General features: G+C 44.6%; 2 protein-coding genes across 4 annotated transcripts in view; both read left to right on the top strand.

The window, feature by feature from the left end:
* Nucleotides 1-87,066, top strand: part of POLR3B (RNA polymerase III subunit B) — a 103,270-nt gene extending 16,204 nt beyond the window's left edge. Inside the window, exons 10-28 of the mRNA XM_004589579.3 lie at nt 12,312-12,434; nt 19,815-19,934; nt 23,000-23,134; nt 31,051-31,212; nt 34,324-34,524; nt 36,202-36,364; nt 37,716-37,869; nt 40,884-40,958; nt 41,907-42,005; nt 43,268-43,395; nt 51,051-51,260; nt 54,490-54,648; nt 56,187-56,304; nt 58,339-58,481; nt 72,869-72,972; nt 73,541-73,707; nt 77,661-77,774; nt 82,291-82,464; nt 86,653-87,066. Of these exons, the coding sequence (XP_004589636.1) occupies nt 12,312-12,434; nt 19,815-19,934; nt 23,000-23,134; nt 31,051-31,212; nt 34,324-34,524; nt 36,202-36,364; nt 37,716-37,869; nt 40,884-40,958; nt 41,907-42,005; nt 43,268-43,395; nt 51,051-51,260; nt 54,490-54,648; nt 56,187-56,304; nt 58,339-58,481; nt 72,869-72,972; nt 73,541-73,707; nt 77,661-77,774; nt 82,291-82,464; nt 86,653-86,782 (2,679 nt within the window). The 3' untranslated portion in view covers nt 86,783-87,066. The remainder of the gene's footprint in view (nt 1-12,311; nt 12,435-19,814; nt 19,935-22,999; nt 23,135-31,050; nt 31,213-34,323; nt 34,525-36,201; nt 36,365-37,715; nt 37,870-40,883; nt 40,959-41,906; nt 42,006-43,267; nt 43,396-51,050; nt 51,261-54,489; nt 54,649-56,186; nt 56,305-58,338; nt 58,482-72,868; nt 72,973-73,540; nt 73,708-77,660; nt 77,775-82,290; nt 82,465-86,652) is intronic.
* Nucleotides 87,067-128,817: 41,751 nt separating this feature from the next.
* Nucleotides 128,818-278,044, top strand: RFX4 (regulatory factor X4). Of its 3 annotated transcripts, none has more exons than XM_058673375.1 (18): nt 128,818-128,947; nt 148,770-148,856; nt 167,369-167,429; nt 182,892-183,015; nt 206,886-206,947; nt 210,999-211,212; nt 212,527-212,604; nt 216,780-216,943; nt 232,135-232,235; nt 234,049-234,107; nt 237,813-237,957; nt 243,709-243,803; nt 244,216-244,333; nt 253,724-253,843; nt 254,174-254,335; nt 266,780-266,942; nt 268,517-268,655; nt 276,462-278,044. In XM_058673375.1, exons 1-18 carry the CDS (start codon nt 128,875-128,877, stop codon nt 276,732-276,734), a joined length of 2,238 nt encoding a protein of 745 aa, XP_058529358.1. In that variant the 5' UTR covers nt 128,818-128,874; the 3' UTR covers nt 276,735-278,044. The 3 variants fall into 3 exon arrangements, with proteins under 3 accessions (XP_058529358.1, XP_058529357.1, XP_058529359.1); XM_058673374.1 differs by lacking the exon at nt 128,818-128,947 and adding an exon at nt 141,243-141,405; XM_058673376.1 differs by lacking the exons at nt 128,818-128,947; nt 148,770-148,856; nt 167,369-167,429; nt 182,892-183,015; nt 206,886-206,947 and adding an exon at nt 209,272-209,461.
* Nucleotides 278,045-288,358: the final 10,314 nt, after the last annotated feature.

Raw genomic sequence — 288,358 nt, 5'->3', positions numbered from 1 at the left:
TTGGGGAGTGAGGTAGAAAGAAATATGTTCCATCTGACGGTTCACTCTCCATATGACCACAATGGGCAGGCTGAAGTTAGGAGCCTGGCAGATCACCCGAGTCTCCGACATGGGCACAGAGTCTCAAGCCCTTGTCTCGTCTGCCGCTGCTTTTCCAGGGGCATTAGCAGAGAGAGGTGTCAGAAGTACAGTAGGTGGGACTTGAATCAACGTTCGTATGAGATACCAGTACTGCAAGCGCTGGCCCCAAAGAGCCGAAATACTTAATGAGAGCCTGGGTATTTCTGATCATTTTAGAGATCAGTGACATTTATTCATCATTTCACTTCAGAATTAAATTTTTATGATGCTAACATCATGTTTTGACTGACAATAGGAGGAAACAGTGAAGTATCCTTTGAGGCAGGATTAATTTCGTTTGTTAAGTAGGAAAATGATTGGTCATTCTGGCTGATGGTGAAAACACCAGCATCCCGTGGTAGAGAGCCTGGACTTGACTCCCGGTTCTGGCTGCCAATTCCAGCTGATGCCGATCCTGGGAGGCCGCAGGTGTTGGCTTATTAAATAGGTGGCTCCCCGTCACCTGTGCGCCATAAACTTGGGTTGAGGTCTTGGCTTCCCTCTTTGGCCCTGCCCAATCCTGGCTATTTTGCTGTTTTACTGTTAAAGCTGAACCAGATTGTAGAGCAGAAGACATAGGGAGAAAGTTGGGCTGCCTCATGTTGGGCTGGCGGCTGGAATTCCAGAATGTACCCTGATCGAGAGGTATTGAGCAAATGTTGACAAGTCAGATTCTGTTTAGCGGAAATATTCTTTTTCAGAAGTCCAGTATGTGAAAGAGGTTGTAGTTTACTTTTTAAAATTTATCTTTATTTTTAAAAAAGATTATGTATTTTTTATCGGAAAGTCAGATATACAGAGAGGAGAGATAGAGAGAAGAAGATCTTCCATCCACTGATTCACTCCCCAAGTGGCCGCACTGTCCAGAGCTGAGCCAACCCGAAGCCAGGAGCCAGGAGCTCTTCCAGGTCTCCCAAGTGGGTACAGGGTCCCAAGGCTTTGGGCTGTCCTCAACTGCTTTCCCAGGCCAGAAGCAGGGAGCTGGATGGGAAGTGGGCCTGCCGGGGTTAGAACTGGCGCCCATATGGGATCCCAGTGTGCTAAGGCAAGGACTTTACGCTAGGCTACTGTGCCAGGCCAAGTTTATTTACGTTTAGTATACCTCAGTGTGCTTTTTTTGTAGTACTATAATGGGATGAAGTATGGAGGTACTTATTTTCTTTTTTTTTTTTTTTTTTTTTTATAATCTATTTTATTGTGTTGTTGTTGACGATCTTTACATAGTTAATTACAGTTAAAGAAAGAAAAAGAAAGAAAAAAAAAGGGTTCAGGGGGATAGGGAAGTGGGCAATACTATTATGTCCATATTGTTTCCATCTTGTATCTGAGGTAAAGGAGGATATTGAGGGAGAAGCCCCACCCAGTTTCCCACCCACCCCGAGTCCCGGATGTGGGGCATGCTCTGAGATATGTGCTTGAGTGGTGTTAATAGTTCTCCAGTTATGAATCGCTGCCAATTTCGCTCAATGAGGTCGTCCACTGATTGATATGGTCCATCATAAAGTCTCCGTTTGCCCCATTTTTCGCTGCCAACATGTAGCTGAGATGAATGATTGATCTGCTCTGTCTTTTGTCTTTTCTTGATTAGAGTTCTGAGTCCAGCAGTTCGATTGGGGAGATCTCCAAAGAAACTTTGAGGTATTCCCAGACTAGTTTCTTGTATGTTCTAGCAAGCACAGGGCCCGGCACAGTCCATCACCACGATCAGCTGGTGGTTGCAATTGCTGGGTTGGTTCTGTTTTCAGTCCAGAGTTGCACTGGAACCAATGGGTGCTGCAGTCCAGTCTGGTTCTGCCCTGCACGTACTCGGCCCTCACACAAACCAGTGGGAGCTGCAGCCTAGTTGGGGCGACCCACAATAACCCCCACCAGGCCCGCCCCCTACCCTGGTTTGCCAGTATGTGTAGCAGAAGACCAGTCTGTCCCCCATCCCATTTGGCTCTGGCACTTGTCAATGGGTATTAAAGCTTAGTTCTATCTAACCAACTCAACCATCCAGCCCTCATGGGTGTTGTTGAGTGCCTCTCTATCTAGCCATCCCAGCCCCTGTCCTAGTTTTCATGCCCTCCCACGGGACTAGTGACCCAAGAAGGGGGAACCCACTTTTTCCCTCCCAGGTCTCTCTGTCCCGGTTTATGCACTCTTTAGGTGGTTCTGTGATTTGACTTGACAGAATTAGTCCCCAGTGCCAGCTTCTGCGGCTATGCCCAAACATCCCTCACCCACTCTAATTTATGCTTGCACCAGCAGGAATAATCAGCCCAGCCTGGCTTTTCCCTGATCTAGTCCACATGCAGCGCACAGGTGTTGTAGCCTTGCATAGTCTAGTCTGTCTCTATCCCAGCCCACGCTCTCCTTCCGGTGGGAGTAGCTGTCCGGCGAGGGAACCAGCCCCTTAATCCCCCCGCCAGTTCTGCCCCTCCCTTCCTTCCTGGATCTCATGTGTGCTGGTTGGGTGCTGCATTCATATCCAGTACAGGCAACCATGCCCTGGCATTCCATAATGTGTACTGGTTTTGTCGCGACCAAACCCGGCTCATCCCACACTCTGATCTGGTGTTCGGATTTGCCAGTGGGTGATATGGACTGATTCAGCCTGGTCTGCTCCTGACTCATGCTGAATGTGTGCCAGTGGGAAACTTCCCATGGCCTATTCTGGACTGTTTCCTATCATGCTTCTTGCGCTTACCTGCAGGAACTGTGTCCTGCCAGAGGAGTTGCCCAGGCTCCTCCATCAGAACCCCTCCCAATGGCAGGTTTTGCGCATGCCAGGGGGTCCTTGAGCCAACCCAACTCAGTTCACGTCCTGTCCTAGCAGGGACAGTGGTTTTTCCTGGCTGGCTTTCACCCCATTCTGGTTCTTGTTGTTGGATGTTTCAGCCCGGCCATGGCTCGTCCATACCCACATACAGCTCACGCATGGCTCAGTAGGAGGTTGAGACCCAGCCTAGTCAGTCCCACATCTACCCCCTGGTTCTCCATGACACCAGATGGTGTTGGGGTCTGAACTGGCCTGGTGCATCCAATCCCAGCCCACACTAGTGCCTCGGGTGACTGCAACTGTTTCCTAGATAGAACGCAGCTCCAATTCTAGCACATACGCCCCTTGGTGGGAACCTCAACCTAGTTAGGGTGTCCCGTTACCTCCCCGATTGGGCTTGTTCATAGCTGTAAATCATGCACCTGCCCGTGGTTGTTCTGAGGACCAGTAGGTGCAAGAGCCTAGCTCGGTATGACCTGTGTTCCATGCTGGTTTCCAGTTTTGCTTGTAAACAAAGGTTTGCTCAGACATGCCCAGTACATTACGTTCCATTACCAATTTACACATTTTGGAGCTACTATGCCCTGCTTGTCCGACCCCCGGAGGTACTTATTTTCTTTTCAAAATGCCCGTGATAATTATAAGCACAATAGTACCATTTTGTCAGCTGGTCCAGAAAGAATTCCTAAATACATATACTTTCTGTTTCCTTTCTTTGATATTTGTATTTGTTAAGCCCAGAGTTGATTTTGTTTTTTCTTGTAGGGATACCAGGGTACCCCCAGCTCACTGTCTTAGTAATGAAAAAAAGCGAGTGGTGCCTTAATGCTGTGGAATTAACATGTCCAGCAGAGGGCAGCATGCTCCTGTGTATCCAGAGGCATTAGGCAGCTTTACACACACAGTTAAAGACGTATAGTATGGAAGTGGCAAACCAGTTACAATGTGTATCAGCTTCTGTAACTCATGTAGAAAACGCATAGCTAGATCGTTTCATGCATTGAAATCAGAAAGTTTGTTCTCTAACAGATTCATTTGTTTGAAAGACAAAAAGACAGAAAGGACTTCATCTGCTGGTTCATGGCCCATTCGGCCATGGCAGCCATTGGCTGGTCAGGCCAAAGCCGGAAGCCTTGTATACATCTTGAAAGCCCCTGAAAATCAGTACTTTGTAGATCTATGTAGATCTATGCTTTTATATATTTACTAGTTTTTCTAACTTACCGATGAATTGTGAGTAGCTTCCCCTGTCTGAATATGAATGTGTATAGTTAGTCTCAGTGAGTTAGTGAGTTCTGTAGCAGCTGCTGACTGCCCTGCATCTAAACGTGTTTGTGTCCAGTGCTAGGTTTTTGTTCTGTGTGAATTCTATTTGGGAAGTAGGAATGTAATGTGGGACATACTTGCCAGGGTTTTTCCTGACTCACATCCATGTACAGTCTCACCAGTAGTACATAAAAATGAAAACAAATTGAACTATGTATTCCAGTCAGAATACATTTCACCCACTTTAGGGGTGTTCTTGTAAGCCAAGGGAGCTTGTCCGATCTCCTAGACTTTTCCATCTGGCAGGCAGCCTAGAGAACTGAATGTCTTACAGTCACACTCACCTGGGTTGCATCCAGGCTTCTCCATGTATCAGCCACGTGACCCTGGGAGAACTCTGGTTGAGGGTGGGATGCCTTGGACGGTTCATCCGTGAAGTGTGGAGAGGAAATGAGATCCTGAGCTTTTTGAAAAGCTGGGTACCTGGAAGGAGGATGCCCTTTTGCTTTCCCTAGTTGTCCTTGCCTGCCCCATGCCAGAAGATAGAGAAAATGAACTGGAATACCAGAGGAGGCGCTTGCTTCTCTTTTTGTGTTGTGTGGCCCTAACATAGACCTTGACAGTCATTAGCACTTGATGGTTGTTGATTGTAATGAACAATTGGCTGAAAGTGACAAAAGCAGCAGGATCCCCAGGTTCCCTGCTGAGTCTGAATATGATACAGACAAGCCTCTAAGACATAGATCAGCCTTATTTATGGACTTGAATCACTACAAAGGTTCTTCTGGCCCATGAATCTTCCTGCTTTGCTGCTGTGTTCCCAAGCCTGCAGCGGTTGCCCATGGTGGTGTCTGGGCTGAAGGCTGTTGCAGAACAGGGGATCAGATGTAAAGGGTGCCAAGTACTGTTTCATGGAAGCAGCCTGTCTACATGGAAGTTTTCAGTCTTCACAGAGAAGCAGTTGGCAGGGCTGTAGGGGATCATCCCAGCACGTTCACTGCCGCCTGGGGCTGCCCTCATGATAGTAGGCTGGCTTGCGTCTCTGTGGAGGAAAAGTTAGGGATTCACAGATCTGGATGTTTTCACAAGGTACCTTCTTTCTCACCTTCAAATGATCCATTTCAAAAGAGGTAAGCACTTCAGTAAGCCTGTGGCGGGGAGGGCATTTGGCATGGTGGGTAGAGAGACTAGTTAAGATGCCTGTGTCCCCTGTTAGTGTATGCCTGGGTCCCTGACTCCGGCTTCCTTGTCAAGCAGACCTGGGGCCATGTCACTCACACAGGAGGCCTGGACTGAGTTCCTGGTGTCTGATGTTGTCCGCTCAGGCATTAGTGGAGTGAACCAGTGACTGTGTACGTGTTGAATAAACAAACGTTTGTAGAAAATACAACTAAAAGATACATAGATTTTGGTACAAAAGCGTGAACTCCAGACACATGGGGTATTTTCAGAAGTTAATGAGAAATTCTGTGTGTATGTGTGTGTGTGTGTTTTAAAGATTTATTTTATTGGAAAGGCAAATCAGATTTACTGAGAGGAGAGACAGAGAGAAAGATCTTCCATCTGCTGGTTCACTCCACAAGTGGCTGCAAGGGCCAGAGCCGAGCTGATCTGAAGGCAGGAGCCTGGAGCTGCTTCCAGGTTCACACATGGGTGCAGGGTCCCAAGGCTTTGGTACATTTTCTACTGCTTTCCTCAGCCACAAGCAGGGAGCTGGAAGGGAAATGGAGCAGCCAGGATATGAACCAATGCCCATATTGGATCCCAGCACTTACAAGGTGACGGTTTACCCGTTGTGCCATCTCACTGGAGGATTTACCCTTTGAGCCATCTCGTTGGGCTACATGAGAAATTTTTAATATGAAGTAACTGTGTTTGGATTTAAACACTTTTTTGCAACAAAATTTAATCTATAAATGCAGTTTGTTCACAGGCACCTTAAAGTGCCATTGTATTACCATTAGTGTGTGTGCTATTCTCCTCTGCTCATTGCTGTTCTTTTAAAAAAATCACTCTTTGCGGATATCCTAGAAGACATTGTACCGCTTTGAGGAACACCTTTTTATTTTTGTTCAGTGTTATTATCGATTACTCACACTGTGGGTGACTTTCTGCCGAAACATATTCTCTCATTTTTCTTAAGGTTATTTTATAGGACTAACTTTTGATTTATTAGCCAACAGGAATGAATTCAGATATCTGGAGTAAAAAGAATCTTATACAACTGGTTTTCAAATGTCTGAATTATATCTGTAAAGCAGAATGGTTGGGCATTGTGCTGTTGTTTCCATGGCAATGCGTCATTTATCTGTAGCTGCGACTACCAAAGGCTAAATGATCATGAAGTCGGTTTGGTGTCCAGGGCAGGAGCGCTCTCGATGGTAACCTGGCGGAGTGAGTACTGCTGTGTTTGGGTGACTCAGGAGCAGTTTAGTCCTTCTGCGGAAAAGCCTTGGCAGTCAGTGTGCCGTCCGCACATATGGAACCATTTGCCATGTGCTCGGCATATTTTTGCTTACTGCTCAGACATATTTGGAGAGCCTAAGCAGTCTGTTTAGGTTCATATTGGGCCATTTGAGAATTTTATACAGTTATAAAATTACTGCTTAGATTCAGCATCAGGACAGCTTGGAGTGGCTGTCCATCTGGCAAATGAAGAAGGATTTTAATTTTTCTTATTTTTGAACACCGAAGTTGGTGATCAAGCGTATAACCTTTTCGGCTTGTAGTTTCCTGAAATAAATCTGTGAAGATCATCTGGGTGGTCTTCAGTTTCTGTGATTTTTGATGGCGTTGGGGACTCCTCCAGAACGCCCTGCCCCTCCCTCTCTGGGACTGTCTGTCTCAGGCCTTGTCCTGCTCATTCCGCATGCCTGATTTGGTGTCTCTCCCACACTTCTGTAGTATTTGGGCTTCCTTTTCTGAAGTGAAGCATTTTGGTTGAAAGTTTCATATCGAAGATTTCAGAGAAATGTGATTGCTTCCAATGCAAATTAGTTACCTTCGTATGGTTTTTGTTGGTGTTTTGGTTATCTTGAAACCAATATAACATTAAGTAGGGAGATTGAGAAAAAGAAATTAGCTTATTCTCCAATTAGCTCATCTCGGAAAAATTCTGTTCTAATATTTGTGACTGGCTACTCGCAGAACAAGGAGGAAGTGTAGATAGCTCAACATACAAGGGCTCTTCAGGAAGTTTGTGGAAAATGGAATTGAAAGGCAAGTTTACTGTGGTGCAAAGACTTTTTGAACCATGCGTAATGTTTTCATAGTGCACGTTTGCCGTGAGCTTGTTGACTGACTCCTAAGTGTGTCCTCACCATCAGAATCGATGCTGCTTGGTATGCTCAAGTAAGAATAGCCTTGTGTTTGTTCACTCACTTAAAAATTGGAACAGATTTTTGTTTTGTTTTCATTTTTTTCCTATTTTAGATAATGTTTACATAGTCAATTGGGGTGGGGAGGATCTAGGGTTAGGGAGAAGTGGGTGTGGTCATTGTTTCCAAGCTCTCTGTTTCTTCTTCCCATTTCTGGAGGGGAGCGGGGAGATAGAGGGATAGGGCATACCCAGCCTCCCCACCGTCCCAGTACCTGAGGATGAGGAAGGGCCACCCGCTATCACCCCAGGGTCACAGTGGCACATGTTCTGAAGGTTCTGCCCAGGTGGATGTGATAGTTTCGAAATGTTGTCGATTTCGCCGATCTATGGATGAGGAATTCTTTCCAATGTCCTTTGGCTGACACCATGGACCTCCAGTCACCCAGATATTTGCTGTCATCGTTTGGCTGGGGTAGTTGTACATATGTTCTGTTCTCCCTTCTCTGCTGTGGTGCCAGATGTCCTCTGCAGGCCCCGATAAGCTACTGTGTCCTCCATGTGCACCGTAGTCAGCTGTCCAGCACTGTATCCTCTGCACTGTGGAGGACCAGTTCTAGGTGGGTTCATGGACCTGAGCCAGGTGACCAGGGCCGTGCCACACCCCTCCCATCCCCGCACCAGGGCTCACGGATCCAACGACCACCTCATGGATGGGCCCATGGCTCTGGACCATGCAACCCAGTACCCTCGATCACCTACCCCTGTGACTCACAGCCCCGGTCCCTACTACTTAGGCAGACTTGGTTACCTGGACCAGGAGACCCAGGCCCCTGCAGGCCCCCACTCCTGGGGCTCATGAATCCAGCACCTACCGTACAGGTGGGCCCAAGTACCTGGGCCAGGAGACCCAGGCCCTGCTCTGCACCTCATCCCTGGGGCTCACAGACCTGACTCCCACTACGTAAGTGGGCTCATGGGCCTAGGCCAGTAGACCCAGGGCCAAGCCAGACCCTCCTCCCCAGAACTGATTATTTTAAGGATTGCTTTGCTTTAAGATACACTAAATGTTTGGGTGGATTTGCATACATTTTAAATAATGAAGTTTGTTATTATTTAACAGTATTATTTTGAATTTTTGAACTTTACTTCTGTATGTTTGAAAGGCAAAAAGAGAAACAGAGCGATCGTCCATCCGCTGGTTGACTTCCCAAATATCCACAAGACTGAGTCTGTCTGAAGCCAGCAGCCCAGAACTTAATCCAGTACTCCCACATAGGTGACAAGTACCCAAGTACTTGCAGCATCCCCCTTTTTCCTCCAAGGGTGTACAGGAAACTGGATTAGAGTGTGTTTGGATGTGGGTGTCCCATGAGTCATCTCAACTGTTGTACCAAATGCCTACACCATGATGATCCTTTTAGATAGGTGTGTCATGTCAAATTAGAAGTAAAAAGACTAAAAAAATGAAAATTTCAAAAAAAAAAAAAAAGGGAGTTTGTGTGCTGAGAACTTCGTTTGCTAATCCAGTTATGCACTTGAAAAGCTTTTAAGTTGAAATCATTCAATTCCACAAATTGGCATATCAGTTATCTGTACCATACAACCAATTATATCACCATTTCTGTTGGTCAGGAATTTAGGAGTTGCTTTGCGGAGTGATTTTGACTCAAGGTCTTCCATACATCAAGGTGTCAGTCACCTGAAGGCTGAACTCCAGCTGGAGACCGCTTGCATGATGACCCAGCACATGGCAGTTAGTGGGAAATAGCAGAAGTGCTTTTGTAGGAACAGTTTTGTACCAGAACACAGGTGCCCTCACATTCAGAATGTGAGCATGCCCTTCAGGCTTAAATACTGAGTTAAAAAAAAAAAAACTGATTATTAGTGGTAAAATTTTAAAAAAGGGATTCTAGGGGCTTGCCTTGTGCCATCACAGATAAAGCTCCTACACCTACATCCTCTATGGGTACCAGTTTATGTCTCAGCTGCCTACTCCTCTAGCTCCCTGATAATGGCTTGGGAGGCAGCCGAAGAGGGCCCAAGTGCTTGGATCCCTGCCGCCTGAGGGGAAGACCTAGCTGAAGCTCCTGGCTCCTGGCTTTGTCCTGGCCAGCAAACCAAGGGCTAAAGTGAGCCGGCAGATGAAAGATCTCATGACTGTCTCTTTGTGGCTTTCAAATAAATAAGTCTTTAAAGAGGATTCCAGGGAGATACCCTACCGCCAGAGGAGATACGAGGAAGTTTTAAGAAAGTGTGCATCTAAGTTAAGAAAATAGCTGTAACCATGGTGCGTGAGCGTTTGAGCCAATTTCTGGTTGCTTTGGTTCAGAGAAGAGAAAGTTACCAATAAAGATGTCAAAGTCAGTGCAGCTACATTGCGTGACACCCTGCCGACTTGTCCACCTGTCGGCCCTTCATCTGCCCTTCTGGAATAGCCAGATTTGGTGATGTTGATGTTCTCCCTGTGGGCCAGGTGGGAATGGCTGTTCTCGGGACTGGCATGGTGTTCACCTTTGCTCTGGCAGCATCACAGATGATCTAGAGTCTTGAAATGCACCATGAACCTCTTCCTGCAGACTGTGGGGCTTCAAGAACAAGAACATGTCTGTCAAAGGTATTTGTTGTGGCAGCAAAAGTGATCCAGCAATAGGAGCAGCTGGCTGGCTTCCCTGTTCAGGTGATCATCCTAGCCATCCAGGCTAAGTCATTGCTGCTTTGTCTTTGTGCCACGTTGTCACACAGCTTCCACTACTTGCAAGTTTGGTAGACTGAAGGAAAAGATGGAGTGTCCCACGTGGGTGCAGGGTTCCAAGACTTTGAGCCATCCTCTGCTGCTTTCCCAAGCCACTGGCAAGAGAACTTGGTGGAAGTGGAGCAACCAGGCTACAAACCTATGCCCAGATGAGAGTCCAGTGCTTACAAGGCTAGAATTTAGCCACTAGGGTTTTGCGTTGGGCCCAGTTTACTAGTTCTTAAAGTTAGTACTTTTTTTTTTTTCTTTTAAAGACTTACTGATTTGCCAGGGAGAGAGAGAGAGGGAGAGAGAGAGAGATCTTTCATCTCCTGATTCGTTCCCCAAATATCCAGGCCCAGGCCAGGAACCTGGAGCTTCGTTTGGGTGTCCCACTTGTGCAGGGGCCCAAAGATTTATGCCATCCTCCACTAATGTCCTAGGCACATTAGCAGAGAGGTGATCAAGCTGGGACTTGAACCTGCATCCACAGGAGATGCCAGCGCTGCAAGACTGTTTCTTTTCCTGATGGGCCACAGCGTTGTCTTCGAATTCGTACTTTTAATAATAAGAAGCTACAGTGCCTCAGTGCCTTGTCACTGGGCCACCATCCCGTAAACTGTGTGTCTTTGTGAAGTGACAGCTGACCTCCTCCAGAGAAGCACGGTGACACGGAGAGCAGGGGAAGCCGCAGTCCCAGCTGCACTGCAGGACTGTCATCCTGTAGATGGTGTGTGTGGTGACGTGGCAGCTGGCTTCCCCAGGATGAACACTGTGACATGAGGAGCGGGGGGAAGCCACAGTGTCTCCTGTGACCAAGTCTCCAACATTGTACATGGTGTTTCAGCTTTACTTAGGAGGAGAGTTTACCTCTACCTCTCGTAGGGAGTGGCAAAGAATTTGTGAGCATTTTAAGAACTGGTACAGGGACTGGTATTGTAGTGTGGCACGTTAGGCTGCAACTGCATCACCAGCATTCCAAGTGAGCACTAGTTCAAGTTCCACCTGTTCTCCTTCCTATCCAGCTCTTTGCTAATGGGCTTGGAAAACAATGAAAGATAGGCCAAGTGCTTGGATCCCTGCTCCCACATGGGAGATCCAGGTGAAACCTCTGGCTTTGCCCTGGCCCAGCCCTGGCCATTGCCGTTTGGGGACTGAAGCAGCATAAGCAGCAGTGGCAATGTGGTGGTCCATTGTTGGCATTGTATTAGGATGAGCACTTCAGATTGCTTGGCTGTTAGAGCAGTGCCCTTCCAACTCTCCTGATGCTATGCATAGGAGCTTGAGACTCAGTATTTGCTTTTATGTGTAGAGGAGAGCTGAGAACTGGAACATGAAAGCATCACTGGTCAGTGGGCCTCTGGTTCTGGGGAAGGATTTGAGTGCCAACGTGAACTTCCTCCTAACTTCTGAGAGGCAGATTCTGACTGTGCTGGTGGAGGTCTGGTGGGATGATGGACGTTGTGTTTCTCCACGTGCCTCTATTCCAGGAAGACATGGGAAGGGCTGAGCTTTTGGACCATTTGAAGTCTGCAAAGACATGTGGCTGTAGCCACCAGTGCGTTCTTAGTTTTTAAAATTCAAACCTGCATAGAATATGACTTGCTATCTCTAGACCAGTAAAATAAAAGATTTTTTTTAGGAGAAATTCTTTTAGCCTGAATACAGATGACTTGACAGTTCCCAGAAAAAATGAATCCGGTGACAAAACTGGCCAGGGTTCTGTTTCTTTTCAGCAACACATAGTGTTTGACTCACTGCCATTTGGGCTCTTTCTCTTTGCAGGTTGTCCGTTGTCTCAAATGTACTTCCTGGCCTCTTTCTTCTCTTGATGAAACTCCCAGACTCTTTAAAAGTTGGAGGAGATAGTGTGTGCGCGCACACACACACACACACACACACACACGCTGAAGAATGTCCTCTTCCTGACTAAAATTTGTTTCGGGTTCTCCTGCAGCTTGTCCTGCTGCTGCCAGTGCCAGATGGCACGGTTTCTGAGAGAAGAGCTTGCTTTTGCTTAGAAGTAATACCCACAAACAATGCCAAATTAGCATAAGCAAATGTCAGTGAGTTAACACAAAGCCCACGCTCTCTGTCTTTTCTTTCCTTCCTAGGCCATGGGCGTTGAGAGTGACCAGGAGATCGTGCAGATGATCGGGACGGAGGAGCATGTCATGGCTGCATTCGGGCCCAGTTTGGAAGAGTGCCAGAAAGCTCAGATTTTCACACAGATGCAGGTGTGTCTCTTCATGCTGTCCTGTGTAGTGAAATGGAATCTGAGACTCAGTGCTGCTCGCTGATAAGACACCAGATGCCGTGGCTCTGACGGTTATTGATCTGGGAAGGGTATGAGGGAAGTGGGAGAAGAGTAGAGAAGTTTCTTTGCCTCCTGCTTAGAATTGAAGGAAGGGGTTTGCCTGTTCATCTTGTTGACGTGTGTTGTCTTTTAAAATTAGGATACAGACAGGAGCTTAATGTCTTGGTACACTCGCAAATAATTTTCCCCTTTGTTTGTCTGATTGATATTTTTTAAAAAAATCTGTTTTTGCACGCATATCCCTTACTGATCCTTGTAATTCCCTAGTCTGAGGTGCTCTAGATCTCTAGCCTAGTCTCGATCTCTTTCCCTGAATGCCACCGGCATTTCGGTTAGCGTGAAGGGTGCAACAGCAACCTCTCTTACCACAGCAGTCTTTTCATTGATCTGACCAGGCGTTTTGGGTTGGAGCCTGGGGACTTAAGTTTGCAAGACTCAAGATGAAGACAGGAAGTGCTCTATGTGCTAAATATAAAGTAGATAATGTGTTTGCCCTCCCACACGGGAGGGAGCTCTAGTAGCCTTACTTGGAGTTTTTAGTCTCCTATTTATAGTTTGCTGAATATAAATCAGTGGCAAGATTCCACATGGCTGTCCTGGGAGGTAGGCATTCTCTACAGTAGAACCTCAGTAGCTAATGGGCTTACCATGATACTCTTGTTCTGCCAAGATAGAACTTGTAGGCCGCTTTTACCTTGTTACCCAGGACGCTTGTGAAAACAGTATGTCCCATTTAGTGTATGTCACCAAGTCAGATCAGTCTTGGTATTTTCATAGATTAAGCTAGTTGTCTAGGTGAACTCTCTTATGTAGGCATGTGTCATTCTGGAACGCAGATCAAAAGGAATTATTCCCATCACTGCCATTCTCCTACTCCATGGTTAATTAGCAGTCAAGTCCAGTCAGTGGGCAGAAGCACCAGGATCTAGAGGATTATGTTCCTGGCCTTTACTGAAAGTGAAATATTTGGTAGCATGAACTGTTGTTACCAGTTGAAGTGATAGTGCTAAGGATTCTAAGAAAACACATTAAGAAATGTCAGGAATGTTTTTGAACAGGAGTGATGAGTTTGAGTTTAGTTTAGGGCGATACAAAATTTGACTAGTGCCCTGGCAGTACAATTAACCTGAATTATACCCCGATAGCTTCAAGGATTATAAATATCATCACTGGTCAGAAAACCCTAACATTGCAAAGCTAGTTGAGCAGAGACTAAATACACTTATTTGGAAAATTATTTCTCTTTAAGAAGTACTGATACAAAATTTCATTTGAGTTAGATCAGAACAGTGAAAAGATTGATGGCTTAATATAAGAATAAACACGTGTTCATTTTTCCAGAATGCATCTCTAAAAGGGCCTGTACTCTGCATTAAAGCTTAGATTAGTTATTTGCAACTAATAAAGGGGTTCAGAGACATGGGTTATCCAAAGTGATGGGTTGAATGTGTATTACCAGTTATAAAAACATGAGTGATCTCTGTTACTGTAAATGAAAATGTAGTGACCATGCTTTATCTAATGTGTTAGAACCTTTGTGGTAATTTAATGGATTGTTTAAAACTTATGGATTTTGTGTGTTTTGTTTGTATCTCTCTTTTTAATCCACTCCTGCATTTCTTTGTCCTGTTTTGGTCATCTAGGTGTTATATCGCCCTTACTGAACCTTCTGGTACGTGGGAAAGCTATTTAGTGTCTTTGGTGGAGAATGGATAAGGGTACAGTGCTAATGGGGAGCTGGGGCTGTCACACAGCCCTGACCCCGTGAAGCGCTGGCCCCATTCTCAGGTAGTCCTGGGAGAAGGTGACTTTTGGCTGCAGAGCAAGGGCACCTGCTCCTTCTGTGCCTGCTTCTTCCTCAAAGAAGTGACGGTCCTTCATCCTCTTACTCCCAGGCGCACTGAAGCCAGAGTTCAGTGAAGGCAGCTCGAGCAGGGAGAGCCCAGCTGCTGTCTTCATGCGTCTTGCCAACTGCTGATTCGCGTTAGTGAGTTACTTGTTACTGCTGTCCAGTGGGTCACTCAGCAAGTGTTCTCAGGATCTTGTCACAGGGAGGGAGTTCCATCCAATTTGAGTCACTCTGCTAAGTGTCTGGGAGTCTAAGAGAAAACCAAGTTCCCAGACTCCAAGTCTGGTAGGAGAAGTACATGTAAAACGGTACTATGTGAACATGAAGAAAACACTCCAATTCTTTATGTGTAGGAATTAAAATTGCAGCGGAGTGGGACTAAGAAATCCTTCAGAAGTGGTCACTTATGTGGGTTTTGAAGCACACACACAACAAAGGAAGGTGATTAGTGCAGGAAAGCTGGTCATTTCTCCTGATGAACTGAAAGCCATTTTTTTCCTTTAAGATTTATTTATTAATGGTCCCTGTGCAACGGCCTAGCGGCTAAATCTCGCCTTGCAAGTGCCAGGATCCCATATGGGTGCTGGTGCATGTCTGGCTGCTCCACTTCCCTTGTGGTCTGGGAGAGCAATAGAGGATACCCAAAGCCTTGGAACCTTAACTTGCATGGGAGACCTGCAAGAGGCTCCTGGTTCCTGCCTTTGGATTGGCTCAGCTCTGGTTATTGCAACTGCTTGGGGATTGAACCAGCAGATGGAAGATCTTTCTGTCTTTTCTCTGTAAATCTGCCTTTCCAATAAAAATAAATAAATCTTATAAAAAGCATTTATTTAGTCAACTCTTTTTTTATTTATTTAAAGGCAGAATTACAGAGAGGGCTAAGAGAGAACTTCTATCTGCTAATTCACTCTCCAAATGGCCACAATGACCGGGGCCGGACCAGGCTAAAGCCAGGAGCTCCGTGTGGGCCCAGGGGTCCAGGTGCTTGTGCCCTCTGCTGCTGCTTTCTTAGGCACACTAGCAGGGAGTTGGATTGGAAATAGATTAGCCAGGACTCCAGCCAGTATGGGATGCCAGCATCGCAGGTGGTGACGTAGTGTATTATGTCAGAGTGCTGGCCCCTTACTTATTTTTTTTGATAGCAAGGTAACACTTAGAGAGAGGAAGAGAGAGAAATCATCCATATTTAGGTTCACTCCCCAAATGGCTGTAATGGCCAACCCAGTCTGGTTCAGATGGAAGTCAGGAACCTGGCACACTTAGAGAGAGGAAGAGAGAGAAATCATCCATATTTAGGTTCACTCCCCAAATGGCTGTAATGGCCAACCCAGTCTGGTTCAGATGGAAGTCAGGAACCTGGCACTTCATCTGGGTTTCCCTTTTGGGTGACAGGTCTCAAGCATTTGCGCCATCTTCCACTGCTTTCCCAGAGCGATAGCAAGGAGTTTAGATCTAAAGCAGAGTTGGTGTTGCAAGAGGTACTTTAATGTGCTGCACCACAGTACCAACCCTCATAGCCTTTTATTGAGGCCTGCACAGTGGCTCAACAGGCTAATCTTCTGTGTATGGTGTCGCCATTCTATACGGGCACTGGTTTGTGTCCTGGCTGCTCCACTTCCGGTGAGGTTCCCTACTTATGGACTGGGTAAGCAGAGGAGGATGGCTCAAGTCCTTGGGACTGTGCACTCAAGAAGGAGACCCTGAAGTTCCTAGCTGCTGGCTTCAGATAGGTCATTGTGATCTTCTGGAGAGGTCACCCAGCAGATAGAAGATTCTCTTTCCTTTTCTCTGTAAATCTGCCTTTTCAAAATAAAAATAAATAAATAAACAAAAAAAACCCAGCTCTATTGTAGAAAATTTTTCACATGCACGGAGTATTTAGGATGGTGTCGGGAACTCTCTTGCCCCTATTACTTGCCTTCAACAGTTGTCAGCTTCGGCATTCCTTCTCACCCCAGCTGCCTGAGATTGCCTGGATTCTAAAGCTGTTTTGTAATTGCTATAAGTGCTCTTTTTTTTATGTTTTTTTAAAGATTTATTTATTTATTTATTTTACAAAGTCATATACAGAGAGGAGGAGAGACAGAGAGGAAGATCTTCCATCCGATATTTCACTCCCCAAGTGAGTGCAGCAGCTGGTGCTGCGCTGGTCCGAAGCCGGGGACCAGGAACCTCTTCTGGGTCTCCCACACAGGTGCAGGGTCCCAAAGCCTTGGGCCGTCCTCGACTGCTTTCCCAGGCCACAAGCAGGGAGCTGGATGGGAAGTGGAGCTGCCGGGATTAGAACTGGTGCCCATATGGGATCCCGGGGCGTTCAAGGTGAGGACTCAAGCCGCTAGGCCACGCCGCCGGGCCCTAAAAGTGCTCTTGTTACATTTTTCAAAAATCAAACTTATTCATCACAGATAGGTAGTTATGTAAGTTCCCCAGGAAACTTGTTCAAAACAAATAAATCTGTTTGAGGATTAAACACATGCTGTATACATTCCCTGAATTATGGTTAAAACATATTTAGCATTTTCCAGGTCAGTACATGTACAAGACGTTGTGATTGGGATCTTTTAGTTTTTACATTTAATTTATAGACACTATTATAAATCACCTAGTAGTGATTATCTTTTGGCAATACATTCTTTAAGTAAAAAAAAAGTGTATATACATACACTTAAACGTACAGATGTTAGCTTGTATTAAGATTTAGAATATTCCCATTATGTTCTGTGAGGGCCCCAATGGATTGTCATATCCCCCTGGTGCATCTGGGCATGGTGTCCACTGCACCATGTTTAGCAACTGAGGAGACCCTGTTTTGACACATGCACTCCATGGTCAAACCACAGATCCTGTAATTCTCCCCATGGTTGGAGTTCTGAGTCCAATAGTGTAGGTGTGGGGATCCTCAAAGAAACCTCGTGTGAGGTGACCCCAGACCTGACTCCCATGTGTGCCAGCCAGTATGAGGTCTGGCTCAGTTCATCACCTACATCAGCATATATACACACTGGTGGTTGCAGTTGCTGGTCAAGTTCTGTCTCCAGCCCATCTTTTATGCAAAAAAAAAAAAGTGAATGCTGTGACCCAGCCCAACTCTGCCCACCACATACTCAGCCTGCAAGTGCACCAGTGGGAATTGCAGCCCAGTCGGAGCGACCCCCAGTAACCCCCACTAGGCCCGCCCCCAGCCCTGGTTCCTGAATATGTGCAACAGACTGGTCCAGTGTGCCCTGCATCCTATTTGGTTCTTGCATACACCAGTGGGTGCTGCAGCCTAGCTCAGCCCAACTCACCCACTATCCAGCCCATAGTTATGCTGGCAGGTGATACTGCCTGTCCAGCCAGGTCTACCCCCAGCTCTAGTTCTCATGCTCACTGGTGGGAGCTGTAGCCCATCAGAGAGGTGCACATAGTTTCCTTACTAGGCCTCCTCCTAACCCTCAGTCTTGCACTTTCTGGGTGATTTTGCAGTCTTACTTGACAGGACTTGTCCCCCATCTCAGCACTTGACAGCTGATGCTGCGGCAGAGCCAGACCAGCCAGCCCTTTTTCTGGCTCATGCATGCACCAGTGTATAGTCACTTAGTCCAGCCTGGCTCTCCCCTTAAACACAGGTCACGTGCAGGCCAGTAAGTGTTGTAGCCCTGCCCAGCCTGGTCTTTCCCCAGTCCCAGTTATGCTTGCCAGTGGGAGCAGTGGCCCAGCATGGGAGTTCTCACTGTCCTCCTACCAGGCTCACTCCCTGCATCCCTCACTGGGGTTGGGATCTTACATGTGCTGGATGCCGCAGCCCAGTCTGACATGGCATGTCGCACCTCGGCACTTGGCTGTGGGTGTTATAATCTGGGCCAGCCTGGCTTGTCCCCAGTTCCTGCTCATGCTGGTGGATATTGCACCTTTGTATTCTAATGTGTGGCAACACTTTAGTTTATCCACTTTCCTACTGATGGACTTTTTTTTTCTTTTGGTCATTTGGTATTATGAATAAAGCCGATATAAGTGCATCTTTGTGGACGTATTTTCATTTATATTGGATAAATTCCTAGGATTACTGGTTCAGAGACTAATTGTATATCTATACTTGCATATGATTTTTCCCAAACTGGTGGTGCTGTTTTACATTCCCATTAGTGATGTATGAGCGTTCTGGATGCTTTGTGTCCTCACAAGACATGGTGTTGTCAGTCTTTTTAATTTTAGCTTTTCTAGTAGGTATACAAGGATAACTAACTTTGCTTTTAATTTTAATTTTCCTGACAGCATTGCTGGTAGATGTTTTTTGATGTGTGGACTATTTGTATTTTCTTCTTTAGAATTAGAAGTATGAAGTTAGTATCCCAATGAGTTTATTATTATTATTATTGAATTTCAGCATCCTTTTAAAAAAGTCCTGGATGTTAATCTCCTAACGGATTTATGCACTGCAGATTGTTGTTCTTCTTAGTTGTGTTTTCTAATTCTGAAAATAATCCAGTTGTCAAGAGGGTTTTTTTTTTCCTTTTGTCTTTTATGGGTGCTTCCTGTTTTCTGTTGAAATAATGTTTTTTTGTTTTTGTTTTCTAATGGAAGCTTTATAGTTTTAGTTTCTACATTTAGGTCTAAAATCTACCTTAAAGTCATGTTTCCATTTGGTGTCAAGTGTAGAAGTCACAGTTTTTTTTTCTTGTGAATATTTTTTCAGTGCCGTTTCTTGAAAGCACTCCCTTCCTTGTTGAATTCTTTCACACTTTTGTCAAAAATCAGTGGACTGTGTAGTGAGTTTAGTTTTGGACTTTCCATTGGTCTAGTTGTCTCTCCCTCAGCCAGTGGCACTCTGTGTGATTTCTGTAGCTTTATAGTTGAGACCAGGTAATGTAAGTACTCTTTAACTTTTCTTTTTCATTATTATTTCGGCATTTCTGAGTCCTTTGCATCCATAGGTAAATTTTAAAGTAGGTCTGTTTTTATTTTTTAAAAGCCTGCTAAGCATCATTAGTAATTGTGAATTTATTGGTCAGTCTGGAGAGAATTTTAAAGGTAAATTGCTTTCAACACTACTAAGTAGTCCAGTCCACAAAAAATGTCTTACCATCTAACTTATTTAGGTTTTTCTCCTTGCCAGTGTTCAGTAGCTTTCAGCATAGAAGTGTTGCACAAAGGATTAATGCCACAGGGTTACTTACTTGTGTTTTGTACATTTCCTAAAATGATCGTTCCAATTTTAGTATAAATGCTGCCAAAGCAAGTACTCCTAAAATGATCTGGTATCAGCTTTATAATGTAAATAAATTTAAAAATAAAAAGGAATAGTTTGTTAGGCAGCAGGTTATGCTTTTGTCATTGGCTTACAACAAGTATGATTTTGTGTATGACTGGGGTGTTTTTAGCTTCTTTTCTTAGAGCATGTGTATGGTTAAGTGCTTCATAAATTATCCCCGGTGATGTCATTCAAACACTACTATCATGTTTTCTTAACAGGCTTTAAAATATATAGGGAACAAAGTTAGGAGGCAAAGAATGTGGGGAGGTGGACCAAAGAAAACCAAAATAGAGGAAGCAAGAGAACTCCTGGCTTCAACCATTCTCACCCACGTACCGGTGAGTATTGCCTTTGTAGTTGTGAATGACTCTGAGCGTGAAAGAATTGTGAAAAGTGCTTACTTTGTGTTAACTCTGGTTCCTCAGGAGATGGTTCCTGGCATTATGTGCATTCATATTACTGGGTAACCATCACTCTGCTAGATGTTTTTAAAATGCTTGTTTGATGAGTAAATCTCAACATTAAATTTATTATTTCATTTGTTTGTTTGGGGCAGTGAGAGGAGGGAAAGAGATGGATAGCCGGAGGCTGTGGGTATGATCCCACCTGCTAGCCTGCTCTTCCAGATGCTTACAATGGGTGGGCCCAAGTGGGATCGTGCCAGGACCAGGGTTCCCTGCCTGGCTGGCACAGACACAATGATTTGAGCCATCCCTGCAACTTCACAGGTTTTACACTGGCAGGAGTTTGGAAAGTAAACATCATTACGTGCAATAACAGAAGTTAGTCTGTGTCTCCCACATGGGTGGCAGGGACCCCCTGTTTGAGCCGTCAGCTGGTTCCTCCAACCAGGTGGATTTCAAGAAGCCAGATTTAGAAGTGGAGCCAGGACCCTAATCCAGGTACTCCAGTTCGGAATGGGCTAGTCCCAAGTGGGAACTCTGCACTTCAAATGGTTAACTGTTACCTGTTTTTACACAGATTTCAAAAGCATAACTGAAAACCAGTGTAAACTTCTTTTAATTTATTTTAAAAATATATGAAATACCATCCCTATCCATCAAAATCATGAAATGCGTTAGCACTCTCATAAATGAATATAAAATCACAATAATTTAAAAGGAAAACCAGGGAAAAATAAACATGCAATGTTGATACAGCTAATGCTCTCCAAGGATCAATACATCATTGACAGTGAAAGATGATCTTCAGTGGGCACTCCAGGCCTCTTTTTGACTTCCTGCAAAGTGTTATTAAGAAGTATCCAGAGTTCTAGTGACAGCAGTTCTGTTTCAGCATTCCAATCTCATTTGTTAGTTTTCTTTCTCTTCCTCTTTCAAATAATCCACAGGTTAGCATCCAACAAGGGAATATTGAACCACTGTTGGCATTCTACCAAAAAGTGATGTCAGCCACTAGATGACAAGGCTCTCACACTCAGTATAACCTTGTTAGTAGTCCTGGAAAAATAAGCTAAGTATTAACTCATTATTTTCAATTTAGAACTAGGATTTGCTTTTCAGCATTTAGTAGTTTAAGAGGCAGGGCAGAGCAGGGATTGGACAGTCAAGTTAGTTACAATTTAATTATCTATTAAATAGCATGCAGTAGCCTCACTTTGCATGCGCCAGGGCCCCATATGGGCACTGGTTTGTGTCCCAGCTGCTCCGCTTCCCATCCAGCTCCCTGCTTAGGGTCTGGGAAAGCAGTAGAGGACGGCCCAAAGCTTTGGGACCTTGCACCTATGTGGGAGACCTGGAAGAAGCTCCTTGTTCCTCGCTTTGGATCAGCTTAGCTCCAGCTGTTTTGACCACTTGGTGAGTGAGTGAATCAGTGGATGGAAAAACCTTCTCTCTGTCTTTCCTTCTTTCTGTAATTCTGACTTGCCAATAAAAAAAATAAATAAAATCTTAAAGAAAGAGCAACAGGGACATTTGCTGTACATGCCCATATTTATTTCTACACATGCATGACTTGGGAGAATAGACCCATATTTATGTAAAATGGACTTTATTAAAAACTAACATTTTGATCAGTGGATGTTTGCCTTGTTTTTCTGATTAATAAGAAAAGTAAGTTAAGCTAGAAGAAAGTAGTTATCAAGGTAATTGCTACATTAAGGTCAAGTAAATCGTGCATTAGACGTACCTGAATGGAGGGCCGTGCAACTTGTGAATTTCAGCTGAAATAAGGTTATTTATAGCTGCCCAGGCCCAGGATCTTTCTGCTTGGTGGTGTTATAATTGGTGTTAGTGCTTGTACGGCTCTTTTTGTTTGTTTTTAAAGACCTTTCTTACTGTTTTTTTTTTTTGGCGGGGGGGAGTGGGTACAAGATGACAGTAGCTTTTGTGACCTTATTTTTTCATTTCCCACTTCTCAGACCCATTGAATATTACCCAGTGTTCTCAGTAATAGAAGGGAATGAATTGATGTAGAGAAGAAACAGAATTCACTTTGCAGGAAATAAGCTTGGCAAACACATACCGAATTCTGACATGATGCTATTTAGTGGAATTCCTCAACTACAATCACACAATGTATAAAAGAAAAGTATTACTGTTGTTCTTTTAGGTCAAGAACTGATGACGTAGTCCATTGCAGTGAGTTTAATAAAAGAATATCATTGGCTTTTTGTAAATGATTACGGAACCATATTACTAGTATTGTATGTACCTGCCATGTGAAAGCTTAAAATGTTTCTTTAAATTGTCATCCTTGGACCATCTGTTAAAAATTCATCTTTTGTGGTTGTAGGAAAAGGATCTGGCTAGAGTTTTTGTCTCCCCAAATAAACTAGTGCGATTAATTTACCGGTTCTGATTCAAATTTCTGATTGAGCTAGAGTCATTCATTGAACTTGAGGCTTTGTACTAGAGAGGATTGACAGAGTGTTAGCCACAAACTCATTCATCAATCCATTCAGTAGATACTTGTTGTGTGCCAGTGATAACTAGTCTTTCTGCTGTGGCTGTGTTAACAGTCAGCAGAAATGGGAAGACTTAACTGTTCATTGTGGCTCAGAGTTCTGTGGCATGACGAGGCTTCACTAAGGTGGAAGACAGTTCTCATTTTAGATCCCGCTAAGGCTGCAAACAGGGAGCAGCTGAGTCTGGGTCATGTCAAGTCTCAGCTGGGCTGGAACTCCAGTATGGCTTCACTCGTGTCTGACCCCTTGGTACCTTTCTGCACAAAGGATTATTCTGGACTTGCATGGTATCTGAGGACTCAAAGGAAGGGAGTGGAAACTCCCTTTAAATATACCTCAAAGGGTAGACCTGGAATTCATTGACTGGGCAAACTAATACCAAGGGGGCTCCACCTGTAATGACAGAATGGCAATAATTTAGTATCTTTTAAACTTAAGTGTGATGCTAATGGTTCTTTTCTTTCTTCTGAATTATAGGTTAAGGAATTCAATTTCCGAACTAAATGTATCTACACTGCGGTAATGGTTCGAAGAGTAATTCTGGCCCAAGGAGATAACAAGGTTGATGACAGAGACTACTATGGAAACAAGCGATTGGAATTGGCAGGACAGGTAATTATGTTAGTCCTAGTTTATTCCTTAATGAAAGCTAACTTTGTATTCATTTTAGATAAAATAAGACCTATTTGAGCAAAACAGAGGTTTACATGCTTGTGAGTTTGGAATATGAACATTTTTCATGTGACTTATAATGTTGTATAATTAGGAACTTTAAGAAAAGATGCATTGATCCTTTAAATATGTTACTGGTGTTACCTGTACTGGATCTTGTACTGGATGTTTACTCTATTTCTGAATATTGTGAGTTTGATAGCATTCATTCAACTAGCAGACTATTTGTTAAACACGTACTGTGTTCCTAGTTTACAACTATGTGCAGAGTGTATGAGGAGGAAGAGTGAGGCAGAGGTCTGTTTTCTCTTTATAATGTAGTGAGAGAGAGAGAAAAAGAGAGTAAACAATAAACAGATAGTTCCCTAACATTTTGGGGGACATTGTAAAAGTTAATTAATAGGAATGTTTTGTCTTAGCTTATAGGTGATGTCTTGTTTGCAGGAATGTGTATCTCTTTCAGTTGGGTAGCAAGTGAATAAAACTTTCGCAGCTTCATTTTTCAGTGTTTCGATCACAAGTTGCCTTTAAATCAGCGCTGGAATAGAGACTATACTGCTGTTGATATATAGTTTTTGCTTTAGTTCTAAAGACATCCTTGGTGTGTTTTTTCCTGTTTTTTTCCTGCCTCCTACTTCTCTAAATTTATGCCTTTCATCAAATTTGAGAAGTTCTCAGGCTTTATTTAAACATCTTTTTCTTTTTTCTGTCCTCTCCTCTTTATTGACTCCAATTTTACTACTAGACCCTTTGGCATTGAGGTGCTATTAGTGTTTTTTCAATTTTTCTGTCTATTTTCCAATTACATGATTTCTGTTTTTCTGTTTTCAAGTTGACTTACTGTTGTCTCTAATCTGTTTTTTAATCTAGTCAGTTTGAGATGCAGTTATTGCATTGTTTGTTTATCTGTTATGGGCATGTTTTTATTTACAGCCTTGGATTTTATTGGCTGCCTTAAAATCCTTGTCTGTCAATTCCCACATCTCAGACATGTTCTCCAATATGAATGCTGCTTTTCTTATATCCAGTCATCTTGTATAGCATCCTGACAAAGTGCTGAGGTATTGATAAGCTCAAACTTCAGAGAGGGTATTTTTTTTAAAAGATCTGTTTTTTATTGGAAAGTCAGATATACAGAGAGGAAGAGAGACAGGAAGATCTTCCATCCAATGATTTACTCCCCAGGCGGTTGCAATGGCCAGAGCTGAGCCAATCTGAAGCCAGGAGATTCTTCTGGTCTACCATATGGATGCAGAGTTCCCAGGCTTTGGGTTGTCCTCACCTGCTTTCCCAGGCCACAGGCAGGGAGCTGGGTGGGAAGCAGGGCCACCTGGATACGAACCAGCACCCATATGGGATCCTGGCACTTGCAAGGTGAGGACTTTAGCTGTGAGGTCACTGCGCTGGGCCCAGAGAGGATATTTTTAAAAAGTGCTGTATGTGAATCCAGTCAGTCTCACGAGGCAGAATGACCTGCATTCCAGCCAAGAGATGTGTGTAACCATGCATCTCCCAAAGCCGGAACCCATTGAGGGCCTGAAGAAAGAAGGCGAGTGTGGTTGGAAAGAGGGAGATGTGAGAGTGGTGAGAGAGCACCTTGGAAGCCAAGGTGGGGCTGGGTTATGTGGAATGGTGTAGACCGTGGGAAAAAATTTGGATCTAACTTCATATGCAGTGGTTAAGCATTGGAGGTTTTAATCAGGGGAGTGATATGATCTGATTTTTAGTTTAGAAAGGTCTGATTTGAAGACAAGCCAAGTGTGAACTGGCTGGGAGGCTGTAGCAGTGTTCCAGGTGAGAGAAGATGGTGCTTGCGTAATAGCAGATGTTACCACAACTGAAACTTAAAAACTGGAATTAAGAGGTGACAACGTTTTCAGCTTTGGAAAGTTGTTGATGGGAACTACCGGGACAGCTCTGATTATTGGCTGCTGCTCGCAGATTTGGCCACCTTCAGATTGGCCACTGCAAGGAATCATAAGTGTCTCTACCACTCTTGGTCCTAAGTTTTACTGTTTTTTAATTAGAAGAAAATCATGCTGTTATGCGAGTCCAGTAAAAAATTAATACAAGTTGTGTAGAGGAATAAGGAAAGGAATGGGAGGGAGACAGGAGAGACTATCCTGTTGCTTAAAAAAATTAGAATTAAAAAGACAGTTCCCTTGTGCAAGACAGCATAGATTTATAAACAATGTAAAGACATAAAAGGCATTGTGTTGGCAAAAATGTGTAGAAACAATAGCTGCTAATTTCACACCCCATGGGATGAGGTAGTATAAATGTGCCTCAGCTTTAGATAACAGAGTTGTCTCCACTGGCCAAGCAGGTTCACAGAGCTGTCCCTCAGTCTTGCTGTCCAGGGGCTTGGCAGGCCAGTCGCCAGCAGAGGTGTTAGCAAAACCAACGAGTCCAGGCTTAATCTCTTCACCTACCTTTTCTTTTTCGGTAATGTGTTCATTATTTGCTGAGCATTACTCCATTCTTTGTCTGCAAATTTTTTGTTTCTAATGCAGCTTGCTTTGTATGGGTGAGATATGGAATGGCACCAAAATCCGGCACCCTGGAAAGCCAGGGATTTCCACCTTGTGACAAAAGAATGCCGTCTTGACTTCAGAGATTGCCTAATCCCAGCTGTTCTGATAATGTAATTAAGGCTGCCTAATGTCTTTAATTTTGCAACCAGTTTGTGTGAAAAGGAGAATTTGGCACTCTGAAGGCTTAAACACTAAATAGCAATCTCAAGACACCTAATTAGAATTCTCTGACATTAAGCTAATTGGTGAAACTGTATTTCAGCAGCTTAACTTCTTTATTAATTTTTTTAGCATTTTCATTGAAAAATCAGTTGATGAGCTATCAGCATTCTTTCCTTCAATGTGATTTGCTCTTTAGTGCTCCAGTCCCAAGCGAGCAGAAAGACCTCAGACTAGCCATAAAAGGTGTGGAATAGTAACACCAGCTTTGCTTCCTTTTTATTATTTTTCTCTTGACCTGAATAGTGTGGTTTATTTTGTGACTTGGCCTGGTGATTTTTTTTTTCTCACTTCTCTGTGAACTGGACAGCACTGATTCTCTTAAATTGGAATTTTGAGTGTGGAGAAATTTACTAATGAGGCAGTCTTCCTGGTGACTGTGCTCCTACTTTTTACTTGTTTAGTACCAAGGACGTTTCCTGTATGAATTGGGGGCTGGTAGGTGGCTGTGGTACATTCAGCTGGGATCCAAAAAAAAAAAACTTTGTCATAATTTGAGACACAAGTGTGTGAGTGTGAAGGGCTAATTGCAAGGGAGCTGAGCTTTTGTGGTCGGGGTTGTGGGCATTCAAGTCTGTTCAGGATGCTTATTCAAATTCCTTTTGCCAGTTTCCACAGGAAGTTGCTGCAGTGGGTTTCTGCATCCCCTCTCACTCCTCTGCACCTGCTTCCAGTCCCATATTCTTTTTTTTTTTTTTCCAGTGAGTGAAACTGCTGGGTCTGACTGTAAGAAAGGATTAAGCTCTCAGAGGAGGAAGTTTTCTTTTTAGAGCACCACTGACCTAGTAAATCCAAGTCCAAGAGCCTTACTTTGCTATCTGCAAGTTGATTTTAGTGGTGGGATATTTCTAACTTCAGTGAGAAAAGCATGAGATCAGAATCCCACTTGGGAAATACTTTCTTTGGTATTAGCTAGAGAACTCTTGTTAGCTCTGAATATCTTGTTTATTAGGAGTCAAAAGAATATCTGTTGGTTATAAACATTCAATATAGACAATATACAATTTCTAAAATCTTTAGCTTCCGAAGATTTCACTGAGCCTAGGATTCTTCCTTACATAAATAATTAGAATAGCTATAATGCCTTCCTAATACTACTTTGTTTTGTTAATTAACTAAGAACACAACTATGTTGAGCAGGTTTTTTTCCTCTTTAAAGAAATCAAAATGCTAACAAAGGGAAAATGGGGAAAAATTAGGCAATTGACTCTACAAGGGATTTAGTGTTTGCAACATCTAATGTATTTGATGTTTTCAGGCAGCAACTTGGACAAAGTTTATTTACGGAATTTGGGGTTTTCTCCCTGTTTCCTTTCTGGGAATGCCCCCATACTTTCCAGCTGCTGATTTCCTGTAGCTCAGGTCTTTTCTCTCTGGTTCTTGAGTGTTATCTTCTCTGACCTGCCTTAGGTGAAGCCAGCACCCTTCACCCTGGGATTGCTCTGCTCCTGAGCGCTGCATGCTCTAGCTCCTTTGACAGTTCCTGAATGTTCTGCTCAGAGTTTCTAATTAGTCTGTCAGGCACGTCCCTCTGATAGCTGCTTCACCGATTTTGGAAGCAGAGCCATCCTGAACTGTTTTGTAACCTCTTGTTCTACCCCATTGGTTTGGCTTCTGTGATTGATCATTGTTCTTTCAAGACTATTTAATTTTATTATATAATTTTGAACATAAAAATAAAAATATGCCACGTATGTTAGGAGGGTTATAACACTCAGAAAACAACTACCCAGCTGAAGAACTAGATTGTTAGAAAGGCCTTCTCATTTACCCGTGCCCTTCCTATTCTCTGCCTCTTCTCCTTCCCCGACCACCCTACAATTTTTCTCTTTTTTATTACCTCTTCAAAATTAATATTTAATTCAAATGTTAAAGTTGTGAAATCACTTATTACAATATAATTTGGCTTGTTGAGCTTCATAAAAATAGATCCATATGGATCCATATATGATTTTCTGTGTATATATTTTTATCTTTATTTCCTTAAAAAATTCTTTTTTCACATGGGTGGCAAGAATCCAGGCCCTCAACTGCTGCCTCCCAAGATGTGCCTCTGCAGGAAGCTGGGTCAGAATTGGAACTGGGACTTGAACCCAGAGCCCTGGGGTGTGACATCCCAAGGGCGGATATGTGTATCACTGCAGTTGGTTTTCATTTCCTTACCTTGTACCATTGTGTAAAACCTGCTATAACTTGAAAAACATCTGTTCTCATCATCATGGGCTTTAGATGGTTTCCTCTTTATAAAATGCATCATTGCCCTTGTCTTTTGGTTTCTACATGCACCTAAAATGAAGATTGCCCAGTCATGGAGTCAAGTTAAACCTCAACTCAGCTCCTCACCAGTGTGCTTGTACATGGCATTGTGTGTGAGTTCTGGATGATCCCTTTCCATGGTTTAGTATGAAACCTTCATCTGTGTCCTGGTGCAAAGCGATTTCTCCTTGTGATTTTGTGTTTCCTCCATTACTAATGAGGTTAAACCGAGTTTCATGTGGTTATTGATTGTGAAATGCCTTTTTTGGTATCATTTTTAATACTGATTTCAAGGAGACACTGTATATGTTTCTGGATCCTAATTTTTTGGTCATTTTAAGTGTTGTACCTATCTCGTCTGGGCTGCGCCCGCTGTACGCGTTGGTGGTGTTAATTGTGGCTGATACTGTCAGTGCTGCTTGTGCTTTTAGTAGTTAGTGCTCTGGCTTGTTATAAATTTGAGCCTTTGTTTTTGTCCTTCAGGCCATCTGGAATGAGGTCAGGATCCAAATCCATTTGTTTCTCAAATGTGTGATCATTTGTCCCAAGACCATTTATTGTATAATGTTTCATTTTTCTCACTAATTCAAAAATGTGGCGTGTCCTGTTACAGTATTATGCTGTGTGTGAATCTCTTTCTGGCCCCTTGGTTCCTTCTCTGGGTCAGTTTGTATTTATTCTCATTAGTCCCATCGCCTATTTCAGCACTGTATTGACTATATAGGAGTCATAGCTTCCCTCAAAATTTTAGAATTAGCTTGACAATTTTCATTACAAATCTGGGAGTTTTGATTGAAATTGCATGTAAATTTAGAAAAAAATTTTAACCTTAAAATGTGTGCTCTTTTTCTCCATGAATTTTTTTTTTGCACTTATCATGATTTTCATTGATGTCTTTCAATAAATAGATGCTTTTGATAAAAGTGTTAGTGAGTAGAATTTCAAACAAAAACAGAAATAGAATGGTAAAATTAACTCCCATGTATCTGTCATAAAACTTTGATGTCAGTAAAAGTCAGTCAGTTGTATTTTTTTTAAAGATTTATTGATTTATTTGTGAAAGTCAAATATACAGAGGGGAGGAGAGACAGAAAAAGATCTTCCCTCTGTTAATTCACTCCCCAAGTGGCCACAACAGCCATAGCTGAACCAATCCTAAGCGAGGAATCAGGAGCCTCTTCTAGGCCTCCCATGCATTTGCAGGGTCCCAAGGCCTTGGTCTGTCCTCAACTGCTTTTCTAGGCCACAAGCAGGGAGCTGAATGATAAGTGAACCCACCAGGACATGAACCAGTGCCCATATGGGATCCCGGTGCATGCAAGGCAAGGACTTTAGCCTCTAGGCTAAAACACCAGGCCCAGTGAAAGTCAGTCTTATGGGGGCTGGTGCTGTGGTGCAGTGTGCAAAGCTGCTACCTGCTGTAGGCCCTGGTTCTGGTCTTGGCTGCTTCACTTCCAGTCTGTCTCCCTACTAATATTCTGGGAAAATAATGAAGGATGTTCCAAATGCTTGGGACCCTGCTGCACACATGGGAGACCTGAATGAAGATCCTGGCTCTAGCCCAGCACAGTCCTGATTGTTGCAGCCGTTTGGGGAGTGAAGCAGCTGAAGAGACATACCCTCCTCCCCATCCACACACAACCCCATCTCTCTCTCTAACTCCCTTTCAAGTAAAGTTAATTTTTTTCTAGAAGAGATCTAGCTATGATTTTGTCATTATTTTCTGTTCATTTCAGTTTTTACTGTTGTATGTAAAGATGTCACAGTTTGTCCATTTTTCAGTTATTTCCATTTTTCAGCTGTTAAAAATAACGTCCTACAGATATATATGTGTGCTATTACAGTTAATGCAAGTTTTTGTAGGGTTTGATGCTCAGAGTTGCGCTTCCCCCGGCAGCTCTGGCATCCCTGAGGAACTTGTTCGAGATGCAGGTTCCTGTGTTCAACCCTGCATCTTCTGAATCAGAAACTGTAGGGGTGGGACAAAAAAAGTTCAAACAGTCTCCCAGTGAATCCCACTGCTGTAGGAGATCCGTCCAGAAGAGGAAGTTGGGGGCATTACAGGAAGATAGTTAATGGCAAACTGTTCTCTAAGTGGTTACAGCAATTTATATTTTCACCAATGACAAAGTGCAAGTTCAAATGTCACCATATCTTTGGGGTATCAGATTTTTTAGTGGTTATGTCTCTACCTTTTTGAAGTTTTTTTGTTTGTGTTTGTTTTTGTTTTAGTATTTATTTTTGTTGGAAAGGCAGATTTAGAGAGAAGGAGATTCAGATAGATCTTCCATCTACTTGTTCATTCCACACATGGCCACAGTGGCCAGAGCTGAGCTGATCTTCAAAGCCAGGAGCTAGAAGCCTCTTCGGGGTCTCCCAAGCAGTTGCAGGGTCCCAAGGCAGGGCACAAGCAGGGAGCTGAATGGGAAGTGGAGCGCCTGGGACATGAACCGGCGCCCCTATGGAATCCTGGTGCTTTCAAGGCAAGGATTTAGCTGCTAGACTATCATGCCAGGGCTGAGGTTTTGAAGTATTTATTTGTAAAATTAAACATTAGGCCATTCATCTGTGAAATCCAGAAGTCTGAGAGTGACCTACAATAGAAGTGTCTTTGAATGTAGGGATTCTGTCATTGCCTTCTCTCTGCCTTGTCCAGCGTACTGTTAAGCACATAGAGAAGCATGTAAGCATCATCAAAGTGAATGTTAAACATATTTAGGTTTTCAGTTTTACTCAGTTTCTTTGGCTTTTCTTTTTAAACGAAGCCTACATCGTGACTTGAGGGTTCACAGCTTAATAATACATTTTGAATGATCACCATGTACTCTTTTTCCTTTTGTTTTTTAGCTTTTATCTCTTCTTTTTGAAGATTTGTTCAAAAAATTTAACTCTGAAATGAAGAAGATTGCAGACCAAGTGATTCCTAAGCAAAGAGCTGCACAGTTTGATGTTGTGAAACACATGCGCCAAGACCAGATCACCAATGGCATGGTGAATGCCATTTCTACTGTAAGTCTGCAGGCATTCCTCTAGGGTTTACAGTTTGAAAATCTCTTCAGTAGGATGGAAACTCAAGGTATTTTGAGAATCCAGGTGCTACCTCCCTCATATACATTTAAAGTAATATTTACAAATCACTAGTTTTCTGTTTTGAAAAGCAGTCTAAAGCTTAAATGTTACTGGAGAAAATTGCCTAACTATAGTCATCCCCATCCATGATTTCACTTTCTGCAGTTTTGATTTCCATATGTCAACTGTGCTCTGAAAATTTGAAATGAAAAGTTTCAGAAATAACTCATACATTTTAAGATCACTTTTATTCCAATATTGTACAATGATCTCATTTTGATATCCCTTATTGTTACTAACCTCTTATTGTGTCTGACAAGTTAAACTTAATCTAGCATGCATAAGAGGCAAAAACATAGCAGGTGTAGGATTCAGGGACTGCATTTGGCTTGAGGTGCCCACAGGGTCTTGGAATGTATCCTCCAAGGATAAGGAGGGCCAAATTCTGCTTACCACTATCTGAGGCTAAAAGAATATAGATCCATTATGTAGAGGGAAAAATGTCTTCTGAATTAACTTCATTTATTGTCATTATGTTAATGGATGCTTTCTCCATTTTTTTCCTGTAATAAAATTGACATATTTCAAACAAAGTTATTAATTGGAAACCTTTGTCAAAAAGCAATGAAAAACATTTCATCTCACTGTAGCTTTATAATCCTCAAAGGCCTGTCAGCTGTTCCTCAGTGAGCAGTAAGTTCAGTCGCCAGCAGCTGCTGTGCATTCAAGGCGTCGAGCTATTCAGGAAAGGTTATCAGATGGACATTGCTTCCTTTCTTGAAGCACAATAACTATAGGTCTATCTGATGAAGGCTGCTTCCTGTTTTGTGTGCCTGACATAAAATTAGTGTTATGGATGGGATTTTGCCTTAACAAAAGAATAGTATAGTCTAACACATTGCCTCTCTGTAACTGAGTTAGTGGAGCTTTGCTTCAGTACTTGGTGTGAGAACTGTGCGGTGGGTCCCTGGGAGTTCCCTTCATAGGGACAACTGCATCCGAACGTAAGGGGAACCAGGCCAAGGGGCCTTCTGAAAACGTTAAGCTCCTGCGGCCCAAACTTGTCCAAAGATAGGTCCCTGTATGTTGGAGGAGACTCCCAAGAGGCCCTAGGCTCACTCCTGTTGAGTTTGCTTTTCTTGCTTCCCGATCTGTGCTTCTCAAGTCACAGGAGTTGTTCTGAGCATTCTGTTTCCCCTAAATGAAGGGGCACTGCTTGTTCCAGACAGGATTAGGCACACTGGTCTCAGTTGGTAGGCAACAGTTAAAGACAAACTGTTGAAATCCTGTGAGGGTGGCTGCTTGTGTGTGTCTTCACTGTGTGTTCTCTCCAAGGAGAAGTTGTCAACCCTCTGATTCTCTCCTTGCCCTTTTGTGATACTCCTGTGCAATATGAGGACAAATTCTCTTGCTGAACATTCTGGCTCCACTCCCCATCCACTTCCTGTGTGCAACAGCTGTTGCCTTATTTTAGCTCTGTGCTGAATGTTTATTTACCTTGTTTACTCTCACTCTCTGCGTGTAAGTCACTTCACTAGATTCATTCTTGATCCACAGATGAAAGGAGCGAACTGAATAAGCCATACAAAAAGTTAACTTACGGGATATTTGTGTTTGCTCTGTTTCTTTGCTTATATCAGGGTTTCTTCCTAGAATTTACCTCTTTTTTGTTTTATCCAAAATTCAGGGTATGAAAGGGTAGTTCACTGCTCTAAATCACATAATTTAATGCAAACAGATCATCTAATCTTCTGAAGCCTTTGTTTTGTTCTTTCTGAAGCCTATTTTTGTTCTAGGAGGGTATTTAACCTGCAGTGAATGAATACACTCATGAAGCTGAATGTAAAATTTGGTATTTATGGTCCTCAGTGCATTTCCAGTACATTCTTAGCTTTCATCAGGTTCTCAAAGCAAAGTGAAGAGCCATGCTTTAGAATCAGAAAAATAATCAAACCAAACATTTTACTGACATTTTCTATTTAGCTTTTTTTTTTTTAAAGATTTATTTATTTTTATTGGAAAGCCGGATATACACAGAGAAGGAGAGAGAGAGAGGAAGATCTTTCATCCGATGTTTCACTCCCCAAGTGACCGCAAAGGCCGGTGGTGCGCCAGTCCGAAGCCGGGAACCTGGAACCTCTTCCGGGTCTCCCACGTGGGTGCAGGGTCCCAAAGCTTTGGGCCCTCCTTGACTGCTTTCCAGGCCACAAGCAGGGAGCTGGATGGGAAGTGGAGCTGCCAGGATTAGAACCGGCGCCCATATGGGATCCCGGGGCGTTCAAGGCGAGGACTTTAGCCACTAGACCATGGTGCTGGGCCCTAGCTTTTTTTTTGATCCATACTAATTCCATAGTTAATTTGTATTACTGTGAGTTTAAAATATCCTGGACAATATTATTTAATGTATACAATTAATACAACTATAACATTATATACGTATAAGATATTTAATGCATGAGAAATAAAATGAATTAAATAAATCAAGACCTATTGTATATGAGTCTAATAATGACACAATAACCACAGAAAATATCTCTTAACATTAGTACATATGCAGTTTTTAGATTCTACAAGCCTGGATGAAGAAACCTACAGTTTATTCATTGTCAGTGGTCTGAGTCATTTCTGTTACTGTGTTTTCCTCTGATTAGCTCCAGATTTGGAAGACATCAAATAATACCACATTCCAGCTTACCTCTTGGAGCTTCAAATTAGTTTTTCCTTGAATGTGCGTTGAAATTGTTAGTATTGTATCAGCTTCCGGCTTCCGGTCAGAAGCTCTGGTTGAGTTGGCTTGAGCAGTATACAGTTAGTTTCAGTATATAGTTAGGTGAATGCTCTGAGATGTGGTGAGGTTGAGGTGGGGAAGCATTCTGAGAGGGTTCCCAGACATGGGTCTTTTCATCATATTCCTAAAAAATTCCAGAATATGACGTGGCTAAAATTGGATTATAATTGTAATGTTTCTGTCATAAATGTGTTGGTGTGACTGCAGCATTGGCCACTGTGTGAAGGGGTTAGGACAATCTCACATCTTCTTTCTCTCTGCAGGGAAATTGGTCTCTAAAGAGATTTAAGATGGACCGCCAGGGAGTGACCCAGGTGCTGTCTCGCTTGTCCTACATATCTGCTCTGGGGATGATGACAAGGATCTCCTCCCAGTTTGAAAAAACACGAAAAGTCAGTGGCCCTCGCTCTTTGCAGCCGTCTCAGTGGGGGATGCTGTGTCCTTCGGACACGCCTGAAGGAGAGGTAAGGTACCAGAGGGCTCTGGGCTGGGGCAGATTACCAGTTGGAGTTGGGGAGAGTCTGCTCCTGCTCTTGTCCCCCCCAGGTCGTGTGTGGAGGTGTGTGTAAATTTTCTTTTTTGATTAGCCATTTCACTGGCAAAGAGCTCCTCAAACAGCCTGTCAAGACCATTTCAGTGTCATTCCAAAGCCAGTAGTTCACAGAAGCATTGATTTACTACTTTAACTAAATGAAAGCATCTGCATTTCTCTTGCTTGTTGTAGCTTTTCACCAGCATCAGAAAGTGCGGCGACTAGCGGTGAGAATGCAAAGGAGAACTGAGACTCCGCCCTTTTGTTGCTCACAGGGCCTCTTCTCAAGCCAGCTCTTTCTTTGCTTTTCTTTTTTTCTGTCTTTCCTTTTTCGCTTTGTTTCTTTTTGTTAACATATACTCCAGGATAATTCAACCATTGTTTTTGTCACCTGATGATACCATAAGCAATATAAACATATTTGTATGCTTCTGAAAAAAAAATGTACTTGCATTTTTTTCCCCAAAGGTAAAGACACAGATAGAGAGAGATCTTCCATCTGTTGTTTCAGTCTACAAATACCACAACAGTGAGGGCTGGCCAGGCTGAAGCTGGGAGCCTGGAGTGTAATCCAGGCTGCCCATGTGGGTAGCTGGGATCCAAGTACGTGAGCCATCATCTGCTGTCTCCTAGAGTGCATGTTAGCAGGAAGGTGGATCAAAAGCAGAGCAGCTGGGACTCAAACTCGGTACTCTGATGTGGGCCGTGATCATCTCAGTTGGCAGCTTAACCTCTGTACCACATGTTCTTCCCTTTGCTTCCATTGAGAGGCAGAGCTCCCATATGCTGTGTCTTTTTAGTATTATGCTTTATTATATAAAGGGAACAAATTACATGCATTCCATATGTACATTTCTGAGAGCATGATGACATTTTCCATCATACCCTCTTTCTCTCCCACCCTCTCTCCTGCTCTTTTTTTCCTATTTTTTTTCATTTTTACAATGATATACTTTTTTCAAAAGATTTATTTTTATTGGAAAGACAAATGTAAAGAGAAAAGCAGAGACAAAGATCTTCCATCTGCTGGTTCACTCCCCAAATGGCTACCAGTGGCTGGCACTGAGCTAGTCCAAAGCCAGGAGCCAGGAGCTTCTTCCAGCTTTCCCAGGTCACAGCAGGGAGCTGTATGGGAAGTGGGGGCAGCGGGACATAAATAGGTGCCAATATGGGATCCTCGGCCATACAAGGCGAGGACTTTAGCCGCTAGGCTACCATGCCAGGCCTGATGTACTTCCCATGTATAATCACATGCTTAACTCTCCACTAAATCAAGAATTCAACAAGTAATAAGTAGAAAAACCACTATTTTTCCTTAGCTGTTTTTCTGTAATTTGTTTTGAACATTGTTGATATCATCATTGTTAACAATTACAGATAGTACTGTGCTGAGCTTTTCTGTTGCTAAATCTGTTTTGTTTCCTAGTTTGGTTGAAAGTGTACGTAACTTTTAAAGGCTTCTGCATGAATTACCAAACTGCCCCCTATAAGATTGTACTACTTTATATATTAACTATTGCTGCTAGCAAAGTGATGAGTTATTTTCAGGTATAAACTGTACTTTGTATTACTAATATTTATTCTCAAAAATGACTGTCTTGTTTCCTAGGCATGTGGTTTGGTTAAAAACTTGGCCCTTATGACACACATCACAACTGACATGGAAGATGGACCTATTGTTAAATTAGCCAGTAACCTAGGGGTTGAAGATGTCAACTTATTGTGTGGGGAAGAGCTCTCGTACCCAAGTGTGTTCCTTGTCTTCTTGAATGGTGAGTATATTACAAAGATGTGTCGATCCCAGACAGCCTGCTGGGGACTGGGAGGGGATCCATTATGATCTTTGCCTTTTTTTTTTTTTTCTTTTATTTACTTGTAAGGCAAAGGGGACAGAGAGAGATAAAAAGAAAAAGAGATCTTGCATCTGCCAGTTCACTTCCAAATGACCAAAAGGCTAGGCGTGGGCCAGGCTTGAGCTGGGAGCTTGGTATTCCAGCCAGACCTCTCACCTGTTACCACTCTGCCCTCAGAGACACATCAGCTGGGAGCTGGATTGGAAGTGTGTTGCCAAGAACTAGAACCAATGCTCACATGGGATACTGGCATACCAGGGGGCAGCTTAACACCCTCTGCCATAATGCCTGCTCTTATCTTTGCATTTAAAGAACAAATATACATTAATTCTGGGCCAGGTGGACATTAGTTTAAAGGTAGAAAAGTGGTAACAGAATCACTCTATTGCCTGGTAATCCAGGTTTTGAAAAGGACACAGCTATCATAGTTGAAGGATAACATGGCTTTTTGCAGCTGCAAGTGTATCCGTAGTGGAATACGGCTCACGTGGTACCTTCAAGTACATGTTTAGTATCTAAGTAATTCTGCAAAAATGACCAGACCAGCCCTTAGGGTCAGTTGGTCATTCAGCCATTTGATAATAGATGTGTCACCAGCTTTTACTTCGCAGCTCCTTCAAGGTACCCCAGAACTCAGCAGCAGGTGCGCCTCGCCCTTTCTGCTTTTCTTTTGTAGTCTGTGCCATTTAGCCTGCAGATCTCTTCTCTCCTCCTCCTGGAGGCTTTTCAGGGCTGATGAGGAAGGGATCTCAACCTGAGCAGAGCTGTGACTGACTGCCATGTGCAGTGCATGCCAGAGGCTGATGCTGAGTGAGCTCCTACCCTGCACTTTGTCCTAACATCTTTTGGGATCCTCACTCTAACCCTGGAGGGCAAAGTCTGATGATGATCACAAGAGCAGTTAAAAAACAGCATTGCCAGGTGCTAGGCAGAGTGCGGAGAGCTTTACAGGTAATCAGCTCATATGGTCTTCACAACCACTCTGGAAGAGAGCACGCCGGTGTGCATACCCACATGCCTGGACCCCAAGTTCATGCTGTGCTGAGGAGAGGATGACCGTCAAGTGAACTTTTCGAGGACTATTCAGCTGGCACATACAGGACCCCACTCTAGGCTCTAGCTCCCTTAAACCTCCCTGCCTCCCTTTGTGTCTTTTCACATGGCCTGTGCACTGGCTTTCAAGTGACTACTCATTGTTTTTATTGAGTAGATATTTAAATCATATTAGGTTTATGTTTTATTTCTGCCTTGCTTCTTCTGTTTTGCATAGGAAACATCCTGGGCGTCATTCGAGACCATAAAAAGCTGGTGAATACATTTCGACTGATGCGGAGAGCAGGGTATATCAATGAATTTGTTTCCATCTCAACCAACCTTACAGATCGATGTGTCTATATTTCCTCTGATGGAGGAAGGTTATGCAGGTATTTATTGCAAAAACAATTTTTGAAGAGTCAGTTTGTATTAACATTTAAGAAAAAAATCTTATTTTTATTTCTGAAGCTGCTTTAACCTTCTCCACTGATAAAATTAACTTGGTTGGTGAGCACTTGAGAGATTAGTGGAAGGCTTAGAGATGAGTGGAAAGCAGTCCGCCTCCGGAGAGCTTGGGCTGCTGGTAGGGGCAGAATTAAGAACGGACAACTGTGCTAGTAACGGATGCTGGCCACTCCTTATTGCTTAATGGATATACTGTTAGTATAATGCTTTTGCTGCATGTACCTCTCTGAAGTCATATTGTTATTTTATCTTATAAATGAGGAAACTGGGGTAAAATGAGGCTGAGTAACTTACTCAAACCCAAAGAGTGAGAGAGTCAAGATTTTACTCAGAAGTCCTTAGAGTTCATTTGACTTTAACAACCCTGACTTTTATCCACTTAATACTGTTGGTGCAAACTGAGCTTTACAAGAGTTGTGCCACTGGATGAAAGGGAGAGGGAAAAGGCTGCAGTACAGCAAGAATGCAAAGGTAGAGTGAAGAAATGAAGACAGCAGTAGGCCCGGTAGAAGAATGGGGTTCTTTTATTCATTCTGCCAGCTTTCATTAAAAGTCTTATTGTTCTCGGGTCTTGTCTAGGAGCTAGGGATCCAAAGACAACTGTGGCAGAGTACCTTGCCTTTGGGGAGCACGTGAGGGTGTCAGCTGAGGTCATTGCCGTATTTCAGAAGCCTTCGCTTGTTTTGCTGGAGTCATTCTGTGTAGACGGAGAGCTAGCGCTGGCTGGAAGAGTGTCAGCTGGGCAAGTGGACTGCCATCACTGTGTCTGTCTGGCACCATTTTCTGCTTTGCATTATATTAGTTTCCTTTGGAGACTCTCTTTTCAATAGAGTCTCCTTGAGGTGGTTAATCCAGTGTCTTCTGCTTAGCCAAGGATCAGACATATGACCCAGGCAAGACCAGCCAGACTCATAAGAAAATTTGAATCCCAACTGGAATGAGGCATGGGAAGGCCTTGGTTGATTGTGACAGTGATATGTGGAAAAGAGTGTCCAGTACCACAGGCTTTCTGGATTCTTGAATGCTGTGCTTCCCTCAGTTTCAGAGGCTGACCATTTCTCTTTTTCCTTTCATTCTGTGCCTTCTAGTAAATTCTTAGTGCTAACAATGAATTCCATTTTTGTTTTAAGTAGCCAGAGTTGATTTCTCTTCTTTACAACTAAAGAAAAACAGATGATCCATTTAAATCCTAAGTTTCTACTTACTGGCTTGTGGGATTCCAATACTTAGAGTCTATGAGCCTTGGATTCTTTCATTGATAAAATGTCAATTATGATATCTACCTAGAGTTGTCCTGAGAACTAACTGATACAAGATTGTGCTGCCATGTAGGGTATCAGATACACAGTTGGTGTTTGTTCATTATTCACAGTTGTTAACATGGTTTGGTTAGGGCAAGGAAATACAGTAGATTCATTCAGTAGAATGTAGCATTCTGTAAAAGCACATCTGCTTTTTTAGAAGTATTTTCATAATGGCAGAGGGCACATCTGCTGTAGGAATGGGTAGAATTTGTAGAGTGAGGAGAAACCCCAGGTAGCTAACCCCTGCTTCTGCCATGTTGCTGCACAACAGCCCTTTACAGAGGCAACGGGGTCGTGCTTCCAGCAAGGAAGAAGCCGGAATTCCACATAAAGCTCGCCCTGTTCATTTTTCAGTAGGTTGTGGCTCCTCTTGTGATGCAGCACCTCTTCCTAACTATTGGAAAGTGCTTTATTAGTCAGTGCCTCAGTACTTATTTGGGCTTTAGGTTAGAGCACACAAGTGTCTGTTGATTGCTTGCTCCTCTGGGTGAGAGCCGCTTATCCAAATAGCAACCACCCTTGACGGTTCATGGCCACATGCCTTTCTTTGTGTCGGTGTTTCCTTGTGGTGGTGAAACACTCGGAGACAAGCCCTGCTGACAGTTATAGGTTAATCTGCCAGAGAACGCAGTACCTTGCACCCTTACATTGCTAAAAATCACTAAGGAAGAAAACCTCATTCAGTACAAACTAGCTGCCACTCTTTCTTGTCATGCATAGGTAGCGTTAAGTAACTGTGGGTGTCACTCAGTGGTATTTGTCCTAAATCAAAATAGCCTAAACATATGGATAGTCCTCCAGCCCTTGAAAGAAAATACCCTTATCGTCCTGAGGAACAGTGGTTCTTTGCCTGCTAGCTTTATGGATAATATAGTATCCCTACCTCCCTTCCCCTACTTCTCCATTATCCTTGGAGATGCATTGCAAGACACCCAGTGGATGCCAACCCTAGATCATCTATCTTTTCAACATGCTAACCTAGATGGCTACTGTGTGACTAACGGGGAGGTAGAATATGCAGCACAGATACCCCATGCAGAAAGCTGCTCCACATCCCGGGCAGGACAGAATGGGCTACTGTGAAATTTCATCACACTGCTCAAAACACAAAATGTAAAGCTGACAAATTGTTTATTTCTGGAGTTTTCCACTTAATACTTTCAGACCATGATTGACTATATGTAACTGAACTGTGAGCAAGCCAAACCGTAGATAAGCAGGCATTATTTGTGTACGAAATGTTCCCAAAGAAGCCAAGAGAAACTTTTGAAATGATGTGTTTACAATTTAAAAAAAAAATATGACATAAAGGTTTTGATTCCTTCCTAGATTTTATTTTTATGTTGACTTTTGATTCAAACTAAAATGTTTTCTAAGATAACTGGAATAAGTACTATGTATGTACCCGAATATGTGCATGCGCATAGGCCTGTGTGTGCATGTATGTATTTGTGTGTATGTTTATGTAAGAAAGGAAAGAGTGGTCCTTACGTGCTTACACATGCAAAAAATACTTGGTATCCTCAGCCAATCCAATAAGAAGTTAAATTGTATATACATCTTCCTTTGTTTCTCTATGGCAAATTGATTTGCTAATGTAACTCTTGTATGGATCACCTGCTCCTCCATTCTAGGCCCTACATAATTGTCAAGAAGCAGAAACCTGCTGTCACGAATAAGCATATGGAGGAGCTGGCTCAGGGGTACAGGTAAGCTGTCCCAAATAAAGTACATAGGTCTTTATATATTTGTATGTTTTAGTTAGCACTAATGCCCTGGATCTGTGCTTCTAAGAAAAGTGTACTTTCATTTTCAGTCTCCTAGCTGCTCCCTGCCAGCCTGTTATAAAGCCATTTTTCTGCATGTAAACTTTCTTGTGCATTGTAAAATACTCACTGGTTGTAGATCAGGACGATTACAGAGCTGTGGTATAAATTTGTGCACTATTAAATGTTTCTGGCGAGAATAAGTAAGTGATGACACTGAGTTTTTAAAGTCAGATTTGTTATTTAGAAGTCGAGCAGGTTAACAAGAATCACAGACATTGCTGATTTTATTTCAGGGATGTGGAATAACTGTGTCCCAAGAGTAGCACATTTCAGGTCTTCTACTATACTGATGCTGTCCAAAAGGAAAGTGCTTTTAGCTTAAATGAAAGGCAGTGTCAGGTGGCTGGGAGACCTAGGCTAACCTGAATAAACCACCTTTATGCCTTAAAATAAAAGAAAAAGAAAAAAAGAAAGGCAGTGTCTCCTGTTATATATAATAAAATACTGCTATAAAAATACTTCCTTTTTTTGAAAAAAGATTTACTTATTTGAAAGACAAAGTTTAAAGAGGAGGAAACAAGGACATCAGGTATCTGCTCTCTGGTTCACTTCGCACATGGCTACAAGATCCTGGGGAGGGCCAGGCTGCCCCCAGGCTGGTCCCTGGAACTCCATTCAGTCTTGTGTTAGGTGGTAGGAGCCCAAGTACTCTTGGGTCATCTGCTGCTACTTTCCAGGGGCATCAGCAGGAAGCTGCATCAAAAACGAGGAGCCAGGACTTGAGCCAGTGCTCTACTAGGATGTTGACATCATAGGTGGTGCTTTTACTCACTGCCACAGTGCTAGCCCCTGTTTTTGTTAATGTCTCTTTAACCAATGTTTTCCCAGGACTTTTGAAGATTTCTTACATGAGAGTCTGGTTGAATATTTAGATGTCAATGAAGAAAATGATTGCAACATTGCACTATATGAACATACAATTAATAAGTAAGTAAAAACTGGAGCAAGTATAACTAAAACCTATTCTGATGATAGTAGCAAGCAACTCTTGTCTCTTTGTCATCTTCAATCTCTGTCCTGTGATCTTTGATTATGGAATTGCTATACATAAATTTTTTTATGGCAAACCATAACTCATCATTTATTCCAATTGAGATTATCACAAAGCTGTTTTAGGTTATCTTTAAATTAATTATCCATCATTTTCACTCAACACTTAATATATAACTTTTAAAAGTAATTGCTTCTCTGATTTTAGCATTAATCACTGCTAAAATTACACTAATGAATCCGGTGACATAAAGATGAAATTGTATTATGCTTGCAGTATTGCTCCTATGGCAATGATATTTTTAGAAAAACCTATGTCCTTTTCAAAATATATTAGAGGACACCCACATATCTTGCTCTATGATACATATGACTAATATGTGGCTTACCTGAAATTGAAATTGTTAAATACTTAGGAAATTTAATACTAGCACCTGATAATTCTTGTATCCTCAATAAATAACAAGTAGTTTTTGTTTGTTTTCTTTTAACAGATGAAATATATCACTTTTATCTATTAAGCAGTGCATTTTCATCAGATTTTTTATTCCGTAAAAGTATAAATCTCTCAAATTACTTTATACCCTCTCCTTTCAAAATTGGCAGAATATTAAGGAGAACTTTTTTTTGTGATGGTTGCATCTTTTATGTTACTCAAATCCAAAATCTGGTTCAGCCTTGATTCCTCTCCTTGTCTATGTCCACATCAGCTCCTTTCTTAGCAGGTTGCATTAGCTTTCAAAATTGCCATCCAGCACACCAGTCCAGGTCACTCCCTGCTACCTGGGTTCTGCAAAAGTCTCCCAAAGTCTGTTCCTTCTGGAGTGGAGTGCTCATCTCAGGACCTCTCCCCACCCGCTGGTGGCTGTCCTCCTTAGATGACCTTCTGGAGGCCTTGGAGTGCCTGTATGATCTGCTCACTTCACCACTGCAGCATCCCCCGTGCTCCTGTCCCCAACTAGGGCAGCTGTAGTGAACTCCAAATACTGCACTTTATCTTCCGTGTACACAAGATGTAGAGCTTCCTTTCTCTTGAAGTTCTGTCACTTAAAAAAATGCAAGTTGTTGTGTTTTACTTAGGTATTTTTTAATGGTTTTATTAGCATTGCTAAATTCCTTAGCAACCTATATAATAATATTTTTATAACATATTTTTATAACCTTTGATGCCTCAACCATCTAATTCTTAACTCTGCTAGAGATACGACACACTTGGAGATCGAACCCTTCACTCTTCTCGGCGTTTGTGCAGGCCTGATTCCATACCCTCATCATAACCAGTCCCCAAGAAACACCTATCAGTGTGCTATGGGGAAACAAGCAATGGGTAAGAGTCCCTTCTGGAGTGTTGTTATAGATCCTGGAGAAAAAGGCTTAGTTCTTATTGTTGCTTCCCTAGTTTTACAAGTTTGGGCAAATCAGGCAACCAGGCATTGGTAGCACTGAAGGCTGCCAAGCCCAGAGGGTTGTGTGTTGAACAACAGTGCTTGCAGGTGTTCTGTCAGGTCAAAAGCTGAAATGATAATGGAGCAACCCCCTCTGAACTTGTTTCTTTGACCAAACAAAACAACAGACAATATTACAGAATTACAAAGACGTGCTGTGAATGGCAAAGCCCTATAAAATGTAAGCTACTAACCAGGACACATGGTAGACAGAGCAGAAAATCTCAGGGTTAAGGGAGGAGCAGGAAAAGATGTAGAGCTGCAGAGGGTACAGAGCACATTTTTTTAGGCTGTTCCTGGTAATTGCAGGAGGATGAGTCATTGAACCCATTATATTCTTGCAGTTGGCTACTGTGTCTCCTAAAACTTACCCAATCCTTGTGACATCAGTTTCTGAGTTTATTTTCCTTTCTCTTTGCTTGATATTTGCCTTCTGTCTGTCCATCTGTTAATTTATTTATCCTGTAACACTTTTTTAGCATAACAATAGGCTAAGCTTGGGGCTAGAGTCTGAACACATAGAACTGAGGCAGAGCCATCTCTAAGTTCACAGTCTAGTTGGAGAAACCAAAACAGAAAATAGGAATTCCATCCCATGTGAGTAACGCTGTAATGGACCAGCAGCCTGGATCACATGCAGTTAGAAAATCGTTTCTTTCTGAAGCATGTCTTAAAGAAGACATGTATTTCGAAGGTGACGGAAGTTCAGGAGAGATGGCCAACTTTCAGTACTTGGGTGTCGGCTCGGTGTAGAGGTGTCCTAGAGAGGTGTCACCGAGGAGCTGGGATTGTGTCTTGCAGGTGATACTGAGAGGATAAGGCAAAAAGAAGGTTTGCTTCTAAACCTTTTCAAAATATTTTCCAAGTCCTTAGTGTAAATATTGCTATATTGTATACCTGAGGCATCAGTATGGCTTGTCATCTCTGGAGGTGTGATAGTAGGAGTTCTGTGAAGATACTATGGAAACGTAGAGGGAGTGGTTTTTGTATACATTTGGGTTATAACCAGAATGTCCTCACCTTCTCAGTTACCAGCCACCAGCTCTGCTGACTGGCTGGATAGTTCAGGAATTCTGTGTCTTCAGCATAGGCACACAGTTTGTATATATGTAGGTGCACGCACACACACATATATAAAATTCACATACATATTTTTATGGATTTTCTTATTCTTTTGGCTAGTCACAAAGAAATATAAAGTACATTGTCCTAGTACCATTCACCTGAACAATGGGATACCTGGACAGTTGAGAATGATTTCCAGTGGGAAGGTCTAAACAGTGGCTCGTCAATTTCGCCTTCCCCTTCATCCTCAGTGGCAGTGTAGGCTGATTTCCCGCTTACATCTCTGACTTGCTAACATGTTGAAACATACAGTACTGCACCCTGTGTATCGTGAAAGGGCTATCATTTCTGTTGCGTTTACCAAACTGTTTTGTCTCATGATGCGAGTTCTGAGTGAGAGAGTACACCGTTTGTGGAGAACAGTGGTCAGAATTCACGCAAGACTCATCACTTGGTCGCCAGTGCCTCCCTTCAGGGCGCCTGAAGAGAGAAACAGAAAGAATTGCATCCGTTTTTCTTCAGTGCAGCTTTTTTTTTCTCAGTCAGAGAATATACTTGAAGGACAGAAATAACATTTTTATTTTTATAACTCCTCCCCATGAAAGCAGGGGAAAACCTTTTACTTTGTGGCATGAGTCTGTGAATCCCTGTTAGTTACCACACACAGTTAAGCAGGATCAGTGTGTACAGAAAGCCAATTCAGTGTCTGTAGAGTTCTTTTGTCGTTTGCTGTGTGAAGGGTTTTTTTCTCGTTTTGTTTTGAGTGTCATTTGCAATTCATTGTCTGTGTTTTCTGAGGTTGGTGTATTCAGCTGCTCTGACCCTGGGTCCTGCACATTTAGCTCCTTGGATACAATCCTCTGACGTTACTGCTGACGCTGGGAAGACAAAAGCCCCTGAATATCTTAAGTAATAAGAAAAAGCCTTTGTTACTGTTTGTTATTATAAAACACCTGACTGGAAAGAAAAGCAGTGAGATAAAAGTACATTTAAAGTTGGCACATACCACAGCCACATTTCTTTTTGGACCCCAAAATAGCTGCCGAAGGGTTCAGTGAAGTCTGTAGGAAAATCACAAAAGGAGAAGGGTCAGCAGAGAGAAAAAACCTACGCAAAGACCCAGTTCCCTGAAGTAGTCCTAAGCCCTGAGCTCTTGGAATCAGGATTCTCTGCATCATTTTCATTCTATGCAGTCTGGGCGCTGATAACTCAAGGTCACATTATTTTGCTTTAAATATGAGTTCATTACTGAAGTCTGTTCAGATCTCAGCAATTCTGTGCAGAAGTGCCCAAGTTCTTCTGTCTGATGATCCTGTAGAAAGTGAAAGAACATAACCCAGAAGTAACGTACCAAATCTTCAAGCAACCGGACAATGTTCTATCAACACCCACCTTCCACCTCCCTCTAAGTCAGGGCAGAAATAAATCATTTCCTGTGTGCTGTGAAGGAAACTATGACTGGCACCAACCACAGAGGCTGAAAGTCTTACCTGTTTGTCAGAGAGAGGGAATCCCACAGAAAACACTAGCAGGGGGTGTTTCTTGTATCTTTGACTCTTTAAAATTATTAAGTTCAAGTTTCCTCACAGCATCTCTGTTAAGAAGTCTCTCCCTCTCATGGCTCTAGCTTGGTGAGTTGTGGGATGGTTTGGCGTAGGGAGCCAGGTGGACATCTGGAAATGGCAAGGTGTCCAGGGCACTTGGCGCTCCGCGCAGATGCTGTGTGTTGGAGCTGCCCTGTGTGTACTCTCCCTGGCACCCAGTGCCAAGTTCACATGAGCCACGCTTTCATATCCTGCCCGTTTTATTAGTTGGCAGTCCTCTAGTGGAATACTTTCCCTTTTAAAAGGATCTCAGCCCCTATCAGCTCAGTTAATGAATATGCAGCACAGACCCCCCCCACCAGCTCCTCAGCAGCTTCTGCTCACCACCCCTTGCCCCACTTCCCAAATTGCCTTGACTTGGCTTTTTAACTCAGGAGCTAATGCAGCTTCTATTTTGTTTTTGTTTTTGCTTTTACTAGATTCTATTTCTAAGCAGAAGGCTTTTTCCCTGTATTCTCCTTTTTACAGTAAGGGTGTAATATTCTGGAAACAGAATGGAGAATTTTGAAGTTTATCAAATACAGAGATCTTCATAATAAAATTTTTTTCTGATTCTATAACTTTTCCCCTCTTTATCTTCGAATTTTTAAATCATATTTACTCTATCCATTTAGGGATGTAAGATGAACGAAGTATTTGCCAACTCTTAGAATTCTGTTAGTTACATAGATTTTTAGATCATTGAGCTGTTTTAGTGGTAAGTTTGTGGGACGTCTTCTAAGATGAATATGTAGTCTGTGAATTCTTAACAGAAGTGGAACTGAAGTGTAGTGTATAGCTTAGGGTTACTTGTATGTAGAATGCTGTAGAATGGATGATAATCACAATAGTACATACATACATACCTTTCATTTTCCTCTAGCAGGGTGGTTGAATCCCTGTTTTGTGGTGTAACGTATCAAAGGTTCCAACTTGCCTTCTATGAAATGTGATCTACCAAATTCTTCTGTGTTCTCAATGGCTTCTTTGCTCATAGTAGTTGCTGTCTTGTATGGATGTGGCCAGGTCCTTCCCTGCTCCTTGCAGAGGGGACTGTGCTGTTACTGTGTCCTTTGTACCTGGCACGCTGCCTGCTTAGTAGGTGGTGTGATTGTTTAGTAAATGCTTCAAAAATTGATCCTGGGCATATTAGAATGGTGAAGAAATTAGGACCATATTTTTAAAAAGAACTAAGCCAGAGTAAGTTGGAGGAGTTAGACAATCTGCTTTTGACTTACTGTAAAGCTGCAGTAATGCAATATGGTAATGACAGAGGGTAGTGTGTAGCTCTTTGGAATGGAGTCAAGAATCCTAAAACAGGCACATTTATGGGTAATTGATTTTCAATAAATGTGTCAAAGCCTTTCAGTAAGGAAAGGAATTTTTTCTAAAACTAAATGTCTATATGTAGAAAAAAAAATCAACATCAACTTTTACCTCATACCATGTAGGAATGGGTTTATAGCCCTAACTCTAAGAGCAGTATCATGAAACTTGACAAAGGAAATAGGTAAAAATCATCATGACTTAAGCTACAGTTTCTGAGATAGAATACAAAAAATACAAGCTACAAAGAGGAAAACTTAATGAATTGATCTTTCTTTGAAAGATACTGTTAGAAGTGTGAAGATACATTCCTGAGAATAGTAGAAAGTATTTGCAGTTATATTTGATAAGGGATTTCTATCTAGTATGTATAAGTGAAACATAACCTTATTAAGGGTAAAATAAAAGCCAGGCACTTCACAAAGTTACACATGTGACCAGTAAGAGTGAGAAATGGTGTTCAGCATCGTAAGTTGTCAGAAAGATACAAGTTGAAGATGCTGCGAGGTATTCCTGTACGCTCATTTGAGTGATCAGGATGGCGGAGACTGACGCTGAATCGTAAATGTCAGTGCTAGTGTGAAGCGGCCAGAAAGCTCCTGTGTTCCGGTAGGATGGAAAGTGGTATAATCACGCTGGGAAAGCACTTGGATCGTTTCTTAAAGTTAACCATCCCCTTAGCAAACACTCCAGAAGTTCTGCTCCTAACTGCTTATGTGAGGAACTGAAAACAGAGACAAGCATGTAAGGATTTGGTAGTAGCTTTATTCTCCGCAATGGAATCCCAGAAGTAACACAATATCCATCAACAGGTGAATGAAGAAATAAAATGTATGATCAGGCAATGAAGTACTGCTTGGGAATAAAAGGAATAAACTGCGATACAAAACAGCCGTGTGACTGAATCTCAGCATCATTAAGCCGTGTAAAATAGACCTGCACTAGGACAGACTGTCGGGGCTCCAGGAGTTTGTTGTATTGGGATGAAAAGATTAGTCCAACCTGTGAAGAGGGTCTTCGAAAAGTTTGTGGAAAACGCGTATTCTGAAAACATTGCATGGATTTTGGATTTTTCATGCCAAAATAATCATTCATTATATTTTCCATGAACTTTTTGAAGTAATGCCGCTTATGTAGCATTCTAGAAAATACAAACAAACCTCTGAATGTAAACAGTTCCGAGTCCCCTGGAGCTGGAGCCAGAGGACAGTATCTTTTTGTTTTGATTTTGATTGTGCTGGTGATTCATAGATGTATTTACCCATCGGTACACATCTGTGGCATACGTTAAATGGATGGCAGTATTCAGTAATCTTGATTAAACTTTTGAAAATTGGACAAGAAGACAAAAAAAATCAATACATAAAACCTCATTTTTTCATTTGTAAACTTTCTGAACTGTTCTTGTCTTTACTAACCTTTCTCATCCCACCTAAAAGAAAAACACTATTTTAGCTTAAGCCTGTATATCTTGTTATGCCAACTTGTAACTTCTCAAGAAAGTTATAAACAAGAGAACAGGACGTAATAGGAAAGATTGTGTCCTGTTTTGTATGAAGTCACTGGAGACTCTAGTTACAGCAAAGTGAGAGAACAGAGGTAGAAGGCAACTTCTAGTTGGAGCCCCGGTCGTTGTGCTAGTTGTTGTATGTACATATGGAAGGCTCTTTTTCAAGGAAGCAGAAAGGAACATCCTAATTTGAACATGTATTCCCACAGGCATGCCTTAAAGTTAATTTCTGTACGGCATTTTCTCAAAAAAAAGAGTGCTTTTTTTAGCAAAATAGCTAGTAAGGCATTCGTAATTTTTATAAAAAATATGGGGTTCTGAAGGCTTAAAGCTTTATTATGGAAAAGAAACCATAATTTTAACTGAAGAATCTATTGCTGCTAACATTATTTGTCCTTTAATTCTCCCACAAGTTCTTTAAAAAGTCTTTAAGAACATTTTCTAATGAGATCATAAGCAGCAAGCATTTGCTGAGCAGTTTTGCTGTTCTCCATTCAGTGGTCAGTTGTGATGCCCCAAGAATTATGTTCTGGGCCTGATAGCACAATTTATAGCAGGATCCAGTCTCTTTCACCATTGTTCTGAGGTACAGCCATTTATGCCTCCCTGCTGCATAATAATGCTTGTCTCAGGTTTCAGAAGACATGTTTGGCAGCCTGGTGGGACATTGCCTGGACCCTTGTCTCAAGCTGGGTAAAGTACACAATTGGAGTTGAAATCTCAACATAAATTCTGGATTATTTCATGCAAAAGGACCAGCTTATTGTTGGTGAACTTTACCATAATCCCAGTGGTAATGATCTTAATGTAACACAGCAGTTAATCTGTTGCCAGGTATTTTGCCCAGTTTATTAGTTGGCACAAAAGTAGCATAAATTAATTGGCAATTTATAGTGCACAGTCAACAAATAGTTGACTGAGATTCGGTTTGTTGTTTTTCAGCTGAATCTTGATGCGTTTTCTAGAGACTGAAGCACAAACCCGAACTGTCAGGATAAGTGTAATGAGATTCTTCGGTTTAATTCACTTTACAGTCATTGGCGCAAGAGTATCTTGAAGTGCGTGGGTGTTGTCTGTGTCTCACTGGACGGGCGAGACAGAGCGAGAGAATTTTGAAAAGCTGCCTTGCTGCCTGCTTTATTCTGATGTCAGTCTTCACCACCTTTTCAGCCCAGGAGTTAGAGAGACTCGGTGTCTCACACACTTGTTCAACAGAAGGCAAGGCTGTTTCCCAATATTAAGAACTCTGGGTAGGATCAGTGTGTCCCCAAGGCCACAAGACTGGAAGACTTCTGTAGGCAGGTCCATGAGCCCCAAGGTATTTCCAAGGGGAAAATAGAAGGGCTAACACTGTGGTTTCATTTACAGTTGACAGTCACCCAGTAACACCTTTGCTGATCAAAAGGCTGATTGTTAAAGGGGAAAAAGCCCATCCTGATTGGATTGTACTCTAGATTCCTCAGGGAAGAGGAACTTGGTTTTCCCTGTTTTATCTCTGGTATTGGCACAGAAGAGGCATTTATTAAATCCTTAATAAATTATCATAAACAGCTGAATGAGTCCACCCATTCAACATGCTGTTGCTTAAGTTTCTTTTCATTCTATTTCTTTTCTCCTGCTTTCTTTCTCACTTTGAGCTTTATAATTGTCTATGTTTTGCAATGAAGTGCATATTTTTGATACACTAAGATCCTTGCCTGTGAACATGAAGTCGAATTCTCCCATTACCTTTTCTCCACAGCTGGAAAAGTGCCTGAAACAATAATAGAACCAAATACATGTTTGTTGAATTGCTTGTGGATTTAACCAGTGGAAACAAGTTTCTCAAACAGGATCAATTACATAGATTCAAAAGTAGAAATTATGTAATTAGTATACCTGAGTATAATTTTTCTTAACTTGGTAGCTACCATGAGGATTTTGCTTTTGAAATTTTGCCCCTAAAGACTGTTTTCATTTTAGTTAGGAAAGTTTAGGTATTTCTCTGTGTATTGCTATGTACTTACTCCATATAATGAAGTTTTGCATTTTGTTTTCTTCAATCTCAATGAAGGAACTATTGGATATAACCAGCGGAACAGAATTGATACTCTCATGTATCTACTAGCATATCCACAAAAGCCCCTGGTTAAGACAAAAACCATTGAGTTGATCGATTTTGAGAAACTGCCAGCTGGACAGAATGCGATAGTGGCCGTGATGAGTTACAGTGGCTATGACATCGAAGATGCTCTTGTTTTAAACAAGGCCTCCCTGGACAGAGGTAGGTGAATTCCCAAAGCTTTGAACACCAAAGCTGTCTTTTCAAAACTTAAATAAAAATGATAACTATTGTGAGCAACACTAATGCAGTTGATTTGTCTTTTGTAATACACAAAGAGAAAGCTGCGAGGTTTTGATATTTGACTTTTTTTGTAATGAATATTCTATGGAAATAATTTGTTAAATATACTGCTATATAGTGTCTTTTTGTTGGTGTTATTTATTAGTGACTTAAAACAATTCTTCAAAGAGGAAAAGAATAGAATTAGTTTATTTTCCCACAGAAATTGCAGTATATAAAATGAGTTTTTTCTTCTAAAAAAATCTATCTAGTGATCAAGAACAAGCTAGTTTGAGATGGCAGTAACAACACTGGGGTAGCAATGGCTATTTTTATATTTCACTTCTTAACTCTACACCTTTTTTTTTTTTAATTTGCCAGATGACAGAAGATAAAAACACACCTATGCAAATTCTGGCTTGTAGTTTTATGCTTTTTTTCTCAGTATTTTGAGCGCTTCCCTGGCAAGCCTCCCCTGGCTGGGCTGTGTGAGCTGTCACCTGACTCAAGTCTGACTTATCTATTCACAGTCTCTGCTGCTCCCTGGCTCCCTGGCATCGCCACTCTACCTCCCCTTCCCTCTTGGCAGTTGCTAGGCAGCCATAATAGTACCCCAAGACATGTGTCTTTGGCGTTAATGTTGGCTGCACTTAATTTATGCCTCTTTTTTTCCTCCAAATGACAACAGCCATGCTTTAAAACTAGATGTTTTCCTTTCTGATTAACTGATTTCATGTATGTGGAAATCTGCAGACTTTGTGATGTCTGTCAGCAACTCCACGTCACAATTTAATGATTTGAGTTTACTGTTAAACTGTTTACTGTTTACCCTTGAAGCTTCCACCTGTAAATAAAATGCCCATTTGCACTTAAAGCACTTCTTGATTACAAGCAGTTCAGATTCACACTGCAGCCCAGCTTGTTGCGGTAATGGCTGTCATAGGAGATTTCAAGATCAGCTGGCTGTCTGGGTTCTGAGTATTAGGGTCATGCACAATTTACTAGGAACTCTGATGAGTAAGACCTTGCTCAGAGACACATGTGAGGATCCATCTACCACTAATGATAAACGTTTATGGCATTGCACATGGACTTTCACATTTTAAAAAAATCACATTAGTACGCTGAAATCCACTTTTACATGATTGATTCTTTATGTTCACATTCTTAGATCTCTTAAGAGTTCCTGCTTTTGCTAGAAAATCCTAAGTGAAGGATTTTCCAGCCATACTTTTTATTTCATTAGTAATGCTTGCATTTTTGTTGTAGATTTTTACTTATTTATTTTCGTTTCATTTTAAAAGCAGAGAGTGATATTCCCACACATGCATTACAGCTAAGACTAGATCATTCCAAAGCCAAGTGCCTGAAACTCTATCCAGGTCTCCCATGTGAGTGGCAGGGACCTAAGCATTTGAGCCATTATGTATTGCTTTCCATGGTGCACTTAAACATGAAGCTACATTGGAAGTAGGGAACCCAGGACCTGAAACTGACAATCCAGTATATAATGTGGGCATCCCAAGCTGCAACTTAGCTACTGTGCCAAATGCCCATCTCAGTAACTGACATCTAATCCTAAGGCATTTTCCTGGTTTAAGTTAGCTCTCCCATGGCTTAGTATGTCCTAAGCCAATCAGAAAATCCAGTTTGAAGAAATTCTTGGGACATGATGTTTACTGTTGAAGGGATGATAACTCTCTTGGGTAGCTTTACAACTGGTAATATTTTTTGAGGGTTTCAGTAGTTGCATATTTTACTCTATCCAAAATTTTTTCTTCTGTTCATTTTGGGTGCTTCATTCTTAGATTGTTTAATAATCTTCCAGCTTTTCTCTCATTCGTTAGATAAATGTGTTTTTAGCATGCAATTAAACTGTAAATTTTTTTGAATGCTTATTTTCATCTACTTGAAAGGCTGGGGCAGGGTAGGAAGGGAGAAATATTTTTTAAGAAATTTTTAATTATTGATTTTGAGAGAAAGAGAGAGCTTCCCTCTGCTGGTTTACTCCCCAGATGGCCGCATGGCAGCAATAGGTCAAGCTAAATTCAGGAGCCAGGAGTTTCATCTGGTTTCTCATGTGGATGGCAGGGGTCCAAAGACTTAGGCCGTCTTTCACTGGTTTTCTCAGGCCATTGGAAGTGGAGCAGCCTAGATGCAAGTTGGCAGGCAGGGACTTTACTGCCCACGTCACAATGTCAGCCCTTTAACCTCTCAAGTTTTACAGCAGAGGCAAAATTTACCCTATTAATAGCATGTGATAACTCCCTTTGCTTTCTCCTCTGGCAAAAAAAAAAAAAAAAAATTTTTTTTGTTTGCTTGCTTGTTCTGAGCTTTGTCTAACTGCCCAAAAATTTTCAAAGGAAAACTTCCTGATACAAGTAAGTTTGGCACAGCAGTGAAACAACGTACTTGGGACACCTTCATTGCATATGCAGTGCTGAATGCGGGCTGTGCTTCATCCAGCTTCCTGCTAATGCTCATCCTGGGGGGCTACATGCGATAACTCAAGTGATTAAATCCCTGCCATTCATGTAGGAGACCTGCTTGGAGTTCTGTGTCACTGGCTTTGGCTTGGCCCAGTCCTAGCTGCTATGGGGATCTGGGCAGTGAAACAGAGTTGAAATTGCTCTTGTTGTCTCACTCCTCATTCACTGTATATATATTGTCACTCTTCCTTTCAAGTGAAAGTAAATAGATAAAATTTATAAACAATAAAAACTTTCCAGGAAAGGTTAATGGAAGTCTTGCACCATAAAGATATGTACCTAGAGTACATGGTGGTCCTCGCCTGTTCTCAGACCTATTACTAACATCTGTGTGACTTTGGACACTTGATTTCTTTGGACCTCACTCATTGTGCCTGTAAAAGAAAGGGATTGATTAGCCAGATGATTTCAAATTCTAATATTCTATAGCTCTGTACTCTTAAAGAGTCATCGTGTCGCTCTTTTATTTCTCCCAGCTTTATGAACTGACAAGGGGTCACAGAGATCGCTTTGTTTATACAAATGATAGGGAGGGATCCTGAGTTGTTTCTTCAAGTTGGCTTTTGGTTTTTGTCAGGACTCAGTTATCTACAAGTGGAGTGGTTTGGGAAGGTAATGTAGGAGGATTTCGAAAAGCACAATTGATGGTGGTTCTGATACCCATTTTGGTTTCATTTTAGGCTTTGGCCGTTGCTTAGTATATAAAAATGCTAAATGTACATTGAAACGCTATACCAATCAGACTTTCGATAAAGTGATGGGGCCCATGTTGGATGCTGCTACCAGAAAACCTATCTGGCGACATGAAATTTTAGATGCAGATGGTATTTGTTCTCCAGGTAAAAGCCTTTAAAATTTTTTTAATGTATACTTCTTAAAATTATGTTTGTTACTCTACTATTTCTGAATATTTGAGGGACAGAGCAGAGAAATAATGTATAAAACAGCATTAACGAGACTCATATCATTTTTGATGAATTTCCTTCTAATCTATTTTTGTGTACATTATGTTTTTACATCACAATCATCTGCCCTAGTATTTTAGACATAGCTTTGATTCACAGAAACGGCACTGTAGGTGATCATTACTCTAGGATTGTGTCCCTACACCACATCAGGATGTCTTTTGTTTCTGTGTTTTGCTTGCATACTGATTTTAGAATCTCCTTCCCATTATGATTGCAAGCTTGTCGTGAGTTGTTGATGCAATCAGTAGTCCTTGCCCTTAAGAGTCTTACAGACTTGAGTTGGGAGACAGACATTGATTAAAGGATCACACACAGTCATGGATCAAAGTATAACTGCACTGAGGAATTAGAGAAAGAAGATCCAATAGGTAGGGAGCAAGAGGATTCAACATATTTGGGAAAGTCAGCATCCCCCAAGAAGGTAAGCTGAGATCAGAAGGATGAATAGAGGCAACTACTAAGGAAGGAAGGATGGGAGACGTGTTCTAAGCAGTGGGAGAAGTTGGTGCAAGTCTTGGCAAGCTTGACAGCTGGAGGATCCAGAAGGCCAGTGTGGCTGGCTAGAATTATTGCTGTGAAGTATTTATTTAAGAACTAATATTTATTAAATACTAATAAATAATTTATTGAAACTACTAAAATGGTTTTTAAAAATAAAGCATATGCAAGATTTTTTCCTAACCTGTCCAGCCTATTTCCCCACCCACCGCCCCCGCTTCTCCTGCTGAAAAAAAGGGTTTGGGGAAGAAAGCATAGTAGAGTGGGGTGAACATGAGGAGTCTCCAGAGAGAGGGAGAACAGAACAGGGGTTGTACTAGGCAGGACCTTGCAGCCATGACACTATTTCCATAATGATTTCGAAAGAAAGGACAGCCTCAGATGGATTCCAAAGCAGATCTGTCTAAGTACAGTGTGGAGAAGGGAGTGGAACAGAGGAGAGCGCTACTGAGTACTGTCCGGAGGCCAGGTGCCGAGCACTGTGCTGCGAGTGGAGAAACTGCACTGGGAAACTGCTCAGGAAAACCTCGCCTCGGGAGCATGTCATAGATGGCCCCTGGGAGGGGAGAAGCGGATGCATTGGGGTGTATGGGGCTGGCAGTTCATGGGTTTCCCCTCTTGGCTGCCTCTGTTTTTGGAGATTTTTCTCTTGCTCCTTAACAGCAGCCATCAGTGCAACTTGGAAAGGAGATGCTGTGACAGTACTGTGAGAAGCTGGTCTTAGGTCTTACCAAGAAGAGATGCCGAGCATGGTGGGAATACGAGAAAAGCAAAGAAATAGTTTTTATCTTCTCATTCTCTAAGTTAGATCAACTTGTTACTAATTGATACAACTGTGAATGGGAATAAGTGATATGAACTTGTTGTAACACCCTGAGAGAGACTTAAAATTGCTACTTACCATGTCTTAGGTGAGAAAGTAGAAAATAAACAAGTACTGGTGAATAAATCCATGCCCACCGTGACTCAGATCCCTCTGGAAGGAAGCAGTGTGCCACGGCAGCCACAGTACAAAGATGTGCCCATCACGTATGTATTGTTAGTGCCTTGGGAGTGGAAAGGGTAGACAAAGAGGAAGCATGAGGGAACTTGGAATTCAGGTCTTGGGCCTAGAAGACTAGCAGTAGCCATTTGGACTTCTAGAATTTGTTCATAAGAACAATTTAGACTAGAAGGTAAAACTGAATTGTGAAATCACAGAGCCTTTTAATCTTGGTCTGAGGTGTGACCCAAAAGGGCTCCTGGTGGAATAAACACCAAGGTGAAGGCACATGGCATGAAGGTTCGTGGATTTGAGAGGCTCAGTGCATCTTGTGACTAAGTTGTGGAAGAATTAGAAATTTATGAAGAGCAACATACAAAATTTGTGTTCTAAAAAATTAAAGCACACTGGCTGCAGTTTGACATTATCACTATGCTGGAATGTGGCCCCGTTCAAGCATTGCCTGCATTGTACCAGCTCGTGGATAAAACACCAAACTCTGTTGGCCTCAGTTTTGTCATCTCTACAGTGAGAGAGTTGCTTATCTCTAAAAAAAAAGTTTCCTTCTCAGTTCTAAAATATAATCAATTATGCAGTTTAGTGAGGTGAACCAGAACAACCCCCATGCTGTGATAGTACAAACAAAAGCTAGCAGAGATTGTGATAGCCTTGTGGAGAATTTACACTGTGCTTACTGCTATGACAGTTCTGGGATTTTTGCATGTATTAGTTCATCCTTCCGCTATCCTATGAAATGTTAATAGCTTGTAGAAAGATGTGGACACTTAGGCAAGTAGAGGTGAAATAACTCACCAAGGTCTCCAAAGCGGTAGAACCAAGATTTGAACCCCATGCTGAAGAGCCAGGAGACTGGCTCAGAGGGCTGAAGAGCAAGAAGGCAAACATTCGAGTGCTGCTCTGCTTCCAGTCCAGCTTCCTGCTCTGTGCACCCTGGGAAGCAGCAATGATCACCTGAGTACTTGGGATCCTGCCACCCATGTGGGAGACCCAGAGGAAATTCATGTTCCTGGTATTTGGCCTGGCCCAGTCATTGGGAAGTGAACTAATGGATGAAGGATCTCTTCCCTTATAACTCTAACTTTCAAATACATAAATATTTTTAAAAATTAGTCATGAAGTTGGGCCAGCATGATGACATGGCAAGCTATTCCTCTGCCTGCTGCACTGTCATCCCATATAGGTGCTGGTTCAAGTCCCAGCTGCTTCACTTCCCATCCAGCTCCCTGCTAATGGCCTGGGAAAGCAGAGGATGACCCAAGGCCTGGGCTCCTGCACCTATATGGGAGAGCTGAAGAAGCTCCTAAGCTAAATAGATAAATTTTTAAAAATAATGAATCATGGAAAAGCTGAGTAGAACAAAGGGCTACTTAAAAAGTGGATAAGAACTTTTAACTTGGGGTCCTGGTGCAGTAGCCTAGTAGATAAAGTACTCGCCTTGCATATGCTGGGATCCCATATGGGCGCCAGTTCGTATTCCCTTCCAGCTCCCTGCTTGTGGCCTGGGAAAGCAGTCAAGTACAGCCCAAAGTCTTGGAGGCCTGCATCCACGTGGAAGACCCAGAAGAAGCTCTTGGCTCCTGGCTTCGAATTAGCTCAACTCTGTCTGTTGCAGCACTTGGGGAGTGAACCAGTGCATGGAAGATCTTTTTATGTCCTTTCTTTCCTCTGTAGATCTGACTTTCCAATAAAAAACAAGTAAAAATCTTTAAAAAAGAACTTTGAGTTGGATCTGACAAGTTCAACTCAAGTCGCAGTCCACTCTATGTCCTGAGCCCTTGCACACATGACTTAGTGTCTTGGTAATGGGGGAATAACCTGAGAGGACTGTCGGGAGGGTTAGATTGCAATGTGCCTACCTTAGAACAAATGTAGAAGGCTGTGGAAGGAAAGTTGTAAAATTTGAATTTCATGTGTAAGATGGACATCATTTTTCAGTATTCCAGATGAGAATGTCAGAATTCTTGGGGGGTGGGGAGGAAGCAACTCATTAGAATATGTCATGTTGATTAATTCATGACTGCAGTATAAAAGCCATTTTTGTGATTTTCTCTTAAAATTAGCTACAAAGGGGCCACAGATTCCTTTATTGAGAAAGTGATGATATCTTCAAATGCCGAGGATGCTTTTCTGATCAAAATGCTGCTGAGACAGACGAGGCGTCCAGAGATCGGGGATAAATTCAGCAGTCGCCATGGTCAAAAAGGTGAGTTGTAGCCTTTGCTTGGCTGCTTTATAAAGCTCAACATACTGAAGTATGTATGAGCACACATTTAAAAAGTAATGTATAGGGCTCGGCAGCGTGGCCTAGTGGCTAAGGTCCTCGCCTTGATCCCATGTGGCCGCTGGTTCTAATCCTGGCAGCTCCACTTCCTCTCTATCTCTCCTCCTCTCGGTATATCTGACTTTGTAATAAAAATAAATCTTTAAAAAAAAAAAGAAGTAGTGTATAAATTCTCCCTTTCAAAAAACATAGCATGTTTGAAAAAATATTACGTTAACAAAATCATTCCTGCTTCATTTCTCAGATTTGCTTGCTCAGATTTTAGCAATGATGTCATAGAACTGCTTTCCTATGTTGTTTTCTTTCATTCTACTGTAATTGCTATACCCAAAATTATGATTAGGAATAAATTTTTACATAATGTACCTATTAAAATGCATGTGGTTATTGAAATAAATACTAATCCCTATTTTGGTTTTGGATGGAAGGTACATCTTCACTGTGTGTTCAGCTGACACTTTGGTAGCACTGTGTGCCAGACTGACTTGATATCCATGACTCGTTTGATTCTCACACAGTCCTATGAGCTGGAATCCATTATTATTAGTTCCATTCTACAGATGAGGAAACAGAGGCAAAGAGATTCACAGCTTGGCCAAATTTACACAATTTGTGGCAGAACTCATTTTTTAACCTCAGCAGCTTGACTTGAGTCCAAGGTATTAACTAACCATGAGGCTGCACTGTTTAAGTAGTTAGCATTGTGCCCAATGTATAGTAAGTAGTCAAGAAATAGTGGCAGTGACCACTAACACTGGCTGGTGTGCTTTGGAGTATGCTTAAGACTGTCACTTCTACTTTGCAACCTTGACTCTCACTTTCCTTTTAAATGAGAGCGGTATCTCCTTGTTTTCATGGATTGGCTTGATGATAGCTGCACAGTATATCCTTGCTGATTTTTAACTGTATTTGCCAAGCAAGTAAATCAAACATCACAGTTAATTTGGCCAAAGAAATCCAGTCTGAGTTGTCTTGTGCCAATTAAACTATTTTAGACTAAGATAGTATTTCATCGAAATGTTTTCAGTTCAGTTGACAGAAGCAAGATTGTTTTAGCCTGTCAATATTTTTAAGAAGAAATTTGTTCCATCTGTTAGTGTGAATTTGACATCTCTAATTCCTATGTCCCCTGAGATGCTCTTAATACTCTTCTAGGTGTTTTTAAAAGTAGACTCAATTTCTAATGTTTTCTACTACTTGCCAGTGATAGTCAAATCAAATTGGGTCTTGATAGTTCTTGAGATACACTTGTAAGTCATTTTGGGGTGATCATGACTTTATTTACAGTCCCTGTCTTACTTGACCTGTACCTGGACAAGTAGCCAAGTCTGATACTCTTCTAAGATGTTGGCACTGGAAGCATTACAAGACTGAGAGAACGTTCCTCCATCTGCGCCAGTTTGTAAGCCTTCCTTGCCCACATCCTGCGTCTGTAATCCCTGAGAGTCTCATGTGGAGTGTTGGACCCTGGAAGCCATTGCTATGATTATCCACAGTGTCCTACCTCCGTCCGAGGGCTGAGCCCAGGAGGCTGTTTTCTCAGGAGCCTGAGGAAGTCTTTTTCATCGCACACACTTAACAGATAGTTTAAAAACAGACAAGAGACAAATTCTCAACAAGATTGATTTCACTCAGGGTTAGTCTGTACGTTTTGTGTGCATACATGTATGTGTGTTGACAAAGCACATCTTTTAAAAATCAAAACCACACCTAATTAGTAAGCTTTTGCAAGTAGAAGTCTCCAAGTAAAGTGCCAGGGATTTTTTACACGACGGCCTTTTTGCAGACTGTTGGAATGATCCGCTTGGTGCTCGTTCAAAGACAGAGTTCCTAGCAGTAGAGTGGAGAGATGTGTTCAAGTCTTTGAGGGCTTTGCCCTGTGTATCTCTGTGCGAACATGAAAGAAGTCCTCCTGGGCATTGCTGACCTTTCACTTGTAGAAAGAGTTCATCTTGCTCGTTTTCTGTCTTCCAGATGGCTTTTAATCCAAAGGTAAAAACCTTCTGATTAGCCTAGATCCCATTGATGGTCCCTACTCTGTGGCTGCATCAGATTTGTTGAAAAGATTGGGAATAAAGCAGACCAAGAGTAGATAGTGTAAGCTTTTATAGAGCACAGAGAGAAATGACGTAGGACTCATTTCTTTTAAGCATCATTCATTGATCAAATAATAAGTACACATGATTTTAATGGATCAGAAAGGACAAAAAAGGGTTGTCCTCTACTGAAAGACCTTAGTCTCTGCTGCTTCTCTAATTCTGTTCCCCAGAAGAAGTTTCTTCTCATACTGACCTTCCCACTTCTAAATATCTCTAAACAGGTATACATTTGTTTGTCAATTTCAGATTGTGCCTGTTGGTTTCCTATGATGATGGAAAGGAGGACCCAGCACTTGGCTCTCTCATCCTTGCTCTCCCACTCTCCTAGAATAGGCTCATCGCAGTTCTGCATTGCTTCATTAGTTAGAATGCACTGTAATGACTACGTAGTGTTCATTCTTAAATAACTAAAAGTATGTTTTCTTAGTTTTGGTTTTTGTTGTTGTTTGCTTGTTTGAAAAGTTGAGAGATTTCCCATTCACTCTTTCACTCTCCAAATAACCACAGTGACCACGATTTGGTCCTGGGTGAAGCCAGGAGCTTCTCCTGGGTCTCCCATGTGTGTGGAAAGGGCCCAAACACTTGGACCATCTTCCATTGCTTTTCCGAGGTCATCAGCAGGAAGCTGGATCTACAGTATGATGTCTGTATCACAGTGATGCTTTACCCATTATGCCACAGCACCAATCCCTCTTTATTAATTTTAAAGTTAACTTTCTTATTTTTTTATTTGTCTAATTTCCTTTATTCCTGTTTCTGTTCTTTTCTACCATCCACAACCTCTCAGTACAATTTTCCTCAGTACAATTTTCAGTAGTCTGGTAGAACCCTTTCTTTTTCCCAGGAAAGATCTCCTTTATAGAGCCCTTGTTCTTGCTCCAAGCTGGTAGCTTTTCCCAGCCAGTACAGTGGTTTCCACCAGGGTGAACTGGCAGGCTGGTGCTGTGCTCTCTTCCATCCCGGGAAAAGCCTGGGCCAGACAGGGATGGGAGCAGTGTAGCTGCTGTGTGCTTTGGAACTGTCTTCAAAGGTTAGTCAGCACCCTGAGTTAATTTATGAGGGCTGCCCTAGCATACAGCTCAGACAGTGTCACTCACCAGAAGTATATTTTCTCACAGTTAAGAAGCTTGAAAGTTCAAGATCAAGGACTGAGTGAGATGAGGCATCTTTCTGAAGCTTCCTTCCCTACTGGGGCTGCAGATGGCTCCTTCCCGCCGTGTCCAAACAAGGCCTTGTCTCTGTGCACACAGTATTCCTGGTGTCTTGTTCCTCTTTACAAGGACACCAGTCATTGGACTAGGCCCTACCCTATCACTCTATTTAAAGGCTCTGTATTCAAATAAAGTCACATTTGGAGGTAGTGGGGGTTAGTACACAGTCTAGAACCACACCCTGCCACCTGTGCTTGACTTCCTGTATTATCTTTCTGTTTCTTTCCCTTTCCCTTCCCCTTCTCCTGCTAGAATATACTGTTCATTAAATTGCCAAGAAAGGATCACAAGCAGTACGGTTTTTTGAGATCTCAAATGTCTGAATATGTTCTCCCGGTTCTTGGTTTACTTCAGTTGAAATATATTTTGCTTGAGGATTTTGATGGCATCTTAAGAGTGTCATCTCAACTCCCTGTGAAGTCTTTCTGCATATTAACCTTTTCTTGTTCCCTGTTTCTCTCTCTGCCCCCTTCCTGCTCCAACCTTCACTTGGAGGGTTTTACTGTCTTACTTTCCCAAAATTCTGATATTCTGTAGATAGAATTTTGTTTTTTGTTTTTTGTTTTTTTCACTAGGAAATCAAGGCTCCTCCTATTCTGGAAGCTTGTGCCCTTTAATTCTTGGACACTGTCTGGCATTGTTTTGTTGATGAATTCCTTGTCATCTTTTCACATCCTGAGAAATATGATGTGACTGTTAATCATCACAAAAATACTTGCCACAGTTTGAACTTTCAGTTATTGGAGGGTAATTTATGTCCTTTTGGGCTGAGGTGTCTCTGACGTCACTTTACTCCTCCCCTTGAATGTCATCTGTCTGAAGTCCGAGGTGTGACAGTGGCACAACTTTTTGTTTTTGAAGTTTTTTTCCCCATTTGTAAATAAACTGATACATTGAAAAAAGTTCCAGGTGGAGAGAAGGAATCCTTCCGCATGTAAGTCGTGAGGCATGAATGAGCTTGGTGTGCTGAGGAACAGTAAAAAGGCACATAGAGCCAGGAGGGTCTGCGTCTGGCCTGGAACTGTAATTGTTCCCTGCTTTCTACTCACTTACCCTGAGCAGAGAAGGAGGACAGGAACATGCCCTACTGGGCTTTGTGGCCGAAAGAAAGAACTTTGGGCTTTATATTCTATGTATGATGCCGGGAGGAACCAGAGGTACTGCCGGATGATGAGTGTAAGCCAAGGGGTGACAGACTCTACCTCACAACTCCAAGGGCTCAAGCAGGAGGAAGATGGGAAGGGCAGCAGGGAGACCATCTGTGGTGTAAACTAGGAGAAGAGCAGCGAGAAGTGGTGAGAAGAGACCAGGCACTGGGGAGAGAACCAAGAGGACTTGCTGATAGCTTGGATGTTGTGACAGGAAGATGAGGTTTGCAGTCTGAGCAAGGAGTAGTGTTTGAGGTTAAGCAGGAGCAGGGGCTGAGAACAGAAGCCTTGGATTTGAGAGATGAGTATTGACTCCAAGTAATCAGGATGTTAGGTGATTGAAAAGAGGGGCTGGAGCTCCAAGGAGAGCTTAGGCCTGCAAGCAAAGTTAGGAGTCATGTGCATGGTATTGGTCCTCAGAGCTATAGTGTTTTACTTTTCTATGTTTTGATAATTTACAAGCAGTTTCATCTGTAGTCTACCCTTTGACCTGTGCTGTTGTTATTCCTTCCTTATAGAATGAGGAAATTAAGGGTCAGACGGATGAGCCACACTCTTAACTCAAGCCATAGTGGGGACCCCAAGGAGGAGCTGGGTCAGACTTAAAGGAGAGTTGGGTGTTGGCAGGCATGATGGGAATGAAATGAAGGATGTCATCCACAACATCCATATGGCATTTGCAAAAATAGTGAAACAAACTGAGAAATATTTTAAGGGATTGTGACTTTCCAGGTATCTGTGTCTTGCTGTGATTCCCACTGTGATTTGTTTCTGATTGGGTCCAGATGGAAGCCAGAGTAGAAGCAGTAGTTAGCTGAACTTGATCTTCATTCTTGAAATGTAGTCTTGGGGCTGGAGGCATGGCAAAGCAGATTTGTCGCTGCCTGCATTGCTGGCATCCCAAATGGGTGGCAGTTTGAGTCCTGGCCACTTCACTTCCAATTCAGCTCTCTATTAATGTGCCTAGAAAAACAATGAAAGATAGGCCAGGTCTTGGGCCCCTGCACCCATGTGGGAAACCCAGCCAGAGTTCTAAGTTCCTAGCTTTCACCTGACCTTTGCTGGCCTTTGCTGCCGTTTGGGAAGTAAACCAGTGGATGGAAGATCTCTATTTCCCTTGTCTTTGCCTCTCTAATTCTGTCTTTCAAATAGCGGACACATGGATATTCAGTCTGAGGGAACTGAACCGTAATTTTTACTTACTATATCCTTATGCACACTCTCCTCCATGTGGAACACTACATTTGTTGTTCTTCAGGTAATGTGGCCTGGCAGGCTGCCTAATTTGAGCATTTCTTAAAAGGTTACTGTGAGAAAACTATTGTTAGGGATTCTTTTTGTACATCTTATATGCATAAGATGTATGTTGCATATCTCTGCCTGATGCCTCTTAAAATTTCTTCTCTAGCAACCAGCAGAGTCTTGAAAATTAGTTTTACAGAACTTGAGTGTGTACCACTTGAGCCTTATTGCTTCCAAGGTGGTGGGATCATTAGGAACTAAATGAAACCAGTGTGGAGAAGCTGAAGAGCATTCTGTCTGTTGCATGCGATGAAAGAGCTCGTGTGGAAGAGAGTGAGGGCAGAGGAGTGGACCGACCAGACCACCGCCAGCAGTGTTGGTTCCCAGTAGGCAGGATCAGCAAGTGCTGTATTGTAAGAGAGTGAGGGCAGAGGAGTGGGTCGACCACTACCAGCAGTGTTGGTTCCCAGTAGGCAGGGATCAGCAAGTGCTGTATGGTAAGCAAGGATGAATGTGATTGCTCAGAGGAGGCCCACTGTAGAAATGCAAGTGTCTTAGCTGTTAAAGATGTAATAGGCCTTTCACTTTCCTCCCAAACAGAGGAGGACTAAGCAGAGAGCCAGGTAATGAGGAAAGAAAAGGTGTTTCTTTAGAAAAACAACAAAAAAAGATGGCATCACAATTAACCTGAAGACCTCCAGCTAAGACACAGGCCGATCTCCTTACTATGCACTTTTTAGTGAGGAAATTTCAGTTTCTTCCTGTAAGACCTTCATGTAACCTTAAGGATGCACAGCCTTTCAATTGAGGTCTTTGTGAAGTCACTTAGAACCTCCTCAGTGGATGTGCAGTGAATTGGCTGTGGGCCTCTCTTTGCTGAGAGTCCCTAGCAGTGTGCAAAACACTGGGTAGAGGGAGATGATTTAATAAAAGGTTGTGAATTTGTGTGTAAAGAGAAGGAAAACTATATTTTAAATTCAGTTGGGGGAAGTATGTTAACCCTGAAATCCTCATCTGTCCCAGGTGGTCTAGACTGCAAGAACTTTAGAGCAAAGCCCGGGTTTCCGCTGTTGACACAAAGTGATGCTCTGGAGGGAAATCAGAGCAGACCATGGGTCTAGAATCTTCTGTGTTTTCCCTTCTGTGTTCATGATTGTCTTTATAGATAGAGTTAAACATAGGGAGAGATATTTACGTATAAATGCTGGTTGTGATCATGTCTAGAACTAGACTTTCTGTTGAAACTGTGGTAATGTGTGTAATTGTCAAAATGAGGAAAGTCATTGGGACAACAGTATTTTGTCTTGTGTCTTCTTTTCTATGATGGTTAGTGCATTTATTAGATTTCCTGGGGGCTTTTTAGGGGGTTTTTTTTGTATTTGTTTTTAAAAATTCTCTGTCAAAGATTTTCTGCCAATCTCTGGAATTCCCATGTAGCATTTCTGTATTCAGGAAAATCAAATTATTATATTTCCAGATTTCCTCTGACTTTTGGTGTCATTCATGATGTGAGAGGAAAGAGTGGGCTCCTTTGATGTGGAGGGGGGGAAGAAAAGCAATCTATCACTTCCCTGAAAGAGCATTTCTCAGTCTCTCATGTGAAAAAGGATTAGCACCTCCAACAAAGGTCCTGCAGATCACAGCCTCGCGCAGCAGCACCGAGCAGGCTTCCTAAGCAGAGGGAGGACTGCGTCCAAGCAAGAGTGTTTGTCCTGGCAAACAGGAGACAATGGCATGCGCTCCCTGACACCCCACCCCCGCCACACCGTGCAGGACCAGACAGCTAAGTTGAAGGGAGTAAAGTCAACTTCTGTTTTACAATAAAAATCCAACCTTCTAAAAATGTAGCTTTCCCACTTAATGGTTTAGTGTATCTGTCTGTCTTTGGTTCATAAAAATTGTGCATAAAATTGTTGAAAAGTTCCATCTTTGCTCTCCTGGTGCTCAAAGTAAGTTCCATTCATGAAGCTTGCCTTTATTTTGCATTAATGCAAGTTATTTAGAGACCTGTTGAATTAATTTAGGGACAGTTTGATCGACTCTTTCTTACAAGAATAGAAAACTTAGTCTGGCTTCCCAATATGTTAGAGAACCCTTACAGTGTAGGCACGAAGGAGCTACGGGAAGAACCTGCTAAGTCACAAATGCAAAAAAAAAAAAAAAAAAAAAAAAGCTTACTTTTTAAATGAGGCTTTGTAACCAGCTTTGGTTTTGTCAGACCTTTGTTGGTTATTGCTTTTTTTGCTGAATATTTTGTTTTCTACAACAGAGCAAAAAAGGCCCTGGTTTGAAGTAATATCACCTTGTATTCTTGTAGCACTTGAGACTGTCTGAAATCCTCTGAAGCTTCAAACAGTCTGGACATCTCTGGCTCCCTACTTGGCTTGATCCCGCTTGAATGGGAGTTTCTAAGTGGGAGGGTAGAGGAGGCTGATGGGGCTGACAGCGTGAGCCCCAAGATAAGGTACATGATGCCAAAGCCCCCTCCCACTGTCCCCAGAGATTGGTCCCAAAAGAAATTTCATCAGCTCTTACTTTCATGTTAGGAATCAAGATTATTCTGTCCTCACAGAGCCCTTATTGTAAGAAGATTTTAAGTAACTTACTTTTTCAGAACAAGTTTTGGTCTTCAGTAGCTAGCCTGTAACCTCTGTGACCTTTCAGTAAATATCCAACTAAAGCTTTGAAATTAGGGTATTTAGTGTTTTATGGCCCAGAATAAAAATCTCCAATTCTGTTTCCAAATAGTGTAGCCTCAACACATTTTATTAAGCTCTTGACACATTCAGCCATGTGTATTTTGTAAAGTTCCTATGGTTATTGTTTTACAATAGCGGCTTCCAGAAGCATTGTAAGGGTTTCAATTAATCAGCCCTTTGTGTGCTTCGACTATGCAGATCTATCACAGCAAACCATTCAGCTGCTCCTGGGAAAGCCATGTAAAAACTGTATTGTCTTCTAGCGCCTCCTCTCATTTAGAGTGATGTTTTAATAAGAAAGCTAATCAAGTTTTCTTATGCATTATTTATCTGTTAACATGTAAGGAAGAGCCGAATTAAAATTATGTCAGCTGGGATGTAGCGAGTGATGGGATAGGTCTGGGAAGGATTCACCCACAGAACAAAGCTCCGATGATTCACCACTGTTAGTGGGCTCCCCTCTGCCCCTGGGGATTATTTAAGGTAGTGCTGTGAGAAAGAAAAGGAGGTTCATTCGCTGACTGGGAAGGAGGCGAGGAAGAAAGAAGCAACACCTGTGGGGGCCTTCGTGTTTTGATTTAGAGATTCACATTTGTGAAAGTTAAAGGCTCCTGGAGATGAGTTTATTCAAAGCAAAACATTTCATCCTTAGTGGGAACAGTCAAGCTTGAAAGCATTCCCGCCGCTGTTTTGGCCCCGTTTACCACCGTGTTCATCAGCAGTTAACACCCTCTCCCGCTAGCGCTCAGCAGCGTTATTAGGACACAGCGTCTGGATCGTGGTAAATGACCTGAACAGTCCGCGAAGGAGTGAGCAGGTCTCTTCAGCCCAAGCTTGTGCGACTGCAAGTGCTCCTCTTCATTAAGTTGGTCTCCTTCACTTAGCTCATGGCTTCCTGCTGGGAGTAATTAGTTTTTTCATATAATAATGATTCCTTGTGTTTAAATGCAGCCTTTCTCTAGGGATCTAAAAGTAGTTGTCAGAGATGAGCTCATCTGTTCCAACACAACTGCCTCATGAGATGGGTGCTCATTATTCCCATTACAGAGATTGGAGAACCGAGGCCCGCCCACAAAACGGTTCTCTGTCCACAACCCTAAGATGACATAGTTTCAGTTGGTCTTAAGGCCACCTGATTCCTGGATAGCCTGCCCCCCCGGAGCTCTGGGGGGAGGATTGGCGGTTATGAACTCTTCCCAGATGGCATTTCCCCAACCATTTCCAAACCTCGTTAATGCCAGACGCTGGTAGAGTGCTCTCAGCTTGACAGCAAGCCTTCTTCCTGCGCCATGACCTGGGGAACCATCACAGCAGCATGTCCTTCCTTCAGAGCCTTCTCTGACAGTTCCGTGTCTGCAGAAGGTACACGTGGGCCACTAGATCGTCTGGCCTGGTATGCTTGGCATTACCACAACATTAGGGTGTGGTGAGCTAAGTTGTATAAAGGCTCCCCTCTCCGCCCTTCCCCAGATGCCTGCACAGGCGCCCTCTGCCTTTCTGCAATGGAGGCCCTGCATCTCTTTCTCGTCTGCACCTCCTACCAACCACACTTGTCACACGGCATCTGCTCAGTAGTGACTACCAACAAAATAGGAGACCTTTTAGTAAGGACAGTTCATCACACAGATCCAGGACAGTAAAACTAGTTTGGGGGATGGGGTTGTTTTCTGTTTTGTTTGTTTGTTTTTTCCTTTGGAAGAGAGGCAGGCCACTGGTTAATACTGAGGTATCACAGCTGGAAACTCAGTCCAGGTCTTCCACATGGGAGGCAGAAACCCAAACACTTGATATTGGGGCTGAGCGTGTTTAAAACTACTGCCTCTCAGGGTGTTCTGTAGCAGTAAGCTGGAGTCCGGAGTGAAGTCAGGACTCGGACTCGAACCCAGGCAGACTACACTGCATGGATGGCACACCACTAGGCCAGATGCTCATGCCTAACACTGCATTTTTACAAAGTGAAAAATGAAATGAGATAAGTCAGTTGCTATTAATAGTGTTTTTAAAGAAAATTAAGTGATCTGGGCACAGCGCAATAGCCTCGCGGCTAAAGTCCTCACCTTGCATGTGCAGGGATTCCATATGGGCAGTGGTTCTAATCCCGGCAGCTCCGCTTCCCATCCAGCTCCCTGCTTGTGGCCTGGGAAAGCAGTCAAGAAGACTCAAAGCCTTGGGACCCTTCACCCACGTGGGAGACCTGAAAGAAGCTTCTGGCTCCTGGCTTCAGATTGGCTCAGCTCCAGTTGTTGCAGCCAGTTGGGGAGTGAACCATCAGACGGAATACCTTCCTCTCTGTCTCTTCCTCTCTGTATATCCGCCTTTCCAATAAAAATAAATAAATCTTTAAAAAAAGAAAAAGAAAATTAGGTGATCTATAAGGTTAATTGGGATTTTGCTGGCTAACCTCTTCTTCAGTGATTTCTGTGTTGTTCTGTAATGTTGTGGAACCAAAAATAGAAAATTGGTGTGGAAGCCTGCGATGTCTGGGTTGTGGCACAAAATGCTTTGGCCATGGGTGTCAGATTCACCTCTGCTAAGTGGGTCGGGCTCTCACACTTGTGGCTTCCTTGGGACCCTGAGCTGTCTCCCTCTACAAGTTGAAATTAAGATCGATGGGGATAGCATCACTCTTTGTTGACTAGGTGTGCAGTGTTTACTTCCGCTTTCTGCGACTCGCCGTCCCCATATTGTGTATTTTTGTTCAAAGTTTCACAGCGTTATCTGTGTTCTAATTCCCAGCCGGCCCCAAAGAGAACATGAAGTGTTTCTGGACTTGTTAAGCTGATGTATTTGCATTTTACCGCCAGGAGGCTGTGCTGTAAACAATGAGGTTGAGCCACCAGCATGAGCCAGGGGAATGAAATTTTATTTTAAAATCTGAAATGCTGTGTAAGCATTTAAGGTATGAATCGGTAATTGTCTGACAACAGCTTCCATTAGATATGGTTTATTTGTAGCCCGTCCTCTTTTCAAGGACCCAGGGGAGTGTTAACACACTGAAGCAGCCTGCATATCATTTACATTTTTTAACCAGCATTAAAGGAAAGTGACCCTAACTTTTGAGAGTGCTAAATGTTGGAATGGATTTTATGTCGCTGTCCAAGAAGAAAGCACTCTCGAGTTTTTCATTTAAAAAGAAGGAATCTTCTACTTTGAGTCAGAATTCAAACAATTTTAAAGCAGAGCAATACCTTTTAAAAAAAAAGTTCGCTCTAAGATTGAGAACTCTGTTTTTGCCCTAATGAATTCAGTGATTTTAAAAATCATCCATCTAATTTGAGATTCAAGATCATCAAATTCTGTCTAAATATTTTGTTTTAACTCCTAAGCTCATTATGGTCTCTTTGTGTTAACTTGTATTAAAATCTGTCAGCTATGGCTGGTCTCATAAGCACAGTCAGCGGAGCAGAATAAGTTAATTATTTACTTGTGTCACTAGTGCTCTTCATCTAATGAAATGCACAGCTGTGTTAGATCTGCAGTTGGATGTGTAGCGCCCATTGTCCTGCAAGTCAGCAGAGGGTAGAAGCCGCAGTGATGGAGAGCCCTCAGTTCTTTCTGCTGTTCTGGCTTTCTGTGTCGATTTCATGGATCTTTTATCATTCACTTTCACACAAAACAAACAACACAGGGCTGTCTGCTATGGGAACCATCTTGGCATATAAAAGGGCTTTCAGAGGCTAAAGTAATTTTAAGTTAGCTAAGATTTAATTTTTGGCTCACAGGTGCCCTTGGTTTGGAGGCGAACTCAGCTGTTCCTGGAAGGGAAGAAAGGGAAAAAAAAATCTGAAGGCTGCTAGCATGTATTTTTTAAAAAATGAAATATCAGACAGGAGCTGATAAGAAAACAACTTGCCAAAGAGGAAGCTGCGCGCTAAATATTAATCAGATTTCTTCTAGATACTCTGAGGGATTCAGATTTCAGGGCAATGAGCGCCTTTCATTTTAGCCGCACGATAAAGTTGAATTTGCTGCGTTAAAAACGTGGACTACTAACACAGTCTGCGAGTTCCCCTCCCCCGAGGAGGAAGGCGTCCTGCCCACTCACTAGGGCTTTGTACCTCCTGTTCCTCACTTCCACCTTCTCTTGGGGAGCTCAGGGGCAGCTTCCTCCTGAGCAGACGCCGGCGTCCCCCTGTGAACTGCTGCTTCAGGGGTGCCAAGGATTGTCTTGGATTTTGTTTTAAGAGGCTGTAGCTGAGTCCTCCATCTCCCTACCCTGACAGCCCAGGATCCTGGCCTCTCTTCACAAGTACCATTTTTGATGTATCGTTAAAAAAACTACTGAACAATGTTGGTGTCCATGCACCTAAATTTGCAGTTTGATCTCTTTCAAAGCAAATTTCCCAGTAGCCCTAGGGTTTTGTCCAATAATTTAAGTATGGGTAAGATGGATTTTTTGGAGGGCACACACTCTGCTTGGTTGAAATCCTTCCACATTGTGGCTGGAGTTAAAATCAAGTGAACAGAATGAGTGTTGCTGTACTTCACGTGGGACAGAATACATTCTTTATAATAAAGGATGCCATTGCAGCCAGAAAGTTTCTGGCTCCAAAGTTCAGCTCTACAGGCTGAGTGGCCATGTTGCTGATCACCAGTGAAAGTCAGAACATGAGTAGTCAGTATTAAATAGGCCTGGCTCTCCTGCCTTCATACTTTACCTTCTGGTGATGGTAACAGATCACCGAGATTTTGTTGTGAAGTGGTTTGGTTAAGTCAGAGTGAGCGGAATGGAAACTTTGAGAACAGGTTTTTTTGTTTGTTGGAAACTTTAAGCACAAGGAAAAGGAATTTTGTCATACTCCAGTAGAAAAGCATTTTCCTCTTCATTCAGTGCCATTGTACACTGTTTTCAAGTTCTGGACTATGTAGATGTGGTGAACCATCTAAATTCTGTCCCTGTATCTCCTCCCAAAGAAGAGAGAACAGAGAAATCAAGAACTGTTTAGCATCAAAACCCCTTACTAGTTACAATAATATTAAGGAAATAATAAAGTACAGTTAATTTAAGAGCACATCTGTAGTGTTTGCAGAATTAGCAGGATTTTGGTTTTGTTCTGTTTTCATTCTTAGAATTCCATTTCTAAGTCTAGCTTTTCCTCTAAGAATTATTTGGCATTTAATTTTCTTGTTCAACTTCACAAGTTCAATCAAAGATCACTTTTCTAATGTGCTATAAGCTATAGGAATTAAAATTCCTGCAGGCAGTTTAGGCTCAGCCAAGGAAGCCCTGGCAAGAATCAGCCAGGCAAGGGCGTGGGGAGAATCCCAGTACCTATGAAACTGTGTCACATAATACAATGTAATTAATGAATAAAAAAAAAAAAAACAAGAAAACAATCAGCCAGGCAGACAGCAGTCTGTGGCCAGAGGTAAACCTGTTAGCGCATCCGCTACACACATGCAAGGACTTCTGGTCACAGCTTCTTCTATCTACATTTTGAACACACTCCCTTTTTCCAGTCAGACCATATTCACTGATCACAGAGCTTGTGATCCTCATGTGTGGATATAGAACCTAGCAGGTCAAAGCCTAGCCAACAAGGAGCAGAATCGCTGCCAGGCTTAAAGCCTCAGGGATGTTGACAGGCCCCAAGGCTCAGCAAAGTCCCCAGTCTTCTGTCCCCACAGCCTGGCCAGAAGGGTGGGCAAGCAGTCCAACAACATCATAGTGTGTCGGGCCAGCTGGACAGTCTGCAGGCTGCGGTGCCTTTTCCGCAAGGAGACTCATTTTTGAATGAGTCTGTTTTTCTAGCAGGGGTGTTGGAAATTGCTTTTTGTTGCTCGTGAAGGCTGTGGGGAAGGTTTGAGAACAGTAGAAATCGCAGTGGTGGCAGGGACATCCCAATTAAGTACTCTAGTTTTCCTTTCTGCCAACTCGCTCAACATGACATGAAATTTTCTGTCCCCCAGGTGTTTGTGGCTTGATCGTGCCCCAGGAGGACATGCCATTTTGTGATTCTGGCATCTGTCCGGACATCATAATGAACCCACATGGCTTCCCTTCGCGGATGACGGTCAGTTCCTTCGGTGTTTCTGGGGGGCACTGCCTTGAAGGAGGAAAGCAGGCAGGTAGTGTTGTTGGAGTGAGTGCAGGTAATAGGCTCATGAGGCTGAGTTTGGGTTTTAGAGCCCTTGTATCCCCTGCTGGCATAACAAGTTCTGAGTCCCTGACCACTGCAGGCCATACTCCTCTGCGTAGCAAATCTGGGCAATGAACTTAGCCTTGTGGTGAACCTAAGTACATGTCCCTTCCATGGTTTACCTTCTGTACTGTGTCACCAGATGAATGGCCTTGGGTAAGTCACTTCCCTGCATAGAAGTTAAGTTACAGGAGTTATAAAAGAGTTGCCTCTTCTATAAACTGAAGGAATAACAGTACTTAAAGGGAATTTGAAAAGCATAAAATTAGTTCACACATGTCAGACTTTTTCAAAGGGTCTGTCATTCAGCAAGAGAGCTATGAATTTGGGCACTAATGATTTATCATTATTTATTATCAGTAGCAGGCATCTCCTTTTACGGAACTAAGCCAGAGAGTACTAGGCAAACAGGGTACTCACTGGATTTGCTTACTTCCCACAGGTGGGAAAGTTGATTGAGCTGCTTGCTGGCAAGGCTGGTGTGCTGGACGGCAAGTTCCACTATGGCACCGCATTTGGAGGGAGCAAAGTAAAGGATGTATGTGAAGACCTTGTTCGCCATGGTTACAATTACCAGGGCAAGGACTATGTCACATCCGGCATCACAGGGTGAGTGGGCTGTTGAGTCATTTCGAAGGAGGAGAATGATTTTGTTAGGACAGGAGGTAAGGTACCTGGGAGATTTTCCTTTAAGGTTTAGTGGTAGACCTCAAGAAGTCAACCTTAAAGCATCAGTGCTGAGAGCTGTCCTTTAGCCTGTGAGAGTTAGAGCTATGTGCTTTCAAGAACTGTGATGCAAGAAAATGCACATCTCCAAAACTGGTAAGTTGAGGAATGCCATTTGTGGTGATAAAGCCTGTATCAGTTGTACATACTACAGAGAGTTTCCCTGAGCTGCTTTACCATCTCTGCATTTCTGAGCAGGGCACCACATGCCGGTGAGTATCCCTTATCCAAAACACTTGGCATCAGAGGTGTGCATAAACATTACCAGTGGAGCAACTCCAAGGCAAAATGCACAATGCTCCCAAATCTAAAACTCACTGAGTGTCTTGTAAGCACTCATGCTGTGTATTTGTTGAGTGAAGCAATGCAGACAAATAAGTACAAACACCCCTCACCAACATGAAGACCTACCGTTAGGTGGACGGACAGGCCATTTGCAAGTGTTGGACTCAAAGTCAGTATGTTCCACACCTTACGGGGAAAAGAGCTCATTAAGTTCAGGAACTGGAATAGTCCAGCCTTCCTGCAGTGTCCTGCGGGGGCAGTTCATCCTGGCTGAAGTAGAACAGAGTCAGGAGAGGAGCATGGTCATCTGTCGGCCCGAGGGAGACAGTTCCCTGAAATTATCATAAACTATAAGTTTTTACAGCTGAGTTCAGGTGTGGACATTAAGCCTAGCAATTCCATATCCCACCCCACCCTCAGTTGGGAGGCTACATCCCACACTGGAGTACCTGGCGGCAGTCATGACTCTGCTCCAGATTGTAGGTCCATGCTAATGTGCAGGCATCCTGAGAGGCAGCTCGGGTAATTGGACCCCTCCTGCCTGAAAGACTTATTCCTGGCTACCATCTTCATCTTGGTCCAGCTTCCACTGTTGTGAATACTTTGGGAATGAACCAGTGGATGGGAGATCGCTCGCTCTGTCTCTCTTCCTCTCTCCCTCTGCCTTCCAAGTAACAAAAAAATTTAAGTTAGCATTGCCATTTAAAGCAGAATTCACTCTGGTTTCAAGGAACAAATTGTCTGTCTGAATTGAGACGCAGATATTTTGTGTGAGCTCCAACTCTGGGACACTGGGTTTATACCATCCTTCACAGGCTCTGAGCTCCTTGAACACAAGCCAAACAATATGGAAGCAACACAGATGGATCCTGTAGGTGTAACAGTGTTTGCTTTTTTTTTTAATATGGAGTGTTGTCTCCAGGGACAAAGTATTAGATGCAGTGACTTCAGCTACCACTTGGGGTGCCCACATCACACATCCGTGCCTGGACTGAGTTGGCTGTTCTTCCTACTCAAGCTGCTAGTGCACATCTTAGGAGGCAGCCTGTGATGGCTCAGATATGCGAGTCTTCTAGGATCCTGGCTTTAGCTTGGCCATGGCTGTTGACAGACATTGAGAAAATGAACCAGCAGACTAAAGCGTTCTCTTTTCTGGCCAATAAAATAAAAGTAAATAAATAAGAAAATTATCTAGCCAGGCTAGGATGATGTTGGTTTGTTGGGAATGTGATACTTGAAATTTCAGAGAAAAATTACAGCAAGGAGGCTGGCGTTGCAACTCAACAAAATTAAACATTGTGTGATGCAGGCTGTTGCACTTCTGATCCAGCTCCCTGCTAATGTGCCTGGGAAGGCAGCAGATAGTGGTTCCAGTGTTTGGATCCCTGCCATCCAAATGGGAATCCTGGATGGAGTTCCAGGATCCTGGCTTCAGCTTGGCCCAGCCCAAGTTGTTGGGGCCATTTGGGGAGTAAACTGACGGATGAAAGGTCTCCTCTCTCTTTTTCTGTTGCTTTGCCTTTCAGATAAATCTTTCCCAAAAGAGAGAAAGGGAAAAAAATAGCAAAAAAACTAATATTCCATTTCAAGATGGCTCAGTGAAATAGTGGGGAGTAGTGGGGAATAGATTTCCTTTTAGGATTCATAGTTGCTATTACTAAATAAGTCATCTTTCTACTTTTGCACCCAAAACATAATACAGGTATTGATCAGAAAGGATGAGAAAACACAGAATCAGTTTGGTAGAAACTTCTTGAACATCACTGTAATGAAAGATTTGGACAGATTGTGTCATGCCACTGTGGACAGCTGTTGTCTTTGCTGCAGTCCACCTGCTTGCCTCGAGGTCCCCAGCTAGAGTTTTCATGGCAAAGTTGGAAAACTACTTTTTAGCCTGTTTGATGATTTTGCAGACTGCAAACACCTATGGCTATTCCTTTTATAGCTTTGATCTCTTGTTTATTCTTGAGCATAGCTGGAAGGGGAAAGTTCCTATGGCTTTATTCTGTTGATGATGGAAGGACATTGGGTAAGAGTTCCGTAAATTCCATTCATTACCAGAAATGGAAAAAATTCTCAGTCTGAGCACTTTGTTGTACAGAACACACAGAGAAATTGTAAAATTACTATGTGACAGAACAAAGGAAACCAGGGTCTCAAAGATTTCTTGCCTGTTGTGCCTGCCACCTCTGCGGCCTGTGAGAATCTGGTAGCACAGAAGCCAGCAGAGTGGCCTGGTCACTGTGGAAGCCTTTGTGAATGAGGCTGATGTTACTGTGAAGTGCACCAAGCCAGCAAGAGCTGAATCTTGTTCACTGCCTGTGTGCTGTGTGTACTGCTTCATTTGCTCCTCCCATTCTTGACAACCTACCTTAGCCCAGAATTGGCTTATTTCAAAAGGAGCCAGTATGGCAGGGAGAGCAAGGGCTTTGCAGCCGCGCCGAGCTCTCAGTAGCCCGTATCAGCCTCACAGACCTTCTCTGCTTTTCTCTTCATCTTCAGAGCAGGGACGTCAGGGCTCTCTCCCTAGATTCTCGTGTGGATGCTGCTTTCCCTGTGGGGAGGGAAGTTCTGAGACTACTTTAGTTGCAGACTGAAGAAAAATGATTTCTTCTGTCAACACACTTGCATATTCAGTCACTTTAAAAAAAAGTTTTCTCAAAGATTTATTGAATCCACATGTATTAGACACCTGCTGAGCACCAGGTGTGCTCCAGTGATGGGGGAAGGTATGGACGTGGAGCTATAGGGACCAAAGAGACAGCACAGTCATCAGAGAAGGACTCGGTGTACACTGTAGTCCCCAAAAGGGCAGGGTACCCCGAAGGCTGAGGTTGAGATGTGTGGGATGGGAAGTGGACTCTTCCAGAGGAGATGAGCAGAGAAGGGCTCTCTGAGGAGAGGAGAGATTTGGACCTGGTGAACTGTTTCCTGGGATGTCAAAAATGTGGAAAGGCATGCACCAGGAGAAGTCCCCCATGTGTCATAAACTTGCAGACAAGAAGTGTGACGGTCCTGGGGCTGTGCAGTCTCTTTTGGGGGAGTGATAAAGCGCCTGATGTTCCTTGAATGGAATGACCAGGAGGAAATGAGAAGTGAGTCTGGGGTTAGCAGAAACTAGATTATCTTTGACTTTATGGCCATGACACAGAATTTTGGCAGTTTAGATGGTAAGTTTGTTGGGGAGTTTGTTGTGATTTACATTTGAGAAGGCATTGTCCTGGCTTGTTACATCAAGAATGGACTGTTGAGGGATGAGATTGGAAAATAGGAAAGCCAATGAGAGGACTACTTGTGGTAGTGCAAAGGAGTGGGTATGTGGCCTCGCTGATGTACATACTGTTATACATACTGTTTCAGCTGCTTATTTCTTTAGGAAGCCATTTCTATTTTAATGTAGCTGGAATGTTTTTATTTTTTCAGATCTAACCTTTTTATTTGCTCTGTCTTGCATAAGGAAGTAGGGACCAGTCGGGGATGAATTTTAGAAATGGGTATCACTTGTTTGCCCAAACATGGTTTTCTAACCCAAACACCAACCTGCCTTCCAGGGAGCCTTTAGAAGCCTACATCTATTTTGGCCCTGTGTATTATCAGAAACTGAAACACATGGTGCTGGATAAGATGCATGCCCGGGCCCGGGGACCACGCGCCGTCCTTACCAGGTAAGTGAAAAGCATTTGCAAGAACCTGTAGTATAGTCAGTCCACCCTGCAACTTTGAGAGAGAACACTAAGCAGTTTCAGTTTTTATTTTCCATATGTAAAATATGGAATGTTAGGTCCCAAGGGGGAAAAACAATCACATATGTAATATTAACTCAAAAAAGAAGTTACCAATTAAAAACGTTTTTCAAGCACAAAAGCAAACCCCCACTGAGGGTCTCATTGGTAGACCCTCAATTCTGCAAACCCCCTACTCATGGGGTTCCCCTGAGGAACCTCAACCTCAACCCATGAGGATTCTGAAAACTGCAGTTAAAACTAAGCTTATTTTGATGTGGAAAGTTTTGAAATCCATGCATAGTCTTTCAGTAATACACATTTCCATGAGTTCTTTGGAGTATGTGTATCAGTTCACCTTTGTGCACAGATTATATATATATAGGTGAAAACACACTCAAACCATGTTGGTACTTTTAGGAAGGCTATAATTGGAACATAAGGCTCCTATACTTGCATGTTTTCTTTGTGTCCAATTAATATTTGATGCTTGTACCTTTTTGTGGGGTATAATGTAATATTTCAACATATACATAATTAGGAACAGATCAGTATATTAAATCAGGCTATTAGCATTTCTGCCTCCTTTTCTTTGGACCCCGCCAGCTCCTACCTCCCAGTTCCTCGTACAAGTGTATACCTGACCATGTGCTGTGGTCACACCAAAGTGCTGTGAGACACCAGGACCCTACTATTCCTGTGTCTCTGTGTTCAGATACCCATTGTCTAACTGCCCCTGTCCCTTTTCCTGTCACCCTTGCTCTCCGCCAGTACCTGCGAGACCATCCACACGTGAGGGAGAATGCTACTTACTTTTCTGAGACAGCTCCGGGAGGTGAGGGCCCTTGAGGGCCTCCTTCCCAGTGGACCTTCAGTTCTAAGCAGCATATGAGTTGATGAGTGGGTCACTGTTGGAAAAGGGAATTACAGCTGCTCTCAGTTCTTCCTAGCATTCATTCCTGTCTTCAGATTCAGCCAGCTATGGATCAAAAATATCCCAGGAAAAAACTTTTGCCTATACTAGACATGTGCAGACTTTATTTTTTCCTGACATTATTCCCTCAAACAATACAGTGTATTTACATCAACTATTTACATTCCACTTACACCATATCCAGTGTTATAAATAATATAGAGATAACTTGGGGCACAACAATATGCTACATAATGACATAATGACATTTCAGACATAAGACCTCATCTGGGATACCTGTCCTGTGAAATTATAATGGAGCTGAGAATTTCCTATCACCTAGGGACACTGGAGCACAAAACATTACTCATATTAAAAAAAAACAAATAAGAAACCTATGCTAACATGTCTACAGATACAATTATGTAAGGCACATAATATTTTAAAGGTAGTGACTGTGTTATTGATGTGTATATTTTTTAATCATTATTTTAGAGTATATTCCTGCTGCTTACAGAACATCTGGAATAAAACAAAATGCTCTGGTACACCAGCAGCACCCTCCTGCATCTCAGTTACTGTGTCACTTGATGGCATCCTTTTCACTTGTGCTTGATGAAATCCCATTTTGTTTGCTTCGCATGGCTATAAGAGCCCCAGGCTATAGTCTAGGCGTGCAGTGGGCTCTGCCACCTACGCCTGTGGATGTATACTCTATGGTGTTCACAGAACAGTACACTTTTATTTCTCAGGACATATCCAGTTGTTATGTGATATGTGGCTGTATGCAGACAAATGTGGATTGAACACCTGAGCAGGTTTAAATATTGTTGTCCTTAAGGGAGCCAGGACAACTGTGTTGTTTCTTGTATTCTTGGTAATACTTTGTCCAGTAGTTCAGGGCAGTGGATCTCAGTAGAGGTGATTTTTGCCCTTTCCCCATACTCACCCGCCCTCAGGAACAGTTGACAGCATCTGCGAACATTTTTACTTGTTATGACTTGGCGGTGGGAAGGGGAGCTATTGTCACCCAGTGGACAGAGGCTGGGCATGCGACTTACCCTCCTGCAATTCACAGGACAGCCCCAGGCTGCAGAGAGAGTTCCCCCACTCGGTGGGACCCTGCTGCCCAACACGGGTGTGGACACGGCCTTCTCTCCACCCTTAAGCACTGTCACTCAGCCTCTGCCAGCTTTAGTTTTTCTCAGACGTAACGTGGAGTTGACAATACCTAACTCACAGGGTGCTGTCTTGATTGTCAGATCTTTAGATGTACAGCCCGCCACCATAGGAGGTGCTGCTCAGTAAGTGGCCACTTCGATCCACATGGTCACCAAGCCCTGCTTGGATGGGGTGGGGAGGAGTAAAGAGATAGGCCTTAGACCTGTGGGTCCTAGAAGCCAAGCGCGAGGCGTGGAAAACTCAATGCCTTGGCCACCTAACAGCTGAGCCAGATGTGTGTCTGTTTCGCTGATGAAAGAGGGATTCCGGTTAAGATGGCAGCTTCCTCAGCAAGGAGCCCCTCCTTGGGCTGGGGGTATTGCTCCCCCGAGTACAGTCCTCTCCTGAGCCGCCATTTCAGTAACAGCCCCAGCACTGTTTCAGAGTAACAGAAACACCACAGCACAACACATCTCCTATATATTGCTTTGTTGTGTAAGAGAAGTTAGGTTTTTTAAATTTAACTTTCTTGTCTTCATTATGAAAACTACTTAGGTTGATTTTTGTATACTCTGTTTAATCCAGTTAAATCCAAGAATTTTTTTTAAAAGATTTTTTTTTTTGTTGGAAAGTCAGATTTACAGAGAGGAAAGACAGAAAGATCTTCCATCTGATGGTTCACGCCCCACATGGCCACAATGGCCGGAGCTGAGCCAATCTGAAGCCAGGAGCCAGGAGCCTCTTCCGGGTCTCCCATGCGGATGCAGGCTCCCAAGGCTTTGGGCCGTCCTCCACTGCCTTCCCAGGCCACAAGCAGGGAGCTGGATGGGAAGTGGGGCTACCAGGACACAAACTGATGGAATCCCAGCACATGTGAGGTAAGGACTTTAGCCACTAGGTTATCGCACTGGGCCCAACCTAATGATTTTAATCTGGGTCTTGCCCACATGTGGTCTCCCTGCCCTTGCCTTATCTGATGCCTCAAGTGGAGGGAGCAGCTCCCTGTGACGGTCCCACCTGTGTGACTGTGCTCAGTTGTACGGTGTCTCCTGTGATGTGTTATTAATGTAGACCTGATTCTGACTTTCCCATGTGCAGTTTTTTTTTCAATGAATAATTTACTTAATTCATTTTTCCGTTGTAATATTCAATCCCATGATAAAAAAACTATTAAAATTGCTACACACAGTGGAATGCACTGTGTTCACCTTAATTATTTGGGAGACTAGTGACAACAACAGAGATTAAAATAAATACAATGCAGTGTGTGTCTCTACTTCAAAATCAAGGAAGGACTCCTAATGAAACTGTTAAGTATATCTTGACAATAGGATACTGGGCAATCTGCCATTGTCCATGCCCACAGTGTCAGGATACACTTAAATAATAGAATGATGGACTTAATGACTATTTATGAAGGACTATACTGTTATAATGAAAGATTCTATGGGATAAAAGCCAACCTGAGGTTTACGGTCCACCCTGCTCCAGGAAGCCCTCTGCGCACTCTCAATCCACAGTGAGCCAGCCATGGATCCCGCTCCCACTTTGTTTTCCTGTCGTGGCAGTTTGTGTAATCAGTGATGAAACGAGGTTATCTTCAGAATCCCTTAATTTCACCTCCATCACTGAGTGGTAGATATTTAAACTTCTAAGATGTGGTCAAGCCCAACAGATACTTAAGACATAGAGTCCATTCAAAGGACAGGCCTGTGTTGTCACAGTGACGAAAACTACTACGTGTAACACCAGCATCCCATATAGTCAGTGGTTTGTGTCCTGGCCGCTCCTCTTCTAGTCCAGCTCCCTGCAAATGGCCTAGATGGGGGATCTGGAAGAAGCTTCTGGCTCCTTTCTTCGGTCTCTCTCAGCTCCAGCTTGCTTTTTGTAGTCACAGACATCTGAGGAGTGGATGCCAGATCTCTTTTTGTGTGTCTCTGCGTCTGTCTGTAACTGTGACTTTCAGATAAATAAACCCTTTCTTTAAAAGGAGAGTGGAGGGAGAAGCCCTGGCCTGGCCTCCTTTGGGACCCTTTCTTCAGCCATTGTCTGTTCTGCTGAGTTTTCTACTTTAAATAACAGAATACCAAGATAGCGCTGGGAACACCAGACATTTTTCCCTGGTGCAAAGACTTTCCTGTGTTCCAGTGATGAGTGCCTGCACGGGTGCTGTGTGGTTATGTATTCATGTAGTACATACCTGTTCTTGTTTGAGTCTTTTTAGGATGGGTGATTTTATGCACCTTCACCAGTGTGACTAAGCAACAGCACTCTGATAAATGATTTGGGTCCAGGTGACCCAGAAGCCTTGTGCTGCTAGTCAGCCTGTGGTACTGCCTCTTTGTTTAATATTAAAATAACATGTTTGTCTTATGTCTTCCAAAGGCAGCCTACAGAAGGTCGATCCCGTGATGGTGGCTTGCGTCTAGGAGAGATGGAACGTGACTGTTTAATTGGTTATGGAGCCAGTATGCTTTTGCTTGAGAGACTAATGATTTCAAGTGATGCCTTTGAGGTTGATGTCTGTGGTCAGTGTGGACTTCTGGGGTATTCCGGCTGGTAAGTGGATTCTGTGTGTGTCTCACATCACAACACACTCATTGCCTCTTAAATCCTAGCTCAAGTATTGACCCTGGATAATACGCTTTGTCCAGGTTCAGCCTGTGATCACCAACATATTCTTCCCCATGCATTGCTGTAATCTGGAATACTGTCTGTCAAGGTTTTACTTGTCTAAATAACAGTCTGCTTTCTCACTACTAGAGTTTAAGCTCCCATTGAGTATCTACTTCCTCTCTCTCTTTTTCTTTTCTTATTGTCTTTTTTAATGTTATCTCAAATACCTTTCATATAGTATTTACCCACAGAAGTCCTAACTGATACATTGAGTATTTTACTTATTTGTAACCTCAAACCTGATGAACCAGGTAGGTTGCCCCAAATGGATAACAAAGCAAGAGGACCAGGGTCTGGTGCCCTGAGCGCTTGTTTCCTTTGCCATGGCCGGGTGCTTCACACCTGCTCTGTCAGTTCCAGGAAGACAGAACTAATGTTGGCCTTAGTCCTTCAGCAGGTGTTTCATGAGCACCTGGCTGCCAAGTGCCACTGCTGTTGGGTCCAGTAGTGACCACGACGGGAGTGGCTGCTCACAGGGAGCTCACTTCGCCTTCATTCAAGTGGTTACTTTCTGTCTGTTGACCCCTGCCTCTCCAGACTGGGACCTGGTCAGTGGTTGGTTGAAAAACAGAAAGAAAAGGCAGTGATTAAATGATACCCTGAATTTGTGAAATTTCCAGTAAGTAAATTAAAACCTCTTTCAGACAGATTATCCCAGCTTCTTTCCATCCTTAAATGTCAGTTTTAGGTTGAAGAAAGCAAATCAGGAGTTCAAAACGGGGGATTCTTTGAACCGTGCGTATATCTTGCTTATTAAGTAACAAAACCTTTTAGCCAGTTGTTGCACGCTTTGGGTGTAGAAGAGTTGGTGAGTCCTCTATGTGCAGAAATCTCTTCATTTACGAGCTAGCAGATGAGGCGGCCTCTGCAGCCCATCCTTTCCATCTGGTCATGAAGAGGGGCCCTGTTGTTCTGGGACTTGGCCTGGCCCTTTCTTGTAGCAATGAGATGGGGCTTTGTTTCAATTGTAAGATGTCTGTTCCTCTTTTTAAATGCATATTGAGCTTGATTTTTTTAGTCTAGGCTGTATGGCCAAAAAAAAACAAAAAAAGAAAAAAGAGAGAAGAAATAACGTAATAGGTTAATGCCTGGAACCTAGTTCTACTAGGCTAAGTCTTCAAACTTGGCAGGAGGGTTTTTAAGTAATTTACCTTGAAAGGGTAGGACAGAAGAGCCATCTCATTTTAAAAAGGGGTCATGAAACTTCAAAAAGGGTTGGCTTTTCTTTTCCTCCTTCCTCTTGCCCTCCCGAGAAAAACAGCAGTAAACCAGACTCGCATCTGTGCTTGGCCACTGTCTTCCTCCCCTCAGCTGGACGCTCAGGGAACTGCTGATGTGAGCAGGACCTTCTGACAACGAGGATGCAGCCCTTAGCCTTGTCCCAGAGCCTGCTGCATTGCTGTGTCACTGTGAGATCTGGTGTCAGGGTCCACGGTTGATGCTGGGTGTGTTCAGAGTACTCTGCATCTGAAATCCTTTGAAAGAGAACTAAGTCAGGTTATACAGTTTGAAGGCCTTGGCAGTAATTAAGCTAGAGCTTAGTATACCTACGTTATGTGATTTTGATTGGGCTGCTCACACTCATTTCTGGTGGTCCGACAGCCTCCTTGCCCGCTGCTTACTGGCCAAGGAGTGTAATGATGCTGTCCTTTCTCCCATGGTTACCTGCCGCTGGGGCTTGTGCGGGAGGGAGCAGGGCATCTGTGGAGGAAGTTGTTCTTTAATGAGGCTGTGTAATTAGAGCAGTTCAGAACCTTGAAACTGGCCTTTTGTCGGTGATTTGCACATTAGTAAGGCATTGCTATGGGGATGTTTACAGCAGGGCTTGTTCCACTGAAGGCATGAAGGGCACAAGTCACAAAAGAGAGGTTCAGAAAGAAAACAGAAAAGAGAAAATCCCTATTAAGATAATTAGCTTGCAGCACATATTTTTCTGGACAATCATTTCCCATATGAAGCCGTAGCCTCATCTTTTTGCTGCCTTTGTTCTGAAAAAAAGAAAGATCAGTTTAATTTCCTTGTTCACATGAAGTTTCTACCTTTGGAAGTTGTTCAGACACAGGGTAAGGTAATTGTGCACAACTACACACTCATTGAATATCTTAAGTAGTAGAAAATATTTCATGCTAAAGAAGATTAGTGGGCTGTCTGGATATGAATCAGTTCATATAGAAATCTTAAATTGATTAGCTTGAAGTCAGGGAAATATATGAGACAAGGAGAATCAGCAAGAACTTAGCCCAGTTAAATCCATTTCCCCAATTTAAAGCTTGAATGTGATTCCTGAATGAATGAATGAAAACCCTGGCTCATTAAAGTTTTATATCACTGGTTGCTTAAATGATCCCTGTGCAGGGGAAAACATTCCAAAGTTCCAAAAATAATAGCATTTTAGTGACTTCAGACAACTGTAATTGACATTAGTTATTTAATTTTTGTTATTTGATCACAAATCCTGTTTTAAGATTTATTTTCTTTTTAATTTGAAAGGCAGATTTACAGAGAGAAAGAGAAACAGAAATATCTTCGATCCTCTGTTTAAATCCCCTACATGGGGTTCCAAGGACTTAGGCCACCTTCTGCTGTTTTCCCAGTTCACAAGTGGGGAGTTGGTTGTGAATGGTGCAGCCAGGATATGAAGGAGTGTCTATATGAGATACTGGTGCTTGAAGGTAGAGAATTGGCTTGTTGAACCACAGCACCGGCCCCCACAAACCCTGATAATAGAAAATATGAGTGTACACACACACAAAAAGTCTTTAGCACTTCCCTTATTATTGCTGAACCCTACTTGAATCCCCCTTTTATGCTCCTGTTTAGCAAACTGCTCTTCACTTTGCAGTGTCCTACACACCTTATAGTGCGCATTATCACTTGGGGTAGCTACACAGAGTCCTTCTGATTGAAAGACCTTTAAACACAGAACCTTTGGTCATATATGAGGTTTGATTTATGGCATTACAAATAGCAGACTGTGGCTGAAAACTATACTATATGTTCATCTTGGGCACTTTTGTGCTCACCTGATCCAAGAATCTGCACATCTGTATCTCCTGCATGTAGGCCTTACTTCTCCCCCCTACTACCACCCTGAAACAACTAGTCTGTGTTTGTCCACTAAGGACTCTCCTCCAAGGTTCATTAGCATGGGCACCTTGTAAAGCTTCTGCTGCAATTGTAGTTTTACCCCCACCCCCTGATATCTGGAAGACCTAGTTTTCTACCTATTAAATGTCACCATATGTACTTGGATACCTAGTGTTTGAGATCCTAATTTGGTCTGGAGCTTGGAAGAAAAATCCACTTTCTTTCAGGACCTCTTGTTCAGTTTAGTTACCAAGACCTAAGTTCAGTTCACCTGCTGTTCTGAAAGAAAAGAGAAAAGAAAATCCTAATTGGAATGGCAGGCATGTTGGTTAATACAGGGCATATTGTAAAAATTAAGCAGGAATATCTGCACATCCATATTCTAATTTTACATAAGGTCTTGCACATTGTCTGTACAGTAGCTCTCAATACCGATAGAAATAACCAGGCTTGAAGAACTCTAGGAAAATTTAACGTTTGACTAGACATCACCCTGTCGTGTCTTGTCTTTTTCCATTTGACATGGACTATCTCAGGAACCAAAATGTCACATCGTGACTCAAATATGCTAGTGCTATGGATGCTTTTCAAATATATGGAGACCAAAAAATCTGAAATTTTTTTAGAAAAAAAAATCTGAATCTGAGTAAATTTCCAGTGCAGATTTATGGGACTCTTTCTAAATTAACATGTAGGCAGATGTTTTCCATTTGAAGGAGAAAAATCTAGAAATGTGGTAGTAACTGAAGTTGTGTACTTTTAAAACCGAAGGGAGTCATGTTCATTTTTCTTTAACTTTGCTTCTATGCATGTCTCTCCATATTTTCTGGGTATATATGTACATATTTAATATTGTGACTGGACACTTGTGAATAGAAAAATAACTAATTTGAATGAATTGTGTACAGAATACTCTCATTTCCTCCATAGAGGCCTTCGTTTCATCATTGCTGTCCATCTAACACATGATGGCTTGGGTTTCAGGTGCCATTACTGCAAGTCATCATGCCATGTGTCTTCCCTCCGCATCCCGTATGCCTGTAAGCTGCTCTTCCAGGAGTTGCAGTCTATGAACATTATCCCCAGGTTAAAGCTGTCCAAATACAATGACTAAGGATGGAAAAGATGAGTGCCGAAGACACTGATAAACATCCGATGCAGTGAAAAGCAGGAAGAATTGAGGTGTACTTTTGCTCCTGTGAATCAGTCCTGTGAATGTTGGCTTGCAGAAACTACCAAGAAAAACCAATGGTGAGAGTTTTTTAACACCAGAAAATGAACTACACAATCTTCACCAATGAATACCAAGACATGAGAGCATTGCTGACCCAGGGACTGAAACCAGCAAGACTAACAAGGAGACATGGCATACGGGACAAATAAACTGTTATTTATGTACTAGAATCGTGTGCTTGCCTCATAAATAAGATTGACTCCTGACGACCATTGGTGTTTAAATTTCAAATCAGCTCAGCTCCAGCCTTTGCAGCCATTTGGGGAGTGAACCAATAGATGGAAGATCTTTCTCTCTGCCTCTACTCCTCTCTGTAAAATTCATCTTCCTTTCCAATAAAAATGATAAATAAATCATTTTAAAAAAAGGAAAGAAAGGCAGAAGATGTGAAGGATTCCTGTGAAGTCATTAGCTCAGCTTCTGTTGAGGTGGCCACTTCTGAGCGGAGGAAAGAGGACTGTGTGCAGCCAGCTCAGCCATCAGTGAAGCAATGGCTTCCCTACCCAGTACTGTGAGGCAGTAGGTGTTCCCCAGAACTGAATATCACGCATATACACCCAAACCTTGTCATTTTAAAGATTTATTTTATGTTTATTGGAAAGACACAAGCAGGGGCTCAAGAAGGGAGGTGGGGCATCCAGGAGACAAACCGGAGCCTATATGGGATCCCAGCCCTTGCAAGGTGAGGATCACACTGGGCCCAAACCTTGTCACTTTAGTCCTGGTGAAATGCAGTAGGTATAGTGCTACCTTATTAAGCAAAATACCTGATGGATGGTTTTGAACCTCTGTGATGATAAACCCACAGTCATGTGATAAGCATCTGAATGTCACTTCTTGGATTTTTTTGTCACTTTCTACTTAGAAAGTGAAGGTCTTACAGCCACGTCACTGACATGTCACATGGAAAATGTTCTCAGAATATTGATAGCCATTTTTCTTTCTGTCTTTCCTCTATAAAATCTGCCTTGCCATGAAAAAAAAAAAAGAAAAATCAACCTCATTTTATTTTCTTCCTAGTGGACATCTCTAGTACCAGTCAAGGTGGGCAGGTCTTGCTCAACCATCACTTCAGAAACCCAACAGGTGTTATAAAGGCAGAGGCATTTTGTGCGTGTGAATCATTGGCTATGCCAGTTATTCCTTCCTTTTGACTCATTCTGTCATTCTCCAAATCAGTAAAGCATTAAAGATTACTGAATCCAATATACAGTCTTGCTGTCTTGGGGGCTGTTAAAGTTATCTGTGATGATCTTGACTGGCTGTGTTGTGCCTTTCCCAACTGCCAGCTCATTCAGACATGCGCTTACCCTCCAGGCGTGGCAGCTGTTTCACTCAGGTGTTTGGAAAGCTTTTGGGGTGTGCCTGAAGCCTCCACTCCATCAGTCCACACCTGCAGAAGGCATGGTACTGAGGATACCATGTCCAAGAAGGACATGGCCTTCTTTGGTCCAGTGGGAGAGGCTGAGAAGCATCAGCCAGCCCTATGGCTGCATCCTTCCCTCAGTGAGGGAGTGCCCAGAGCATACTGATGAACTATGTCCTGGGAGTTTGGAAACTTCCCTGACATGATTCTCTCCACAGCTGAGGAAACTATGGCAAAGGCTTCCAGATCAGGCCTCCTCACATAGAGGCTTTGTTCGGATTTTCTCCAGGATTACAACTTTTAGTCACCAAATGTGACCATTTTTTATAAATTGAAAAGTCATTGGTTGTGTTTCTTATGCATACTTTTCAGAAAACCATTCCAGGCTACTCTGGTCATCTCTCTAACCTTCTAGGAGACTCTAAGTTTATGAGCTGTAGGAACTGTCGGTTCCCAAGTGTGACACTGTTGGGAGAAAAATAATTCTGTCAGGTTGGTAATGTAGAAACCACCTGAGGGACAGGCGTTTGGCACAGCAGTAAACATGCCCACTTGGGATGTCCACATCCCATATTTGAGTATCTGCTTCAAGTTTCACCTCCCCTTCCCATTGTAGCTTCCTACTATTGCACATAATCGGAGACAGCAAGTCATGGCCCAGGATCTTGGGTCTCTGACACATGGGACCCATTAAGTGTAGGCTGCTGACCTAGCCCTTTGGAGAGTGAACCAGTAGATTAAAAAAAAAAAAAAAATCTTTCTCAATTTTATAAACAAGTAGCAGGTAATATGTGTGTGTATCTTAAGAAAAATAACACACAGTTTTACTACTTGAGAGCAGAAAGGACAGATAGACCCCCCACATGCCCTAATTTGCTTTCTAATTATCCACCATGGCCTGGATTGGGCTAGACCAAAGCCAGGAATAGGGAACTCCATCCACAACTCCCACATGTGTGGCAAAGACCCAACTACTTGAGCCTTCACCTGCTGCCTCCCAAGATGTGTGTTCTCAGGAAGCTGGAATCAGGAGCCAGAGTTGAGAGTTGGAACAAGACGGTCCAGCATGTGATGGACAGATGTCCTCACCAGCTTTGTAACCGCTAGGCTGAAACCAAGTAATAGCTGCTTGACTCTGAGAAACTTTAATAAAAAGCAGCCAGAACTAGTGGGTTAGTCCTACTACAGTTTTGCTTTTAAACATTATTTTTAAGTTGCTGGTGTTTAAAAAAAATTTTTTTTTAAAAAAACTATTATTTCCAAAATAACAGAGTACTTTTCAAAGGCCACTCTCAAAGAGCTTTTCCCAAGCTTCTGCCAGGTTGCAGTTGGCACAAGAGTGAAGCTCAAACACCGGGCCAAAGCCCAAGGAGGCTATGACCTTCACATGAATTTTGGCTAAAGCAAGAACTGGGGAGACAAAACTGGGTCTAGAGTTGCCAAGACACCAGGACTAGAAATGCCCGACAGAAAGGACAGCCAGGGTGAACACAGTCTCTCCACCACATGTCCCCTTGATGTGTCCACCCAGGCCACCATCGCGGAACACCCTGCCCAGGGGCTGCAGCAACAGAGATGGCACTTCTCTCAGTTCTGGAGGCTCAAGTCCAAGACAGGAGTCAGTCCGCAGGGTTGCTGATGAAGGCTCTCTTCCCAGCTGCTGACAGCTGCCTGTTTTCTCACTGTCCTCACGTGACCTCTGCTTGGTGCACACTTGAACAGAGAATAAACTGCAATAAGGACACTACCCCTAAGGGATTAGGATCCCACTCTTAACCACCTCATGTAATCTTAATGCTCCAGATAGTCAAACCAGGACTTAAGACTTCAACACGAGTTTTCACTCCATTATACTCCTTAAGGCATTGGCCGATTCTGAACAGTGCAGACTGAACTGGTGGCAGTAACCATTATTAAAGCTGAATGTATGCAACAGTTGCACTCCCAGGCATCAGTCCCACAGAAACGTGTATCCCACAGAAATTTGTGGCAGTATTATTTGTAACAGCCTCAAGTTGTAAATAATTCCTGCTGGCTAGCAATAGAAAAAATCATGGAACACAATGGATTGTTGCTATGTGCAATGCCATAGAAAATTGCCAAAATACAATTGGAGGGGAAAAAGTAAAGCCTTAACTTTATTAGCAATTCTGCTTAAGTTCCAAGCTTGCAAATCTAATTTATGATAAAAAGAAATGGTGATAATGATTGTCCATATCAAGCGAGTGGCGAATCGCTGAGAGGAAAGGACACTGCTAGTGGTGCTTTTCTACCTGAGTGTTGATTACATGGGTGGGTCCATTTTATGAAAATTCACTAAGTTGTATACAATAAGTTAAAAAAATTAGGGTGTGAGTGGCTTAGAGTGCAGGCTCTGAATCTATGTTTTTCATGTTTTTTTTAAAATCTGTGACCCTAAAGCTGTACTATGTGTTCTTTCTTTTTAACATTTAGATGAGAGAGGGAGGGACAGAGAAGTCTTGTTCCTTCACTTACTCCCCCAGTGGCCTCAGCAGCCAGGGGTAAGCCAGGCTGAAACCAGGAATCAGAAGCTTCATCTGAGTCTTCCGCGTGTGTGAAAGGGGTGCAAGCACGTGGACCATCTTCCACTGCTTTCCCGAGGCATTACCAGAGCTGTGTCCAAAGTGGAGCAGCTGCGAAACGAGCCAGCTTTCATGTGGCATCACAGTGTGTCTTTCCCCTCTCTGCCCAACACCGGCCCATTGTATTGGCCCTTTTAGTTTTTCTGTCTTCAACTTGAGGATAAAAGTGCTGACATATAAGGCACCTAAGGCTATTTTTAAGATTCAGTATGATTAAATGTCTCAAAGAATCACCTCAATGCCTTGGTGGAGCAGGGGTTGGTTATTTCCCTGTGTTTGCTGTGCATCAGCAGCCATTCACACACAACTTCCTAACAGTACTGCCAGGAAGGCTACAGATAAGAAATGCCCAATTTCATTGGAAAGGAGGAGTTGGAGCTGGGACCAAGCACAGAAACTGTGGAGTTTTGTAGAAGCTCCTTGGGAAGCCATCCTGCTTAACAGTGATGGGAGGAAGGAAGGTGGCAGGGTTAGCGAGCACACTTCCCTTGAACAGCATTGGCTACTAACATCAAAGCGAAGCCTGTTGTTGGGGTAGGAGTCAGAGAATCGTTTCCTGAAGCCCGAAGAATCAGGCCTCAAAACACTTCCATGTGGTGCGAATCAAGAAAGGATCCTTGATTGGGTGCTACCTAATGGGATAGTTTTCAGATGCTTCAGAGCATTTTTGGTCAACACCTTTGAGTAATGAGTCACATGAGAGTCAGCGCGTTAGGGCTTGTGGCTGGACCCATCCGTTTTCCTTCTCTGAGTAACAGAGAAGCCAGGCTCTGAGAGGCCTGTGAATAATTCCACTGTGAACTGGATGGTCAGAAAAGTGACTATAAAAGTAGCACCTCTTTACCATCCATATTCACTCCATATGTTTCTGGAAAATCATGTATTTCATTTGTTGAGCAAAAGTTGGATTTTTACTGCATTTGTCCACAGGGTCAATGTTGGTAAGAAATCAAAATCAAGCTTTAAAAAGGCATTTCAAAATGAGGGGGGAAGAAGGGAGTGAGAAAGAGGAAAGGGATGAGAGCAGAAAAAGTGATAGTAGTCTACTGTTCGTTATCAGTTTGGAACTCAAACACAGGCTCCCAAAGTGACGAAGAGATTTGTTTTGGCAGATCCAACTTGTGATCAAGATGTCAGCGGTAGAAAATTTCTGAAAAACTCTGAAAAACCGTTTGGCTTATGAGTCTAATATCACACCATGGTCAAAGGAGTTAAGTTTTCCAAGTGCAAGTAAGTTGCTCTCATCTCATGCATAATAAATCTTAAGTCTGGTTAACTCCCAATCATCCAAATTCACGTACCTAACAAGTGTTTGAGTAAATTGAAACAGGTGACGGAGCAAGGCTCTTTTACAAAGAGGAAAAAAAAGTTTGTTTTTTTTTTGTTTGTTTTGTTTTTTGTTTTTTGTTTTTTGTTTTTTTTTTGAAAGGCAGAGTTAACACGCAGAGGAGAGACAGGTCTTCCATCCATGGGTTCACTGTTCAATTAGCTGCAGTGGCTGGATACTGGGGAAGTCTAGAGCTAGGAGTGTGTTCCGTGTCTCCCACGTGGGTACAGAGGCCTAAGTACTGGGCCTTTCTCCACTGCTTTTGCAGGCTGTTAACAGGCAGCTGGTTTGGAATTGGAAGAGCTGGGCCTCAAATTGGAGCCACAGGTGGAGGCTTAACGTGCTATACACTGTATCAACCCCCAGAGCCAGACTGTTTAGTATCAGATGCTGGAATGAAGTTTGAGTTCTTATTTTCCATTTAACTTGATTGGTGGTTTGGTGAGTTTGTTATACTTCAGCTAATGACTCCAGTGGACATTGTATTTGAAGGAACTCTTGGCTGAGAAATGATGGCAGATCTCTACCAGGGTCGGGGAACTATTCAGCTGCGATTTTTCTCAGCCTTGGTTCTCCCATTAGGGTTCTTGGACCAGCAGCATCACCTTGAAACTTCTCAGAAATGCCAAGTTTAGACCTCTCTCCAGACTTAGAAACTACAGTGATGGCCCAGGAAGCTGTGGCTTAATAAACCTTCCCAGGTGGCTTCCAAGGCAACCTAAAATGTTAGAAGAGCTTTAAATCTCACCCTCTTTCAGAACCAGCCTTTGGATGTGTAGGGGTGCCAAAGCACCCTCCCTTGATAACTGGCTCCCCGCTTTTCTCCCTCTCTTGCTAGGTGTGACTTCTCATCAAGTAGCAGATTGTACTGGCCCATCCATCCCAGGAAGCTTCAGCCCCATGGGTTGGCACCCCTGGCCACATTGCCTGAAAGCACTTTCCCAGCCAGCCTAAACCCCATCACTCTGGGAGGGACTCTGCAAAGCCAGATCTGGATAAGAATAGCTCGCCCCCAGCAGACTGGGATGCGCCTTCTCCCCTGTGCTGCCTGCTGCCTGACTCTGGCCCCTGAGATTTCTACTGTCCCGTCTCTAGCTTCCTTGACATGCTGGCTGGACCTGCCTGCTCTTTCAAACCATGCTATCTTGCATCAGAAGTGGTCCTTCTGAATGGCTGTTTGGAAAGTCCCAATTCCCGTCTTCATGCCAGCTGTGCATTGCAGTTTGCTGCCTGCATCCTCGTGAGCATGTGACAACATTGCCTCTCCCAGAACTTAGGGCAGCAGAGATGCTGTGGGTGCCACACCACTCTTTGGAGTCACAGCTGGTTTGTTGCTGGAATTTTTCCATTCCTTTCTAGGTAGCTGATCCTGCAGAGTCAGGAAGCCCTGGAACAGATTAACTTAGAGCTTCTGTCCTCAAAATGAATTGGTCATGTTGGTAACAAAGCAGAGAGCCAAGCCACTCTGCCCTGCCCTGGTTCGTTGCTTGTGGAAGACCCCGGTCCTAGTGCTAGTGTGCAGTCTTAGCTTCCTGTTATGTTCGACAGAGTGTACCCCCTCCCCAGCCAGCCATGTATAGGAATACCGGCAACACCCCCATAGTTTGCTGTAAGAACTCGAGTTAATTTCACGAAAGTTCTCAGAACATCCCTTGTTATACACTCAGAAAAGGTTAATTTTTCTCTGTTTGTATGTAACCTTCCACCTGGACCAGAGTTTCTCAACTGAAGTACCATGGATTGTTGAGCTGTGGTTCTTTGGGGGAATGTGGAGCATTGTTTTGTGTATTATGGGATGTTTAGCAGCACCTCTGCCGTCTATCCACTGGATACCAGTAGCCCTGATCCTGTGTCCAACACCAATTTGTGATCATCCAAAATGTCTCCTGACATTAACAGATGTCCCCTGCAGGCAAACATCACCCCCAATTTGGAATCACTGAAGTAGACAATATGTATGAGAATGGTTTCAATTACAAAGCAATGGAGAACAATTTCAGGTTTGTAGTTATGTGTGTTCTCCCTTGGGAAAGTGACGGCCTGTCTGCTTCTGGATGAGCAAGTGGCTGCACTAACAAATGTTACCATGAGGCCAGAGCCTGTGCTGCTTCCCCAGGCATCAGTTAGGATGGCACCAGGCGAAACCCATGTCAATTCAGTGTTGGTTATTAAGTTAAATAAGTTCCAGTCTAAAAAAAAAAAAAAAAAAGGAAAAAACTTATTTGAAAGAGTTACATAGAAGAAGAAACAGAGAGAGACCTTCCATCCACTGGTTCACTTCACAGATGGTTGCAATGGCCAGTACTGGGGCAAGCCAGTGATATGAACTCCATTTGAATCTCCCATATATGGGTTGCAGGGACCCAAACACTTGGGTCACCTTCACTACTTTTCTTAGGCCATTAGCAGGGAACTGGGTTGAAGTGGAGCAGCCAGTTGGATGCCAGCAATGCAAGTGGTGGGCTCTACCCATTATGCTGTAAGACCTGCCCCCAGAAATGGTCTCCTATGTCTGATGATGAGGTTGCAGACATATAAGTAAGACTAGCTGTATCTCCAGTTTTTCTCTCACATTTGTCCATGCCTGTTTTGTCCTCAGTCCAGCCTAGCTTTGGTGTTTGCAAACCCAAGTTCTGCTTTACATCATCTACCCTATAGCCCCCCACTTTGTATTTTGCCTAGCTGCCATATGACAGAAAATGTTCAGCACCCCCAGAAACAAAACTTCTGCTGTCCCCCTGAATGGTCTGGTGGGAGTTGCTGGGGTACTGGATCCTAGGAAAGAGTGCTCTGTTAAGCAAGGTAGCTGCTGCTTGCCCCTAAGGAGGACAGCGGTGAAGCTGGGCATCAGAACTTTATGTCAGTAACTGTCTCTATGAGTTACTGGAACGTTTTCCTTTCGTGTGACTGTGACTTGCCTGTCCCATGTACACCAGTCTGTCAAGTATATCAACATTCGTTCAGAGAGTGAAACAGGAGGCTGTTGATGATTTATTACCTGCTCTGCCCACAGGGAGAGTTCTAATTACCTCCTCCAATGTCAGATGTTACAACACTCTGGGAGTAAATATTTGTAGAGATTATGAGACCGGCATGGTTCTGACAGTGCACATGCTGGCGGGCCCTGGCTTTTAAATAAAGTGAAGGTTGGCAAATATACATGTGCTTCCGCTCTGCGTCTGGATCCGCTTGGCAGCTACCTCATCCTCTGGGGCAGCCTGCCATGCTCAACCTGAACTTGGTCCCAGATTCTTCAACACTCAGCTGGGGACAGGGCAGGAACATGCTATGGTCAAGAGCAGAAACTCGGTAGTCAAAAAGACTCAGTAGTCAGACTCCCTGCCCTCAGTCTCTATGGCTAGCTTACTGATCTCAGACAATGATTTTGCCTCAGTTTTCTCATCTATAAAAATAAAGTGATGAAGATAATAATCATATCTGCTTGGGTGCTGTGTGAGGCACATAATAATTCTCAATGAAGATCAGCTTTCATTGTGAGTAACTGGAACTGTCTTCCTCGTGAAACCAATATGCCAACCCTCTCAGTAGTATTTCTTCTTTTGTTGAATCAGGTTCAGTGTAATTACATGTTTGTTACCTAATCAGGGCCACCAGTTAGGCTGATAAGGCTAAAAGATATAATCCCTGCTCAAATAGTAAAATTTAGTTTTTATTCAAAATCGCCTGAACCTTTTCAGCTACAATAAAGACTAAGTCAGACGGTGTGGTTGGCTGGAAGAGAAGCCAGCTCCATTCCCAAAGGCAGCTTGAAGTACAAGGAGGCTTCACAAAGTTCGCCCAAATGGAATGAAAAGATAAGTTTACTTGGGTGCAAAAAGTTTGAAATTCATGCATAGTAGGAATCTTAGAAACGTTTATGGAAATTATAAACTGTAAGAAAGCTATCGCTTCTCAGCCTTTTGGCTAAGATCAAGTGTAGAAAGCTATACATGGATTTTGGAAAGTTTTGCACCAAGATAAACTATAACTCATACTCACCAGATACCAGGTTAGGAGTGTAGTCTGCATTTGGGTGAGAAACTCAGGACACGCATATGGCGTGTTCTCATCCAGCATCCCAACGGCAAAACCTTCAATTTTATAGATACATATTCAGCTGTGCGCCTTGAGCCCAACATTAATGTCCCCCGTGTAAGAATCTGATGACCTGTGTAAGAAAGAATTTGTGTATGAAGGAATCCTTGGCTTATGTGCAAAGGAAAAAGTCTGCCCTGGAAAAATGCAGGCCTTACACATTTCGCAGATGCTCGCGGCCACAGGAACAGTCACTGGCAATTAAGCAACCACCGAAAGATCTGAGGCAGGAGCCCGCACATGAAACGGAGGTGGCGCGGGAAGATGACCGCCTCCCATCTCTGAATTATGGGCATCTGAGGTTGTCTCCCCCTGTGTCCAATCTGCTCTGAGCTTTTCCTGCTGTGGACAGAGCCCCCAGGGACTTCACGCACCCCCGTGTTCAGGCAGCTCGCTGATCCTTTTTCACATGAATGAAAAACGCCTTTGATTTGGAGTGCTCACGTCTGTTTTGTGTAACACTTAACTGATGTGCCAGAATCGTTCTGTACCTTAAAGGGGGTCTTGCATGGGGTTATTAAAATCAGTCCTTCTGTGAAGAGAGAGTCACTTTGCTCACTTAAAGGATAACTGCCCTGCCTTTCTTAATGGTGTTCATCTTGTTAAACCTGGATCAGGGAAGAGGCATAAGCCAGACTAGCACTTGGAACCCAGCCAGGACCCATCGGTGAGTCGGGTCTGGCCACAAGAGACAGGCTTCAAAGAAGTGCTATATGCTGATCAGCTGATCTGCAGCCTGCTAAGGCTTCCAGCCCTGATCTTCTTTAGGAAGCCTTGCTTCCTATCATTAATTCCAGTTGGGATCCAGGGAAGTCTGTGGAGATCTTGAATCAGTAAATCCGTTTCCTTTGTTCAGTTACATTATGTCATTGTCTGTGGAGGTCCCTCCCCCCGCCCCCGCTCTAAGAGGGCTGCGAGGAAGTTAAACCATTCACTATTTAACCATCCTTTGTGTCTCTTCTGGGTAGGGGGTGCTCTGTGGGTCCTGAACTAGAGCCAAGAGTTAGTGATGGCTCTGGGAGTCCAGAATTAGGAAGGAAGGCAGAGAACCTGTAAGAGAAAGAGGCCACCATGCACAGAGGTAACCGGTAAATTCCTACATGCTCAGCGTTAGAAGTGAGGCAGCGTTTGCACAAGGCAGACAATTCCCACTCCTTCCCCACTCTCTCGCCCATGTTCAAGTCTAAATTGAGTGAAAGGCAACCTTCTCTCCCTTCATGCTTCTAACAGGCATTTCCACTCTGGCGTGAGTCTCTAGAATTAAAAGATACCTGGGTGGGCTTGGGGGGTTTCGTTTGTGCTTTATGGGTGCTAGATCGAAGGCACTATCCCACCAATTGCTGTAGAGCTGAGTGATTTAAGGTATAATGAAGAATAATCTCACTGTATGTGGTTTTCTTGTTAAAAGCTGACTATAGAAACTTCACAGGAAGACTGGTGGCCTCTGTTCTGTGATAGGAGAGAGACCAGCAGGGGCTTCACAGAGCGTTATCCCAAGTAGTCATGACATGTTTCGCAGAGCTGACTTTAGAAGCCTGAGTAGACGTTTCCCGGTGGAATGGAGTTGAGAGCTGTGGAGGAGGCCAGGCAGATGAAGTGTGAAAGGACAGCCAGTGGGACTTGGAAAACTGGTTCAAGGGTTATTGAAGTGGGTAGAAGGTGGCGGCTTCCTGTGGCACCACAGGGCTCCTCAGCTCCCTCTCTGTGGTTCTAAGCGAGGCAGACAAACCAAGGCACACCAATGGCCTTAGAACTCCATGCGGTGTGATGGGTTATCACCCTTTCCCAGAATTCTCTCCTCACCAGCTTGTCTGAGATGCCTGCATTAGACTCTGCTAGCAAGTTACCTGGGGAGATGCAGTAACTAATGCCTGGTGAGTGTCAGTGATCTCACCTACCATGTCACTTAAATGTATCGAGCATCTGCTACAGGCTGACCCATTATGTGAATGATTCCCTCACCCCCCACCTTGTGAATGTAGGTGTTGTCCTCCCCCATTTCATTCTCTACTGACCTGATGTGCTGGCAGTTGGTGCTTTGTATTTAGATGCAAAATTCTCTGTATATTCAAGAAATGCTAAATCAGTTTTGAGTTAATTGCTTGTTACATGAACTCCACAAGATAATCTTTATCTGGTAGCACTCTGATTGTGGGAGACCCAGGATGTGTGTTCTTAATCACATTCGTTGCACAGTCCTTCCTGGAAGGTAAATATGGCTTCCCAGCTTTGTGAGGTAAAGTGGCTTGGCCTATGTTACCCAGCTACATAGTGCCTATTCCAGATCTGAATCCAAGCCTGATCCACTTCCTCTCCTGGTCAGAGTTCTGGAATGTTCTGTAGGTTTCTTTCATGTACAGTATTCAAGAATCTAATTGAGTACCCCAGCTCTTATGGGCCAACTACCTATACTCACTGCTATGGTTTGGGTATCCCGTACTGTTGAGAGGCAACAGGAAACTTTAGAAATTGAGGCCTAGAGGGAGGTCCCTGGGTTAGTGCGTACGCACTCTCAGAAAGGCAGTGGAGCAGGGGGCCCGCCCCACTTCCTGTTAGAGATGCGAACTCTCGCCCTGAAACGTGCTCCCACCCACCACTGCCATCCACCGTGGGCCTTGAGACAGTACTGCCGAGTGCCATGTGGATTTACAGCCTCCAAAACTGTGAGTCCAGTAAACCCTCTCTCTTTATAAAGCAGCTGCCTCTGGGCATTCCTTACAGTAATGCACAGCTGGCCATACAAGCACAAAGAAATCTGAATTACTTGTAATCGTTCCCATCAGTCATTAACCATTTAATGCAGTTTGCACAATTGGGGACACTGCAGCTTTATGAAAAGGACAATTGGATGATTGGAGCCTTACCTGGCAACTCTGAGAGCCAAGTTTTACGCTGCATATGTCAAAGCTGAACCTCCTCAGTGGCTCAGACAGAACAGTGGACTGCATATCCAGGTACACATGGAGGATACAGTACATCAGAACCCACAGGGGACACCTGATACAACAGAGGATGGAGGACAGAACAAATCGATCAACTACCCCAGCCACGTGTTGGCAGTGAAAATCTGGGCAAACAGAGACTCTAAGATGAACTATGACAGCCAGCGGATTCTGGAGAGATTTCATTGTGCTTGGAATGGCGAGATTGGCAGCAATTCAGAATTGATGAACTATCAAAATGACATGAACAGTGCCCTTGGAGCATGCCCCACATTGGGGACCCTGGGATGGGTGGGAGGCTGGGTGGGGCTTCTCCCTTTATACCCCCTTGCCCCAGATACAGAAAAAGAAGAGAGAGAGAGAGAGAGAGAGAGAGAGAGAGAGAGAGAGAGACAATGTGGAAACAATCGTCTTACCCATTTTCCTGTAAAGATTATCAAAATAAAATAATTAAAAAAGAGAGAGAGAAAAAAAAAAAGAAAGGGCCCAGCATGGTAGCCTAGTGGCTAAAGTCCTTGCCTTGCATGTGCTAGGATCCCATCTGGGCCCTAGTTAATATCGGTTCATATCCTGGCTGTTCTGCTTTCCTTCCGGCTCCTTACTTGTGGCCTAGGAAAGTAGTCACGGACAGCCCAAAGCCTTGGGACCCTGCACTCATGTGGGAGACCTGGAGGAAGCTCCTGGCTTCTGGGTTCAGATCGGTTCAACTCCAGCTGTTGCAGCTATTTGGGGAATGAACCTACGGCTGGAAGATCTTTCCATTTCTCCTTCTCTCTGTAAATCTGCCTTTCCAAAAAAACTAAAAAGAGAGAGAGACCAAAGAAAGTAACAGCAAAGTGTGTCTCGTTTATGGCTTAAAAAAAGAAAGTGGATGTGTAGGTAGATAAAATGTATATATGAAGGTATATATACAAGGGCACTATGCCATAATACCCATCCCAGTTCCTGTTATAAACCCAGAAACACAAAATACGTCCTTCCCTTCAGTATAAGATGTTCAAGTCTCCTACAGGCTTTCCTGCCCAGGCTAGACTCAAACATGAAACTGACTTTCTCTTTTTATGGAAAATACTTCAAGATCACAATCCAGATGTTAGAAATACTCGGTAATGCTACCTAGGTCACTGTTTTCTAGGCCTTTTAAATGGTTAAGGTGAAGATAGATAGATGTTTCAAAGTGTCACCTCTAAAGTTCAAGTGATAATATTAAGTGAAACATGTAAAAGGTGACCAGACCACATGGGTCCTTCTTCACAAATAGGGTTAAGGCCCTTGTAAAAGAGGCTTCCCACAGCAATCAACCTTTCTACCCTGCCTACCACTCAGAAGAGAAACAAGGCCCTCACCACACCAAATGCTCTTGTCTTGATCTTAGACACACCACCCTCTAGAACTACACAGAGCATTTTGTTGGAGCAGCACAAACCAACTAAGATCAGATCAGATAGATAGATAGATAGATAGATACATTAGATAATAGATAAGCTGACAAAGTGAGCAACTCTGGAAGTTGATTTGACTCTTCCCATTCCAGCTCAGGAATAGTTGTGTTAACTGTGTCGAATCAATCAAAAATTTCCTCTTTGTCTTTCACTAAAGCTCAAAGTTCCCCATTTGTAGCAACATCTGTGTAATTATTCACCTGCTATGCAAATTATATGCACAGCAGTCAAAATAGCAATCCCAGCATTACCATCACCAGCATGGTTACTGAGGAGAGTTTATCATTTTTGTGGCTCTGTAATTCTTTCTGTTTATATGATATAACACACTAGGAATAAATGATCAAATTGCTGGTTATACAGTAGTTTAGAATTGTTCTTTGTAGGGTTACCACCAGCAATATACAAAACTAGGTCCATTTGTTCCATTTGGTTTGGGCTTGCTAGCATTAAAAATTACATGAAAATAATACTCAGCATCATTTATCATTAGGAGATTCAAAAAATGAGATGCACTGTACACACCATAGAATGGTGACAAATTTTTAAAGTTGGCAAGACAAACTACGTAGAAAAATAAAAATGTCAGATCACTAAAAGGCATGGTTGAGTACTAATTGTATACTGCTACCTGCTGGGGTGGAGAAGGCAAAACGTTTTGGTAAAAAGTAACAACAGAAATACTGGGTCTGGCTCTGGCAGGGTGGCTCAATGGCTAAATCCTCACCGTGTAAGTCCAGGATCTCATGTGGGTGCTGATTCATGTCCCAGCTGTTCCACTTCCCATCCAGCTCCCTGCTTGTGGCCTGGGAAAGTATCAGAGGATGGCTCAAAGCCTTGGGTCCCTGCACCTGCGTGGGAACCGTTGAAGAAGCTCCTGGCTCTTGACCTCAGATCAGCTCAGCTTGGGCTGTTGAGATCTTTTTAGGGAGTGAACCAGTGGATGAAAGATCTTTCTCTCTGTTTTCCTCTCTCTCCAAAAATTTGATCTGCCTTTCCTATAAAAATAAATAAGTCTTTAAAAATATATATATATAAAAGAAGTATCAGAGCTTACTGGGTTCAAGGACATAGGGGAAGTTGAAGAGGTAAAACAGAGAATTTCTGTAGTGGTAAATACATTCATTGTAGTGCTGAATACACGATACTATGAATTTGCCAAAAAATACAAATCTTCATCGGTAGGTGATGTTGTAAAACATCATGTGGGAAATCTGGAAATAGTGCCTGGCTCCTGGCTCCTGGCTCCTGTGGCTCAGCCCTGGGTCAGTGCAGCCATGTGGTGAATGAACCAGAGGATAAAAGAGCTCTAGCTCTCCCGCGCTCTCTGCAACTCTGTCCTTCAGATAAACAAATCAGTATTTTAAATATATATACATCACTTATAAAGTTGCAGGATAGCAATATAGAATGTAGACTAAATGTAGAATCCCAATGGAAAGTGTAGACGAAACAAGCTTACGACAAATGTGTGAAATAATTTCACTGAGTGGGAAGGAAAGTAACTTTAATCTAAAAGCAGTGTTGGAAATAAATGGCATTTGCAGGACTCTAGACACAAGAAATTGCACATGACCATGCAAATAACTTTGTCCTCTGGTTGATAATGGGGCATGGTTAACAGATGTGATAATACTGTTCACCTATGATGAAGTTGAGCAGTTAAGCAAATGATAATAAGTGATCGGTCTTCAAATAGTTCATGGAAATGCATATAATGAAACAACTATTTACTGATATCTATTTTTCCACCAAAATAATCCAATTTTTTAAATTCTGTTTTTCCGTGAATGTTCTGAAGTACTGTCATGTGGCAGGAACCTGATTTCTCATTGTTGGAGTGGGAGGTGTAAGAGAGAAACCAACAGGACCAGCCCCCAAGGAAGCGGAACTGCTCGATGTCCTGTGGTGACCTGGATGGAAAAGTCGTTAGGAGAACACCAAGGAAATGTGAGTAAAATATAGACTGTGGTTAATAACAGTTAGTAAGTGTGCCATACTAATGTTAGAGGCCAAAAGCCAGGGAAACAGCATGGGGCACATATGAACCTTTTATATGATTTTTGCAGTTCTCTAAATTTAAAATATTTCTAAATGTAAAGCTATAGAAAATAAGAGTTCTTTAGAGCTGCAATTAGCAAAATCTAAACTGAAATTTAATTAGTATGGGCTTAATAACAAAACAGTATTGAAAGCTAAAAATGTATTTTAAGGATTAAGAAAAAAACAGGGCTTGCTTGGTGGCTCAGCACATTAATCCTCCACTTGCAAGTGTCAGCATATCATATATGCACCAGTTTGTGTCCCAGCTGCTCCACTTCCTATCGAGCTCCCTAGGAAAGCATTGAAGGATGGCTCGAATGTTTGAGACCCTGCATCCATGTAGGAGACTCAGAGGAAGCTCCTGGCTCCTGACTTCAGATTGGCTCAGCTATGGCTATTATGGCCATTTAGGAGTGAACCAGTGGGTGGAGAATCCATCCACTGGATATGAGATTTCCATTGGGATGACTAAAGTCAAGTGACCACATTCATTTGGAGACACTGGAATTTTCATACATTGCTGCTGGAAACAGAAGATAGTATCACCTCTTTGAAAAGCTATTTTGACAGTTTGTTATAAAAGAATTATGCACTTTGCATATAACCCAACAGTTTCACTTCTGCATGTGTATCCAAGAGATAAGAAAGCACATGCGCACATGAAAGTTGGCAGATGAATTTAAGCGGTGACCACCCATGGGAGATAGGTGACATAGCGGGCGTCTGTTTATGCAGGGGAGTGCACCATGGACCTAAAAAAGAACAAACATACTGACAGAAGCGGCAAGGTGTATCTACTGTTCTCCTGTGCTTTTACACGCATAGGATTCCTTCCTCTCTTCCCCTTTTCCACGTCTGCCCTTTATCCCCATGTTATCACAATAGTATAGTCCCTCAGTACATCTTACAAGCTTACCTTTCTGAATCTAAATTTATCATGACCTGGTAAGTATGGGCAAAGGGAGAAAATCTAGTATCATAAAGTAAAAGTGAGTTTCACTGAGAGCAGAGATGCATTCTGTATAGTTCCTTTACTTCTTAGGATGCTAATCTGCCTTTCACAGTTCTCATATGTGTGTGTGTATTACTTTGAAAATTAATTGTCTTGTATCAGAGGGAACATATGATATTTGTCCTTTTGAGACTGATTTACTTCACTAAATATGATGGTTTCCAGCTGGGCCATTTGGTTGCAAACAGTGGGATTTCTTTCTTTTTTATGGCTGAATAGTATTCCATAGAGTAAATGTACCATAGTTTCTTTATTCATTCCTCTGTTCGTGGGCATCTGAGTTGTTTCCATGTCTTAGTTATTGTGAATTGTATAAGGAACCAGATATACCAAAAGCATGATACATCTGCAAATGTAAGTGATAAGAAACCAAAAGAAACCAGGCACGAAAGAATACTGCCACATGATTGGTTTCTAATGAAAGCGGAAAGGGACCTGTCTAACATATCGTAATAAGAAACAGATCAGTGGATGCTTGGGACTGGGGCTGGGGTGGAGGGGGCATAAGAAATTGAAAAGAGACAAAGTGGAGTTTTATGATAATAAATATTATTACATTTTAATATGGTAGAAATTATAAGCTCATCAATAGTCACCCCTTTACACTTAAAATATGGACACTTTAGTTTGTATAAATTATTTCATTACTGGGCCCGGTGGCGTGGCCTAGCAGCTAAAGTCCTTGCCTTGAACGCCCTGGGATCCCGGCAGCTCCATTTCCCATCCAGCTCCCTGCTTGTGTCCTGGGAAAGCAGTTGAGGACGGCCCAATGCATTGGGACACTGCACCCGCGTGGAAGAGGTTCCTGGTTCCCGGCATCGGATCGACGCGCACCGGCCCGTTGCGGCTCACTTGGGGAGTGAAACATAGGATAGAAGATCTTCCTCTCTCTCTCTCCTCCTCTCTGTATATCCGGCTTTCCAATAATAATAAATCTTAAAAAAAATTTTTTTCATTATGAAGTTGATTCCCAAAGAGGATTAGTGGGAAAATGAGAGAATAGAAGATGGGGATTTAACTTATGCGAAGTTCACAGCCCCAAAGAGGAAAACAACTGAAAAAAAAAAAGCTTCATAAATGAAGTTGAAGGTAATTTTCTCAGCAAACAAAAACTGTCCTCCAATGCACAAATGGACAACTCCTTTATATCCCAGGAATATTTGGTATAGAAAAATCAACACTGAAATTAGAAGACTTACTGGGCGTCAGAGAGACATGACGACTATTTGGAACCACACACTAAAAATCAGATCGCTGTGATGGGAAACAGTCGCGCTGGCCTCACACTTCTTCTCTTGAGAACACTAAAAGAAAGCTGAGTGACAGTTGCCAATTCCTCGGAGAAACAAGCGTTCATGCCCTTTCATGTTTTTCCTTCAATTATAAAGGCAGAAAAACAATTTTTTTGCACTTGTAGGGAATATAGCCCCATAAGCCACATTGAAGGTGGCGCCAGCCAATTACAGAATGTGTAAAGAAACTGCTGAAGGAAAGACCAGAATGAGGACCGAGTTATTTTACATGAAATTTGTGCATTTATAAATTATGTAAGTAATACTATCATGAACAACTTAGTAACAAATTAGTAGCTAATGAATATCAGCGGTTACAGAGAGGGAGTGACGGCATATGGGGTACTCATGGACACGTGTTAGCTACCTGAGACCAAGGACGATTAACACTGAGAAGTTAACAAATATATGTTAAAGCCAATTAAGTAGATAAAATTGTATTAACATATGCAAGGTATAAGGAGAAACACTAAAACTGCAAGCTATTATATAAAATAATTAAGATGTTGATGAGAGAAGGAGATTGAAATAGCAGGTGGGAAGTCATGAACAAACAGTAATTTTTGTGCTTGATATAGTCAAGAATAAATAATTGCTATTTTAAGAAAAATAATTCATTAAATCATTAAAATAATTTTTAAACACAAAACCACTGAAAAGATCAAAGGCAAGCTAAAAATTTTCCAAACAATTAAAAAAAAAAAACCTCCTGCATACATAGACTGGCATAGAGAAAACACAATTTATAAAATACCTTTTAAAGGATAAAAAAAATACAGTATAACAAGATACAATTTAGCCAAACCAAGTGTATCTATTGTCACAGTAAAACTTAGGGCAAGTAAAAAGCCTCATATGTGGCAAAGAAAGGTAGTTAAGACTAAAAGATAAACTGAAATGAAGACCTTATATAAATATTGAAAGGCTCATACACTAAATACAATACCAAAAACATAAGAAATACTTCAACACAACAAATATCAAAAAACATAAGAAATATCAAAAACATAAGAAATACTTCAACACAACAAATGGCTAAATACTAAAATGAAATAGACACGAGACAGCTGAATGGTACCTTATAGCCATTTTAAGGTATATAGCAACCGGTCCTATATATAAACTAAAATTGAAATGTCAATGAGCTAATCATAGGTTGTGGTTAGGACTTGCTTTTTTTTTTTTTTAACATACTGGTTACTCAAAACCATGTCAATTCCATAATATTGCAAATTGCTGTTGATGTTATATTGGGACTCTTAATTGACTATGATGATATTCTACCAGCTCTAACTTCGGACCAGAAATGGTCTCCCCAAGAAACTGTTCAACCCATCTGGACAATAAGTAGCCGGACTCTATGCTTGGTATATGATTGCAAGGAAAGAATCTTGATTGAATTTGAACTGTAATACTGCATCAAGATAGAGGAATCCACCACGGGGGAGGGGAGGAGGAGGGGTGGGGGGATTCCCCGAGCCTATGAAACGGTCACATAATGCAAAATAATTAATAAAAAAAAATAATAAGAAAAGAAAGGAGGTAGAAATAAAAGTCAGAGGCTTGATCTCTCTATGTAAATGTAGTTTATGAAATTATGAGTTAATTAAAGGCCTAAACACTACACAAATTTCAACTCAAGCAGATAGTATCTTTGCAAGAATCATAACAACATTCAATGTTCTCCAGTTACAACACAAATGAAATTTATTTAAGAGCGAGAAGTTTCCTGTCATAGAAATAGGAGGGTGCTCCAAGGGAAGAAAGACCAGAGAAAGTGGCTTTCATGTAAACCAGTAGGTATGATTTCCTAGCCCAGCATGGTCCACATTCCATCCTGGCTCCTGCACATGCCGGTGTGCTAAGGTTTGGCCCAGATTTGCCCAGTCCTCCCCTCTCTCCCACCCCAGGACCAACCCACACACTTGCCAACAAGTGGAGCTGCCTTGCCCACCCTGACCAACACCCAGGACTGAATCACATGCTCACCAGCAGGAGCTACAGCCCACGGGGGAGTTCCACAAATCCCCCATCAGGCTCACTTCCAGACTCAGATCTCACATGTGCTAGCAGGTGCTAGCCCTTAGTTGGCATAGTCTGCCCCCTCTGTCTTGGCCTTTGTGTGAGCTGATGGATGTTGCAGCCTGGCCTGTCCCACACACTATTCTTTGGGTGTGCCTACAGTTGTTACAGCCTGGACCATCGTGGCCTTTTCCCTACCCCAGTACCCGTGAGTGTCTTGGAGTTCCATGGTCATGCCTAGCTCGGCCTGCCAATACCCTCAGCTCTTGAGCAAACAGTGATATTGACGTTCCACATGGGTGAGCCTACATATCCCCTAAAGAATCTGCCCCCAGGCCTGGTTCTCTCGTGTGCTGGTTAGTGTCATGGCCCAGCCTAATGTTATCCATCCCAGCTCCAACACCCACTGGTGGTTATTGTGATCTAGCCCCTCCTGGTAGGCCCCTCAGCCCTAGCCTTAGTGTGCACCAGTGGTGGGTGGCGGTCGGCAGTGGTCAATGCTAACTATGCCAGCTCAGGTCTCCTCATGGGCAGGTGCATCAGTCTGACCCAGAAAGGCCCTCCGGCTTCCCTCCAAACTCTCCGTCTCAGTCCCCTCACTTACTAGAAAGTACAGTGATCTTGTCGGTGGAAGTCCTCCAGAAGTCCTTCCTCACCTGCAGCATACTCACTCCCTCAGGGGTCCTCCCTCCCACACATCCCCATACCCCCTTCCCTGAGCAATCCAGTCGTCCTTGTGCCTGGAAGAGCATGGGTTCCCTAGCCAGGTCTTCCCAAGCCCAGGCTTCCAGTGGGGTGGCATGTTGGCCTGGAACTCTGCCTGCCCACCAGGGACCCAAGCTCCTGGCACACGTGCAGGCCTGGGATCCTACCCCTCTGTCAAGTCCGTTCACAGTCCACCAGCACAGCAGGCCAGCATGCTAACCTAGGGACCCTCCTCCATTGCCCCCACCCCCTGCTGCCAGGATCAAACACATGTGGAAATCTCCAGGCTCACTCCACCTGCCCAGATCCCCTCACACCACCACAGGTGCCACCCCCAAGTCCCCTTGTAAGCCTGCACCCCTAGGCCCCAGGGGTCCACACCTGCTGGCAAAGGCCAGGCGCATGTCCTAGCCGAAGCCAGACTGGAAACTGAAAATTAAAGACAACATAAAGTGGCAGGAAACACCACTGATGTTTAATCAAAGAGAAAATCGAACAAAAACAGAATATTTAAAAAATAGCCATAATGAAAACACTTCATGTTTATATAGCTGAAATATCGTAGGGAAAAAAATTACAGCTTAACACATTAATATTTACAAGTAACAAAAAGATGAAAACTAATATAACTGAAGACATTAAAAAAAGAGTAAGCATAATTATAGGAAGAAAAATGAATGTCAAGGGAGAAATTTATAGAAAATTAAAGATAGTTCAAACAAATGAGATTTTTAAATAAAACCCAAAATCTAATCAAGAAAAAGGGAGAAAACACAAAATAAGAAAGAATGATTAAAATAATCTCAGAACAAGCTAAAATCAATGTATAGACGTCTTATTTGTTCAGTTTTAAAATCAAATCAGATGATTTTCCTGGAAAATATTTACATGAAATACTCACCTTAGAAAAGAGAAAAAAAAATCTAAAGAGACCAGTTCCTGGCAAATGTGAATATCTAATATCTTAGGAAAGAAACAAAAATCTAAAAAGACTAATTACATAAAAAAAATTAAGTTTTAAAGATTTTAGTCAAGCATCTTCTACCAAAAAAGTCCCATATAGCTTCCCGGTCAGATTTGAAACAAAATGTTAGAAACTCTAATACTGTATTTAGAATGTTCCAGAATGTGAAAGCATGTAGCTCTGTAAATCACGAGCAGAAAACGAAACAAACCGAGCCAGGCTCATAAGCAAACATCTCTGCTCAGGCAAGCAGGGAAGCAAAACCAAGTAATAATCTTGGTTAAGGGTAGACAGGACTGGCTCCAGGGCAGCTGGCAGTTTATCTGATACAGGTAACTGGGTCTAATCACGATCCTACACAGCCAGGCTCATTACAGAAACCTGAACATGCACCTGACTGGTGAACAGAGGCCGAAGATCCCTGCCAACAGCTGCCTGGGGCGAGACCCCCATGAAGCTGCCACCCCAGGGAGGCCAAGGCCACCACACGGTTTATGAGCAGGAGCTAAATCAAGCTGGCTGCTGCCGCCTGGGCAGCACGTTTGCCACTTCTGTATCACCACGGGGGAGGAACCCCACACTGCCAAATAAGACCAGGTTCAGAACCAAGGGGACTGGATGGAACCACTCCACCAGTTGATAGGAAAATGGAAAAAGGAAGAAAGAGAAGGGAAAATGGGGAGGGGGCGGGTGAGGGTAAGGAAGGAGAGTAAGGCTCTTCCTGAAATGAGCCTGCAGCTAAAATCCCCACGCATATTAGGGACCCCCAGCGTCCACAAAAAGAAGATACAAAAACTACAACATCAGTTCATTCCAGGCCACATGAAAATGAAAGCCTATAAATCAATCTGTCCAGTATGTTTCATAACAGATACATGAAAATTACACCTATAGAGAACTACTAGCATAAAATAGAAGCAAATAAAAATACATTTGAAATGTTCGAGCATATATGGAAAAATTCCAGTTAGGAATTAGAAAGAAGGGGTCCCGGCGTGGTAGCCCAGCAGCTGAAGTCCTAGCCTTGCATGTGTCAAGATCCCATATGGGCACCAGTTCTAATCCCAGCAGCCCTGCTTCCCATCCAGCTCCCTGCTTGTGGCCTGGGAAAGCAGTCAAGGACGGCCCAAAGCCTTGGGACCCTGCACCCGCAGGGAGGGAGACCTAGAGGAAACTCCTGGCTCCTGGCTCAGCTCTGGCCATCGCAGCAACTAGCAGAGTGAGTCAGCGGATGGAAAATCTTCCTCTCTGTATATCTGACTTTCCAATAAAAAATTAAGATATGTTTTATATACATATATATACACACACACATACACACTTATGTATGTGTATGTATGAAGCAACCATGAAGAGATACAAATAGACTTTTAAGTCTTCACCATGTATCTAACAGTACCAGGAAAAGATAGAGGAGACGTTAGATAAACACATTTTGAAGTTTCGTGACTGATACTGAGCATGAACAAAAAGAAGACGGATGGGTGTGTAGGCTTGCAGTTGCACCCCCTGGAGTTGCTGAATTCAAGCCTGGGCTCCTGACTCCAGCTTCCTACTAAAGCAGAGCCTGGGGGGTGGGGCCTGGGACGATGACTCCAGTACTGGATTCCTACCACCACGGGGATGTCTGGCTTGTTTGCAGCTTGGTGAGTGAACCAGCAGATGGTAGCATTCATTCCCTCTCTCTTGCTTTGCTCCTCTCCCTGTCCCTTTCCATCTCAAATGAACAAAAAGAAGCAAGCGTTCTGAAAGAGTACTCTCCAGGTACTGAAAATATAAAAACGACTCTGTGCCCGTGTGCCCTATTTTAAAATAGCAAGACATCAAAGAGCAAGAGGACAGCAAAAATTTCTTTTAAAAAATTAAAAGCCGGGCCTGACGCAATAGCGTAGTGGTTAAAGTCCTCACCTTGCATGCCCAGGATCCCATATGGGCGCTGGTTCTAATCCCAGCAGCCCTGCTTCCCATCCAGCTCCCTGCTTGTGGCCTGGGAAAGCAGCTGAGGATGGCCTAAAGCCTTGGAAACCTGCACCCACATGGGAGACCCGGAAGAGCTCCTGGCTCCTGGCTTCGGATTGGCTCAGTTCCAGCCATTGCAGCCGCTTGGGGTGTGAATCAGACAATGGAAGATCTTCCTCTCTGTCTCTCCTCCTCTTTGTATATCTGCCTTTCCAATAAAAATAAAGAAACCTTTAAAAAAGAAAAAAAGCAGAAATGGGACTCAAACCCAGGCTATAGTGTCCGCCATGTTGCCAATGCCTGCCTCTAAACTACATTTTTGTAATGAACTGTTTTGTCTGCCCACTTTACATGCTATTGCTATTTTTTTTTTCGGTCTCCTGGGCTGTTCCACCCTTCGGTTTCTGATGACCACTTTACGCCGTATATGTTTTGATGACCCATTTCATCCCTGAGTTATGGATTCCTTATTCTTTCATGAATATTAACCCCTCTAGACACATAGGTGTGTGTTGGGTACCCAGTTTATGAACTGTATTTCTGGAGCAAATGTTGTGACACTTGGATGGTTAGCGTCCCACACTGCCGTGCTGATTCAAGTGCTGGACGCTAGCTTTCTAATCCAGCTTCCTGCTAATGTGCCTGGGAAGGCAGCAGATGATGAGCCGAGGGTTTAGGCCCCCGCAGCCCACAGTGCAGGATGGAGTTCCTGGCTCTGACTGTTGTGGCGATCTGGGGAGTCAACCAGTAGATGCACTAGGGGAGACCAGGAGAGATGTCCTGTTGGTTGCCGGCCTCCAACAACAGTGCCCAGCGATGCCTGTCCCCCTGTACGTGCCTGCCACTCATCGCATCAAGAGGTAGAACATGGACACCCACTCCCTGGGCTGGCCTCACAGCTGCTGTAACTGACAGGATACAGGAGGAGGGACAGTCTGGGACTTGTATGCCCAGGAGTTTAGAGGCAGCTCCCACTTCCTTCCACACTGGTACTGTCATGTTTGGAAAGATCCCTTTTGAACTTGCATGCTGTGAGGGAGCCCAAACAACCGTGAAAAAACCCTTCATGCTGGAGAGCTGAGGCTGCGCGCACTGACAACAGAAGTCCTAGCTGACAGCCAGTGCCAACTTGTCAGTCATGGCGCTGAGGTATGAAGATGGGCAAGGCTGACCGAGGAAAGGACCTGTGTGCCCACTCAGCCCTCCCCTTCTTCCTTGATGTCTGGTTCACATTCATGGTCTCTGTGGCTTCAGAAGAAGACAGACATCCCTCCATCTCCAGGGGAGGATTTTAGTTGCTGTGAGGCTGTCATATTTATTTGTCATATTTATTTGTCCTGTTATTGGCAAAGGAATGCACAGTTCTTTTTAATCAATTATCCAGTGAGAGAGGAAAATCTCCCAATAGGCTTTAGGGGGAAATTTTCTAATTGTTAAAAAGGACCAGAAGGCAGAGGCATACTCTTTCTTCCTCCCTGTCTTTGAGGAAGGTAGGAGAAAGACTATGACCCTTAACCACTGCAGCCACCTTGTGGGTGTGAGGCAGGCTAAGCAAAGCCTGAGCACACAGGCGCCTGGGTCGGGGCGACATGCTTGGGCCTCTGAACTAGCCAAGCTTGACTGAAGTTCTCCCAGGACCAGACTCTGTGATTTCAGCCCTTTTTTGTGTTAGGTTTCTAGAATAGAGTGGTTATTTTTCTAGTAATTCTCTCCCTCCCTTCCTTCCTCAACAGAAATGTTTCAGCTGACAAGTAGTAGTATTTTTGTATTTCTGTTTTGAGCTGGTCCTAAGCTTTGACTTCTGCCTCCCTTGCAACATGTGGCCATCACACCCACCGATGAGGACCTAATTAGTTGCCGCAAGTGCTGACGTCGAGGTGCTGGCCTCAGTCCTCGTTACTGCACTTCCAACCCCGTTTTCTGCTCGTGTGTCTCGGAAGGAGTGAATGATGATTTGGGTTCCTGGGTCCCTGTCACCATGTGGAAGACTTGATGAAGTTCATGGCCCCTGGATTCACCCTGAGCCAGCCCGTTGATGAGGCTGTTGGGGGAGTGAGCCAGAGGGTGGAAGATCTCTCTCTCTACTGCCCTCCTTTTTTTTTGTAAATAAGTGCAAGTTTTATTGATTTTCTGATATGGAATCTCCCTTCAGCAATATTTTTCAAAGTGGGTCCAAGACCCTTTAGCAACAAAACCATGTGGATGGAGCATTGTTTGGAAACCCACAACAGTGGGATGATGGCCAAATATTTTTTTGGTGAAATATTTAATACTGGAGTAGGAGGATTCAAGGTGGCAGGAACAGGGGTGGAAGATGAAATCTTTATGAACAGACCTTGCTTTATAAAATTTATTTGCATTTTTTACTTTAGAAGCATATAAATGAATAGAGTGTAGTTGTTCTTGTTTGTGAAACAACAACAACAACAACAAAACCGAAATGGAACAAATCAACCTGTCATTTCAACTATTTTTAAAAGATTTATTTATTTTTCTTAGAAAGGCAGATTTACAGAGAAAAACAGAGAAAGATCTCTGTCTGCTGGTTCGCTACCCAAGTGGCCACAATGGCCAAAGCTGAGCCAATCCGAAGCCAGGCACCAGGAGCTTCCTCTTTTGGGTCTCCCATGCAGTTGCAGGGTCCCATGGCTTTGGGCCGTCCTCTACTGCTTTCCCAGGCCACAAGCAGGGAGCTGGATGGGAAGCGGAGCAGTGGGACATGAACCTGCACCCATATGGGATCCCAGCACATGCAAGGCAAAGATTTAGCCACTAGGCTGTTGCACCAGGCCCTCATGTCAATTCTTAAGCTTGGAGCATTCACTCTCATGCATATGACAAGAAAGAGCTGCACAAACAGAAAAGAATGGCTTTTTGGTTTTCACCCATTAGAAAACTGAGGTTGCAAGGCAAAGTACCATACCTAATAGACAAGAGGCTTCAAAGTCACAGTCAAGGCCTCTTAACCCAGGGCAGGAAACACTGATTGCAGTAGAGTGTGTTCCCTTATGAGAGTGAGAAGCTTCTGGAGAGCAAAGGCCTACTCTGCAAGATTCTTCTCCCTGAGTCCTGGGGTGAGGGTGTTACTCCTGTCAAAGCCCTCCTGGCCTCTCCATGTCACCCAAGGGGAGAGCAGAGACAGAGTACTGCATTGTTGTAATAATACAGGGGAAATTAGGGGAAAGGGAGAAAAGGCGTGGGAAAGGGAAATTGCTATGCCTACAAAACTGTATCATGGGAATAATAACGATTAAAAGAAGAATAGCAGAACATACACATGTGAAAATCCCACTGCAGAGACACAGCCCATCAAGACATTTAACTGGAATTGTAGAAGACACTTCCTCCCTCACACCTGACCGACGGAGCGCCAAGGCTTCCAGGTTAGTAATAACGAGTCATGACTGAGACAGCTGCAAAGCACGGACTGTATTGCAGTGAGGAAGAATAATAACTTCTGAAGTCAAAAGGGAAGATGAAAATAAGGATAAATGAATTTTGAAATCTGTGGCATCTATAACTACAGCAAAATCCAATGTCCCTGTCAATTAGCATAATCTTCACACTGAAGGCTCAGTTTTAATATTAACTGGTGCAAAATGCCCATATTTCAGCCAAAGTTTACAATATATGCCAAAAGAAAACTTAAAAAACAGACATAATAATTCAAATGGCACCATCTACCAATGATCTTCCACCATAAATCTTAGTACTGTCTATTCTATTAAGCTGCAGAAGTCAACTACACCATTTAAGTCAGGATCAATTTGGTATGATGTAAAGAAGAAAAAATGTAGGCACTTAAGAATATTTAAACAGATTGAAAAAAGTTCAGATTGACTTCTAAGGGAATTCCATCTTTGGTGACTGATTAAACCACTCATTAAAATGAGGAATCAAAAAGATGGATACATTTCTTGAATGTTGTCAGTTGGAGTTGCTTATAGAAAAATCAAACAGACATTTCTAATAAATTATTTTAATCATGAGCATACAAAACTAGGGATTGGACAAGGAATTTGGAACTGATGTTCAAGATTTCAAAGCCATCAACTTGAGCTCTGAGCAAAGTCCATGGATCAAAGTGAGGTTGGAGTCCAGCAGCACGCACAGATGTGACAGCAGAAGGTGCATGATCTGATGGTGAAGACAGAGCTGGGTTAGCCAAACAGCATACAAAATATGTAATATTATTTATTTTTATTCTTTACCTTCTCTTTGAGGTTAAATGACACAGGCATATTGCTGGAGGTTGGGCACTCTCCAAGACAGATGACCTGATTTTGTCAACAGATACAGAAGGAATGAACTAATGAGGAGCATCTCCAGCTTTTTAAGATGCTTAAGAATTAAGAGCAGCAGCCATGTGCATTGTGTGGATCTGGTCTGGTTGTTAAGTCAGACAAACCAATGGTGCGGTGTGCACGTCTACTCCTGAATACAAAAAGATGGACTCCCGACGAAACTGTTAAACATATCTTGGTAATAGGGTGCTGGACTTTCTACAACTTTCTATACCTACAATGTCATGAAACACTTAAATAGCATAATGATGGACTTGACTATTGCTGAAGTCTATACTATTGCAATAATATAGGGGAAAACTCGGAGGGGAGGGAGATATGGGGAAGGTTGAAGAGAAAATCCTTGAACCTATGAAACTGTATCATGAAAAATAAGAATTTAAAAATAAATAAAGTATTGTTTGAAGGAAAAAGTTAAAAAAAATTTTTTTAAGTACCAAGAAATTAGGCATATTTAGACAGTGAGCATTTGGTGGTCCTGGAATGGTTATGGATGTCTTAGTTGTGGTAAAGATACTGTGGCTGTGGCTTCATTAATCCTTGTGTTTTAGATATGTATTTGTGGTGGAAAGTATCTGGTGTCTGGTTTTGTGTAAAAATAACATTTTGGCGGTGGGAGGGACAGAAGTGTAATGGAGCAAATTTATCTAAGAGAATTCCAAAAAGTTTTGTAAAATAGAATTAAAAGACAGTCTTATTTTGGTGTGAAAAAGAAATTGAAATCCATGAATATGAAAGTTCCTCAAAAAATTATGGAGAATGTGTGTTGTGAGAAAAATATGCATGGATTTCAGTTTTGTTTTAGTATTTATTATTTTGAAAGGCAAAGTTATAGAAAGAGAATGGGAGAGATAGAGATTCCATCGGATGGCTCACTGCTCAAGTGACCTTAACCGGCTGAAGCCAGGAGCCTGGATCTCCATGTGGGCTTCCCACATGGGTAGCAAGGGCTCAGACCCTTGGGCCAGCTGATGCTGTTTCCCGGGTGCATTGGCAAGGGAGCTGATCAGAAGTGGAGCAGCCAGGACTCAAACCAGGCTCTCATATGGGACACAAGTGCTGCCGTTTGTGGCTTAACCCATTGTACCGCAATGCTGGCCCAGGTTTCAGTTTCCATGAGCCAAAAACGAACTTACCTTTTAATTCCATTTTTCACAAGCATTTGAAATACTCTCGTTAAGAAACATGGCCACATGTTTAGTATTAACTGCATGTAGTTACACAAGTTTTCATTGCATGATTCCCCCTCCCATTTTAAATATATTTGAAATTACTGGGCCCACTGATCACAAGGCTCCTTGCCTGTTTCATTAAATTCTGCAGCACAACAAGGTTGGGAAACAGACTCCAGATTTCATCAAACCAGCAACTTGACATGCACACATGGACACTAAGCAAGGATCTCTAACTGTTCATAGCCGGAAAGTATTGGTTTTAGCCCAGGCCTGTTTGCTCTTGGAGTTCCTCTTTAGTAAAAAGCAGACCACCCTTTATCCTGTTATGAAAGCGAAACATTCAGGCTTCTCTTCTCTTATGATCCCCTGCCTCCAGTCCACGTGTGCATTCTGCTTCTTTTGCTTCCAGCATATATCCTGAGTCTGTCTCTTTCTCTCCACCCCACAGCTGTGTTCCTTTTTCAGATCCTAATGTTAACCTACTCCTACCCCTGATGGGATAGGTGCTGGGATAACTCTACGTAAGAAATGGCCATGACAGCTCATAGGAATGTGTGTTTCCCTTCCTCACTCACCGGCTCTGCATCTGGATGGGGCAGCAGATCTTTCACACTTGGCTCACTTGGTGAACTACATTCTGATCTGATCTAAAGAACTTTGTTCTTTAGGTGATGGCCAACCTGTCAGAGCAAGACAAATCTCATGGTCACATCGTAAGCCTCTGCTTACACCACAGCTTCTCCCATAGTCAAAGCACACCACAGCACCACACTTTATCACTCAGATACAAGATTCCAGCGGGATGTATGCAGAGTGGTGGCCTAGGGTTCTTACTTTCCTGGGCAGTCCACAGTGGAGAGGTCATCAACAGATCAGGATCCCTGTAGAGTACCCGTACATCTGTGGATTCTTTCCCCATGCAGTCTGCTTGGATTCAAATCACGACTCTGCCACCATTTGCTATATGATCATAAGCAAGTTACTCGACTTCTGTGTGTTTCTCATAAAGTGGGGCTAATGATAGTACCTAGTGTGTTGGGTCACTGTGATGATAAAGTGATATGATACATTTAAGCACTTAGAACTGTAAGCCCTCAATAAGCATCAGCTATTGTTGGTGAAGCCTTTCCATATTAAAGGATTCGTTGTTCTTTCCTTTTGAGATGGCCAGACTGCTACCAACAACTCTCAACAGCTCATGATGTCGTTTTGTTCTGGCTTGCAGGTCTGTTGATTCCAGGGCAGGGAGGGCTTCTTCAAGATACCCAATAGATTCTGGCTCCATATGGTTTTCATTTTGGAGTTGGTGATGACTTGGGGGCAAATCAAGAATCCAGAAGTGGGTTTGCACTCATCATCTTTACATTGCTACAATAAAGTACTTGAAGCAATTGGTTCATGAAGAAACAAGGTTGATTTAGCTTACAGTGTTGGATGTTCACAACTACATCCCTAGTTGGGGAGTGGAGAGAAACTGGAACCCCACGATCCCTTTTTGAGGTCTCACCACAACTGAGCTAAAGACTCCTCACCAGGCCTCTTCAAGACCCAGTACAGTCACACTAGGGACCAAGCTTTGTTATGGACAGTGAGAGAAATCATTCCAGACACGAGTGTAGGATGTAAGGAGCTGTCTTTATTAGCCAAGCCTGGCAACGGCAGCTCCTGCTGCACTCCAGGAGCCACCATACCACATGGGTGAAGTCAGGTTGTTGTGTTTTTTTAAAGATTTATTTATTTTTATTGGAATGACAGAGAGAAAGACAGAGAGAGGAAGATCTTCCATCCATTGAATCACTCCCCAGTTAGCTGAAATGGCCAGAGCTGTGTTGATCCGAAGCCAAGAACCCATAGCCTCTTCTGGGTCTCCCATGTGAGTTACGGAGTCCTAAGGCTTTGAGTCATCTTCCACTGCTTTCCCAGACTACAAGCACGGTGCTGGATGGGAAGTGGGGCTGCAGGATTAGAACTGATGCCCAAATGGGATCCCAGTGCATACAAGGCAAGGACTTTAGCCACTACTCTACCACAACAGGCTCTGAAGTCAGGTGTTTTTAAGCTCCCACTGGTATACAACAGCCAGGATTTTTTTTTCTCTTCTTTTCTCTTTTTAAAAGATGTATTTATTTTTATTGGAAAGGCAGACTTACAGAGAGAAGGAGAAACAGAGAGCAAGATCTTCTCTCTGCTGGCTCACTTCCCAAATGACTGCAAGGGCCAGAGCTGGATTAGTAGAAGCCAGGAGCCAGGAGCTTCTTCCAGGTCTCCCACATGGTTGCAGGGTTCCAAGGCTCTGGGCCATCCTCTACTACTTTCCCAGGCCATAAGCAGGGAGCTGGATGGGAAGCAGAACAGCCAGGATGCTCATATGGGATGCTGGCGCTTGGAAGTAAAGGATTAGACAGTTGAGCCATTTTGCTTTTTTCTCAGGCCATCCAATCAGCAGACCACTTTCTGATTGGTGCACAATACAAAGCATCCAATTAACTTAGATGGCACACAATACAAAGTATCCAATCAACTTAAGTTCAAACTTAAGCCTATCAGCTAGCAAGCATGTTTATGGCAAATAGTTTCCTTTAGCTCTGCCCAAACTTAGTCAAGGAACCAAAATGGAGTCACATCTGCCCACTGCTAGGGGATGCTTTCATCTGGCTATACCACACCACACTTCCGATGACAATGGATCCCAAGGAGATACTTAAACCACAAACACACCTAGCACCACGCTAGCCCATAGTTGGCTGTCTGATCATATCCTACGGGCCAAAGCAGGCCAAAGGCCCAGTCCTACATGACTGGAAGGGGGAGCCAGGGCAAGCGATGAGATGGAAAGAACTATGGATACCCCATGTCACCTACCAGCTCAGTAAATTAGGACAGTGAAGTGAGCATAGGGTTGGGAAGTCCAGGGTCTGTGGACACTGCAGCAGTGGAGGTAGAGTCTACCTGGATCCAGATGGGGAGCCAGTGTGCCCCCTCTCTTCCCTGCTGCTCATGCATCCATTCCAAGCGCTTCAGCACCAAGCAGTGCCACCCCATGTCTTTGCCCTTATGGGTCTGCCTGCCTGTCCCTGTGACTAAGCAACTGGGAAGGGTTACAGACACTTAGGCCACCTCTCCCTTGCCGTCAAACCTTCCTGCCTCCACACTCTTCCTTCCCCCAAAACACATGCAATTGACCCACCTTTGTGAACAGATCAGTTAGGGATGCATTGCCCAAGTCCGAACCTGGTCATTACTCTTTCCTCCCACCACCATGCCCTTTAGTGGCTACAACTAACCAGTCCCACAACTGGTGTTCATCTTCCTCAGTGTCTCATGAGCCATGACCCCACTGTCACATACCTGTTTCAGACCATCACAGTTCCTCTCTCTCTCTGAATGACCAGTCCCTCCAGCAACCACCCTCCATCCTGCTGCCACATTGTGGTCACAGCCATTGCTCCAAAATGCAAATTTGTTCCTCAGTGCTCGAAACTCTTCCAGGATAAAAATTCTTTGCAGAACCCATACCTGACTCCCAGTGCAAGGGCCAGTACTCTTTCCCTGGGTTCCATGTGCAGCCAGCCCCCAGACCACCAAACATGCTCTCCTCTGGCCCGTCTCCTCTGTCTACACCCGTCCTCTGCCCTTGTCTGGTTGACTGGGCTCTTGGCTTGGCCACCACTTCCTCCAGGAAGCCAACCTGCCTTGAGCCATACCTCCCAGGCACAGTCACATGTCTCTCCCTCTCGTTTCCCACAGCACCCACACTTTCTGCACCCCTTTCCTTGTGCTGCATTTGCTATGAAGTGGAGTTCCCGGAAAACAAGGATGAGATCATTCCTCCTGTGCTCACAGTGCCTGTCACAGCGAACCCTGGTTGTCTTCAGAAAGCAAGGACAACAATCAGGTACAATCTGGGTTGCATGGGGGAAGATTAGCTGAGATAATATATGGAAACACACGGTAGCACTTGTCATAACATTGCTACCATCAAACCCAAGCCAGCATGATGTTATCAGACCTCTTTAGAAAGGGTGTTAAGGGGCCACAGCACCAGGAGTTTTCACAAAGACACACTCTTATTGCCAGCCCTGCGAAGCACATTTCAAAGCTTAAATCTCATCTTGGCAGAGGCTCTCTGCCGCTTCTGTCCTGGCACTTGGCAGATTGACAGATCCATGCTCTGTCACCTAAAGGCTTTTTTAAATACTTATTTTTATTGGAAAGGCAAATCAGATTTACAGAGGAGAGAGACAGAGAGAAAGATTCTCCATCTACTGGCTCACTCCTCAAAGGGCCCCAAAGCTGGAGCTGAGCCAACTCGGATCCGAAGCCAGGAGTCAGGAACTTCTTCCAAGTTCCCCACGCAGTTAAAGGATCCCGAGGCATTGGGCTATCCTCCACTGATTTCCCAGTCCATAATCAGGGAGCTGAATGGGAAGTGGAGCAGCCAGGACACGAACCGGCACCCATATGGGATCCCCGGGCTTGCAAAGTGAAGATTTAACCATTGAGCCATCGCTCCGGGCCCCACCTACAGATTCTATTATCGATATTGTCCGGGACAGCTAGTCACAGCTGCATCCTCAGCTCCTGCCATACTGCCGCAGACAGTAGACGCTCAATTTAAAATTTGCGGAGGAATGAATGCGAAATCGGTATTTTCACTGCTGGAAATTCCCGGGGGCTGCGGGGCGGGAGACTGTTCCTTCGCCTTCCTCACCGCCCCACACCCCGCCGCCCTCAGATGAAGCAGCAGCGCCCGGCGGGGTTGGCGGCCTTAACTGTGCCAAACTCGCCCCCCTCCCCAACCTGCGGCGGGACCCTCCTCCACCTCCGGGTTTTGGGCTTACCGCATCGCGTGTAGTGAGGCAAATAGTAACGACAGTAGCAATAACAGCCTCCTACGCCCTCCGCTTTCCCGAGGGCACCCCTTTCCCGCAGGCTGGCTCAAGGACCCCCACCCCCACCCAAACGCCCTTAGTGACACCGGCTCTTCAGCCAGGGGACGCGCCTCAGGCTTTTTCCATTTGCTTCATTTCACTCGCGGAGAAGTCGAGGCTGCGAGAGAACGACCCGGTGGCCAGAATCTCCCACCTGGTCTCCTCCGTGTTTGCCGCGAGAACCATCGCCGTGCCCCAGGTGCCCCTGTCCTGAACGCCTGAGCCGCGGAAGGCGTGCCTGGCACTGCTGTGGGCTCTGGGCACCAGATCGTGAACCGAAGTCCCCGCAGAAACTGACACCTGGACTTGGCCGCCAAAAAGGACCCTCGCACAGGCACGGCCTCTCCCAAGGGTGCCGGGATGGGGGGGTGTTCGGTGCCTTCTTCCAGACCCTGACATGGATGACTTTGCCCCATTTCATAGACAAGGAAGTTGAGACCCCCCACACACACACCGAGAAAAAAAGATTAAAAAAAAAAAAAAAAACCCAAACAAACCGCCGAGCTGGGATTCGAACCCCTCGCAGTCTGCCACGCCTGAGCTGTCCAGCTCGCTTTGCGCGTCACCTCCTTCTTCCTCCTGCACGGTGACCTCAACTAGACACCTGCTGGTCCTACCACCACCACCACTCCCAACTCACATTCACTATCCATCCCACTTAGCCCTGTTTTGGGGAGGGAAGATTTTCCGAAGGATCGCAGGGAGCTGTGTCCAGCTTAGGGTCCGGGGTTACAGACCCCCACCCCTGCACGGCGTTAGGGACCCGGGCCGCCCCGCCCCCTCCCCTGCGCGGCCTGGCCGGCGCTGCCTCTGTCCATGGTCAAAGCACCCGGGTAATCCGCCTTTCTCTTCCGCCCGCCAGCCCCATTCATATTCTAATCACAGCGCGGCCGGCCCGCGAACGGCCACTTTATCGGGGCCCGCAGGAGATGCAGCCTCCCCCACCAACTTCCACTTCCAGCGTCTCCACTACCCCCACCCCAGCCTCTGTTCCCCCTCCCGCCTCGTCCTGCACTTTAAACTCCGCCGGGGCGGGGGTCCCTGGGAAAACCGCGTCCCCACCGGGCCGCCGGGACTTCTCGCAAACTTTGCGGCTGGCTGGGGGCACCGGGAGGGGAGGGGAGAGCGGGGCGGGGAGGAGGTGGGGGTGGGCGGAGGGAGGGAGGGGGCTGCGACCGCCACGGACGGACGGACAGAGTTACGGGAAGAGGCGGTGTGGGTGGGTATGTGGTGCGGGGAGAGACAGAGACAAAGAGACGCGGGGGGCCGGGGCTGGACAGAGCCACGGGCGGCCAGACAGGGAGGGAGGGACAGAGAGCGACAGACAGAAGGAGAGACGCGCGGAGCGGGGACAGTCGGCGAAAGGGGGCCGAAGGCCCGGGCCCCAAGGAAGGCAGAAAGTTCTGGAGGAGCCAGCCCCAGTCCCTCACCCCCTGTCTGCCAGACGGCCTTCTGGTCGCTCGGGGTTGTCGAGGTCTTTAAGACTCCCGTTCTCCTGCCCCGTCCGCTCCCAGCTGTGCGGGCCACCTCTCCCACGCGTTTCCGCGGGTCGTCGTGGAAGAGAATCAGAACAGGCACCCCTCCCAGATCTAACCCAAGGCGAAAAAGGGAGGGGGACACAGGAGGAAGGGGAGTGGGGCCCCCACTCGTGGCCGCGCGGGTGGCTCCCCGGGCTCGCCGAATCTCCTGCCACGCTACCCCCTCCCACCCCGCCATCCCCCACCTCCCACCTCCAGGCCTGCGCGGCGCGGGGCCCGATCCGGGGAGGGACCGGCGGGGGGGGCGGGGGGAGGGGGCCACATCTAAGCCAATTTTGATTTCGCCTATAATGAGTGCCGGGCGAAGGCTGGAGAAGGCCTCTGGAACTTTAAATAAGAAAAACGTTGCTAATGCTATAATAGAAGGGGGAAGTCGGAGGGCTGGGATTGCGTCGCTCGGAGCCCCCCTTTTCGGAGGCCGCTTTTCTTATTCAAAACAGGCCCACAATGGGCTTCACAGTGCGCCTCGCCACGGCCCCATCTGACGAGCGGCCATTCATCAGGCCGGCTGGCCTATCAATGACATTGCTCCCGTCGGGGCTCCTATAAAATGATGCTTTTTCCCATGAAACATCCGCAAACATTTTGACGGGTTTGGCTTTGCCCGGCTGGATTACTGAGTGTCCCTCGCTCGCTCGCGCTCTCTACCTTCTCTCTCTCCTTTCCTGTTTTTTTCTTTCCTCTTCATTCTCTTTCTGGTTCTTTCCTCTTTTATCTGTGAGCCCTCTCATCCTGAGCATCTCTCTTTTCCTTCTCCTCTTCCCTCACCCGCTTCCTCCCTGGGCATCGCTAACACAGGGAATCCCCACACATCAGGACTTTCGGGGGGCGCCTGCGCTTTCCATGGGAAGAGCATGCATTGTGGGTTACTGGAGGAACCCGACATGGATTCCACAGGTTAGTCCTACTGGGAGAGGGGTGGGGAGGTATCGGAGGGGAGGAGAAGGGAGAAAGGAAACTTTGGAAGAGTTGCCAGAAGTTCAGACGGGTCAATTTGAGAGTAACCCAAAGAAATCAGGCAAGAGCGCGCAGTTTTATTTTTAATCCCGCTCGAAGGAAGTGGATGATGCGTGCAAGCATGTATATATGCGCCCATGTGATTGTGTGTGTGATCGTGGGTTTGCGAGATTGTGTGCGTGTGTGAGTGCGCGCGCGCGCGCCAAGGGGCGCGCTTTCACTTGCCCAGGCCACAAAGTTACGTAAAGACGCCCTGGATTGAGGCGAGCTCGAGGTGCCACTGGCAGGAACTTTGCAAGCCGACCGCCCCCTCTCGGGCCCGGCTCCTCCCCGAGACTTGGGGGCCCCCGGAATAACGGTGCTCTCCGGATCTGGTGGCCAGGTCTGGGAAGCCAGGCGGAACGCCCCCGAGGCGGGGGAAGGTGGCGGCGGCTTCGCTCTGAACCTTAGGAGGTGGGGACCCGAGGCTCTGGCTGCGGGAGACTCTCAGCTGGAGGGAGTGGCGGCAGCAAGCCCGGTGGTCCCGAGGAATACGCTGAGTCCGGGTGTGGGAGCCCTGGGCTGCTGCCTTCCCACTGGCGAGGGCACCCATCGACGCGCTGGCTGAGCTGTGACCTTGCCTCAGGGGAGGGCAGGGCGCGGGACAGCCTGCCCGGCCCGGCGTTGGGGTTTGGAGACTGCTCCGTGGTCTGGCGGCTGCCGCGGGTGGGACGTCCGGTTGTAGGGGCCCGGCGGTGGGTAACGACGCAAGAAGGAAGTCAAGGAATCTCTTCCAAGAACGCTGCTCGGCGTCTCGGTTCTAGTAGACTCCTCTCTATCACCTTACACTCTGTCCCGGCACCTAGAAAGAGCCTCTCGGCCGCTGCGTCCCAGTTGCGCTTTCTATGGTCCTCCTCTCCGCCCGCACGCCTTTAGCAGTCTCCCAAACCGGCCGCTCGCGTCCCTGCTCCGACTCAGACTTGGAGTTTCTGGGGGGGTGGGGAGGCTGAGGTCCGGAGCTGCGGCGAGGCGGTGGGGACCGAGGGCTGCGCCGAAACGACCGCTGGCCTCGGAGCTCCGGAGAGTGCCGGGGAACTCGGGCGCCGCCGGACCCGGCAGCACCCAGCAACAAGTGCCTTCTCGACTGGTCGCCCTCTAGCACACCCAATTCCCTGACTGGAGCAGAAGAGCGAACCCCGTAGGGCTGTCTCCCCACCTGCACTCCCAGACAAGTTGGGAAGAGACAAGCGATGGGGCGCCAGTCATCCCAGCGATGCTTTTCCCTCTATCCCTGAGGAAAGGTGCCAGGCCCTTCTGGACTTTCCCTGTGCACGGGGGGCCTATCAGATATCCCCCCAATCCCCAACACACAGTGACTGAGCTGCCCCGGTGGCTGTGAAGGCCCCCCGCGGGGTGGGGGCGGGGAGGTTGAGCCCCCTCGGCTCTCCTCGGGAGCGTTGACAGCGGCCCTTGCTGGGGTCTTCAGGGCCAGGGCTGGCTGGCGGCGGTAAAGCAGGCAGGAACTCAGGGAGAGAAAAGACCTCTTCCCGCCTAGTTGTTCTCGAGGGCTTTGCACCCTGCATTATCCACACCCCGCCCACGCTCCCCTCAGCACCCCAATGCAAAAGCCCAAATATCTTAAACAAAATTAACCTCCCCTCTGTGGAGCATATGGTCGAGTATCTGCAAGGGGCCGACACAGGCACTTGAAGTCTCCCAGCTCCTCACCCCAACGTGGCCCAGCTGAGGTCTGCGGACTCCCGCTCCCCCACCACCGGGCCCTTCGCTGTAGCAATGGAGACGCTTTCTGTTCTGCTTCCTGGTAGCTGGTGCTGGCGGTGGGGGGCAAGCAAACACCCTCAGTGGGCTCTGCCTCTAAGTCTTTTCTTCCATCCAGCTCTCCTGCCTTCCCCAGGTCGGCCATTCTGAACTCTAAACGCAAAGTTTGAGGTATCTGGCAGCGTTGAGAAATGACAGGGGATGACACCCAGTGACATTTCCCTGGGGCTTGCTCCCACCTGTGACCAGGAGAGAGCTGCCAGGGGTGACAGGTCCAGCAACTTCGCCTCGGGTCCCTCCCCAGGGAATTTAATCCAATTAGTTTTACTCCTGCTTTCCCCCAGTCAAGTAAAGTTCCTCTCCCCGGTTGACTGAGCTTAGCGCTCCACGGATCTGGTAAATGCAGCTCCTTTCCCGATGAGAAACACGAATATGATGGGCGCAGTCAGGAACGTCCCGGATCCGAGGGGCTGGCCACCCGCGCCACCACCTCTTTTTACTCTTAACAGGAAAAGTCCCCGCTAAGTGTCTTGGGCCCGGCAGGGAAGTTCCTGCAGGGGCCAGGGCTCTAGTGGCCTGCTTTGGGGCCACTTCAGCGTGACCTGAGGAAACACGCCCCTTTGTTCTGCGCACCGAGCCGGTAATATATTCCTCGGGTTATTGCAAAATACTCAACAAGTGTAGGGCTGAAGATAATAGCCCCGTCGGGGGAGGTCGGAGAGCCGGCGCGCGCCTCCTGCGCCCCCGGCTAGCTCACCGCCGCACCCGACGCTGCAAAGCCTGTCCCGCAGGCGACTCTGGAGGCGACACCGAGCTCGGGCAGCAGCACAGGCTGCGGGCGCAAGCACGCACGCACCGTGGACCGGTCGTCCGGCCAGCGCATGGTTTGCAGTCGGTCGCGAGCGCGCATCACCTAGGCCCCGCGTGGGGCACACGCGGCTGCTGAACCGCGCGTGGCCGCCCCTTCCCACGCGGGCCGCGCAACGGGCCCAATCCAGGCTACCCAGCTCCCGGACCAGCGTTGCTCAGTTACTCGGGTTGCCCGAAAATTCGAGAACCAGGCGAGGGGAAAGTGGGTAGAATTTTAGGCCTGTGTAAAGCGGCCTGGCGGCCAGGTTGGTCGCCTACGCACCAAAAGGGTTGTTTCATGCAACCCGGAACAGTGCCTTAGAGAGGTGGCACTGCCCAACTCGATTTGGAAACTTCTGCCTTCACCTATTTTCCACCGGGTCTCCGGAACTCGGAGCTGGAGCGACCGATGGCCTCCTGATCCCGGGCTGGAGTCCCCCGGCCGCGTCGGTGGCAGCGCTTGGTGATTTTCAGGCCCCTGGTTCAGCATTAGACCAATCCTGGCTCCGTGGGACGTGCAGTAATGGCCTTGTCCCAGAGTCCAAGGGGTAGAATGCACCCCGGAGCGAAAATGGCCAGGGCCTCCTCTGTAGTCCATGGGTGTTCCAGTCGGGGAAGCTGGCCTGTGGACTGGAGGAGCCAGGGGCCAATGCCTGAGTGGTGTTCCCAAACCCAAACCAGACGCGGCTGTGCGTATGTGTGGCCGGCGAGGGGACATGCATGCCCCCACCTCTGACACCTGCTAAGTGCTGGCCACTAGATTTGGCTACTGGGTCAAATCTAGACTCGTGTGGACGCGGGATTCCTTGGCCTCGGCTGCCACAGCCTTCGCCGGAAAGGAAACCGCTCGCAAGCCGGGCTCCTAGACCTCACATGCTCTTCCGTGCCGCGTTTTCCGCTTCGGCCCCACTGGACGCAGAGATCCAGGAGAAGTTTGCCGGCTCTGCCCTGCGGCTCCAGCCTGGGATTTGCTTGGCCTTGCCTGGCCCCCACCCCATCGCGTCGCCATGGAGACTGCTGGAAGTTGGTGCTGGAAAACAGACTCGGCGCAAAGCAAAATATTATGAGTGCTTCAGGAGGGTGACTTCAGGAGGCGGGGGACCCGCAGGGCAGGAGCGGGATGCGGAGGCCGACAACAAAGGGTCGAATGCGTGGAGCAGAGAGTGGTTTGGGCGGGGGTGGAGGGTGCTCCGACTGCTGTGTGAGTGCTGGGTCATCCGGCTTCTCAGAGGGGCCCAGGTCTCTAATTTCTCTCCAGCAGCTACACCTTTTCACAGCCCGCCTGCCAGCCCTGGCTCTTACCCCACGTCTCCGCCTTCCCTTGCAGCCTCCCTCCCTGTCCCCAGGGTAGGCGCCAGCTGGGCAGCATGCCCGCCTCCCTGAGAACCACAGGCTCACCGAGAGAAAGGTTCTAACTTTTCTTCCCCACGACCCCTTGGGTCGCCCAGGATGAATTTCTCACCACCGCCAACAGCCCCCGCCCCTCCACCCACACACACACACACACATACTCAAACCGGATCTGAAAGGATGATGGGTTAGGATTAGGCCGAAAGAAGAACGGCAAGAGCGTGCCTGACCAGGCATGGCGGAGTCGGGGCTGGGGAGGTGATCCGGATGGTCTCCCTTCCCACGTACAGCGGTACAGCCGGCTAAAGCGCTGGATTCTAATTCCAACTTGGCAACTTGTAATGCGATGTTGGGTCAGCTTCCAAGCCAGGCCAAGATCACTTTTTATTGACTGTCAAATTAAAGGTTGGATAACTCAGGGCCGGGGGTCTGTGGTAAGTTAGACACATCCCTCTTTCAAGGGACTTTGTGCAGAATCCAGAAAACAGTGGATAAGCAGGTACCACCATCTTTATGACCTGTTGCACAATTAGTGAATCACTTCCCAAACTTATCTTTTAAGAAAGTTTGTTGTTGAGGATTTTGAGAACCGTGCAGAACAATTTTTAAAAATCCTAATTTTCTCAGTGGCATCCGAGGTGCCTTCCTTGGGTCTTTGGTTTGGCTTCCTGCATCCCAGAAGGAATACATGCCAGACGTTAGAGTTTTACGGGCCTGTCTCCAATGTCATTTTAGGAAACCCTGAAATGCTTCTGGAGAATGAAGTTGGCATCATAGACTCTCAACTGTATTGGACAGGAGACCTCCATAATGACCAATGTGGTAACTAACATACTGACGTCCAAGGAGCACCAGGTTCTACCCTTCCTTGCTTAAGCTTTTAGAAGGATACAACTCTCTTCCTACACTTAGCCACCCCAGCAGTGACAGTTTGGGCAAAGGATTCCTTTTGTGTTCCTTCAGACTCTACCCTCTGTCAAGGAGCATATTGCATGTAAAGGTTGCTGTCATCTCCTTAAAATTCTACCATTCACCCATGCGTGGGTCTGTGTGTGTCTTCGGACAACAGTCTGTGTAATCTGCAGGGCATTTGATTTGTAAAATGGTCCTTGAGCCCTGGTTCTCACACGTCTCCACGATGGAGGTGTGCTGGTGAAGCATCTCCTCCCTTCCCATTTCTGACAGTTTTAAGACCATGGCTCTAAGCCACATTGGTGTATTTGCTTGCCTTAGTGTCTTTGTCAGAAAGGTCAAGAAGATACTCAATGGTGACATCACAGATTGGAATGCTGGGTGGAGTTCCACTTCCACAGGCTGCTGATCGCCTGCCCACTCTATATGTTCCTCAGGTCATTTGGGACTCTCTTCAGCTCCCCCTCAGGGAGCCCCAAGACTCTACAGGAAGGAAAAGGTGGGAGAAGTCTCTTTCATGGCTTTACCCCTTCTACTCAGATATTCATGGCTTTATGTAACATTGGGAGAGAGAGAATTAATTTATGGAGAGATTATGTGGAAGGGTCATATGAAAGTAATAGTTTGGAATGTGTTTGATTTCACTTACTGAGTTTCTGGTTGAGCAGCATAGCCTCAGTCTCTGCTATCAAGGACCTCAGAATGGATGTGATGAGAGAAGACGTTCCAAGTGGTGAGCGCTACCAGGGAACACAAATATAGAGTCCTCTTGGGACTTAAAGACTGTCCTCTCTGGTTGGATGCCCACCATGTGTAAGATCTGGAACAGACACCTTTTCCCATGCTGGCTTTTTGAGTCTTGCTGTAACTCTGCATAACTTTTTAAGATAAAAGAGTTCACACCTTGTATCTGGCAGAGATAGCTAGGATGCTAGACCGGGAAAAGCCTGTCCCTTACCCCACCCCCAGCACTGTCATGACGCTTGATCAGACCTTGGTTCTGACGCTGGCCTTTAGTGAGAGGGACAGTGTGTGGGAGAGTCAAGAATCACAAGGTGTTGACTTCTTTGGGCTCCTGAGAAAAGTGATGCGTGGGAGTTGTGTAATGATTCTGCAGCCAGGGGAGATTGATTTAAGAGCTTGAATTTCTTCATTTGTTTATTCTCTTAGTAAAGAATACCACATGTCACTTGTATACCTGGCACTCTGGCCAGGTTTAACAAAAATCCTATCTTTGCTTCTGTACAGCATGAATTCTAGACAGACAAAAAAAAATACAAAAATCAGTCATTTCAGTGAGTAGAAGGCTGTATGAAGAAAATGTCTACCTGGAGGAACAGAGATAGAACATGGTAATGAGAGGGCTGTTGCTAGCTTGTCGCATGCATCGAGTGCCAGCCTTGGTTTCCTTGTGAGACCAATACAGCCATCTGATGGGACTGTTGTGTGACTATTTCTTATACATCTGCACTTTGGTCAGCATTTCAACTTAAATGCACTATGTCATGCTCAGAACAACACTATATAAGGAATTGGTGATATTCAGAGTTTTTAAAAAAGATTTATTTTTTTTTAATGGAAAGGCAGATTTTTACAAAAAGAAGGAGGGACAGAGAGGAAGGTCTTCCATTGCTGTGGTCACTCACCATGTGGCTGCAGTGATTGGAGCTAAGCTGATCCAAAGCCAGGAGCCAGGAGCTCCTTCCAGGTCTCCAACTTGGGTTCAGGGTTCCAAGGCTTTAGGCCATCTTTCACTGCTTTCCCACGGCACAAGCAGGGAGCTGGATGGGAAGTGGAGCAGCCAGGACATGAACTGGCACCCATATGGGATCCCAGTGCTTGGAGGTAGAGGATTAGCCAACTGAGCCATTGCACTGGGCCCTGGTGTTATTCAGGTCTAAGTCAAAAGAGCACAAGGCTGAAGGTGAATCAGATCTGGAAGCTGTGTGTTAATGACCTTCTGATCCCTAGAAGCTGGGCTGGCAAGGCCCATTTTGACTGCACGCAGACTAAGATCTTTCTTACCCTAGGGTGCCTAACTTTTCTGAGGTAGAGTACAATAGGAAAACTAGCTTTCCATTTGAAATTTAAAACACATTTATTTGAAGGGCAGAGGGATCCACACCATGGTATAGTATGATGAGCCTCTGCCTATAAAACCAGTATCCCGTATGGGAGCTGGTTCGAAACTTTGCAGCTGCCTGCATCCAGTTCAGCTCCTTGCTAATGGTCTGGGTAGGGAGCAAAGGGTGGCTCAAGTTTTTGGGTGCCTATACCTCATCCAGGCTCCAGGCTTTGGAGCCACCTGGCTCTGGCCATTGAAGCCATTTTTGGGGGTGAACCAGTAGATGGAAGGCCTCTCTCTCTCTCTGTATCCCCTTTCTCTGTAATTTTCCCTTTCAAATAAAAAAGTCTAAAAAAAAAAAAAAGGCAGGGACATAGAAGGCAGATAGATATTTTTCATGGTCTCATTCAGTTCCCAAATTCCTCAGTAGTCATATCTGGGCCAGGCTGAAATCAGGAGCTGGTAATTCAATCCCAAGAACCAAGTACTTGAACCTGCTGCCTCCTAGGAATCAGGAACTGGAAACAGAACCAAGCCTCAAACCCAGACACACTGATATGGAATGTGGATGTCCCAAGTGTGTCTTAACCTTTAAACTAAACACCCACCTGCCACCTTTGTATTTTAAAAGCTCCAGTTTATTGAATGCTTATTGTATACTACGTATGTTAAGTATATCCTAAGCACTCTAAATGTATTAATTGGACTTACAAATTATATGTATTTCTAAATGTTTTCTCAAGGTTTTTTTTCACATATACATCTTTTAACATACTGAGATGTATTCTGTACTGTATAGGCACAGCTTCCATTTTAATGTCAAGATGGAGCCTTCTTTTCTAAAGGAATTTTTACCAAAGAATGAATTGTATTTTCTTACCCCGTGTTTCCCACAAAGAGGGCATTTGATGTGCATTTGCCATGATGGCATCCTGGTGGCTTCTAATCCCATGGAGGAGATGGCCACATTGTCATCATAGAGGCAACACCTGTTGTCTCCAAATCTGGGAGGAAAACCCGGAGAAGCGTTCATGCTCAGAGAAGGCAAACGTTGCATGTCCCCGGTAGAGACCCTCGGAGGCTTGGTGATTCACATTCTTTCTTCCTCCTCGCCTCTTTGCTCCTCATTATTTTAAGGACTGAGCCATTTTGTACTTGATTTAAAAGAAGTCCAAAATTCATCTTTCAATGAGTCTACTCTCTGAAAGCTCATTTTAGTAGGATGTGGGGAATAAGGTTAAGTCTTTTGCTTTTTTTTTTTTTGACTTTTTTTAAATTAATTATTATGCATTATGTGACAGTTTCATAGGCTCTGGGAATCCCCCCACCCCTCCCCACGCCCCTCCCCCCTGGTGGATTCCTCCACCTTGGTGCAGTATTACAGTTCAAATTCAATCAAGATTCTTTCCTTGCAAACATATACCAAACATAGCGTCCAGCTACTTATTGTCCAGATGGGTTGAACAGTTTCTTGGGGAGACCATTTCTGGTCCAAAGTTAGAGCTGGTAGAATATCATCCCAGTCAATTAAGAGTCCCAATGTAACATTAACAGCAATTTGTAACATTATGGAATTGACATGGTTTTACGTAACCAGTATGTTAAAAAAAAAACAAAAAACAAGTTCTTAACCACAACCTATGATTTGCTCATTGACATTTCAATTTTAGTTTGTATACAGGACCGGCTGCTATATACCTTTTTTTTTTTTTTAAAGATCTATTTTATTTTTATTACAAAGTCAGATATACTGAGAGGAGGAGAGACAGAGAGGAAGTGGAGCTGCTGGGATTAGAACCAGCAGCCATATGGGATCAAGGCGAGGACCTTAGCCACTAGGCCACGCTGCCAAGCCCCTGCTATATACCTTAAAATGGCTATAAGGTACCATTCAGCTGTCTCGTGTCTATTTCATTTTAGTATTTAGCCATTTGTTGTGTTGAAGTATAATTTTACTGATCTTGGCAGATTTTAGGATAATCTAGACTGGCTTGTAACTCTAACAAGACGTTTGTCAACAATTAAGGTGCAGAACTTTTTTTTTTTTTTTTTGTCTTTTGCTTTTCTTGCATCTCTATGTTTGTTTGTTTTTAATGTGAAGGTGACATTTAGGCTTGCTCTGTTTCTGTCTTGATGATCTGGTCTTTACCTACATTGTGGTTTTTGGAGTTCTTGAAATGTTAGAGAAAAGGGGAGCATAAGGTGCAAGAAAAGAATGAAATGTAATGCTGTTTTGTTTTCGTTTGAACTTGTTCCAAATCTAGGCAAAACAGGATGAATTGACCTGTGCCCATAGGGTGTGTGGTTACTGCTGTGTGTGCTCAGTTCTCAAGTTGGGAGCAATTAACACAGGTGCACAGTGTCCACTTTGATGGGTGCAGAGTCCTAAGTAAGCAAGAAGGCATGGCCTGCCTCGGAGAAATGGGTCATTGTTGCTAGGTCAGGGCAGCTGGACATAACGGACTTCTACTGTTGTGACTTTGGTGTTTTAATTCAAAGGGGGGAAAAAACCATCTGAGAAAAGGCTGCAACCCAGTGAACGCTAGCCAGCACTTTGCGTCCTATGTATTTTCCAGCCACCCAACATGCTGAAGTTAGTGATGTTTGGGTGCAGCCTGGGTGAGTCTGCTGAATAGAGCAGTTTCTATTTGAAACAAATAGAGAGTTATAACTTCCTAGGCATTATTTCCACAAACCCATCACGTTGGGGAAAAATGTACTGTCAGTCAAAACAAGTAATTTGTTCTTGAACTTGATTTTGAATGTTGTATGAAAGCCCTTGCTCTTTGTGCGACTGAGCTCGAATCTCAATTTTGAGGCACACTTGAATTTTGTGAAGAAAGTTGTGTCAACATACTTGTTTTTTATGTTGATTCTGCCATGAATTCCTTTGAAGAGGGAAATATTTCTTTTGAATGATTTATTTGAACTATATCTTAACAATAGGATGCTGGATTCTCTACCATTGCCCATGACCGTAATGAAGGACATATGACTGTTTATGAAGAACTACACTATAGTAATGATACAGAAGATCTCAGTGGGGAGGGGGAGGAGACTTGTGGAGGAGACAAGGAAAATCCCAGGGCTTATGGAACTATGTCATAAAATGATAATAATAATATAAAAAAGAAGTAAATTTAAAAAAAATTACACTTTAAAACATGAGCAGAAATGACTTGAGTCCCTTATTGTCTTTTTTCTGGATGATTACTTTAAATTTGGGTGTTCATATAAGTATTGTAATTGTAATACAAGTACTCAGTCTAAATGTTCAAGGACAGGTCAAGTTTGTAATGAAATTTAAACTTTGTAAGACTTCAGAATTGAGCCTGTGACATAGACCCATTCAAACCTATTTATGATAGAATTGATGAATTACTTTAAACATTTTGCCAAGTTTTCTTTGTAGTGTTCTGTCTCACTGCTATTAATAAGCCAGGGCAAGGCATAAATTAGGGTACTCATGTAAAGTTTTTGTTCCACGAAAAAAACCAACCAATTGTCCCTATACATGCAACTACTAAATGGGTGAAAATCTCTTTCTAGGAGTCTTATTTCTTTTTCTCAATGACTCCTTTTCCAAGGGCCAAATAGCTCCCCCATAAAGCATTGTTTGACATCATCGAAAATAAACATGTTTGGCTGAGAAAGCTCTGGGAGTTTCCAAGGAAGAGAGATTCCAGAAGGCTTGACACCCTCCTTTAAAACGCGACAACTTGCAAGCATCGAAAGGCGATTTCTAAAGTCCTGAGTGGTTGCTGTGAGAGGGCCTCTGGGCGCCACGAGCTTTTATTTTCTACTCTTCTGTGGGCTGAGTTTCTGAGGTTGCTGTGGTTCATGGAGGGATCTTTTCAGAAACATCAGGCTTTCAGCCCAAAGGGGGAGGGGGTGAGGGAAGCTTTACTTCTAATCAGGGCTGCGTTTTAAAGTTTGAAAACTTTGCTGTGATTAGAGGGATGAATTATTTTGCAGATGGGTTGGCCAGGGCTTAGGTGTAGGGCACAGCTGAGGGGGTGGGGGCAGGAGAGTCTCTCACCAAGGCCGGCTGAGCCTTGGGGGCATGACACGCTGTAGGGTGTAGACAGCATCTCAGGAGGGTCCCAGCTAGGGACCACCTTACAAAGGACTCCCTGGGGATCCCATGTCCCGTTCAAAGTCATTCTTGCTATTGAGAGGGATCTTTAAAAACGAAATGAAAACACCTACATAGTAGGATGATCCATCATTCCTGGGCGATTCATACACCATTTTGGAGAAAGAATGAATGAGAGGGTGGGGGAAGTCTGGGGGGAAGGGGACAGGAGCAGAGAAGGAAGGAAGGCAGACTGGCAGGCAGGCCCACAAGGAGGAGAGCAGGAAGGAAGCTCAAAGTCATTTGCTCCCTGACCATAGGCTGCAATGGATTATGCTCAAATGATCAGTTTCTTGTTTATACAAGGGAGTCTCTTTGAAATGGGGTGCCAGATGAATAAAACTTGCATTGTTCTTTTCCCCCAGGTACTGAGTTAAATACTTATGTATGTGATGGTGATTGAATTCTCATAATGAACCTATGGTGTTGTCCCATCTTATAGACAAGAACACTGCGTTCAAGGGAGTCTGTTCATCGTGTCCAGGCCAGATCACCCGGGCCTGGGATTTGAGCAGAAATTACTCTCATTCCTTAAAACCTAGAACTAGCACAAAGACATCAGAGATGTACATTCTGACTCTTCTGCTCTGTCAACTTCAGGGACTCACGTCCCCCCTCATCTTGGGGGAGACCTGACTCCCACGCTGTCGCTGTGTCCTTGAAGGACTGGCCGCCACAGGCACGGTGAGGTGACTTTGACAGCAAGCTGCTGGCAGAGGAAACCATGGCGGCTCTTTCCTGTGGGGGTGGCTTTGTCCTGTGTCCTCCTGTTTCTAACCCTCCTGGGAGTTTCTGAGTTGAATCTGTACTGCTATTCAGTTAGGGTTGGTATCTCCCCCATCTGCCTGTTGCTTTTGGCAAATCTGACATCTTACGCATATCAAGGGATTCCCATCTATTTACCTAAAAGACCTGACCTCATTTAGAATAAACAAGTTCCTAGAAAAACCTTGCTGTTGAAATACTAGCACTTTCCACTTACCTAGTGTGTGAGTGTGTGGTCACAGGTCCAGTCACTTCACCAACACCGCAGGCTCTGGAATCTGGCAAGCTTGGTGAGAATTGGCTCTGCCACGAACTGCTTGTATGAATATAGCAAATTGTTTCATCTCTGAGCTTCAGTGTGCTCCTCAAGGAAGTGGGTTGTTCAAACATCCACCTGTTGGAATATGAAGAGATGAAATAAGTAATCATGTACAGGAATCAGTACACAGCGTGGCATGATAGCCTAGCTCCATAAGCTGAAGGGGCGTTGAGTGAGCTGCTGTTTTTCCTGTGGTCCGCCAGTGGCCAAGACACTACCTCTCATACACATGATGAATGTATAGGAGAGGAAAACAAGATTTGATAGAATTTGTTCTTCTACTGTGGCTAGTCTTTTGAGACCCCCATAATCACTCATTCCCAGTTACACCCCATGAGACTGAGGTCCGAGTGGAGGGTTTGTTCACATGTGTTGGTTCATGGAGTGAGTGAGTATCCAAACTGAGTTTTGTTATGGCTCCAAAGCTGCTCCTTCGTTGTTTTGATCACACCACCCCCACACCAATTGGAAGCCCAGGGTCATAAGGAAGGGGCTGGGGTCTCTCTTCAACAGAGTCCCACATACTGATTTTACCCTGCGATACACTCGTGTAGGTTAAAAGGGCATGTCCTCGCTGTCCTTGAGCTTATTGTTTATTTGAAGCTTCTTCTTTTGTTTCCTGAGATTTATAAAAAATATTTATTTATTTTTATTTGAAAGGCAGATCTACAGAGAGAAGGTAAGATAGAATGACCTTCCATCTACTGGTTCACTCCCCAAATGACCGCAATGGCTGGAGCTGAGCTGATCCAAAGCAAGAAGCCAGGAGCCTCTTCCAGGTTTCCAGTATTGGTGCAAGGTCCCAAGGACTTTGGCCATACTCTGCTGCTTTCACAAGCCATAAGCAGGAAACTGGATGGGAAGCGAAGCAACCGGGGCATGATCTGACGCCCATTTGGGATTCCAGTGCTTGCAGGTGGAGGATTAGCCTATTGAGCCACTGCACCAGCCAGTTTCCCAAGATCTCTACCTGTGTCGTCATTATCTGTGCTTACCACAGAGTATAGCGTCTACTAGAGGATCCCACACTTGGTCAGTGGCTAAATAAATATTTATTTTAGCATATAAATCAGGCCACCCTTAAAGTTACAAAGGATGCTACAGCTCTTTGCTTGATTTCTGGGAAGCCTGGCTCAGGGCTCCATGTACACAGGCACTTGGTGAATTAACCACTGAAAACCCAAACTCCTTCAACTGTCTGCTATATTCCAGGCATGGTACTGAGCCTTCGTTACTTCCTCACGTTCACCTCCTTCCTTCCAGTCCTTTCTTCTCCCCCTCACTGATCTGTTTTTCTGTCTCAAGCACTGTCTCCAGTATGAGCAAAAAGGTACAATCAGCTCTCTCAAGGAGCTTACATCATTTCTCCTAATCCTTGTAATAACCTCCAAGACAGATTTTTTTTTTTAATAGGAAGGAAATGGAGGCAGGCACACAGAGTTAAGCACATTGCCTAGAGTTGCAGAGTTTACTTGGCTCATTGCAAAGGAGTGGATTTAGTGTCTTACCAGCTTCTAAGGCCGTGTTATTTTCACTGCACCAAGAGATCCAAGAATCAAATAGCAAAAGCAATGACAAGAGACAGCAGGGGATGCGCTAGGGAGGGCAGGATGTAAAGATTGGTAGCTGAGACTTCGTACTTACCATGGAAGCCCTTTATGGGCTTTAAGCACTTGGCTATCCTACAAGAGCATGAGGTGTTACTGACACTGCCTTCATTTTTCAGCCCAAGGTCAAAAGTCAGCCTTGAACTCCATAGTTTGTCTCCACAGTCAGTGTGCTTAATGATGACCCTATAATTTAAAAATAAAAGAGAAAAAGGGGCAAAAAGGTGGCTCTGCCACCCCCACCCACAAGAATGTGGAAATGCTAGTGGTTTTTGTAGCTGGAACTTGTGCAGTGCCAGGCTGTGTTGTGCATGTGCCTGTTCAACTGAATCTTGGATGAGGTCCAGTTCTTATAGGAGAGGGTACTGAAGTTTAGAAGTGTTCTGCCTCCAGGCACCCAAGCAGTGAGTCACAAGGCCGGGATTGTTTAGTGAGCCACCTGCTTGCTTCTCCTTTTCCTGGGTGACCCAGGAGATGGTTCAAAAGAACAAACAAGTGCCATGCACTAAGTTGCTTATGAAAACATTATTGAAAATAGGGATGCTGGCTTAGCAGAACACTGACTTGTAGCCAAGCAATCATGGACATGTAGCAGCATAGGAAGAATCTGCCTGATAGGATGTGAAGAGAAGGACTCGGACTTGTGTTTGCTGGGATGTCTATCCTTGCACACATTGATTGTGAGACCAGGAGGCAACACAGATAAGAGGAGGTCATTGCCAGGTTAGAGGGTTGGGATTGTGAGTGAATGTGTTTTCTACGCATTTTAACATCATTATTTTTTTTTCTGTTTCAACAAACAACAATCTATTTATCCAGAAGGCAGAGTGACAGAAAGGGAGAGTAAAGAGATCTTCCAACTGCTGGTTTGCACTCCAAGTGGCTGCAACAGCTAGGACTGCACCAGGCTGAAAGCAGGAGCCAGGAACTCCATCTGGGTCTCCCCTGTACGTTTCAAGGGACAACGTTTTTGCCAGATGCACAAGCAGGGAGTTGGAATGGGAACAGAGCAGCCAGGACTGCAATCAGCATTCATGTGGGATACCATCATGGCAGGACCTGCTGTGACACAGCACCAGCTCCGTTAATATTTTAGAAAATAGTTTTTGTGTTAAGTTAAATCTGGAGGAAACAAACCCAGCATTATGCCCAAGAGGTTAAGGCTACGTTGAAATGTGTTTGGGACCTTAGCCAGGAAGGTAAAAAGTGATGCAGAAAAGGAAAAAAAAAATCAAATTCCTAAAACTAGAAAGGCAACGGTGTCAGGGATTGAGCAATATCAAATGCTATGTAGGGGAAGTAGCATTGACTCTAAGCATTGGAGATTTTATGCTTTAATAATATTGTAATCAGGGTCCAGTACTGTGTTGCAGCAGGAATGCCAGCATCTCCTATTGGAGAGCTAGTTTAAGTCCTGCCTGTTCTGCTTGGAATTCAGCTCCCTGTTAATGTGCTTGGGAAAGCAGTGGTGGATGGCCCAAGCACTGGGTCCCTGCCACACACGAAGAAAATTCGGATTGAGTTCCATGCTCCTGGATTCAGTTGCAGGCATATGGGAGTTAACCAGTGCATGGAAGATCAATCTCTTTAATTTGCAACTGTTTTTCTAACACATAGATACATCTTAAATGAATAATAAAAAAGGGGGGGAGCCAGCATGTAGTATGGTGGCTGAAGTCACTGTGTGTGACACCAACATCCCATATGGGCGCCAGTTTGTGTCTTTGCTGCTCCATTTCCAATCCATCTCTCTGCTAACCTCCTGAAGAAGGCAGTAGAGGATGGTCCAAATGCTTTGACTCCTGTCATCCATGTGGGAAACCCAGTGAAGCTCCTTTCTTCTGGCTTTGGCCTGGTGCAGCCTTGGTTGTGGCCACTTGGGAAGTGAACCAGCAGATACATCACCCTCTCTGTCTCTTCCTCTGTTTGTAACTCTGACCATCAGATAATAAATAAAAACACCATATTAATTATAGAAACAAGGAAAAAGCCTGTGCCCGTAGAGGACAGCAGACTCCCCTTCAAGAGTCAAGGGGAGATGAACATGTTTCAACCTGACACTTCAGGAGCATGCGTTAACACTGGAGTTCCCAGGGATGTTTTTAGAGCAGGGACCTGCTTTCACACTGAACTCCTCCACAGAAGATGGCACTGAAAGACTTGGGTTTCATTTGCTCTAGTCTCTGGAGACTTCCGTTCGCCATTTGTGAACAAATAACATTGGCACATCCTTGGCAGCTTCCTCATTAATTCTTGCACCTTGCAAATCATCACCCCCTTAAATTAAATTCTTGGCCCATTTTAGAGTATTCTGTGTTGAATTTTCCTAACATGAGAACAGCAACATTATTGAATACCTAATGTGAGGTGTTGTGTGTGACCTAGCTTAGTACTCACCAGGGGACTTTGGGTATCAGAGTATAGATAACTGGGTAGGTTTAAGTCAAAGTCAAATCCCTGCTCAGTGCCTTATCAGCTGTGTGACACTGGTGCAAGTCACTGCTGCATGACACAGGTGATGAAGATGACGGTGCCTTCACAGGAGGCCACCTTCCAGCAGATTGTTGTCAGTGGTATCTTGGAGTCATGTATGTCTGGCAGTGATCCAAAGTCCCCCTCAGCTGATGAGGCCGAGGCAGCGACACAATCACGTGGACCAATCAGGGGCAAGGATACAGCTAACTTGAAAGATGGCACCATGTAATCTTTTTCTCACCAAGGCCTTCCTTTCCTCCTCATCACATCCATGGGTCTCAGTATGCAAGGGGTCCATGAAGCCCCCATGTGCTTGGGACAATCCTGGCTGACACATATGGTCCTGGCACAGTGTTTGGGTGACAAGTGACAGGGTCATGCTACTCCACACCCCCTGCTTATGTCTCTTCCCTCTCAGACTGGGGAGCAGCAGCCCCCAGATGGAGTTGCCCACATAGCTGCATTACCTAGGTCCCACTCCACCTTGAAACTTTCAGAGAGTCCCAATCATCTGCAGGGTAAAACCTAGCGCCACATGCAGAAGCAAGGTAAAGTGTGCTACCCAGCATATTCCAAACCGCTGAGCCCTCAGGCACCTCACTAAACACGTGCTGAGTTCTGTAACAGCCAAATGAACACACGTGGCCAGGCTCTGGCTCCCTGTCAGGGTGTTCAACGCAGCTCTCTCCCACCTTGCTTTAGGAACTTTGCAGATCTGTTTCCCTCCACCAGGAACCCGCTCTCTGTGCCCCCATCTCATCACCTGGTTCAATGCCTTCCTGGGCTCTAGTGGCAGGATTCCAGACTGTGTGTATGAGGTCAGATCTTGTTTTTGATCTCTCCTGGAAACCACTATTTGTGAGATCAGTTACAGCTGACGCCCGGGGTCAACTCTAAGTGTCTGAAGCTGGAGGCGGTGTGCGTCTAGCTTGTGGTGTACTGCTGCTGTGCAGCCCCCACCTCGCAGGGGTTACTCCCTAAATAGTTGCTAAATGAATATCAAGAAGTAATTTCCCGTCACCAGTTCTAAGCCCTCCCATGCCTGCCCAGCTCACTTGGAATACATAGAAAAACCTGGAAGCCCTTCTGCACACCGGGGTCTGGCTGAGCTTTCTTCCTTCCTCCATGCCTGCCTCGGCCTGCGCCATCCTTCTTGTCTTGCTGAAGTCCTCTGCTGGACGGCTCTGTGGCCGTCTCCACCCCCGGAGAGCAGGGCCTGAGTCTGCCGGGATCCTCAGAACCTGGCAAACAGTAGATGCCAAATCAATATATGCTGAATGCCATTTAAAGAAATAAGAAAACCAGGGACAGAGAGGGGCTGCCTCTTTGGAGGCCAGAGCAAGGCCCCTTCCTGGAACCCAGCGGCCCCTGGGGCAGGGCCTGTGACGTCGCCATGGCAACCCACTGACCTGAGGGGCCTCCCTGGAGAGGCCACAGCTGTGGCCTCCTGGGATTCAGATCTCCATGACAGAACTCAGGGGAGAGAGAAGAAAGGGTTGCTGGGGCAGAATGAGCAGGAGGAAAACACCCTCTGGGGCCAGCGGCAGCAGCAGGAGCAGGTTCCCGCAATGCCCATGCCATGGTTCCACTGGTAATGACAGGGCCCAGAGGGGGGCGAGGAGGGAAGGGAAGATGGGGGCCCACCCTGATGCTCCTGGAAGGACCGGGAGGCTAGACCCTCCTTTGGTAGCTGCCAGCATGGCGTGGCTATTCTTTCATGTCCTGTTTCTAAAGCAGCCACTGCTGAAATAGGCTGTCCACTTCCACCTCCCCCGCCCCACAACCTCAGTGCCCCCAGAAGGCTGTTGATACAGTGTGAGTAACCAAGAACCAGGGACGCTGTGGGAGTGGGACCATTGCCTTCAGGTGTTGCCAGGCCCTGCCCGAGCTCAGGAGCCAAGCCCACATATTCTTCACGCTCCTCCCCATTGCCGTCCACCTGGCCAGGGCCCCCCGATTGGGAGGCCCATGCAAGCCGCCCTGATAACCCCCAACCCGTTCCCTGGGGCACAGGTCAGGGAACCCTGTCACCTTTCCCAGAGCACACCAGGCCTTTCGGGGCTTTGTGCCTTTGTCCTGGACCACAGCCCTCTCGCCCCAAACGTGCTTGCCGCCTCAGCCTGCCAGGTGTCAGTGCTTAAGGCCCCCGGCTGCCTCTGCGAGTCAACCAGGCAGGGCTGAAAGCTCCCCTCTTTTGGCCCCCCACTCTCCAGCAGCACCTTGGTGTCATCCCAGAGGTACCCGGGCTCCCTGCTTGCCTAGGGAGCAGTGCAGAGTGCCAGGATTAGAGGGCACCCAGCACCTGGTGCCCAGTGGGCTGCCAACTGGCTGGGTGAGTGTACTCAGAGTTTGGTCTGCTTCCTCCTTGCAGGTGGGAGGGAATCTGCTCTGCAGGTGTTGAAAAGGCTGGGCAGGGCAGGAGGTTAGGCAAGCTCCGGCTGTTGTGTGACGGGTTGTGGAAGGATTTGGGACGGTGCTGGGATTGTCCCACAAAGAGTGCTCAGAGAGGTCTCAGAACATGAATATTAGGACAGAACTACACAAGGATTTTAATTTTTATTTGCACTAAAATAAGTTAGTATTTGAATTCCTGCCTCCTGCCTCCTGGCTCCACACTCCCCCTCCAAAACACTTTCTGAAATGACCATTCAGCTAGGAAGTAGCTGGGCTGGGGTTTGAAGTCCTGTTGCCCCAACGCCAAATGCACCTTCTGCCGTGGCCTCCTCTGTTGCTTTCATTTTGTTTTGCCTGCCCCTGGGTCTGCACTGCAGCCACCCTGGCCTTGGGCTATTCCTTAAGCTAGTCAAGCAGGAGCTGGCCTTGGGGCTTTGCCCTGGTGTCTGTAAACCTTTGAAAGCCTCACGCCCTGCCTAGACTCACGAGGCTGCCAGTGCGCCTTTCTGGTGAGGAATTTCTTTGCCACCTGCCTGTCATGCGCTGCTCCTTTCGTGTTCCTTCCTTGCCTTTCTTACAGTCACTGCCACTCTCTGTGCTCCCATGGACCACATACTAAGCAAGGAGGACAGGTTATTAGATATTACTTTAAAAAAAAAGATTTCTTCATTTATTTGAAAGGCAGTGTTAGCAAGAGAGGGAGTGATCTGCTTGCTCACTCCCCAAATGACTACAATGGTCTGGGCTGGCCCAGGAGAAAGCCAGGAACTTCTTCCATATCTCCCATGTGGTGGCAGGGGTCCAAGCACTTGGGCCATCTTCTGCTGCTTTCCCAGACCATGAGCAGGGTGCTGGATCAGAAGAAAAGCTGCGGGGACATGAATTGGCATCCACATGGGATACTGACATTGCAGGTAGCAGCTTAACTCACTACGCCACAATGCTGGCCATTAAAATTTATATTTTAAGGGTGACAAAATTAAGTGACTAAAATCAGGAATAAATGAACAAGTTGGGGTCAGATCTTGAGATCTGAGCATAGCACAAATAGCCTGCTGTGATCTACATTGGCTTAACATCAAAGGCATTACAAAACAAGGGAAAGGGTGAATGAAAACAACCTAAACGCCCCATCCCAGTGTGCCGTGGGAACTTCAAGGAGCACCTCACTTTTTGTAACCATCAGTTCTTCCTGCCGTGTCGGTCCATGTTGGTGAAGGTTCTCTGAGACTCCGGTTGCCCTTGGACATGCCATGTCCCCAAAGCTGCTAGTGTCCAGTGGTGCTTTGCTGTTGCCAGCAGAAGCACAGATGCCTAGAAAACCCACACTGTGGATGCCTCTGCTGAACCTCTTTCTAGGAAGCTCAGAAAGGCACTTTCGGGCTGAGGCTTCTGAGTCTTCAGCCAAAAGTGTAGAGGCATGTAAATCTGCCCTAAGGTGTGACCCTTATCAAGTGGCAATGCACAGGTGCTGTCCACATTGGCCTTCCTGCCATGACCTCAGATGTAGCAAGGTACAGGATATTGTGCAGCCCAGGAGCTTGTATTCACAGCCAGTGGTTAATCCTTTTGTGTGTTTAGCAGAAGCTTGATTCTTACCCAAAGGCCAGATGATTTTTTTGGATCTGGAACGAGGCCATTGGGAACAGGAAGTTATTCAGATGAATTGAGCTCTTTCCTCCACGTCCCATGCCTTCCCCAGGACAGTGCCAATATTGCAACATTAATCACAGTCTGTCTTGCTTTGCAGCATCAGCTTCAATCCGAACTTCCCGTATTAGTAGATAGATATTTTAAACATTATCACCTACTATTGTCCTGAGGTCTAATGTAGACCCAGACATGTAAAAATCCTTTACAGCGTGTCTGGCCTGCAGTAGGCACTTACAATTATCCTTAGAAAAAAGATAATGCAACAAATACCATGTATTTATTATGCAATGTTCTTAAGCCCAGGACCTCTCACTTGGTGTAAGATGTTGGCGGAAATGACGGGGTCTTGTCCTTGTGAGCTCAGGGAGTAGCATTTGTCTTGCTTTCTGGATGGCCTTGAGAGGGCAGGAGCCCATGTGGCTCAGGCTCATGTCACTCACAGCTTCCTTTAGCACAGTCTCAAGCATCTGTTTGTTGAACTCTGCTCTCTCTAGAACATTGCCTTTGGTGTTTTGTGCTTTTTTTCATGTCTTATGGAGTTAAGAAAATAGGAAAATCCCACAGAGAAGTGGATATATCTGCTGGTAGTCTATACATTTGTCCGTGCCATGTGAATTACTAATGTGACACATATTGAGACTACCCTGGGAAAGACTCTGTGGCAAGCCTGAGAGTCCAAGGAAATAGAGTAAATTGGGCTCCTTCTAAGGGGAGCCTGGCATGTATGATGAAGGCTGACAAGTACATGACTTTAACTAACACTGCAGTAGCTAAGTAGAGTAGCAAAAGTTGGATGCAAAGGAGACTGTGACCAGTGGTGCAATTTTGGCACCATGTGCTAGAAACTGTAAGGCACATAGAGCGTCACCAACATGGCAGGTGAGCATTGTGGTATGACCCAAGTTTGGGTGCTGATCCTGCCTCTTGCTAGCTGGATGACAAGTCTCATTTATGCTGAGTCTTAGTTTTCCCATTTCTCAAATGTGCATATTAATTATACCTGCCCCATAGAATTGTACTGAGATTGACGTGTGTGTAATGCGTTTCTATAATGTCAGCCCCATATAAGGGCTCAAGATATGACGATGTTTATTATTAAACCACAAATAAAGTAGATGAACAGTGCTTTATTTAAAATTCAGTAGATGGGTCATTCTGATAGAGTAGGTCTTGGCCTCTTTAAGATCAAAATGCATTATTAAAAGTCATTTTTTAAAAAAGATTTATTCATTTTTATTGGAAAGGCAGATTTACAAAGAGAAGGAGAGACAGAGAGAAAGATCTTCCATCCATGTTGGTTTACTCCCCAAGTGGCTGCAATGGCTAGAGCTAAGCTGATCCAAAGCCAGGAGTTTCTTCCAGGTCTCCCACGTGGATGCAGGGTCTCACAGCATTGGGCCATCCTCTACTGCTTTCCAGGCCATAAACTGGATGAGAAGTGGAGCAGCTAGGATATGAACTGACATCTATATGAGATCCTGGCAGGGCAAGGTGAGGATTTAGTTGCTAGGCTATCATGCCAGACCCTAAAAGTCATTTTAAAACATACAAAGTTGACTTCAGTTTGACCTCCATGGAGACCCTTCAGTTATACAGAGCAGTCTGGCTTATGGAATGTTAAGTTGTGGACATACTGCTCAGGGTCCATTACAGAAAAAAGTGCCCCCCAAAATCTGTGACCCCTGGTCTGATCAAATATCTCAGAGTGTCACAGGCATGGAGTTCAGAGTGCTTGACAATGCCAAGTATCCAGGACAACTAAGTGATGGTTCTGCTACTCAGGCCACCATCCAAACCCTCAGAGTTGACCCATGGTGCCAGGTGTTCACAGGAACATTGATGACCTGGAAGACATCCAGGAGCAGGTGGCCTGGATGGCAAAGAAGCAGAAACGAGTGTGATCATTTGAGCAGAAAAATGGAGGCCGACTTCTCATATCTGTCAGATACCAGTGAGACACTGATATCACGGGGCTTCCCAGAAGGCAGAGCTAGGGAGCAGTGGGGCGTCAGGCAGAGACTATGGCATCAGAAACCCGAGGAGGTGTACTGAGTGGCAGAAAGGCTTGTTTGCCAAAACATCTCCCCTCTTTCTCACAGCCTTTTCTACCCACTCCTCTGTCTTATACACTTTCTTTCATTTCTCTCCAGTGTTGAGGTTGGCCAGTAGGTTGGCAAGGTTCCCCGCAACTATGGGGAAACTCTGAACTTGCCTTGAACTCTTGTGGGTAGATATTGCACTGTCTTGGCATACCTCTGTGGAATGTTGCTGTGAAGTTTTCAGAGATGTCCTGCCAATCACCGAGGTTTCTCACCTGCAAGAATGTAATGAATCCTTCCAAACACTGTGATTTCAATGAGCCTGATGTGGACACAGGCAAGTAGGCAGGAGGGAGAGTATTTCTCTCAGTTCCTATTCCTGATAAAAGGGGGAGGAGGAGGTGTGTGTACATATCTAGAAACACCCGGTGCTGATCCAGAACAGTAGGTGTTTCTTTGAGTTCTACGATTTGGCAGGGAACAGGGCTGCCAACTTCAGTAGATACCATATGAAATCTGCCATGACTGTTGCCAGGGAAAGGTGCCAGGACCTAAAAGATGGGAGGATCAGAGTGGAGACCTTCTGGAGAATCCGGAGAAGATTCTAGAGATTTGTCACCAGAGGTAGCTTATGGATACAGCACAGTGACAGGCACCCAGCTCATACTTCTGGCTTGGAGAAGCCCACAAGATGTTTGTTTCTACACAGCACATTCGATAGTTGGAAGGGAGAGTGTTTGAATCTCTGCTCTTCAGTATTTCCTTGGAAATACCAGATTTCCATATCTCCCTCCACAAGCTGGTCCTTGTTCCTCCCTTGGATATTTTCCCCCAGCTTATTTACAGTTTTGGAAGCAGCTCTTGAAAGAGCAGCTTGTTGGGCTAGAACATCCTAAGACAAAGGAGAAGTCCAGCCTTTCCACCCTGCTGCTTGCGCCTGCTTCCCTGCTTAGAGAACCGGTCCTTTTCTGCAGTCCTGTGGCCTGAGGTGTTAACTGATGTTCTTTTCCTCAGCTCTTTGAATTGTGAGGAGTCGCCTTACTTAATCCCTCCAAGCTTCAGTTGCTCTCTAGGAAACATAGACGTGAAAATCCTTGTTTCATGTATGTGTTGCCGAAATAAGCACTTCAGAAAGTGATTTCTGAAATTCATGAGATTACATATGTACAGGATCTGGAATGTTAAAATAGGTGTCTAGTAAATGCTAGTTCCTAGATTATAAAGGAGGCAGCATGAGACCACACTGTCTAAAAGCACATGGACATGAGTACGGTCAGACCCACCATAAAACCATGTGCATCCCTACAAGTGACCACATTACACAAAACTGTACCAAAACTGTGGAGTTAGGGCCGGCCTTGTGGTACGGTGGGTTAAGCCGTTACCTGTGACACCAGCACTCCTTATCAGAGTGTTAGTTTGTTTGCTTGTTTTCAAGATTTATTTATTTTTATTGGAAAAGCGAATATACAGAGAGGAGGAGAGACAGAGGGGAGGATCTTCTGTCCGATGGTTCACTCCCCAAGTGGCTGCAATGACTGGAGCTGAGCCAATCTGAAGCCAGGAGCCAGAAGCTCTTCCAGGTCTCCCACAGGTGCAGGGTCCCAAGGGTTTGGGCCGTGCTTAGTTACTTTTCCAGGCCACAAGCAGGGAGCTGGATGGGAAGCGGGACCACTGGGATTAGAACTGGCGCCCTTATGGGATCTTCTGTTGCTTTGCTCTCTAAATGGTTGCATTGGCTTAAGTTAGGTTGATCTGAAGCTGGAAACCAGGAGCTTCTTCCAGGTCTCCCATGTGGGTACAGGGGCCCAAGGCCATGGGCCATCCTCCACTACTTTGCTAGGCTATTAGTTGGGAGCCGGATGAGAATTGAAACAGGCAGGACTAGAACTGGTATCCATTTGGGGTGGTGATGCCACAGGGTGGAGGATTAGCATGTACACCACCAAAGCCTCTAAAGACAGCTTTTGAAAGTGGGTGTTGAAAAGGTTGCAGGAGTGGGTTACATAAAATGATAGAAGCGGGGTTGTCTGAGAAGGTGTCACTCAGAGCAGGTTGGTGAGTGGTAGGTAGTAAGTGGTAGATGTTTGAGGGTGTGTGTGTGTGTGTGTGGTTTTGCATATCTATAGAACTGAGTTCAACTGTAGTTTCCTGCATTCACCTAATGTTTCTTGTGCAAGAAACAGATGAGGCAACACAGAGCTTGCACAATGCTTGAATTGTCTCCTATAATATCACTTGGTGCTTGAACACATTTGATGCTTTCCAAACAAGCACTGCAGTAGAACTGAGTGTACTGTAGCTGGTGTCATTGAATGAACAATCAGAAGGTGATTCAGAAAATAAAACTAGCATTATATTACATTGCAAAAGAGAAATATGCGTGGAGTCTCTGGGATTGCATGAGACCCCCCGTTGTCTATGACATTCTTGAAGTGCTGCATAGCTGCTCTGCTGCTTGCTTCCTCCTCCTTGCGTGAACATCTGTGTCTAGAAGGAACGAGGGAGGCAAGAGGCATGGTTCCTTCCTCTCCTCCATTTCAGACAGTGCCCCACCCCCCCCAGGTCTTGCTGTTCTGTTTGTTTTCCTTGCTGCTAATTTGCAAGTCTGCAGATCTTGATCAATGGTTCAGTTGCCCCAGTTCCGTTTAACAGCTGACTTCTCGGGCATGAGTCTTGCAAAGAAAGAGGAGCCTCGGTTGGTAGTGTCATGTTCAAGCATTTAGGTGCAGATGGGGTTTCCAAGAAGCTCTTTCATTTCTGGTCTGGGGGGATATGATATCAAAGACTATGAGCATTTACAACTTTTGTATTTATGAAAGACCAAGAGCGATCTAATGATTTCTTGTTTTCTTTCTCTTTATTTTAGAGAGCTGGATTGAAAGATGTCTCAACGAAAGTGAAAATAAACGTTATTCCAGTCACACATCTCTGGGAAATGTTTCTAATGATGAAAGTAAGTGCTTGAGGCTCATTCTTCCATGAAGTTCCAAACACAGCCAGTGTCCTAACAGGAGGCTCTTTGCTGGGCTGTGGGGAACCACTTGGAGCAAGACACACTCTAGCCATTTACACATTACAGCATTCCATAGCAGGAAGTCGAATCTGATCAGGTGCACATGGACACCAAAGCTATGGCAAAACCATGTTGTTGGCAGAGTCGTTTTCTCAGCCTGGGTCCCCGAAGACCCCATGATAGAGACACTCCCCATGGGCAGTGGGGGACCCTGAAGGAGAAGTCATCCTCCTGAAGTGGATTTATAGTAGTTGACTGTGGGATTGTCATTTTGCAGTCACAAGTGTCCTCACTATCATAATGTAGAAAGTCATTCTTGATCTTGGACTAGAGAGATGGGGGTAGTGGAGAGATTTAAACTGTGTGCACACCTTGCCTGAGTCCCTCAGAAGGCTTCTGCGTCCCTTCTGTTTAAGACAAACAACTGACTGCATAGCACTTGTCTGCTCCATAAGCACTAAAAACTAGAAGGGAGGAGCTTCCTAGGAACATAAGCCCCAGCAAGGTCAGAGTGCCTTTCTGCCTTGGTTGGCCAGCTCATCTCCTTAGTCCGGTCTCCGCAAAACCGAGAGCCCAGGCCCCCTGATTCTGCAATACCCCAGGGCATCTGTAAGGTGTGGTCAACAGCTTCCCTTTGGCACTGTCGTTCTGTCATCACCATTTTACCTCGATGTATAAAGTTGAGGTGGGTTGAACGTACGAGAATGGTTTGATGACTTGGTTTACATATTGTGTTCATCTGTTAATCACAGAAAGATACAGAACATTTGTAGCTCCCCCTACCCCCTGTCAACAACCACTGCCCTGGCTTTTTTCACTCTAGATTGGTTTTGCCTATTTGAGAAACTTCATATTTAAAGGAATCATGGACTCTGTTTTCTTTTGTATGTAACATTTTTCATTTAGCATAATTTCTATGAGATTCATCCATGTTGTTGTATGTAGTAATAGTCCTATATTAAATATTTCATTGCTATGTAGTATTCCACTATATAAATAGGCTATAATTTATATATCTACTTATGTATTGATGGGTATTTCAGGTTTTTTACTAAGATGAAAGCATCTGTTAGCAAGTATAAGTTTTAAGTTTTATTGTGGTAAGGTACACATCACATAAAATCTAACATTTTCATCGTTCTATGTGTGCAACTCAGAAGGCTTAAATGTATTCAGCTCCTTGTAAAATTATCACCACTCTACACCTATGGGACTCCCCTAGTCTCCTTTTCCCCCAGTCTCTACTCTCTGACTTTAGGAACTTGACTGTTTTACATTATCTCATATGAGTGGAGTCATGCAGTATTTGTCTTTTTGTGAGTGAGTTAAGTCACTTAGCATATTGCCTTCAAAGTTAACCCATATTGTTGCATATGTCAAAATATCCTTTGTTTTTATGGGCTGTACGTGTGGGTAGAGCACACTTTTTCTTTACACTTGGGTCTGCTGATGGATATTTGTGTTGTTTCTGCCTTTTACCTATCCTGAGTCCTGCTGCTTTGAACATGGAAATACAAAAATCTGCAGTCCTGTCCTTCAGTTCTTTGGGACATACACCCCAAAGTGGTATTGCTGGGTCATGCAGTAATTCTATGTTTAGTTTTCGGAAAAATTGCAAAACGTCTCATATAGTGGCTGCCTCACTTTACATTCCCACCAATAATGTTCCTTGTCGTGGCCTGAAGGCCCCCAGTTGCTCCACTAGTCAGTGACTCCTAGTCCTTAGTGTTTATTTTGTTTGTTTTACAATAGTTACTCTAATGAGTGATGTTGAGCATCTTTTCATGTGCTTATTTAAATATCTTCTTTGGAAAATACCTTCTTTGGAAAAGTGTCTAATTCTTCTGGCCATTTTTCTTATTAAGATGTGATTGTGTTTTTTAAAAACAGAGACCAAGAAAGGGGGAGAGAGAAAAGAGGGAGAGAGACAGAGACAGACAGGGCTAAACCAGACCAAAGCAAGGAGCCAGGAATTCCATCCAGATCTCCCACATGGTGGGCAGGAACTCAAGTACTGCATCATTCACTGCCTCCAAGGCGCAGTGGCAGGAAGCTGGTTTGCAAGTGCAGAGTAGCCAGACCTCTCCCCAACACTCTGACATGGCAAGCAGACAAATCAAGTAGTGGCTTCACTTGCTGCACCTCTGGCCATTTTGAAATCAAATGGTTTGTGTTTTGCTACTATGTTGTAGGAGTTCTTTACGTATTCCATGGGTTGCCTTTCCACCCTATTGATTTTGTTCTTTGAGAAACAAAGCCTTTGATATCTATTTTGTATGTTGACGAAAATTCATCTATTTGTTTTCTTTTGTTGTCTGTGTATTTGGAATCATATCCAAGAAATCATCTAATCCAATGTTGTAAAGCTTTTGTTTTGTTTTCTTCTAAGTGGCTTATAGTTTTGGAATTTACATTTAGGTCATAATCCTCTTTGAATTAATGTTTGTCTATGATGTTAGATTTGGATCAACTTCATTCTTTTGTATGTAAATATCCAGTTTCCTCAGCACAGTTTGTTGAAAAGACTGTCTTTTTCCTATTGAGTAATCTTGGCACTCTTGCTAAAAAGCATTTGACCACGTAGGTATGTGAGAGCTTATCTCTAGGCATTCTGTTCTGTTCTACTGTATTCTATTTCTATTTTTATTTCTATTTCTATTCAATTCCATCAATCCTATGCTATGCTATGCTATGCTATGCTATGCATGTCTACTTTATGCCAGCGCCACACTATGACTCCGTAGTAAGGTTTGACATTAGGAAATGTGAGATCTCCCATGTTGTTCTTTTCCTAAATCACTTTAGTTATTCAAGTCCCTTGAAATTTCATATGAATTTTACAATACATTTTTCTACTTTTATAAAAAAATTCATTTTTTTCTTAATAGGGATTGCCTTGAATTTATTTGGACATGTTTTATTAAGTTTTCTAACCCAAGAATAGAATATATACAAAATGTGCTAAATATTTGTTCTTTCAGCAACATTTTATAGTTTTCTGTGTATTAGTTTTTTGCTTCCTTATCTTTATTCGAGTATTTCATTCTTTTTGATGCTAATATAAAAGATTTTAAATAAGTAAATAAATAAATAAATAAATTTCATTTATTTGAAGACAGACAGAAGGAGGTACAGAGAAAAAAAGAAAGCCTCCAACTGCTGGTTCACTCCTAACTATTTGCAACAGCTAGGGCTGGGCCACATTAAAGCTAGAAATCCAGAATCCGTCCAGATTGCCCAAGTGGCCCGAGTACTTGAACCATGCTCTGGCACTTTCCCAAACACCTTGGCAGAGCTGGATATAAAACAGAGCTGTCAGGCCTCCAACAGGCACTCTAATATGGGATGCCAGCATCACAGGGGACAGCTTCATGTGCTGTGCTACAACATCAGCCCTTAGAACGGTTCTCTTAATTTCCTTTGTTCACTGTTCAGCTGTTTTAAGTATGTAGAAATGCTACTGATTTTTATGTGTTGATTTTGAATCCTGAGACTTTGTGGAATTGGCTTATTTTTTAATTATTAAAATTTTTTGATGATTTTTACATGGTGATTAGGATGCAAAGGATCAAGGGCTACAGGAAGGTGGGTGCGACCATTATTTCCACATTCTTTGTTTTTCCTTCTTGTATCTGGGGGAAGGGAAGAGTTAAGGGGAGAAGCCACACCCATCCTCCCCAACACCTCCATGCCCGATGCCATCCCATGGTTCCCGATGTGGGGCATACTCCAAGGTTCCTACTCAAGAGATTTTGATAGTTTAGCAGTTCTGAATTACTACCAATCCCACCACTCCAACTGCAATAAAATCTCTCCAGAATCCACTGATTGGCATAGTCCATCATAGAGTCTCTGTTTGCCCAGGTATTCACTGCCAACACTTGGCTGGGGTAGTTGATCAATCTGTTCTGTCCTTCTGTCCTCTGAGCTCTGTTAGGGTACCAGCCATCCTCTGCAGGCTCCAATGGACTACCCTATCGTCCATGTGCACCTGGATATGCTGTCCACTGCTCTGTCTAAGTCATTGAAGAGTCTCAGCTCTGATACATGTACCAATGGGTGTTGCAGTCCAGCCTGATACATGGTTGGGGTTCTGAGTCCAGTGATTCAGTTGGGGGGATCCCCAAAGAAACATCATCTGAGATGATCCCAGACCTGATTCTTGTGTGTGCTTGCCAATACAGGATCCAGCACAGTCTGTCACCCCAATCAGCTTATGCACATGCTGGTGATTGCAATTGCTGGGTCAGTTCTGTCTCCAGCCCTGTGTTCTGCACAAACCAATGGGTGTTGCAGTCCAGCCTGATCCTGCCCACCACACCCTCACACAAACCACACTAGTGCTGGTGGGTACCATTCTGTCTAGCCATGCCTGCCCAGTCCTGGTTCTCATGCTCACCATCAGGGTGGCAATCCAGGGGGAGGAGCCCACTGTTTCCCTAATGGGCCCACTTCCAGATCTTTCACTCTTCAGGTGATTGTGCAGTTTAACTTGGCAGAATTTGGTCCCCATGCTAGCATCTGTCAGCTGATGCTACAGCAAAGCCCGACCAATTGACACACCTCTGGCTTATGCATACACCAGTAGGAATAGTCAACCAGCACAGCTTTCCCAATCCAGCTCACATGAGGCCAGCAGGTGCTGTAGCCCTATTCAGCCTCATCTACTCCAATCCCAGCTCTCATGCTTATTAGTGGGAGTGGTGGTCCAGCAGAGAGAACCCCTCGCAGCCCCCTGTTGGGTTCACCCCCTCCCCACCCAGGTCTCACATGTGCTGGTTGGGCACTGCAGCCCAATCTGACATGGCCTACCTCATCTTGGCATTTGACTGTGGTTGCTGTAGCCTGGCCAGGCCCAGCCCACCCTCCAATTCCAGCTCATACTGGTGGGGGCAGAATTGGCTTATTCTAAATGTTTCTTTGTATATGTCTGGAATCTTTGATATTTTAAAAATATCATGTCACCTTTGAACAGAAATGATTTGACTTCTTATGAACTTGAAGTCTTGTTTCTCTTGCTTGGCTAGTCACATGGCTAGGACCTTGGTACTTGTTAAACAGAAGTGCTGAGAGCAGGTAATTTTTTGTCTTGTTCCAAGTTTTCGGTTTTGATCTTAGGCTTTTGGTCTTTCACCACTGAATATGATGTTAACTATAGACTTTTCTATAGATGGTTATCATTTATTATGTTGTTTGTGGTTCTCTGTTCTTAACCTGTTGAATGTTTTTATTAAGACATAATATTGACTATCGTCAAACGCTCTTTCTACATTTATTGGGAAGATCTTGTGGACTTTTCCCCTTCATTCTGTCATATGATACTATATTGATTTTCATATGTTGAACCATCTTTACATGCAAAAACTCTCCCTCGTGGTCCTGGTGTATAATCCTCTTACAAAGCTGTTGAGTTCTGTCCACTGGTATTCTGTTTAGGGCTTTTTGATTCAATATTTATAAGGGATATTGATTTGTAGTGTTCTGGTGGTAAATTTGGTTGCATGTTAGTGCTGCCCTCATAGTATGAATTTGGGAGTGTTCCTTTTTCTATATTTTTGGAAGATTGTGAGAAGCATTGGTGAAATTCTTGTATGTCTTGCGTGAATATAAACACTTCTGTTGAGATAGTCCCAGGATTAGAACTTCAGAAGGTAGATGTGTCTCTTACTTTAGAAGATGCTTCCAGGGCCTGGCATGGTAGCCTAGTGGCTAAAGTCCTCGCCTTGCACGCTACGCGCTAGGATCCCATATGGGCACTGGTTCTAATCCCGGTAGCCCCACTTCCCATCCAGCTTCCTGCTGTGGCCTGAGAAAGCAGTAAAGGATTGCTCAAAGCCTTGGGACCCTGCACCCCCATGTGGGAGAACTGGAAGAGGCTCCTGGCTCCTGGCTTCGGATCACCTCAGCTCTGGCTGTGGTGGTCACCTGGGGAGTGAATCATCAGACAGAAAATCTTCCTCTCTGTCTCTCCTCCTCTCTACATATATCTGACTTTGCAATAAAAATAAATCTTTAAAAATTATTTATTCTTTATCTTTTCTATGACAATTTGTTTTTGTATTCTGAATAGAAAATATTTGTTCAGTAAAAGTAGATAAATGTCTTGATTGTGGCTTGCCTTTCTATGTTCTTAGTGGTAACTGATGGTGAACAGAAGTACTTACTTCTAATAAAGGTTATCAGTGTTTTGCTTTTATAGTTAGTGTTTCAACATGTCCTATTAAGAAATTTTTCCTACTTCAAGGTTAGAAGATGTTATTTTTATGCAAGGCAACACTTTGGCTGGGATTTTTGTGTATATTGTGAGGAAGGAGTCAGTGTTCTATTTTGGGATGAATTTCCGATGACTGTAGTGCTGTTTGTTGAAAATGTCATTCTTTACTCACTGAATTCAAGTGGCACCTTTGTCATACGTTGGCAGATCACAGAAATGGAGTTTTGTGTCTGGACTATCGTGAAATATTGCCCTTATTTATTTTTCTTGAGGGGGTAACATCACATTTTGATTACTGAACTTGTTTTTAAAGATTTGTTTATTTTTATTGGAAAGGCAGATATACAGAGAGAAAGAGATACAGAGAGAAAGATCTTCCATCCACTGTTTCATTCCCCACATGGCCGCAACGGTCGATGCTGAGCCGAACTGAACCCAGGAGATTCTTCCAGGTCTCCCGCATGGGTGCAGGTTTCCAAGGCCGTGGGTCATCCTCCACTGCTTTACCAGGTCACAAGCAGGGAGATGGATGGGAAGTGGAGCAGCCAGGATTAGAACTGGCACTTATATCGGATCCTGGCAAGTGTACAAGGCAAGTACTTTATCCTCTAGGGTACTGTGCCGGGCCCTACTGCACCTTTTGAAATTGAGGTTATCTGGTATCGTAAGACCGCTTATTCTTCTTTGGGATTGTTTTGGTTCCTGTGCATTCTTAACATTTCCATGCAGATTTTAAAATCAGCTTGTGAATTTTCACATATATAGGGAAAAAAAAAAAACCCTAGCATTTTGGACTGAGATTTTTCTTAACTCTACAATAATTTTAGGAAACACTAACATCTTAGCAATATCATGTTTCTCATTTCTACACATGGTATTGGAGTTCTGTCTAGCCAGATCATTCTTAGGTTTTGCAGAAGTGCTTTGTAAATGTTAGTGTACAGAGTTCATGAATTTTTCTTTAGCTCTATTCCTAGGTAAAGATGTCAGTGCAAATAGAAATAGTATTTTTTTCAAATTGTTCATTATAAGTAGAAGAAAACATGATTACTACAGACGGTATATATTCAACTACTTTGCTAAACCTACTGCCCATGAGTTTTCATTTTTAAATATCCTATGAACATAAGCATGTCACCCAAGAATAATGAAGATTTTGGTTTCATTTTTGGTTTCTTTTGGTCCTCATCGTATTCTGTGTATTTCCATTTCCTTCCTGTGCCTTAGTGCACCTGCTGGTACCTACAGGGCCATGCTGAGGTGGAGTGGCAATGCAGGACTTGCTTTGTCCCTAACCTCAGTGAGGGAAAGCACTCATTATCCTATTGAGAAAACTCCTTGCTACATCTGATTTGCTGAGTGGTTTTTCTTGAATGGGTGTGTATTATTAACAAACACACTTTCTGAATCTTTTTTTCACTTGCCGTGTTGTTTCTCTCATTTAGTCTCAGTGTTGTGAATTACATTGACTGAGTTCTAGATGCTTAACCAGTCAAGCACTCCTGAAATTCCATCCAGGTCTCCCATGTGGGTAGCTGTCTGCACGGCCTCCCAGGGTACCCAGTAGCAGGCTGTTGGACTCTGAAGCAGAGCAGGCACTCAGCCCTCCCTACTCTGAGATGGCATGTGAGCATCCCAAGCAGCGTCTCAGCTGCCACACCAAAAGATGCAGTTCCTGCTAATGAAACACACGAGGCTCTGCTGTCATCCCATTGTCTTCTGGGTTCCAAATGTGTCTATTGGAAAGCTAATCACCAAATGTACTTTTACTCCTTCAAAGGCAATATTTCTTTTCTGTGGCTACTTTTAAGGACTTTTTTTTGGTCTGGTTTTCAATGATTTGATAAGGATGTGCAATATATAGGTATGGCACTGTATTTTTCTTATATTATTGTCACCACTGAGCTCTGCATCTGTGCTGTTATCAAATTTTTCCAATTCTTCATCATTATCTCTTTAAATATTTTTTTCTACCTCATTTTCTATCTCATTTCCTTCTAAAACTACAGTTATATGATCATTAGGTCTTTTAGTTGTACCTCATGTTTCTTGTGTTTTGCTCTCATTTGCTCATTTTTCTTACTCTGTACTCCAGTTTGGTATTTTTAATAGTTTACCTTTCAGTTCTCAATACTCATTTTCAATCTTGTCCAGTCTATTAAGCCCATCGAAGTGATCTTAATTTCACTTACTGTATTCTTCTATGATAGATGGTCTGTTTGTTGCTACTGATTTGCTTTTTGTAGTTTCTGAGTCTTGGTTGTTGTTTAAAGTCTGTTTTGTTTATCATTCCCTATATTTTGACCATCTCTTTCTCCATCTCCTTGAACATATTAACATGGTTATTTTTAAGTTCCTTCTTGACAACTCTAATCATTTCTGGGTCTGTTTCTATGATCCATGTAGGTTTAAAAATTTTTCTTAGTCTTGTTTTTAGTAGCATCTCACAGGATTTGATCCGAAGCTGGGCGTTATGCAGATTGAAGTCTTTGGGTGCGTGTGGTTGACATCCTCTCATGAGGGTTTTGTCTTAGCAGGCAGGCAGAGAACCCACAGACTTGCTTGTTCCTGTCAAGCCTTGGTTATGTCTGATCTGTTTCAGTTTTGTCCACACAACTAGGGTGTGATCTTCAGTCCTGAGACATGCACTTCATGGAATTCCTGTGTGTTTCCAAGTTCCCTCTACAATGACCCAGCTTGGATACCAACCCAAACCAATCAGGGATTGGCTCTTTAGCCTCTCAGTGGCTGTTTTTCCTCAAGTTCTGTTTCTCACTCCACATGTGCAGCTTAGGAATGGGCTCAGGACTCAAAAGGCATTGAGTACAGTGTTCATGTCTCCTGCTGTGTGGTCCTCTGCTCTGGCACCCTGATTCTTTCTTCAATCCCCTCAGCTCGCTAAATTCCCACTCCTTGCTTGCATTCTATTTCCTTGGATAGCAGCTTGAAAAGCTCTTCAGGAAAAAAGTTCAAGTGAATGTGGAGCTGCCTCTGCTTTTTTTCTTTCCCCCTAAAGGTTTGTCTCGGATCCAGACCTGTCTCCACCAATGGCTGTCAAAAACTTTCAAATGCTTATTTACACTTCTTTTTTTTAAAAAAGGATTTTATTTATTTTTAATGGAAATCCAGATATACAGAGAGGAGAAGAGACAGAGAGGAAGATCTTCTGTCTGATGGTTCACTCCCCAAGTGGCCACAACAACCAGAGCAGAGCCAGTCCGAAGCCAGGAGCCCAGAGCCTCTTCTGGGTCTCCCACGCAGGTGCAGGGTCCCAAGGCTTTGGGCAACCCCCTACCACTTTGTTAGGCCACAAGCAGGGAGCTGGATGGGAAGTTGAGCAACTTGAATTTAGAGTTGTTCTCTTTTCTCTGCGGTGGGTCCCTGGCTCTCAAGGAGGGAAGTTAAGGCAAACACCTGAATATTAGCAATACAAGACCATGCGTGTTCAGTTTCATTCAAATAATGCATGGTATTCTTAATACCTTACTGCATCAAATGTGGTGCACCACTCCAGCCATGGGAGACGCCACAGGGTGGGAGGAGGAGTGGTGGGGGCATCTTGAAGGAGGTGACATGGGGTCCATGTGGCTCCCGCAGAGGTGGTAACAGGGATAGGGAGAGAAAGCCACAGGCTGGCTTGTAGCTCAGAGAGTTGTTCTACATGGATGTGAACAAAGAGACTGAGGAATGATGGGAATGTGGAGGGGCTTGGATTCCAAGGAGAGCTTAGACTTTAGTGGCTAGTGCACCTCCTTCAACAAACCTGATTGGAAGAGTGACAGGTCAAAGTACCGCTTGCTGGGCTACTGTGGGAGTTTTTGTGTGCCTGGTTTGGGGCCGGGAAGACACTTCATCCGGGTTGGAGGAATGAAGCTGTAGATGAGGCTGGCATGAAAGCAATAGAGGAAAGACACTGACTGCTGGGGAAAGGGAGAAGGCATCTGGAGAACAGGAACCTCGTGGGATTCCTGTTTCCTTCCCTGGGGAACAGAGCAAGCCCCACGGACCCTAGAGCTGCCCCAGTCCTTTAGCCTTAAAAGTAACCATTTTCTTCATATTGAAGTCAAATTGTTCTGCCTCCTTCCTAGATTCTGGACAGGGTGTCAAGTTTTCTCTTTCTCTCCACAAATGATCAGACAGTGAGTGTGTGAGAGTGTGAATGAGTGTGTAACTGTGTGTTTGAGAGAGAGTGTGTGTGTGTGAGTGTGTGGTGGATGCATGGGACAGGGTTCTCTCTTTCCCAGGGCTACCCCCACCGCCTACCATGTTCTGGTCCCCCTGTCCTCTCACAGTTCATGACCATGACTGTTTTCCTGACTTCCTGTTTCCTGAGCACACACTCCTTTCCTTGCCCTTGTCCTTGCTCCTTCCCAGCTCAGTGTGGCCATGGCCATCTGATGATGATGGACGACATGGACTGTACAGGGTAGGGGAGCCTGTGGATCCAATGACAGTGTGACTTGGAGTTTCAGAGGGTCACAGAGTGTGATTCACCATTATCATAGCAACCCAGCCTCACATTTTGGGGATGTAGACGTGAAACTTACTTCTCTCATTGTACTTTGTTTACTGAGTGTGTCTTAGTTTTTTTTTTTTTTTTTTTATTCAATTTACGGTCTTGTAACTTCATAAAAGAAGCTCCAGAGAAGAGGAAATGTAGTTAAACCTTATTGGTAATTACGTATTTTCTTATATAATTGTATATAGTATATATATGTATGTATACAGAACATGAGAGGGGCTGTGTGGTTTTATTTACCACAGAGAGGGCTGTGGTTTTCTCTGAAGGGGAGCCCAGGGTGGTGAGGACCTGTTCTATCACAGTGTTGCCCATAACAGTGCCGACAGCCAGGCAGATTCAGACAGCACCCGGAGCGGTGGTGAGGACTGGGTTGCAGGACTGGGTTCCAAGCTGCCTTAGCTGACCCTCAGGGGGTGTCTGCTGCAGTGTGAGCCCTGGCTGGGCTCTTGGGGGCAGCTGTCCCCTGCATTGATCTTGTGATGTTAGATTTTGCTCTGGCATCTCCACTTGCTCACCACCATGTCTACCATGTCACCATGTGCTACCCTTCCTCCCGCTGGCCAGCTGTCCTGCCTCTCCATTCACCTGCTGAAAATGAGGTCCTTCTCACATGCATCCCAGAGCCTCCACTTGGTCACTCCAGGGCACCACAGACCCACGCCTGACTGCTCAGTTACATACAAAGGGGTGTCAAGAATGAGAAGAACACAAAATGGAATTCAAGTCTTTGCACCAAGATATTGGCACAATTTAAACATTTTAAGTATTAGGAACCTGTCCATACATGGCATTGTCCATGTACATTGTGAAGACTGCCTCATATGTGGGTATTAGGGAATCAAAATAAATGATAGCGTTATACAATATTATGAGTATTTATAATTGGCTTCCAGATTTGGGCAGTTCCAGACTTTTAGCAGATTGTTCCTTTTCTTGATTTGTTTGAATTTAATTCAAATATTTTTGGAGAGCTAACACATTTATGTGGTTCAAAAATCGAAGGATTATAAAATAGACTCCTGGAGGGATAGGGTATTTAACCTGGTTGTTGAGACAAGGCATCCTTGATAAACCCTGGAGCATTTCAAATCAGTAGGACATAGAGAGCAACCTTTATGTTCTTATTTTGGTGTGGGTCTCTTTTTGTAGCTGTGTAGTGTTCCAGTGAGAGCTTGTATCATGATTGAGGAAACTGAAGAGATATCTGGGCTGCTTGCTATCACAGACAAGCTGCAACAAGCAATTTGCACACGTGTCCTGTTGTGTATGTCCAAGGGTAGCTGGGCAAACCTCGGACACAAGGTTGCTGGCTAGGAGGTGTATAAATTGGAGTAAATTGTGTCACGACGCTCCCTGTGAGAAGGGATAGGTAGGCAGACGCCTGCTTTTCACAGCTGTGCAACAGAGGCCTGTGGTCTAGGCTTGGGCTTTTCCAATCTCTAGGTGAGAAATGTACCTTAGTATAGTTTCTGTTTTTGCTGTTAGAGACCCATGTTTTTACCTTTCAGGAATATTCCCCCATCAGCTGCATGTCGTGTGTCCTGCCTGTTTTCTGATTTGGTGCCTGCTTGTGTTCCTCCTGGTTTTAGGAAAGCTCTTTTCTCCAGTGGATCAGGGAGAGGGAGGAGGGGATGGACAGGAGCATTATCTTACAGTTTTCCCAAGAAAGTCATCTCATAATTAGGGGGATTCTCTTGATGTCCCAAATAGAAAGGTTAGTTTAGTTTTTTTTTTTAATGTGGTAAAGTGCACCCATGTTTTTCTTTTGTGGATTTTGGGTTTAGTATCCGAGTTGGGCCCTTTTCTACTGTAAGGGTGTGAAGGAATACACCCTAAGCAGAGATGAAGCAGGTGTGGAGGCCCTGGAGGCAGCACAGCCAACACCACTGTTTTGTTTGGGCCTTCGTCCTGTTCCCACAGGGAGGAAGGCTGGCTGCCAGCAGCTGGTGCCCACTGCCAAAGACCTGGGTACCAGGCACCCTAATCATCAGCTGGTGCCCTTCTCAGGGGCTGAGGGGTAGATGTGGGTGAGGTGATATGTTTGGCAGCCACATGTTCCCAACAGGTGAGCTCTTGCCAGGTGCAGCCAGCTCAGCATAATAAAAGGAAATAGAATTAGAAGTTTGAACTGAAACTCAAGACCCACATGAACAAAGATTTCCTGGGATTTGAAGAGAAATAATGAATTTAGAGACATTCTCCCTCCAAACTCCATCAAACTGGCTCAAACCAGGAAATATTGTAGAATAGACTTCCAAATATGATAAATTCAGTCAACATAGAGGCAGAAAAGAAGTGATCAGCCATGTAATACACAAGGAACGTCAAATAAATTCATGGCAAAATGGAATTAAGAGATAAGTTTATTTCAGTGTAAAAGTATTTGAAGCCTATACATAATTTTCTTCCTAATATACATTTTCCACAAACTGCATTGTGTGTTCTCTAAAATCTTCAACCCAGAGCTGCAGGTTTGAAGAGAGTATGGAGCCTGTAAGTGTGTGGGGACGGGGAGGTTTGGGTTGCTGTCTGCCTCCTCACTAACTGTGAGATCTCAAACAACCTGCTTCGTTTCTCTGAGCCTCAGCTGCTTCCTCCACAAGAGGGGATGACACTGGTAATTAGGCCGGTGCCTGTGAAGGACTTCGCTCTTCAGGCTCTGAAGTGGCTGTGCCACAGGCGTCACCTGGCTCCCTTCTAGGGTAGCCGTGGAAATGAAATGCAATAACATGAGGTAAAGAACTTGGCCCAAGTTACCTTCCTCAGTGATCTTATTGTTTTGTAGATTGACTGAGGTCAGGTAGCAAATCTCAGCATTGACGTGGGATTATTTTAATCATGTCTTGCTTCCTCTGGGAGAGACGGAGGTCAGCAAAGGCTGTGCCTGGCAGAGTGACAACCCAGATGAGCAGATGGTTCAGTTTCCAGGCACTGCTGCGGGCCAAATGTGTGTGTCCCCCTGTCCAAGCTTGCATGCTGTAACATGGCTGTAGCTGGGGGTGGCCACTCTGGAAGGCCGTGACATCACGAGGGTGGAGCCCTCATGAGCAGTATGAGCCCCGGAGAGCTTTCTCACCCCTCTGGAGTGAAGGGACACTGTTTGTGAGCCAGGAAGCGGGACTTTGTCAGACTCTGTATGAGCTGGCTCATTGATGTGAACGTCCCAGCCTCTAGAACCATGTGAGCAAGAAGTATCTGCTGCTTCTAGGCCACCCCACCCCGGCCCCACCCCTTGCCCATGGCCTTTTGTTGTAGTAGCCTAAGCAATGTAAAGCAATCAGCAAGCAGTGTTGTGGAAGCAGAGTGGAGAACCCTGTCCCAAATGCAGAATTGCCCAGTCTAGCCCCATGCACGGGTAGCAGACCCAGGTGTTCGGTGCCTCTAGAGGACTAAGGACTATGACACTCACAGGAACCCCTTACAGGGTCCTCGCACCAAGACCAGTTCCTTTAATCTCTACTGTGGCCCTAAGTGTTTGGAACTGCCAGCCCTATATTACAGGTGGGGAAACCAAGTTTACCCAGCTAGAAAACTGTAAAGCCAAGATCCAAGCCTGGAGATGTGGCCGAGTTTCTGTTGGGAGATAAATACTGGGGAGAGATGAGGCGGAGATGCCCTCACAGGGGACCAAACTGAGAGGCCTGAGGTGGCAGGGAGATGTTTCAGAAACAAACAAACAAACTTCTGCCATGTGCCATTGGCAGGTTCAGCAGGGTTAGCATCAGTGGGGGGGCCACTCCTGGCACCTCGCTGGCCTTCCCAGACTGCATCTTGTTTGGTGGGAGGCACATTTGGCAGTGCCAGTTCCTGATGTCTCCACCAGTGGGGGCTGAAATGGACTCGGCTGTCCTCCATGCCCAGATGGCACCTGCTCCTCCCTTAGATCCCAAGGTCACACTCACAGGCTGCATCTGGTCATATCGCGGCATCTGCTACCTCTTCAGCACTTGCCCGGGACTTACACTTAATTTGCTAAGACTTGGATTCTGAGCCTAAGAGAGCAGAGAGATGGCATTTGTTTTTTCTCACCGATTTTTAGCACCTAGCTTGGGGCTCGGGATGTAGGAGATGCTCAGTAGACATTTGATGAATGAGCAAATAGCCAGCACTTCAAGAGTAATAAGAGATTCAGGATGGGGTGTGCTCCACCTTTGCCTCTGCTATATTTTCAGACCTGGGTTCAAAGTCACTAGTTGGTCGAATGAGGGAGCCTGAGAGGAGAAGGCACCTGTTTTCTGAGTGATGATCTATGTTGGTTTCAGGGTAAGCCAACTGTCATCTAAATGCTGTCAGTAGATACTGCATTGCTGAGCACTAAATAACATCCTGTCTTTGCTCCCTCAACTGCATGGCTGCAAAACATCTAACCTTGCCAAAGCTTGGCTTCCTGGATTCTGAATTGTCCCCAGCACTCCTGGAAGGGCTAAAATAAGATAGTATGTTTGATATGCAGCACCTGGCATAAATACTCAGCGCACAAAAACTATTACACAGAGATGATTATAGTTAACCTTCAAAAACAATCTCATGACAGGAGTTGCAATAACCTTTTTACATGTTATAAGTTAAGGGTCCTCAGGTTTTGGAGGAATCAAAAGATCACTCAAGAGCCTGGTGCGGTGGCTCAATTGGCTAATCTTGCCCTTACCAGTGCCAGGATCCCATATGGGAATTGGTTTGTGTTCTGGCTACTCTGCTTCCCATCCAGCTTCCTGCTTGTGGCCTGGGAAAGCAATAGAGGATGTCCCAAAGTCTTGGGACCCTGCACCCACATGAGAGATCAGAAAGAAGTTCCTGGCTCCTGACTATGGATCAGCTCAGTTCTGGCTATTGTGGCCATTTGTGGAGTGAACCAGTGGATGGGAAATCTTTCTTTCTGTCTCTCCTTCTCTCTATAAATCTACCTTTCCAATAATAAATAAATAAATCTAGAAAAAAAGTCTCAAATTCCTACCCAGAGTCAGAGGCAAAGCTGAGATCCCAACTCAAGATCACCTGGCAGTTCTCTTCCCATTTGTTGGTGTTAGAAATGAGCCAGAATGAAGATTCACTGAGAGGAAAAGCTGACTAAGAAGCAGCAAGTACTGGCAAGGAGGGAGAGGCTGTGATGGGTGCCAGCATGGGGGCCTTGCTCCTGTTGAAGGCCTTCTCTTTCACTGTCTTCCTGTGTCCTGTCCTTGGAACGCTGAAGCAGTGGCAGCTGGTAAGCCAGGATGTCGTGTTTCAGATGTCTGATGCATGACAGAGTGGCAGAAAGTGGCTGGAGGCAGGTGAGAGAAGTAAACAGGAGTTCCCTCTGCCCAAAGGGGTTTGGATTTCCAGATTTGGATTTTCTGTGCATTTTTTTTCAGGTTTTTTAAAGCATGGGTTGCTTTTGCAAATAATGCAATGACCAAGGCCGCCTCCCATGTGGCATGTGATATTCCCTGGTGTGTGGAGGGGCCTGGCACTGTGATTATCTTCTCTAGGGGAAGCTGTGTTGCGGGAGAAGGTCACTGCTATCACAGGAGACCTCTGCTGAAGGGAAGGGCTCCAAAGGCCTCGGCCAGAGGCTGATGCTTGTCTCCCTACGGCATCATGAGGCAACCCTGATTAGCATCCTCAGAAATGGATTTGAAAAGCAGAGTTATAGAGAGAGGAGAGGCAGAAAGAGAGGAAAAGATGGTCCATCTCTCACTGGTTCACTCCCCAAATGGCTGCAATGGCCAAAGCTGGACCAATCGAAAGAAGCCAGGAGTTTGGAGCTTCTGTCAGGTCTCCCCTGTGGGTGGAAGTGCCCAAGGACACAAGCCATCCTCTGCTGCTTTCCTAGGCCATTAGCAGGAAGCTGGGTGGGAAAGGAAGCAGCCAGACTTGAACCTGCACCCATATGGAATGCTGGCATCATAGACGGAAGCTTAACTTACAATGCTAAGCATCGGCCTCATTAACAGACATTTTTGTCAGAATTATACAAATATTGATACCTTTCCATTAAGAACATATTTTCTGGATTCAACTATACTGAGCTGATTTACTTTAAGAAACTTTCTATAATATATATATATTTGTATCCCATTTTCATTTTACTTAGGCTGTTCTCATGGGTTCCAGTTTCTTTCCATATAAAATGTATACTGTAGACTGAGTTCATTGATCTTTGTCATTTGTTCATATTAAATTTTACTGATTATAGGTTTTGACATTGGTTAATTTTGTTTTGAGACTGTTTTAACAGTCACCTTGGGTAAAAATTCATATATTTATTTTTTTACTGTGATTAATTTTTATGATTAATTTTCACTGTAAATTAGAATTAGATATTTCTCAGTTAATCCATGATAGAATTACGTATTATTCCTATAAGGTATGCAAATATTAATCTGTTGTTCAGATTTTACCGAGAAGAGGTTGGTCAGCCAGATATTCATGAAGCAAATCTGGCCCAATACTGTCCCCAGAAAGCTCTATGCCAAGAATCACCTTTACAGATGACTGTGGCAATCTATTTGATGAATATCAATTCATTAATAAACACCAATGAATATTTATTGAATTATACTTAACAAAATTGTTATGTATCTCCACCAAAGGAATTTAGTATTTTCATTAATAGATATGCATTAGAAAAGTTATAGGAGCTTCATTTGGGTCTTCCACGTGAGTGCTGGGGCCCAGTACTTGGGCCACCTTATGTTTCTTTTTCCAGGTCATTAGCAGGTTGCTGGATCTGAAGTGGAGTAGTCAGGAAATGAACCTGTACCCATATATGGGATGCCAATGTTGTGGGCGGTGGCTTTACCTGCTATAACACAATGCTGGTCCCTGTCCTGTGAATTCTACATAATATTCTTGGTTTTGTCTCTAGACCTGCAAACTTTAAAATATTTTCTTTCTGCCCCTTTATCAAAAAAAGGGGGGGGTGGTACTAAGCTCTACTCTATTGTGTTGCTAACCTAAACACTCACCCTCTACCTTGCACTCATTGTATTCCTTTGGGCTTATAAAGGGCAAGTGGTGTGTCAAATCTCTACAAGGAAACAACATAGACTGGGTGAGTTACAAAAAACAAAAATCTATTTTCACATTTCTGGAGTCTGGGAAGGTACAAGATCAAGACACTGGAAGATTCAGGGTATGGCGAGGACTCGCTTCCTGTGTGAGCATGGCACAGGAAGGAGTTCTTCCAAGTGCACTAACCCCACTCAAACAGGCTCTTTCCTGACTTGCCCACTTTCCAAAGGCCCTCCAGAAACCATCAGAGCAGAAACGTTCAGTCCATTAGCTTCCACAAGAGGAAGCCTGTGATATTTGTCTCTGTGGGTCTGGATTCTTACATTTAGAATGATGATCTCCAATTGCATCCATTTTGTTGGCAAATGTCAGGATTCCATTCTTTTTATAGCTAAGTAGTATTCCATGGTGTATATATACCACTTTTTTTAAAGTCATTGGTCAGTGGACATCTAAATTGATTCCACGTCTTTGTTGTGAGTTGAGCTCCTATAAATCTGGGGGTGCAGGTGGCTCTTTCAGATGCTGGTTTCACTTGCTTTGGAATACTCCCAGAAGTGGGATAGTTAGGTCCAGGGGTAGATGCATTTTTAGTTTTCTGAGGAATTGCCACTGTTTTCCATAGTGGCTGAAGACAGAGTCCTTTAAAAGTTAGAGGAGCTGAGAAGACTTTTTTCTCTACGTTTCTTACTGAAGGTAGCTCCTTTTTGTTTCCTTCAACAGATGAGGAAAAAGAAAATAATAGAGCATCCAAGCCCCACTCCACTCCTGCGACTCTACAATGGTGAGTTTCCATTTGTCACAAGTTCCCCCTCACTGGGATGTTCACATCTTTCTACCTCAAGTCTATGATATCACTTCAGTGTGTTCATATGGCCACCCCAGTGCTACTGCACCCCGCCCCCAGCTTTTTTATAAAAACAGACAAACAAAAAATTGTTAGTTATTTGCAAGGCAGAGTTAAAGAGAGAAAGATATCTTCCATCTGTTGATTCACTCCCCAAATGGCTACAACAGCCAGGCCTGGGCTGGGTTGAAACCAAGAGCCATGGAGCTCCTTCTAGGTCTCCCATACGGGTGACAGAGGCCCAAGCACCTGGGTCACCTTCCACTGCTTTTCCAGACACACATTAGCAGGCAGCTGAATTGGAATGGAGCAGCCAGGACTTGAACCAGCACCCATATGGGATGATGGTATTGCAGGCAGCTATTTAACCTGAGGCACCATGACATCAGATCCCATCTTTTTTTTTCAAGACTTATTTTATTTATTTAAAAGACAAATGTGGCAAGAAACAGGGAGAGACAAGTTCACTTTGTTAAGATAACTTGATATCCAGTAACCACAGGAAATCTGCTTAATGTGTAGGCAACTGCCAAAGGCTCAACTTAGGATGAAGCTGGACATTCGAATTTTTACATCTTTTTTTGGTAAATCATTATCAAAAGAAAATCTGGCAAAGATTGGATTCCACATGGATGTCATGAGTTGATTTTAATAGAATCCATTATTATAACAACTAACAGTGTTGCAGTGAATTATAGAAACAGAAACCTAGTCCTCTTACCAATGGGTCCTTAGGGAATTAACAATTGATGACAACTGTTTACAGTTATTTGTACACTGATGGCATTAACCAGAAGAATGCAGTAGAGCGGTTTTCTCTTGAATACTTGGAACTCTTGGATTCCATCAAATATTTCGGGATGCATATATGACTTCACTCATGTTTGATTATCTACATACAAATTCTCCTCCACAAGCTTGTACATGGGTTATGCTGAGCTCTCTATGCCAGAGGATCTTAGTGGTCAAAGACTACTATTCCCATAGCAGTGAAGGAATTGAGTTGTGAAGAGGAGGGAACTAAGATTCCGAGCCAGCCCCCATGCACCTGGCGTGCGTGTTCCCCCTCCTCTCAGGTCTATGAAGTTGGGATTACAGTGACCATTTGGCAGGAGAGGAAAATCAAGTTGAGGCAGCTCCCTTGCTTGCTGGGTACACACACAGCTCTCAAGGGGCAGATAAAGGAGCCTGGCTTGGTCTCTTGGGCTCCCAAGCCCCTGCTTAGGAAGGAAAAGGAAAAGAGAAATGAGGAAGAATCGAGGAGAGAGAAATCAGGAAAGGAAGCAGATGGACCATAATGAGCAAATCACATTAGCGTGCCTGGCCTAATCCATCCTGAGGTGAGAGGACTGCAACCTGCGGACAAAGCTGGCTGGAACTCAGTCTTCTCTAACAGGAGCCTCAGCGACTGCTTGTTTTGCAATAAGGAAAGTGAAGGTTGTTTCAGGTTTGCAGCCTGTTCTCTTGCTCTCGTCATTTGCTTGTTGGTTGGTTGGTTGGTTGAGAGGGGGAAGGAATGTGTGTGTGTGTGTGTGTGTGTGTGTGTGTGTGTACACTGCTGCTTGCTCTACTTAAAAGTTTACTGAGCTCCCCAGATCAGCTCTCCCCCTGCACCCTTCCCTGATCATTATACCATACCAATTCTTATAGTGCCAGGTTAACTGAGGCATCCCTGGGAAGCACTGGGAGTAGGAGTTACTGGAAATGCAAGAACAAGATTGGATACACTCACTATGGTGGTCTGAACATATGCTTTTCCAAATAAAGCATGTGGAAGGAGCTGGAAGAGAAATGCCTCCTTTCCATGCATTTCTGACACCTGCTGACAGCAGTGAGGCTCTAGATGGTACAGTCTCTGAAGTGAAACTGCCTGGGGCTCACCTGGAACCTGAGGTGTCAGGAGTGTCCAACTCAGAGCACAGATGTGAGGCTGAGGGAGTTATTATGCATCAAGTGCTTCAACAATTTTGTTGCCAGCTGGGGGCTTATGATCTCAAGGACAGCCTGGAGAAGGACTTACTCACTTCCTACCAGAAGCACAGGCTACTTGCCCTTCAGCTGTGTCTAATTCTGTACAATCTGTTCTTCTAAATAAAGGGTTGCATAGGTCATTCCAGAAGACTCTTCATCCTCCAATTCACAAGGTCAGGCAGTTGAATTTTTTTCCTTTTAAGCAGATAACATATTTACCATCTATCATCAAGGTCAAATCAAATTTGAGAACTTTAAACTGGTAGTTGTATGAACTGGTAGTCGCACTGTTATCAAAGTTATTCAAAGAACACCAAATTAGCCTCCATGCCCATTGTATGTTTCACATGGAGTTTCAGTCATTAACCAAATTCAATTCAATGGAGTCCCTGCTATTTGTTAAGCCCTGTTATAGGCATCAGTGGATAAGACAAATCAAGAATAGGAGCAGAAGAGGAGGAAGAAATAAGTAACAATTTTAGAAAAACAGATGCTAAGTAAACATGGAGTGTATTAATTACTGGTGAGCACCCTGCATGGGGCTGGCTGCTAGGAAAGTGTCTCAGAGGCTGTGTCAGGGGCAGCAGTAAGGGAAGACTTCTCCGAGGAGGTGACATTTCAGTGGACAGACAAATGGATGACAAGTCATAACTGACAGCACGACCCTGGGAAAACCAAGGGCAGAGGAAACATTCCTGATGGAGGAAAAAGGTTTTCAAAAGCTCCACTGTTCTAAGTCAGTCTCCCCAGGCTAAGCAGAGACCTGCAGCCTGGTGACCTACGCTGGTGTGTATGGGAGGGTCCCCGTCTGGGGGAGGAAGGGAGGCTAGTGCAGGCAGAAGGGACGCTGAGGGAGGAGCATGTTACAGCAGGGGCTCCATCCAACCCCCCAGGGAACTCTGATGTCAGAATGAATGGTCAGAGGTGATTGAGGTCAAAGCCAAGCATCTGGGTCCTGAGGCCTTGTCCACCCTGGCACACAGGTTGTCCCTGGGATAGCTCTTCAAGTAGTGCCCCGAGAGCACATCTTGACATGTGTCCCCTTGCACACCTGAGGGAGGGCTTTGCCATATCAGTGTCAGAATTGGGTGCACATGGCTGGCATAGTGGTTAAATCAAGTCCCAGGTCCTGCTTCCAGCTAATGCACATCTTGGGAGGCAGCAGGTGATGGCCCAAGTTCTAGGGTGGCTGTCACTGATGTGGCAGATCAGGATTGAGTTCCAAGCTCCTGGCTCCAGCCTGGCACAGCCCTAGCTGCTGCAGGCATTTGAGGAGTGAACCAGCAGTTGAAAAATCTCTCTCTCTTTCTGCCTTTCAAATAAAATTAAAACAAATTGTAAAAGAAACAGAATTGCTGGGTATACACACTTAAGATATTAAGGTGATTGCAAAGCTGCCTACTTAGGTGGCTGTACGATTTTATGTCTTTTTACTCACTGTTCAAAATACTTTTTAAAAAGTGGGGAGGAACATAGCTCTACAATAAACATCTCACTCTCTGAGGGGCATGGATGTCCTTCAGCAGCGGGCAGCCCCTCAGCTCCAGGAGAGGACACTGGCCTCCCTGCCAAGGTGACAGCCGGTAGTCCTGGGCTTCCCTGGGATCCTTAGCTGGTTCTAGGCCTTTCTGCTTCTCCTCCATCCTGTTCCTTGCCACAATCTCCTCCCCATCACTGTAGAGACCATGCCCACTCTAAGAACAAATAACACAGCAGTCAAGCAGCCTAAAGTAATCAGGGCCACGTGATCTGGAGGCAGCTCCCAGCAGAAAACAGGCAAATATTGTCAAATGCCTCCTGCCAAACCCTTTCCAGCATCCTCGGTCACAAGAGTTAGTAAATCCCAACTCGCCGGGGATGGCGGGTGCTGCTGGAATCCCAGTTGCACAATAACCTCTATTCACACAGAAAATTTCAAAATGGAAAGCAGCCTGTTCTGCTATGCCGGCTCCTTGTGACCAGCTCCTGTCCCTCCGCAGACTGGGCTCCCTCACACATCCCTGCCACCTGCTTCCCAAGCTTCTCATGCACAGTCAAGGCCATGGCATTTCCCCTTTTGGCACCTAGAGGAAGAGGAAGAAAATTGATGCTCCAAGTGTCTCTTTCCTGGGAGTCCTTCTCCTTGCTTTCTTTTTTTTTTTAATTAAACATTGATTTTTTATTGCAAAGTCAGATAAACAGAGAGGAAGAGAGACAAAGAAGAATATCTTCTGTCCAATGATTCACTCCCCAAGTGACCACAACAGCTGGAGCTGAGCCAGTCTGAAGCCAGGAGCCAGGAACTTCTTCTGGGTCTCCCATGCAAGTGCAGGGTCCCAAGGCCATCCTTGACTGCTTTCCCAGGCCACAAGCAGGGAGCTGGATGGGAAGTGGGACTGCCGGGATTAAAACCGGCGCCCATATGGGATCCTGGCATGTTGAAGGCGAGGACTTTAGCAGTTAGGCTACCATGCTGGGTCCCTTCCTTCCTTTTGAAACAGGCAAATTTAAGCCTCACAGGTTTTCAAGCTCTCCATACTGTAGATTGTTGTGAAGTAAAGTTTCGTGACTTTCTTTCAAATATTTTATGGAGGAAGCCAGGCTAGACACTGTTCCTAAGGAGAACATGGGTGTTTTAGACCAGGTTATAACTTCTAGACCAGATCCACTGCATGGAACCCAGGCCTGAATCTCTGTACCTTTTTCTGAACTTGGTTCTTCGCTCAGTGATGATATAGTACAATATGCTTTCATAATGCAAGCAAGGCCACAAGGCTCCAAAAAGGGAGGCTGACCAGCTGTCCTCACATGTAGATGGAAAAAGGTAAATTAGCAGGGAAAGGGCACCTGTGTCTCCAAAAATGCATTTTTTATTGTGATACTAGTTTCTATTGAAAAAGCAAGAAAAAATATATTTTTTGCACCTCACCTGCATGTGTGAAATGATAAAAACCATTTGATAGACAAGTTTGCAATCCTTTTACTATTTTAAGTGTGCCCAGCTAGCAAGCTGTTTCTGTTTCTTGTACAGATGTGGTGCAACGCTCCCTCCAGGGGAATGCACAGGGCAGGCCTTGGTCGCAGCGGCGAGTTGAAGGGGAGATGAGTAGACATGTGAAAGAACTGGTAAAGGAAGATTTATTTAGAGGGCAGCTTCGGGTGGGCAATGATGCCTCAATCATTCCAGCAAACCTGGCATTCCCTGGTGTGTCTTGAATCTGTTGGTACGGCTGGCACTGTGCAAAGAATGAAACCACAGATTTCCTTTTGCTGTTCTAATGACTTCCTAGGGTGAGAACCCAGAACCCCTGAAACCTGTCCTCTTGCCCAGAACCCAACAGAAGCACTGGCAACAGCACAGAAGGTGTGGCATTGTGCTTCGGTCACTCCTAGTGTCTGCCTCGCCGCTCCTCCCACTAGACTGGAATAACAACTGAGCAGGTGGACTCCAGGACCTGGCTGAGCCTGAGGTTTTCTGGACAACCAGCCCACTCAGTTGTAGGACATATACAGGGACAGGATTTGGGTGCCTGGCTTACTGGTAACATGGAACCCTCATGAGAACTTACAGGGTGGGCGTGACTACATCCCCTGTATTTCAGGCTAGATGAGTGACTGAACTCAACAGAGGTTCACAGTCTCCCTCTAGCCAAAGTGGGAAATACCTGACTCCCAAACTGACCCTTAACCAGGGAGGGCACTGAACCAGCCAAGGGTCAACTGAACACACATCTCTGATCATCTTGTCTACCCAGCAGCAAATCACAGGTTTAACTGTCTGTGATTGTGTAATGAAATGGACTGGTTGTTGATCAGCCTTTTGTAAAATTCAACCTCAAGTTTAACCAGAGCTCATGAGAGCCAACTCCCACTCTTTTCTACTCATCTGTTGTCTGACAATGTTCTCTCCTTTTTTACCATCTTCCTTTCAGTCAAGTGTTGACTTCTTGTCATGTCTTCTTGTTCATGGCCATGGTCTACAGTGCTTGGTGCCAAGTAGGTGCTTAATAAACATATGCAAACTGACTAAACCATGGCTGTCCCTGGCACACAGAGTGGACACCTAAGAGAGACCACAACTAAGTTTCTAGTCAAAGCCTATGTTTTCTGAGCCAAGTGACTCTGTTCAGTTCCTTTGCCCCACTGGGCCTCCACTTCTTCCACATCATGGGTAGAATGGTAGTGAGATCAAATACAGTCATCTTTGGTGGTGAGTCAGCATTTGCAAATATGAATCAGATAAGTTAATAACCAAGTTCTTCCTTTAACCATCCACAACTTAATACAGAAACAACAACCGAGTCCCTTGATCTGTTTGAAAGCTGCCCCTCCTTCCTCTGGGCTTCCTTTTGCTTCCCCGCTGTCCCTCCATAGCATCCATGCATTCTGCTCAGGGTGCAGTGCTAGGATCTATGCTAACATCAGTGGGACTTTGGTGTGACCCCTGCCTCCAAAGGACTTCAATCTAAGATATAAAGTGTTGCCTGAGGATTCTGCAATATTATGTAATAATGCTGATGCTTACTCTTTATTAAGTATTCCGCACACACCAACTACCATGCCCAGACCCTTGTCTGGATAATGTAGCCACCTTGGGGGTGGGATACCATCAAGAAAAGTGAGTCAGAATTCAAGCAGTGTGCCCTGACTCTCCTACTTTAAGTTGCAGAGACAAGGTGTTGATTCAGGGGTCTCAGATTCCAACACCAGTGCTCTATTTTGCTGAATAGAGCTGCACAAATGTGTGAAGAGCTGTGGGCCTTCCCAGGAAATACTGAGAGCTGTACACACAGAAATGATGCCCGCTCTATCTAACTGACCTCATTTGGGGACAAAACCCAATACCTGGTATCCAGACAGGTGTAGCCCTCTCCACATTTGCAAATGAACAAGCACATTTGGCAGGGAAGAAAGGACCAAGCAGTGACCAACAGGTGGGTGGGGTGGGCACTTGGAAGAGAAATCGGAGTTGAGCCTTGCAAGGTGAAGCCTGGCTCTGGGGTCAGCCCCTTACTGGGAAGGCAGACATCAAGACATCCTTTAGATGAATGAGGGGTGGGCAAGATGTGCGTGAGGACTAGTTGGATGGAGAGAGTTTTGTGTCTGGGAGATTGGAGTGAGGGAGACCTGAAAAGTAGTCAGGGGTCGGAGAGTGGGAGCTTGGCCTGCCAAGGTTGGGATTCTGGACTTCTGTGGCGGAGCAAGGGGATCATTGGGGGCGTAGACAACTCTTTTGTCCTACTTGCTTAGGGAGGTAGATTTGGGGGGAGGTGGCTGTGTTTTTTCTGATCTCTGTAATAATTTGCTCTATTCAGTGAATTTTATAAATTCTGTTGTTTTATGGTTAAAAAGGAGAAAAAATGTTTTTTGCTCCAGACATGCTTGGGAGCATTTGAGAAGTAGACACCTTGTACTGACATCCAATGTGTTGATATCAGAAACCAAAGGTTTGCAAGAACAGAGGGAAGGTTACTGTATACTAAACCATTTGCACTTGACCCTGAAAGGCAGATATGAAGCTTCCTCTGTGTGCCCTGGGAGGCCCCACGCTTAAACCTGGTGAGGAAGTCTTCTCAAAAATGCACACCTCCGGTAATGACCTGTGTTAGATAGCAGGCCAAGTTCATTATCTCTTCATAATAAGATAGGCTCCATTCAAACATGAGCAAATTGTTAAGCAGAAGATAAGAAAATGGAGCAAGCAGGGAATCTCTGTGTGTGTGTGTGTGTGTGTGTGTGTGTGTGTGTGTGATCATTAAAAAAAAATCCAGGTATAATGGAGCATTGTTCACCCTGTCAGACTAATGATGTCTCTAAAAGAAAGGCGGGAAAGGGCAAATTTCATCAGGTATGAAGCGACATAATTAACCGCCTTTCGTCCCTGCCATGCCTTGGTCAGGGAAGCGGATGTTCCAATTAGCAAGTTCAGTACACATGCGGATCCTCTGGATGTTGTGGGGAGGTTTGAGGAGTGGTGTCATGAAGACGCTCCTGAGCAAGCTCATCAGGCATCAAAGGTGCCCTGCCACGCCAATTACATTGATCGATTCATTCACGGAGCCCATTAAAATTCTTCCTAGTCATAAGTCACCTGGATACATGGGTTCAGATGCTTCAGGGAAAGAAACAAAAACGTGGGCAGAACTGTACTTCCTTCCCCTGCTCTGGCCTCTGGTGGGTGACTGTTTAATGAGCTCTGCCTGTGTGAACTGTGACTGTCCCCCATCCAGTGCAAACAGTCTGCCACCGAAAGGGATGTAGCCTAACCAGGATCTTGTATTCTAACCTTGCTAACTTGGCAAGGTGTAGGGAGCAAAGTCACAGGGAAGGCCAATAACTGAAACACATGGCTTCACTGTAGCCATAGAAACACGAGACTTCAGAAACTGAGGAGTGCCGGAAGCCAGGAGCGTATCTGGAAGTCTACACTGCTTGACTCCATATTCTGGAGCTGTAGGTGTCTCCAGTCCCACTTGCCTCCCCTTTGACATCTCTCCCCATGGGGGATGGGGACCCCACTTACCCACCTGGCCCTGTTGGGAACCTGAGAACTTGCTTTTTGTTTCTCAAGCTGTACCACCCCATATCCTTCAGTTTGGTCCCCTCATTTCTTGTTAGCAATAATATAGTAGCTCCTAACTGGCCTTGTTTGTTCACTGATGCTGATACAGATACTAATTCATCAGACTTGTTGGTCCACATGGCCACCAACCATAGAGGCACAGAGTGGCCTTTCCAAAGCTTAAAATGATCTTGCCACCCCCACACCGGAGAGACCTGATTGGTTCACTGTCATTCTAAATGGTCCTTGTAAGAATTCCAAATAGTTTGAAGATTGCGTTTGTCAATTGTGCTCCTGGATTTTTCTGACCAAGATAAACCTGAGGAAATAATTAGCAAAGATAAGTACCAAGGGGCCCTTTTCTCCTCTCCAGAGCTGTACTAAGTCCCAACTGCCCAAGTTGCTCACATGTATACAGTGGACCAAACAGGGATTGAAAGTGCCAAAGTCAGACCATTTTTAAGGACACTGCCTGATGGAATTCTCAGGAGATTAAGATGAACTGTAGGAAATTTGAGTGGGATAATTTTTTTGGCCATTCTTCTATGCTTAATCCAATGGTGATGAACAGAGCGTGTAGTGATTTACATTAACATTAGCTGTTTCTGGCATTATTGTTCCTATAGCATCCCAGAGACACTCAGCTCTTCCCTTGCCTGAGACTGTACTTTCCAGTCATCTTTGATGACCATTTCACTGCCTTCTTTTGAAAAGGTCATTGCTGTTGGAGCCTGTCCACTCCAGGGCAGGCAGGCATCCTTTGGGCGGCAGCCCCTTATCCACAGTTCTTTCCTCTTTGACGCCTCTCCTCAAGCCTCACCTATCTGCTCAGACCAGCATGTCCATCATGCAAAACACATGACACATCTTTCTGCAATCCCTGCTGCTCAGTTGGCCTGGAACCCATTTCCAAATGCCGTGCTAGGATACCAGAGATTCCAAGAGAAACTCACCTCTGAACCAGCCACATGAGGCTGGGCAAATGGGCCACACTTGTTAAGCCCCCATTTTCTAATCCAAAAGGCAGGCATAGTATTTCCCTCATATGGTTATTATGAGGGTCCAATAAGATAAAGGATGTGCTGTGGCTGGGTCCTTGTGAAAGCTCAACAAATGCTGGATGTTCTTCTTTATTGGCACGATATTCCAACCCCAACTGCCCTGTGAACTTTGGATCATCTGTTTTCATCCGTACTCTGACCTGTCACTTTCTGCCTCCAGTTATACCTATGTCCAGGAGTTGGTGTACTGATCTACTTTTATTTCTTCTGAACAATTTTCCCCCAGCAAACTGCACAGTGAACTATGACATAGATCGTGTCTGTGCCAACACAGATGCCTCCAGGAGCCAGGCAAGGAACAGAAAATGAACTGGTTGTAAGAAAAACAGGGAGGAGTAAGGACTCCAGCCAACCCCGGGGCGCATGTAACCCAGGCCAACTGTTGTCATGTGGGGCTATGAGTCCAGGGTTGCCAGAACTCAGCTTTTTCAAAGAAGCCAGAAATCCAGATTCTTATGTGAAATGTCCTGGATTTTAAAAGTTGGGCCAACACTGTTCAGGCCAAACAAAGCATGTCTGTAAGACCCCAGTTTGTGAATGCTGTCCTGTTTGGATGATCTCTACAAGCTGGTGCATAAACTGGCCCCTTGGATCCTGGAACCCACTGTCAGAAAAAAATACCATGAATGTCAGGTCAGGTTCCAGGCTAATCCCACAAGCTGTTCACTCTGTGGAACCAGTTTTGTACAGGGAAACCCAGAGTTCCAGTTCCTTGGCATCATTCCACCACTACTTCTGTGATGATGTCTAAAACACTGCCTGGAGCTCAGGAAATCCTTGCTGAGTATAGGTCTGTATCCATCTACCCTTAATCTGTATTCTAAATGTAAACAAGGGCCATCCCAGTTACCGGTGTTCCCAGCTTCGTGGATAACAAGAGATCAATAAGCATTTGTTGGATGAAAAAGCAACTGAAATAATCTGTCCATCAACCATGTGTTGCATGCCAAGGAATAGACTGGATTTAAAGGATGCATCATCCCAACCTCAAGGAATTTCATCACCCAAAAAAGGTTACTTAAACTACCTCCTGGAACATTTCTAAAAATCATCATTCACTTAGTTGTAGCACTTCCCAGAAGAGGGGCACATGGATGAGCTGGACCAGGTCCACCTGGTAAGCTGGCTTACTCCTTTGCCTCTGTGTTCCTAGGGTTGTGTCCATCCACAGGGTTGCAATATGAAACAACTGAATTGGTTGTCTTTTCACTCCCTCATTGGAATGAGCTGAATGAGTGCTTCCCTTTCAAGTGGGAACCTCAGGAGGCCGTGTCCTCATTCCACTTGGGTTACAACAGCCCTGGACCATTTCTCTGGCGAGTGCTCTCAGTTAGTTCAAAGCTGCCTGAGGACATTTATTTCATTGCATTAGAAACATGCCTTATTTTTGACAAAAAAAATCTAGGGGACAAAGGCTACTCTAGTCACTTTATTACCCAAACTTGTTCCCCAATGACTGTGGGTTGTTTCCGAAAAGCCAACTCAGGATCAAAGCAGAAATGTTTTTCAGTTGGTGAATGGACAGAGCAGGCTGTGACCCAGGCTCCCAACTCAAGGCCTAAAGAGAAGTTTCCACATTGTTAGAAGCTGCCAGATTGTTTCTGGAGGAGGTGTCTGATCCTCCAACATGTCTGTCACAATGGATACAGGATTCCTTTGGGTGTCTGAATTCTAGTGTTAAAGAATTAAAGAGTAAAACTATCTAGTTTTTTTTTAAATATTACTGATATTTAGCACAGAATCTAGGTATCTCAGATTGGATGATGAAAGGGTCTAAAGTTTGCTAAGTGCTTACCAGGAATGTATGTATTTCCTCCTCTGCCCATCACAGCCACCTTAGGAAGCAGTTACGAATCACCATCTCCAAAAGGAAACTGAGGCCAAATAAGATCACCACGCCAACAAGTGACAAGGGAACTCTCTCCTACATAATCCCTAACCTTTACTTTCATTCCTAGGACAGCAAAGTACATGAGGTAATCAAGGCGTCAGCTCCCCAAGTGGCCAGTTGGCACAGTAGTTAAGCTGCCACTTCGGCTATCAGGGCGTCTGGGTTCAAGCCCCAGTTTTTGTTCAGTTCCAGCCTTCCCCTAATATGCACCCTTGGTGGCAGGAAATGATGGCTTAAATACTTAAGAGACCTGGAATGAGCTGGGGCTGGTCCTAAGTGCTGTGGGCATTTGGGGAGTAAACCAGCAGATTGAAGCACTCTGTCCCTATCTCTACCTCACAAATAAAAATGGAAATAAAATGAATGAATGAATAAGATGGATAATTTTTCTAGAAGAGGTCAACTCCCGAAAGGCACCCTCTTTCACTGCTGGTGGGAGTGCAGGCTAGTACAACCACTATGGAAATCAGTATGGAGAGTGCTTGGAGAATTGCAAATAAACCTGCCATATGACCCAGCTATCCCACTCCTAGGAATATACCCAATAAAAGTGAAATCTGCATATGAGAAGGGGATATGCAATCCTATATTTAAAGCAGCAACACAATCTACAGTATCAAAGACATGGAAACAATCCTGATGTGCGTCCAAAGAAGAATGGTTAAAGAAACTGGTGGGCACGGGAAATGGGCAGACACTTCACAAAGGAACAAACCCAAATGGCAAATAAACATATGAAAAAATGCTCAAGCTCCCTGGCAATAAGGGAAATTCAAATTAAAACATCAATGAGATACCACCTAACGCCAGTAAGGGTGGCCCACATGAAAAACACCAACAACACTTGCTGGTGAGGTTGCTGGGAAAAGGGAACCCTACTCCACTGCTGGTGGGGCTGCAGATTGGTACAGCCTCTATGGCAATCAGTATGGAGAATATTCAAACAACTCAAAATCGACATACCGTATGACCCAGCTATAGCACTCCTAGGAATATATCCGAACACTTGTTTTATGAGAAACCAACATGCACTCCTATGTTCATAGCAGCACAATCAGTAATTGCAAAAACATGGAAACAGCCAAAATGCCCATCAGCAGAGGATTGGATAAGAAAGCTATGGTTCATCTACTCCATGGAATACTACTCAGCTATTAAAAAAAACAAAATGCAGTTCTTTGTGGCCAAATGGGCCAAACTGGAAACCATAATGCTAAGGGAAATGAACCAATCCCAAAAGGTTAGATACCACATGTTTGCCTTAATTTAATATGATATGATGTTAAGCATATCATGTTATGTTATGGATATTATGTCATTTGTAGTATATAAACTAAAATTGAACTGTGAATGGGGGGGTCACAGAAAGTGGTTAAGAAATCGCATTTATTTTTAACATGTTGACTGCTCAATATCATGTCAATCAAATCCATAATGATGTTAATTGTTGCAGATGGTATATTAGTGCTTTTATTTGACCGGGAAGATACTCTGCTGACTCTGCCCTCAGACCAGAGAGGGTCTTCCCAATAAGTAGTTGGACTTGTCTGGACTATGGGATGTTGGACTCTATGCTTGGCAAATTCTTGCAGGGAGGGAATTTCAACTAAACTTGAACTATGGTTATGCAGCGGGGTGGAGGAACCCACCATGGGGGGAGGGTGGGGGGGGAGAATCCCAGATTCTATGTAATTACAACACAATGTAATTAATGAATAAATTAAAAAAAACAAAAAGAAAAGAAAAGAAACTGTGGTACATCTACTCCATGGAATACTATTCAGCTATTAAGAAGAATGAAATTATACTATTTACAACTAGGTGGTCCCAACTAGAGACCATTATGCTCAGTGAAATGAGTCAATCACAAAAGAACAAATACCATATGTTCTCTCTTATATAAGGAAACCAGCATGGAAAGTGTAACTTCGATAATCTGATCCATACTGTTTTTGTTTGTTTGGCTGTATCCCGTGTGTTTTGATGTTTTTAATTTCAGTTTTGTTTTTTCCTAATAATTTCTTTTCTCTCGTCAAATTCATCACTGGCTCATGGATTACACGGTGGCATTATTTTTCCCAAGAGACTTTTGTGTTTCCTTTTTGTCACTCATGTGTTGGTTACTCAGTGGCATGTTTTTTCATGGTGCTGTAATTTGTTGTTGTTGTTGTGACTGTTCTAACTCATACCAGTTGTTGACCTTGTTTCATGGCTTCTCAATTATGGAAATGTGTAGTAACAGAGTACTGAGGTCTATCATATACAGATGTGGGGGTATAATACCACATGTATCCCTGATTCCAGATGAAAGATGGATTCCCAATGAAACTCTTGGACATGTGTAGACAATGGGATACTGGACTGTCTGACATTGTCTGTATCAACAATATCAGGGTACACTTAAATAAGAGACTGATAAAATTATGATTCTTTTTGAAGGACTACACCTTTGTTGTAAAATGGGGAAAATCTGTTGGGGGGTGGGAGATTGAGGGGTAATCTTAGCCCATACAAAATTGTACCACATAATTCAAAATTCAAAATAAAAATCTTAAAAAATAAAGCAGAGGTCAACTCTCTGCTATGGTTAGGGAACAGCTCTTGGTCAAGTGGTTAGGCTCTATCCAACCATCCAGCTTCTCTCTCAGAATGTAAAAAAAGAAAGTCATTATTTGAAAATTTGTTACTAGCATAATACTTGTACACTTTATGGGGCACAGTACAATATTTCAATCAGTACAATAAAGCAATCAAAGCAGGCACTGGCCTTCCCATTTCCTTATCTGCCATGTTTGGAGTCTGTGAGTTCCTTTTGTCCCTTTCTGTCTCTGGCACAGGGCACATTACTAGGAGTGACCGTCACCACTCCGTGCTGTGTGTGGATCCATGGAACTGGTTGCTCTCTGACTGTGTCTCAGTCCCTATTACCAACCTTTCCTCTCACTCCACTCCTACCACTTTTTCTGAAACTTTTTCTTTTAACTTCCCTATATCAAAGAGAATAGGTATTTGTTTTTCTGTGTCTGGCTTATTTCACTTAACGTAATAATCTAGAGTTCCATCTATTCTGCTGCAAATAGTTGGATGCCTTCTGTTTTCCCTTTCTTCCTTTTTTTTCCTGAATGTTCCAATGTTTGACTGAGTATTCTAATTTTGACTGATTGTCTTTCTTAGCTACTGTGACTAGTTCTGTGTTAGATGTGGAAATGTAGGTATCTCTTTCACATGCTGGTTTTACTTCCCGTGGCCGAACACCCAGAAGCAGGGTAGCTAGCTTGTGTGGTAGATATATCTGCAGTGTGAGACTGCACTACCGTCTCTCCCCACTGCTTTTGTCAGCCAAGAGGCTGCAACAGGTTGACACCAACATCCTCAGGCTTTTATTCTCTCATGAGGAGACTTCAAAAAGTTCATGGAAGACAGAATTAAAGAAGATGTTCATTTCGGTACAAAAAATTTCAAGATATTCACCTCTGTGACATTTTTGAACACTTCAAACCTGTTTTCCATCAAAACGAATTTATGTTTTAGTTCCATTTTCCATGAACCTTCTGAGGTATCTTTGTAAATGGTTCCTCAAACAGGTGTGTACTTTAAAGCCTGGCCCAGTGGGGCTCCTGCAAAACCCCGTGTATTTCATGGACCCTGGGGTAAACTGACCCAGCTACAAGTAGCCAGTCCAGAAGCAGCACAGAATAAAGGGACTAGGAGTTTGTGCTGGAAAAGTGGCCTGTGGTCACAGCCAAAGCGGCTGAGACCCTGATTCTGCTCACCCACTGACTCCTCCCGTGGCCTTGGACAGCTTACATTGGCCTTCTAACCCAGCTTCCCCAACTGTAGAAAGAGTCGCTTCTGTCTGGCTCCAGAGGAGCCTCCTGTGGCCCGGGGCAGGGAGCACATTTTTTCCCTGGCTCACTGGGCATTTCTTCCCCCAGGCTGGAGGAGAACTACGAGATTGCAGAAGGGGTCTGCATCCCCCGCAGTGCTCTCTACATGCACTACCTGGACTTCTGCGACAAGAACGACACGCAGCCCGTCAATGCCGCCAGCTTTGGAAAGGTGAGTCCAGCATCGCCAGGCTGACTCCGCACCCCCAACTGCCAGTCGTTTAGACACAAGTTTTAAATAGTTGAAAATGTCTTAGTTGCTGGGTTTTTTGCTGTTTTTTTTTTTTAAGCTACAAATATGTGTTTTGTTAACTGGATTAGGACACTTTGCTATAAACATTTCAAACAGTTGCCACAAAGCAACACCAAATCACATACCAAAATACAAACCAAGTCAGAGGATGCTGTCCCTTATTTTAAAAACAGTGTAGTATTTACATACAACCTGTGTGCCTCCTTTGGCACACTTTAAACACGCTTTAGATTACTTTTGACATCTATCACAATGCCAATGCTATGTGAATAACTGTTGTCGTGTATTTTTTAGTGAGCAAGCAAAGAAACAAAAAAAAAAGTTTTGTTCATATTCAACGCAAATTTCTTTCTTTTCCTCAAAATTTTTTGATCCACAACTGGTCAAATCCACAGATGGCAGAACTCATGTCTATAGAGAATTTGGTAACAGTTATCTGGTACAACTTTCAAACAAATTAGAAATATTATAAAGCGGTAAATGTCTCGTTTGAACCTCCACAGTGCTTAGTTTGCACAAAGCAACTTCTTTTCTTCCATATAGAACTCACAAGTGAGTTTATGTGTATGTCTATGAACCTGGGACAAACTTTTAGGCTGATAATAGGAACGTGTTGAGCAAACTGGGAAATGGCCTCATGTAGGGTGAGTTGGGAATCCTTGGCTGGGAGTGGTGCTATTTGTAAGATCACCTCAGATGTCCAACTTGAGGTGAAAATATAAACACTTAGAGTTGCTAAAAAAAAGTTAGCAATGATCCTTGCTTTAAGGAAAGCTGTTGGCGCATTTCCTGAAGACAGGTCACGTATTTATGTGATAGCTAAAAGTCTAGCTGCTATGACCCAAAAAATGGCCACCTGACCCCGAGTCAATAGATCTAAAGATTTATTTTATTTTAATTGGAAAGGCAGATCAAATACACAGAGAGGAGAGACAGAAGGATTTTCCATCCACTGGTTCACTGCCCAGATGACTGCAATGGCCAGAGCTGAACCAATCTGAAGCTAGAAGCCAGGACCTTCCTCTGGTCTCCCATGTGGGTGCAGAGCCCTAAGGCATTGGACCATCCTCTACTGCTTTCCCAGGCTCAGAAGTAGGGACTTGGGTGGGAAGTGGAGCAATTGGCACCTGTATGGGATCCTGGTGCTTGCACGGTGAGGATTCAGCCATTGAGCCATTGTGCTGTGTCCTCAGTCAGTATATCTAAATGTTGTCCCCTATTATCAGCTGCTTATTTCTTCATATGATTTCTAACTGCACCCTCCAAACAATAACCGGTCATGGCTGGTCCCACACTCCTGTCCTTCATCAGTTTTCTGAGTTCAGGCTAAGGAAGCATAAAAAGGCTGGTGCAAACCTTTCAGGAATTGTCTTTTCAGATCCCTGACAGATGAACCATTAGCAGGAAATAGACAAAAAAGAGTAGCTGCCCTGGAGAGGGTGAAAACAGGAGTGGTTGAGGACTGTGTTCCTTCCGTAATAAGAGGATGCTCTGTGGTGGCTTGGGACTGGAAAGGGATTTAGAGATGCATTAATACGATTTCTCCAAAGTAAAGAATTGTTTTAAAAAGCAGTGGAAAAGTGTCTTTGTGACATCATTCATTGCATTTCTTCAGTCCTTTAGCGTTGGCAGGGTCTGGCTTGCCAGGCAGTGGGGACGCAGAAAGGAGCCTGCTATGGGTTCTGCTGGGGCATGAAGAGGGAGTGCAGGGGCGGGAGGAGGAAGAAGAACGCTGTGGATGCGTGTGAAGCCAGGGCCAGGTCAGGTGTCTGAGCTCATGGAACATTCACCACATTGACATACTCAGCCCAGACTGGGCCTTCAGAGGAGCTTGGAGGGATAGTCTGAGTGAACCAAAACGTTGAAAGGACTCTGGATTCCTATGGACTTCCTACCCAGTGTCTTCAGAGCCTCAGCTGCCTCAGGGGGATGTGGTGAGACTAGGTGGTTGCAGGAAGATACTGAGGCATTCAGTCATCCAGGAACACAGGTTAAACACCTGCCTTATGCCAATTGTCATGACTACTGTGGATTTGTCACAAGATGTTTGGACATGAACTCAGGCATTTATTTCTTAGCTCAGACTCTGCAAAGTGAATGCACAACCCACCATGACTATTATTAGAAATTGCAAGTTGCTTGTATGATGATTCTCTATTCCTTTTCTCCCCAGTGCCTTTGTGCGGGTGGGTATTTGACCTCTGGTTAAGCCACTGGTTTGCATGCCACCACCTTCTACTCACTTCCTGGGGGCATGTCCCAGCTCTGGCTCCTGATTCCAGCTTCCCAGGAGCACTGACCCAGGGAGGCAGCGCTAATGGCTCAGTTAGGTTCCTGTCCCCCACCTGGGAGGCTTGAATTGTTGCCCTGAGCCCCGGGTATATGGCAGCTCTCCCTGTCTGTATCTCTGTGTCTTTGTTTCTCTGCCTCTCAAATGAGTAAAAATTAAAACTAAAATTAAAACTGTTGTCAGGTTGGGATTTTTTTTTTTTACCTCGTGATCTAAGTAAAATTGGTTTAAACTCACCTCTCTGACCCCAGCATCTACCTTCATTCCTAGTTTAACTCCCAAGCCCATCCTAAGATTTAAGCAAAACCTAAGGCATGTGTTTTCTCAGGCCCACCATACCCAGAGCTATTCTCCTGCATATGCTGCCTCTACTCATTCCATGCCATTCAGCATGGTCAGCATGGCCACATGGAGCTATTCAGCTAAAATGAAATTTAAAATGAAGTTCACGAGCAATTGCATCAGTCACATTTCAGATGCTCAGCAGTCACTTGTAACTGCAGCCGCCCATATCGGATGGTGCAGGAAGTTCCATTGGCCAGCTCTGCCTTATACCATGGCAAGCTGAGGATAAACTTTGGTGTTCCGTTGGCTTTTCCCAAAACAGCCCACAGGAGAGCCTCTGTATCCTGGGAGACTAAAGTTTGCAGGAAAGATTTATATTTCAATCAGGTTTTTTGCTTTTTTTTTTTTTCAGACCAACACTCCCCCCTGATGTGAATGAATGGTCCTCAGGCAGGTGAAGACTACTTGTCTACCCCAACCAGTTCCCCAACTACTTCCACCACTTCCTTGGTTGGCTATCTCCTTTTCCTCTGCCACCTGTTTTTCGCCACTCATTTCTTTCTGCCCCTGCTGCTGGGGACAACCCCATCCTAATTTCCTCTCTCCTCAGAGCTTTAGTTTCTGTGTTATCTATGTCCCCATATATGTCTTGTCCAAATGACCCTTCAAAGCAATTTTCCCAAACGGTAAATCCCCCTGTAATGACAGTTGCTTACTAAGTAGTCATTTAAGAAAGTATCCAAACTCTGTCTTGTCTTTGTTCTACACATGAGGCACTACTCTTAACAGTATTAACAGAAATGCCAGCACCCTTGGCCTCGCATCAGTTTGAAATGCCCTGAGAGTTGGGGCTATCCTTCCAGCCACAGAGGGCCAAAGGTGCCTACTGTGGATGTCCACACAGAGCTGGTGGAGCGGAATCCCTAAACCCATTTGCTTTTCCTCAGGGCTCCAGCATGCTGCAGAGAGGAAGGGCTTGGTAGTTCTGTGTGGCCTTGGGGTGTCACTGTACACAGGCTTCCTTGAGCATGTCCATCCAGACTTGGGGTTCGTTTATGAACTTTTCAGATCAGGCAAGGCTGAATGTCACAGCTTACTCTTTTTTTTTAAGATTTATTTTTCAGGCCCGGCACCATGGCCTAGCTGCTAAAGTCCTCAGCTTGAACACCCCAGGATCCCATATGGGCGCTGGTTCTAATCCCGGCAGCTCCACTTCCCATCCAGCTCTCTGCTTGTGGCCTGGGAAAGCAGTCGAGGACGGCCCAAAGCCTTGGGACCCTGCACCCGCGTGGGAGACCCGGAAGAGGTTCCTGGTTCCTGGCTTCGGATTGGCACAGCAGCGGCCATTACGCTCACTTGGGGAGTGAATCATCAGACGGAAGATCTTCCTGTCTCTCCTCCTCTCTGTGTATCTGACTTTGCAATAAAAATAATAAATAAATCTTTTAAAAAAAGATTTATTTTTCTTTAAAAGGTAGATTTGCACGGAGGGAAGGAGAGACAGAATGATCTTTCACCTGCTGGTTAAATCCTCAAGTGGCTGCAACAGTCCGAACTGCGCCGATCTGAAGCTAGGATACAGGAGTCTGTTCATGTCTCCCATGCGGGTGCAGGGTCCCAAGGCTTTGGGCCAACCTCTACTGCTTTCCCAGGCCACAAACAGGGAGCTGGAAGGAAAATGGAGCAGCCGGGATACAAACTGCCGGCCATGTGAGATGCCAGGGATTGGAGGTGTAGAGGCTTAGCCAATTGAGCCTGTTCTCTTTTTAAAGATAATAAAATGGATTTGTAATCCCTTTCCCACCTGGTGAGCAGGCATCGGTGGGGTGGAAGCTGTCCCCATTGGTGCTGTTGATAAAGTGGGAGGCAGGGACTACTTCGCTGCAAGTTAAAATCTGAAATGTTTCCTTCCACGTCCAAAGGCCACCTGCAGAAGCACCAGCTTCCAGGAATGTGTGGGCTCTGAGGCCCAGAGCTAATTTAGGAAGCACAGAGCAGGCTGGAGCTGCCAGCTGAGCTGGTCTTGTGTCTGCATTTTGCTGTTGGTGAGAGTAATGAAAGGTCACCCAACTTGGAGTCATTTTTCTGAGCTCCCATTTTCCCTACAGTTAGACAAGAATAATTCTTTCAAGATTCTCCTAGGGATGAAATGAGGCCGTGTTGTGAAGGTGGCTTTTGAAACCACGAAGTGCCCTTGCAAGTGTGCTCCATCAGGATCTGAAATCCCCTCCACCCCCTCCCACCTCCTCAGTTTCCTCACAGTGCTTTCATTTGCTCCGTTGCGTTGTTTGCTACTTGACTATGCATGAAGAAAATGTCAGCGTTTCTAGAATGCGGACTGAAAAGATATGTTTGCTTTGATGCAAAAAAAATTGGGCATAGTTTTTTCATAATATGCATTTTCCATGAGCACTTGAAGATATCTCACATGTTATGTGCTCATACCACATGTGTATGCGTACACTCATGTATCATATGCACTGCTACCTGCCCATCTTCCGCCTGCTCTGTAATACTACATGTTACATAGCCAGTTGCTTTGTATTTTCTACCCCAAGTTCCAGTAGGACTTGTTCATTGTGCACCCCCAACACGCACACACACATACACACAGAATATTGTGTGTGTGTAGCAACTCTCAGATATTTTCTCAAGGCTGGGTTACTCCCTGTCAGAAACTACATGGATTATTTTCATGGACATAAACTTATTTAACCATCACAATAACTGTGTGAAATTGACATGCAGTCTGTACTCCATGAGTCCCTTACTGAACAGGGATGAACCTGCTCAGGTGCAAATGGAAACCACCTGCCTTTTCACTCCCTTTGAAGATCTGCCTTGGAAGGCGCCTGTTAGGTTGTTCCTGACTGTCCTGTAATGATGCGAGAGGAAGATTCCACAGCCTTCTCCAGCCTTCAACCATCTTGGCAGTATTGAATAGATAATTGCAACTCATTCTCAGATATTTAAAAGTACACTTCAATTGAAAATTTCCATCTAAGTTAAAGTCAGAGCTGTTCGCCCTCTGTGGCTCTGAGAAAGGAGTGGGATGGGCTTTCTCTCCCCTTTTCTGGTTTCTGTGACTGAGACTGGGGGAAGAAGGGGTCCCACACTGGCTGAGGGCATACACTCTAACCAACCTCCTGCCACATGCCGCCACTTCAGCTCAGATTTAGAAGTCACCCCGTAGCTCTGTTCTTGTGTGAGAGGGCTTTGGCCAGCTCACTGCATGCCCAGTGTTACACCCTGATTCTCAGAGCTGCCCAGAAGAGCCCTGGCAAGTGTAATTGGCTCAATGAAGAATACATTGAAAACAGCTTTGCTCCTTTCCCTGGTTTTGAATGGTTTCCTGGTAGATTTAGTGGCTTTGAGTTGTTGGTTATAGAGCAAGCCTCTTCTTCATACTTTAAAATCTTTTCTAGATCAATCCTGTCCTCTCATCTTGAACTACAATGTTCACCTTGGATCTGACCGCCAGGGGCTTGAGCGCCTCTGTGAGGAAGGGCAGGGTCTGGTCTGGTCTGCTGCTCTCCTCTGATCTTCCTACTACCGTTCCTGTAGGCTCATCATTCTGAAATATGCCAACAGCGCTCCAACCAAAACAGGAAATAACTTTTAAGAGAATTATAAAAGCAAGTATCAGGGATCAGAGCTGGCACACACAGGACATCACCAACAGGGATTCTTCCAAGCAGATCAAAGGGATTCTTCTGAGCAACTGATTTAGAAGACAGCAGGCATAGTTCTCAACATTAAATAACAAACTTTTTAGAAGGCTCTCCATGTACCTGGTCTTGTTGTAAGCAATACATCTGTATCTGTACCTATTTAAGCAACGTCAAATTCTCCAAACAGCTGTAGAAGGCAGGTGCTTTATTTCCCAAGTCCATAGGTGAGACTGCTGAGTTCCAGGAAATTCTGGCAATTTCTCTAAGGTCGTACAGCCAGTAAGTGGTGAATTCAGGCCGCAATCCTGGGAAGGCTGGCCCACAGTTCGTGCCCTTCTCATCTCGTTTACACAGATCAGATTGTTTGGGGACTAGGATAGATATTTGTGGAGGCAAGTTTTATGCAAGCATTTGACCCTGTGACTTAGATGTAGCCATTAATAAGCACCTAGCAACCTCTCAGCTGATTGAATTTGGGAAAGAAATCCCAGTTTCTCTGCTTCTCAGGGGTCAGGTGTGCTGGTGATTCGTTTGGAACCTCCCCCTGCCCCCTTAGATCTTCATGATGCTGTCTGGGCCCTGTGGTGTTCTGGCTGCTGTGGGCTTCCCTTGCCAGTGTCTCCCCTGCCTTCCCCCCCTTGGACTCGCCCACTTATCTGAGATGCGTTTGTCTCCCAGCCACTATGAGGCAGGCTCTGTGCTGGGAGACAGGGTGTGGAGTGCGGAAATCAGCCTGTAAGGACAGGGTCCTACACAAGGGACATGTGCACTTGAGACTGCAAAGCAAGCCGGGACCGTGCCTCCTAAGCTGTGAACGAACAGGACTGGAGGGACACAGAGAGAGCCAGGACAGCCTGAGAAATGGGTCAATCATAGACACCACCCCAGCCCCGAGCATGCCCATCTCCCATTCCCTAGCCCCCAGCCCTGAAGGATCTGCAGCAGCTTAGACTGGTAACTTTTCAGTTCAGCAGGAACAATTTTCTACAGCTTTTCCACTTGCTTTTTGTTAACTCTAAAACAAAAATTCTACCTGCACCCAGGATGGAGCACTGATGCCTTTAGCCCACAAATAGCCTTTTTCAGAAAGTGATCGAGCCTTAGACTTCCAAGCAAGGAGAACTTCTCTAGTTTACAGAGAAGTTGTTGCCACTCAACACATCAAGAGATGCATTGCTACTCAAGTATCTACAGTATGCATTCCAACAGAGGTTTCAAAGAAAACACTCTATCATCAAACGTTTACTGAGTGTGCGTGATGTGCTGCAGGGTCAAGGATTTCCAATAATGTCAGTGTGTGAGCCTTCAACTGGTCACCCTTGCTACTGTGAACCGTGTAGCAGGCCCCTTTCCCTCTCTGAGCCTCACTCCCTCAATCCTCAGCTGGGCGACTTTAGTCAACAGGCAGATGAGATACTTTGCCGTATATAACCTGAACTGCTTTTCCTTGGGGCTGGCATTGTGGCATGGTGGATTAAGCTGCTGCCTGTGTTGCCAGCATCCCACATGGGCACCAGTTTGAGTCTTGACTGCTCTGCTTCCTATCCAGCTTCCTGCTAATGCACCTGAGAAAGCAGTGGAGGATCACCCAAGTGCTTGGGCTCCTGCCTCCCATGTGAGAATTCCAGGCTCCTGGCTTCATCCTGGCCCAGTCTTCGTAACCACTTGGGAGGTGAATGAGCAGATAGAAGATTCTCTCTCTCTCTCTCTCTCTCTCTCTCTCTCTTCTTTTCTCTCTGTCTGTCTCTCTTTTTAATGCTGCCTTTCAAATAAATAAAATAAATCTTTTAGAAAGAGAGAAATATGTTTTCTCTGGACATTGTCAAGTGCTGACAGCCAGCAGTGACTCTGAGCCAGTCCCCAAGCAAGCCCTTTGCCTGCATTATTTCACGGGATCTACACATACCCTGAGTGCAGAGCTGTGGCTGTTCCTGTTTGTTTAAGGACAGTCTTAGCCCAGTGTTAGGTTCACAGCAGGCCTAAAAGGAGGTACAGAGTGTTTCCATCCCCACATGCCTCCTACCTGCCTCGCCTCCCCATCACAGACACTCCCCAGCAGAGGGGCGCATGTGTGATGATGGATGGACCCACACCGAGGCATCACAGTCTCCCAGACCCATGATTCACTTGGGGGCCCTGAGTGGACAGAAGCAGAAGAGTTCTCAGAAACAGAAGAACAGTAAATTTCCTTCAGGACTCGGGAGGGGAGCTCTCTCTGGTCCTTACTTAGTTTCAACTTTGGATCCCCACCCTCTCTTGCAATGACCATCAGGGTCGCTCCAGAGGCGCCCCCCCCCAAAAAAAAACCGATTAGATTAGATAGACAGAGACCAATAAGCAAAGATTAGAACCAAACAGGGGACACTCTTAGTGCTGCACCTGCTGTGGGTTTGGACAAATGCATAATGACTTGGGTCCATCATCAGAATCACATGCATAATTTTAAATTTAATTTAATTTTTTTTTTTTTACTATTTCTCCTCATTCTTCCCTGATCCTCAACCCCTGGCAACTACTAACCCCTGCTTATTGCTGTCAACAATAACTTTACCTTTTCCAGAATGTCACGGAATTGGACTCATACTGTCTGTAATCTTTTCATATTGGCTTCGTTCACTTTTTGGGGGGTATGCATTTGCTCTCCCAATGTCTTCTTATGGCTTGATACCTCATGATTTTTATTGCAGAATCATGTTCCATTGCTTAGACATAATGGTTTATCCATTGCCCTGTGAAGAGTTATCTTGCTCCCAGGTTTTGGTAGTTTGTAACAAAGCTGCTACAAATATCCACTGTGCAGGTGTTTGTGTAGACATAGGGTTACATCTCCTTGGGTAAATACCAAGAGCACATTGCTGAGCAGTATGATAAGAGGGGGTTGGCTTGTATGAGAAACTGACAAAACTGCCTTTTACAGTGGTTGCATCATTTTGCCTTCTTGCCGCAATAAGCAGGAATGCCTGTTGCTCTTCAGTTGGTATCAGCATGCTGGGTTCTGGCCATTCTCATGGATGGGTGATGCTGTTTCATTGTTTCAATTTGTATTTTCCTGATAACATATGTGGAACATCCCTATTTATGTGTTTTCCTTGGTGAAGCGTTTGTTAATGTCTTTGGTCCATTCTTTAACTGGGTATATTTTCTTTATTATTTTTTAAAGATTGATTCTTTTCATTGAAAATGCAGATTTATAGAGAGAAGCAACACAGAAATAAAGATCTTCCATCCATTGGTTCACTCCGCAAGTAACCACAATGGCCAGAGCTGAGCTAATCTGAAGGCAGGAGCCAGGAACTTCTTCCGGATCTCCCATGTGGGTGCAGGGTCCCAAGGTTATGGGCTGCCCTCTATTGCTTTCTCAGGCCAAAAGCAGGGAGCTGGAAGGGAAGCAGAACAGCCAGGATACAAAATGGCACCCATATGGGATCCCAGCATGTGCAAGGCTAGGATTTAGCCATTGAACCATTGCATCAGACCCCAGATTTATTTTCTTTTTGTTACATTTTGAGGTTTTATTGGGGAGGGGGTTTATGTTTTGGACAAAAGTCCTTGCCAGATGTGTCTTTTGTATTATTTTGCAGTGCATAACTTTTTTTTTCAGTCTTGGCATTATCTTTCACAGAGCAAAAATGTTTAATTTTAATTAAGTCCAATTTATCAATGATTTCTTTTATGGGTTCTGCCTTGAGTGTTGTTTCTAAATAGTCTTGTCATAAGCTTCTAGCTTTTCTTATGTTATCATAAAAAGATTGTATGGCTTTGCATTTTGTATTTAGGTGATGATCTATTCTGTTCCTTTTGGTGAAGGACTTTAAGGTCTTTGTGTAAGTTCTTCTTTTAGCTTGTGAGTGTGCACTCATTCCGTTTGTTCAAATGACTTTGTTCTGGAGTGTCACCTTCATTCCTTTGTCACAGATCACTTACCTACATTCAGGTGGAGCTATTTATCAGCTCTCCGTGTAATTCATCTATTTACTATTTTGCCTATTATACCATACCATCTTGATAACTACACTTTAGAATAAGTCTTTTGGGTGGTATCAGCTATCCAGTTTTATTCCTCACCTTCCAATCATGTGCTGCCTTTCTGGATCTCTCGCTTTTCCATGTCAACTTTAGATTGACTTTGCCAATATCTACAAATTAAATTGTTGAGTTTTTTTCTAAAGATTGATTTATTTTTATTACAAAGTCAGATATACAGAGAGGAGGAGAGACAGGGAGGAAGATCTTCCGTCCGATGATTCACTCCCCAAGTGAGCGCAATGGCCAGTGATGTGCCAATCTGAAGCCAGGAACCAGGAACCTCTTCCAGGTCTCCCACGTGGGTGCAGAGTCCCAAAGCTTTGGGCCGTCCTTGACTGCTTTCCCAGGCCACAAGCAGGGAGCTGGATGGGAAGTGGAGCTGCCGGGATTAGAACTGGCGCCCATATGGGATCCCCGGGTGTTCAAAGCGAGGACTTTCACCTCTAGGCCACACCGCCAGGCACAAATTGCTGAGATTTTGATTGGGATTGTACTGAATCTATATATCATGTTGAGAAGAAATGAAATCTCACACTTTTTGTTTTTTTGGAAAGGCAGTATACAAAGAGGGAGGAAAGGGAGGAGAAAGAGAAGGAAAGCTAAAAAGAGAGAGGCAGAGAAAGAGGCAGAGAGAGACAGAATATCTTGAATCTTGTGGTTCAACTCCCCAAATGGCTATAAAGTCTGGGGCAGGGCCAGAATGAAGCCAGAAGCCAAGAGCTTTTTACAGGTCTCTCATGTAGATGTAGGAGTCCAAGTACTTGGGTTACCTACCACTGCTTTCCCAGGCCACTAGCAGGGAGCTGGATCTGAAGTAGGGCAACTGAGACACAAACCAGTGCCCATAAGCGATGCCAGTGTTACAGACTTGGCTTAACTAGCTGTACCAGGATACCAGCCCATAAAATCCTGGTAATATTACATCTTCCTATTCATGAACATGGACTATCTCTTGGTCTGATATCTTTCATCAGAGTCTTGCAGTTTTCCTAATACAGGTCTTGGACATATTTTGTTAGATTTATACTTACTCATTTGGAAGAGTGATAAATAGTATTCTATTTTCAGTTTCAATTTCTACTTATTCATTGTAGTTATTTAGAGAAGTTGTTAGCTTCTACATATTAATTGTGTTTTCTGCAACCTTGCTGTAATTGCTTATTGGCTCCAGGAGAGAGTTTTTGGTCAGATTATTTTTAAAGATTTGCTTTTTCTAAATTTTATTTGAAAGACAGAACAACTAAGAGAAAGCGGGAGAACCATTATCTGCTAACTTCCCAGGAGTATTAGCAGGGAGATGAATCGGAAGTGGAGCAGCCAAAACTAAAACTGGCACTTTGCTATAGATTGGTAGCATCAGAGATAGAAGCTTAACACACTGCACCACAATGTTGCTTCTAAATATTTTTGTTTTTGTGTATAGATGATAATGTCGTTTTTGTGCAAAATCTTATGTATCACTTTCTAATATCTCTACTTTTTAATTTCCTTTCCTGTTGTTTGCCTTACCCAGTATTTCCAGTATGATACTGAAAAGGAGTGGTGTTTCTGATAATAGTATGAAAGCTCCTCAAATTCCCTGCCGCAAAGTGTGATGTTAACCATAGGAGATCATTTTTGTGGGTATATTTGTTACATTGAGGAAATTCCCTTCTATTTCTACTTTGCAGAGTTTTTTTTTTCTAAATGAATGTGTATTGAATTTTTGGGAGACCTGGAAGAAGTTCCTGGATCCCGGCTTCGGATTGGCACAGCACCAGCTGTTGCAGTCACTTGGGGAGTAAATCATCGGACGGAAGATCTTTCTGTCTCTCCTCCTCTCTGTATATCTGACTTTCCAATAAAAAATAAATCTTTTTTTTAAAAAGATTATTCTTTATTGTTATTGCAAAGGTAGATTTACAGAGAGGAGAGATAAAGAACTTGCATCCACTGGTTCTCTCCTCACATGACCACAATGGCCAGAGCCAATTCAAAGCCAGAGGTCAGGAGTTTCTTGCAGATCTCTCACACAGGTGCAGGATCCCCAGGCTTTAGGCTGTCCTCCTCGGCTTTCCCAGGCCACAAGTGGGGAGCTGGATGGGAAGTGGAGCCACCAGGACATGAACCGGCACCCATATGGGATCCTGGTACTTGCAAGGTGAGGATTTAGCAACTGAGCCATCATGTCCTCCTCACCTCACCCTCTCCTTTTTAAAGCGATTTATTTATTTTCATTGGGAAGGCAGACTAGATTCACGGAGAGAAGGAAAGATAGGTAGAAAGATGCATGTTGGATTTTGCTAGTTTTTTCTGTATCTGTTGATGTGTGTATAATTTTTTAACCTGTTGATTGTAACGACTGTATTAATTGGTTTCCTTTTCTTTTGCTCATTTTTAATAGCACCTGTTGCGTCATTGACTTGTGCTCTTAACACTAACTGATGTCTTGGAAGGCGAACTAGCCTTTCAGGGCTGCAGTAAATCCCATTTGATTGTGGTGTGTAACTTTATTCTTTGTTGTATTCAATTTGCAGTGATTCTGTTGAGAATGTTTGTGTCCATGTTCATGAGAGATGTTGTACTGTAGTCTTGTTTTAATGCCTATGTCTGCTTTTGATCCTAGGGAACTATTGACCTTGTTGAATTAGGAAGTATTCCTTTTTCTTATATTCTCTGAAAGAGGCTGTTGGGAATTGAAATAATTTATTTGTTAAATGTTTAGACGATTTCACCGGTGAACTCATCTGGGCCTCGTGCTTGCTGCTTAGAAAGGTTCCCAGTTATTGAGTACATTTCTTCACAGCCTTGTAGACTCTTCTGATTTTCTGTTTCTTCTTATGAACTTTAGCAAAGTGTGTCTTTCAGGAAATTGGTCCGTATTATCTGTTATCAAATTTGTGGGTAAGAAGTTGTTGATAGTATTCATATATTCTTTTAAAATATGTTTATTTTTATTTGAAAGGCAAATTTATAAAGAAGGAGAGAGGGAAGGAGGGAGGGAGAGACAGGTAGTTGAATCTTTCATCCACTGCTTCATCCCCAGTTAATAACAAGGGCTGGACCTGGGGCAGGTCTGAAATCAGGAGCCTTGGGCTTCTTCTGGGTCCCCCATATGGGTGCAAGGGCCCACAAACCTTAGTCATCCTCTGTTGCTTTACCAGGCACACTAGCAAGGAGCTGGATTGGAAATGGAGCAGCCTGAACTTGAACCGGCACCCATATGGGATGCTGGCTCCACAAGCAGAGGATTTGCCTACTATACCACAATACTGGCCTTCTATATTATCCTGTTACTGTCCATACAACTATAGTGGTATTTCTAATTTCATTTCAATTTTTGTGTCTTCTCTTTATTCTTTAGCCTTGAATAGAAGTTTAGCAATTTTATTGATTTTTCTTCTCAAAGAATCAGCTTTGGGTTTCATTGATTTGTTTTGCTTTCAATTTAATTGATTTCTGAGTTAATTCTTATTTCTTTTCTTCCATTTACTTAAGATTTAATTTGTTGTTTTACTCTGGATTCCTAGGATAAAAACTTACATGAATGATTTTAGAGCTTCCTTCTTTCCTATTTTTAGAATTTTAGAATTTTCCTCTGAGCATTGCTTTCACTTTCATAAAGTTTTGATGTTTGTATCCTATATCAAATCAAATATTTTTTTAATTTCTCAAGATTTCTTTTTGTCCCATGTGTTGTCTAAAAATGTAAAGTTTAGGGCCTGGCACAATGGCTAAATCCTTACCTTGCAAGCACCAGGATCCCATATGGGTGTCAGTTCATGTCCTGGGTGCTCTGCTTCCCTTCCAACTCCATGCTTTTGGCCTGAGAAAGCAATAGAGGGCAGCCAATAGCCGCGGGACCCTGCACCCACTTGGGAGATCCGGAAGAAGTTCCTGTCTCCTGGCTTTGGATTGGCTCAGCTCTGGGTATTGTGGCCACTTGTGGAGTGAACCAGCAGATGAAGATCTTTCCCTCTGTATCTCCTCCCTGTATTTCTGCCTAGCCTATATTTAGCCGGTAGGCTATTACACCGAGCCCTATAGTTGTTTAAAATTCCTGGTTTGATACTTCCAACATTCTCACCCTGTTTGTTTCTGTCTCATTTTTTTCAAACTGACCTTTGGTTTTGTTTCTTTTTTTGCTTTTTAGGATGCCTTGTAATTTCTTTCTTGCAGCTACCTTTGATGTACCCAGTACAAGGAAAATAGGCCTTTGAAATTGTGGTGGTGAGGTGTGAGGGGAGAGGAAGCATTCCAGGATCTAGAATTTCATCACAGTCTTTTGGGGAATTACCAGTGCTGCTCAACTTTCTTTCCCCTGTATGTGGGACAAGTTGGCTGGAGCTGGTGGCTATAGTTGGGCCTCTCCCATCCTCCAGGTCATTCTGGCTCAGATGGTGCCCCAGTAGGGTAGGCTGTGGTTAGCTAAGTTCTCTTGAAGGCAAGCCTTGGTAACAACAGAGTCTCCCTGCTAGAAGCAAAAAGGGATTTTCCTATGACCCTGACTTTGGGAGCCCGGTCAGGATCTTGCAGGAGGCTCCCGCTCTACCGCGTGTGCCTCTCCTTGACTGGGCCCCATCTGCATGGTTGGTTTACATGCAGCCTAAAGCAGCTCATCAATGACAGCTCAGGTGTCATTGGCCCTGGTCCCTGCAACAGCTTCCACTCAGGCATCTCTCCTCCAGTTATAAAGGACTGCCTGTACTCCCCTCTCAAATCTCTGGGCAGGTGTTTTCCCCATGTCCCTATCTCCTGTAAGGTTCCAAAATGAACTGCGAAGTTTCCCAGTTTGTGTAGTTTTGTATTAGTTCTAGGACATCCTGACAATTTCCAAACTCTTCACCGGGGGAAGTGGAATCCCAGAGGTCAAGGCGCTCTTTTTTATTTCCACTGTCATTACCAGATTTTTTGTCAATGCAAAGGAGTTTAACACTGGAGCCTTCTCATCAAGTAAATCATGGGTAGAAATCAAGTTCTATCAGTTAGGAATTGTGTCAGCACCACAGATGAAAGGTGCTTCTCTCTTACACAGTGATCTGGGTGGTGACAGCTGGACAGTTAGCTTCACATGGCTGATGAAGATGACATGATTTGTGGTCAGCAGTTTGTTGGCTTTTTCAGGAAAGGGCAGATTCATGGATAGGCAGTAGACAGTTGTGGTAGTATAATTTCAATATGTAGACAGCCAGGCCCTTGAGAGCTGTGGCAGGTGGTAGCGTTGGCTTGTGAGAGGAGGCAGCAGTGAGAGGTAGAAATGAGAAAGAGAAGCTGGGATGAACAAAGGTACCGTACTTTGAGTTCAATGTTTCTGTATCTGGCCTTTTCCAAAGAAGCCTTGAGGTAGGCGGCAAGAGGGCTGTGTGGGTGGCATTTCATTGAAAACCTGGCTCCTTCCTTCTTGCTGGTCGTCTTGAAGGAATGGGGGTGGGGGAAACCACAGGTGTTTTGGGGACCTGTGTCTCGGTAGCTGCTGTCCCTGGAGCAGAAACAGACATGAAAAATCTTGACATCTGACAAGACTCCACTCTCCTGGGAGTTCCTCCAACCCACTCACCCCTGTATCCCACCTGGCTCAGCTTGCCCACCCACCTGGGCACTAAACACACCCTAAGGCTGTCTGGAACCAGCTTTAGGACTCTTTAGTCATAATCTCTTTCCAGTTTTCAAAGGAAAATTGCTAAGTACATAGAATTGCCTGCTATTTTATTCTGAGTCTTTAGGTTCTACCCTGGAGTGTCCATATCAGAATGTCTGATTTCACCCTGGATTGCCTTTGTTATTCAGTGTTACACAGTGTGAAAACTGCAGTCCAATTGTCTAGGTTTGAATTTGGATTCCACAACTAAACAACCTGTGTGAGTTCAGGCAACTTCTTAATAACTCTGGACCTCCACTTCTCATCTGTAAACTGGAATTATGACTACAACCTTCTGCAGCATTGTTGAGCTGATAATTACACAAACGCTACTTAGGCCAGTGCCTGGTAAACACTCAATGTGTGTTAGCATGGCATCAGCTTACTATGGCAACTCGTCATGACTTTAATGCATCGTCACTAACATATCATTGTTCCATTCCTGCTACATGCTCTTCCTTCTGAACAATTTTGAGAACAATTGTTCTAAAAATGTCCTACCTCTCACACACGCTGCCATCACCACCCGCACCCTCCCTTATTACCTCTTCTAAATTATTCCATTTCTGACTTAATCTGTGTCTTATGTAACTCCTCGTCCTAGCTAACTTGATGTGTGGTGACTGCTTTTTCCTTTGCACACATGACGCGTTCATTACCCAGTCCATCTGAGGACAGTGCTGGCTTCCTATGTGGCTTTGGGTGAGAACTTCCTGGCAGTTGCCAGCCATGGTGCCCCCTCGAGGGGCAGCTGCCTTGCTGTCACCTTTTATCCCGTGAGGACCTGTACAGACTCCCTTTCATGAATTCATAATGCATAATTTTGAGTTGCACTCCCTATCTCATTGCACCTGTTATGAATTACAGGAATCCGAAACTTCTCTTGGGAAGTTCCCTATGGTCCCTGCAGCATTCTACTATCCCTTAAACCCCGAGGGCCCAGCACCCAGGGAGTGCCAGCTCCCCAAATCATCGAATGGCTGGGCTTCCACCCATGTAGTGAAGTCACTCTAGCAGCTCGCATTTTTGAAGATGAAAGCATGGAGCTAGGAAGTGTCAACATCTTCATTCATCTCACTGGGCTTCAACTATCCTTATGTCTCTGAAAGGGGGGCCTAGGTTTATTATCCAAAAAAGACAATGAGGTTCTCATTTTCAGATTTCAGTTTGGGGTGATTAGATCCCTTTAACCAACTTCTTAATCACTGCCCTGGTTCAAAAAAAGTGACTGATGTGTGCATTTTTAAAAACAAGCTGCCGGACTTCCTCAATATGTGATTATCAAGTCACCAGTTTACCAATGGACTCATTTTCTAATACCCTGCCCTAGGAACATCCCCATTCCCAGACACCCAGACAATCCCTGCAGTAAGACCTGCAGCTCTCAGCCTTAACACCATTCTCGACCTCCCGACCTCCCTCTGGCCAGTGGCTCTGTCTCCTTCCTGATGCAGGAGGATATGTCTTCCTCCATCATCACAGTGGATTCCTTAGAGATCACTTCCTCTTGGAGGCAAGTCTTTGCCTACAGCGTGTAGGTTGAGTTTCTAGAAATAACCAAAAGCCTGATGAGTGATCAAGCTAACTGAGGTCATGAGACACCAGGGTCAAAACCAAAGGCTGTTGGTGCCGAGCGGCCATCCCTGCGGGGCTCTCAAGGTGTCTTCCCAGGCCATGCCGGGAGAGGATGTGGGGGAGTCCTGCACCGTTAGTGGAGACCTTGGTGTGTGTGTGAGTGTGTGTATATGTGTGTGTGAGAGAGAGAATGAAAAAGCAAAGACAAACAGCACAGCCACATTCCTACTTGTTTCACTGTGAGCCTGAGTGTTGTGGCGCCACCTTAGAGCCCAGTTCCTTATCTGTAAGGTGGTTGTGCTCCCCTGCAGCTTGGCTTTCAGGATGACCTTCAGGACTAATTGAGGATGCCTGGCTCTGAGCAGGGCTCTGTGGATGCCAGTCCTTCCTTTCACTCCTTCGCTTCCCCTTCTTAAAGGAGCCTCCTTGTTTGTGTCGTGTGAAGAACATGTACCTGAAAATCATTCCCATTTCTTAAACAGCTGTACCCACAAAATGATGCCAGCCCACTAGCCCACTGCTGGGCTTCCCCCAGCCCAGAGCATGTGGTGTGGGGAGAGCTGTGAACACCACCACCACTGGAGCCTTAGGAGTGCCGGAGGGCCCTTCTCTGGGGCTGCTCCACTCTCAGCAAGCCTCGAGGAGCACCCCCCTCCACCCTGGCCCCCATCTGCCCAGGCTGAAAGGGAGAAGGGTGGGATTCCCGAGTAATTAAAGGGAATTTGGAAGGCTTGGGTGTTGCGGAATGTTAGATCAGTAGCTAGAACAGCATGCGGCGTTCTTTAAGCAGGCTTCATTGAATCCATACAAAACAAGAAAGAGGGGCTGCCTGCCTGTCTGCTCATTTATCAAACAGCGAAGCTCAACTCTCCCAACTCCACAAAAGTGCTTGACTGTTTGCTGAGTCCTGCTCCAAAAATTAAAGGCTCCACAGCCTGCGCGGGGCCGGACAGACCCTGCGTTTTGAGACTCCCAACTAAATTGTGCTGGGTTTTCAGGGGACAGGCACCAGTGAAAGGAGAGAATAATTTGTAATTTGCAGCCCATAAGAAACAATTATTAAAAAAAGAAAAAACAGCTCAGCCCCTTCCCCCAGGTTTTTTGTTGTTTTAGTGGCAAGGAGGAGGTGCTATCTGCAAGGGCCTTGTTTTGCTCTGAGTGGGAAGTCTTGACTTCCACTGGGGCAAGCCGTGATGTGGGATGGCAGTGCCTGCACCCAACCCCCACAGCAGCCCTTCCCAAGTTTCCTTCCTCCGGGTTACTTTACTGGAAATTGCCTTTCTCTCCTTCTGAGGGTGGGGAGGAGGGGGAAGGGATGACTTGGCCATCAAATATTTTATCAGCAAAAGAATGTTCACAAAGAGAATCGGGTATTCTAACCACACAGATAGACTGCTTGGGAAAGCACAATGGGCTGAAGCAGCCTGAAACCTGGATAGAATGCAGATCCTCTGAAAGCCACAAAAGGATGGAAATGTGCTCACCCTGCCAGTGGGAAGGATGGGCTATAAAAGGACAGGGACTTGGGGACATACAGATGCCTACATCCCAAATTCCAGGGCCTGCTTCAAGCCCTGGCTCCACTTCCAACTCAAGCTGCTGGCTGCATGTGCACCCTGGGAGGCAACACGTTGATAGTTTAAGGACTTGGGTCCCTGCCACCACCGACCAGGGACCAAGATGGAGTTCTAGGCTCCTGACTTCAACTAGGCTCAGCCTCAGCCAGTGCAGGCGTTAGTGGGATCTCTGTGTCTCTCTGCCTTTTAAATAAACAAATACTTAAAACAGATGGTGACTAGAGGAAGAGGCCAAAAGGGGAGTTGACACGGGAATTAGGAGCTGTGGCTCCCCTCATTCAGCACATGAGACTGGTGCAGGTGAGCTCCCACCCCACATCCTTGTCCTGCCCCCCGCTGGGGCAGCTCCAGAGGCCAGCCTGGGTGCCACCTCTCTGCCAACAAGCCTATGAGGCGAGATGAACAAGTACCACCCTCCCCCATTTCGTAGGTGGAGAAAGTTGGGAAGAAAAAACAAAGAGCTTTCTTGGCTTTTCAACTTAGCACATTTTTTAAAAAGTGTGACTTCATAGAAAATGATTTGACAGTGTGCTTGAAGAAATGGAGACACTTTCGCTTCTTTGAATCAGTTCCACGTTTCAGAAACCATTTTGAGGGAGAAACCCCCAAATAATCAATGAAAAAAAATAGAAACCATCATGCATAAAGTTATAACTTTCTACATACATGAGCCAGCAGTGGCCAGTTACAGAGGAGTGAATCATTTGTGCTTTTCCATACTTATCAAGCCCATTAACGTATCAAGCCCCACTGTCACCTGAGTCGCCTCCTGTCTGTCTCCCTACTGTGCTCTCTATCCTGCCATGGTAAATTTTTCACACAACAGCCAAAGAGTTTTCTTCTTCTTTTTTAAGATTTATTTGTTTTTATTGGAAAGTCAGATTTATAGAGAGAAGGAGAGACAGAGAAAAAGATCTTCCATCTGCTGGTTCACTCCCCAAGTGGCCACAATGGCTGGAACTGAGCTGATCCAAAGCCAGGAGCCAAGAGCCTCTTCCAGGTCTCCCATGTGGGAGCAGGGTCTTCCACCCACAAATTCACTCCCCAAGTAGAGGCAACGGCAGCATTGCTGATCTGAAGACAGAGGCAGGAATTTCTTCAGGGTCTCCCATGCAAGTACAGGGTCCCCAAGCATTGGGCTATCCTCTATTGCTTTCCCAGGCCACAAGCAGGGATGTAGAAAGGCCAGTATACAAACCAGAAACCATATGGGATCCTGGGGCACGCAAGGCGAGGACTGACTTTAGCCACTAGGCTTTCGTGCCAGGCCCCAGAGAGCCTTCTGAAAGTGACGTCAATTCTCATTCCCCATCACTCCAGTTAAAGCACTCTGCAGTCTGCCCATGTCACTTGGAGAAAAAGCTCAGGAAGGCGACTCTGGCCCATTTACATGTCCCTGTCTCCTGCCACCCTCCTGCACCCACCCTGGCTCTGCTCCTGCCACACCTGTTTCCTCGTTTTTCCTGAAATAAAAATGGAACTCCCTTCCCCACACCCTCAGGGCCTTTGCATCAGCTGTTCTGTTTCCTGGCTGTTCTTTGCCCCAGTTATCCAAGTGGTTCATTCCTTCACTTCCTTCAGGTCATCCATCAAATGCCACCTAATCACTGAATCCTCATCACCCTAAACAGGATAACACCTGCCACCTGCACAGTCCCCAGGCTCTCTGCATTCTGCTTTCTGGGCTCACCTCTGCAGCATTTGCAGATGGACAATGCATTGTTTTTTCATATTTTGCTTTCTCCAGTCTTGTCATTGCTAGAATGTAAGATTCCTGGCCAGAGACTTTTTTGCCCCCTCTGTGCTTTGCAAGCTATCCAGCAGCCCCAGAGATAACTGGTCAACTCAACTGACCTACCACTAGCCAGCACCTGTGGTTCCTGAGGGTGTGACTTGCTGAACGCGGGGAAGAGTCGCAGCAAAGGAGGCTGGAGATGCCCCTGGTACAGGGTATTATTGGTCTAGGTAGAAACTTCACAGAGAAGAGCAGAGCATGAACATCTGTGAGGACTCTAAGGGAGGGGCTGGCACTGTGGCATAGCAGGTGAAGCCTCCACCTACAATGCCAGCATCCTGTATAGGTACCACTTTGAGTCCTGGCTGCTCCACTTCCTATCCAGCTCCCTGCTGTTGCTCCTGGGAAAGCAGTGGAAAATGAGCCAAGTCTTTGGGCCCCTGCACCCATGCAGGAGACCCTCCCAGATGAAGCTCCTGGTTTTGACTTCTCCCAGCCCTGGCCTTGCACCCATTTTGTGAGTGAACCAACAGATGAAAAGTACCTCTCTTTTTCTGTATTTCCTCTTTCTGTAACTCTTTCAAGTAAAATAAATGAATCTTAAAAAAGATTTCTGTGGAGAGATGACAGCCAAAACACACTGAATTTGTTAGGATGAATAAATTGAAGAGATCTATTATAGAGTATTTTTATTAAAATATTTTTATAAAGATTTATTTTTTATTGGAAATATTTACAGAGACAAGCAAAGAAAGAAAGATCTTCCGTCCACTGGTTCACTCCCCAAGTAGCCACAATAGCTGGAACTGAGCTGATCTGAAGCCAGGAGCCAGGAACTTCTCTTCTTTTGGGTCTCCCACATGGGTGCAGGGTCCCAAGGCTTTGGGCCGTCCTCCACTGCTTTCTCAGGCCACAAGCAGGGAGCTGGATGGGAAGTGGAGCAGCTGGGACACAAACTGGTGCATGTATGGGATCCCAGCACATGCAAGGCAGGGACTTAGCCACTAGGCTACTGTGCCGGGTCCTACAGCATTTTAATTAATGTGTTCTATACTTATACATGACAAAGAGATTACATTTCAGGCATTCTCAGAAAGAATAAGTATATGAGATAATGCATCTGTTACCTTAGTTCAGCCATTCTGTACCATATACATATTTCAGATCATACTGTATAACATATATATGCATATGTGTAGATATAATTTGTATTTGTCAGTTTCTAAAAAAAATTCTGTGGACCACATCATTAAGGTCACTGAACAAGTGGCCCAGGGAAGGTTTCTTGGACTAAATAAGGTACAAGCTGAAACTGAAGGGTCGGTAGACATGAAGCCCACAAGGGGCACGGAGGGAGGGCTCCATCCCATGGGAAGAGCCTGCAGGAAGACCCCGAGTCAGCACATGCATTCCTGGTACTTGAAGGCCAGAACGAAGACTTAGGGAAGGAGGAGGGAGAGTGATGGGACTGGCTGGGTCGGTGAGTTTGCACCTTGTGTAGAAGCTTCAAGGAGAAGTGGTCATGATGGGGTAGGATTGGAACCTGGAGGAAGCCCAGAGGCTGTGTGCTGAAGCCCTGTGCACACTGTCCCCATTTGCTAGGGGACCAGAGCGAGGCTCCCAGAGCAAGTAGGAGGGACTTAGAGAAGGAGGAGGCCTCAGGGGTGGTGGGGGCAGCATTCCAGGCAGAGAGAGTGGCTTGCACCATGCTGGAGGCAGCAGGAACAGCACAAGGGGAAGCAGTTGCGGTGCTGGTTGGGACTTTGGCATCCTGTCCTGGGGTATGCCTGGGTGAGAATCCTGGCTCCTGATCCCAGCTTCCGGCTAAGTCACTCACGTGGGCAATAGCAGTGATGTCTCAAGTAGTTAGGTTCCTGCCAGCTGCACAGAAGACCTGGACTGAGTTCTTGGTCCAGTCCCAGCTGGTGCAGCCATCTGTGGGAGTGACCCAATAGAAAGGAAATTTCATTCTCTTTTTCTCTCTGCCTCTCAAATTAAACAAATAATGAAACAAAAACAGGGAAACTGAGTCATTACTGAACAACTTGCCTGAAGCAAAGGGTTGAAGCTTGGATCTAATCCAGGTAGTCTAGCTCCAGAGTTCATGTCCATGACCCCTGCATGGTACTGCCTTCCCAACAAACATCATCTCTGGAAACATCAGGGAACAAGGCTCTTTCTGTGTCTGCACAGTGGGTCTCTCCTCCCTGGCTCTTTTGTGAACCTGCATGCCGTCCTGGGAGGCAGAAGTCGCCACCCTCTACTCTTCTGGCAAGGAGCAGGGCGTCATTCCTTAATTCAGTAAGTGCAGGCTGAGCTCTCTGCATGTGGTGGTCTTTGCTCTCATGACCTTGCCTTCAGGGAAGAAGAGCCTCAAACCAAGCACACAGCAAGTAAGCAAGACCATTTCAGAGAGTGAGAAGAAGACAGTGCAGGATGCGATGGCAAGGCACCGCATGTGCTGCTCCACATCCACACAGGTCAGAGGAAGGCATAAACAGAGACTGCGCAGAAGCCTGGAAGGTTGAGGAGGAGGAACCAATCTTGGGAAGTGCCAGGTGCAGTTCTATTTTCTTCCATGAGAACGGCAGTATAAAGGCTCTCAGTAGGGTAAAAGCTGGTGGGTGGCAGGAAGGGGATTAGAGAGGAAGCCCACATGGCAGGAAAGTGGTGAAGATGGTGAGCGCTCTGTATGTAGGAGTGAGAGGCCAAGAGGCAAGCAGAGGGCATCACTGTGGCTGAGTTTGTTTTCCCCTTCCAAGTGTAACAGGGGGTTTAAACAAGGGAGCTGTGTGTTCTAGAGCAGTGGGTCTCCTGCACTGTCTGTGAGCAGGAGAAAGAAGCAGAGAGTGGAGGAAGAAAATCACAGGGAATACCACCATGGGCCTCCCAGACACCAGCTGCCTTCTCCAAGGATCTATGTTTCCTTTCCTTCTGTGTTTGCAGATTGTCAAGCTCGGTCACTGTGCCCACTCTGTCGCACTGCATAACCAATTCTTGTGTTGACTTACAGATCATAAGGCAGCAGTTTCCTCAGTTAACCACCAGAAGACTCGGGACCCGAGGACAGTCCAAGTAAGCACCAGACAGCCATCCCACCAGCAGAGCTGCGAGGCGGGCCGCATCTTTAGGGCCTCTTGCACTTGAGTCCTGATCCAGACCTATCTGTGTGCATAACGGTGGTGAGGGTGAGGGCTGGACAGGAGGGACCACACAGACACACACACGGAGGAGCTCTGTGACATCAGGCCCCCAATGCCCAGGGTCTGAAAAAGTGGCTGTCCCAAGGACCAGGACCTGTGCCACCTGCCTCTGGGCATTGTTGTAACAATCTTGAACATCCTTGAGAGAAACACCTTGTGGCTTTTTGGACAACCTCCAGGTCAGGTGGACTACTTTGCTGAGCACCCTCTCTGCTCTGAGAGTAGTTGGTCAGTCAGAGAAACAGAGCTCTACTAGTTCCTGCATGGACGATGAGACCAAAAGGTGCAAGGCCACCGTGGTCCACACGGCGCACTGCCCCCTCTGCACTAGTTTCATCAAACACCAACCAATCCTTGCTGCACACACTCCGTGTGTCAGGCATATTGTGATCCACGCTGGGAGCAATCACAGCCTGCACAGGGTGGACATTTATTTTGAAAGGGAAGACAGATAAGAAAAAGGGAACCGGGATCTAACGAAGAGGGTGGTGGTAGACAACAAAGTAAGAGGAGGAGTCGGAGGAGGGGGCTTTCTGAGGCATGAGGCATAAGGGAAGACCTGAGGGGGAAGGAAACTTAGGGGATCTTGGGGGCCTGTCTCTCCTGAGTAGCTGGAAGGCAGTGTCGTCCTAGAATCACTGAGGTGTCATGAGAATCCGGGCTGACGGGACCAGCTTGTAAGGATGTTTCCAAACCATCTTTGTGGGCCCTGGGCTTCCCTGAACAGAAGGCTGTAGCCAAGCGTTTGGTAAGCACTGAGTTAAATAAGGCTTCCTTTTCAGCAAGACTTCTGGGAAGCTTTTATGATGCTAATGTGCATGGTGACTCCACTAGAGGGTGTCTTATTATGCAGCATTTCTAAATGGTCTGACCACTGTGGAGCAGGTCAGCACACAGTGACCTATAAAACACTGCAACATTTTAAAAAGCAACCACACAGGGCTTAGGGGACCTGCCTGGAAGGATGACTCCAAAGCATACCTGATACTGTCACCTGGGGTAACAGGTCTTCCTATCACCCCTGGGCAACACATTCCTATCCTGGGAATGGGGAGAGATTTGACTCCGAAACTCAGTTAGGGAAAGAAAGTGGATCTCCCAACAGGGCCACCACCTTTTAGTTAACTTCTGACAATAATGAGGTTAAGTGTGTGTTTGTATATGCGTGGGGGCGAGGGGACAGGGGGAGTGACTCAGAAGGTCTTGGGCCAGCTTTCAAAGGTAGTTACTAAAAAAAAAAGTTTCAAACCAGAGGGAAGCTCTTGACATAAATTTCTAATAACTTTCCAAGGCAACTGTTCTGGAAAACAAACCTCATTCATAACGAAGAATTATGATATTTGTTTTCAGACAAGGTTTCCGCCTTGGTAAGATTGTAGCATGCAAAAGTCAGGTTCTCCTGTCATTGCTTGCAGATGAGCAGAATGGGCAGTTCAGAAAGCTGGTGGCACCCAGGAGCGCCATATAGGAGCAGATGGTGAATGAGTGGGAATGAAGTGTTAGTGTCCTGCTCATAGTCTTTGAAGAATTGCTGGCCCTGATACACCGTTACTCGTTTCTGAAAAGGGACTGGAGGGTAAAGACAGCCAAGGCAGAGACAGTCAAAGAACAGAAAGGATTCCCACCCTACCTACACTTGGAGAAGGTTCCCTTTGGCTTGCACATGCGAGCCTGTCTGTGTGCTCCATTTCTCTAACCGGCAACTGGAAAATTGGGCAAATACTCTCTTTTAAAAAATTCTGTGATGTCAACTCTATTGTGTCCTCTTGGTGAGGACTTCGCAAAGGTTGGAGACTCCTTCAAGGATCAAAAGGCACCAGGAAGTTTCCAACCAGAAACACGGAGTTAAAAGAGAAAAATCCCTCAGCAGTTTGCCCTGGGGGCTGGTCAGTAGTGAGTGAAGTGGTGCTCATGATACAGAACTTGAAAGCGTCAGTCCAGGAAGGGCTCAGTGGAAGGGCTTTGTGCGACCCGTTTTAGCCGCATGCCCTCTGACTGGTTAAGAACCGGTGTGGTCCAAATGTATTCTTGACCACCTTGATCTTGAGAAAGGATGATCAAGGGCAACGCTTCGAGGCCAAGGAGGCATGTCATAACTGTCCTCCCACCTGAAAAGCTCTTCCGGAACACCTGGAACCAACCAGAACCAGGCTCCTCCCCTACTCCCCTCCCCCACTCCCCCAGGAGGTAAGGCAGTTATGACAGTTGGGAAGTAGAAGGCACAGAAGGCAGATATTAGCTCAACACAAAGAACTTTCTGATAACTACACCAGTGACTGAAAATGAACTGGGCTGCCTTTGAAGGCTCTGAGCTCTTCATCCCCGGAGGCGTTCCACTGGAGACGAGATGCCCACTGAGCAGAAATATCACCGAGTGGTATCCCATGTGAGGACCCCTGGGGCAGGGCTGGTTAGATGTGCCTCTCTTCCCTCCCGGGAAAGCCTTTCCTTAGCTCAAAGTGCCTTCCCCTTCGCTTCACTCTGTGACTGTCCCCCCAACTCTGTGGGTCGAGAGAGGTTAATATGTCAGGCAGTATTTCTGAAAGAAAGGTCCAGGTGTTATTTACATTCAAGTTGCCTTGGGACCGTGCAAATCTTGTACTTTAGATCTATGAAATTGGAATCTTTGGGGGTGAGGCCAGGAATCTATTTTTCTGTGGTTTTGTGACTGATTCCTACTATTGGAAAAGGTTGAGAGTGCTTGGTTTAGTGGGTAAAAGCACTTCTGAGGTTCAAGTCCTGTCTCCTACCCACAGGTTGATCTCAGGGAGTTTTAGTTAAATTCTCTGGGGCTTTCATTTTCTCACCTGGAAAATGAGAAAATAATTAGTCGCAGACTCTTAAGTCTTTGTGAGATTAAATACGATGACATGAGTTAAGCTCCTCACACCAACAATCTCCAAGTGGCCTGCCCTAGCATTACCTTAGGGATTTGTTTCAAAACTACTTTAGGGCCCCATTCCTACATAGGTCCTGGGGAGCACTAAGGGGCCTGTATTTGTATTAAGCTCCACAGGGGATTCTGAGAAACATCAAAATGGATAGGCATAGGCTCTCCGAGCCGTGCTTCTTGTCAGTGTAGAACCAGCCGTGTTAGAACCAGACAGATCCAGGGTTGAGGAACCCGCTCTTTCCCTAAACAGCTATCTGACCTTAAGCAAATAACTCGAGAGTTCTTGCCTTCATGTTCTTCCCTGGCAAGAATATAATGATCCCTATTTCATTGGGTTAACTTTCAAATAAATGCACTGGAAGCACTTTGCAAAGTGCCCAGCATGTTGCAAGAATTTAATAGATGGTCACTAAAATTCAAACAGAACACACTGCAGCCTCCATCTCTTTATCAATCTTAACTGAGATCATAGCTATTTTTAAGCTCATTTTAAATTAATAAAAAGTTTTAGTCTTTGTCTTACATCTGATGTGAACTGAAACATTGAGTTTATCTGTAAAAATATATATACACTTGAGATTAACATTCTTTGGTTAAGAAAAGCATAGGTCCGGTGAGTTTTGACTGGCGGTTCGCCTAGCAGGCAAAAACACATCCTTTTGCTGGGGTCTCCCTGATGGGGCCAACTCCTGTGCTGTGCCCCTGCGATCCGATTTGACTAGACATGAGCGATCAAGTACAGATGGAAAATTTTTCATCCATTCTCTGCAAAGCTTTTGATTTAACATTTTCTGTAGGAGGCAATTTTGGTTATTTTTACCTACCTGATTGATGGCTGGCAACATGGAACTTGGGTTTAATTCTGGATTTCAGAGATATCAAGGCTTGGAGAAGCATTAACCTTTCCAGCCTCCAGGAGGATGAGCACAGCCCTCCTTGGCAGTGGGCAACTACCGCATCTACAGCAACTTGAGAATCCCCATGTGACAACGTTGGCCTTGTCTCTAACTTTCTCTCTCTTTTGGCCCAGGTACCATTACTATGGCATCGCAGTGAAGGAAAGCTCCCAATATTATGATGTAATGTACTCCAAGAAAGGAGCTGCCTGGGTGAGCGAGACGGGCAAGAAAGAAGTGAGCAAACAGACTGTGGCATATTCACCCCGGTCCAAACTTGGCACGTTACTGCCTGAGTTTCCAAATGTAAAGGATCTCAATCTACCAGCCAGTCTGCCCGAGGAGAAGGTAACCACATCTGAGGCGACTCGCAACAGTGGCGGGGTGGGGGGCGGGACCCCTGTGCCCAGCCTCACACATGCAGATGCTATGACTGCACAGCAGTCCACTTAAAGCTATAGACATCTAAAGCAAGCATGGACTGTGGTCAGTAATACTGCAGCAGTATTGGTTTATTAATTGTACCAAATGTACCATACAAATATCAGCCGTTAGCAAGAAGGGTAACTGTGTATAAGAGATATGGGAACTCCCTGTACAACTTCTCTGCAAACTCCAACCTATTCTACAGTGTGAAAGTTGATCTGTCTGTCCAACTCTGTCATCCAGCTCTCTATCTGCAAATCTGCCTGCGTGCACAGCTGTCTCCTGTCACAAGGGAAGAGCCACCAACCCCCTGGATACAGTTCATTTCCCTGTGTGCGGCAGATTGTTTGGTGAAATAATAGTCTCATAGAAAAAGATGATTTTACAGATGCAGTGAATCAGATAGTTTTGATTTAGAGTATTTGGAGCAAGTTACTGGGGGAAAAAAATGGAGGAGCACATCTCTAAAGCACCTGTCTTGATGCCAAGCAGTGCTCTAACAGGTATGGAGAGTGTGCTGTCTGCGGATCACTCCAGGAGCTGGGTTACAGTGGAGGCTGGGACACAGTCCTGCTTACAGAAAACTTACCATCAGGTGGGGAGATGGATGCTTGCATAAAACAAATTCCTATGAATGCATGTTCTGAAACAAAGAAGATGAACTTATATCTGTACAGAATGTTTTAAAACCTAAGAAGTGGATAGGGATCCACAAAGATGATTTTTTCCCCTAAACAAAGTCCTGAAATTTTTAAGTGTCTTATTGTGGTTTTAGTAGAAACACTTGTCTCTTCTCCAACAAACAGAAATCAGTTCAATAAGCCTTATTGATTTCTGTGTGCCAGACACTGTGCCAGGGACAGGATACACGAGTGTTAACCATAACGCCATTTTTATTTTCCTAGAGCCCCCAGCCTCAGAAGGTGGAGAGTGGGGGCAGAGTGAAGAAACCAGGAGAGTGGGGGCAGAGTGAAGAAACCAAGGCTTTCTGTGCCAAGAGTGAGGGCACCGTGTTACACTTAACAGACGCTGTGTGAGCAGAGGGGCACAGAACCCCTCCACTGCCACCGCCCCAAGTGAAAATCAGCCTCACTGGGTCTTGCAGGATGAATAGATGTTGAGTGACTTCCATTCTCCCAATAGGGAAAGACAGTGACGTAACAGTTGGAATCGGCAGAGTGGCAGCAATGTGTATTAACGTGTGCCTTTGTTGTTGCTCCTCCACTGCCCCCACAGGTCTCTACCTTTATTATGATGTACAGAACACACTGTCAGAGAATACTGGACACTGTAATAAGAGCCAACTTTGATGAGGTAGGTCAACAAGTGTCGAGCTGTGAATACTCTGTACTAAAATACCTAATTAACACTAGCTCCTAATTCCTGAGCTGCGCCTAGGTGCGAGGCCTGGCATTTGGGACTCCTTGACGTCCTGTTAGCTCACTTAACCCCTCAAAATAATTCTACAAAGTAGGTCCGATGATTATTCTCATTCTCACATTATGGGTCTTGTGTGTGGATAGGGCCGGGCATGGCCTTTTCCTTGATTTAACTAGCAGAAGACATCCTGCCCTAGCGGCAAATGACAAAGACCATTCTGCCAGGATATCATCATTACACTCAGAAGTAAAAATTCAGAGAAACTGAAGCAAAACTCTCCTGTGTTTTTGGATTCCATCTATCCCTGAGGCCTCTGCACTTGGAACAGATTACCTTCCATTCTCAAGGTCTAATCCATGTTTCCCTACCAGTAGGGCCACCTGTAAATGCAAAATGTTAAGAATCCATCTCCTTTCTTAATTTGAAAACATTATAGTTAAGGACTAGAGAGGAGGAAATGAGGAAGGATTAATGTGGTGTTCAACTTGAGAGAAGACTGATATGACCGCTAAAGTGACTATAAAACCAGTAGTTACTGGTAGAAAAGATCCTAGCACTTCCTTGTGTGTGTTGAGGGGGGAAACGGTGTGAGAGGTGGAATGCTATAAAGGTGAAGGCTCAAATGCTCTCCCTCCCACTGTACTTGCTGCCACATGAGCTCACGGATACAACTTCTAAAGGGACAGCACTGTGTTGATAAAGAATACCTTCTTCCTTCTCTCGGCGTTTATCCACCAGCTCTCTCAAACGCCCTTTGAAGTACTCCAAAGTACTTGAGACAGCATTGTAGAGGTTTGGCTGTGCCTTACATCCTGCAGACCCCAAAGACCAAGGCAAAGTCCGAGCCATGATTGGTTCAATCCACACTAGCGGCAACCAGACCTTACTTTGCTCTGATGGCTCAATCCAGTGTGGATGCCATGGTTGGAAGGCTGGATGCTAAGCTGGTTCAGGGAACTGTTGCTTCCATCTTGTGGCTCCATCCTGCCCTCAAGCAGCTGATGAATGGGGAACAAGACCACAGGGACCCTGACAACTTAGAAATAACATGCATTACCCTGTGTGATAGGTAAGATCTGGTCCCATCCTGTTGCAGCCAGCAGGGGCTGGGGAGCGTGGCCTCTCAGGGATGACAGCCTACACCACTACAGAAGGAGGATCAGACCTGCAACGGGGCAGCTCCCCCTTCTTCCACAATTACTAACAGCAAAGCTTGTGACAGTAACCCAGGAAACATAATCATTTATCTCTGATTATTTCACCACTTATGCTTGCAAGGAGTAAGGAGAGTTCTCAGAATCCTCTCTTCTAAGAAGTGTCCGTTTGTTAAATGCTTACCTGATGCCAGGCAGTTTACAGCCATACACATTGTCTCCACTAGATGCAGGCTAGTCACTCCGCTAGGTTTACTCCTCAGTAAGCTCCAGATGCCGTTGACGCCATGTTTAACACAGCCAATCAGAGCTCTTCACTCAGATCCCAGAGCTATTCTTCTCAAGATTCAGGTTGACATTGTCAGTTGATCAAGACTCAAGTCTCGATATTCCCTTCTCTCCCTCCTCACCCTTCAGACCCACAAAGGCCTGACAGTTACACCTTCCGGACAGAAGCCGCATCTGTCCCACCTCGGCTCCTCAATGTTAGCTTTAGATCCCTTTCCTGCTTTCCTTTTCCTTCTCACCCAGAGGAACCAGTGCCACTGGACATCAAAGAATCTCAGCTGTAGAGAGTAGGATGAGAGGTCAAATGTGGATGATTCACCGCCTACACAAACTGCTCAGGAAAGCAGGATCGAGCAGAGCCCCGTGCAGCTTGAACAGACTGAAAATAGACAAACGCCTGCTAAAGACACTTGATTCGCCCCAGATTTGTTTTACCCTACACAGCAGCTGATCTTTTCCAGAATATCTGCAAGAAATTGGCTGCTCATCTTAAAACAGGGTATGGCTGCATGAGAAGGCAGCTAAGGAAGGCAAATGAGTCCAGGCTGTACCAGCTTGGCAGAGCTTCTAACTCAGGAGAGCAGGCAGAGAGGACTGGGATGGGACCCGAGGCCAATGCTCGGGTACAAGCTGAAGGGACCAAGGGACAGCAGAAGGTCCCCTGGAGAACCAGCACCTCGGCTAAGAGCTAAAGCCTGGGCAAGGAGGTGTCTCAATGAGCAAGGTCATGGACAGGGACAGTACGAATGCAGGCTGGTGATACTCAGAAACTTAGAAAGCTGTCTCATTCAGGGCAGCACACTGGTTCCTTGGGCCTATCAGTTTTAGTCCTCCATAATCAAAATTATTATGTAATAGTAACCATAGCAACAATAGCAGCAGCAGCTGTGCCCTTTTCATTATCTTCGATGGTCTGAGCACTATAACAAACACTTTTTAGGAATCTTTACCAAAGCCAATGCAGTAAATTCCCATTTCACAGATAAGAAAATCAAGGCTTGGAAATGTTCCTTTCCCAGTTGGGGAGGGACTTAAGACCGAACACTCTGGTAGTCAGTCTTCACTCATCCAGATTTTTTTCATTTTCAATCCACATGGACACGTTCTATTTTTTTATCCTCATGGAATAAACGGAATTCTATCTCACAACACACAGGCCTGACCTCCTGCACACTGGGATCACATGTTTTGGCATTTACCATTCCCTGCCCTTGGGAAGTCGGAGGGGCATGCCTTTCTCCCCATCCCACCCAGCGCTTCCTCCGGGAAGGCCAAGCAAGCTGTGGGCATTTGGGGAGTGTGTCTACAAGTGGCTGAGCTGGGGTCACCAGCTGCAGTCTGGGCAGAGCTCCACCTCCCCCAGGCAGCCTGGCCAGCAGAGAACAGCCCCTACTCACAGGGGAGACCCTGAAGCACTGTCGGGGAAGGCCGGCAAATGCAGGCTCATCCATCCCTGACCTGCTTCCAGTTTTCACAGTTAGCATCTGTGCCTCGCAGGCATGACTCTCAGCTGCTGTTGCCGTGTGAGTATTCAGAGGACCATGGTACAATACCTGGCCAACAGCAGCCCCTCGAAAAGAGAAACTCATGACAATGGCAATATCAGCTCCAAGATATGATGCTGGAGGAATGAGATTACCTCCCACACTGGGTCAGGATGGGTTTGGGGAATCAGGGATATGTGGACGATGATACCCGCAGGGTTGAAGAGTGCCCACCTGTTGAAACCAAGCCAGGCCTTTTAGAATTTAGGAAAATTTGGTGAGTTCCCTGGCTTCAAGGTGGGCTGCTCCTCACTCAGTGCTAGCTGAGTCCAGATGCTCATGGATGTTATTAGGTTCACGAGTTACCCAGCCTTATTGTTCCCTTGCTTTTTCCCACCTGACCATCCCCCCATCCTGCTCTGGGTTCTCCGCTTTGGATGTTCCCTCTGCCAGTTGTTCATGAGCAACATGGCTTGAGATGCTGGTACCATCACGTTCCTAGGAATCTTGGAGTGCCCACTGCATTCCTGCTCTGTATTGATGGTTGCAACGTCCACACCACACAGACCTCATGGGCCATGTGAAGCTAACTGTCCAGCTGTCACCACCCAGCATCCCACACTAGCACCACCTGGCCGGGACTTTTGGGGGAAACTGGCAGAGTCTGGATGTGAGAAGTCCTTTGTACTTTCCCTAGCTGTTGGCACACCAGTTTGACCCAGAACAATCATATGTGTGACACATACTCTTCCTTTTAGCCCCATTCCTCTCACCTGCAACTCCCTCATCTTTCCCTTCCAAAAGATCTGGCTCAAAAAGAGTGAGGATTCTGCTCCAGCTGCCTGGCTTTGAACAGCTGAAGCCACATGTCAGCGCTGAAGGCACTCAAGGGATAATGTGCCACTCCTTTTGCAGGAAGAGGAGACCCCGGCTGCAAGGGCTGGTGGTGCACATGGCTCTTGAATGTGCAGGGGGAATGACTTAAGTCAAGGGGAACATCCAGGGCTGCTAGGCCCAGCCAAGCTGCAGTGGTGTGTGCCACTAAAGGGAGGGCTGGGGCAGAGGGTGGAGGAGTAGCTAGCAGCTCTGCAAGACTAGGCTGGCCTGGGTGGGGGGTCCCAGAGCTCGGTGGGGAGAGCCCTCCCTGTAACCTCATGGTTCTTTTCTGTGTGGGTCAATCCAGGTTCAGAGCTTCCTGCTGCACTTTTGGCAAGGGATGCCGCCCCACATGCTGCCTGTGCTGGGCTCCTCCACTGTGGTGAACATCGTCGGTGTATGTGACTCCATCCTCTACAAGGCCATCTCCGGGGTGCTGATGCCCACCGTGCTGCAGGCACTACCTGACAGGTGGGCACCCCAATACCCATCCTCTCACTGTGGTTGCTCCCCAAGCACTGCTTGTTCCTGCTTCTCCTTTATAGCTCTTAACCACACACTGCCCAGAGGTCTCCCTTATAAGGACCATTGGGCATGGCCCCTTAGAGCTGATTGATGTTCTTTGAATCAAGTGGTTAGATTTGGAACTACATTCCCTCTCTCCTGCTCCCCAGACACCCGACCCCTTCCCAGAGCATCAGATGGAATCCAATGTGCAATGCACTCGTCCAAAGTCTGCCTAGCACAGTCTTTCCTGTTTCTAACCAAAGTAGTGGCACCAACCAATAGCCAACAGCTGAATCTTGGCCATGGTGCTAGGAAGGAGGGAGGACAGTGTGATCAGGAGACGGACTCTCCCCATGAGCTCCTGTGGGGCTGGCCACGTCCCTCCACAGGCCTCTGCTCCTAGCCAGGCCGCCCCTCTCCTCCTCGGGCACACTCTAAGCCCCAGGTTGCTGCAGAGTCTCCTACGGGCTCCTGTACGCCTGTCCACACCTTACCACTTGTGCCTTGTAAATAAGCCAGAAGTCTGGAATCAAGGTGTTGGCAGAGCTGTCCTCTTAGGAGGCTGTCAGGTCCATGCCTGTCCCTAAGTTTCTGGTGGCTGCCAGCAGCTTTGGTGCTCTCTGACTTGGAGACACACCGCTCTACCCTATGTGTCTGCCTTTTCCTGTTCTGCTGTTTCTAGGAACACTTGCCATTGGATTTAGGGCTTGATTAATCTAGGTTCATCTCAACCGAAGTCTTTAAAAAAATTTATTCCAAAAGCAGAGTTGGGGGTGGGGGCCAGAGAGAGAGGTTTCAATGCTGGTTCCCTTCCCAAATGGTTACAGTGGCGAGGGCCAGGCCAGAGGGAAGCCAGCAGCCAAGAGCTTCCTCTGGGTCTCCTATGGGGGCAGAGACCCCAGCATTTGGACCATTGTCCGTTGCTTTCCCAGACGCATTAGCAGAGAGCTGGATCTGAAGGCAGCCTGCACTTGAACTGGTGTCGATACAGGTTGCCAGCATTGCAGGCAGTGGCTTAACCCATTACCCACAATGTTGGCTCCTAGAGGTTTTTATGTGAGTCGTATCTGCAGAGACTCTTTTTGCAAATAAGATTGCCCTTGTGGTTCTGGGTGGATTTTAGGGTCTATTGTTTATCCTGCCACATGGAGTATATATGCAAGATAAGCTAATTTCTAGAGACCTGAATAAATGGTTCAAGGATATATGACTTATGCATTTCTGAGTGAAGTTTTAATATGCACTTAAAAATGAAGCTGATTCTCTCTTCATAGTCATACTTACCAGTTATTTATATTTTTCCTCCTGTGAGCTCTGTTCCTAATCTTTATCTAATTTTCTTTTTTGGTGTTTGGTTTATCATTGATTTTAAAGGAATTTATTTATTTATTTATTTATTTATTTATTTATTTATTTTAAAGATTTATTTATTTTATTACAAAGTCAGATATACAGAGAGGAGGAGAGACAGAGAGGAAGATCTTCCGTCCGATGATTCACTCCCCAAGTGAGCCGCAACAGGCCGATGCGCCGATCCGAAGCCGGGAACCTGGAACCTCTTCCGGGTCTCCCACATGGGTACAGTGTCCCAATGCACTGGGCCGTCCTCGACTGCTTTCCCAGGCCACAAGCAGGGAGCTGGATGGGAAGTGGAGCTGCCGGGATCAGAACCGGCGCCCATATGGGATCCCGGGGCTTTGAAGGCGAGGACTTAAGCCGCTAGGCCACGCCGCCGGGCCCAAGGACTTTATTTATTAGAGATTAACAATTCATGTTAAGAGTTGCAAATCTTCTCTCTTGGTGTTTTGTCTTTGTCATATGGAAAATACATTGCTGTTTGAACTTATGGGTCTGATTTTCATGGCCCCTTGATTTCGTATTCTAAGTCTTTCCGACTGCAGTTGTAGTTTTACCATAGCTGGTCTCAGTCACTTTGTGGTATAATGTGTGTCTCGATGATTCTGCTCAATTTGAGATTCCCTCGACATAAGCTATAAAGAGCACCTCTTCCTGCAGCCCCGTTGTCCCAATACCACATATGAATGCTTACATTTTGTTTCCAAATATGACATGCTTCCTCGGTCGTGCCATCCATCTCAGACGTACTTGTGGCTATTGATGAACTTCCTGTTCTCTCGTTTGTATTTCCATCTAGTTATGTTCCAGCAGCTCTCCGTTTTAAGTTTTAAGCATCCAAATATCTAGTAGGGCTAGCTGCTCATCAGCACTTTCCTTTTGTAGAATTTTACTGTCCTGACACTTATTTTTCAGCATGCACATTTTAGCATGATCTTACTATTTAAATACCAGGAATAGCTATGTATACATATATGTTTATACACATGAAGAGGCTTAAAACATTTTGTGGAAAACAAATTAAAATGCCTGGAAGCTCTCACCCCCTTATGATTTACTTATTTATTTTAAAGGCAAAATTACAGAGAGAGGGAGAGACAGAGTCTTCCATATGCTAGTTCACTCCCCAAGTGGCCACAACAGCTGGAACTGGGCGAGTCTGAAATCAGGAGACATGAGCTTCTTACAAGTCTTCTATGTGGATGCATGGGCCCAAGCATTTGGGCCATCTCCTGTTACTTTGTTAGAAACATTAGCAGGAAGTTGTATAGCAAGTTGTGTAGCCAGAACGCAAACTGGTGCCCATTAAGTATGTTGGCACTGTAAGTAGTAGATTAACGCACTGTGCCACAACACTTGCCACTCTGTGAACTTTTTGAAGCTCCTTGTATATTTGGGGAGTTTTCACTACATTTATGAGCAGTTTATGGAGAATTACATCTTGGTGACATTGAAAACTCCTAAACTTAGCCATAGTTTGCTTTCTCGTGTATTCTTTCTTCTGTTGTGGTTCCTAGGAAAGTCACACTTGCCTTTTAACATATATATATATCTATATATATAAAACTCTCATGCATTTGTGATTAGATTTATTATTCGATATTTTAAAATCATTACTATTGTGTTTGTTAACAGTGGTTGTTTATATGAGTATGTAAAAGATATTGATATTGGCATTTGATACTTGGACTTAATCATATTAGGTTTAATTGCCTTACCACTGCATCCATTTTTAAAAATCCTGTCAGATTTTTCTGGTTTAGAAACAAACATAATCTTGCTTTGATTGTCTGATTTGTATGCCTCTCACTTCTCTTGTCTAATTATATTGGCCTAAATTTTGAGAACATGTTAAGATTCTAATGGGAATCCATCTAATGTTTACCCACTGAACACAACAATAACTTTTGGGCAAGATGATCTATTTTATCATGCTAAGGAATGGCTATCTTAATTAAGCATATACATCTTATGAAGAATTTTTGTTGAGAAATTGTAAATGATTGCAGTATCAATCTCCTAACCTCAAGCTGTTTTTGCCTTCTTAGAATACATTCTGCTTAGGAATAACATTTATTTTTTTCTTTAATGGGCTGTAGGGTTTTATTTGTTGGTGTTTTACTAAGAATTTCTGCATCAAAAAAAATCTCAAAAATTGAGATTGAATACCATTTGATTGTCAGTGTCCAATTTTTGTTATTTGTTGATATAAATGTTACATTTCTTTCAGAAGACATCTGGAAGTTTCCTTCTTTGTTCGTAAGCTCTGAAAACATTAAATAGCATTAGAATTATTTGCTTTTGAAATTTACATAGGATGAAAGTATTTAGGTCTGTGATTTTGTTGTGGTTTAACATTTTTCCTCCATTTTTTTCCCCAGAGTAATTGGCCAGTTTAGATTTTTTATCTTTAAATTTTGGCAGATTATACTTTCCTAGAAAATTGCCTGTTCTTTCATATCTTTTAAATTGATTTTAGTAGTGTTGAGCCAAGTGGGTTGGTAGGCTCACTGAATGTCCTCTGTGATTATTTTGTCTTCACTCTATATTAGTTGCTGTAGCTGTGCGTTCTGTCACTTCTTTTCCTTTTTGTTTGGGCTCTTAAGGGAAAAGCTAGACATTCACACCAGTGCGATTCTTTGAATTTTTTCCTAATGCATACATCACAAACACTATTAACTTATTCTTTCGTTTTCCTTAGGTTTATTCTATTATGGATTTATTTAGCAAACATTTGAGAGTTTCCCGTGTTCAGCTTTGATCAATAGCCAAGAAATAAGCATTAAAAAAAACTAACCAAAATAAAGATGCTTAATTTGATTTTTTTCACTCATTTTTATTAACACAAGGGTTTCAAACTCAAACTTTTCTTTGAACACTATTTCAGCTGTGTCCTATACATACTGATATACAATATTTTAATGCTATTATTTTCCTGATATTTTGAAAGTTTTATCCAGAGCCCCTTCTGGTCTCAAGAATTTAAAAAGATCATTTAAAATTTTCTGTGTGTTAGGGGCTATTGTTTTATGGTTACGTTATTTTAATTCTTATTGCTTTGTGATAAAAGACTGAGTATTTAATGGGTGTTCTCAGATTTTGCTGGTTCATTCATTTTGGCATTCTAAAAATGTGTAGGAATAGATCAATACATTTTAATTTGCATTTTAAATAGTTAACATTGCTAAGCATCTTTCAGGTTCTTATTTCCAATCCACAAGTATTTTTTAGTGAAATAGTTGTGCAACTCTTTTGTCTTTTGGGGGGGGTTTGTGATGTCTTTTTTTTTTCATTACTGAATTTCTAATATAGATACAAGTTCACTATAGAAGATGTGTTTTGAAAGTATTTCCCCCAGTATTTTATTATTACAATCATTTGCAGAACTGATCTTATTTTGAATAACATAATTTTTTAATATTGTCTCTTATGAATTTTTCTTTTGATGTTCTATTTAATAATTTGTTGTCATGAAAAATGACAAAAATGTTTTATGTTTTCATCTACAAGTTTTACACTTTTGTATTTTATAGTTCTTTTAGCTTTTCATTTTACCTTCCATTGATTCATTTTTCTAGCTTTAAAAATAGCACGCACCTGGGCTCGTCAGTGTGGCCTAGTGGCTAAGGTCCTCGCCTTGATCCCATATGGCTGCTGGTTCTAATCCCGGAAGCTCCACTTCCTCTCTATCTCTCCTCCTCTCAGTATGTCTGACTTTGTAATAAAAATAAAATAAATCTTAAAAAAAAAAATAGCGCGCACCGGCCATTGCGGCTCACTTGGGGAGTGAATCATCAGACAGAAGATCTTCCTCTCTGTCTCTCCTCCTCTCTGTATATCTGACTTTGTAATAAAATAAATAAATCTTTAAAAAAAATAGCATGAGGCATAGGATTCAAGGTTAATTCTTATTTTTGCATACAGAGGTCCAAATATCCAAGCACCATTGCTGTAAAAGTCCAATATTGTTCATTGTTTTACAGATTTATTTATTTGAAAGGCAGAGCAACAGAGAGAGGAAGAAACATAAATACATACACATTCTTAGAGACAAAGATCTTTGACCCATCAGTTTACCTCCCAAAACCACAATGGCGAGGGCAGGGCTCGGCCAAAGCCAAGAGCCAGGAATGCTGTCTAGGTCTCCAACATGGGTGGCAGGGAACTAAGCACATGGGTTATATTTTGCTGCTTTCCTAGGAGCATTAGCAGGCAGTTAGGCTGGAAGTACAACTGGGACTTAAGCTGGTGCTCCAAAATAGGATGCCAGTTTTGTAAGTGGTAGCTGAATCACTTGTGATGTAATACCAACCTCAAGACTAACCTTTTGAGCCTGGTGAGGTAGCTTAGTGGCTAAAGTCCTCATCTTGCATGCACCAGTTTCCTAAATGGGTGCTGATTCATGTCCCAGAGGCCCTACTTCCCATCCAGCTCCCTGCTTGTGGCCTGAGAAGGCAGTTGAGGATGGCCCAAAGCCTTGGGACCCTGCACCTGCCTGGGAGACCCGGAGGAAGCTCCTGGCTCCTGGTTTTGGATTAGCTCAACTCCGGCCATTGTGGCCTCTTGGGGAGTGACTCAACAGATGGAAGATCTTCCTTCTCTGGCTCTCCTCCTCTCTGTATATCTGACTTTTCAATAAAAATTAATAAATCTTAAAGAAGACTAACCTTTATTCTACTCTATTTATTGGAGCTCTTACAGAAAACTAATTGGTCATAAATGAGTCTGTTTATGGACTCTCAATTCTGCTCCATTCATCCTTGTGCCTCCCTGTCAGCAATCCCACACTGTCTGGATTATTAAGGGCTTCACAGTTAAAGTCAAATAGAGTAAAACTTCTGCATTTGTTCTTTGAAAAAGCTCCCTAGCTTAACAGTTCCCTTGCTTTTGTGTCTTAATTTCATAGATTTTTAAAAGTCATTTGGGATTTTGATTGATGACTGTATGGATAAAATTTTATAATATTGAGTCTTCCAATCCATGAACATGATATATCTTTACTGTTTATTCAGATATTCTTTGGTTTCCTTCATGGTGTTTTTGTAGTTTTTAGCCTACAAATATTGCTTGTATTTTTCTGGATTGAAATCTTAAGTATGTCATGGTTTGGGTGCTATTGCAATGTCATTTTAAATTTTTTTTATTTTGTTCAAAAGAGGAGAAAGAGAAAAATCACTCTCACATTTGCTAGTTTATTCCTCAAGTGCCCATAGCAGCCAGAGCTGGGCCAGCCGGGTCTCCTGTATGGATTGGAGGGACCCAAGTGTTTCAACTACCACCTGCTGCTCCTACCCTGCCCACCCTTGTCCTCCTCCCCGACGTTAGAAGGAAGCTGGACTAAGTGGAGCCAGGATGCAAATCCAGATATTCCAACAGGAAATGTACGTGTCCCACACAGCATGTTAACATGTGTGCCAAACATCTGTCCTCAATACTTACATTAAACAAAAAAAAGTTTTGCGCCCGGTATGGTAGTAGCCTAGTGGCTTAAGTCCTCACCTTGCACTTGCCGGGATCCCATATGGGTGCCAGTTCGTGTAGTGGCAGTCCCACTTCCCATGCTGCTCCCTGCTTGTGGCCTGGGAAAGCAGTTGACAATGGCCCAAGGCCTTGGGACTCTGCACCCGTGTGACAGACCTGGAAGAATCTCCTGGCTTCAGATTGGCTCAGCTATGGCTGTTGTAGCCACCTGGGGAGTGAATCAGTGGATGGAAGGTCTTCCTCTCTGTCTCTCCTCCTCTCTTTATATCTGACTTTCCAATAAAAATAAATAAAGCTTTAAACGCAGAGAGACAGAGACAAACAGATATAGCTCTCCCATCACTGATTCACTCCCCAGATGCCTGTAACACCTGGGGCTGGGGCTGGCAGAATCCCAGAGCCCCCAGAAGCTCAATCTGGGCCTGTCATGTGGGTGGCAAAGGTACAGGTACTGCAGCAATTGGCTGACACCTCCCAGGGTGCCCATTAGCAGGAAGCTAGACTTGGAGGCAGAGCTGATACTCAAACCCGACATTCCCATTGACGACGCAGATGTCCCAAGATGTGCCTCAAACCTTTCTGCACCAAACCCCTTACCTACCTCCACTCTGCAATACTGTTTTTAAAACCCCCATTTCCAGTTATTCATAACTGGTTTATGTGTGTTGAGGTTGAATTGTGAGACAGTGTTAAACTCACCCAATGGATTCCTTGGTAGCCATTTGGGAAATGAACCAGCAGATTGAAGATTTCTGTATCTGTCCTTCTCTATGTAATTCTGCCTTTAAAATAAGAAATAAATATTTTTTAAAAGTATTAAATGACACTTTAGAAGAATTTATTGTCATAAATTTCCTCTAATTCCTACTTAGCTGCACCCCATAAATTTTGATATGATTTTTATATTAATTTATTAAAATATTTTCTGCTTGTAATCTTCTCTTTGACCCAAAAGTTATGTAGAAGTGTTTTGTTTAATTTCCAGATATTTGAGATTGTCAAGATATTCTTCTGTTATGGACTTATAGTTTAATTCCTCTGTTGTCAGATTAACCATATCATATTTATCAGTTCTTTAAGTTTAGTGAAACTACTTTATGGCCCAGATTACAGTGTGTGTTGGTGAATGTCCTGTGTGTACTGGAAAGGGCTGTCTGTTCAGCTATCATTTGGTGAAATGTTCTGTAAAAGTCAATTAGAGCAAGTAAATTGAAAGTGTTCTTAGGCTTTTCTTTGCCCTTACTGGTTTTCTATCCATTTATGTTAGCTGAGAGAAATGGAGATATTCTCAAAATAGTGGATTTGCCAGTCAGTTTTTTCTTCATATATTTTGAAGCTTTTTTATTAAATACATACAAATTAAGATTGTTGTGCCTTTTTGGTCTTTGGGCTTCTTGTATCTGGATATGATAGTTTCTTAGCATCTTCTTAAAATCAGCATTCACATGACATCTTTTTCTACTTTTTTACTCTTTGTATTTGCAATATATGTCTTCTAGCCAATTTTCGTTCAATCTGAAATTTTTCTTTTGAGTTGCTTTATCTAAACCTTTATATTGAATGCAATTAAACATATAGTTGTATTAAAATCTTGCATCTTGCCCACTATGAGTTTTAATGGGCTTGCCTTCCTTTTGTGCTTTATTTGTTCCTGAGTTGGTATTATTATTATTTATTTTTTTTTTAAATATACTTCATGTTAGAGCTGGTATTGGGACACGTTGGGTTAAGTCCCCACTTGCAACACTGGTGTCCCATTTCAGAGAGCTGGTCCCAGTCCTGGCCACTGTGCTTCTCATTCAGGGAGCATCCTGGAGGCAGCAAATAATGGCTCAAGTACTTGGGCCCCTGCCATCGATTGTGGGAGACTCGAATGGAGTTCTGAGCTCCTGGCTTTGGCCTTGTCCAGCCCTGGCTCTTGTGACCATTTGGATAATGAGCCAGCAAGTGGAAAATCAGTATCTCTTTCTGTCACTGTGCTTTTCAAATAAATCTTTAACAGTCTTTAAAAAAAATTATTTCTGAGGCAGATGAAAAACACTGTTTATTTGCTATTGCACTCCCCCGAATGTCTGCAATGGTCCAGGCCAAAGCCAGGGGTCCAGGAACTCAATCTGAGTCTCCCACATGGGTGCCAGGAGCCAAGTACTTGAGCTATGACTTGTTGCCTTCCCAATGTGTACATTAGTAGGAAGCTAGGATTGGGAGTAGAGTCAGGACTTGAATCCAGATACTCTGATGTGAGCATCCCAACCAGCATCTTACCCACCCCAGGTTAATTCTTTTTTATCATTTCATTTGCCTCCATGATTGGCTTGTTATATATACTTCACTTAAACTTTTAGTGGTTGTCTTGGCTTTATATATCTTTAATTAGTTAGTACACTGTACCAAATACTATTGTATTGCTTCACAAGTAGTGTAAGACTCTTAGAATAGTATAATCTCATTTTTTCACCCCATTTTTTGGTGCTATTTTTGTAATTTTACTTTTAGTTATTCTATTTTATGTTGCTATGATGGAATGCTTGAGGTTGGTTGCTTTATAAAGAAAAAAGGTTTATATGGCTAGTAATTCTGGAGTTCAACTTCTTGGCTTCTGGTGAGTGCCTTATGGGAGGGAGACAGGCTCACTTGGTGGGAGCAGGTGAAAGAGTGGTAAACAGGTGAGTCAGAAAGAGACTAAACACCAAGGGGAATGTTTTATTTTAAAGATTTATTTTTATTGGAAAGTCAGATTTACAGAAAGAAGGAGAGCCAAAGAGAGAGATCTTCCATCCACTGGCTCACTCCCCAAATGGCTACAATGGCTGGAGATGAGTCAATCCAAAGCCAGGAGCCAGAAGCTTCCTCTGGGTCTCACTTGTGGGTGCAGAGTCCCAAGGCTTTGGGCTGTCCTCGACTGCTTTCCCAGGCCACAAGCAGAGAGCTAGATGGGAAGTGGAGCAGCAGGGACACAAATCGGTGTCCACCCATGGATACTGGTGCATTGCAAGGGGAGGATTGAGCCATTGGAGCTAACTGAGCCATTACACCACGTGGGGATGGAGAATGAAGATCCTGGTTCATGGCTTCAGCGAGGCTGCTCTAGCCATCTGGGGGAGTGGACCACTGGATGGAAGACACATCTCTCTCTGTCTCTCCCTTTCAGATAAATTTGAAAAAGTAAAAACTAAAGTGAGAAATCAACATTTCTACACATTCAGAAACTGAAATTCACTGCCACCAGTCCTGTAATATGAGATATGTCAGAGTAAATTCTGTGGGCTAAGGATTATGACACATTTACACAGAAAAGGTCAGGAATCATGACGAAGCTAGGCATAAAATGTTATTTTCCCCATCTTTAGCTATTCTAAAAGGTAATAACCTAAAGCAAAAATAATCACAATATTGTATAAGTTATTGGATGTATGCTATGGTTTGTCCCACCAACACTCATGTTGAAATTTTTTCCCCAATTTGACAATGTTAAGTCATGCCAGGACCTTTTAAGAGATAACCACAGGAAGAGTATTAGCCTGTTTGTGGCCTGGGAAGGCGCAGGAGGACAGCCCAAGTCCTTGGGACACTGCACCTGCATGGGAGACCCGGAGGAGTCTGATTCTTTCCTCGGACCCATCAGTGCTGGTACCGAGGCTGCCACAGGCATTCTTCATCTCTGGCACCATATTTTGTTTTTATTTGCATTTCTTCCATCTCATTGGGTTATTTTTTGATGGTTTTTGTGTCCTGCTGAAATTCCTTAGCTGCTCATGCTTACTGTTTACCGTTTCCATTAGAGCCATATTAATATTAATCATAGTAATTTTTAATTCTGTTGGATAGTCTCATTATATTGATTGCTTGGTTTCTCGACAGGACACCCTTTTTTTATTTCCTATGTGCCTTGTCATTTTTAATTACTGCAAAATTGTGTAGAACAGTGGCATCTGAGGTAAACGGTGTTTATGTCTGGAAATGGACATGCTTCCTCTTGTGGGCTCTGAAGTCTCTTCAGCAATTCATTAGGTTTGGAATTTGGTGTTGCTTTGGTTACCTTCAGTCTACCACCAGATGCTAATTCTTTTGAGGTATCTTATATTTAGGCTATATGTTTTTTTAAGTTCTTTGTTTAAAATTTTTTTATTATTGAAGATAATTTATTTTTATGTATATATAGGATTACAGATCCCCTTCTCGTATGCAGATTTCACTTCTGTTGGGTATATTCCTAAGAGCGGGATTGCTGGGTCATATGGCAGGTTTATTTGCAATTTTCCAAGCACTCTCCATATGGATTTCCACAATGATTGTACTAGCCTACACTCCCACCAGCAGTGAAGGAGGGTACCTTTTTCCCCACATCCACGCCAGCATGCCAATTTGCCATATTCATGTTCACAACATGCTAAATATACTCTGCTGTTACTTCATCCATGAAATGCCAACATGCCTAGAACAGAGAATTTTCAGTCATCTCTTGCCGTGGGACCTGATTTGCAGCAATCTATATTTAGATCAGAACTCCATGGGCACTTGATGAACTCTACCTTTCCATGTTGGCTTTCTTATATGAGAGAGAATATATGGTATTTATTCTTTTGTAATTGACTCATTTTGCTGAGCATAATAGTTTCTAGTTGGGACCACCTGGTTTTGAATAGAATAATATCTCAAATTTGTTGAGATCGCACATAAAAGTATCCTAATATTACTTTGGCTGGTATTTTCTAATTACTGTATAATATTTTGGGAATGTAAATTTTATTTGAATGTCAACTACAGTTAAGCATGTGCCGTTTGTTTTTCTTGCTCAGGTTTTGTAATTTGATCAAATGTTTTTATTATAGTTTAATAAATGTTTGCTTTATTAAAAAAAAAAAAAAGAGTTAGGGGGAGAGACAAAGATCTTGCATCTGCTGGTTCATTCCTTCAAATGGCCGTAACAGCTAAGGCTGGGCCATGCCAAAGCCAGGAGCCTGGCACTCGATGTCTCCTATATGAATAACAAGGACCCAAAAGGTTTGAGCCATCTTCTTGTTGCCTTGCTAGGGGCATTATCAGAGAACTGGGTTGCAAATGGAGCAGCCAGAACTCAAACTGGTGTTCACATGGGATGCTGGAATTGCAGGCAGTGGTTTGACACAAGGTACCAAAACTGCAGCCCCTAGGTTTTTTTTCTCAGTGTTCTTGCTGCACCCTTGGACCTGTACTATACTCTTTTGAGACTTTGTGCTGATTAGTCTTTTTGGGTTGGTTTGGGGGCAGAGTTCTCTTTTGCTCTGCCTAATCTGCTGTAACAAGCCCTGTGGTTTTCTGTGTCTGAGTTGAACACGCTCCATGATCCTGTTCCATCTATAAACCCATAATGGTCAGCACCCATGATGGTAGGATAGGAGTGTTGTGACAGGGAAGGATCCAAGAGAGTGGAGACACCCAGATTTGAAATATCTTGGTCCACATTTGAATCAAGTGTAAGCGAAGTTGGTAAGGGAGGGAGTCAGGCCATTCTCTGGGGGCAGGAACATTCCAGGCCAAGGCAACAGCAGGTGCCAAGTTCCTGATGAGGTAGCAAGGGCCCGGAGCACTGGCGAGAGAGGAGCCATGCTGTGGGAGTGGAATGGGGCAGGGGCAGGCCCTGAAGGGACTGTGGCCAGAAATAATCATGGTGGGGTGGGAGCAAAGCTTGGGCAGGATTTTGTGGGTAATACAGCTGAGGTCTGTCCACCTGGGGATGGATGCTTTTCATTCGTGTCACTTATTTAGCATTTCAAATATGGCAACCATGTGTTTGGCACCAAGCTGGGTACTGAGGTTCTAATAGTGATAAAGAAAGGGGACTTAGTCCACACTGTGGCATGGAGCACACAGTTTAGGCTGAAAGAGAAGGTGTCCATTAATGAGACAATCCTACAGCTGAATGCATCATTACAGGTTGTCACAACCGCAGAACTTTCAAGAGCAATAATGGCTTCTGCCCATTTGAGGGGGGGGCTTCAGAGAAGGTTTTTATATGGTAGTAAATCTAGTCTGAGCTCAGATGGGTGGGATGTAATAATGGGAAAAATGCACTTGCCTGAAAGAATGCCAGGGGGCAAAGATCCTGAGAGGAAGTGAGACCCAGGCAGAGGCCACTGATGCTAAAATGCAAAGGAGAGAAAATGTGCAAGAAGGGGATGGAGAAGGAAGAGGATTTGAGCTATTCGGGGCTGTGGGAAGAATTTAGATTTTTAATCCTATGCACAGTGTGAACTCACTGAGGAGTTTTAATCAGAGAGTGACATCAGAATCACTTTGGAAAGCCAATGTGGGTGATGGGTTAAGCTGGCAGGGCCAGTGGGTAGGAAGCTAATGTCATAGCCCAGGTGAGGGGTGATGGTAGCTTGACCTGGCAAGATAAATGGGTGCTCTCAAGAGACAACTTGGGGGAAAATTCTGCAGTAGTCCAGAATAATGACTGCATCCAGATACACTAGAGGAAGAAAAGCCAGACCCTATAAGCCTCATGATGTGGTGCAACAAGGACAACTTGTGCAGTTTGCTTGCCTGAAAAATTGTCACTGAACTGCATCAAGTCTTCAGATGTGGGAGCTAGTTTACCAGGAACACACACAGTAGGAAATGGAAGGTAAAATGAAGCAAAAGAAGGCAGTGCTATATCCTTTATGCAATGTCCACACCTCGCTTGGATCCTGACTCAAGCAAACTGAGAGATATCTTTGAAAGAAAGCAGAGTCTGGGGTGGGCCGGGAGGAGTCATCTGTGCCGTTGGCCTGGGGTTCTGTCACTGCCCAAGACATAAAGTTAGTGCAGGCAGTGACTGAGCTCTAAGCGTGGATCAAGCACTCAGGGAAGGAAGGAAGCTTTATGGGAATGAAGCCTGGGAAGACTTGAAGAACTGGAAAGTTTGTGACAGTGGAGAGGCAGCCTGAGTCAGGGGGTCACAGATACCACGGGAAGCCAGCGTCTCCAAAGGGAGGATGTGGATGAGGCAATTAAATGCTGCCAAAATATCAACCAGGGTGAGGACCAAAATAAGTCCACTGGCCAGGTTTGATAGCCTGGAGGGTGCTGTCTAAGTGAGGCCTGTTGAGGATCAGGGACAGGTGTGAGATGAGGTGTGAAGTGGGAGGTGAAGAGAAGGAGATGAGCAGCCTGGGCAGCTCCCTGAAGGAGTCTGTGAAGTGAGAAAAGGGAGGTGGCTTGAGAAGACAGTGTTAAGGGCATAAGTCTTTATTATTACTTTAAAAAATGAGACATTATTGATGCATTAAAATAATGAGGATGGATAGGAGAAAGGACAGTCAAGCAAGCAAGTCCTGAGAAGACAGGAAGAGGACCACCACTCCTGATTCTGCAGGTAGCACAGAGCCAACCACATTCTTCCTCTGCTGTTCATCTTCTCTGAGAAGGAGATGATGCCACTTATTGGTGGGGAAGGGGAAGTTGGGGATCAGAGGTACCCGGATCTCAGGGGCAGCTGGAGCTGGTGGTGGAAAAGGCAAATGTAAGATGCAGGATGGCCTGACAGGGTGGAGGTGGTGATGGTATGAGAGGAGAGAGTGGGTGGCCAACTGAACCAGGAAGGCAAGGATGGCTTGGGTGATCAACATGGGAGCAGTCCTTGTAGCTGGCAATGGTGAGGGTCTTCAAGGAGGAATCCTGACGTAGGGCCATGAGCACATGATTTTCATGGTGAGATCCTGAAAGTGGTGCTTGATGTGTTGTCAACTCCAGATGCTGCAGCTTACTGCCTTCTTCCCTGCCCTGCCCAGCAAGCAGGCCCCCTCCCACCTTCCGTGCCCAAATTGAACATGCTTTCAAAGCCCATATCAGAAGTGTTTGCCAACTTAAACATATGCTGTCCTTTCCATTTGTTGCTGAAAGCGACAGAATGGCAAGTTGTGTGGGATGCGGCAGACGGGATCCTACCTGTCCTGAGGACTTGAACAAGAATGAGTTTTGATGGCATAAGGAGGGGAGGCCAAGTGCTAAGTGCCACTGTCTTCACCCTCTCACACGGGGCGTCTCACATTCACAAGGCATCACATCTTACAGCAAGAGTCTTGGGTGCCAACAAGTCTGCATGAGGCCTTTCCCCGTGGCTGCGTGGCGTGGGCCAATGCTAGCCCACCGAACCCTAGCACCTCTCCCCATCCCTTCCCAGACGCGCCAGTTCTCTGCACGACTTGTGTTGCCCACATTGTCTCTGAGGTTGCTGTGATGAGTGGCACCTTCTGGCAGCAGTCAGCACCCACTTAGGAGCCCTAGATCCCTTTGCAGACCTATTGGGAGGACAGGGCAACGCACTTAGTAGGCATCATTTCTCTTTCTAGCTTAACTCAGGTGATTCGAAAGTTTGCCAAGCAGCTGGATGAGTGGCTGAAAGTGGCCCTTCATGACCTCCCAGAAAACCTGCGCAACATCAAGTTCGAATGTAAGTACTGAGGGTGGGAGCAGACTTGTTAGTGAAATGCTAACAGCAGCAGCTGCTAGGCACTGTTGGTCTACAAAGTAGAAGCCAACAGGTTAAGAACTTTATATGCAAACATTTACTTACTCCTGGTAAAATGTTTACTGTGGATGGCACAAGGAGAAGGAATTTGGCTTAGAGAGGTGTTAAGTGGCAGAGATAGGAATGGCTAGATTGCTTAGTCAGAGGCCCGTTTCTAATTATCATCACTCGTCTCATTTGATTCACCCCTGCAACAGAGGAAATAGTGTCCAGCAAGTTAACTGACCTCCACGCTCTGAGATGCTCTTGAAGCTCATGCCCACAGGACAGTGGTGGCCAGAGACAGAGAGCAGCACGTGGGCTTCGTGTCCTCTCGGTCTAATTATGAAGCCAAATTCCATGGGGAAAACCGGTAGCAGGTTTCTGGCTTGGGGAAGACTCAGGTGCAGCTCGATTGAGGCTACCAACCAGAGACCAAACAATGTTTAAGCAAAATCAAGTTTTCAAACATTGGTTTCTCAAAGTTCCATTTTGCAAACAGCTCTCCCGATCCTGCCCCAAATAAGTGCCAGCAAGGGAAAGGAAGGTGATCAAATTACCCTCTCTCCCTCTCTGCAGGCCAAGCTGAGCCCTTTCAGAGGCCCCTGGAGGCTGCCTGCGGTGCCCCTCACCCATTGAGAAAGCCTGCTTTATTTCACGGCTCTCAGTTCTTTTCTTTTCATGGGCACTAAATTCCACATCACAAAGTTAAAGAAAAAGTAATTAAGGAGAAGGATTAACGATTGATCGGCCTGGAAAATTAGAAGTTCATCTCCCACCTCCCCCGCCCATTCCTCCACCCCACACCCTTTTCCTTCAAACCAAGCTGGCTCTGTGTACAGATTAGAATAATCCTAACGAAATGTCTATTTCTTGACCAGTTCAGAAATTAATGAGAAAAATGCCCTGCACCCATTTTAATTATGTGGACGAAACCAACCCGTTCCAAAGTCCTTCCGAGGAGGTGTGCTGGGCCTGCCACCTGTGTGTGCCTGGAGGAAGACGGGCTTCCCCGCAGGACCTGGCAGTGCCTTGCGGGAGTATGCAAGGTGTGGAAACAAAGACCTGGGGCTTAGTCAGGCACATGTCTTGTCTGATTTCCAGTCCCATCCACAGACAGATCTCCCCACTTGACAGGGTCAGAATTAGAAACAGGAGTATTCCTGTCAGCGGTGATCACTGTGCAACCCGTCCCTGCCCCGCCAAGAATCCGGAATGGGGCACGGAGACCATTTGGTTTGAATGCCAAGCCATGTTCAAGGTGCTGCCAGGGTTCTATCTGAGAGGCATCTGCTAGCCACCCCCTCCCCCGTCCCCAACAATACTGAAGTTCAATCGGGGTTTCCTATTAGACACACTACTTTTTAAAGGGGCTTCTTCAAAGCTTCCACTTGATTCTTGGCAATTATTTGTGAGGAGAATGTTTGAGCTTGCAATTAGCAAAATGAAAGACAAGCAAATAATTCCTCTTACTCACGGTTGATTGATGCCATCACTCCTCGCACCTGTGAGTGTGTCATGTGTGTGATTCTGAAATCTGTACACCAAATGTCGCCATTAGGAAATGGCTGCGGAAGCCCAAGCGGGAGAACAAAGAATCAAACGCAAAGTTTTGCCAGTCGGGGTATGCAAATGGGATTGGGCACGCAGACAACCTGAGGCAAAATGAGAACAGAACTTTTTGAAATTGGCCTCAAAATACCAGGTACCCTCATCAGCATGCAAATATTTCAAACTGTCTCTTTTCTTCTTGCAGTGTCGAGAAGGTTTTCCCAAATTCTGAGACGGCAAACATCACTAAATCATCTTTGCCAGGTAGCTGTCCTCTGCCACGTGTATTCACCACTTTAAGTCACTGCGAACATGGGGGCAAATCCGCAAAAACAGAACCTATCTGCTTGCTTAATAGGGCACTCCATGTTTTCATTTCTACAGATAAATTAAAAAAAAATTAAGCTAATAACCAGTTTCAACTCATATACAAAATAATATCTAACATGAAACAGTTCTGAACTTTTCAAATATGTTCTAGATCTACAATTTTATGTTTCCCTTAAGATCAGCCCCACCCCCCGCCACACACTTTATTGGTATTTGGGGCAGGATAATTGTTGTAGAGAGTTGTTTGTGTGTCCAACTAGCAGATGTCAGCAGTCCATCCCACCACTCCCGCCTATTTAACCACTGAACCAGAGGATGATTTGTTATTTGTTATGCCATCTAAGAGTTCAGAGCCACATCATTTGTTAAACATTTTCCCCATTTTTCTCAGTGTTCCATGTCTGCATTATTATTATTTTTTAAACACAAAAGTGACATATGATTACTCTAAATGCCTCAAATACGTAGGTGTGTGAATAAAATCTATGTGGAAGATCCTACCCCACTCCCCTGTCTACCCTGGAGTTCCAACTGGATGGCATATTGCTTTACGTTTCTATTAATTTGTACTTTATGGAAGGTTATCTGCTAAAGCAATCCGTGTGGGTGACATGATAATTGACCTCACAGAAGGGGTGCTCTCAGCAGATAGCCACAAGCCAAATCTGGCCTTCAAATGCTTAGGGTTGTTGTTTGATTAGCATTGTTAAACACATTGTTTTTCACTTGTTATTAATAGTTAACACCGGGAGATAACAGCCAAACATCCACATTTTCTATAGAAAAATTTGAAGAGCTAAACTTGTCCCAAAGCTGTGTTTCCCCAGGAGGGTAGCCAGCTAGAAGTGTCCAGGTCTCCCCAGGAAGCACTATCCTCATCACACCGGCTCTTTCTAAGATTTACTAATTTATTTGAAGCACAGGAAGAGAGAGAGAGAGAATGAATGTTGAGCTTCCATCCACTGGTTCACTTCTCAAATGGCTGCAGTGGCTGGTGTTGGCACAGGCGAAGACCAAGAACCTAAAACTCCATCTGTGGGTCTCCCAGTTGGGTGACGGGAGCCCAAGCACTTGGGCCATCTTCTGCTGCCTTCCCAGATGCATTAGCAGGGTGCTGAATTGGAAGCAGAACAGCCTGGACCTGAACAGGTGCTCCTATGGAATGCTGGACTCAGGTTGTGGCTTAACGTGCTGTGCCACAGCATCAACCCCACTTTCTTACACTTGACCCACTCATTCATGTATGTCTCCTGTTTGTGTTTGGCTTTGTAACCTCTTCTTAAAGTGTTGCTGGTACTGGTTGGATGCTGGTTATTCAAATCAAGGCTTCCTGTTAGAGTGGCCTGAAGAAAGGCGCAGGACAGGGTCCACCCCAACACAGCTCATGGTTCCTTCCCCAATCCTGGCACAGAGAGCTCGGGGAATTACTTGGAGACCAGAAGAGAACCCTGCTAGATTCACACAGGCTGCTACAGAGGCTACATGGGACGCTGTTCTGGGTATGTGCAGAGCCTGGCAGATTCAGGGAAGAAAATGAATATTAATACTAATTTTTAAAAACCTGCTGTCATGTTTCTGAGTTGCATGCCAACTTGGCCTTCTAGTTGCTTTCTCTAACTTGGCAGAGTAGTTTGGGGGTCTTCTCTGGGGATTAGATAGAGTTTTGGTGCTTCTTTCTGGGGCTGAGATAGTTGAGGAAGGACTCGGGCCTTTGAGTGCACTCATAAGTAAAATCATCCACACCCAGCCTAGAGTCGCACAGACACAAACACATTCCCTCTCTACCTTCTTCACATGGATGGTGTGTAACTGAGTCAGCAGGTGCCACCTTGTCTGCACCGGACAGCTCTTAGACACGTCTCCCCAGTCAGTGCCATGTTGGAATGGAGGCATTGTGCAGCACTGGCTAACATCCCAGGAGCTTTCCTAACCATGCACATGACTTCCAAGCTAGGATGTGTCCTCAAATACCCAATATTCCCATATCCTGGTTCTTCCAAATATAATCCATACTCAAGAAATTTTGTACTCATCACTCAATTATTTAGTCCACAAAATCCCTAGGAGAGCCTGCTGCATGCCAGAAACACTGCTTAGTGGTACCTGCCTTCAACTGAAAAACAAAAAGTAAACAACAACAAAATAATTATAAGTCTCAAGTGTTATCAAGGAAACAGAATGGAAGTATATGACATTCAAGTCCTGTTTAGATAAAGTAGAAAAGTTCTCTCTGTGTGTTTGTGCCATTTAAGCTGGAGCATCCATGACAGCAGGGTTGAGGACACAAGATGGGAAAAGCATGTCCCATAGATGCACGATGCTGGAGGTGTCTACACCCTGAGGAACAGCAAGCAGTTGTAATGTGCTCTCAGCCCCTGCACTGGGCGCTATGCCTCCCAAACCTTGTCTCCAGGGTCACCCAACACTATTCCATATCCATCTATAGGTCAGCACTGTGATTAATCTCCCCTGCCCCAAATCAGTCTGTTGCCAGCAGCAAAGCCAAGACTCTGAACCTGGTTTGTTTGTATCCAGACACCTGACCTTTACGTTTGGTTATTTCCATTATTTTATTACAGACTGGCCCAACCCATACACTCCTATGTTCCAGGCCTCTGTGACCTTGCACAGGTTCTACAATTATTTAAATAGGATTTGACTTGTGCTGGGCCAGTCTGGGTGGAACAAGGGGTTGTCCAGTATTTATCTTTTTAGCTTTGGAAATTTACAAGCATTAGGAGACTTACAAGATTCTTGTGAATTTTGTGTCTTTTAAAAATGTTATTTTAAAACATGCAAATAAGGGAAATGAGGCTGAAGATAGATTTTTTTTCTTTTGTCAGGAATATACCAATTTGGTGATGTTTCTCCAAGTGTTCCAACTGATAAATTTAGGTTCGCTGATGAGGGTTTGCTGGGAAGCCACAGCTTAAAAAGGTGCACACATACACACAACATACAACATGCACTCCACACACACCACAACATACCACACACGCAAAACACGTACCACAACATACACCACACACACCACATACCACACACATAAACATCACACACATCACACACACAGATCTGAGGTATAGCCTCTTTTTCCTCCATCTTAGTTTTTCCTATTTATTTAATCATCCTTTCCTTTAAACAAAAAAAGGGAACACCAGAACCTAAACTGCTTCAGAATGCATTTATCTCACCAGCACAGAGTTTGAAATCTCTGGTGCAAATCTATTATGGGGTAACAGGAACATTCTGACATCTAGGCCGCGGCTTCCTCGGCACTAGGGCCGCACAGGTTATGCAGCATGGAGCTCCCATCTGCAAGATCTCATCAGAAAGCCCATGGATCCCTGGGCTTCATCAGGTGGTTCTCTGGGATCAGGCCCAAAGGGGCTGGAACAGCAGCTCTTGGTCTGGCTTAGGCCACCTTGGTAGCTTCTTACAGAGAGGCAGGGCTAGGGAGAGACCCACGGGAAAGCGTCTAGATCCCTTGTGTTAGGAAAACACCTGCTGCTCTCCTGCCAATAGGCTTTCCCAAATTACCAAGTCGTTTGTAAAACACCCTAAGTAGATTTCCTAAGACACGGAAGGGAATAAAAATGAAGGGGTTTTAACCTAACCGAAGCTTGGATTGGATTACAGGCATCTCGAACGGTGATCCACAGTGCAGATATCACATTGCAAATGCTGGAGGACTGGAGGAACGTGGACTTGAACAGCATCACCAAGCAAACCCTTTACACCATGGAAGACTCTCGCGATGAACACCGGAAACTCATCATCCAGTGTAAGATGTCCCACTGGAGGGTGCTGGGTTTTGGTTTCTGCTTTTTTTGCTTGTTTGTTTGTTTATTAATTAATTAATTGGAGAGACAAAGAGGAAGATCTTCATCTGCTGGTTCACTCCCCAAGCGGCCACAATGGCCAGAGCTGAGTTGATCTGAAGCCAGGAGCCTGGAGCTTCTTCCGGGTCTCCCACACAGGTGCAGGTCTCAAGGCTTTGGGCTATCCTCGACTGCTTTCCCAGGCCACAAGCAGGGAGCTGGATGGGAAGTGGGGCCTCTGCTACATGAACTGGCACCCATATGGGATACTGGCAAGTGCAAGGCTACAGCACCAGGCTCATTGGTTTCTGTATTTTAAAGAAAGCTAAAAGAAACTTGGTAACCATTTCAGTGGCACTTACCATCCCCTCCTTCTCCCTGGAATCCTCTCCTTCATATTGTCCCTGGTAAATGGGTTGGCACAGATGGGAAGGCTGACTGACTTAAGAGGACAACTGTGTCAATACCACTGGGAGAAGCATTCTTGTGCAGTGGGACAGCACACGATACAATGCAAAGGACCCTGCATGTGACTCCAATCACCAGGCCTTGTTCCATGGAAGTGGCAGGTAAAAGGGGGAAAGAGCTGATTGCCTTTCTTGCCATGTGCTAGCCTGGAGACACTGGAACCACTGCCTACTTTTTCAGCAGAGGGCCCATGAGTCAGCCCAGCTCTTGGCAAGGTGAACCTTTTCCACTGCACTCAACTTTTGAGAAGGGGAGAGCCTGGTGTGTAAACTCTTGGGCATAAGTTCACACCTCTGCGGACAAGGACTTCAACCTGCAGCTACAGGCAGACTGCTCCGAATGCGACCCTCATGCCAGTGGCAGATTGTTTTCTCCTAGCAGTAAGCGAAGATGACCCTGCCACTGTGCCAGCAGATTGCAGCCACCCATCACAGCTGACTGCCTGGAGCACACTCACAGACCAGGGAGCCTAGGCTATTTCTCTACACTGTGGTCCACTTTCCTTCTTGACACTTAGCGGGCAAAAGGTGACAGGAGGGCAAAAAGGATGACTCAGAGCTCCTCCTTTGGGTCTCAGAAAGATTGGTTCTGAGAGCACGGAGGGGGGCGGGGTCAGGAAGGGTGGAAGGGAGATGAAGGCCACTGCCTACTCCCAAACTCAGAATAGGGCTGAGGGTCCCAATAATGACATTGGGGAGGGAGCTGTCCCACCAAGAGGGAACTATTGTGGAAGGTTCAGGCCGCCTCAAGAGTTCCAGCATATGCCACCTGCAAATATTGTCATGAAAAAAAATGTCTCTTTTAAAGTCACCCCATCTAAGTCTGTGGTACTTTATAAACAAAATTCCCTGTATCTCCCTATCCCATAGATTTATTTTATTTCCATTACAAAGTCAGATATACTGAGAGGAGGAGAGACAGAGAGGAAGTGGAGCCGCCGGGATTAGAACCAGCAGCCATATGGGATCAAGGCAAGGACCTTAGCCACTAGGCCACGCTGCCGAGCCCCACCATTCAGCCCTTTTCAAAAGCAAATGGGCCATGTGGACCTGCCCCGGGAAACTTATTGAGAGAGCTAATGATGATCCCTAATGTGATGACTCAGCCTATTGCCTGCCTACTACTAGCTGGCACGTGCCAGCTCCCACAACTGCTCCAGCACATGCATGACTTCATTATTATCTCCACTCCAAGTCTATGAGGAAGGTACTCTCACCCTTTCCAGAGCCAGTAAGCAGCAAAGCTGGATCTCGAACCCACATCTAGTCCCAACTTCACATCAGGCACTAGTGCGGCTCGTGTTGCCAAGGAGCAGAGGAGACAAACATAAATGGGAGTGAGCTCAGAAGTTCCAGGATAGGGTAGTCATTTGGTACAACCATTACGTCGCCACTTGGGGATGCCAACAGCCCAGGTAAGAGTGTTATATTTGAGCCTTAGCTGCTCTGCTGCCAATCCAGCTTCCTGCTGGTATAAAACCAGGGAAACTGCAAATAATGACTCAGGTTCTTGGGTTATCCCCTGCCACCCACGTGGGAGGCCTGGACAGAGTCCTGACCCAACTCTGGCTATTGCAGGCATTTGGGAAGCAAACCAGCAGATGAAAGACAACTCTATCTCTCAGTTTCAGTCTTCTCTACCTTACAAATAAAATGAAAATAAATACATTTTATTTTATTATTATATTTTAAAATATACTTGTTTATTTGAAAAGCAGAGTTAAAGAGAGAGAGAGGGAGAGACAGAGAGAAAGAACTTCCATCTGTCAGTTCACCCCTCAATTGACCCCAACACAGAGCTAGATCAGGCTGAAGCCAGGGGCCTCAAGTTTCCTCTGGGTCTCCCACGCAAGTGGCAAGATCTCAAGTGCTTGAGCCATCCTTCCCTGCTTTCCCAGGCTCATTAGCAGGGAGCTGGATCAGAAGTGGAGCAGCAGAGGCATAAAGAAGCTCACATATGGGATGTTGCCAGCGCAGATGGTGGCTTAGTGCGATAGACCGCAATGCCAGCCAAATTTTAAAAGATAAAAAGAAGTTCCAGAATCTTTCTTCCGGGTGCTCAGTGAAGTTTCCTGTTCTGTTTTTCCCTCTGCGCAGCTAGACAGTCGGCAGAAAGCATGACTCTGGGCACCCTGACAGCACTAGGGATCTCTCATCACTACTTCCCCCTAGCCTCCCAACAGGCCAGACACAGAGCAGGTGTCCGGTAGTGCCCATGGAGACCTGAGAAGATGAGTTATAAACCCCGAGTGACCCTGGTTCTTAGCTCTGCTAACTACTGCTAGCAGCTGTAGATTTGCTTCTTTGCTCTCCTCTATGCCATTGATGATGAAGGAAAAATGTGAGGAAGACCTATAGGGAAGCATTCAATGAGCCAGGGCCAGCTGGCAGGAGCAGACCCCAAGCCTGTGCTGGAGTGCTGCAGGAGGCACTGCTGTCTGTCTCTCCCCAGGAAAAACCTGTTGAGGACCTTGTCTTTAAGTCCCGTTAGGCTCAGGACAACAGGAGTGCCCTTTCCAGCTGTGGAGATAGTCTTCTTCTGAGGACAGAAGTGATGTGGCTCAGTTCAACCCGGCTGCTCCTTATTGAATGTCTGTCCAGGGTTGGACTCTGCTGCATGCTGGACAGACGGTAGTGAGTAACAGGGACACTGCCCTTCCCACATGGAGGTTGGATTTCTTGGAAAGTCAGAAGCTGAACAAGTAACTTACAGATGTGTTGCATCTTAATAAGAAGGACAAGGCTATGTGATGCAGTTCCAAGAAAGGGAAATTGAAGAAAGATACCAAGCTGGAAGGCAGATGGCCTAGCACATGGTCTCTGCACTTTCCAAGCAGACAGCTAGAAATCCCTGAACACACAAAGAATTGGCCCAATGTCAGACTGAGTAGGATTAGGGGAAACTGTGTGCTACACTTTGCTTTTCTCATAACCAGTTAACAAAGCTTCACATTCTTTTTATAGGGGTTAGCCACTACATCTGTGATGATATAGATCCTTGCCGGGAAGGCTTGACTCAACTTGAATTCAAAAAATACACATGAAAATTTCAGCACACCGTGACCTTGGTTTCCAGCTCTGTTAAGTAGGAATAACACAGAGGAATGAAATGAGACTGTTTCTGTCACATGCTTAGAACACAGTGTAGAGCCCAGTGGCATTGTAGCATGGTACTTAAGCTGTCTCGTGGACACCAGCATTACATCTATGCACTGGTTCATGTCCTAGCTGCTCCACTCCTGACCAGGCTTTGTGCTAGTGCTTCTGGGAGGGCAGTGTAAGAAAGGCTCAAGTGCCTGGTCCCCAGTATCCACATGGGAAACCCAGAAGAAACTCCCACCTTTAACGTGGCCCATCTCTGACTATTGGCGCTATTTGAGGAGTGAACCAGCAGAGTCAGTCAGTCTCTCTCTCTCTCTCTCTCTCTCTCTCTCTCTCTCTCTCTCTCTCTCTGTCCTGCCCTGCTCTGTCTGTATCTCTTCATCTCAAATAAATTAGCAAATCTTAAAAAAGACGCAGTATAGCACTAGTATAGAGATATGCTTAGCAAGCAAGTACTTGATTCAGGCTGCAAATGCACAATCTTGATTCTGCTGCACATTAGCTGGGGAACTTTTGGAAAGCTTGTCACTGTTAAGTGCCTTAGTTTCCTTATTTGTAAAATAGGGAGGAAATAATGGTGCCAACCCCCTTGGATTGTTCAGCTAGTCATCCAACAAATACTTGAGCACCTGTTTTGTTCTGTGCCCTCCTGACATCTGTGTTCTAGGGCTTGTCTTAAAGTTACATAAGTGTGCCCAGGTAAAACAACTGAGAGAGGACCTGTGCGTGGCAAGTATGCAGTCACGTTAGCCATCAGCATTGCTAGTACAGCACCCCTGCCATCATCATCCATCAAAGCACAGAGAGTCAGATGCAGGGTTGGGAAGAGTGAAAGAAACCAGTGCGGAAGTCAACGGCCTGGATTCCAGTCCATTCCCTGTCACTCTTCTGCCTTCTGACTGAGTCATTTAACCTCATGAAGACATGGTTCATCTATAAAAAGAGACCAAGATTTTTAAATCTTGAGAGAGATAGAAAACAGACAGACTTCAATCCTCAAATGCCCTCAACAGCTGGGGTTCGGTCAACTTCGCAGTAGGAGCCAGGAAGCCAGTCCAGGCCTCCCACGTGGGTGGTAGGGACCTAACTCCTTGCATCTTCACCTGCTGCCTTCCATGGTCTGCATTAGTAGGAAGTTGCAGTCAGGAGCGGAGCTGGGATTTGAACCCAGGTACTCTTGATATAGGATGTGGGTGTCCCAACAGTTTGCTTAACTGCTAGGCTAAATGCCCGTCCCAACTAAATGAATGTTTCAAGTCTATTTTCATCCTAAAGTCTTAAAACCTTCTGATCTTGGAAGGTTAGTTGTTGTAGCAGTCATCCACTAAGTTCAATAGAGCAAACTGGCCAGTTTTCTAAAAATGGGAGAACAAAATTCCTCAGGCAAATAAAAACAAAAAGAGTAATAGAAAGAGATGTTTCCAACTGGAGACCACGACAGCCATGTGTCAATTTTCTGTAGTGCCTCACTGATTACAGAGGCTGTTCATATTCCAAGTGCGTTCATATTCCAAGACTGCTGATAGGCTGGCCCACTGCTTATTCAACATCGCTGGGTCCAGAATGCTGCCCCTCCCATGGGGCAGACAGCAATAAAGCAGCATTGCCTCTGCCAATTCATTCAAGCAGGTGCTTACTGGATAATTTCTTGGATAACAGCTATATCACAGAAAATGTTCTAGATACCAAGCACTAGTAGGGAGTCACACACACCCAACCACCACATCAGTGTCCTCTGTGATGTTAACAGGCAGAAGGCAGTTCATGAAGGTAAGGACAGCATTTCAGGAGCAGTAAAGAGTTTTGCTGGCAAAGGGTACATGGAAAGTTACATACATTTCATACAAAGGGTGCAGCTGGGCCATGAAGAAGTATGCATATGAACTGCTAAGAAAAAGACTAACACTGGGGAAGGGCAGGGCTTATGGGTAGAGTATGGGATGGCTAGAGCTTAATGTGTTCACCCATATTCAGAGGACCCTGGAGGAGGACGTTTGGGCATACATTTTCTAAAGTATTGAATGTCATGCTGAGGTTTTGACATTGTTTTTGTTTTATTTTACTCAATGTTGTTTTCCCTTAAAACCCATCTCGATAAGTATAACTGCAATGATTTGTGTTGGGGGGTTCTCCTTGGTTTGACAGTGTACCAGGAGTTTGACCATCTCTTGGAGGAGCAGTCTCCCATTGAGTCCTACATCGAGTGGCTGGATACCATGGTGGACCGATGTGTGGTGAAGGTGGGTAAGCTGGAGCTGAAGGCGCAGCCTTGGAGCCCACAGCCCAACCATGACCTCTGTGAGCACTCGGCTAATGCAGAGTCTGCCGTCAGCTGCCTGTTACTCAGCAGGCATGGCGTTCTGGAGTTCCAAGGGGCGGCCTGGTCCCCATGCCCAGAAGCTAGAGGGAGGTGAGAGACACAACTCTGAACTTCCAATCCCTCATGCCGTCAGGTCAGCAGCTCTTCTAGCTGTTGTGTACACTGAGTCCTAGCATGAGATTGCATTTTTGCAATTTTTCTGCATAAAACAAAAAATCTGATACCATTTCTCTGTAGTGCTGAACTTGGACACCCTTGGGTTTCTGTTATTTTTCAAAGAGTATTGTAAAAGACCAAGTCAGGCACTATTAAAGCTGTTCATTTTCTTATAGGTGGCCGCCAAGAGACCAGGGTCCCTGAAGAAAGTGGCTCAACAGTTCCTCTTAATGTGGTCCTGTTTTGGCACAAGGGTGATCCGGGACATGACCTTGCACAGTGCTCCCAGTTTCGGTAAGGTCACCCAGCCCTCCCACATCCAAAGCTCTTTGCTCTCCACTCTGGGCACTGAAGCCACGTCTTTGGGGTTAACCACAGTCCTGCTTCCTGTTCTGAGGGTACAAGGTCATCACTCTTAGGGATATCTGTCCTTGGGGCATCTGCCATTATTAGGATTTTCAGGAAGAAAGATGACATTGCAGGCCAAGATGATAAGTCCACTCTGAAAATGGGAGGTTTGCATCCAGAGTGTGTTCTGATTTAAAGAGGGTCAATCGCAGGCTACTAATTCTACAGGACAAGTTTGTACAATTCCATGGTTGTGGATTTCCAAGACTGAGCACTTGAAAGACATCTCTGATTTTGAGCATTTTCTTTGCAGATAGCTTGATTAGTGTTCCTTATTTATTTATTTTTTTGTTTTGTTTTCAAATGATTGACATTTTAAAAAAATATGTGGTCTATTCATGAAGACAGCATTTGCATTCATTTTCCCTTTTGCATTAAGAGACCCCTTGAGCTTTCACTATCTCTAAAAGATATCCACACCCAAAGTCCTCATCTGTTACTTTCTGGGAATCTGATAATGGGCATTGCAGCTAGAAATCTAAGCAAAGGTTAAGCACTGATTTGGTAAAAGTGCTGTGCCCCTTTCAAGACCCTGTTTCTTTTTTGAATCTTTCACTGGAAAGCCTGAGTGATGTATTGAGTCCAGGTCTTCATTAGCAAAGTAAGATGGGACTTTAAAGGCTTATCTGCACAATCTGAAATCCCAAAACATGTTGACCTCAGTTTGTTAGGCTTTCCCAAAGAATTGTTGGTAAATATTGTGGGTAATTGCTTCTGATCTCTATTTGACTTTGCAAGTAGAGATGTGGTTTCGTTTCTCATTATCCCCAATTAAGCCAGTCAGCCCTGGGTTTTGCTCTGGGTTTAATTTGACACTTTTTCATCTAGCTTTTTATGGTCTTGTCACCATTTTCCAGTTGTGCTATACAATGAAGTGCGTATGTGGCAAAACACAGAAGGGTACTATTTTTTTCTACACAGATCTGTTCATGAAAGACTGTGTTTCCCTACTTAGAGAAGCTTTTTGTTGTAGATTTCTTTAATCTCAGCACTGGGAAGTTCTCTGAACCTGCCTGCACCATGGCTACAGATGGGAATTCTCTCCCAGCTGTAGATGGAAATGTTCCACTGACTGCTACCTGCACAGTGCCATCCGGTGTGGCATTTTGATGACTTCCTGTTCAGCATGATTAGTGTTAACATGTGTTACCTCTAGCTCTGGAAAAATCATTCATGCCTAACTACTTTCACTTACGAGAACTGTTGAATAGTATTTGGATTTTTTCATTGCTTCCAAGAACCATGGATATGCGCGTGCACTCGTGCACACGCACACACACACACGTGAGCATTCTCTCTTAATCCCTTCTTCTTTCATTTGCTGACTGTTAGGTATATTATCAGGTACCATTCATTAGTCAAGACGAGTACTTCCCTTTGCAATTCTCTCTGAAATTAACTTGTTTTTACTGAGCTGACCATGTAAAAAAGGAAGTTTGGATGACAGAACAACTAGGATTTATGACTGGGTTGAATTTGTTACTAAGGAATATGGTTCCTTAAAGTATGTTTATTTCTCTTTGATGCATACATTGCTTTAGAACACATTGGAAACTCAAGTAAATGGCCCAAAATGATCACAGATCATTGGGGAAAGAAGACACTAACCCCATTTCATTTTTACAGTATTTTTTCAATTCTAAGCATGTTCAAATAATACCTGTCTCCAAGTGCATTTAGCAAACTATCTGCAGTGGTCCCCTTCATCTGACTCATTGTTGAATTTTGCAGCTTGGCGTGATAGGCAAATTGAAAGAATTTGTGGCAGACAAAAGCCCAGTTCCCCGTTTCTGCCCGTATATGTCAAAGACCCAGTTGGTGGTTGTGTTTGGGTCATGTGTTCCCTGTATGAAAACAGCTAATTAGCGGGGGTGAGGGGGAAGCCCTCTGTTCCCTGGCCCACTCCCCCGGCTGCAGGGGCCAGCTCTATATATCTGATAACTCCCACACGGTCCTTGTCACCATAAATGGGTCTAGGATTTGTGTGTCACGATAGCAGGCTGACCATTGCAATAATCGCGTGCAGTATCACAGTGATCCCGTGGGGGACTCTCTCACCTCTTCCCAGAAAAGCCCTTTTCAAAGGTAGTTGACTCCTTTCTTTTCCTTAATTCCTTTTCACTCCTTTCACCCTAATTCCTTTTCACTGACAGAGCCTATGCTGTGAACTAAAGAAGCCAGACTGTCTTTGCTGCAAGCAGTAGTTTCTGGTGAAATTAGTCAGCAAAGGTAGGCTAGCAGGCAATGAACTTCAGGTCCTAGTGGAGCTGAGCAACTCAAAGTTTCCATTAAAACGCACATACACACGTCCTATTTTCAGCTAACTCATCTGATGTCAGCCAGAGCACCTGGATCCCCCTGATTCTGGATCTTCACCAAATGCCTGCCTGTTTTTGGAACAGCCGAAAGGCAACAAGAGTACCTGAAGTGCTTGGGCATGAGAGTTTACAAAGCAGCCTGGTGTAATCTTGGAGCTGAAGGCAGGATGGCACATCACACCCATGTTCACCTTTTTGCTGGCTTGTTTTCTGGCCTGGCATCAAATTCCATTCACTCGTGTAGAGTCTGGGAGGCCAGAGAGGCCACATAGGCACTTGTCAAGAAGCAGTACCCTGTCAAAGTGGGCATGACAGACTTCCAAACTGCTTTTCTTATGCTCAGATGTCCTGGCCTGGCTCTCCTTCAGGCAGAATTTGATCAACTGCAGGACCTTGGCAGTCATGGTGTCATTCAGGCCCTCATCGGCCCTATGAAGCAGAAATTGCTTTCCCTGCAATCAGGAGAGGAGGCTGAAGGCTAGCCTATGGACTCTCGGCCAAGTGCAGACTGAGTTCAGCGTGAAATAGCTTCCATGCTGTTGTGTCTCACACACTATTGCTATACTGCCACCATTGTGCTACCTTTCTTTAGCAAAACAGGAATAATAACAAGGCCACATTTATTGGAGACCTGCTGCACTTCAGATGTCACCGAGCGTGTCCTCATCTACTGTCACACAACCCTGTGTGGTCTGCGTGATTTCCTGCAACATGACAGATGAGGAAGCTAAGACATACTCTGAAGGACTTGCTTAAGATTCGAGACAACCAAGAAGCAAAAACAGGATAATGATCATTATTGTAACAAATATTTAGAGAGCATTCACTTTCTTAAATTCTCAGTTAATTCTGCACCTTCTGACAGAGGTGAGCCCTGGTTTTAAAATCAAAACTGCCTGACCACAAAGCCCAGACTATTTTGATTATCATAATTGGAGCAAATAGCCTCGTCTCAGATACATGTTACAAAAGGGCAAGACAAATTTATTTAATGCACACATTGATGTTTTAAATCAGATCCATGTATTAAGATAAAAATGTAAAGCCATGACAGAAAAGAACAGTAATTAGAGTGTCATGAGTAATAACTCACGCCAAAAGACAATGGGGTAATATCTTTTAAGTGTTGGGAACAAAAATCTGCCAGCTATTATTAAAGGGTGAGGGAGGGCAAAATATAAGACATCCTCAGTTACACAAAGACTAAGAGACTAATTTGGCACCCACAGATTACCAAAGAGCCAAAAACTATGAAAGGATACATTTCAGCAGGAAGAAAAATGAAGTCATACCTATGGTCAGGAACACAAGAAACAACATATTCTCTTTATTGTTGTTATAAAACAAATCAGCCCAGAGCTTTGGAGCCTGGAAGAATCACTGTGTGTTGTTTGTGGATTCTATGATCAAAATGACCCATCGCACTACATGCACTGTCCTGAATGAGAAGCCATCATGCTTTTGTCATCCATTCTTAGGCACAATGCACCTTCCCTTCATACTCTACTGGCCAAAGTGGTCACAGCATGGTCACCCCATTTTCAATGGAAGGAGCATCAAAGAATCTGGAGACCCTATTGTCAGATGAGGGAAATGTCAAAATATTTAAATGATTTCTTGATTACAATTTAAAAACTAATTTTTTAAAAAAGAAAAAAAAAGTATACACCTGACCTTGCACTGGCGGTACACACAAGAGTCAAATCTGAGATCTCCCCCAGTGAAGTTTCTTGGGGACTCCCCAGTGAGACTGTTGTACTCAGACTCTGGCCACAGGGAAAATCACAGGATGTGTGGTCTGACCTTGGAGTACATGTATCAGGACTGGGCCTTCTTAGTTGCTGATGCCTGTGCGGTAGACAGCATGTCCAGGTAGACACAGGGGACATGGCAGCCAGCTCATCTAGGCCAGTAGGAGATGTCAACTGCTATGTAATGGAAAGCAGAACAGGCTGGACAATTCTCCAGGCCAAGCTTTGCAGCATGTTCCTAGGTCTGTGTATTCATTAAGGTAGATTTTCTCAACCAATAGACTTTGGGAAGATTTTCTCAGTCCTGGAGCATTGAAACCAACAACTTCTGAGAACTATCAAAACCACTCATGTAACGCCCTTGGAACATTCTTCCCCACATCATTGTTTCTAAGGTGTCATCAAAGGACTGTCCCCATCCCCAGGTGTCGATGTAGTTTGATAGCAAGGAGTGAGTCCAACTAGATTTCATAATTTAATTTTCAAAATATTGGAATTGTCAGAATTAACCTGGATTGTAAATAAATGTGCATGGGTATGTATATTTGTGTGTCTGCTTCATTCATTCAAAATAGCAGTGAAAGCTAAGAAAGCACCCAGAGATAATTCCAACAAAATTCATTTTAAGTTCCTCAAAGAGAAATCTTTTTTTTTTTTTAAAGATTTATTCGTTTTTTATTACAGCCAGATATACATAGAGGAGGAGAGACAGAGAGGAAGATCTTCCGTCCGATGATTCACTCCCCAAGTGAGCCGCAACGGGCCGATGCACGCCGATCCGATGCCAGGAACCAGGAACCTCTTCCAGGTCTCCCACATGGGTGCAGGGTCCCAATGCATTGGGCCGTCCTCTCCTGCTTTCCCAGGCCACAAGCAGGGAGCTGGATGGGAAGTGGAGCTGCCGGGATTAGAACCGGCACCCATATGGGATCCCGGGGCTTTCAAGGCGAGGACTTCAGCCGCTAGGCCACGGCTGCCGGGCCCCCTCAAAGAGAAATCTTACAAGTATCTTTGAAATATTTTCATGTTGTGAAAGATTCAGCATCAGAAAGGGGTAATCCCTTTCAAATGGATGTAAGATTCAATGGAATTCCAGCCCAAATCTCAATGTTTTTTCTTTAATTTATTAACAACCAAATCTTAAAATCTGTGTGGAAAAACAAAGGCCCAGAATAATATGCTTTGAGAGTAGAGGATGATAAGACACGGGGATTTGTTCATCTAAAACTCAGGTTGATTAGAAAGTAAGGATGTTGACCTGGCACAGTAACCTCGGGGCTAAAGTTATAGACTTGCATGTGTTAGCATCTGATATGGGCACTGGCTCTAATCCTGGTGACCCCACTTCCCATCCAGCTCCCTGCTTGTGGCCTGGGAAAGCAGTCAAGGAAGGCTCAAAGCCTTGGGACCCTACACCCACGTGGGAGACCCGGAAGAGGTTCCTGGCTTTGGATTGGCTCAGCTCCAGTTGTTGTGGCCACTTGGCAATGAAACAGGGAACGGAAGGTCTTCCTCCCTCTCTCTGTTTCTCCTCGTCTCTGTATATCTGACTTGCCAATAAAAATAAGTACTTTTTTTTTTTAAAGTAAAGATGTGCTGTTCTGTGTTGAACAATTACAGATAGAGAACAAAAATCCTCATGGCAAGCTGAAATGAACTTGTCTTCCCCTTACCAGATTTTCATACTTGAATGTTGTGTAGATGATTTATGTCACAGAGTATTAGAGTCAATGGAGAAAGATTTTGTTATAGGTATTTTAAAGTAAGTAAAATAAAATGTGACATCTTCCCTAATACTTCTCCAAGGCCAGTCCTTTGTTTCCTTGTTTATAACACAGGGGGGTTGTTATAGCTGCTTTCCATGGTGCTGACTGTACTACCATCTAAATCCGTTATACATTTCAGAGTTTTCCATTCTAATTCTTTAGTTCATGGTGTATTTGTTTCATCTGTTATTGACTTGCATCAGTTATCTCAGTGGATAATTTCTTTATTATGGAGACTTTTTAAGTGTTTCATGCTGTTTTTTTACTTCCTTGACTAGCTCTATGAACAAATTAGTCATTTTATAGAACCTTGTACATTAGTAGCAAACAGGAACTTAAAGATAATATAAAAATAGCTACCATTTATTAAGCATTCAATGTGGATTTCTCATGATAGTACATCTTCAATGTATATCTTACTGTTCTCCTTTCTGCACAACTTTTCTAAATATTCGTTTGTTTTTATTGGAAAGGCAGATATGCAGAGAGGAGGAGAGACAGAGAGGAAAATCTTCCATCCGATGTTTCACTCCCCAAGCGGCCACAATGGCCAGAGCTGAGCCAGTCCAAAGCCAGGATCCAGGAACTTCTTCCAGGTCTCCCACACGGGTGTAGGGTCCCAAGGCTTTGGGCTGTCCTTGATTGCTTTCCCAGGCCACAAGCAGAGAGCTGGATGGGAAGTGGGGCCACCAGGATTAGAACCAGTGCCCTTATGGGATCCCACTGTGTTCTGTGAGGACTTTAGCCACTACGCTATCATGCTGGGCATAATTTTTGAAATGCAACTTCAGAAGCAGGAACTTGAGTTCAAATCCTGATTCTGCTACCATGTGACACTGGACATCTAATTTACCCTTCCAAATTTCAATCTCTTCCTCAGAGTGTCACCTATCTTCTATGGTGCGATAAGTATTCAATGTGATAATATATCTTGGAACCAGCACTGTGGTATGATGGACTAAGCCACTTGATGAGATTGGCATTCCATATCACAGTGCTAAGTCCTGGCTGCTTCCCTTCCAACCCAGCTTCCTGCTAATGCACATGGGAAACAACAAAAGGTGACCCAAGACTTTGGACCGTGTCACCCATGTGGTGGGAGACCTGGATGAAGTTCCAAGTTTCTTGCTTCAGCCCAGTCTGTCCTTAGCTGTTGTGGCCATTTGGAGAGTGAACTAGTGAATTAAAGATTGATATTTATCTCACTGCCTTTAAAATAAATCTTAACAAAAAACCTACAGTGCTTAACACAGTAGCTGCCACACAGAAAGGGCTCAATAAAAGTCTGTTGTTCCTTTTCACATTTTACAAGGACTAGGAAGGTGGAAGAAGTTAATCTACAGCCTCAGTTACTAAGCGATAGAGCTAGGATCTCAATATAGGCAGGTTGATGTCAAAGTGCTGCAGTTGCCATAATGCCCTGGTTAGCATTTGCAGAGGCCACTGTGGGCTGGTGGATGTGAAGTTTAGTTGGGAGAATGCACCTCACAGTGACTCAGCAGAGCCTGAACCTAAATGGACTTGAGAAGCAGACACAGAAGTCGAGACAGAAGGAGAATGAGGAGGGAACTGTAGGACAGTGGACCTTGGCTTTGAAATCTGTGAGCACAAGGAGGAGAGCCTGTGGTAGGCTCCGTAGAGAAGCGCAAGAGGAGGAAATGCGCTTAGCCTACTGGGAATCCAGTGTCCTCACAGTCTAGGCTAAAATTTTGCTTCTGTAGCTTTCCTAGACCAAAATAATAAAATCATCCGAGATGAAGGGCGTGGGTATGAGTGTGTCTAGATGTCAGGCATAATTAAGAAGGAAAGAAATGAGAAATTCCACCAAGGAGTCTTTCAAAATCCCAACTTTCCTCCAAGCACCTTTTTCTGAGAGGCAAAAAGGCAGAGCTTCCAACCCAAATGGCCCCTGTAAGGACCAAGATCCCTGTGTTCACCCAGGCTCTAGTTTCCCATTTATGCCATGATATTGAACTGGATGATTGCTATAAGCCTAGGCACAGATTCTGGAGGCAAAGCAAATAATGGCAAATCCCTTCTCCATCAGAGATACTTTTCTTCATTGGTAAGGAAGGATGAAACACATACCACCTGTCTTCCAGATTGCTGTAAGGATGAGAGATTAGCAGAGCTCTTGGTACACAGTCAGCATTTAATAACCAGTGGGTATGATGATAATGGTGATAGACTGACAAGAAAAATAGTGCCAGTGTGTTAAATTAGGCCTCTTAGGAAGCAAAGCAGAGGGAAATGGGGAGAAGGAGAAGGAAATGGGGAACTGGTAATGAAGGTGTGGCCCTTCTCTCTGACCTTGGCATTCAGGAGTCTTTGTTACAGCACACACACACATTCCATTGTCCATGGTGGCACTATGACTTGTAAAAATGGTGGTTTTGAAATGATGTATTATTTATTAATTGTGTCATCTTTCACAAATACTTGACCTGCAAAATAGGATTAAAGTATCTTCCTTAAAGGGAGACTGTAACGATTAAATTAGAGAATATGAGACTGCTGCATAAGAAATGGTTGCCTGACAAGGTGGAGGAATCCACCATGGGGGGAGGGTGCGGGAGGGGTGGGGAGAATCCCAGTACCTATGAAACTGTATCACATAATACAATGTAATCAATGAATAAAAAAAAAAAGAAAAAAAGAAATGGTTGCCTAGATTCTTTTCTATGAAATAATCTCTAAATTTGAAAATGGAGAGTACTATTAAAAACAAAACAAAATAGCTGAAGTTCTGTTCTGTTGCTAAGATCCATGCTTGTCCCAGAATCATTTAAGGGCATATTTTACTTATTAAAATGTAACATTTGATTTCTCCCAAGACCATGTCAGGTACACTGATGGAGATGATGAACTAGAACACAGAGTCTCTGCCATGGTCATACTTACAGTCCAGTTGGAGAAATAAGAGATGCTTGTGAAAAAGATTTTGAAAGACTCTGTCCACACATATCGAGCAGGGTAAAAGGTACTCAGAAAGAGGCTGGCAGGCGTTGTGATAGCCCCAAAGCATTTTTTTTTAAAGATTTATTTCATTTTTATTACAAAGTCAGATATACTGAGAGGAGGAGAGACAGAGAGGAAGTGGAGCTGCCGGGATTAGAACCAGCGGCCATATGGGATCAAGGTGAGGACCTTAGCCACTAGGCCACGCTGCTGAGCCCAACCCCAAAGCATGTTGACAGGTGGCTCAGTGGGTGCCATCTTTGATAGTGTCATATTAACAGGGCCGTGAAAAGATCTGGTTGCCACAAGGCATTAATGGCACTTACCTTATGCCCAGCACTAGGCTGGGCTGAAAATACTGCAAAGAGAAGCCACCTGTGACCATGAGGTATTCCAAAATGAATGGAGAAATGAGATTCCCAAAGATGGCTGCAGCACAGTGGGGGATGATGTGACATATCTTGTCTGATCTATCCTCACCAGGGTCTTTCCACCTAATTCACCTGATGTTTGATGACTATGTCCTCTACCTGTTGGAATCTCTGCACTGTCAGGAGCGGGCCAATGAGCTCATGCGAGCTATGAAGGGTGAAGGAAGCACGGGTAAGCCACCATTTGCAGGGACTTGCACCACCTAGTGACTTGATTTTTCTGCTTACTTGTGTGCTTTGTATTTCTTTTACCTCTGTACCCTTCCCCCCTAAAAAATTCAGTTATAGGAAACTGGTCAACCAGTGATGTCTTTTTCTTTTTAGAGGGGACATCTGTGAATAATGGGGACTTCTTTGGATGCCATGATGATGATGGGAACCCATCAAGAAAGTTTTAAGCACAAGACTGACATGGCATAAATCAGAACCACTGTTGCCGTTTTTTTAAAAATGGCTTGCCTTAACACCAGGCTCTCAGGACTCACCTTATCTCTATCCATAGCAGAGGCCCAAGAAGAAATCATCTTGACAGAGGCTGTGCCACCCACACCTTCACCAGTGCCATCGTTTTCACCAGCAAAATCTGCCACGTCTGTGGAGGTGCCACCTCCTTCCTCTCCCGTCGGCAATCCGTCCCCTGAGTACACTGGTCTCAGCACAACAGGTAATAAAAAAATCCCTTAAAAAGCTTTGCATGGGGAGCTGATGTATAGATTTAAAGCAAGGGATTTCAGGAAAACTACTTCTCTTTCTTCAAAAGACAATCCCAAAGCCAGGGCAACTTGCTGGATTGGCCAACGGCTACCAGTTACTCATTAACTCTTCCGTCTGTGTTCTGTATATGGCTGTTCTGACAGGTCCAGCACACAATAAATTCTCGATCCTCAACACCAAGCCACTGAAATCACTCAAAAACAACAGCCTCACTTGGCACACATGATATGGAACTCGCTTTGAACGAAAGACGGGGTGGTTTCTCTGGAAGAGGGTTGGGCAAGAAGCCATATGATAAACCATGACAACCATGAGTGAGGCAGGAGCTTTGAAGAGTTGGTCATGAGCCAAGCTAGGGCTGCCCTGCATATGACTGTGAGGCTGATCTGGCCACAGAGGCTGCCCGGATGAGACGGCTATGTAGCCATGCACAGAATCCTCATTAGATTAAGTCCCAACCAAGAATCACTTAAGCCTAGCTACATACCTAGAATAATTGAAAGCAGAGGCCTGAAAAGATATTTATAAAGCAACACTCATGATAGCATTATTTGCAATAGCCAAAAAGTGAAAATCATAAGTGCATACTCAAGACCCTCTTTTGTACTCTTTCAGAGCAGAAACTCACCAACAAACTTAGTGTCCCTTCATCAGGGACTGCTAAAAAGACTGAATTCTCCCAAGAACTGAAAAGCTGGGTGTCACTGGTGAAGAGCATTGGGTCTAACTTTGATTTCACCAGACAAAGTCTTCTTTGGTGGAAACACTGCTTTGTTTCACAGATGCTCCTGAACTCATAGTTTGTTTCCTACTTTGAGAAAAAGAATGTGGTCAGACTCTCACCTCCTACTAGTGGGTTGTTGTACAAGTGGCTGCTGCTTAGGAAAGCTCAGGAATAGGACTTCAGAGACAAGAGCTATTTTGATCACAGAAAATGAAAAGGGAAAGAAAGTAGAAGTTCGCAGCTTTTCAGTCACCCAGGGCTTTGCCCAAATTGGAATTATTAGTCAGCCAGCCCTCTGAGTCTCTTGCCTTCCCCAGGAAAAGAGAAGGTTTTAGGGGCAGCCAGATGCCATGTCCCAAATAATCCTGGCTACATAAGCCTGCCACCACCAGAGAGAGGCTCATGTGTATGTCTGTGATAACATTCTGACTTCTGGAACAGACAAGGTGATAATGCAAAGCCAACAAGTGGAGTGAGGCATCTGTCACACTGTGGCAACAAGGCTGGCCCGGAGACTAAAAGGAAACAAGGGGAACAGGGAGACAGAGAAGGGAAGATTCCTAGGGACACCTTATAATTCTTCACCAGCTAGTGAGTCAGCCCAGCTTTGTATCAACTGGAAGGCCTCCAGTTATGGTGGGTGTGATGGCTAAGGCCACAGGAATATCATAAATGTGTTCAGAGATTTCTGTGCAATGTGTTCAAGAGTCATAAAAGTAGCTTCTTAAAAATACAAATGTGAAACAGGTTCTCTTCAGATGATCTCAAGCTTTGAAGATTTTGGCACATTCCAGCTTTGTTCTCAGATATCTCCAGGGGGCATTAAAAATGTCATCCCATATAAAACTATGTATAACATTTTTCTCAAGTACCACTTTTGAAATACTCCATTGCCAAATGCGACTGGATCTTGGCATGCAATGTGACTCACAGTCTTGGAGGAAATAAATGTTATTTCCTAACACTATGTGTGGTTTCACAGAAGTATTATAAAGCACATATGATTTACGCATGATACGCATGGAAACATTAGGAAATCTATAGTAGGTTCCTGAAGACGGGATTTATGCATGCTTTCTTTAAACATTCTTTTAAACTGGGGAAATAGTATGTAAATCTTGTGTATTTGCCATGTGTCTTTTTTTTTCCCTAAAAATTGTTGATTTGAAAGAGTTCCAGAGAGAGGGAAATATAGAGAGAGAGGGGCCTTCCACCCACTTGTTTACTCTGCAGACAGCAAAAGCCCAGGCCAAAGCCAGGAGCCAGGAACTTCATCTAGCTCTTCTACATGGATGGCATGACCCCAAGCAGTACGGTCAATTCTACTGTTTTCCCGAGGCACGCTAACCGGAAGCTGGATTGGAAGTAGATACAAACTGGCATCCATGTTGAACACCAGACTTACCCACCTGTGCCCTAATGCTGTCCCCATGCTGTGTTTCTTCTTAGAAAAAAAAAATACTAACTCACCATATGGGGTTTTTTTTTGTTTTTTTTTTAAAGATTTATTTTATTACAAAGTCAGATATACAGAGAGAGGAGGAGAGACAGAGAGGGAGATCTTCCGTCTGATGATTCACTCCCCAAGTGAGCCGCAACGGGCTGGTGCGCGCCGATCCGAAGCCAGGAACCAGGAGCCTCTTCCAGGTCTCCCACACGGGTGCAGGGTCCCAATGCATTGGGCCATCCTCGACTGCTTTCCCAGGCCACAAGCAGGGAGCTGGATGGGAAGTAAAGCTGCTGGGACTAGAACCGGCACCCATATGGGATCCCGGGGCTTTCAAGGCGAGGACTTTAGCCACTAGGCCACGCCACCGGGCCCCTACCATATGGTTTTTAGGCAGTTAATTTTTATTTAAATTTTTTTCCTTTATATCCCATCAAATTTCCAAATGAGTTTATAATAAAAACAGGAAAACTGGGACTAGCATTGTGACATAATGACTAAACTGCCGTCTGTAGCACCAGCGTCCCATACATGTGCTGCTTTGAGTCCTAGCTGCTTCACTTTCAATCTAGTTCCCAGAAAATATGCCTTGAAAAGCAGCAGAAGATGGCCCAAGTCTTTAGGCCTCTGCACCCACATCAGAGACCTAGAGGAAGCTCCTGGCTCCTGGCTTTGACCTAGCCAGCCCTGGCCATTATGGCCATCTAGGGATTGGAGGATTGAGACAGCAGATGAAAGATCACTCTTGTCTTGTTCTCCATTTCTCTCTCTCTGTAACTCTGCCTTCCCAACAAATAAAGTCAATCTTTGAAAAAATAAAAACTGTAAAAAAAAACCTAGGAAGCAACAAATTAAAGGTAGGAGAAAATTAAACAAAGCAAAACTTTAAAAGTATACTAAAACCTTAAATGAAATCTTACCAGTTGGGTTCCTAGCATACTCTGAATAACATTGACCAGATGATGTATTGTCAGGGTGGACCTGTTGAGAGTCAAGGACAATCAGGTACCTGCAGCTTTTCCACAAATCAATATCTCACTCTGAATGGACACTTCCCTATTTTTCAGCTAAGAAAAAAAAGAGAGAACAGTATCACATCTGCTTGATGAGCACAGAACAAAAATTAATTCATTGCTCATAACCTTTTGGCATCCTTTGATGCAAGGACAAGGGAATAGGAGGTAGTACAGATAATGAGTTATGACTCACTAGGGAAACAGGCATTCTGTGTATTCAGATCTGTGTCTAGTTCGATGTCCATACTTACTAGTATTTATAAATATGTTTCCTTAAGCCTGTAGTTATTGTGTTTAAAGGACAGGAAGGAAGCAAGGGAAAGAAAAGGAATATTGTGTACACCTAAAATTTAACCTGATGTATGGCCCATGCTGATTGGTTTTATTAGTCTATGGAATGCCAAAAGAGACTAGTTAAAAGGATTCCATTTCATCAGATTTCCACAAGGTAAAACCAAGCCCATTTTTCTATTCTTCCTGCTTCCTTTCAGTGTTAATGGGCTTGCTGCCTCCCTCATGATCTGGCAAAGTTCAGAAACCTTGACTTTAAGGGACTAAGACTAGGACAGATGTCCATTTACCATGACCCTGGGCTGCAGTTCTTTACAGTCTTTCAAAGCAAGATGTTAAGCTCCTACTCTGTCAGAGCTGGCCACCTGAAAGGAAAGGTTGACAGGTTCTAAAGCCTCATTTATGATGTCATTTTCATTATTCCTTCCTTCAGCAATGACAATAAAAGTTAACTATTAAGCTCATGTTTTCAACTTCCCACCATGGATGCCCTGCAACACAAAACCAGCAAATTAAATCACTGTGATAGTAGGGATGCCTAATGAAATAAAGGCAAAGTCCTCATAAATGACTTAAACTGGAGAACAGCTGGCCTGCCCAGCTGCTGTGTTCGCTACATCAGATGGGGATGTCACAAAGATAACTGACCCCCAGTCTCTGCACTTTAACAAAAGCTCAGTTATTCCAAGGGCAGCTAAGCTGTGTGGGATGTGTAGATACCAGTGCTGCCACAGAGCCCAGGATGACTCATTTACAGATCCTGGGGGGTGTCACCACCCTGGGGCTCCTCCTCTTCCTCCCATTCTTGCTGCTTCCTTTTCTTTTAAAGGAATTGAGTTAGGAAAAAAAATCAACCAGAATTGAAAATAAATGGTTTGAGCCATACTTTGACTTCACACCACAGAGTTTTATCTCAATGCCAGACCTCAGATTTCTTCATTCAACAAGTGTGTATCTCACATAAAATTGGGACCATGTAAAAAAAAAGGGGGTTTAGTGATTGGCCTAGTGGCTAAGCTGCTCACATCCTATATTAGAGTGTCTAGTGTGAGTTCTCCTGCTGCTGCTGCTTTTTTGTTTTTAAAGATTTATTTACTTATTTGAAAGTCGGACAGAGAGGAGAGATAGCAACCTTCCACCTGCTGGCACACTCCCCAAATGGCTTCAAAGCCTAGGGGTAAGCCAAGCTGAAGTCAAGGGTCTGGGGCTTCTTCTGGGTCTCCCACATGGGAGGTCAAAGCTGGATTGGAAGTGGTGCAGATAGGACACAAATTGACACCCTTTGGGCATGCTGGCATCATGGGCAGCAGCTTAACTCACTAAGCCATGACACTGGCCCCTGATTCTAGCTTCTTGCTAATGTGCATCCAGGGCAGAGGGAGCAGGTAGATGGTTTAAGTAGTTGGGTCCCTGCCACCCACGTGGTAGACCTGCATTGTGGTCCCAGTTCCTAGCTTCAGCTCCACTGGGCCACTGTGGGCATTTGCAAAGTGACCCAGCAAATGGGAGTTCTCTTTATCTAGCCATCCCTCTGCCTCTCAAATTATTTAAAAATATTTTTTTAGGAGAACCAACATTGTGGAATAGAAGATAAAGCGACCACCTGCAAGTCCAGCACCCTAAACATATGCTGGCTTGAGTCCTGAGTGCTCTACTTCCCATCCCGCTCCCGACTAATGGCACAGGAAAAGGAATAGAAGATGACCCAAGTGCTTGGGAGCCCGCACCCATGTGGGAGACCTGGAAGAGGGTCCTGATTCCCGGCCTGGCCCCGCCCCAGCTACTGTGGCCATTTGGGGAGCGAGTCAGCAGATGGAGGATCTCTTTTTCTCTCCCTCCGTCCCTCTCTGTAACTGTAACTTTAAGATAATTATTTTTTTAAAAAACAATATTTAAGATTTTTCAATTGGAGAGGTATTTAAAACAAGTATTCATTTCTTTGAGAGAGTCACACAGAAAGAAGGAGAGGCAGAGAGACATCATCGATCTACTGTTTCACTCCCCCGATGGTGAAACAATCAGCCCTGAGCCGGGAGTTTCATTCAGGTCTCCCAAGTGAATGCAGAGTCCCAAGCATTTGGGTTATCATCTGCTTTTTCCAGGCCATTAGCAGGAAGCTGGATTCATATGGGATGCTGGCAATGCAGGCAGTACCTGTGATGTTACAATACCAACCCCTAAGAAGGTTTATTTAAATCTTATTTTAAAAAATAGACATACTCATTGTCTCCTGTTGCTTTTACTCTAGGGAGATTAAGAATCAGTACAGAAGTAAATCAAGAGGCAAATATATCATTTCAAGTGTGCATACTGTGCTATGAAAGTAAATGATATTAAGCTCTGAAAAAGAGCAGGGATTCGCTATAGTGGGTGCCTCCCTGAGGAGGTAACAAAGCTGTGAGCCCTGAAGGATCATCAGGAACTAGTCATGGGAAAAAGATCCGAGGCAGTGGGGAACAGCAGGTACGCAAGCCCTGAGGCAGAGGAAAGCTTGGCATAATGAGGACTGAATGGTGTAAACTCCTACCAGCGGCAGCAGCAGGAGAGGAAGCTACAGAGGCAGGAAGAGGCTGGACCACCAGTTCACATATCTCTGTAGAAACTGATGTGTTTGCTGGCCCTGGCCAGTTCTGTCCATCACTGTGCAGGGAATGACTGGTAAATGTAACAAACAGATGAGGTTTCAAACTTCAGTGGTATTTTCCATAGGTACTGTTAAGGACTGATGATGCACCAGTGGACTAGGACATAGATGTGGCTACAGGAAGAAATTCATGATCTTCCCCATCTCAAGTCTTGATGGCTATGGCAATATTTGTTTAGTGTCATGTAAATCAAGCAATGTTGTTCAAATAGAATTTTCTATGATGACTGGATTAAAAAATCTCAGCCATTCAAAACAGTCGACCCTGGCCACATGATCATATTATAGCTACTGATCATATCAAATGTGGCTAATGCAAGCAAGGAACTAACTTTCTGTGTGTATTTGGTTCTAAATGTTACAGAGCCACACGTGGCTGCTCCATAGGACCAGGCTGCACAGTACTATGATCTTGGCACATTTAAAAGGGCTGTTTGTTAGGAAGGGAAAAACCAAAGGTCTCGGCTGGCTGAAATCTTCAGCAATATCTTTGATGGTTCATAAGACACTAGTGGGAAAAAGGTTCAAGTGGTGTCATTCAAGATCTGAAGGAAAGGGTATATATATATAACCAGGAAGCAGGCTATGTAACAGAATCTCACATCATAACTTCTGGTTTTTAATGGCCCTTGACATGCAGGAGATCCAGGATATGGGACAAGAAGTAGTGTGCCCTAAAGCTTTGCTGCCTAAACTATAGTTCACAGGCCAACACAATTATCATTTGGAAACTTGTTAGAGGGCATGGCATGATAGCCTAGTGGCTAAATCCTCACCTTCACGCACTGGGATCCCATAGGAGTGCCGGTTCATATCCTGGCTACTCCACTTCCCATGCAGATCCGTACTTATGACCTGGGAAAGCGGCAGAGGATGACCCAAAGCGTTGGACCCTGTATCCATGTGGGAGACCTGGAAGAAGCTCCTGGCTCATGGCTTTGGATCAGCTCAGCTCTGATCATTATGGCCACTTGGGGAGTAAACCAACACATGGAAAATCTTTCCAACAAAAATAAAAAAATCTTTGAAAAAAAAAAATTGTTAGAAATGTCACACTCCCAACCTACTGCATCAGAATCTGCTTTAAATATATACATATATTTAAAGTATAAATATAAAAGAAGTTTAAATATATAGTTTAAATTAAATATAATATACAACTAACACAAATATAGTAACTATATAGCTATGTATACGTTATATAATATAGAAAGTATATATTAAATATATAGCGTTTAAGTTATATATATTTAAAAGTTTAAATATATATTTATATATTTTTTATTTGAAAGGACAACAGAATGAGACAGAGAGAGATCTTCTATCTGCTGGTGTAAGCCCCCAACAGCCAGGTCTAGACCAGGCTGAAGTCAGGAGTCGGAACTCCAAGTCTCCCATTTAGTTGGCGAGAACCAAAGCCCTTGAGCCATCGTATGCTGTGTCTCAGGGTGCGTGTTAACAGGAAGCTGGATCAGAAGCAATAGAGCTGGGACTCAAAACACTCTGATATGGTATTCAAGCATCCCAAGTGTGGACTTAACCACTGTGACAAATGTGTGCCCCTCAGAATCTGCATTTTTAGCAAGATTCCCAGGAATGAAATGCACATGGCATTATGGGAAGCAATAATATGAAAAGTCTCTGGAGTTGGGCAGGATCTATGCTTAAATTTCAACTTGGGTCTCAATTTTCTTGTCTGTAAAAGAAAGCTATACTACCCACCTCAAACAGTTGTTAAGACTGAATGAGTTGATGTAGGAAAAGAAATTAGCATGAGATCTGGTTTACATTGGATAGCCATCATGTATTCAGCATATCACCACTGATTATTATAGTGCAAGCACCCATCTTATCCTGTTCAAAACCCCTTCCAAAACAAATCAAAATGAAAAGCTCAAGGAAGAATATTTTGTGTGGGATGGGAAGGAGAAAATGCAACCCTCCCCCCAGCAATTTCTTTCTTTTTTTTTTTTAAAGATTTATTCATTTTTATTACAGTCAGATATACAGAGAGGAGGAGAGACAGAGAGGAAGATCTTCCGTCCGATGATTCACTCCCCAAGTGAGCCGCAACGGGCCGGTGCGCGCCGATCCGAAGCCGGGAACCTGGAACCTCTTCCGGGTCTCCCACGCAGGCGCAGTGTCCCAATGCATTGGGCCATCCTCGACTGCTTTCCCAGGCCACAAGCAGGAGGCTGGATGGGAAGTGGGATCCCGGGGCTTTCAAGGCGAGGACTTTAGCCGCTAGGCCACTGTGCCGGCCCCCCCCCCCCCCAGCAATTTCAATAGCAGGTTACCAACCCTGTCCCTTTTGGGATCTTCATAGCAGTCTCAAAACCAGGGGTTTCCAGCACCATTTTCAAGCTCTATAAAAACCTGGAGGTGAGAATGAGAGGAGAGGGACTGAGAATGAGAAGAATGTAGGCATTAGGAACACAGGGAAGATCTGTTATTATTTTGCCAATCAATAAAAAGCATCAGGACAGGCCTTCTGAAAAATTCAGCACTAACTGGAAGCCACACAGGTTTTGTTGTTGTTGTTGTTTGTTTGCTATTAGTTCCCTTAGAAAAGAAGGGACAGTGGCAGCAGTTCTCACTGGAGGTCCCAATGGGAGGAAAAGAAATGCCAGGGATGTTCTTTGCTGCACCCCGGGCAAGCAGGGTTTCTCACCCAGGCCGCTAGGTGTTAATCTGCTTAAGCCTGCCTGAGTGGCTGCCTTAGCTTGCTGGCACATGTCCACTTAGAGGTTTTGTTCCCAGGACCACAGGGAGCTCATTTTGCCTGGAGCTCCACTCGCTTTTGTTTGATAAAGTCTATTTCCAGCAGCAGTGACTCCTTCAACAACAGATTCAATGGAACAAAAATTTACTGAACACCTACTACTTGGCAGGGCCTCTGTTGGGGACACAGAGATGAATAAGGAACAGTTGCAGGGCTCCAGGGGCTCCTGTGAAAGGAACTGCTGCTGCTGCATTCTCACAGGTGATGGGTGTTATCAGGAGGCCTCCAGCTTCCTTGACTGCCCCCCTTTCAATTCCACAGACCTCACAGTGCCCCCCGCAAGGGCCTGGGGCTCAAAGGGTTAAGGCTTTCCTTGTTGTGGCTGGCTCCTTGTTCTCCCAAACTTCTCCTATTCAATTTCCTATTGCAAAATTTGTACAGTCCATTTTATTAGTGTTTTTTTTACAGAAACAATACTTAGTTCATTACAGAAAAATAGATAAACAAAATGAAGAGCAAATTTAAAAAAAATCATCCTCCATCCCACTACCTTGAGATAATGTGCATTAAAAAGAATAATATTTCTTTTTTACATCCTAACAATGAAGTTTTAAAGCAGGATGGCAATCATGCCTGATCAATCACCCAGGGGAAGCATCAAGGCGGGAAGGGGTACTTGAGTAAGAACATTAGAGATGTTGAGGAGCAGCATGTCTAGAAGTTTACTGTAATTGGTGAAATCACTATTGCTATTCACAGGTTTTCATTCCTGGATATAGAATCAGACCTGGAAAACTTGCCCTTTCTTTTCTAGGATCTAAAATGAGAAATGTAGAAATTCTTACTTTAGAAAGGTCTCCTATGAAAATAACTTGGATCCTAAGAAAGCGATCCTGAGGGTCAGGACCAGACCCTTTGGCCTGTAATATTTCAGTTAATCTGCACAATAGTCCTAAAGGCAGACATCATGACATCAGTCCTGCGTCACAGGTGATAAGACGATGCTCAGCAAGGTTTGGCAAAGGTTTGCCCAGACCGCAAATTGCACAGCAGGCTCGGTACCCAGAGTAAAGGGACACTAGAGCTCTGCTGGGCCACCAGCCTGCTCAACCTGGGACGTGGGCAAGCTATTTAACACTCAGTGCCGCCATGGAACTGGGCTTCTTTGTGATGTGACCAGCCTGCAGTAAGTGTTGACATAAAGAACAGCAGTCATAACCGCTGACTCAAGACCAAGTCCATTGTGAGGGAACTGTTGAGACCGAGTGCTGAAGAGTTCACCTGGCCTCTTGATGACACCTGTTGGATCACAATCCCAATGACAACGCATTCCTGAACAGATTGCTTATACTAGCTTATACTCCTCCCTGGTCAGGTTTCCCTTTAGCACCAGACCCTAGAACACTTGGAATCAAGTTCAAGGCTCACCTCTAGGAGGCACTAGGCCCTGGGCAGCACACACTTTGCTCATTCCTGATTGCACTTTTTGCCTCCAGTTGTGTTCTCTCTCATTCCTGCTTTGATGTTCTCTTCTTGGATTTCTGTGTTTCTACGTGCTACCACTCCCTTAAGTTTTTGTGAGGTAAGCTCTCAGTTTTCCTCCTCTATGAAGTGGGGATCATGTTTCACATAATGCCTGGCATGTATTAGATGCTCAGTAAATGGTGTTCCCCTTTCAGGCTCTTAGAATGACTTTTTGTCAAAAAGGACATTATTTACATTCCGAAAAATTCTCCAATACACAAAGGGCTCACTACAGAGTTCTTTTAATAATAAACCAACGTATTTCAAATAGGATTCCATGGCACATTCCTTGAAGGCTACTCAGTATTCACGGAGTTTCTGATCCACCAACCCTGCCTCCTCCTGCTGCTCCACACCAGTTCGGCTACTCTCCCGCTCTACCTGCCAAGTCCATAGAATGGAGTGGGTGGGATTTTAAGATAGAAACGGTCTGCTGCAGAAAATTAAGACTTTAAGGTGCAAGTTTCCTCCTCTACTGCGCTTCAGAAATGGTTTCCCCCAACCAGTCCTTCAGCTTTCCATATGCCTAAAAAGGGTTGTTGAATCCTGGATCCTCTTGTCTTCCAAATTGGATTTGATTATTTTCATTATGTTAACATCTTTTAAAATTTTTTTTTTTATAATTACAGTTAAAGAAAGAAAAAGAAAAAAAGGTTCAGGGGGATAGGGAAGTGGGTAATACTATTATGTCCATATTGTTTCCATCTTGTATCTGAGGTAAAGGGGGATATTGAGGGAGGAGCCCCACCCGGTTTCCCGCCCACCCCGAGTCCCGGATGTGGGGCATGCTCTGAGAGCAATGTCTTAAATTGCCTTTTAAAAATCTAATCATTTCGGGCCTGGCGGCGTGGCCTAGGGCTAAGGTCCTCGCCTTGAAAGCCCCAGGATCTCATATGGGCGCCAGTTCTGATCCCCGCAGCTCCACTTCCCATCCAGCTCCCTGCTTGTGGCCTGGAAAGCAGTCGAGGATGGCCCAAAGCTTTGGGACCCTGCACCCAAATGGGAGAGCTGGAAGAGGTTCCTGGTTCCTGGCTTCGGATCGGCGCGCACCGGCCGTTGCGACTCACTTGGGGAGTGAATCATCGGACGGAAGATCTTCCTCTCTGTCTCTCCTCCTCTCTATATATCTGACTTTGTAATAAAATAAATAAATTAAAAAAATCTAATCATTTCACAAAATTTTAAGCATCTTGAGGGCTTTTAATCTTGTCAAGTTTTTCCTCCCACCAAACTCAAGTAGTTCAAGGTATCCAATTAAAAGGAAATAAATGGAATTAATAATATGCATGGGCTAGGTCACCATCCAGGTCACTGTCTATAATCTTCAAAAAGCGCTGGGCAGGCAGAGCCCAATAATCTGCTTAAATTGCTTAAAGCAATTTGTTGGATCCTTAACACCTGTTGAGTTGAGTGTTGAAAAGTTAATTTGCAGTGCCTGCTGGGGCGACACTGCTGCTGCCTGCCTTTATCCTTCCTCCTCCTCTCCCTCCATTCCTCTCTCCCTTCTTTCCGCTTCTTCTTCTTTCTTTTTGAAAATGTTATTGAATGCCTTCTGGTCACCCCGCTCCATACTGAGCACCAGGGGTGTGATGGTTAACAGAAGCCACGAGGCCCCTGTTCCCCTGGAGGTTCCAGTCATGGTGGCACAGGCATTAACCACATCATGTTCACCCAGGGGGACAGGATTCGAATAGCAGTAGTGTCATGAAGGCGCCCAGTGCAGTGAGGGTGCTGACCCATGCTGAGATGAGGACAAAGAAATGAGTGAGTAGTGCTAAACAAAGAGTGAGGATTCCAGGCAGCAGAAATAGCGTGTACACAGCGCAAGGCCCTGTGGTGCTGGGGATTCTGACACTCTAGAGAGAAGGAGACCTCAGACAGAACAACGGCAGGGACACTTCCGGTGAGATCAACAAGGGGCAGGGACACGTGCTTTGTGAAGATTTCAGCCTGCAGCTAAGAGTCATGGGAAACCGTGAATGTGTTGAACTGTTAAGAACCCGTGCATCTCAACTTGTCTCTGCAGGAGCGATGCAGTCCTACACGTGGTCTCTAACATACACAGTGACGACAGCTGCTGGCTCCCCAGCGGAGAACTCGCAACAGCTGCCCTGCATGAGGAGCACACACATGCCCCCTTCCTCGGTCACCCACAGGATACCGGTCTACCCCCACAGGGAGGAGCACGGGTAGGTGACTATTCGTGTGATGGTTCCCTGACTCTTACATTGGATGGAAAAGGGGGAGGGGGAGTCTGCTTCACAGCTGTTTTTAGTAAGAACAGCAAGTATTCTTGCTGACTTCTCACAGGAGAAGCACCCAGCATCCTTCTGTGTATAACTGTCCCTTGCAATCCCCTTAACAAGCAGGTGGGTAGACAGCTGTCCGTGGCCTCATGTCACATTTTACAGAGGAGGAAAATGAGGCTTGGCTTATTAACTTTGGTCCCCAAGATCCCATCACTGGCAAATGCTGGTACCCAGCCTGAGAACCTGTTAACCCCAGAGCCTGTGTCCTTCTTCACTCCATAAGAGCCTCAACCAAAAGCCCCTGTCAGCAGCTCCCTTGGGTGCCCTTGCAACCTCTACAGTTTCATAATAGGGCCCAGTCTTCTGTGTCTCTCTGGAGGAGTGGGCCCCTATGTGAGGGCCGAAGTTACCACAGGGTTCCAGTGGCACTTTGTACCCTGGATAAAACAATCATTTGTTTTGCCCATAATTGTACAGTGATATCGTGGTGATGATTAGACCACAAATCTATTCCAACCTGAATTAGTGGCTTTTTGCCACTAAGCACTGTCTTTATTGGGATGCTGACCTTATGATAAATGACAGGCAGGGTTCTAAGAAAACACCATGTTATATAGGGACATGCTGCCACGTGGCAGCAGGATCCCAGGCCACTTGTCAACAGACCAGGTAGGTGTGGGCGGTTGTGTGTGTGTATGTGTAAGAGAGGCCTCTTGGGATCCTTGCACACAAGTGGCCAGCAGCAAGGCAGTGATCCTGAGGGCAGGCACGGCTTAGGATGTTGCTGTACTTTCCTGTAGGTTCCAGGCCCCCGAATGCTCAAGAGAGCAGTCATTACCTCCTCTGAGGAACTTCTGTATGACTTTCTGATACATTTGGAATGGACTCTAAGAAAAGTGCCTCAGAGAGTTTTTGGACTGCATGAAACACAAAATAAACACTCAGGCAAGCCTTCATGGGCATCTTTGCTTAAAGATGTTCTAAGGGTGACTGCGATGACGGCCCATGTGGACAGAGGCCTGTGAGTGGCACAGTGTGTTCCTAGGTGGGATCGTCAGTGTATATGTGCAGTATCTTTACAGATGAGCAACAAGGACAAGGGCACTCTGCTACAAAGTGGTGGAGCCTGGCCTGGAACCCGGGTCTCACGCATGCTCAGCTGAGTCACAGTGCTTTGTCCAGGAGAGATTGATAAATCCCTAAGTATTTTTTTTTCTTTCTATTTGGCTTCAGGATGTAATTTGGGACTTCACAACACAACACAGAGAAGTTTCCATCATTAATTATGTTTTGCTCGGGGCTGGACTTCATTCCCTGAGTGCTTGCTGGGTGGTGAGGGAGGTAGGCTGCAGGTGTGCTGAGGGAGAAGGAAGTCAGCCTGGGGTTTCAAAGTCAGCACAGCAGGGCCACAAAGTAGAGAGGGCAAGGGACCAAAAGAAGACGACAAACAGCAAAAGGGGGGGGCGTGAACTGGATTTTTAAAGGTTATCAAATGGGTTTGTTCTCCGTTGTAGATACACGGGAAGCTACAACTATGGGAGTTATGGCAACCAGCATCCTCACCCAATGCAGAGCCAGTACCCAGCCCTTCCTCATGACACAGCCATCTCTGGGCCACTCCACTATGCCCCTTACCACCGGAGCTCTGCACAGGTGAGTCTGTGCTTCTGTATGCCTGGGCCAAGCCTGGTCAACTTAGAACAACTATTGAGTACTTTCTGTATACAGTGTATGTTGCCTGTGTGACCCCCAGGAAAGGACAGTCCATCAGTGACATTTCTGCTCTGCAGTGGACGCTCGGCCTGCATCCACAGTCCACATTCTTTGCACTTGTGTGCTCTTTAGTTCTGTCCTCTCTTGACCTCTCATCCCATCAGCCACGTGTTCTGCTGCCCTCGCTCAGTCAGCCACCCACACGCTGGGCCTGTGGCCTTGCTTCTCATCACCACCCTCATGCTGCAGATTGTCACAGAAACCTATGAGGACCAACTGACGGCATCATTTCAACTGGTCTCTCATTGCCCCAGGCCTGGTTCTTTTCATTCACACATCTAATCTTAACCAGATCCATCTCCATGAAATCCCATCACTCTTGGATCCCACATCACCTGTCTCACACTAGTTGCCCATCTTGTGGCCTGTGTGGAGGGGAAATGGGATGGGCCCAGGAAGGCCAGGACCAGGCAAACTCCTCCTTACATGCTTTCCTAGGCACTGGCCCCAAACAGAACTTGTTTCCCCTTCCATTCATTTCTATGCCGTTAATGTGGCCACACACCTGCTGTCCTAGCCTCAGCTCAGGCCCTCAGCATTTCCAACTGAGACAAAGACAAGGAGCCTTCCTGGAGGTCTCTCTAAGCCCCTAAAACTTGTCCCATTTCTGGTTTATTCTCTATATTGCAATTGGTGGAGTCTTTTAAAAAAAAAGGGAAGAAAAAAACTGACCATGACACCCTCCCTTTTTATCCTATCTTTGCTTTCAGGGTCAAGTTCAATTCCCCAGATGCCCTACCTTTGTGGGCTACCTTCCAAGCCCTCTTTTGCCCCCAGCCATGCAGGTGCTGTGCCTGCTCTGAGGTGTGCATGTTTTTAAGATGCCATTCCTTCCAGCTAGAGTCTTCCCCAGTCTCTTCCACACCTGTCTGACTCTGCTTTCTTCCTCTGGGACCTTACTGGACGCCATTCCCGGGCTTCCTTTCTTATTAGTGTCTTCCTTTCTTATTACCTTACATTCTGTTCATCACCAGTGACTCTTCTGCCTGACTCCCTTTGGAGACTCTTGAAGGCAAAGATTGAGTCTGTCATCCTCAGGTCACAGAACCCATCACAAAGAACAGCTAAACATTCTTTCCAGACACTTTTGCGTGCCAGGTTCTAAGACAGATACTTGTCAGGCCTCTGGATAACCTTGGCTGAAGAAGTGGGACCACAGCAACTTGCTCATGCACTGGCATGAACCATAGCATGGTGTGCCCAGCAGGCACACTGTGTTTGGCAGGCATAGGAAGCCATGACTTGTTTCTGAGCCAGGGAGTGGTAAGATCATAGTTATGGCTAAGAAAGAGAGCGATCAGCTTCCCACCCCACCCCCAACTAGGATGGACCAGAAAGGGGCACTTGTGGAGGCAGGGGACTCTGCTCCAAAGCCCTCTCAGGGCTTTAGGAGAGAGAACAGGACAGCAGCCAGGGCAGAGGCTGCAGTTACATCAGCCACTAGCATGCACACGTGCCTCCGAAGGTGGGCACCGAGGAGAATGTATCCACAACACATGGGCGCTAGGGGCAAACAGACGTCTGTTTTGATTTCCATCTGCATTCCCAAGGGGAGCTCTGCGTAAGTCCCCAGACAAGCTGAGAGGTTGATTCCACTAAATCATCACCTGGGGCATTCATTAGAGGTCTCAAACTGCGTCACTCAGTGATGCCAGCTCCTCAGGTACTGCCTCCCTAGGGAGCAAAGTCTGTCCCCTCACTGTGAGCTGCTGAGTGACCTAGAACTGGTGCTATAGGTTAGGTTACCCTCTGTGCACTCCAAGCTGTGGGTCCATTCACTCCCTGAGTCGTTCCTGCATTGGCTGCTGGGTGCATTGCTGCTGCCTCTGGGCGCAGAGTAGGGAAGGAGAGAGAAGTTGAGTATGCTTTGGAGAGCTTGAGTCCCCTTGGGGGGCACGGTACCAAGCCACAAAACCTGTATTATCATCCTGCTTTTTTCCCACCCTTAGCCCAACTCAGGAAATTTTAGGAGCTGGTTTTCTGGGGTGATATTTTTAAAGCCATTGCCACAAAAAGAAGCCAAGATCTCCTCAAGGCCCTGGCAGTCTCTGGTGATCAAAGATAGGTTTGTTCCCTCCACTGTGGAAGCCACAACACCCACAACTGCAACACTATCATTTAATAGCTGGTCTTAATATGAGATGGTTCCTTTTCCCTCTCTCTCAAAACATACATATATATATATCCATATCCTAAGTGAGAGCCCAGGGAAGAACCCCTGGAATCCACATGAGGTGTGAGAGACCATAGGGCTCTTGGCCTGCCTCTCTCTGGCTGTACCCTGTGGCCCTCAAACCAGGGCCTCTGCCACTCTTACCCCAACACACACACACACACACATACACACACACACACAGTTTCTACTTGATGGTCATACCTTAGTCTCCACCCGTAAAGTAGCTTGTCCTTTCATAGCTCTGCACAGTAGTGAGTGAGTTCAATGTTCAAAATGTACCTTTTTTCAAAAAAAAAATTAACATTTATGCATCAAGTACTGTTTTAGGCCCTCTGAAATACACGGGTTCATTGAATTCCCATAACTCCCTTGGGGAGAAGGCACTCTCTCCAGCTATTAAAGATGAAGAGATATCCTCGGTAGGCTATGTGTTGTAGGCCAAACATTCAGTAAATGACAAAACAGACTCAAATGCAACTGTGTCCAACTCTCAACCCCAACCCAAGCAGGTGGTATGGAATACTGCTGGATTCTGGGGGATGAAGAATTATTGCTACTATTCTCAACATAATTTCAAGTTGCCCAAATGTAGCAGCACACACCCAAAGTTCCTTTTATCTTTCCTTTATTGGTTCTTTGGTTTGAAATTGAGTATTTGGGGGGAAAAATCTACTACATGGCTAATTAGTTTTAGCCTTCTGGAGCAGAGATCAAGCTCCTTCGATCCTACTTGAATGTCACACTTCACTATATGAGACTCACTGGGGACAAGGTCAATCTCAATTGAAGAAAAATTGCAATTATGTGATTTGGCTAATGCAAGGCGATTAGTCATCAGCAAAGGAGCAACTGAGACTGCCTTCTGCACACTGATGCCTGTTAGGTTTGCCCTAAAAACCTGGCATGTGCATCTACCGGGGTATTAATTCTATGCACCCCAGCATGGATATGCTCAAAATAGCCTTAAGTGATTTTTTTGAAATAGAATATGTGTGTCCTTGTTTATACTATGGGCGAGATTCAACAAAGTTGTAGAAAATGGTATTAAAAGATAATATGAATTCTTCTTGAATCTTCATAGTCCCCTCATACTTAGTTTATACAACATATGCCTTCTTGGGTAACAGATAAGTGTTACAGACCTGTATGAATTTTCTTAACTTCCAGACTGGGGAGTCAGCTAAATTGAGGGTTCAGTGTAAGGCCTGAATTATTTCCTAAAAATATCAGAATAAATGTACAAGGAATGTTGTCACCTGCCCTTTCTCAGACTTCCAATTCTATGATTACCCAAAAAGCCAACAGACAGCCACAGCATATGTCTGAGCCTCATTCTGTATGTGCGTGTGGCTCCTCTACCTAGTTGGCAGCCAGGACTGTGGACTGGGACCTGGAGCTTAACAGCCACGTGACCATCCAGGAACTCTCTGGCAAGTCTGCTCAGAGTAGACGAGAAAGCTGTCCCTTAGCTTTCCTCTACACGGCCGAGGCCCAGCCTTGCCAGGCCAACACCACCTATCACAGAATTGCCAGCAGCCTGGCCCACACACCCACCCAGGGCCATAGGGTTTACTTGCAGTATTCCATTTCTGGATGGGATTGTGGGCCAAAGAGTAAAACAAAATTGAAGGCCACAATGCTTTAAGACTTATGATATAGCCAGACCTCTTATATACAAACTTCACTTCTGCCTCTGTTTAGTTCAGTGTTTTAACTTTATCATGTGAAAAATGGGGATAATTATACTACCTATTTGATAGAGTTGTTGTGAGGGTCAAGTGAGTAAAAAGTTTAGAACGTGGACCTGGGCCATCCTCATGTTATTTCCTATATTCTTTCTATCATTTGTTGTTACAGGTATGATCATATCTTGTGTAATGACACACTACTTTGTGTCCGTCTCACTATCCGAGCTCTTTCTTTGCATCATTATATGTCCCAGGCCCTCGCCCAGAGTGTGTGATTAGTAGATACTTGTCAGTGGGGTGGGTGAATGAATGAATGAATGAATGGATCCCGACTCTGGTACCAAGTTACTTTTTGACCTCTCTTCCCTCACTGTAAAACTAGAGGTGGGACCAGATGGCCAGGCATGAAGGCTCTTCCTGTCACCGATAGACCATGCTCCCCCTAGTCTCAGTGGAGTAAGAACATGAATAACAGCTAACATGTTTGGAAAATTCACTACACACATTCACTTAATCCTGGCCCTTCAAGCTCAGCAGATGTGGACGGTCTGAAAAAACATTCCGGGGGAGTGATGTTCTTTTCCCGCCTGCTAGTCCTCTTTGGTGCGGTGAGAGCTGCCTTTCATAGGAAAACAGTTTGTGCTCCTGACTGGGCCACCTCTCTCCTCTCTCTCAAGTAGCAGCCCGCTTGGTAAGGGTCAGGGATAAAGCGCTCATTCTTCCCTCTCCTGGGGCAGGAAAGTCAGCCTTGGTGTGGGGAGTTGTTTCTCAAAATAGAACTTCCTAGGACGGCTCCAAATAGGCTAAGAGTCAGTCACAGCTGAGATGGACTTAGGCCACAGCAGCCATTGAAGGGAAACTGACACCCCCTATACACACACACACACACACACGGACCCCTTGCCCACCCTTCTCATTGGTGACCAAGCGCCATTCTAAAATCAGTAGCAACAGTGGTGTGACTTGACCCAGAGAATGGTAACTTCCTGTTCTGGGCCCTCAACAAAAAGCGCCTTTATTCCAGTCAGGCAACTCCAGACCCCAGGGTTTGTGCCCAGCCTGCTTTAGGACCCTGCATGCCAGCGGATGTAAAGTGTGAAAGGTGAGGCGCTGTCACTCCCACCAGGCTAAATAGAAGCCTCATTGGTGGCGTTCACCAGCAGGCTGGGTCAGCAGCACTATGGCCATGTCGCCTTTCAATGGTCTCTTCACCACAGGGAAGACGAGGCACTGACTCATTTGCAATTAGCTGACCTAACGGGACAGAACTTTCCATGCTGGATTCTGTGGTAACAGAATTTTATTGTCACATTGGAGATATTTTAGGCCAATCTCACTTCCAGGCAATTACTCTTTTGAGTCTATGACACAACCCCTGGGCACAGCTGCACCAAGGGTCCTTGACTAGGCACAAAAGCCACACTCTCTTGGGTTCTTCAGGGAAAACATTCCAAATCCATCCTGTGACATTTTACCTACACAAGCCAAGGCAGATTCAGCAAGCTGGGGCCAGCTCAGAATTCTAAGACCCCACGGCTGCTTGGTAGGGTAAGTGGGAGCTTATTGAAGAGTAACAGAGAGATTAAAACTGCATGGACTGGCTTTGGAGCACTCTTACTCCAGCGTAATTACATAGTGGCAGGTTGGCCTAGCTTGAGAGAGGGAATACATATCCTACCAGGACTGGGTCTTTTGGTTGGCTCTTGTGTTAGCTTGCTCTGTGACATTAGACAGGATGCTTCACCTCCTGGGTCCTAATTTTCTCACTTGTGGCATAGGGTCAGCTTGTACAACCCTTGGTGTACTTTCTAGGTTCACTTCCCAAACATGATTCAGCAGATGCTGAGGGGTAAGGCCCTCACCAGCAGCAAGAGTCAGCTGCCAAGCAGGATGGTAAGTCCCCTGGCCTGCAACATGGAAGGTGGAGTGTTATTTCTTGAGACAGGATATCCATTTGAGCTAAGATCAGAAGAATGACAAAAAAAGCAGGTGTGCCAGGAGGTGGCAGGGAGGGGGTGGAGGAGGGTTCTAGGTAGAGGGGTACTTGTAGGACCCAAGGGGACCTCTATGCTAGGGAGGACACCATGGGCTGTGGGGACAGCAATGAAAAGACTGTTTTCTAATAATATTTCTTTATGTGGTCTGCTTAATACACTTAGGATTTATTTTCTCAGGCAGGGCAATTTCTTTTGCTTTAGAATGGGTCCTGGGCTAGAATGCTGCCATGCAGGCCTGAGGCCATCCGGTTGGTGCCCTAAATGCACAGCACATGTGTACACACACTGGCTTCAGATCTGGTTTGGGATTAGGAAAACCTTGGGCACGAGGTCTGTAGTCACCTTGGCAACAGCCCTTGGTCCCTTCTCCCTTGAGTTCCCAGACATTACTTCTGCCCTCCCCCTTTGCTCACTGCTCTTTTGGCTAGAAAGTAGCTACGCTGTGCTCTGTAAGGCATGTTGTCCTAGAGGGAGGAAACCCACTCACTGCTAGGGAGTTGGAGTCTCTCTTCCTTTGCTTTGGAAGAGCCAGCCCTCCTCACATGCTTCAGGCCCCAGATCCTGGCCCTGCTCCCCGTGGGCTCCCACTCAAAAGAGGCAGAGCAGTTCCCTCTGGCCACACAGACTCCGGCGAGTGGCCATTGTTGTCAGAACCCCTTCTCTGCACTGTCTAGGCTTCAGCCTGTCTGTCTCCTTCCCAGGAGGCAGCCTCCCACCTAATCCTTCGGGTCTGCACTCTCCAACTGTCGGGGAAGACAGATGGGAAGCACAAGAATTCACACATTCGCACACACCCTGTCTCCTCCTCGCTGCCCTGGCCATCTTGGTTGATTGGCTTCTGTTTTTGTTGGGGTGCCCCTCACCACAGCAGTGACATCTTTGTGCTAACTGTTCTGCAAAGTGGGGACTCTCAAAGGGGACTTAAACCACCCCCTCCCTTCAAGCCCTGTGATCATCCTCAAAGGGCCTTATTTGCATAGCTCTTTGGTAACAGTAAAGAATGTCGAAGAAGCAGCCCTCTTACTCCTAATCCCTTCCAGAACAGCCTCACCTCTTCCTGCAGCTACTAACACCTGTTCTTGGAACCTGCACAAAAGCCTCCTCTGTCCCCTCCCAACCTTGACTCTCACCCCATGGGCTTAATCCTGACTCCTTCCTTTCAATCCATCCCAAGCCCAGTAATTCACATTTTCTACTAGTGTCATCTTCCAGGACATCAGGGAACAGTGAACCAAAAAGAAAGATGCTGTGTAAATGATAAGCACTAATAATAATCTTTGAAGTTCTTGACTCGCTTCCTCTTCCACAGGCTGCTTTGAGGCTGCAATTTATCATTGAATTCAGCTGTAAAATGCTATTTTTAACAATGTCATTGTGTTGTACTTGGCAGTGTTGTTCTGTTCAGCTGACAGAGCGGGACCTGTCACCCCTCCATAGCTAATGATAAAACTCCGAACCATCTAACCCTGCATAGTTATCTGGACACACTGTTACCAGCAGGCGCATGCACACACACTTGTGGATTCCCAGTGAGGCTGCTATTCGTTTTGGTTTTGACTTCTCAAAAATAGTCCAGGTTTGGAGCACAAAGCTCTTATTACTGCTTAGGTGAACACTACCCCAACTCTGGCTATGAACCCATTGAATTTCTCTTGTTGATGACTTCTCTTTAGCAAAGTTCAATCTTGCTGAAGTTCACTGATTCCTGTCTGTCAACTTTCATGCCTGGCATCTTAGGAAATTGAAGTATAAACGTGACTGATATTTGTCTAAATGCAACTTCAAGCTAATTATAACTTTATGGAATTTCTTTCCCCTCAACAAGTACCCTTTCAATAGCCCCACTTCCCGGATGGAGCCTTGTTTGATGAGCAGTACTCCCAGACTGCATCCTGCCCAGGTTACTCCCCGATGGCCCGAAGTGCCCACAGCCAACACGTGCTACACAAGTCCGTCTGTGCATTCCACAAGGTATGGAAATTCTAATGACATGTACACACCCCTGACCACGCGTAGGAATTCTGAGTACGAGCACATGCAACACTTTCCTGGCTTTGCTTATATCAACGGAGAGGCCTCCACAGGATGGGCTAAATGACTGCTATTATAGGAAAATCCCTATTTAATATTAATAATAATAATTAATAATAATAATAATAAACCCAATACCCATCCCCCAGAAGACTTTATCTCTATACAGCATAACTCTTGGGCTGTCCCTCAGTGTCCGTTTTCCTAATGAATGTGAGAATGGGATTCAATGTGGGATAAATAAACTTTAGTTCAAAAACAGGACTTACTAAAAGTCAGTGGGATTGGGTTCCTGTAGCCAGGCCAGGCTGTTTGTATAGAGCACTATCTCGGGCAGGCCATTCTGTGCCTTTTCCCTCTATTCCATGACTTTGCTTTGTATTGTATTGGCAACGACTCCCAGTAAGCTACTTATTTTCTATTGACAAAAGCTCTTTAGTCTTGAAGGATGGATACTGGAAATGGAATCTGGTTTGTGTTCTTGGATGGGCACATCGTTTTCCAAGAGCATTCACCTTGCCTTCTGTCTGTCATCTTACTGTACAATGTTCTACACCTCCCATGCTCCTGTTGGTAACATGGCTACTTCCTGGAACACCAGGGATAAGTGGAGGTGACTGGAAACTCTAGATTCCTTGTTGTACGGGTGTCTGTCATAGTACCTGCATTGTCTTGGAATGTAAGCACTGCTTCGAGAAGGAAGAGGCCTGTTCTGTATTGCCTTAAGCTGATTGAGGTCCGTAGGGGACCAGTTCTTCTACATGCAAGGAGTTGTCCTGAGTTTGCACAATGGTTAGTGTCAGCAAAAGACAGGAGAGGGACTTTTAAATTCTGTGAGAATGTGCATTTATGGTATTGAGTGTCACACTCAATTCTACTGTGTTAACTTTGTGAAATTGGATGGACCAAACTTAAGTTTCCAAGCAGCAAGCACGAAAATTACTTTCATGGTTCCTTCATAAGACTATGATTTCCGACACTTTGATAGAAAGAAAAATTCAAAGCTGTGCCTTTGAGCCTATACTATTCTGTGTATGTGTGGAAATAAAAAAATTGTATTGTACTTTTGGAAATTTTTTTCGTAGGCATTTTTCTGTCAGATTTGTAGCAATTTGTGAGGTTTGTTAGCGATTAACATAGGTTTTCTTTCTGTATTATAAAATGCACCAAGCAATTATGGTGGACCTATTACCCTATGGGTAAGAAATAAATGGAAATATGACATCGGATGTTTTAGCAATTGTTCTGTAAATAAAATCTTTGATCACACCACTCCGTGTGATAATCATGTCTACGGCTAAAATGGAAATAGTTTTATCTGTACAGTTGTGCAAGATATGAATGGTTTCACACTCAAATAAAAAGTATTGAAATGACCTGCTTCATTTCTTTCATTTTGCATCCGATATGACTTCTTTGTGTGTGTGTGTAAGAGAGAGAGAGAAACATGTATTATAAATAACATTCTGAGTACTTAACAGACAGTATAAAGCTAAGTGGTTTTGAATGGTTGTACTTATCTTAGTTCCCCATCATCTTGTCACCCAATGGAAATTGCAGTGTGTCTAGGCCACATATGGTATCCTTGAATAATGATGAAGTATCCCATCTATGGCCTGACTCAGGTTATTAGGGAACCAGTTCTCCTTGCAGTAATTTATACTGAGTTTGTACAGTGGCTAGTGTCTGCTCTTACAGGGAATGTTATTGTTCAATATCAACATCATTAAGAAGTCTCATGATACTTAGTTCATTATACTTTAATGATCACTGGGTGTAAAGATATTTCAAGGGCAGTGCTTTAAAATGCTAATAAACTTCTGGAACAGAAAAATCACATTGTTGGATGCTCAATAATTATTAGCAAATTCTTACCCAGCACTGTAGTTTAATTCTGAGACTTGGAGGAATGACAGAAGTGAAATGATTGTGTTTTGCCAAAATGTTGAGCATCTACGGACAGGATCTATGAGCAACTCACAGATTTCCAGAAGTTGTACTAGTGCTTATATCAATGAAAAAGTCATGAGTGTTTGATTGTATTTTGAAAGATTCACTTTTTTAAAAGATTTATTTTCATTACAAAGTCAGATATACAGAAAGGAAGAGAGACAGAGAGGAAGATCTTCCGTCCGATGATTCACTCCCCAAGTGACCGCAATGGCCGGTGCTGCGCCAATCCGAAGCCGGGAACCAGGAACCCATTCTGGGTCTCCCACGCGGGTGCAGGGTCCCAAAGCTTTGGGCCGTCCTTGACTGCTTTCCAGGGCACAAGCAGGGAGCTGGATGGGAAGTGGAGCTGCCGGGACCAGAACCAGCGTCCATATGGGATCCCGGGGCATTCAAGGCGAGGACTTTAGCTGCTCGGCCACGCCGCCGGGCCCGATTCATTTTTAAGACCAATGTTACTATTACATACATATTTATGCCTGAAAAAGGATTCTATTAGGGCCCAGCATGGCAGCCTAGTGACTAAAGTCCTCACCTTGTATGCGCCAGGATCCCATATGGGCACCGGTTTGTGTCCTGGTTGCCCTGTTTCCCATCCAGCTCCCAGCTTGTGGCCTAGGAAAGCAGTTGAGGACAGCCCAAAGCTTTGGGACCGTACACCCACATGGGAGACCCGGAAGAAGAAGCTACTGGCTCCTGGCTTTGGATCAGCTCAGCTCTAGCCATTGCAGCCTCTTGGGGAATGGATCAGTGGATGGAAGATCTTTCTGTCTCTCCTCCTCTCTGTATATCTGACTTTCCAATAAAAATAAATAAATCTTTAAAAATAATTCTATTAAAGATATTTATTGATTTATTTGAAAGCCAGAGTTTTAGAATGAGGGAAAGACAGATCTTTCGTCTATTGGCTGACTCCCCACCTGGCTGCAATGACCAGGATTGGGCCAGACGATAACCAGGAGCCATCATCTGCTGCTTTTTCCAAGCCATTGTAAGGGAGCTGGATGAGAAGTGGAATAGCTGGGACATGAACTGGTACTCATATGGGATGCCAACATTGCAGGCAGAAGCTTACCTGCTAGGCTATAAAACCAATTCCCTGAAAAAAATGATTTCAACATGAAAATTATTGATACAGTACACACAGAAACCCTAAAATTTACTTAGCTATGTTATTCTACAAAAAGAAAGTAGCTATTGGGTTTTATTCTCTGATGTTGAATTCATTTGCACAATTTATTCGTTGGTTTTATATGAAAACAAGGAAAAAGAAGAGTGACATTTTAGATTTAGCCCATGTGTACAATAAACCTGACAATGACTACACCTGTAACTCTCTTCTGACTCAAAGCTAGTGCTCCATATAGTAAATCTGACTTTGGATTTATTAAGCACAACACAAATAAGTAATGGTCAAATTCTTTTAACCAGGTGACACCAATAAACATCACCCATGTATAAGAATATAAGCTCATTAACTAAACAAACTTCTGGGCAGTACCAGTTACCATCAGGAGGGTCTCTGAGAATAAAAAAGACCACTCCAGAAACTTGGCAGAGGAGAGAATTTGATCTCCTCACAGCACAACCAAGAACGGAGTTGTCAGCACCTCAGGAAAGAAAGCAGCTTTCAGTGTGGGTCAGCAGTGCCTGGGAGCTCTCGTTGGACCATAAGGTACCTATCTCTTGGGAGCTGAGAGTACTACCGATGTGCCCACTGTTGTATCTTTGGAACTGGGGAGGGTCCAATTGGGAAAAGGCAACAGCTGCTGTGAGCACAGGCCTCAAAGCTGCTTTCTCTCCCTCTGATGGTCCCTAGCCAGTTGCCAGAATGGGAATGGACAAGGTTGGAAGCTGGGAGTGGGGCCAGTCACTTGTCAGAACAACAGAGGAGTCTTGGCAATAAAGGGACACTCCCCTCTTAAGACGTTTTCTGGAAGGGACTCTGCCAGCTTGAAACTGACTGAAGTCCTAGACAGTCGCCAGGATGGCTCACCCACGTTGGAGGCCTGTGGTTGCTCTCAAGCATCCACACTGCTGTGTCCTTTGTCAGGCCTCTAGTGTACCCCAGGCCAAGACAGAAGGGAAATGCGTGGCTCTGCTGGGACTGCAACATAGGCAGATCAACCCAAAATGTCTGTCACCTCAGTGGAGGAAGGGACTGAAATCATGGTGAGAGCTCAGGCTTCACTTATCACATGGCCCTGGACGGGTCAGCTCCCCATTCTGGACCTCAAGCAGCTGTGATACATGAATATGACATTCCAAATTATAGTCTGTGTACTGATGGACCAGGGCTGGCAGATCTGGGTGAGGAGGGTGGACAGCTCAGAAAAAACGAGGACTGGCAGTCGGGCATTCATGCAGGACAGCAGCCAGAGAGAGAAGGCAAAGGCTCCAGTGGCAGAGCCAGAACGTTGAGGTTTACACACAAGAGCTCAGCCCATACACCTGTACTACCATCACAAAGATCCACTCCCTTCCTCTGGTCCAACCCCTCCCTCCTTTGCACAGTTCTGGATTGGGGGTCTCTTAACAATTTCCCCCTCCCTTCAGGACTTTCCTTAATCTTTGCTTTGATAAAACATCAATCAGACATCTGTGGTGAATGTGGAGCAGGAAAGAGAGAAGAGACAAACATGCTATTTGTTCTAACTTCTTGTGCCTCTTTAAAGCAACCTTGCAAGATTTAAAAAAAATTAAATCCTAAGAAGGAGGATAGTATAAATACCCCCATTACCTTTGTGAAGAGCTTGCCATGGGTTGCCTTGGAGCCAAGGAAGAAAGCTTTCTGAAATGTACAAGGCATATGGGGGAACTTCAAAAAGCTGATAGACAATGGAATTAGAAGATAAACTAATTTTGGTACACAAAGTTTTGCAATCCATACCACACATTTCCCATGAAATTTCTGAAGACTCCGTGAATAGTTCAGGCTTAAGCAAGAGCCTTTGGTATGCAGATCACCACTACTGGGAGCTTTGAAAAAGATGGTGTCCTTATTGGTTGGTGCTCCATTACAGGATGCAGGAATGTTAATCAGTATGGTATTTTGTTTTTTAAGATTTATTTATTTGGGCCCAGCGGCGTGGCCAAGCAGCTAAAGTCCTCGCCTTGAACGCCCCGGGATCCCATATGGGCGCCGGTTCTAATCCCAGCAGCTCCACTGCCCATCCAGCTCCCTGCTTGTGGCCTGGGAAAGCAGTCAAGGATGGTCCAAAGCTTTGGGACACTGCACCCGTGTGGGAGACCTGGAAGAGGTTCCTGGTTCCCAGCTTTGGATTGGCGCAGCACCAGCCATTGCGGTCACTTGGGGAGTGAATCATTGGACGGAAGATCTTCCTGTCTCTCCTCCTCTCTGTATATCTGACTTTGTAGTGAAAATAAATAAATCCTAAAAAAAAAAGATTTATTTATTTGAACAGCAGATTCGGAGACATGGAGAAGACAGTGAAGCAAGCTTTCATCTGCTGGGTAACTCCCCAAATGGCTGAAATAGCCTGGACCAGGCTGAAGCCAGGAGCCAGAACTTCATTCTGGTCTCCCCTGTAGGTGGCAGAGACCTGAGCACTCAGGTCATCTTTGGCTGCTTACCCGGGCATAACAGCAAGGAGCTGGATGGGAAGTGGAAAAGCCAGGACTCAAACTGATGCTCATATGGTATGCTGATGTTAACATAACCAGTGTCTAAACCACTTTGGCATAAGCAGTTTTCTAAGCTCTCCAGGTGATTCTAATATGCAGTTAAGTTTGAGAAACACTAACTGTTCATGAGATTCAGAGACTGCTGTTCCCCAAATATGCATGCACCCAAGTTTCTTGTTGACAGCATGCCAGCCAGTCCAGGGTGCCCAGTAGTGCCCTGAGCAGGCAGTTGGACTTCCACAGCCACCCACAATATTTACAGTTTTCTCTCAGCTGAGCTGTTCTGTTGCCACCCCAGCCACTAACTCCCTGTCACTTTACTGCCTGCACTTCTTAACCTAGGACTTCTCTACTTGGCCACTTGCCAAACTAAGCCAGCTTGGACACAGTCCTTGGGGGCTTCCTCTTGTTCCAAGGAGGTCAGAACCTTTTGTGCCTCAGCCTCCTCCTGGCAACTCTTCCCCCATTCCTCCGCCTGCACCTCAGCTCCCCCCTACCGGGCCTTTTCGCCCCCCTATTTTGCTGCTGCTGCTGGAGGTGGGACGGAAGACGTGGGCCACAAAAGTTGAAGAAAGAGCCGTTGCTAGGAAAGGAGTGTGGGTGACAGGGAGATGGTGGGCGGGAGAAATAGGACTCCCCAGTCTTAGCCCTCCCTTTCTCATCATAAATGCCTCAGGAGCTAAAAACCAGTTGTTTTAAGATGATGAACTGTTGAGGTCTGACCGTGACAGCAGAGGTGAGAGAATGGGCCAATGTTGGGCATGTATAACTGTTTCCTAACAGTCAAGCTTCTGGGTGAATTCTGCAGGATCTGCCAAACTGTCTCTACCAGTGATGGCTCCAAGGTGTCCTGCACCTGCTACACCCTCAGACACAGCAACCTGCAAAACTTCTTCTTCTGAACCCAGATACGGTTAAGGTAGACAGTCCTTCTGCAAGATTCTTCCCTCACTTCACACAGGAGTGGGGGACAATTCTGAAACTGCCCTGGCTCTAATCCACGCAGGTTCCCAGTTCCTGGGGTCCATTGTGGACCACTCATAAGACACCATCCCTGTGTCTCACAGTCTCTATGCCTGTCAGTGGTATAATCACTTGTGTGAGGTCACTGCCTTGCCCAAAGTCACCCAGCTTTAGCAGCAGAACCAGGATCTGAGATGAGTCCTGAGTCCCTCCCTGCACTTTCTACTGTGCTACATGGTCTTCTTCCTCTTTCCTACCTTTGTTCCCACTGCACCTACCCTCCTGCCCCTTCCCCAAGCAGCTTTGCAGTTTTAAATCACCTTGAGCATGTTAATAGAACTTGCCAGATTCCAAGTGAGTTTCAGAAATTCTGAAGGAAAAAAAAATGTGCTCCATGAAGGCTGTTTCCTGGCGGGCTCCTGCACCCCAGGTGGCCTTCTGCTCCAAGTGAAAGGCAGACTAAACTTTTCCTCTACCATTTCCTAAGGAACCTATAAACCAATATATGATCATGAACTGACACTGGGTTTTTTTTTTTCTATAGACAAATAGGAACAAAAAATCAATAGTGATGTATAAACAACAACAAAAACGGGTCACAGGAAGATTTTTTTTTTTTTTTTATTACCAGGTCAAAAAAAAAGCTCTCTGCAGGGGAGGCGCAATGAGCCAAGCATTCACTAGAATGAAGCCATGGGAGGTGGGGGGGAGGCAGGGAGCAAAATGGGGAGCTAGCTACCTCTTGCTGTTAAGGTCACTAGCCTTTGACAGAAGTGGACTCTGACCTCGACAACCCTAACAATTCTGTTTCGACTGACCCTGAAACCCATGAAATTCAGATGTAGGCACTGCCCAAAAGTTGAGATAAAGCTGACTAATATGGGAAAAGCTCCTGGTATGTGCCCCCAGCTGAAAGGAGTTGGCAGTTCTTTGGCGGTAGATGCAATTTATTCTGTCCTCCTCTTTTCAGTGAAATGCTAATCCCTCATGGGCAACTCATAGGGAAGACTGAAATGTGTTGATGATGAATGACAATAATCCTTTGTCCAGTGCCACCTCCTCCTAGGGTTAGGCCTTAAGAGTTTAATCAAATGTTGGTAAGTAAATTAATGCTTTACTGCCAGAGGAGGTGGTGGGAAGAAGGGTTGTGAGAATATATTTCCTCTGACTTGTGAATCTCAATAAACTTAATTGCACAGGCACGGATATGGGGGAGGGAATACTGTGAGCTTTAGAGTCCTTACTGATACCCACGATGGACCCTCTGGCATCTCCAAACTGTATTACAGGAGAAGAGTCAAGGATGTTCACTTCAAGGCTTAAGACCAAAGCTGTAAGATGGAGTTAGGTTCTGTTGTTAAAAACAGCAGCAGACAAGAAAATTCAGTTTGTGTTTCCATACAAGTAACATGGCCTCTTCATGAAGGCTGCACTTAAAAAACAAAAACAAAAACAAAAAACTCCAGCTCAGCTAATATTTGCGTGGCCACTCCAGGCCAGTTCTGCCATTTGACAGTCATTTCTTTCAACCTTTATAACATGCTGCAAAAATACACATAATTATGTGTACTACAGTTTGGAAAAACCAATGCCCAAAGAGGACAGGTGACTTATCTCTGTACACCCAGAGACATGTTGGCTCTCAGGTTTTCCCTTGACATAAAAGAAACTGGTTTCAAGAAGATGTTTTAAGCAATTTGCCGAATGATCAGCTTTGAAGACTTACGTTGTTATGTCGGGGCTAGAAACCTGGTTTTCCAAGTTTCCAGCGAAGGTTCATATACCATGTTACAGCACTGCCACCCAAAGTGCTAGGTTCTCCCAAGAGGGGTTTGGATGGGATTCTAACTCTGCAAGAGGCAAACAGGTGTGACCTACGTTCCAGCTCTTGGAGAAAAAAATTTCTCAAGGTCAGAGCCCATTTTATATGCTTAATTTGAGAGCCCTACTGTGGACAGTCAATATTGAATAGCTGTAAGTATACTTGTCAAAGATTAATGGCATGGACTCAGTTTTAGCGGTTAGAATACTGAGAATAGAACTCAAAGAGATGCTGAAAGCTTAGCTCTAATAATTTAAAAAATCGGAGAGGTAGAGACACATGGAAAAACAGCACATGCTGCATTGTGCTGGTTCACCCCCTCACGCCTGATATGGCAGGAGTTGTGAGGGGGCTGAGGCTGTGAACCAGGTATGCAAGTCATTTCCCCTGTGGGAAGTAAGGACTGGATTACTGGAGCCATCACTTATTGCTTCTCAAGGTTTGCACCAACAGGAAGCTGGAGTCAGGAGCCAGAGCCCAGAACTGAATCCAAGCATACTGATATGGAATGCTTATGTATTGGCCACAGGGTGTAAACATTTGCTTCTCTTTTTTAAACAAACAAAAAATAAACAAACAACAAAAAAAGGAAACCCTGAAATCACCTAGTCCAAATAATTTTGTGAACTCCAGAGGTAAAATACGTGTAAAGAGCTAAAGCTGGCCGGCAACATTCCCTCTTCTCCCAATTCTATTCAATTCTATGTTACATGATATCATAAGGCAATGCTTTCGGTAATGAAAAAAATTGCAAGTTGAACTCGGATAGTGTAGCATCTGTCAGATAACTTTTCCTTATTCTACTGACAAAAATGCCCTCTAAGAAATCCTCATTGCTGATTTTCAAGTTCAGCTAAGTTGCTATCACTTCTCTTGAGGCAGTTTGTTAATTTTGGTTTCCTGATTCTTTTCTCATAGCATTTCCCCCCTGGAAGCCCTCTATGCTCCTGCCACCATCCTCTCCCTCTCCAAGGCTTCTCTGATTCATTTTGATTTGCACAGTACTTTGTTCTGTTTGTTCCTATCAGTAAAAATGACTCATGCATTGTTTGTTTCTTATATCCCCAAAGCACAGAATCAATTATTTCTACTTAATTTTATTTTTATGGTGCCTAAGACAATGTTATGCACTAAGCAGTTGTTAAAAAAAAAAAACAAAAACTCTGTTAACAATGTGGTAACGCAAAACTTCATTCTTGATAGAAAATGAAATAAAACAGCTTCCATTTTGCCGGATCATTTTGATTTCTCAACAACTAACCAGTGACTTACATGCATGTGAGTCTGATAGCGTTTTAAAACACTGGGTTTGTGATTAATCTGCCAGAATACTGGTTCAGCAGTTCTCAATCTTGGTTTCTTTCTCAAACCAGCTGGGAAGCTTTTAAAACCACCTGTATCCAGACCGCATCAATACATCAACTACACAGGGATCTTCAGTAACGCCCAAGCGATATACTCATTTGTCCAAATTCCACCCTCATTCATAGATTCATCTAAAGAATGAGCATATTCAAATGTGGAACTGAGCATTAGAATAATTGTCTGGGTCAATCACTTGGTTTTACAGGCTGGGTGGTAATTGCTAAATGACAGATAAAATCTTCAAGCAATGGAATTCTCTTAACTAATCTGCAGCTCTAGTGACTAGAACAAAAGATCTAGTTTAGAAATTGCTGCTTCTTGTCTTGTTGTGAAGTGTGAGTGAGATCACACCAGACAAGTCTAGGGTTCATTAAGGAGTCTTTATTAACCAAGCTTGGTGATAACAGGGCCACTAGGAATCAGCCAATGACAAGTCCATATGGCAATCCAGTCTGAATCGAAACTCCAAGAGGAACAAATCGTTAAACTGAAGATCTATGTCCCAGCTTCCCCAGCAATAGAAGTTATCCTAAGAGACATACAGCGAACAACCTGGGCACACTTACAAAGCTGCTGAGAGTCATCTTTTCCTGGTTTCTCTGCCCACATTCCATGACTGTTAGGCCTCACCTCTCCTGGAACTCTTGAAAGTGCACAAATTAGAAATACAGAGCATCTTAGCATCAACATCTTTACTGTCCCACCCAAGCATTGAACAGAGGGTGAGGAACACAGACACACAGCAGGTGCTGGGGAGTGCCAGAACCCTTTGACCAACAGTGAGCCCTTCCTTAGGATGGGCCTTCATGGGGGCTTGCAGCAATGCACTACTGTCCCCTCTCAGGTCCCAGGTAATGACAGGTGAGTGTCACAGGTGGGCAAAAGAGACTACACACCTAGGTGGTGGGGGGAGAGTGGCTTCCAAATTAGTGACCCTGAACTAGCTGCCTACCCCATAACAGTCTCTGCCTAAGATGTCTGAAGAGATGTTGAAGAATTGGATTATAAAAGCTGTTAGTACTAGATGCCCCTTAAAGACTTAACAAACTAACACAGTCCAACTAGCCCCTTGTCATGGCAAGAGGAAACGCCACTGCAGGATATATCAAAGTCCAAAATAAATGACTAGTATTTGTTTGCAGGTGTTTTTTTTTTTTCTTTACCTCTGAGAGTTTATAACATTTTATGTTATCAGAGTCTGGTGCACGGCTAGCCCTTACCTGTATCTGCCATTTATTAGCAGACATATTGCTTATGAGTAAGCTAATCAACACCATGAACTTCCCTTTTCTCTGTAAAGAGAAGATAGTGCCTGTCCTATTGACCTTCGATTATTCAGCTATCATAAGGCATAGAGAATCCATGTAAAGGTACTTTGAGAGTAGCAAAGCTCTAGCTGTATGTATGTGTAAAATTACCATATTACTCTGTGATATGCTCTGTGGATAAACATTTGTTGCTTTGATTACTCCGGCTCTAAAGCATGACTCCTTGGTGCTGCGATACCTACCCACCAACATGACCCAGAGTTAGTGCTGGACTGCACCTAGCACTGAGAGACTCAAACAAAACTAATGTGCAGGAGGTGAGGTGATGTTGCGACTCAGGATTTAGCTGGTCTAGGCTCCCTTCCCAGAATCTGCTTTGAACTATTGACTTTGGACAAGCCACTTAATTTTTCTGGGACCAGAGTCTCGTCAGTGGTCAAAGGATGACTTGAATTAGAGTCAAAGCTCTTTTTGATTTATAAAATCAGAGTATTAATGCTTAATTAAAATGACTAAAGTACAGTTTCCCAAGCTGTTAGCTCATGTGGCTTCACATTTTTATAAGTCTCTTTTTAGAAGTACAAGGTTAGAGTCTAAAAATATTCCTGGCAAACAGACGTTGCAAAGATATATGTAAGAGCCTTTTTAACAGGAACATCTCTTCTGAGATAACTTTAT

The sequence above is a fragment of the Ochotona princeps genome, chromosome 15, assembly GCF_030435755.1.
Source record: "Ochotona princeps isolate mOchPri1 chromosome 15, mOchPri1.hap1, whole genome shotgun sequence".
NCBI lineage: Eukaryota > Metazoa > Chordata > Mammalia > Lagomorpha > Ochotonidae > Ochotona > Ochotona princeps.
This window is presented reverse-complemented; position numbering and strand designations above follow the sequence as displayed.

Bases quoted from the DNA above. Each gene is read 5' to 3' on its own strand.
- RFX4 (XM_058673374.1), top strand. From the start codon at position 141,279: ATGACAGAACTCAGGGGAGAGAGAAGAAAGGGTTGCTGGGGCAGAATG. The intron at 232,236-234,048 runs GTAAGTACTGAG...TTCTTCTTGCAG, and splicing joins GCGCAACATCAAGTTCGAAT to TGTCGAGAAGGTTTTCCCAA. The intron at 234,108-237,812 runs GTAGCTGTCCTC...ATTGGATTACAG, and splicing joins CACTAAATCATCTTTGCCAG to GCATCTCGAACGGTGATCCA.